General features: G+C 37.1%; 11 protein-coding genes, 2 long non-coding RNA genes and 3 pseudogenes across 14 annotated transcripts; 13 read left to right on the top strand and 3 right to left on the bottom strand.

The window, feature by feature from the left end:
* The first annotated feature begins 13,053 nt into the window (after positions 1-13,053).
* LOC109147912 (cinnamoyl-CoA reductase 1-like) lies at positions 13,054-15,143 on the top strand. Its single transcript, XM_019295577.1, has 6 exons — positions 13,054-13,219; positions 13,319-13,482; positions 13,633-13,824; positions 14,334-14,499; positions 14,598-14,790; positions 14,895-15,143. Exons 1-6 carry the CDS (start codon positions 13,102-13,104, stop codon positions 15,037-15,039), a joined length of 978 nt encoding a protein of 325 aa, XP_019151122.1. The 5' UTR covers positions 13,054-13,101; the 3' UTR covers positions 15,040-15,143.
* Positions 15,144-29,367: 14,224 nt separating this feature from the next.
* Positions 29,368-31,569, top strand: LOC109147925 (annotated as a pseudogene).
* A 2,500-nt stretch (positions 31,570-34,069) lies between these two features.
* On the bottom strand, positions 34,070-34,416 carry LOC109147992. Its single transcript, XR_002048744.1, has 3 exons — positions 34,379-34,416; positions 34,194-34,295; positions 34,070-34,099 (listed from the first exon to the last, which is right to left on the bottom strand). It is a non-coding gene; the product is annotated as an uncharacterized LOC109147992 (long non-coding RNA).
* Positions 34,417-39,375: 4,959 nt separating this feature from the next.
* LOC109152494 lies at positions 39,376-40,336 on the top strand. Its single transcript, XM_019300195.1, has 2 exons — positions 39,376-40,006; positions 40,119-40,336. The coding sequence occupies exons 1-2, from the start codon at positions 39,376-39,378 to the stop codon at positions 40,334-40,336; spliced, it is 849 nt and encodes a 282-aa protein (XP_019155740.1).
* Positions 40,337-44,160: 3,824 nt separating this feature from the next.
* Positions 44,161-46,264, top strand: LOC109147916 (cinnamoyl-CoA reductase 1-like). Its single transcript, XM_019295591.1, has 6 exons — positions 44,161-44,317; positions 44,427-44,596; positions 44,772-44,963; positions 45,397-45,562; positions 45,654-45,840; positions 45,944-46,264. The coding sequence occupies exons 1-6, from the start codon at positions 44,200-44,202 to the stop codon at positions 46,086-46,088; spliced, it is 978 nt and encodes a 325-aa protein (XP_019151136.1). The 5' UTR covers positions 44,161-44,199; the 3' UTR covers positions 46,089-46,264.
* Positions 46,265-66,798: 20,534 nt separating this feature from the next.
* On the top strand, positions 66,799-84,746 carry LOC109147892 (cinnamoyl-CoA reductase 1-like). Its single transcript, XM_019295558.1, has 8 exons — positions 66,799-66,987; positions 67,118-67,287; positions 67,967-68,158; positions 68,385-68,550; positions 74,531-74,720; positions 74,844-75,049; positions 76,891-76,893; positions 84,736-84,746. The coding sequence occupies exons 1-6, from the start codon at positions 66,870-66,872 to the stop codon at positions 74,986-74,988; spliced, it is 981 nt and encodes a 326-aa protein (XP_019151103.1). The 5' UTR covers positions 66,799-66,869; the 3' UTR covers positions 74,989-75,049; positions 76,891-76,893; positions 84,736-84,746.
* Positions 84,747-91,603: 6,857 nt separating this feature from the next.
* LOC109147904 lies at positions 91,604-98,370 on the top strand (annotated as a pseudogene).
* Positions 98,371-101,628: 3,258 nt separating this feature from the next.
* LOC109147951 (cinnamoyl-CoA reductase 1-like) lies at positions 101,629-103,554 on the top strand. Its single transcript, XM_019295632.1, has 6 exons — positions 101,629-101,814; positions 102,061-102,230; positions 102,333-102,524; positions 102,718-102,883; positions 102,963-103,149; positions 103,245-103,554. Exons 1-6 carry the CDS (start codon positions 101,697-101,699, stop codon positions 103,387-103,389), a joined length of 978 nt encoding a protein of 325 aa, XP_019151177.1. The 5' UTR covers positions 101,629-101,696; the 3' UTR covers positions 103,390-103,554.
* Positions 103,555-117,160: 13,606 nt separating this feature from the next.
* On the top strand, positions 117,161-119,238 carry LOC109147983 (annotated as a pseudogene).
* An 11,040-nt stretch (positions 119,239-130,278) lies between these two features.
* On the bottom strand, positions 130,279-133,080 carry LOC109152458. Its single transcript, XM_019300161.1, has 3 exons — positions 132,998-133,080; positions 132,299-132,840; positions 130,279-132,002 (listed from the first exon to the last, which is right to left on the bottom strand). The coding sequence occupies exons 1-3, from the start codon at positions 133,078-133,080 to the stop codon at positions 130,279-130,281; spliced, it is 2,349 nt and encodes a 782-aa protein (XP_019155706.1).
* Positions 133,081-135,713: 2,633 nt separating this feature from the next.
* Positions 135,714-139,227, top strand: LOC109147965 (cinnamoyl-CoA reductase 1-like). The gene is made up of 6 exons (XM_019295657.1): positions 135,714-135,877; positions 137,340-137,509; positions 137,598-137,789; positions 137,884-138,049; positions 138,168-138,351; positions 138,910-139,227. Exons 1-6 carry the CDS (start codon positions 135,760-135,762, stop codon positions 139,052-139,054), a joined length of 975 nt encoding a protein of 324 aa, XP_019151202.1. The 5' UTR covers positions 135,714-135,759; the 3' UTR covers positions 139,055-139,227.
* Positions 139,228-148,634: 9,407 nt separating this feature from the next.
* Positions 148,635-154,840, top strand: LOC109147842 (cinnamoyl-CoA reductase 1-like). Of its 2 annotated transcripts, none has more exons than XM_019295501.1 (6): positions 148,635-148,849; positions 148,967-149,136; positions 150,265-150,456; positions 151,038-151,227; positions 151,361-151,544; positions 154,617-154,839. In XM_019295501.1, exons 1-6 carry the CDS (start codon positions 148,732-148,734, stop codon positions 154,759-154,761), a joined length of 999 nt encoding a protein of 332 aa, XP_019151046.1. In that variant the 5' UTR covers positions 148,635-148,731; the 3' UTR covers positions 154,762-154,839. The 2 variants fall into 2 exon arrangements, with proteins under 2 accessions (XP_019151046.1, XP_019151051.1); XM_019295506.1 differs by having other exon boundaries at positions 148,641-148,849; positions 148,967-149,140; positions 150,269-150,456; positions 154,617-154,840.
* A 2,985-nt stretch (positions 154,841-157,825) lies between these two features.
* Positions 157,826-159,762, bottom strand: LOC109152448. Its single transcript, XM_019300154.1, has 2 exons — positions 158,533-159,762; positions 157,826-158,005 (listed from the first exon to the last, which is right to left on the bottom strand). The coding sequence occupies exons 1-2, from the start codon at positions 159,760-159,762 to the stop codon at positions 157,826-157,828; spliced, it is 1,410 nt and encodes a 469-aa protein (XP_019155699.1).
* A 23,892-nt stretch (positions 159,763-183,654) lies between these two features.
* LOC109152442 lies at positions 183,655-183,993 on the top strand. The gene has a single exon (XM_019300142.1). It carries the CDS (start codon positions 183,655-183,657, stop codon positions 183,991-183,993), a length of 339 nt encoding a protein of 112 aa, XP_019155687.1.
* A 10,556-nt stretch (positions 183,994-194,549) lies between these two features.
* Positions 194,550-225,673, top strand: LOC109147943 (cinnamoyl-CoA reductase 1-like). The gene is made up of 10 exons (XM_019295622.1): positions 194,550-194,561; positions 197,997-197,999; positions 207,708-207,718; positions 208,742-208,745; positions 221,526-221,656; positions 222,767-222,936; positions 223,022-223,213; positions 223,315-223,480; positions 223,624-223,810; positions 225,334-225,673. Exons 5-10 carry the CDS (start codon positions 221,539-221,541, stop codon positions 225,476-225,478), a joined length of 978 nt encoding a protein of 325 aa, XP_019151167.1. The 5' UTR covers positions 194,550-194,561; positions 197,997-197,999; positions 207,708-207,718; positions 208,742-208,745; positions 221,526-221,538; the 3' UTR covers positions 225,479-225,673.
* A 3,948-nt stretch (positions 225,674-229,621) lies between these two features.
* Positions 229,622-233,555, top strand: LOC109147991. The gene is made up of 7 exons (XR_002048743.1): positions 229,622-229,843; positions 230,983-231,088; positions 231,192-231,257; positions 232,035-232,143; positions 232,844-232,930; positions 233,315-233,380; positions 233,465-233,555. It is a non-coding gene; the product is annotated as an uncharacterized LOC109147991 (long non-coding RNA).
* Positions 233,556-246,047: the final 12,492 nt, after the last annotated feature.

Raw genomic sequence — 246,047 nt, 5'->3', positions numbered from 1 at the left:
ATAATTTATAAGCTCTACCAAACAGAGCCAATAGACTCAGGCTATATTTGGCAAACCTAGATGAAAGTTTAAAAGGAGCTGAAAAACTATAATCTAGGAGCTGAAAATTGAAGAGCTGTTATGCTAGAAAGTGTTTGGTAAAATTAGTTTTTTAACTTTTAATTCTCACAAAGACAAAATAATAATAATAATAATAATAATAATAATAATAATAATAATAATAATAATAAATAGTTTCAATAATAATAATAATAATAATAATAATAATAATAATAATAATAATAATAATAATAATGCAATTTCGCTTTCTATTTGTGAATTAGGGTTTAAAGTCAAACTCATAATTCACAAAGTAATAATTATTCTTGACTTTTAATTTTCACAAAGACAAAAGAAAATGCAATTTTGCTTTATATTTGTGAATTAGGTGTTTAAAGTCAGGAAACACGAATTAATGTACCCACCAAAATAGACAACTTAGAATTATATGGAGCGTTATTTTTAAACCATGTCCACTTGGAACATTAAAAATTTCAAAAGCACGCAATCTATGTACACCACACGAATATTTACAAAGCTACAAAAAGTAGTTAACTACATACGAACGTAACATATAACATCAAAGACAAATTTGTGAGTTTTTGGTAATGGATATCTTCTGTATATGGTGTTAATCAAATTCAATGCAAAATTTTCAAACTATTAATTTGATGTTGAAGTTTATGGCTGCTTTAATACTATCTCATTTTACCATGATTTTAGCCAAAAATCTTATAATTAACTAATTAAAATTATCTTATAATTCTAAGATTACAAATTTATGTGACATTAGTGAAATAAGATTACAAATTTATGTAACATTAGTGGGATAAGATTATTACAAGTTTATATGACGTTATCAATTCTTATTTTGTTTAAAAGAAATAAAATTAATATGCAAAATGGATATGATATTGTCCAACTAATAAGGTAATTTGAGTGAATTAAATTAGAAACCTAGATAAAAAAAAAATAAGAAACCTAGATTCTCCACCTGAATAAAAATTAGAACCTACAATAATTCTTAAAATTTGAAATATATACACAATAATTTCTAAAGAACCGAGGTCGTATAAAAAAAAATAAAAAAAAAATTATACTATACGACGTCGGTTATATATATAACTAACGTCCTATATGGTGTATTATTTTCATATACGACGCCGATATTTGTACAAAACCAACGTCGTATATGAATTATTATAAAATAAAAAAAATTACATCGTACGACTTCGGTTATAGTATAATTTTTTTTTTTATTTGTGATATACAACGTCGGTTTTTAAGAAAACCAATATTAAATATTTTTTTATTTATAATTTTATTGATCATTTTGACATCGGTTTGATAAAAAAACGACGTGATATATGTGACGTTATATGTAATTTATGTTGTACTAATTAGGTGTTTAAAGTCAAAAATCGCGAATTGATGTAGCCACCAAAATAGACAATCACTTGAATAATATGGAGTGTTATTTTTGAACCATGTCGACTTTGAACATTAAAATTTCAAAAGCATGCAATCTATGTGCACCACATGATGAATGTTTACAAAGCTACAAAACGTACGTAGTTAACTACATACCAACGTAACTTATAACAATAAAGACAAATTTGTGAGTTTTTGGTAATGGATATCTTCTGCATATGGTGTTAATCAAATTCAATGCAAAATTTTCAAACTATTTGATGTTGAAGTTTATGGCTGCTTTAATAGTGTCTCATTTTACCATGATTTTGGTAAAAAATCATCTTATAATTCTAAGATTACAAATTTATGTGATATTAGTGGGATAAGATTACAAATTTATGTAATATTAGTGGGATAAGATTACATGTTTATGTGACATTATCAATTCAGATTTTTTTTTTAAAGAAATAAAATTAAATGCCTACATGTTTTGAAAGGCTTGCAATATAGCCCTTTCAAGGACCATGGTCCATTGTCAACTTGTCTTATTGTCAACTTTTACAATCATTATTGCATGGACCATGTATTGGAGGATGATAAATGCATGAATGAAGAAGTTGCGCATGGATGAAGAAGACGACAGTTATTAGAGGGGCAGTCTTGTTTTTCTTCTTCTTAGAGTTTGTTATAACCGTCTGTGTACGTATATAATCTCATGGTGATACAGAGTAATAACAAGCTATTCATTTTTCCTTCTCTGTTGACTCTCATCACCTCTCGTCTCTCTTTTTCCCTCCACATGTAACCATCACGTCATGGTATCAGAGCTACATTCTGGCTCATACCTCGCCGCCGTCATCGGTGGCGGCAACACTAGTCAGGGAGGACAAACCTCCACGCCAACCGCTGGATTGCCATTACCAGCTCAGATGACTCCAGAAACAACTCCGCAGAGGAGTCTATGCGCACAAGACGTGGAGAATCCGCTATTCCTTAGCTCCAATGATAACGCGTCGATGATCCTTGTTAATCCTCCGTTAACTGGCAGTCCGAACTACGGAACATGTAGCATTTCCATGCGGATTGCCTTGGAGGTAAAAAACAAATGGACGTTGGTGAATGGAACCACCGTAGCTCCGAACAGAGAAGACATCCACTACTCAGCTTGGAGATGATGCAACCTGATGATCTGCGCTTGGATCTTCCGATCAGTTCATCCATCGATCGCACAAAGTATCATGCACTTCGAAAAAGCCAGCGACATTTGGGAGGATCTACGCAGAAGGTTCGCTCAACAAGACTGCCCCTCTAATAACTGTCGTCTTCTTCATCCATGCGCAACTTCTTCATTCATGCCTTTTGCAGGAGTGAGATTCGTTGAGCACCACATGTTCACAAGCTTGTTTTGAATTGATACACATGGACATATGGGGGCCCTTCCCAATTTGTTCATTGAATTGAGAATACTATTTCCTAACGATTGTTGATGATTTTTCCAGATTTACTTGGGTACATTTGATGAAAAGTAAATCTCAAACTAGGCAATTTGTGAAAGATTTTCATGCTTATGTATTTACACAGTTTGGCACCTTGATAAAGGCCATCCGAAGTGATAATGGCCTTGAGTTTCAAATGCATGATTTCTTCTCAACTAATGGCATTGTTCATCAAAGATCATGTGTAAATACACCTCAACAAAATGCGGTTGTGGAGAGGAAGCATCAACACATCCTCAATGTGGCACGATCCCTTCAATTTCAAGCCAATGTACCTCTGAAGTTTTGGGGGCATTGCATAATGCATGTTGTCTTCATTATAAACAGGCTTCCCTCTCCCATTATTGACATGATGAGCCCTTTCCAGAGATTATATGGGAAAAATTCCGACATTAGCAACCTTAAGGTATTCGGTTGTCTCTGCTATGCGGCTACTTTGCCAACTGCTAGACACAAAATGGCTGCTCGAGGGAGAAAGTGCATGTTCATAGGCATTCCAGTAGGTGTAAAAGGCTTCATGCTGTATGATATGGATGATGAATCTGTATTTATATCTAGAGACGTTGTGTTCTATGAAGATCAGTTTCCCATGATGGAAAAGGAATGGTCTGATCAATTGCAATCAAGAGAGGGTCCATCTCTCCCTAATGTCCCTATTATTATGGATTTTGAACTGCAGGAACCCATGGCTAATCAGCATGCTGACTCCAACTAGTTTCATGGTTCTTATGAGACTATGCAAAATCAACAACAGGTTCAAGAGGAACCTAGTCACAATGACCTCTCTACGGGAAATTCACTACCTATCTTTGAAGGTTCAGAAGCCAGACCTTTCTTACCAAATGAACACAACAGTCTCGACGAGGCACACGATCAGTCTGACAGAACAGCTAGTCCTCAGCCAAGACGATCCGATAGAAGTCGTCGGATTCCAGAAAAATTACTGGATTATTATTGTGATGCCATAACTGATGGACAGTCATCCCCTCATCTCCTTTCAAAGGTTATTTCATATGGAAATTTATCTTTGCCACACAGGAAATTCTCTCTGGCTGTCTGTTCCCTGCAGGAACCACAAACCTACCACCAAGATATACAACAAAGCTGTTGGAGAGAGGCAATGACCTTGGAAATTAAGGCCCTACAAGACAACCACACATGGATCTTGGTTGATTTACCACCCGGGAAAACACCCATTGGATGCAAATGGATATACAAAGTGAAGCTCGACGGTTCCATAGAACGTTATAAGGCTAGATTAGTAGCCAAGGGCTACACACAACAACTTGGAATTGATTACATTGAAACTTTCTCACCGGTTGCAAGAATGACAACCATACGTGTTCTCTTAGCGATGGCAGCATCTAAATCTTGGCCAATTCACCAATTGGACATTAATAACGCATTCCTCCATGGTGATTTAGATGAGGAGGTATATATGGTGCTACCCCCGGGTTTTGAAGGTGGAAAATCAGGGCAAGTTTGCAAATTAATGAGGTCTCTCTACGGCTTAAAACAGGTGAGTCGCCAATGAAACACGAAGTTGAGTAATGCTCTAATACATAGGGGCTTCAAGCAATCAAAGTCAAATCCTTCACTATTTGTTAAAGGTTATGATGCATCTTTCATTGCCATTTTAGTGTATGTTGACGATATTATAGTAACCAGTCCATGCATACACTTAATCCAGGAGCTCAAGACTTTCCTCGACAATGCTTTTCGAATCAAAGATCTGGGCAGTTTGGGGTTCTTTCTGGGAATTGAGGCTCTTATGAAGAAGTCATGACTAAATCTTTGCCAATGGAAATATGCCCTCGATATATTGGCAGAATCTGGTTTTACAAATTGTAAACCCGTCGACACTCCAATTCTGCCTGGGCATCGGTTGAGCAGAGAAGGAGGCAGTACACTCAGTAGTGCTGCTGGTTATAGGCGACTTGTAGGTCGTCTTCTATACCTGACAGCAACAAGACCCGATATTAGCTTCGCAGTACAGTAGTTAAGTCAGTACGTAGACTCCCCAACCACTGAATATATGGTTGCAGCACACAGAGTCCTCTGATACATAAAGAAGGCCCCCCGGGCAAGGTTTGTTCTATCCAACGAACAACCCCATGCAGCTCAATGTTTTCTCCGATTCGGATTGGGCATCATTTACAGAAACTCGTCATTCCATCACTGGTTTTTGTGTTTTCCTAGGCTCATCCCTTATATCATGGAGATAAAAAAAAACAAGCTACGGTTTCCCGCTCTTCCTCTGAGGCAGAGTATCGTGCTTTAGCAGCCACAGTATGTGAGGTTCAATGGCTCACATTTCTTCTCAATGACTTGAATGTTGAGCTCTATAAACCTACAGCCGTCTTTTGTGACAGTAGATCCACCATCGCCATCACTGATAATCATGTTTTCCACGAGCGAACCAAACACATAGACATTGATTGCCATGTTGTGAAGGAAAAGGTCACTCAAGGTCTGATTAAGCTACTGTCCATTCCGTCTTCTACACAAATCGCCGATGGTCTCACAAAAGCTCTGCCTGTTTCTTAGTTTCAATTCTTTGTTTCTAAACTGGGCATTGAGAACCTCCATGCTCCAGTTTGTGGGGGGGGGGGGGGGGGGGGGTATTGGAGGATGATAAATGCATGAATGAAGAAGTTGCGCATGGATGAAGAAGACGACAGTTATTAGAGGGGCAGTCTTGTCTTTCTTCTTCTTAGAGTTTGTTATAACCGTCTGTGTACGTATATAATCCCATGGTGATAACAAGCTATTCATTTTTCCTTCTCTATTGACTCTCATCACCTCTTGTCTCTCTTTTTCCCTCCACATGTAACCATCGCGTCACCATGGTCCACACAATTATGTGAACTATAAATAAAAAGTACATTTTTAATATACTAATGGTACATTATTTATGTACATAAAGTACATTTTTGAAAGTACATTTTTAATATATTAAGGGTACATTATTTTATATAATGTACCTTCAATACAAAAATAATATGCCTTCAGTACAAACATAATATATCCTTAGTATATTAAAAATATACATGATATTCATGGTCCATAATTGTGTGGATCATGGTCCATGCAATAATTTGCCCAACTTTTATTTCAAGCCTCACATTGCCTTTTCAGTAAAGGGGCCAATATTTTTCTAAAGGTATTATTATTATTATTATTATTGTTGTTGTTTTGTTGTTGCTCCTGTTGTTGTTGTTGAAAGAAAATTTGAATTACATGGATCTAAACAAATATTAGGTGAATTAAATATATGATGATTGGTAATATGACTCATTTTTAAAAATATAAGAGTATTGTAAGGATGAAAATAGTTTAAATAATAGTAGATTGCATGTCTTATGTTCATTTTAGACTTCAAATGTACCTATTGGAATTTGGACCAAAGAGTGCTAGAGATAAGCGCTACTTGATGCTAAATAATGATTCTAGTAAATAAGAATAATGCATTTTACAATAGATAATTCTAAGCATTCAACTTAGCAAGAATAGATTAAATAAAGTCTAAGTTTGAATAAAAACTGCGGAAGCATCAAAATTTCAGTCGGGGTGCTATGCCACACTTAGAACTATAAGCCTAAATGCACAGGCCAAAACTAAAACAAATCCAAGTATAACATCAGTAGCAAAGGGTTAAACTACAACCCAACGAAACTAGTAGTCTAGAAAATAAAACATAAAACTAGCTAAGGCCAAAAAGCTAGACATCCGGCTAAGCGCGCTCGAAAGGGAATCTCTACTCCATACCTGAAATCATTTAAAAGGATTAGCGATAGATGCTAAGTAACTCCACTCCAATGTGTAAAGATACATAGATATACATTTCATACTCAGAATAGCTTTGAAACTTGGGAATACATAAGTATATTTCACTAGACAACTCTAATTTGATAATCGATAGAGAAATGGAATCCAATCAAGACCAACACGAGAGATATACTCAATGACACGACAATATACGATGAGGATATCAATAAAGAGACCAAATCAAAGAGGGATAACAATATGGAGTCAGGAACAATAAGAGCGATAGATCAATATCAACATTCAAGTATAGTTCAGTTCTCATCATAGTCACGCAATCAATATCAATATCAATTCCAATTCCAAGTCCTCACATGGACAATCAACAATCCAAATATCGCGAAGTCAACCTCAGTGACTCTAATACTAGTGGATCAGTGTGGAGGGCTCCTAGACGGCTCAAGTCCACTCAAGACACAATCTCAATAGTTCGCGGAGTCAATGACTCTAATCAAATGGAGGCTGTTCTAATTCCTTAAGTGTATACACCCTTATTCGGATCTCCATGCCTCAATAAGTAGAACTAGATCTGACAATCCAGGATACATTTCTACCAGGTTGCCCGCAATTCAAATCTCATCTCAAATCAATCAATAAGTTCCCCACACTGTCCACTGTGCCAGCATAACAACCTCAACAACGATTCAATTCAACAAAGGAATCTCAAAAAGCAAAGCAAAGAAATAGATTCCACAAGAAAGATATTCAACAATGAATAATCTCAATCAATAGCTCAAGATCAAGGAATTCCAAAGATAAGATGCAACAAGGGTATAAGCTCACAACGATAGCTCAATGTCAACGGATTCCAAGAAGGATACAAGAAAGAGATAATCCAAAAGCAATTGCTTGATGTTAAAAAGGATTCCAAAGAAAGGGTACAACGAATAGATAATCTCAAGTTAACAATTCAACCAAGAATCGAGCAAGGGTTACCTCAAGATCTCATACTAGCATTAAAGGAACAACAGTATTAGCATACGAGTCAATAGAACAATCACAAGGTTTCATATGAAGGAAATACAAAGGATTCCCAACATAGAATTCAACAATAATCCAACGAATATAAAGATTGGATCTTTACAACGAATCAAGACTCAAATCCTAACCAATAGGCTCATATACACCGCTCTAGACCTACGTAACATCAACAAAATACTCACACTACAAGAATAAAGACATTTAGTGTATTTCTTACAACATATATTTGTTAGATAATGAGGTCTTATATATATATATATATATATATATATATATATATATATATATATATATATATATATATATATATATATATATATATATATATTAATTTGACGAGTAACATTTGTTGAATGAATTATTTTATTCAACATAATAATTAAATCAAAACATTTAATTATGACAAGATTTTGAAATAAATAACTTTATATTATGTGCATTTGGCTAGTATTATGTTAAAATAAAATTGTGACCGAGTAATGGTCATTTATAAAAACATCAAGATTGACAATAGGTACACTATTTTAACTTATTTTAGTGACACAAATTTTGCAACTAATCTTCAATATTTTAGTGACAAATACGTTGCCCCTATTTTTAGAGTTAACTTCTTTTGTCACAAATAAATACAACATTTGTTACCATGATTGTTGTCACAACAAAGTAATTATTGATACTACTTTTTTGGTCACTGATAATTGTTTTTGCGTCAAGAACAATTCTCACAAATAAGTACAACTATTGTGACTAAAGTATTGTCACAATAAAATAATTAATTGCAACAATTTTAGTTGTCACTAGATCAATTTTTTGTGAAAATATATTTGGTCACAAATTATACATTTATTGTGACAACTATCATTATCACTCACATACTACTTTTAGTGTAGGTAAATATTGTCACAAAAGTATTGAGTAATTGTGACAACTTTTCAAAAGTCGTCACTAATACAATAGTGACGGAGGATATAGTGACGACAGGTGACGACTTCAAAAATTGGTCACTAATTTCAATAGTGACCAAAATTGATAGTTTCGGTGACGACTTCTGTTGTCACTAAATGTGAAATTTCTTGTAGTGGATCACAAGTGCACGGGATACAACAAAACAATCCAAGAAGCCAAACAACAATCAAACCAGCAGGGGTGCTGGCGGGGGTTAAAGGTCCCGCCATGTTCCATCGTGGGAACAACACGGTGGTGTTGGCGGGTCCTTCAACCCCCGCCACTCACACCTCTGGCTTTCTTGCTGGTGGGTTCGGCGGGTGTGCTGGGGCCTGTTGGATACCCCCGCAAGGCTAAAATAACATGTAGATAGTGGGGTTCGGGAATAATTTCCCAAATGCAATAATCAACTCCAAACTCAACAAAACTCAACCAAAATCAAACCAATAAGAAATATAGCTTGGAATAGAAGAAATGACACATTAACTCAAGTATACACCTATCATACAAGCTCTAAAACAAGCATAAACACAAGATTATGCTCAACTTCATCAAGATCATCAAGAATACACAATATAGAGTTTAAAATACTTTTCATGGACATAGTGTTACCGTCTTAGCTAGCAAAATCAAACCAAGCTCCTCCTAGATCATCCTAGCAAAATCAAACCAAGCTCCTCCTAGCAAGTCACCAACCACTTGATCTTTTTTAAAACCCCAAAACCAACACATAAAGAAGATAAAGATTTTAGAAAGATGAAGAGATCTTGAATATAAAAATGGTGTAGGAAGTTGATCTTACCATTCCTAAGCTTTGTAAGGTAGAAATGTGGAATCTTGACTTGTATTCTAGAGTAGGAAAATGGAAGATGATTTTTATAGTCTTGGAGAAGGGAAATGGCGTGAGAGACAAGAGAGAAAGAAGAGTGAGTGTGTTGGGAAATATCTAGGGTAAATAGTCTTTAGATAAGGAGTAATATGCATATGTATTTAAGTGTATATAATGAGTGTAAGACTTGGTTCATGGGCATTATTATATGGGTGGGTTTGTGTGAGTATAATAATATTTATATAGACTTGGGCTTAGGAGAATTAAATATATTCTATACAAGGAGTATTTATATAGCAAAGTCCATATCTAGGATCCAATTATATATATTTATATACATAGGACTTAGAAATATTTGGGCTCAAAGAATTTATTAGGCTAGGACATTTTAAATAAGGGAATTAGGGGAATTGGGTCAAGAGAAAGTAGTAGGCTAGAATCATTAGAAATAGAAGGATTGAATTTTTTAATGAAGAATTAGCCTTATACTTAAGAAAATATTAGTAGGTGTTGTTTTTGGAATTAGAATAAATTTCGGGGTGTCACAATCATCTTCTTGCAGATCAATGGTTTTGATATGCCCACATGTTCTCACTTAGGGAATGGTTCTCATGGGAGCCAAATATAGGGTGATGTTCATATGAGAACCACTTTCTCCATGAATACGTGAGAACTAATCTAAGTCGTATAAAACAAAACATCAATGGTCATCATTAATCTCATGTAATTAGCATTAAAAAAAAGAAATTAAAAGATTAGCATTTAGGAGCAAATTAGTCTTTTGTCAGTTTGTGCAGTCGTTATGCTGTGAAACTGTATCCACCTTGCAAGTTCTACGTTCATAATTACTGAATTATATGTTCATAATTATAAATTAAAGTTATATATTCATAATTTTTGAACTTCATATTCATAATTATTGAACTCTATATTCACAATTACAGAAATCTATGTTCATAATTACTAAACAATATGTTCATAATTATAAAGCTATATATTCATAATTTTTGAACTTCATATTCACAAGTATTGAATCATTATATTCATAATTACAGAACTATATATTCATAATTATGTTCACAACTCTATATTCATACTTATAGAACTATATGTCCATAAATTTTGAACTATATATTCATAATTATGAACAGTTTTGAAACCGTGTCCACCTTGCAAGTTGGACACGATTCCACAACATAATTTGCCCAGTTTGTGTGTATGGGAAAGTCCATGTATGGAAAAATCTTAGATTCCCTCCTATTTATTATGCTTGTATGTCAATCTTTTTTATAGATTGATGGTGTGTATATTTATCTACTAGTCTTTTTTTATGCGTGATGGGCAAAAACATATGCTAAATATTTATACTTTTAAAAATAACCAACAAATCTTTACTAATTAAAATTTATATGAAATTAAATTTATTTATTATATTAATCCAATATATAATGTCCACAAATATTATTATCATTAAAGAATATAAGAAAATATATGGTGAATGGATGTGCATGGTAACAATAATGGAAAAGATAACGGAAGTTGTAACGGTATGAGTATTTTTGACCAAAGAATTATATAGTATGTACAACTCAATACTTACTTCAATGGCTGACTTAGCTTTGATTTATCTCGTATGTCATTGTATCGACGGTGGTGTGGTGTGTGCAGTTTTATGCTTTATCGTTTCCACTTTGTTATGCTTCGGAACTGCTGAACCCGTCTGCGCAATCTCGTTTTTTTTTTTTTTTTTTTTTTTTTTTTTTTTAAATTATTGGGAGTGTTTTGAAAAAAATAATTTATTTTTTAAAAAGTTTATTGAAAAAGATGCTTTGAGCATCTTTTTTTAAAATTTTAGTATTTTAGACCAATAAGCTGTTACAAAAAGTTGATTACCTCAACTATGTTACCAATTAGAACCATTAATATGTTAAATGGTAAGTACATATATAATGTCATTAGTACCCTAAATGCGGAGCGTTATGTTGTGCAACTGTTGCACCATGCAAGGTGCACTCAGAATTGGATTCATAATTTTTATACTATAGATTCATAATTTCTACACTATAGATTCATAATTTCTATACTATAAATTCATAATTTCTAAACTGTAGATTCATAATTTCTATATTGTAGATTCATAATATCTGAACTATAGATTCATAATTTTTGTACTGTAGATTCATAATTTCTAAACTGTTAGTTATCAAATTATGAATATATATAGTTCTGTGATTTGTGAATACAGAGTTCAACAATTGAGAATATGAACATTGAAAATTATGAACATAGAGTTTTGTAATTGTGAATATAGAGTTCAATAAGAGAAAATTTCAATTTTGGTCCACTGACTATTAGAGTTGTGTTAATTGCAACCCTTGACTATCAAAAATGTTAATTTAGTACATTGACTATGCAATTTCTATCAATTTTGGTCACGCCGGCCAAATTACCGGCTAATTGTCACCAGAAAAACTTAAGTCTACAGATGTACTGAATTGGAAGGGGTAAAATAGTCTTTTCCGATCCACTACCGCCTAATTAAGACCTCAACCAAACTTTCTCCGATCCTCCTCAGATGTGAATCGCGGAAGAATACATCTCTTAGTCAATGATCCAATATGCAATTTCCCTTCTAGACGGAGCGCCGCTCGCATCTCCACTCTCAGAACATCCAAAGATGGCCTCTCTCATGCAAATCGCCATATCACGGTCAACCGCTCCTCTTAATCCACCAGGCGACTCCAATCTAGCGCTGCAATTCACATAGTTGGATGTTTAATTGACTGATCGCCAACCAAATTTGGCCGCTCAGCAGCAAAATCTGCCAGTATGACATTTGTGCGAGATTGCGCACACAAATCTCTTCGCTGGAGAGAAATCTCGGGAAATCGGACACAATCAGGGAACAAGTCATCAATTGCATCATCAATCTGACCTTCTTGAGACCATCTCGATGATTTTGGAAAATTTCTGATTTCCAGCGACATAATCGTCGCTGAAAACCGCCCCGCAGGCGCCACCATCGGGCCTTCCTCAACTGCCAGGCTTCAGTCGCACAAACAGACGGTGAAAATCAATTCACGGCAAAATATGATTTTAAAAATAGAAATTAAATGAATTTTTTAAACATTAAGGGGGATTCAACATGAAGGGGTTCTAATTTTGGTCAAGAAGTCATTTTCCCAAAACAGAAGGAACAAGAAAAGACTATTTTGTCCCTTCCAATTTCGTACATCTGTTGACTTACATTTTTTCGGTGACAATTCATCGGTAATTTGGCCAGCGTAACCAAAATTGATAGAAATTGCATAGTCAAGGTATTAAATTAAATTTTTTTTATAGTAAAGTTTTGCAATTAAAACAATTTTAATAGTCAGTGGACCAAAATTGAAATTTTCTCGTTCAATAATTATAAATTTATTCCTTACAATACATGGTGCACACGGTTGCAGAGTATAATTTGCCCTAAATGCAAGGTGGACCTGATCAATTGCATACTATTTATTTGTCCACTTTACTAATCAATCATTTGTTGACCGATTGGGCAATTTGTAATCTAAAAGAAGATAGAGTATGAGCGGCGAGGGGAAGGTGGTATGCGTGACCGGTGCTTCCGGCTTCATAGCTTCTTGGCTCGTCAAGCTTTTGCTCCACCGTGGTTACACCGTCCACGCCACCGTTCGCAGCCTCAGTCAGTCCCCTAGCTCTCTCTTCCAATTCAATTTTGAGTTCACATTTTATTTCTGGAAAATCATTGATGTATGTGTTGCTGTCGTACCTTCCATTACAGAGGATCCAAATAAGGTGTCACATCTTCTTGCATTAGATGGTGCCAAGGAAAGACTGCATTTGTTTGAAGCCGATTTACTTGATGAAAACTCATTTGATGATGCAATTAATGGGTGTGAAGGTGTTTTCCACACAGCATCACCTGTTTCACCATTTGCAACTAAGGTTAACCTTTTCCTTTTCTTTATGTTAATACCCGTTTCCTCAGCTCGGTTTAATCTTTATTGAAGGAAACCAGCGATTTTCTTTTTCCCAATCCTAAACACCTCTTTCCCACTTTCTCTGTTAAGATGTTTGTCCTTATATATATTTTAGGGAGAACTAGTGGATCCTGCAGTAAAGGGGACACTTAATGTTCTTGGATCATGTGTAAGAACACCTTCTGTGAAAAGGGTAGTGGTGACATCTTCAACGGCTTCAGTTATGTACAAATCAAATCCTATAAGTGCAACTGATGTAATCGACGAGAATTGGTTTTCTGATAAAGAATTTGCAGAGGAAACAAAGGTGTGTTTGTGATTTATATATATATACACGTATGCATATATAGTACACCAGTTCAATAGCTAGAACAGATTTCTTTGTGGATCTTTTATTGTAATGCATGTATTTGGTAAGTGATTTAGACAACTTTTCGTTGTCTTATTCTGTTAATTTCATTTTTGGTTCTAGATTTGAATGTGTCAATCCACTTTTTGTCCCTTTTTCTTTTCTGAACATCCTTTTAATTGGGCCTAACATTATTAAGGCATGATTATTTTTTGTCCTCCAACAAAAATCGTTTAGTTTTTTTTTTTTTTTTTTTTTTTTTTTTTTTTTTTTTTTGTTTTTATTTAAAAAAAAAAAAGACCAAAAGTAGACTAACATCAATAAATCTATGATAAAAAATGGAATGAAGTCGTTATCTTATGTCACACATTAATCTATTTATGATTGGATACAACAATTAATGTTCAGTCATATCCCTAACTTGATTACAAATCATTTTTTTTTTTTTAATTTTTAAATCTTTGTAGCAATGGTATATTTTGTCTAAAGTCCTTGCCGAGGAAGCAGCATGGAAATACGCAGGGGAGAATATGATTGACATGGTTTCACTTCATCCTTGTCTTGTTATAGGCCCTCTTTTACAACCAATTCTTAATTTTTCAAGTGAACTGATTCTGGACACCATAAAAGAAGGTAACATCGTCTCTCCAAGAAATTAACATTATTATGAATTATGATATGATAGCATTCTTATGAGAGCCCTAATGGAAGTGGCGAACATATATACACAGGAAAGGATTTCATGTTTTCTCCAGTCATGAATTGTTGTGTTGATGTTAGAGACGTCGCAAATGCACATATCCGAGCATTTGAGGTACCTTCCGCCAGTGGAAGATACTGTTTGGTTGGGGAAACAGTGCACTTTTCTCAGGTTTTGAAGATTGTTGGCCAACTTTATCCCTCTCTTGTCATTCCTGCAGAGAAGTAAGATTCAAATCAAGAGTTTGCTTTTTCATTTCTAAACTGAATATAATGTACATATAGCCCTTCAAGTGTAGATATTAAAGTTTATTTTCTTTTGGTGGCAGATCTAAAGGAGACTTGCCTATAGTGCCACCATTCAAAGTATCCCAGGACAAGGCCAAAAGCTTGGGTATCAACTTCACTTCTTTAGAAGTGAGCCTTAAGGATACTATTGAAAGTTTAAAGGAGAAAAACTTCTTGAGCTTCTAGTTTTTATTTGGATTTATTGTTGTTGAATGTTTGTGATTGTTGATCTCTATAGTACGTGTACTAATAAACAATTCAGACTAAACGCTAAACATGTTTTAATATAATTTCGCTCTCTATTTGTGAATTAGGGTTTAAAGTCACACTCATAATTCACAAAGTAATAGTTAATCTTGACTTCTAATTTTTACAAAGACAAAATAAAATGGAATTCCGCTTTCTATTTGTGAATTATGTGTTTTTTTTAGTACTATTGACTTGATATGTTACAATGTATTATCTGTTCATATACATAGTCTCAACCTATTTGAAGCACAAAAAAGTCAATATCATCGTCACTTAGTCTCGAACCTATGACCTCCGATCCCATTTAAGAGAGTTATATGAAAATTAGCTTTCTCTTTATGAATTAGGTGTTTAAATAAAGTCAAGGAATAGCGAATTGACGTAGCCACCAAAATAGACAACATGAATAATATGGAGCAGCCCGCATGGGTAGTTCAACTGGTCATAGTGGTGAAACTTTGGAAGAATGACCAAGGATCGAGTCTCACCCGCGGCAGTGAGGGGGGCTCCTTGTGCGCAGTGAGCACTGGTCTAGCTTCTGTGGTAATCATGTTCAGTTGAGTCACCATGATTTATACCCTCCCAAATGCTCTGTCGGGCGGGGTGTGGGGGGCCCTTAGGGTGTTGGGATTCAACCTTTGGAAGAATGAATAATATGGAGCATTATTTTTGAACCATATATGTTTACTTTCAACATTAAAATTTCAAAAGCATGCAATCTATGTGCACCACATAAATGTTTACAAAGCTACAAAAAGTAGTTAACTACATACCAACGTAACTTATAATAACAACAAAGACAAATTTGTGAGTTTTTGGTAATGGATATCTTCTGTATATGGTGTTAATCAAATTCAATGCAAAATTTGCAGACTATTTGACGTTGAAGTTTATGGCTGGCTGATTTAATACTGTCTCATTTTACCCTGATTTTGGTCAAAAATCTTACAATTAACAAAAATAATCTTATAATTCTAAGATTACAAATTTATGTGACATTAGTGGGATAAGATTACAAATTTATGTAACATTAGTGGGATAAGATTACAAGTTTATAAGACGCCGGTTTTTTAAGAAAATTGACATTAAATATTTTTTATAATTGTAATTTTATTTATCATTTTGACGTCGATTTGATAAAAAAAAAATAGACATGATATGTGCTACGACGTTATATGTAATTTCTGCACTAGTGATGAGGTGTTTTAAGTCAAGAATCGCGAATTGATGTAGCCACCTAAATAGACAACGCAACTTGAATAATATGGATCGGAGCATTATTTTTGAACCACATGTCCACTTTGAACATTAAAACTCCAAAAAGCATGCAATCTATGTGCACCACATGAATGTTTACAAAGCTACAAAAAGTAGTTAACTACATACCAACGTAACTTATAATAACAACAAAGACAAATTTGTGAGTTTTTGTTAATGGATATTTTCTGTATATGGTGGTAATCAAATTCAATGCAAAATTTTCAAACTATTTGATGTTGAAGTTTATTGTTACTTTCTCATTTAATTTTACCATGATTTTGGTCAAAAATCTTATAATTAACTAAAATCATATTATAATTCTAATATTAAGACATTAGTGGATAAGATTACAAATTTATGTAACATTAGTGGGATAAGATTAGAAGTTTATGTGACATTATCAATTCAGATTTTGTTTAAAAGAAATAAGATTAAATGCCTACATGTCTTGAAAGGCTTGCAATATAGCCCTTTCAAGTGTCTTATATATTGTAAACTTTTATTTCAAGCCTCACATTGCCTTTTCAGTCAATGGTTATACCCTACACCACGGCGCGCGTAGCACTGTGCGCCGCGCGCCTCCCAAAACGACGTCGTTTTGGGAGGCGCGGTAGGAAGTTGCTGTGATTATGTGTATTTGTTCACACAATTATGTGTATTTGTTCACACAATTATGTGTATTTGTTCATACAGTTATGTACATTTTTTATACAATTATGTACATTCTTCTTATACAATTATGTACATCCGAATCAGAAAATTTGTGTGTATTATGTTAAAAGTTGATGTGTATTATGTTAAAAATTTATGTTTATTATGTATTATGTTAGATTATGTGTATTATCTTTTAAAAAGAGTATGTACATTTTGTTATATAATTATGTACATTCATGTATACAATTATGTGTATTCGAGTATAACATTATGTACATTTTTGAACAGCGGGTTTTTTTTTTTTTTTTTTTTTTTTAACGAAAAAATTCTGCCATTCACTGGGGCGGGAAATTTCGAAAAAAAAAAAAATTAAAACGACGTCGTTTTGCATCTGGGCGCACAGTGCAACGCGCGCCGTGGTGTAGGATATAAATCAGTAAAGGGACCCAGTATATTTTTAAAGGTATTATTATAAGAGTATTGTAAAGATGAAAATAGTCTAAATAATAGTAGATTTTATTCTCACCTAATTTTAAAGACAAATAAATTTCTTCGTTTGGTTAGAGAGAATTGCAATTCTCTCATTATCACGGAATTAGAATTCTATGTCTCCCCTAATATTTTTAATTCCACAATTTTTGAGAAAAAAATAAAAGATACCGTACCATTGGGACAAAATTAAACTTCTCGTTTCTAACCTGAATTAAAATTGATGTTTCATTATTTGTCTACTATAATAAGTATGGATATTTTGATTTTTTTTTTTTGAGAAAGTAAACTTAATTCATTATATCAGAATGGAGAATGTTTACAAGAAAAGATGGAGGGGAGTCCAGCCACTCCCCGCAACCTGACTCAGAAAAGGCCTCCCTAGAAACACAGTGAGCGGCACGATTCGCAGATCGCTTAACAAAGTAGAATTTAACATCCTCAATTTCAGATGCCAAATACTTTACATCATCTACCAAATTGCCAAAAGCTGAACCATAAGACACCGAATGAATAGCATTACATACCAGTTGTGAGTCCATCTCCACATCCACACCTCCTAGTCCCGTAGCCTTCAGCCAGCTGAGAGCCTCTCTTACACACAAGGCCTCGGCTTTCTTCACCAAATAAGCTCCTACTACAAGCACATTCTTAGCCGCCAAGAACCCCCCACTATCATCCCGTAGCACCCAACCCAACCCCATCCGTCCTTCCTCCTGCCGAACCGAAACATCCGTATTTAATTTAAATCTGCCCAACCGCGGCTTCTTCCAGTGGTCAGCGTCCACCGGGCCATTCACACGATGTTCCTGATTCGCCCCACGCCACCCCTCCAGAAAGTCTAGGGCACGCTGCACCACCATGGCTGAATTATGCACACAGCCCTTCCAGACACTATCATTCCTGCTTGTCCACAATCCCCAACATACCATTACAAACCTTGGCAAAGAGTCAGCACACAACTTACTAACACACCAAAAAAACCAATCAGAGACATTATCACCTGCATAAGCATTCAGCTGCGGCACACCCAAAAGGTTCCAAACCCGCCTGGCCTCCGCACAGTTAACAAAAAGATGGACCGCAGATTCGGCCACCAGCCTACACATATGACAATCAAGTGAACAAGCTACCCTTTTCACAGCCAACGCATCACGTGTGGGAAGAAACTCAGAAGCTAGCTGCCAACAGAAACATTTTACCTTAGGGGGAACATGTAAATTCCATATACGTGACCAAGGCCACGCCGATCATCCGAGGCAACCATTGTAATCCGTTTGTAGCATGACTTAACAGAATACATCCCCTTCGGATCCCAATGCCAAGTCCAACGATCAACAGGCCTGCGCCAACTAACCGGAATATTCATAATCAATCTAGCATCACGGGAATTAAAAATATCATTAACACAATCAGAATCCCATCCCGTACCTTGGTCATTCAACAAATGGATACCATTATACCAAACACTGAAATGGATATTCCCATTAATTCTTTTTTTTTTTGCCCTTAAAATTGAAATTCACACTTTATTCCCACACTATTTCTCAAATTCTCTTATGGAACTACAATTCCTTTAAAGTAATTAATTCCCTCATTATATTATCCAAATGCCCTTTAGTGTATTTTTGGTAAGTTTGGCAGGTAAAGACAAGCTCATTGGCACATGCTTGGATATTTTGGATGTCCAATGAAATTTTTGAGCAGACAAGAAAAAGAATGGTCAACACTTCACTAGGTCACATTTTCTATATCTCATTATCTCTTTATTTTCTCTCTTTTTTATTTTGTCTGCTTCAATATTCTATCTCCTTCCTGTATTCTCTTTTTCATTCTCTTCTTGGAGTAGTACATGCATGATATGAAATCGTATCATTTGTATTTTTAAAATATTTTAAAACAAATTTACAAGTACATAAATCGCTAAATTATTATTGGTATATAATATCACAATTGCAAGTTCATAAAATCCTACTATAGGTTCATATAACTACTACGGAAGATTCTTAAATTTACCATTATTAGGACTCTATGTATCTGAGTCTGTTTAAAACTTCTAATCCTTGTCACACTGTGACTCTCTACTTCTTATCCTTATCACACTGTGACTCTCTATTGTATATATTCACATCATCTGATCTCATTGTAATCAAGTTCAGAAAATATAATACAATCAGTTCTCATCTGGTATCAGTTAGCTAGGGTTTTGTGATTCATAAAATCAAGAAGATGCAGCGCTGTGGTGGCAACCTTAATTACCGTGGAGGTCAGCAACGTGGCTTCAATGATCCGTGTCAAATCTGTAAAGGTTTTGGCCACACAGGAGTCAATTGTTTTTGGCGCTATGATGATCCGTGTCAAATTTGTAAACGTTTTGGTCACACGGGAGTCAATTGTTTTTGGCGCTATGATGATCCATGTCAAATTTGTAAACGTTTTGGTCACATGGGAGCAAATTGTTTTTGGCGCTATAATGATCCGTGTCAAATTTGTAAAAGTTTCGGTCACACGGGAGTCAACTCTTTTCGGCAATATTCAGGGGCTCCGGGTTCTCAGGCTAATTTGTTGTTTCAGAATGGTTTAGTTGCTAAAACCTCGTCAAATTCTCATACTTGGGTTCCGGACACTGGAGCCACAAATCATGCAACTCCAAACATCATTGCCCTTTCTACATCGGAGAAGTACACTGGTAATGACACTTTACATGTCGGTGACGGTATGGGTTTATCTGTTAGTCATGTTGGCCATGCCTCTTTTAATACCCTTTCTAGATCATTTACATTGCCTGATATACTTCACGTTCCACGTTTGTCTAATTCTTTATTATCTGTTCAGAAGTTTGCATCCGATAATAAAGTCTTTTTTGAGTTTCACACCTCCTTTTTTGTTGTGAAGGATATCAATACCAAGGAAATACTTCTTCGGGGCAATAGTGTAACACCCTGTGTTACGACCCCTAAAACCAATTAATCATTTAACCAATTATCCAAAGAAAGAATTAAATTACAATAATTAAATTGGAAAAGGCCCACCATGGTCCGTGGGCCCTCTTCCCTAAACCCAACCCCTAGTCTTAAAAGGAATAGAGTTAGCAAGCTTATAATATTTGCGCCCTAATTAGGACTCTTAGATATATAAATAGGGGACATAGGAGGCACCTAGAACCCCCACCACAATAATCCCTCACCCCACAAGGAACTCCAAGAATTCCCCTAGGAGAAATCAAGAAAGAAGAAAGACTTAAAGAAAGATCCTTCATAGCCAAGGAAATTAATTAAGGCTAAGAGGTAACCCATGTCTCAATAAAACCTATTTTCATAGCTATGATTCCCCTCTTAGGATTTCCCCCATATTCTTGTGTGTTGATGATTCGTTATAATGATATTGATAATTGGTGTTATGATTCCATGGGTGATCTTGATGATAAGAGGTTCTTGATGATTATATGGTGTTCTTGATGTTCTTGATGATTATATGGTGTTCTTGATGTTCTTGATGATTATATGATGTTCTTGATGTTTATATGATATTCCTACCGAATCTTGATATTAGAAGACGAATTGTGTTCTTGTTGATTTAAAAATAATTAGAACCCTAGGTTGTGCCGTGGAATTCGTATGGTATTATTCTTGGTATATTGGGTGGGAATTCTTATGTTTGGGTGTTGATTATGTTTAGAAAAGCATGATAGGTTATGTGCCGTATGTTCTTGCTTTTGAATCCGTTAACTGTCTACGTGTTGTTGTCAATTGCGTTTGAAAGTGTCTAAGCATGGTCTCGGGTTCCACAATGGTTCCCGGGGCATTTTTCTGTGATGAAAGTCAGTGGGGGGTAGGTGGGGGTAGGGGACCCACCACCTACCCGCGGCCAATGTTGGTAACGCCGGCAGCGGGCAGCCGGCGGGCGGGCAGCTGCCCGACGGGCACCCGCTGCCCGGAAAGCTGCCGCCGGCGGGTGACCCCTCACCCACCGGCTACCCGCTGGATTTTACCCTACCTTGGGATTTTGGCTTCCCCGTTTGATGTTCCCCCGACCCCCGTGGTGTCCCAACGGACTCCGTCTATCGTGCCTAAGTCTAGTTTGATGTTTCGGGTACCGTTCGTAGGATAAATGAGTCTTATATATCGCATGCTAGTTGAATTGGTATCCCGTTGGCCTAGGTGAAAGAAGTATGAACCCCTTAGGATTATTCCTAGTTTGTGGATGACCACGCATAGGTTTCATTATACGTTTTCTCCCCTTCCCAATGTGTTAATGTGGGTTGCATGTGCTTGCTATGTGTTATGTGTGCATGATACCCCAATTTGGTTGCTATCAAATTGGTTATTCCTGAGCTGCAGTTCAGAAGCTGGCTGCGGTCAGATTTACACTCTCGGGCTGCGGTCCACCGTTTGGTTGCGATCAAACGTTTTACATGAGCTGCGGTTCATATTCCTGGCTGCGGTCAGATGACTACTCTTGGGCTGCGGTCCACTGTTTGGTTGCGATCAAACATTATGATGAGCTGCGGTTCATCGGTCGGTTGCGATCGACCCCTCCATGTTGCGATACGGGGCAGGGTGCTGCGGGGCCGTGTCAGAGCTATATGCGCTGACCCTCATGTATGGGCATGCGATTAGTCCTGTGGCGCCAACAAAGTGTGCTATGTGATGAGATATGGATGATTGGATTGTTATGAAAGCGTGGCCATAGGATACATGCTAGTAACTGTATATGCTTGATTATGACTATTGGCTGTGCCTATCTCTACCTGTCGTGTCTGTTCCTTACACCTGTGAATTGTGTATGCTTGGTTATGACTGTTGGTTGTGCTTATCCCTATCTGTCGAGTCTATTCCCTGTTTTGAAAGCTAGAGTCTCTTAGGATATATCTTCATGCTTCGAAATGGTTTTTGTATATCTATGTATATATCTATATAAATTGTATTTCAACGCGTTGGAGTGGGTTACCAGCATCTCTCGCTGAACAGATATATTTGGCTTTCAGGCACAGAAGAGTAGACACTGGAGCGCGCTAGAACCATGAAGCGTAGAAGTAGATAGTTTCCCTTTTGGCCTGCGTGCCATGTTTATGCATTTACTTGTTGAGGATATTAGTCAGTTAGCCTGTGCACCTGAGTTCTCTAGCTCAGGTGTGGCATAGCACCCCGTACTCTTTATATTATGTTTTGGAATTTAGTGAGATTTTACCTTCTTTATATAAGTTTCAAAAGTTTTCGAAAATCTGGGGTGTTACAAATAGTTCGGGGGGACTATACACACTTTCATTACTTAGTTCGTCTCCGTCAGCGTTTCTTTCCGCTCGTGCCTCGGCTTCCACTTGGCACAATCGTCTGGGTCATCCTCATAACCGTGTTCTTAGTCATATACTTCGTTCTTGTTTGGTTAGTGGGTCTCGTGATAATATTCGTTGTGATAATTCTTTATGCAATGCGTGTCAATTAGGCAAATCTGCCCGTTTTCCCCTCCCTCGTGTTGCTCCCTCTAGTTCTCAAGTCCTAGATCTTATTTACACAGACATTTGGGGTCCTGCGCCCACTTTATCTACTTCTTGCTTCCGTTATTTTGTGATCTTTGTGAATGACTCTTCCCATTATACATGGTTCTTCCCTATGAAATTAAAGTCTGATCTTTATGTCATCTTTGATAAATTTTGTACTCTTGTTGAACGGTCATTTAATTGCAAAATAAAGGCCATTCAGTCTGATTTAGGTGCTGAGTACAAAAAGTTGCATTCTTCGTTTGTTCAATTAGGAATTCAACATAGACAATCATGTGCCTATACACATGAACAGAATGGTTGTGTTGAACGAAAACATCGTCACATTGTTGAAACTGGTCTGGCTCTTCTAGCTCATGCCTCTGTTCCTTTGAAATTTTGGGATTTTGCCTTTGAGACTGCTGTCTATTTAATTAACAGAATGCCATCTTCTGTATTAAATAACTCTAGTCCTCATCTCCTGTTACATAAATCCCCTCCTTCCTATCTTTTTCTTCGTGCCTTTGGGTGTTTATGCTATCCTCATCTTCGACCATATAATCGCCATAAGATGTCATACAGGTCTTCTCCATGTGTCTTCCTAGGTTATCCTGAGTCCTTTAGGGGGTACAGATGCATGGACTTACATACTAATAAGATTTACACATGCAGGCATGTCAGATTTGATGAAGAAGTTTTCCCCTTTGCTACTAAAACTTCTTTGCAGGATTTATCTACTCCGTTTTCTGGACCTTGGGCGGAATCTGTTCTCAGTCATAGCACACCTATTCCTGCCGTGTCCAATGATGAGCCGCCAGAACCGCCGCTACCAGCTTCATTCGAACCAGCCGTGGATCCCGGACAGGTTGCCTCGTCGGGTGATCCGGTGGAGCCCGTTGCTCGCCAGCGAGGCCGTCCACGTGGGCGGTCCACCAGGCCCAATGTCCGTACTCACTCTATAGCCACTCGCAGCAACGTAAATGCTCCTCTTTTTGCTCTAGCAGCTCAGGTGCATCCCACGGAACCCACATGTCACTCTCAAGCTGTCAAATATCCAGAGTGGCGTGAAGCCATGGACCAAGAATTCAATGCTCTCCTGCATAACCACACATGGTCTCTAGTTCCACCCACTGTAGGTATGAATATTATTGGCTGTAAATGGGTGTTTCGTACGAAGAGAAAGGCTGATGGTACTATTGAAAGGCATAAAGCCAGACTGGTTGCGAAAGGTTTTAATTAGGTTCCAGGGCAGGACTTCTTTGATACATTTAGTCCAGTGGTAAAGCCTACGACTGTAAGACTCCTTCTATCTCTAGCTTTATCATCTGGGTGGTCTATCAAACAGCTAGATGTTCATAATGCTTTTCTGAATGGTAATCTGGCTGAAACAGTTTATATGAAGCAACCCCCTGGTTATATTGATGCTAACATTGCCGAATCATGTTTGTTTGTTAAAAAGATCTCTGTATGGGTTAAAACAAGCTCCCAGAGCCTGGTTTAATCGACTACATACGTTCTTACTATCAGTTGGCTTTCAAGCATCCAAGACAGATGTCTCTCTGTTCTATTACTCTAAAGACTCTGCTTTGGTTTATCTATTGGTGTACGTGGATGCCATTCTTGTAATGGGAAGTGATCAGGGTATTATGTCTCAGCTCTTGTCCAAATTGTCTGCTACATTCAAAATCAGAGATCTTGGTGAACCAAATTTCTTTCTGGGTATTGAAACAGTTAAGAGTGACAATGAGATTATTTTATCTCAACAACGGTATATGAATGATATTTTAAAACGGGCTGGAATGTCTAAATGCAAACCCCTTTCTACACCTATCTCTATTTCGAAAACTGTCCCCTTCAATTCAGATCTATATGATGATCCCACACAGTACAGGAGTCTAGCTGGAGCACTGGAATATCTCACTGTCACACGACCTGACCTATCCTTTGCAGTTAATCAGTTATGCTAACATATGCATGCTCCCACCATGTCACACTAGGAGCAACTCAAACGGGTACTCAGGTATGTTAAGGGAATAGTTGATCATGGTTTACGCATACGACGATGCTCATCTAGAGACATTCATGCCTTCTCTGATTCTGATTGGGCTGGTTGTCCTGAGGATCGAAAATCCACGAGTGGTTTTGCTGTTTTCTTGGGGAGTAATCTTATATCCTGGGTTTGCAAGAAACAGAGAACTGTTGCTAGGTCATCCACTGAGGCTGAATACAAAGCCCTTGCAGATGTTTGTGCTGAAGTTCTATGGATTATGTCATTACTGCGTGAGATACAGATTCCGGGTATTTCCATTCCAAAATTATGGTGTGATAATATAGGAGCTACATATATGAGTGCCAACCCAATCTTTCATGCGCGCACCAAGCATGTAGAGATTGATTATCATTTTGTTCGTGATCGAGTAGCTTCAGGCGATATTCAAGTCAACTTCATCTCCACAAAGGATCAACTTGCTGATATCTTCACCAAAGCTCTGCCTGGACCTAGATTTTCTTCCCTAAGGGACAAACTAAAGGTTACTAGTATACACTGTTCTTGATGGGGAGTATTAGGACTCTATGTATCTGAGTCTATTTAGAACTTCTTATCCTTGTCACACTGTGACTCTCTACTTCTTATCCTTATCACACTGTGACTCTCTTTGTATATATTCACATCATCTGATCTCATTGTAATCAAGTTCAGAAAATATAATACAATCAGTTCTCATCACCATATTACAAGTTCATAAAGTGACTATTATAAGTTTATAAAATTGCCATTACAAGTTTATAAAATCACTATTATAAATTAAATAAGTTACAATTGAATTGGTTCATAAAGTTAGTACTATAGATTTATTAAGTAACTAAAGGAACTTAATAAAGTCACACTTGCAAATTCATAAAACTCACTATATTACAAGTTTTTCACACAATTATTGAAAAATATATTGCGGTGTCATTTAAAAGATCTCAATAAAATAGATTTTAAAAAGATATTTTTTATATAAAAAATAATATATATATATATATATATATATATATATATATATATATATATTACATTATCGTACATGATATTTGTGGTAATGATTTTAATATACTTAGTAAATCACGTGTGAAATACATAATTGTAAGAAGTAAAATTGACACATTAACATTTGTTATATAACATAAAATTAAGGAAAAATGACACTTTTTCCCTCTTTGTTATATACTTATAGTACTTTTTCCCCCTAAATTATTTAAGTGGCAGTTTTTTCTCCCTGATATATTAAATGGACATATTTACCTTTAAAATAAATATTTCATTTATTTTTCTTCTCCAACAAATTATAACCACGATTTGAAAAAATAAAATACATTAAGTGTTGAATTTAGAATATTTAAAAATAAAAAAAAAATTAAAAGAAAGTTTGAACCAACCGTTCAAATTGGATCCAAAATCGTGAACCGACGGTTCAAAATAAAACTCAAACCGCGATTATATATACTTATATGTGAGAGTCAATATAAATGCGGAAAAAAAACATACACTATTTGCAAATATTATAATTCTAATTTAAGCTATTGCTAGTAGTTGTTCCGATTTGAACCTCCGGTTCACGGTTCAGGATCCATTTTTTTCCAGTTCACGATTTTAATAAATGGAAACCCAAATATTGGGTTATGTTATGAATCATAACCGAAATTTTTTAATTTGATTGCTATAGTGTTTGGTTCAGTTCGAACCGAACCGTGGTCACCCCTACGTATAAACAATAATTTGTTGAAGAAGAGAAATAAATAAAATATTTGTTTTAAGGGTAGAAATGTCCATTTAATATTATCAGGGGGGAAAAACCGCCACTTCTATAATAATTGAGGGGACAAATGTGAATGCATGAATAACTCAGGGGAAAAAAGTGCTATAAGCATATAACACAAAGGAAAAAAGTGTCATTTTCCCTAAAATTAATATCTTTAATGGACATCGAAGTTACATTTATTTAAATCTTACTTGTCATTCTTTATCAAGTAAAATGTATCAGTTATTTTGTTAATGGGATATTTCCTAATTTGAGGACACACAAAAAATGCTAGATAAAGTAGCAACAAAAAATGACACTTTAAGTTAACATACATTTTGAATGGGATCCACTTTTAATTTGGTAAGGTACGGTCAAAATAGATTTGGATCTTCCTAATTGAGAGGATAAATTTGATATATTATATGGTTAAAATGAATAATAGGTTAGGTGAGTAATAAATTGATTCTTAGAGTGTATCAATTGGATTAGGAAAAATGCATATTTATATGGCTTTTAAGTAGCATTTGACTCATATTGAAAATAGATGTGGGTTCTCACTAGTATAACTAGAATTTAGCTTTTAGCCCGCACGTGCTTAACTCAATTGTTTTAGTGGGCAGTATTTAGGAGAAGAGACTAAGGTCCGAACCTCGGCGGTGACAGTGTGGGAATTATGTTCAAAGTGGACAGATTCCTTGTGCGCACCAGCACTGTCCGCTGAACCTATTGAGTCATGGGGGGCCCTTAGGGACTAGATGGCACCTCTGTGACTCCCCTTGAGGAAATGCCATAGGATTGAACCCCAGTGGTGGAGTATTGACTCTTTAGGTTGCAGTAGTTAGAAAACGTATGGTGTATGGAAAGTATACTACATTGTAATAGAGTCAATAGTATTTTTTATTTTTATTTTTAAAAATGTTTAGAGACCGTTTGGAAAGCTGAAAAATGATTTTCAGAGATGGCTCATTTTCTAGAAAATATTTTAAGTTTTTAGTGATTAGCTAAATGTCATAAAACTATCTTTTTGTTATATTTGGTTGGTAGTTAAGAAATTGCATTTTACCTGTTTTGTTTATTTTTCTAAAAATGAACATATAATAATAATAATAATAATAATAATAATAATAATAATAATAATAATAAGTGGTGGAGGTGTAGGTGGTTGTGATGGTAGTGGTGGTGGTGGAGGTGTAGGTGGTTGTGATGGTAGTGGTGGTGGTGGACGTGTAGGTGGTTGTGATGGTGGTGGTGGTGGTGGAGGTGGTTGTGGAGGGTGGTGGTGTAGAGGTAGAGGTGGAGGTTGTTGTGGTGGTGGTTGGTGGTGGTGGAAGTGGTGGTGGCGGTGACGGCAGCGGTGGTGGTGGTGGTAGTAGGGGTGGTGTGGTGGTGGAGATGGTGGTAGGGGGTGGTGTAGTGGTGGTGGCGATGGTGTTGGAGTACGGGAGTGTTCTGTGTTAGTGGTAATAATACTAATATGGAAAGTAGCTTGAAGAGAGAAACGAGAAAAAAAAGAATCTGGAAAATGTCTTCCGACTAAAAATCTAGGAAGACATTTTCTGCCAAATTGAGTCTTGTTTTCATTGACAGGAATGAATATTTTCCTTTGACTTTTTTTCTTATCCCAAAAGGCTGAATCCCCAACCCTAAGGGCCCCCTCACACTCCGACTAGATAGAGCATGTGAGAGGATGTAAATCACGGTGACTCAATGGGTGATTTGTTTGTGTGCTTAATGTGTGTGTTGTGTATTTAAGTGCGTCAGTTTAATGCTTAATGTGCGTCCACCTGCACAACCACACGGGAAACCCTCCCCGCACCTGATCCCCCCCCCCCTCCCCACACACACACACACACACACACACACACACACATATATATATATATATATATATATATATATATATATATATATATATATATATATATATACACACACATATATAGAGAGGCAGCTGCCAATTAACCTCATTCCCTTTGCACCTGTCTATTTCTACATGGAGTAAGTTTGGCGCTTACATTTGAGTGGACCACATGAAATTAACCACAAAATGAGTGGTCCGCACTTTACACAATGGTTATATTGTAGGCGGAAGGCCGAACTGCTGAACCGGTCTGCACAATTTTTTTTTTTTTTTTTTTTTTTAAATTATTGGGGATGTTTTGAAAAAATATTTTATTTTTTAAAAAAATTTATTGAAAAAGTTGTTATAAGCAACTTTTAAAATTTTTGCGTTTTGGAGTAATAAGTTGTTACAAAAAGTTGATTAATCAAATATTATTGGCTGATCAATTATGTTACCCCATCATTATTCCATGAGTTCTACTACATGTATTTTCAAATTATATTCCTTCACTTTCATTCCATGACATGGCAAACAAAGATCGGCTACTTTCATCATGTGAGTCCCAAGGAATTTGTCTACATCAAGAATTTGTGAGAGGGAGTAAAGAAATGGAAATACATGTAGTATTTTCTTTATTCTATTGACGATGGTCCATACAACTATGTGGATCATAGTCTACACAATATTTTACCCTATGCAACTAAACATTACCATTAATGTCATTTTGGATTAGTACCGTACCCTAAATGCAAGGTGGACCTGATCCATTGGTACTATAATGTGTCCACTTTACTAATCAATCATTTAATTTGCATGATGTGGTGTGCATATAAATATATATGTAGACAGACTTGGTAGATAGGGCAATCTAAAAGAAGATAAAGGATGAGCGGAGAGGGGAAGGTGGTATGCGTGACCGGTGCTTCCGGCTTCATAGCTTCTTGGCTCGTCAAGCTTTTGCTCCACCGTGGTTACACCGTCCACGCCACCGTTCGCAGCCTCAGTCAGTTCCCAGCTGGCCTCTCTCTTCCAATTCAATTTTGAGTTCACATTTTATTTCTGGAAAATCATTGATGTATGTGTTGCTGTCGTACCTTCCATTACAGAGGATCCAAATAAGGTGTCACATCTTCTTGATTTAGATGGTGCCAAGGAAAGACTACATTTGTTTGAAGCTGACTTAGTTGAAGAGAACTCTTTTGATCCTGCAATTAATGGGTGTGAAGGTGTTTTCCACACAGCTTCACCTGTTTCCTTTTCACCATCTGCAACTAAGGTTTAAACCCCTTTCCTCGGTTTAATCTTTTGTTGAAGGAAACCAGCGATTTTTTTTCCCAATCATAATCACCTCTTTCACAATCACCCATTTTTCCCACTTTTCTATATTTATCTATCTTCTTTCTCTTTTATGATGTTTGTCCCTATATATATTTTAGGCTGAACTAGTGGATCCTGCAGTAAATGGGACACGTAATGTTCTTGGATCATGTGTGAGAACACCTTCTGTGAAAAGGGTAGTGGTGACGTCTTCAACCGCAGCCGCTATGTACAAACCAAATCCTATAAGTCCAACTGATGTAATCAGAGACTTGGTTTTCTGATAAAGAATTTGCAGAGGAAACAAAGGTGTGTTTGTGATTTATATATATACACGTATGCATAGTACACCAGTTCAATAGACAATAGCTAGAACAGACTTCTTTGTGGATCTTTTATTATAATGCATGTATTTGGTAAGTGATTGAGACAACTTTCCATTGTCTTATTGAGTTAATTTCATTTTTTGTTCTAAATTTGAATGTGTTGGTTCACTTTTAATTTTTTTTTTTTTTTTTTTCAAAACGTCTCATTTGATTTGGTTCTAATATTATTGAGGAATGGTCATTTTTTGTCCGGCCTCCTCCAACAATACAGTTTAATCTTTTTTGAAAAACAAAACGACAGAATTAAAAATAGATTGCCACCTATAAATTTACGAGCAAAAATGGAATTAACTCGTTATCTCACATTAATATATTTATGATTGGATACAACATACAACACATTATTGTTTAGTCATATGACTCATATCATAACTTGATTACATATCAATTTTATTTTATTTTTTAAAAAATCTTTGTAGCAATGGTATATCTTGTCTAAAGTTCTTGCCGAGGAAGCAGCATGGAAATATGCAGGGGAGAATAGGATTGACATGGTTTTACTGCATCCTAGTCTTGTTATTGGCCCTCTTTTACAACCAATTCTTAATTTTTCAAGTGGGGCGATTCTAGACGTCATAAAAGAAGGTAACTACATCTCTCCAAGAAAATGAACATTATTATGAATTATGATGATGGTATGATAGCATTCTTCTTATCTGAGCCTTAACGGAAGTGGCGAACATATATTCACAGGAAAGGATTTCATGTCTTCTCCAATCAATTGCTATGTTGATGTTAGAGACGTCGCAAATGCACATATCAAAGCATTTGAGGTACCTTCCGCCAGTGGAAGATACTTTTTGGTTGGGGAAACAATGCACATTTCTCAGGTTTTGAAGATTGTTGGCCAGCTTTATCCCTCTCTTGCCATTCCAGAGAAGTAAGCTAAGATTCAAATCAGGAGTTTTCCTTTTCTAAACTGAATATAATGTACATATAGCCCTTCAAGTGTAGATATTAAAGTTTATTTTTTTTTGGTGGCAGATCTAAAGGAGACTTGTCTATAGTGCCAACATTCAAAGTATCCCAGGACAAGGTGAAAAGCTTGGGTATCAACTTCACTTCTTTAGAAGTGAGCCTTAAAGATACTATTGAAAGTTTAAAGGAGAAGAACTTCTTGAGCTTCTAGTTTTTGGATTTATTGTTGTTGAATGTTTGTCATTGTTGATCTCTACATTACGTGTACTAATAAACAATTAAGACTAAACGCTAAACATGTTTTAATATAATTTCACTTGCTTACTTGTGTTGTGACTTGAGTTTGAGTTAAATATATATTTTACACACAACAGCAGAAGAAATGTTGGAGCATTCTTGGTGAAAGAGAGAAACGTAGACTTTATTGATGAAACTGAAAAACTGAATGCAAGGAATACAACTTATTTATATATCTATTGCCAAAGTAATATATTTGAGGCAAATTCTTTTTTGAAACCCTCTCACGGGTCTCAATCCGTGAGACGGCTCCGGTCAGGAGAATTTAAGTTTTATGGTATATTAGTTTAGTAATATTATTTCTTTCAAACTATATATTACAATTTTGTTATAAAGTATTACATTTATATTATAAAATATATATATTATATATAAGGCTTAATGCATGGACAATATCTTCAATTTTACTATGTAATGACACTTTATTTCCTGCAAATTTTCTATTATAGTTTTATTATAAAGTCATATCTTTATGCTATAAAATCTACCATGCTAATAAGAGCCAATAATGTTAGGCCCTTAACTGGAACAAAAAAAATCTACCATGCTAATAAGAGCCAATAATGTTAGGCCCTTAACTGGAACAAAAAAATGTTGGTATAATTATTTCTTAAAATGAATGGTTCATTTTATTTTGATTTGAGTATTTTTAAATGATTTTTCTTATTTACCCTCTATTACATTATTTTCATCCCTTAAATAACTTAATTCCGTTAGTATAAACTTTAGTAACAGAATATTCCTTTAACTATTTATTATTTTTAATTTACTCATTAATTTCTATAAGAAAGGGCCGGTCTTAGATTCGTACCTCATCCCAATTAGAGTTGACATAATTGTTAAAAATATATATACTATGAGTATGTTAAAAAGTATTAAAAATATATAATATAAAATTTAACATAAACTTTGGTCAAATAATTAGTCTGACTAAATACATAGCATTCAAAGATTATAAATCATGAACTTTAAAAATCATTTGATTTTTATGCATTTTTTTAAAAAAATAAATAAATTTAGGTTAAGTTTTTTTTTTCCGTTAAATTAATCTTATTTTGATTATTTAGAACTAAACTTAATATTTCAATTATAATTTTCCATTATTGGAATAATTTAGGTCGTTATGGTATTAATATTTTTTGTATGTATTTTTTTATAATGGTACAATTGTACATTACTTTATAAATATTATACTATTATTTTTTTTATCAGACAAAATTGTTCTTACACCATTGTCAGATCTGCGCGACCTAACTACAAAGTTGTTGATCATAAATATAATTACATCTGGACTCTAAAACAATATGACCATTTTCCAAAGAATTGACAATGTTGACATCACACTGACTCCAATTGAACAAGTTTACACATCAGAATTTTATCAATGTGTACTAGAAGGCAAAAATCTGAATTGTAATACACTAAAAAGTGACGGACAAATTCCGTCGCTAAAGTGTTTAGTGACGGAATTCGTTCATCACAAAAACCCGTGTCGCTAGAATCTAATGACAAAATTTATTTCCGTCACTAACATTAGCGATGGAATTTTCCGTCGCTAAATTTCTTCCGACGACGAATTTGAAGACGAAATTTGTGAGTGAATAACAACGGAATATTTTGTCCCTATATCTAGAGACGGAAATTCCGTCGCTAAAGCAACAAAATATCTGTCGTTAATTTCCTACTACGACGATTTGGTGACGAGATTTGCAAAGGCATAGCGACGGATTTTTTCGTCGCTAAATACACCGACGGACAGTTCCGTCGCTAGAGTCTGTCATTACATGTAGTGACGGAAATTATCATCGCTAATTTGTGTTTATTATTTGAATTGAATGCCATTTAGCTAAAACTTAGTGATGAAAATACCCGTCGTTAAATTTAACTACGGTTCCGCCGCTATTTCGTTGCCTTACTACAATATTTGTCCGTCTCTAAATTCTAAAAATTAATAAAATAAATTTACCCGCTAATTAATATCACATACCTGCATTAAGCCTATAATATAGTACTTGAATAATATAATTGTAAAATATATTATATTAAAGCATTCAAACCCAATAACAATAACAAAAGTATAGCAGTGTAATGTTACATCGTTAGAAACAGTACCAAATATATTAATAAACATAATCTAATCATCTCATAAGTTTTCATCATTTAAATTAGCATAATGTTCAGCTTGAGCACTTGGAGGTCGTGACATAGGAGTGGATAGCATGCCGTTGCGACGCAACTCATCTATCAAACTTGCAATTTGAGCTTGCATTTGAGTTTTTTCAGCTTGTAGTTTAGCTTCCATCTGAGCCTCCATCTCAACTCGCATGGTCTCTAACTGTTGGTTTACCATCTCTTTCATTGCCTCTTGATGAAGTGTTGAAGTAGCAGATGAACTACAGCTATTCTCGTTGATAAATGCAGATGACTTAGTCTCTAAGCCATAAATACACTATTTTTTTACCCCACCAACAACATCCACATACATCTGTGACATGTTCATAATTGGTGGCTCAGTTGACGCTTCCGCCTCTTGCAATGCAGCATCATGTCATGCTTGTATTTCGTCCTACAATGAAAAACATATACAAAATAAGAGAAGTATACAAAGGCATATAAGAATTTATCTATTTAACAATATATAGTTGTTAGGTTATACTTACATCGATTCTCTTTGACCTCTCATCAACAAATGTACCATTCTTCTTTTTGTGCATATGCTCAAAGCACTCAAACAGATTAGGCTCCTTTTGAAGTTCATCTCGCTATTAAACAAGCACAAACAATAAAATGATACTTAATTTGTAAAATATATAAAAATAATAAATTTTTAAGTTAAATGTATTACCAATTTGTGATAGTGTTTAATAGCTGATCTAGATCCTCTAGTATGTCGAGAACATCCTGTACTAGGCCCTGCCACCTTACTCATCCTATTCTTGCGTTGTTGTTCTGATTTAGCTTTAAATTTGCAACAGAACGCGTCTGTCACTAAATCTGTCGTTATTTTTGCACTTTTTTGTAGTGTATAATGCACAAAGATGTAAAACAATTATTAAAAAGACTGCATTCAAAAAAAAAATTATTGAAAAGACTAAATTTAATACATAATCTTCAGCACAAATCATAAACGATCAGAATATTCAACTAAAATTAGTAATTAATGATTCATTCAAGATCAAATGCTCTTTATATATATATATATATATATATATATATATATATATATATATATATATATATATATATATATATATATATATATATATATATATATATATATATATATATATATATACTAAATTATTATTTAATTTAATAAGAGTAAAATAGAGTACTAATTATGCCAACTTTGATTGGGATAAGGTTCGAACCTAAAACCTTTCTTTATTGAAATCAATGAGTAAGTTAACGATGAACTAAAAGAAATTAACGGAAAAGATAATATTTAACAGAAAAGTTAACGGAATAATGAGCTTGGCCAGAAAGTCTCTGAAACGCTCCGCAATTCCCGTCACGCCTGATCGTGGTTTCTGATCATCTTTCTGATCGTGGACACCTCTCTCGATCGTGATCTGAGGGAGTGTTTTCCCTAGGCTGTCTAGGGCTTTTATTCTGATTGTTTCGATAGCTTTCGTATCAATAATCGTATTCCAAATTCTTCTGCTGTGGCACCCGACGCTGTTCTGTATGGATATCCGTCAATTAGAGAAACGCTGTGCCGATATGGTTTTGGCCGACGAAGAGGTTGGAGGCCTTGAGGCGCCCGACGCAAGGTCGATCCCAGATGCGACGATCCCAAACAACCTCGTTAGTCATCTCCTCAATAATCAACCAATCAGGTTCGAACACATGCAACATGTCCTGGCTTCGGTGTGGAGGCTGGTCATGGGTATGTACGCGATATCACTGGCAGACGATCTCTTCCTCTTCCAATTCCCTCATCCAAAGGATCTCCAACGGGTAATTGACGATGGACCCTGGTCGTTCGAGAATCACCTATTGCTATGTGAACAAGTTCCGTCTGGTATTCGTCCGGAGGAGGTAGTGTTAGATTCCATCCCTTTTTGGGTCCAGATCCATGGGTTGCCGGCAATGTACGCATCACCAGAATTCGTCACTCAGATTGGCAATTATATAGGATCGTTCATTGCATCGGATCCTTTTAATTTCGGAGGGGCATGGCGTAGTTTCTACAGAATCCGTGTGCGGATTAATGTATCATCTCCGATTAAGCATCGTATGAAGCTGACTAGGCGTGATGGAACGATGCAGTGGCTCACTTTCAAGTACGAGAGGTTAAGCACGTTTTGCTATTGTTGTGGACTCCTGGGACATTCGGATAAGTTCTGCAAAACAGCTTATGTGCAAGGTATTCTTCCTGAGGATTTCCCGTATGGTGCTTGGCTATGTGCTGGCCCCAAACGACAGGTGAAACCGGTACGGGCGAAGTGGTTACTGTCGACGTCTACTCCTGCGGCACTACCCTCCACCGTACCAGGTGACCCAACCCCGGCAACGCTTGTGGCGATGGAGGAAACATATGGGTTGCAGCGCGATCTGAAACGCCGTAGAGGAGAACTTGTGGCGTTAGATGGCATATTGGGAGATGATGTGCAGATGGCAGACAACACAAAATGAAATGAATTGGTGAGTCTGGCGGATCAGACTCGCCGAGCCAAATTAGTTTGTTAAGCTGGAACTGCCAGGGGTTGGGGGGTCCCGGTCAGTTCGTGAACTGTTGAGCATTGTGTCCAAATAGCAACCCCATTTTGTCTTCTTAATGGAGACAAAGGCAACAAAGAACCGAATGGAGGAGGTACGAGTGACGTTAGGTTTCGAAGGAAAATTTTGTGTGAGTTGAGTAGGCCTCGGAGGGGGCATAGCTTTCCTTTGGAGGGACAAGAATGCGGCGTCTTTATTGAGTTATTCCAGCAATCACATTGACATGGAATTAACTCTTCCAGGGCGTCCGGTGTGGAGATTGACGGGTTTCTACGGGGAACCAGACAGAAGTAGACGGCAAGAGACATGGGATCTTCTGAGACAACTTAAGGAGAACTCTCGCCTTCCTTGGGTAGTCGCATGAGATTTCAACGACATAACTTGCCTTTTGGAGAAGAGGGAAGCACATTCTCACCCTTCGGCGCTCATTGAAGGTTTTAACGATGCTTTGGGATACTGCGAGCTCAATGATTTGGGAATGACAGGGGGCCGTTTTACCTGGGTGAAGGGACGGGGGGCCGTTTTACCTGGGTGAAGGGACGGGGAACTGAGGCATGGGTGGAGGAGAGATTAGACAGGGCCATAGCGACGGTCGAATGGATGGAATTACACGATGGGGTTAGGGTCAAGAACATTTACACCACTTCGTCCGACCACTGTGCGTTACTGGTCGATTTACACACTGGTCCGGTGCGGGCAGCCTTGCGGACCTTCAGATTTGAGTCTGCCTGGCTTCTGGTGGCAAGTTGTGCGACTGTGGTCGATGAAACTTGGCGTATGTCGACGGGTATGAGCTTTCATGATCGGATTGAGGTGTCTGGCCAGTGCTTGTGGCAGTGGGGGGGAGGGGGGGGTTGAGTACCATCGTACTTTTGGTGCTCGTAGCAAAGGGCTCCGGCAAACTCTGGATAATCTAAAAGAGAATCGTTCACCACAAGCTGTGGCACGATTCATGGCGGCGGAGAAGGAGTTGGGGAAAGTTCAGAAAACCGAGGAGATCTTCTGGAAGCAGCGTTCTAAGAAACTCTTGCTTAAACACGGTGATGCTAATACAAAATATTTCCACAAGTCGGCTACGGCACGTCGTAAGCAAAATTTTCTGTCCCGTGTCAAAGACCAGAATGGCGACTGGACAGAGGGGGAGGCAATGAAGGCGGAAATTATCAGGTACTTTGAACACATCTTTGGTTCCGGCGTGTGTAGTGTTAACCTTTTTGATCGAGTTCGGGAACGAGTGACTACGGAGATGAAACTCTCCTTGTTGCAACCGTTCACGATGTCAGATGTTAAAACGGCTTTATTTGACATGAAGCCAGAAAAGGCACTGGGCCCGGACGGTATGTCATCGGCCTTTTTTCAACATTTCTGGCCGTTGTTGGGACATGGATTATCTGTTTTTATCATAAAATGTGTGAAACAGAAGCAGTTACCGCCTGATTTGAACAATTCTAATATTGTTCTCATCCCTAAGAAACCTATCCCAGAAAAAGTGTCGGACCTCCGCCCGATAGCGCTTTGTAATGTAATTTACAAGGTGTTAGCTAAAATGCTGGCCAACAGATTGAAGGGATGCCTAACTCAGGTTGTTTCCCAATCTCAGAGTGCGTTTGTGCCTGAACGACTACTCACGGACAATATTATAGTGGCCAGGGAGATTGGTCATTTTTTAAGGAGGACGACAAGGGGATTACAGGGATGGGCGGCGCTTAAGCTAGATATGGCTAAGGCGTACGATAGGATGGAGTGGTCGTTTTTGGAGGGTATGTTGAGGGCATTGGGGTTTGAAAGAAGCTGGGTGGAGCTGTTAATGGTTTGTGTCACTTCCATGAAATATTCCATTATGGTGAATGGGGAGGTCGCGGGGCAGGTTTGCCCTACACGGGGCATCCGCCAAGGAGATCCACTATCTCCGTACCTATTTATCATCTGTGCCGAGGGTTTATCTACCCTTTTGCAACAGGCGGAAGCGCGAGGTGACATCCATGGTGTGAGGGTGGCCCGGGGAGCTCCGGCCATCTCCCACCTCTTTTTTACTGATGACAGTTTGCTTTTTTTCAGGGCCAGTGAACAAGAAGCTTTAAAAATTAAAGAGTGCTTAGAAAGCTACAGTTTGGCCTCGGGACAGCTTATTAACTATGAGAAGTCCAGTGCAGTATTTAGTCGTAACAAAACTACGCCGGTTCGGGCTTTGGTCTCCGAGATCATCGGGGTTCCCGAAGCGACGGATTTGGGGCGTTACTTGGGCCTTCCATCGGCTTTGGGATGCAACAAAACGGTTGTTTTTCGGTACATCGAAGAGAACATTTGGGCAAGAATTGGTTCATGGCAAAACAAACTTCTATCCCGTGCGGGTAAAGAGGTTCTACTTAAGAGTATAGCACAATCTTTACCGATTTTTACCATGTCTACCTTCTTGCTGCCTATGCGTGTGTGTGATTCTCTGGAGAAGATGTTTAATCGATATTGGTGGGGTGGTGGAGGAACAGGTAGTCGGGGAATCCATTGGCTGAGCTGGGACAGGATGTGTGTTCCTAAATCAAAAGGTGGTCTGGAATCCAGAAAATTACATGAATTCAATATTGCATTACTGGCCAAACAAGGATGGCGTTTATTAGTCACCCTGATTCGTTAGTCAGTCGCCTGCTTAAGGCGAAGTACTACCCGCAATTGGATTTTATGGACGCGCAACTCGGGGGTAACCCCAGCTTCATTTGGCGTAGCATTATGGCCGGACGGAGGGTTCTACAGTTATGTGTGGCTCGTCGGTTAGGGGATGGACGTGACACAAAGGTTTGGGGATGAAACTGGCTCGCAGGTTCCTCAGTGGCAGGGTTGAGTACCCCATATGTGGAGCAACTGCGTGAGGCTAGAGTTCATAATCTACTTGACTACACGGGCTGATGGGATATTGATATTTTACGGGATATTTTTCTCGAAGACGATGTGGCCAGAATTTTGTCGACACCGGTGAACATCCAATTCCGAGACAGCTGGCGGTGGATAGGCGATATCCGTGGTTGCTACACTGTTAAGCATGGCTATCGAGTACTTGTAGGAGAGGAAGATACGAATGGTGATACCGGTGGCTTTCTTGCGTGGTAGGCGTTGTGGATGCTGCCTATGCCGCCTAAAATAAAAAATCTTTTATGGCGGTGTGCTCGTAATGTGCTGCCGGTTCGTGACAATCTGCGCTCCAAGAGGGTGTGGATAGGCAGGGGTTGTCCGATGTGCGGCTACATGGTGGAGACGCTAGAACATCTCTTTTGTGACTGTGTATTTGGGGAAGGGGTTTGGGGCGCTGTGAATGTTCTGCAAGGCAGGGATTTTGCGAGCTTCTTGACTCATGTGATTGGCAGGTTGTCTGTGGAGGAAGCGTGGACACTGGCTGCTGTCTTCTGGACGATTTGGACGGCGCGTAATGATGTTGTATGGCACAATAAAATTCCGGAGAGGGTGAATGCTAGTGAGCAAATGCTGCGATTGCAGCTTACTTGGAAAGAAGCATACGCTGTCCAGAGGCCTACGGTACGTCATGCTCCTGAATGGATTTCGCCTCCTTGTTATACTGTCAAATGCAATGTAGATGCTGCCTTGTCCGGTGAGGGCGCTAGTTTTGGCGCTGTGGTGCGGGACCATAACGGGGGTTTTGTCGCGGCGAAAAGTGGACAAATGGATGGTGTCGTTGATCCGTACATGGCTGAAGCTCTCGGTGTCAAGGAAGCCCTGACATGGCTTAAAGCACAACATCACAGTAATATTATGATTGAATCCGATTGTTTGAGTTTCTGTAATGCTTTTAATTCTTATTCTTCTGATTATTCGTATGTTGGTCTTATTGTTAAGCAATGTCTATCGATTGCTAGAGACATATGGAGTGTTAGTGTTTCCCATGTCAAGAGAACAGCGAACTGTGTGGCTCATGTCGATTGCTAGAGACATATGGAGTGTTAGTGTTTCCCATGTCAAGAGAACAGCGAACTGTGTGGCTCATGGGATTGCTCGGGCAACCGGTTCTTTAGCTGCCTCAGGGGTTTGGTTTGATATCCCACCAGCTTGTATTGTGAATTATTTCAATCAGTAATGAAAGTCTTTTTCGATGTTTTGCTTAAAAAAAATAGAAAAGTTAACGGATAATCATATTCATTAAGGATAAATTACGAAATTGTAAGGAAAAATTAAAATCTGATCAATCTGAGCCATTTATTTGATAAAAAAAATTTGACCGCCATTTTTTCTAGCCATTATAGGCCTAACTCTCTTGGGCTCTTATTAGTATAGTTAATATATATAGGGCTGCATTCAGGTGCGAACTGCCTGCCCAGGAAAGAAGTGAGAACCATTCAGCACTGACCACATGTCAAGATCTAATAGATGAGAAACATTGATTTTTAAAAAAAATATGGTGGCATTTTCGTAAATAATTGAAATCAAAGTGCAAGTAAGATGTATTACAAGTGCAAGTAGCAGTTTCATATAATGCACCTTAGTGCATGTAAAATGTATTACAAGTGCAGGTAAAATGTATTACAGGTGCAAGTAAAATTTACACTGAGCATCAAAACAAAGTGCACATAACGTTATAACTAGGTATACCTATAGTTATAAGTAGTTGCACCTAGGTGCATGAATGTTAACAAGGTGAAATTACATGCACTCGTAAGTGAAAGTAGGTGCACTTTTAAGTGATTTTACCTACATTTTTTACTTGCAAAGATGCACCAGCTACTTGAACTTATAACACATTTACATGCACCAAAATTTGAATTATTTACGAAAATGCCACCACGTCATTTTTAAAAAATTACATCTGATTCGTTGATTCAGACACATCTGGACGACGCTAAATGGTTTATCTCAATTAATTTTGGGTTTTCAATTATTTGTTTTTCTCTTATCACTAGATCAAATTTTGTGTTAAAATTCTCAATTAGTTTTGATAAATTTGAAATTTTCTTTTCTTGTTGTTCCATCATAGTTCTTAAATAATCAATTAGTTTTAAAATCATTTCATTAGAATGATTCATTCTTAAAATAGTTCATTAGTTTTAACAAATTATTTTTGTTATACAATTTTCAATTTCTTCTAGAATTTCTTTTTGAATTTCATAAGTAGTCTGCATTGTTTTATAAAAAGGGAATTTGGATAATACTTTTTCCCTTCAGTGTCTAATCCATTTTTAGATTCTAATGCTTTTGTTTTATAAAATTTTTGGTAATATTTTAAATGTGAAATTTTTTCAAAGAAATTCATGCTGAAATTTCAATAATATAGCTTTTAAGAGCCCGAATATTTTCAAAGGCAAAATTTATAATTTTCAAAAGGCAATTCATAGTGCTCAGAATTTTGAGAATATTCTTGCATTTCTGCTTGAAAAGTTGAGAGATTAAATTCAAATATTCTAAGAAGCTGTTTGCAAATTCTTAAATATGGATGAATCATTTTAATTTTTCAGAATTGTAATCTGATACCATTTAAGGAGGGGGTGTATGCCTCCGCAAAGGTTTAATTGAAAAAATAATTTTTGCGAGAAAGATCAAAGATGTAGGAAAATATGTAGAAAAACTTAAAGAGTCTGAGTTGGGAATAGTATAGAAGAGTGAAGGAGTTTGAAAAGTAAATTCGGGAATAGTAGAGGAATGTAAGAGTTGACAAAATTAATTAAGGAATAGTTAAGAGTTGAAAATTTCATTCGTGTTAAGAAATCAGAGAGATAAGGAAGAAAGGAGGATCATCTCATTCATCGTTACATTTTATACAAGATTACAAAGTATATATAATATATATTTGACAGCTATTACATAACATTTCATAAATACTAAACTGTTACAAATCTTGTTATTAATGCTACAATAATGTCCATAATAAGATTTTACAACAATTCAGAAGTAGTTTCTGATGAAGGACATTTAGTAATTGAGTAATAAATTAGGGAATAGTACAAAATAGAGTAGTAGTTGAAATCATTAATTCAGAAATAATTTTGAGTGAAAGAGATGTAGATGAGTTGAAAATTAATTTAAGATGTAGGAATTTAAAAGGGTAGTGTGAAATGTAGGAGAGGTTGTCAAATTAAACATGGTAATGATAATAATAGGCAAAAACATTTTTAATTTCTATAATTTCGCAGTCCAAAATTTTTATCCTTAGCTAAAGTATATTGCCTCATCAAGTCATAAAATTGGGTCTTACTAATTTCTTCTTTAGGTATTTGGCAATTGATTATATAATAAACAAAACGATGTTGTTTTTGGACGTGGTCCAAATAGCTCCCAACCTCATTCTGTTTGCAACTTTGCACCTGTCTATTTCACTATAAATGGAGTAATAAGTTTGGCGCTTACTTTTGAGTGGACCATATGAAATTAAACACAAAATGAGTGGTCGACACTTTACACAATCGTTATATTGTAGGCTGAAGTTTACCATACGCCGGATAAATTATGTACAATTTATGTATCTATAATTAATATATTATATATATTTAGTTACTAATTACGGAGTAGCATATTATGTGTTGGTTAATAAATTATGTAGATATTGAAATTAACTTATTATATACATGTAGTTAAGTGATTTAACATATTATATATTTTCAATTAATAAATTTTAAATATATATATATATATATATATATATATATATATATATATATATATATATATATATATATATATATGAAATAACTGAAAATACATAGGGGTGTTTGGCAAATAGTTGTTAGCTGATAGCGGATTGACTAAGCTGATAGTTATTAGCGGAGAGGAAGTCTGTGAACACTAATGACATGTTCGGATGCCTGTGAACACTAATCACATGTCCCATTGCTAATTACCTTCACGGTACTAGGCAACGGGCTTATGAGCCTCATCGACGGGCTCAAGCCCCCCGTTGCTTAATACTTTGAAGAGACAAAGAGAGTAATGGGACTGAAAGGCGGAACTGTTAACCCGTCTACACAATCTCGTTTTTTTTTTTTTTTAATTATTGGGGGTGTTTTGAAAGAAATAAGTTATTTTCTCAAAAAGCTTACTAAAAAACTATTTTGAGCAATTTTTAGAATTTCAACGTTTTGGAGCAATAAGCTGTTACAAAAAGCTTATTAACCAAACATTATTGGCTTATCAACTATGCAATCGTTATGCTATGGACCCGTGTCCAGCATGCATGTTGGACACGGGTAATAGTGCCGTTAGGCACTGTTTTCTTCTTCTTCTTCTCTTTTTTTTTTTTTTTTTTTTTTTTTTTTTTTAAATTTCAGACCGCTTCGTTATAGGAGTATATGTTCATAATTTTATTACTATATGTTCATAATTGTAAGTTCATAATGTCAGAGCTCTATGTTCATAATTCCATAACTGTACATTCATACTTCCATAACTGTACATTCATAATTTCGTAACTGTACATTCATAATTCAATAATTGTAAAATCATAATTTTCAAAGCTCGATGTTCACAATTTTAGAGCTCTATGTTCATAATTTTATCACTATATGTTCATAATTGTAAGTTCATAATGTCAGAGCTCTGTGTTCATATTTTATAACTTACATTCATAATTCCAAAACTGTACATTCATAATGGCACAAACGAATAACACCGTTAACGACGTTAACAGCGAGACAAAATCAAAAAAAAAAAAAAAAATTAACTGAAATGACGCGTTTTCCCTTAAAACGACGCCGTTTTGGACTCGTGTCCACAGTGTATTGTGGACACGAGTCCACTGCATAATTTGCGTCAACTATGTTACCAAAATGGACATTAATATGTTAATCGATAAGTACATAATGTCATTTTGGATTAGTAACCTAAATGCAAGGTGGACCTTATCCATTGCATACTATAATTTGTCCAGTTTACTAATCAATCATTTAATTTGTATGAATATATAAGTAGACAGACTTGGTAGATGGGCAGTTTATTATTATCTAAAAGAAGAGGATGAGCGGTGAGGGGAAGGTGGTATGCGTGACCGGTGCTTCCGGCTTCATAGCTTCTTGGCTCGTCAAGCTTTTGCTCCACCGTGGTTACACCGTCCACGCCACCGTTCGCAGCCTCAGTCAGTTCCCTCTCTCTTCCAATTCAATTTTATTTCTGGAAAATCATTGATGTATATATGTATTGCTGTACCTTCCATTACAGTAACATCTTATATGGTATTATTGCAGAGGATCCAAATAAGGTGTCACATCTTCTTGCATTAGATGGTGCCAAAGAAAGACTGCATTTGTTTGAAGCTGACTTAGTTGAGGAAAACTCTTTTGATTCTGCAATTAATGGGTGTGAAGGTGTTTTCCACACAGCATCACCTGTTTCTTTTTCACCATCTGCAACTAAGGTTAACCTTTTCCTTTTCTTATGTTTAATCTTTGTTGAATTAACCAGCGATTTTCTTTTTACCAATCATAATCACCTCATAATCACCTCTTTCACGATCACCCATTTTCCCCACTTGTTCTATATTTATCTATCTTCTTTCTCTTTTATGATGTTTGTCCCTATATATATTTTAGGCAGAGCTAGTGAGTCCTGCAGTAAATGGGACACTAAACGTTCTTGAATCATGTGTGAGAACACCTTCTGTGAAAAGAATAGTGCTGACGTCCTCAACGGCAACCATTATGTACAAACCAAATCCTATAAGTCCAACTGACGTAATCGATGACACTTGGTTTTCTGATAAAGAATTTGCAGAGGAAACAAAGGTGTGTTTGTGATTTATATATATACACGTATGCATAGTACACCAGTTCAATAGCTAGAACAGATTTCTTTGTGGATCTTTTATTGTAATACATGTATTTGGTAAGTGATTCAGACAACTTTTCATTGTCTTATTGAGTTATAATTTCATTTTTTGTTCTAGATTTGAATGTGTCAGTCCATTTTTAGTCTTTTTTTTTCTTTTCAAAATGTTCCATTTAATTTGGTCCTAATATTATTGAGGCATGGTCATTTTTTGTCCTCCTTAGCTTCAACAACCACATTTAGTTCTTTTTATAGAAGAAAAAAAAAAATTAAAAGTAGGGTGACACCTATAGATCTACGACTATATCCCTAACTTGATTACAAATCAATCACCTTTGCGCTAATATATGTGAGTTTTTTTTTTATGTTTTTATTTTTAAATCTTTGTAGCAATGGTATATCTTGTCTAAAGTCTTTGCTGAGGAAGCAGCATGGAAATATGCTGGGGAGAATAGGATCGACATGGTTTCACTGCACCCTGCTCTTGTTATTGGCCCTCTTTTACAACCAATTCTTAATTTTTCAAGTGAGATGATTCTGGACACCATAAAAGAAGGTAACATCGGCTCTCCAAGAAATGAACATTTTTATGAATTATGATAGCATATTCTTATTAGAGCCTTAATGGAAGTGGCGAACATTCACAGGAAGGGAGTTCATGTCTTCCCCATTCAATTGCTATGTTGATGTTAGAGACGTCGCAAATGCACATATCGAAGCATTTGAGGTACCTTCTGCCAGTGGAAGATACTGTTTGGTTGGGGAAACAATGCAGACTTCTGAGGTTTTGAAGATTGTTAGCCAGCTTTATCCCTCTCTTCCCATTCCCGAGAAGTAAGATAAGATTCAAATCAGGAGTTTTCCTTTTCTAAACTGAATATAATGTACATACAGCCCTTCAAGTGTAGATATTAAAGTTTATTTTTTTTGGTTGCAGATATAAAGGAGACTTGCCTATAATGCCAACATTCAAAGTATCCCAAGACAAGGCAAAAAGCTTGGGTATCAACTTCACTCCTTTAGAAGTGAGCCTTAAGGATACTATTGAAAGTTTAAAGGAGAAAAACTTCTTGAGCTTCTAGTTTTTACTTTGATTTGTCATGAAGCTCTGAAAACTATGAGCATAAAAGTTGTAAGGGAATGTCTTAGCTTTCCATTGACTATTGAACCACTTTCAACAGTGGTAACTGATTGCTACGTACTGTTCCTTCTTTCCTCGGATTGTTAAATAAAATTGTTTACTCCATCGTAACAAAAATAATGTAAACATTGAATGTTTTTATTCCATCGTAACATATAAGAAGATTAGAAAATTTAGAATGAAGCAACCATTTTTTGCAATTGTTATGCCATGGACCCGAGTCCACCTTGCAAGGTGGATCCAGGCTCAAAACGACCCAGTTTGCACATGTGAAGATAACAGTGTCATTAGTGGCACTGTTTCCTCAGCCAATGATTATTTTTTTTTTAAATTATTGAAAATAACTCAGTGAGTGAATATTCAGTTATTTAATTGTGAATATGAAGTTTAGTGTTTTTTTTTTTTTTTTTTTTTTTTTTTTTTTTTTTGAATCAACCAGAAGGGGATACCCACTTTATTCATCAACTTATTGGTTCAAATTACACACATAACACCAAGCTGGGATACCTGCTATATCGTCCTCAACAAAATCAGGGGAATTCTCTAAAACATGCATTCCTTTGGGAAAATGTTTGGCTTGTTTAGCAATGGCATCCGCAACTCTGTTTTGTTCACGAATTATCTCAACAACTTGCCAAGACTCGAAGCTGCCAACTCCTTCTTGCATGCCTCCATGATGTTATATGCTACAATGATTGGAGCTCTATTGCTGTTAACGAATTGAACTCAACTAATATTATGGAATCTTTTTCAAAAATAACTTTTTTGAAACCTACCCATCCTTACTGCTAGCTAGCTGCCCTTAAGTAAAGCCCAGGCTTCAGCTTCAAGAGGAGAGCAATTGCCGATAGCGTATACAAATTAAAACCTTGTTTCCACCGGCCCATATGATCACATATGACACCTCCACAAGTAGCTTTGTTGGACTGCAAAGAGCGTATTGTCATTGAATGGATTGCTGCCCCTCCTCTGTCTACTAGCCCTTGCTCTAACCAATTTGAAAAAGGTAGAGCCCGAAAGCATTGGAGGTGTGGAAATATAGAGTTCTTTAATTATGAATATAGAGTTATGGAATTGTCAATATAGAGTTATAAAATTGTGAATATAGAGTTCCGTAATTGTGAATATAGAGTTCAAAAATTATTAATATAGAGTTCTGCAATTGTGAATCACTACTGGAAATTCTGAAATTTCCGACCACCTGAAAATGATCTTAAATTAAGTTGATACCAAAAAGTCCAAAAAGTGGTCGGAAATAGCAACAAAGGTTTTTTCGGATACCAAAAGTGGTCGGAACAAGACTTTCAACTTGATTTATGATCACTTTCAGGTGGTCGAAAATTTCAGAATTTCCAGTAGTGCATATTGAGTTTTGTAATTTTGTATATTGAGATCTAAAATTGTGAATATAGAGTTCAAAAATAGTGAATATAGAGTTCTGCAATTGTGAATATTGAGTTCTGTAATTTTGTATATTGAGATCTAAAATTGTGTATATTCAGTTCTACAATTGTGAATATAGAGTTTTAAAATTGTGAATATAAAGTTAAAAAATTGTAAGTATAGAGAAACGAATTCTGAAAACAAACGACAAGATAACGGCAAGGAAGGAAGTATTTTTTTTTTAATTCAGACAACCTCATTTTGAAGCAAAACAACACCATTTTGGACCAGGGTCCACCTTGTAAGGTGGGCCCGGGTCCACAACATAATTTGCCGATTTTTTTAGGTTGATGTACTCATCTTCTCGATCACACTTCTGCATATCAGAGCTTCTGTCTTTGCTTTTTGCTTTATTATAAGAGCAACCTCAATACTTAGATTTTTTTCAAAATTTTTGTGAACTTTATTATCCACTTCATCATCCATTATCTGAGTCAATCTCAAACACCCTTCTCCCTATAGGCCATCCACACCCATGAAATTTTGAGTATTGAAAAGTTCACATATAGCATTTCTGTTTTTTATTTTATTTTATTTTATTTTATTTTTATTTTTAATTACACTCGGCCTTCGTCTGGCAGGCTTGCAAATTTTGGAACTGTAGTGTGTCAAACTTGCAAAGATGAGAGAGAGGACATTTATATTTTATTATTATTATTATTATTATTGATAAAAGAAATATTTTTTTATAAGTTGGTGTGATAGTGGTCATTTTTTAATGAAAAGAGAGAATTACATGGATGTAGAGTGAATAGTGAATAATTACAAATTTAGTGATGTGGCATTTTGAAAGGAAGAGAGAATTTCATGGACACACCATTTTTACTCCAGTATACTTTAATTAATTAAATAAATATACCTACATTTAATTGAAATGTTAATTATAAGATTAAAATTAAACTACTAATTGTTTAAAAATTAAAATCAATTCCTTAAAAATTAAACTACAAAGTAATTAAAAATTAAAATTGAGTTGGGAAGTGAAAAAATTGGGTTAGGAAAAAATAAAAATTGGGTTGGAAATTTTGATTACTTGAATTACCTCTTTCCATTGTGGCATGCAAAAGAAATTGTTTTGAGATGTATAACTTGAGAGAGTTATATGAATGAATTAAGAGTGATATATGAATGAATTCAGAGTATTATGAAAAGTGTTTAAAAATTGTTGAAGACATGATATTTATAGGAAATAAAATTATAATTATAATTTTCTTTTATTTTGGGTGTTGCCCATGCCAATAGCCAAATGGCCATTCATTTCAGAGTGGGCGCCACACTGAAACGTCCTAGCAGGCGCATGTAACACACGTGCCCACTAGGTTAGACAATGAGACGCGCGTTTCATTGTTCTTTTTAAAAAAAAAAATTAAAAAAAAAATCTGCAAAAACTAGTGCATTGCAAAAGGATCACTTGCTCAAAATCTAATCTTTCCATTTGTGAAAAATCATTCCATTAATTGTTATCACTACAAAAAGCATTAAAACACCTTCTATTGGGATGCTCTAAGTTTGAATCATTTTCTAGTTTAATTAATGAGAGGCACCAATTTAATTACTTAAGTTAATAAATATATATGTAAATTCCCCACTTGAAATCCCCAAGTCCCAATAACAATATTTTTTTTTAGTACTAACAACATATAAAGCACTACAACAACATTTGAAACTTTAGCCCGCATGGGTAGCTCAACTGGTGACAAATGTGAAATTTGTCATGAGAGACCAATGATCAAGTCTCGTCAATGGCAGCGTGGGAGTAACCTCCCTTGTGCGCAGTGAGCAAAAACTGTGGGGTGGGTTGCGACGGTTATGTGTTATTTAGTATGCATTTATTCATTTTTTAATAATGTCGCTAAATTTCTTGCATCTCCCTCGTTGCTCGTGTTCGTGTTATTTAGTATGCATTTATTCATTTTTTTAATAATGTCGCTAAATTTCTTGCATCTCCCTCGTTGTTCGTGTTCGTTTGTTAAGTTTTTAATTTGGAGTGTTCGTGTTCGTTTGATAAGGTTTTTGAAAATCCTGTTCGTGTTCATTTGTTAAGCGTGCGTTAGTGTTTGTACTGTTAACGTTCGCGAACACGTTCACAAACATGTTTGTTAACATTAACGAACACGTTCACGAACATGTTCGTTCACGTTCATAAACACGTTCGTGAATGCTTAATAACCAAACATACGAACATGTTCATGATCACAATTCGTTCGTGAACTAGAAATAATATATGTTCACAAAAAATAACCAAACAAGTAACACAACTACAAAGAGAATACAAACAAATATTAAACAAACACAAACGAGTTTGTTCACGAACATTATTAAACGAACACTAAACGAGCTTGTTCGCGAACATTATTAAACGAACACAAACAAGCTTGTTCACGATCTCTTAGCAAACGAGCTTACAATTGTTCAGACTCTGTTCGTTTATAAACCGAGCTCTAAATTTTGTTTGTTAATATTCATTTACCCTAATAAACGAACATAAACGAACGCTTACTAAACACGAACACGAGTATTTTAGCGAAAGCTCTGTTCGCTAACACCCCCAATAGTGATCATCTTAAATTAAGAAACTGACTTTTAAGCTAACATCACGTACCTGTTGGTACTTTACGCAAGGCCGATTTTTAGATTTTATTTGGGTCTGTTTTAGTAAAGAAGAAGAAGAGGAAGAAGAAGGTGGTAAAATGTTGCTATGCGCAAAGAGAAGACAATAATAATAATGTGGTAAAACGCTGTTGTGTGCAAAGATTTTTTTAAAAAAGGTAAAAGGGTTTTTTTTTTTTTTTTTTAAGGAGAAGGTGTGCGTAAAGCAAAATGATGGAAAAATAGAAGTTGTGCGCAAAGCTAGAGCAGCAAACAAGATTTCAACCTCTAATCTCCAGTTAAAACGCTATAGTAATGCATTTCTACCATTTTCTCTATGAAGTTTTTTAAGATAAATTGTAATTTTATTTTATTTTAATTTAATGTCTTAACTAGCTAGATAAAAATTAAATATTAGGCCCTCTAAAATTTGAGACTCTGAGTTATTGCACAGCTTGCACAACCCAAAATCCGGCCTGACTGTCAAAGAAAACAACATCGCCAAAACATGAAAACTATCCACGTGCAACATGGTCTGCCCAGAATTGCCGTGATAAACGTACGGTTTTCCTCATCTTCATCACAACTGTGGTGCATGGGATATAAGAGGTGCTTTATCATTTTATGCGTTTTGTAGTGGTGCAATTTGAATACGGGTGGTGCATTGTGAGGTTTTCAATGCTGTTCTATTTTCAATTAGCCGTGTGCATTGCGTGGTGCATTTACTTGGTGTATATCCTCTAGTGGTGCATTTGCCATGTTTTTGGGTGTGGTGTTTAATACTCCTTCATAGTTTTAACTTTGCACTCTCACGTAGTCGTGTGTGTTGTTGCTCCATTGATATCCATTTTATTGCTTCTATAAGATAAAAATGCACATTTGCTTTGGGCTTGTAGATGGGGTTTTAATTTCTCATTAGGTGGTACAGGCATAATCGGCAAATTATATCGTGTACTGCGGTGCATAATTAATTATGCATCGAGCTTCAAAACGACGTCGTTTTGTTTAATGAATAGAAACGGCACCCGTTTCGCGCCATTCCGCAAAAAGTAATTCTGTTATTCAGTTTCATTTTGTATACGCTGCAATTTTAATTTAACACAACTACAGTTTCATTTCGATATATATAACTACAGTTTCATTCGATATTTATACACTCAAATATGTGAAAATGTTATTTAATTTTATTTTATATACACTATAGTTTCATTAAAACACAACTGCATGATTATTTCGATATAACTACAGCTTCATTGCACAATATACACCCAAATATGTAAAATGTTATTCAGTTTCATTTGACCACAACTACAATATCGTTTGGATATAACTGCAGTTTCATTTGATAATATATAAAATAATACGTGAGACAGTGTCGGTTTAGATACACTGTACTTTTAGTTGGTAATTAACACACACAAAACGCGCGTTTTGTTAACAGTAACGACGCGTCGTTTCTTTACTTAAAGAAACAGCACCGTTTTGACCGTACGTGCACCACGGTCCACGATATAACGACTGGGCATAATCACTGAGTGCTATCCGAGTTATCACGGCAATTTTTGAAAGTGAATCGTACGCTTAACCTTGGACATCAAACCTTTATTGCAACTTGCAAGTTGCATCTGTGCAAATATTGGCCTTGTAAAGTGTTACAGGCTGTACAAGGAGTTGGTTGGGGAGTACTCTAATGTAGGGGCCACTTTTGTTGAGTTCCGTACGTAATTTTAAACGCGATCTGCATGCTTATCTTGCGTGAGCCGATGCACAATTGGTGATAGATACATTCTTTAACAAATGGGAGGTGAACGACGAGTTTTATTTCGCTTATGAATTTTGGATCATGTGTGAGAACACTTTATGTGAAAAGGTAGTGGTAACGTTCTCAACGACTTCTTCGGTAATGTACAAACCAAATTCTATAAGTCCAATTGATGTAATTGACGAGACTTGCTGTGTTTGTGTGTGTATGAATATGTATGTATGTATATATATATATAACTCACGCACATTAAGCACAAAACTCACGCACATTAGGCACAAAACTCACGCACCTTAAGTACAAAACTCACGCATCTTAAGTATTACACACTCACGCACATTAAGCACAAACCTCACGCATCTTAAGCACCATTACTCACGCACATTAAGTACAAAACTCGCGCACATTAATCACCCGCACAACCGCACGGGAGCTTAAAAACACACACACACATTATATATATATATATATATATATATATATATATATATATATATATATATAAAGAGAGAGAGAAAGAGAAAGGTTCAAGTGCGACGGTGTTTTGCGATTCGACGTCACTAATAGTTCATCCAAGCCCAACCCTGGACAAGTGCTGGCTGGACCCTGGGCAGAAGAGGCCCACCACCCTCCCCCTTTCATATATACTCCGTACTATATATAGTTCCTATAATAATTTAGTATGAACTTATGTTAACTAATTGAAACTTAGTTGGTTGGTAGGGTCTATAGTTGTTATGCGTGAGGTTAAAGGATCATATCTTTGTAAATGTATCTTTACTTATGACTTTCCTCCTTACTCTAGCAAGTAGATGAATTTAAGGATATTTTTATTAGAGTGAATTCCATTTTTGGTCTTACTATTATAGTAGCGTTTCCAATTTTAGTCCATCATAATTTTTTTGCCACTTTATAATCACTATTATTGAATTTGTTCCACTTTTAGTCCCATCGTAAGTATTTTCATCAAGAGGCCGTGTAATCTAGGGATATTTTGACATTTCTTCTCATCCAAGACTATGTTTGACTAAAGAAATGAGAACATTAAACCTAAAACCTAAGAAACCTCGCCGGTCCATGTTGGAACGAACGAAACGATGTAGCTTTGGCTTCCCATTCTTGTTGCTCGAAGAGCCATCCTCGAATATCCGAGGAGGAGGACGAAGCGCCTGGATTAAAAGAGAAGAGACAAACATAAAAAGTTCAAAATACCCTTTGATTATACGGCCTCTTGACGGAAATATTAACGGTGGACTAAAAGTGGAACACATTCAATAATAGTGGTTGTAAAGTGGCAAAAAAAATTAAAGTGGACTGAAATTGGAAAAGCCCCTATAACAGTAGGACCAAAAATGGAGTTTACTCTTTTTATTATATAGTACGAAGTATTAAAATCGTAATTTATGAAACTTATTTATATTTTTAATTTATAACTTTGAGATTTTTTTATCTTTCTATAATTATAGTTTGATTTATAATATAGATTGATTTGTGATTCATATGAAATTTTGAATCTATTTTTATTCGAGTAATTTACTACTTATATTTAAAATATGTGTTATTTTTTGAATTTCATAATGAGTTATGTATATGTAATATATTTTTGTGATTTAGTTATGAAATATAATAAAAAGATAGCTTTTTTTTTTTTATGAATTATCTAGTCAATGTAGTTTAAAATTCTTATTGTGCGTCATCGTATTTAAATTAATCTAGAAAAATTTGAAATTGATCTAACTAAAAGAAAAAGTATTTATAAATATAATATCAATATAAAAGATGTGCGATTTATTATATCTTTTTTATTCAAACTATTTTATCCAATTAATTCTTTTTCATATTTTATTATGAATATCTTTTATCATGTTTAGAGTATTTTGATTTATTGCTCCCTATAATTAAGATTTTCTGCTACGCTCTTATCTGTAAGTTTGTTTTATAAATTTTTATTACAAATTATTTTATTATTTATTATAATAATAATGAGATTCTCTATAAGCTCATTTGGTTTTAAATTATTTATTCGTTTTTATAAACTATAACTAGTCTTCCCAAATCATTATTGTGTGGACCATGGTCCACACAAGTTGTATGGACCATATTTTGTTTACTGTAAAATAATGTACATTCAGTATAAAAATAATGTACATTCAGTACAAAAATAATGTACATTATATTCATGGGATGTACATTATTTTTATTCTGAGTGTACATTATATTGTATAATGTATATTCAGTACAAAAATAATGTACATCTAGTATATTAAAAATGTACTTTTTGTTAAGGTCCAAATAACATTGTGTGGACCATAGTCCATACAATAATTTACCCCAAATATTTATATTTTTTAAAATAAATAACAAATCCCTACTAATTAAAATCTATATGAAATGAAATTTATTTATTATAATAATCCAAAATATAATCTATATATATATAAAAGTAAAATCCTCCTATGTAAACAAAATATGGTCCATACAACTTGTGTACTGAATGTACATTATTTTACAGTAAACAAAATATGGTCCATACAACTTGTGTGGACCATGGTCCACACAATAATGATTTGGGAAGACTAGTTATCTATATATATATAAAAGTAAAATCCTCCTATGTAATTTTCCCGCTCAAACTTTTATAGTCAAATTAATGAAATATTTTATTGGTCAAATTAATAAAACTTATTTGGTAAGCAAATGTAAAATGGAAATCTATATATATATATAAAAGTAAAATCCTCCTATGTAATTTTCCCGCTCAAACTTTTATAGTCAAATTAATGAAATATTTTATTGGTCAAATTAATAAAACTTATTTGGTAAGCAAATGTAAAATGGAAATGTTATAAAAGCTATTAATTGGTAATATTATGCAATACCAATATACCATTGTGAAATCCAGTCAATATAAATTGAAAAAAGGAAACTGATATTATTAATTGATTGAAAATATAAAAGGATTCTAATGAAAAAAGGAAACAGAAATTAGGCAAATTGATTGAAAATATAAAAAGAAATTAATTCTCACATTCTCTATCTCTACCTATAAATACAATGGATTAGTGACTAGAAAAATTATAACTCTTCCTTTTTGTACTGGGGTGAGTTATGTATTGCGTCTTTCATTTTCCAATGGCATAATTCTTAATTTATGTTCTTATTTCTTTTCTGCATCTTTTGCAAATATTGCAGGATATAAATATAGAGACAATTGAAATGGTTCTGAACAACTATTTACATGCATTAAGGAGAGTTGATGACTTCCAACACCACGTGTGCCCACGTTGTAGAAGGTACGCACAATAACTGGATAAACTACAATGATGTTAAGCATTGGCAATTACAACGAATTTATAAATTTACATGTAATATGCATTATTATTATACAATAGTTGACACTACATTTATTTTTTAAAATTATTTCTCTTTTATTTTTTTATATATTTATTTTAAAAATAATATAATTGTCTAATTGTTGTAGCAGGAGTCACAACGAAATTGTTGGTAGTCAACTTCATCCTACACTCATTTGGAATAGAATCAATGTTAGAGTGCTCCGTGTTGTTCATCTTCCAGAGGCAAAGAGGTTTTGAAACAATAAACTCTATAGAGTGTGTAGTCCATGATAAAGATGTTTTTTTTTTTTTTTTTTTTTTTTTTTTTTTTTTTTTTTTTTTTTTTTTTTTTTTGGTACTATGATCGTAATTTTAATAGTTTGTATTTCAAAACTTTTAGTTTATGCATATGGTTGTTTTAAAACATTTTTTTTTTACACTACAAATTCATGGTACTTTTCTACATGTGCATATTCTTTGAAAGAATGTGATTCAAATAATGATGGATATGTTAATAGCTCTAAAGATTGTATAGTTATTCCAACATTCAACTTCACTTATAATTTTATATTTTGTTATTGTTATGTAATAGGCATTTCTCACTTCTCAATAAGATCAAATATGTTTTTGGTTTTGAGAATTTTGGGTAATATTTACCTTAATTTACTACTACTCTGCACTATTCTTTGAAATTTTCGAAATAAAATCACACAGACTTTTATAAATCATTTACGAAATAGAATCAAATTTACGGATGTGGTTACATTTTTGCTAATTTTTTGTTAAGAGTTTTCCAATTTGTATAATTTAACAATTTAATCATTTTTAATTTATATATAACTTAATAAAGCTTATTCTATAACCAAGTATTTTGTAATATTTACAGTGTGTATATATATGTGTGTGTGTGTGACCTCAAGATCAAAATAAATTATAAAACAATTTATGTATAAAAATTTTCGCTCCTTATAATAAAATAATTCAATAAAGGTTTATATATAAGAAAATTACCCATAATATTTACCTTTTAAGTATAATTTATCAATTTAATTACTTTTTATTTGATAAAGATTATTTTCTAACCAAACAATTGGTAATATTTACGATTTATTGAACCAACCTTCATATTTCCGGTCAAATGAGTACACAAGACGAAATATGTTCATTGCGCTAAATCTTAATATTAATTGAGTTGCCAAATTGTATATTGCATAAGAATTATTCATACCATAATATGAATTGTAACCAATTTAATAAATCAAAATATTAACAAGTATGTATGGCAATATTATTTCATATGAACGTGTATATATATATAAAGTAAAATCATCCTACATCATTTTCACGTCCAAACTCGTGTACTAAATTAATTAAATATTTTATATTTTTAGTCAAATAATTAATAAATCTTATTTGGTAAGCATATGTTTAATGTAAATTAATTAAAATGTATTAATTGGTAATATTGCATAATTATGGTATTGTAAATGTATTAATTGCTAATCAATTTATAGTAACGTGAATATTATGTATGGGAATAACAGATGAAACACGGATTTGGAAAACGAAAGTGAAATTATGCAAATTGAAAAAGGAAACGTATATTATTAATGGACTGAAAATTATAAAAATCCCTAATTGACTGAATAGAAAAAGAAATGGAAAATGAAACTTATATTATTAATTTATAATTCTCACATTCTCTACCTATAAATTGGTGACAAAAAAATGGAGAGATTTTTTTTTTTTTTAACCAGAAATTTCAGTTGCTATGTTTTTTCGGATACAAATTTATAATTATAAATTTATATTAATAAATAATTATTTAAGACAAGTATAATTTATTTTATATTGTGGACACATTATTTTTAATAATTTTGGTTTAATAATATTATACCTTAATTATAAAAATTATACCTGATAATCTTAGTATTAAATGTCATACAATAATTACCATAAACAATGTTTAACAATTGACAAATTCTATTAGGCAATAAAAATTACTATTATAAAATTTTTTGTAATATGGACACATTATTTTTAATTATTTCGATTTAATAATATTATATCTTATTTATAAAAATTTGAAGTAATACATTTAGTACTATTGAATATTGATTGACTAAAAATTATCTTAATTATTAAGGTAATTAATAGGTATTTAGCTTTAAAAAAATTCAAATATATTAATTATACATAGTAGTATGAAATCAATTAGTAGGACAGTTATATTATGTAATCTAATTAATAATTTACTTTTTAAAATTATATCCTCTTTTCAATAATTATATATATATACTTAATGTATAATATTATTGGCATAAAATAAATTATACTTACATTAATATATAATTAATTTTTAATATTAATGGTAATTATTCTAATAATTTTCTTTCCTTCTTTCGTGTAATTATTATGATAATTTTATGGTAATGTGTTTAAATATTGGAAGAGAACAAATATTAGAATTAATATAATTAATGAAATTATTTTGGTAATTGCCACAATATTTATTAATTATAATTAATATAATTATTGAAAAAAAATATAATATTTCTTCCCTAAAAATATTTGTGACAATTTCATTAAGTTATAATTAATAAAATATGAAATATAATTAAAGAAATGAAAGTATAAAATTAACAAAATATGAATATTTATAATTTTACATACAATTATACACTATAATAATCATACAATATTTAAATGCTACATTTTAAATTTCTAAATGTAATTTTTTAATTATAAATCTATCAATATAAATTATAATTATTGAAATTATATTATAGAATTTTTCTATATACATATTAATAAATATTATGTGTATATACAATGTATTATACAATCATATAAGGAAATGCGTCCGATTAGAGTTTAAATTTATTCATACAAAATTTAGAATTTACATTTTTTTTTATTGATTTCGAAGTACAATTCTCTTAGTTAGTATTCATATTTTTAGAATTATAACATATATGAAATACAATTAGGAATAAATAAACTTAATTATGTGAATTTTTCAATAAATTTATCTAAATATGTACATGATTAGAGATTATATTAACCATACAAAATTTAAATTTAAATTTTGTATGTTATGAAAATAGATACTTGACCAAATATATAAAAATCCAACTATATTATTATATTGTACATTATAATATATTTTCATTGTTTTCTATTTTTAATTTTAAATTCATAAAAAAAATCCGTGCAACGCACGGGTAAAACACAATCGTTATACCCAGCACCACGACGCGCGCAGCACTGTGCGTCCTGCGCCTCCCAAAACGACGTTGTTTTGGGAGGCGCGGAAGGGGGTTGACGTTATTATGTGTATTTATTTATATCATTATGTGTATTTATTTATACAATTATGTGTATTTTTTTATACAGTTATGTATTGCATCAGGACGCACGATGCAATGCGCACCCTGGTGCATGATATAAATTGCCGGTAAAACACTATATTTTTAAAAATACAATTTGATAAATATCATAAATTAATTAGTACAATATCATTTCTGTTTATAATAATTAAAGAAAAAATAAATAATTCAAATATGTGAACCAATGATTTCAAAATAAAATTAATATATAGTTACAAATAAATATAGCATTATTAGATGTACTTTAATTAGTTTTAATTTTCTTAATGAAATGACTTTTCTTTATCAATTTTTTATGGTAGACTAAGGGAGTGTGTGGGCTGCTGGAAAATATTTTAAAAATAAAAATACTTACTAATAAAAAATAATTTTAAAATATGTTTTAACCCCTCATAACATGTGTAAATCTTATATTTTTTTAAAAATACAATTTGATAAATATCATAAATTAATTAGTATAGTATCATTTTTGTTTATAATAATTAACGAAAAAATAAATAATTCAAATATGTGAACCAATGATTTCAAAATGAAATTAATATACAGTTACAAATAAATATAGCATGATTAGATTTAATTTAATTAGTTTTAATTTTCTTAATGAAATGACTTTTCTTTATCCATAGTGTTTGGATTGCTGGAAAATCTATAATCTATAATATAATTAAAAACAAAATTCTATTTACTTGATTTCCCGCTCAAACAATAGTAAATAGTAAAGGTAAATTAAAAAACGAACAGAAATATTTCACAATAATTCTCTACATCATCATCAATTAAAAATGGAACAAAAATGAGGTAAATTGGAAAATAAATGAATATTAATAATTGACTGAAAATTAAAAATGAAAAAAAAGAAACAGAAATTAGGTTAAGTGGAAAAGAAATGAATATTAATAATTAACTGAAAATTAAAAATGATCCATAATTGACTAAAATTGAAAAGAAAATTGTCAGATTATTGCAATTTAATTTTCACAATAATATTACATAGTAGAATAAATCAAAACACAATTATATCATAAATCTTTCACAATTTTAAGCAATGGAACAGAAATTAAAAATGGAACGAAAATATTTCAATAATAATATTCTACATCATCAAGTAAAAGTAAATAAAAAATGAAAAGGAAATATTTCAATAATAATATTCTACACCATTAATAGTAAAGACATATTTTAAACAACAGTAAAGGTAAACTAAAAATGGAACGGAAATATTTCAATAAAAATATTCTACATCATCAATTAAAAATGGTTCGGATAGGTAAAAATATCACTGCATCTGATATTCTAATTGACCAATTGACTGAGAATAAAAAGAATAATTGCCTGAAAATAAATCTGATATTACTAATTGACTGAAATTATAAAAGGAAATGAATATTAATAATTGACTACAAATAAAAAATGATCCATAATTGAAATGAAAAAATAAATTGACAGATCATTGCATTTTAATTAAAAAATGAAACAGAAATTAAAAATTGGACGGAAATATTTCAATAATAATATTCTACATCATCAATAGTAAATACATATTTTAAACAATAGTAAAAGTAAATTAAAAATACAAAGAAAATATTTCAATAAAAATATTCTACATCATCAATTAAAACTGGAACAGAAATTAGGTAAAAATATCAATACATCTAATATTCTAATTGACTAATTGACTAAAAATAAAAAAGAATAATTGACTGAAAATGAATTTGATATTACTAATTGACTGAAAATATAAAAGGATTACTAATTGACTGAAATTCTACCATTATATATTTTTACCCGAGTCACTCATCCTTTCGGACTAAAGGTGTTAGCTCTAGACGAAGATAGACAAGATTGTGTTGTTACTATCAATGTTGTCTACAAAGAGGTTTCAATAGTATGTAAATACAATCTGTGATATTATGTTTTTTTAAATGGCAAAATTGCTATATATCTAGACAAAAAATATATTTTCCATACAAATAAATTAGGATATCAATTCATTTTTATAACTGAGTTGCTAGAGAACGAGCACATTTGATTAATTTATAAAAGTACTGAACAATGATAAATAAAATCTCCAAAGTTACAGCACCGCATGTGTACATTTACATATTAGCTATTAATTTGAGCAATTAATAACATAAAAACACATAAATGATCTAAACCATACTTTCAATTGCACTATATAATCTTTGATGTTCTAATTTAAATAATTATATATCGATCCAAATATTCTTAGTATATTACAACAAATTCATTCCGTGCATCACACGGGCGCAAATACTAGTGTGTACAAATATTATTATCATTACAGAATATAAGAAACTATATGGTAGATACATGTGCATGGTAACAATAATGGAAAAGATAATGGAAGTTATAACATTGAGGTATTTTTGTCCTAAAATTATATAGTACAACTATAAAAGCACAATGTACAAAATTATTAGCATTAAAAACATGGACATAAATGAGGGATATAATTTTGATTAAGACTTATTATGTTTTTAGATTCTTTATTTATGAAAGCAATGATGCGGTTATTGATTATTTTGAATTTAAGAATGAATCTAGAATTCTTCCATTTTGAACCCCAACCCTAAGGGCCCCCACACACCCCGAAATGCATCTAGAATTGTTTTCATGTGTAAGTATACTAGTTAAAAACTTGTGAATCTTATTTAAAGTTATTTGACATTACTATTTTTAACTTATTTATTTAAATTTTAGTTATAAAAATATATATTAATTTAATATAGGGCCCATTTTTGTTGTTATGCCCTGGGTCTACAAAATGATAAGACCGGCCTTGAGTTCATCAAATATACATCATCTAACATTATGAAAATACACCACAAAAACACACACAAATTAGGTACACATCACCAAAAGCACACCATTATGTGTGATTAAAAACACCATACAGTGTTCAGAAATACACCATGGGAGATGGTGAGTTATATGGTGTATTTTTTTGGGTCTGTTGTGTACTTTTTTTTTTTTTTTTTTTTTTTTTTTTTTTTTCTTTTTGCATTTCATTGTGATGTGTTTCCCTTACACTGTTGGTGCATGTTGTTAACACTATTGGTGTATTCTGAAATTCCGCCGCACCTAAAGCCCTCGCCACATTTGAACTTTTTCATATATATATATATATATATATATATATATATATATATATATATATATATATATATATATATATATATATATATATATATATATATATATATATATATATATATAGGGGCACGATCTCGTGCGAATGGCCGCCCAGGTGCGAAATGCCAACCAATCAGCGCACGCTACGTGTCCTACTTTCACCTACAAGTGCGCCTACTTTCACCTACAAGTGCGCCTAGTCTCACCTATAAGTGAATGTAATTTTGCCTTGTTAACATTCATTGATCAGGTGCACCTACTTTCACCTTCAAGTGCACCTACTTTCACTTACAAGTGCACCTAGTTATAACTATATATGCACCTAAATCTGGATACGTGGCGCGCGCTTATTAGTTCACATTTTTGCACTTAGGCGCACCATTCGCACCAGAAGCCAACTCTCTCTCTCTCTCTCTCTCTCTCTCTCTCTCTCTCTCTATATATATATATATATATATATATATATATATATATATATATATATATATATATATATAATTGCACTCTGGTGCGAATGGAGCGCCTAGATGCGAATATGCGAATGCATGATATCTGTCCATGTGTTCAGATCAAATGGATGAGAAACACTGATTTCAAAAAAAAAATGTGATGGCATTTTCGTAAATAATTGAACATCAAAGTGCAAGTAAAATGTATTACAAATGCATGTAAAATGTATTATAGGTGCAAGTAAAATTTACACTGAGGGTTATATATAAGTAGTTGCACCTAGGTGCATGAATGTTTGCGGGTGATTTTCACGGGTACTACTACCTGCAAGAACAAAAACGATGCCAAACAGAACGAACTAACTCAGATCAATGAATGTTAACAAGGCAAAATTACATGCACTTGCAGGCGAAAGTCGGTGCACTTATAGGTGAAAATATGTGCACCCGATCAATAAATGCATGCAAAAACTACATGCACTTGCAGGCGAAAGTAGGTGCACTTGTAAGTGAAAGTAGGTATACCCGATCAATGAATGCTGACACGTGACGCGCGTTGATTGGTTCGCATTTCTTTCTTGGGCACCTATCCGCATCTGAACGCGACCATATATATATATATATATATATATATATATATATATATATATATATATATATATATATATACACACACACACACAAACACACCAAGTTTCGTCAATTACATCAATTGGACTTATAGAATTTTGTTTGTACATTACAAAAGAAGCCGTTGAGGACGTTACCACTACCTTTTCACATAAAGTGTTCTCACATATGATCCAAAATTCATAAGCGAAATAAAACTCGTCGTTCACCTCCCATTTGTTAAAGAATGTATCTATCACCAATTGTGCATCGGCTCCCGCAAGATCAGCATGCAGATCGCGTTTAAATTACGTACGGAACTCAACAAAAGTGGCCCCTACATTAGAGTACTCCCCAACGAACTCCTTGTACAGCCTGTAACACTTTACAAGGCCAATATTTTTTATTTTATTTTTTATTTTTAATAAATTTATTTAAAATTTTTAAATTTTTTAAGACTTGATAATTATAAATTATTTAATACTTTAATAGTTAATACTAAAATATTAAATATTAACCTAAAATACATCTAGAGTTTGAACAATTTGGGGTTATTTTGCTCAAAACGATGTTGTTTTGAGTGAAATAACTCATTTAAAAAAGAATGGACCAATAGTTAATTGGCCGACTAGGCGACCTAGTTGGTGTTTAGGCGGCCTAGACGGTGCCTAGTCGGCCTAGTCGCTGCCTAGGAGACTTAGTCGGCGCCTAGGAGGTCTAGACGGCACTTAGGCGGCCTAGTTAGTCGCCTAGCCGGCCAGGCGCCTAGACCACTGATTATGGTGATACGCTAGGCGGCCGGCCAGCGCCTAGCTGTGACACCCCGTAAATCCAAACTCTAATTTAGGATTAATTAGAGAATTAATCCTAGTCTTATTGTTAATTTATTCCTAAAATCCTGAAAATTCAATAGTCGGAGGACTAGAATTTGACTAGTCAATCCAAGTCAAAGAGTTGTACCTTATGCCTAGTGAGTTGTTCCCTTGTCTCCTTATTCTTCCAAATTTAGTAAGGGCAAAAGGGGTCTTTCTACCTAAAGTTTGTGCTCCAAGCTAACCAAGCATCATCCCTTCATTTCATCCACCAACACTCTAAACACAAAACCTCTACCTTCTCTCTAAGAATTTGGTAGCTTCTTCTCCAAGCCAAAATTTGGGCATCTTAGATCCTACAAGTTGGCTTCCAAGATTCATACTTTCCTAATCTTGAGCATAGGGGAGGGTAAGATCCTTGATCTCTTGGTGTTTTTAGCATCCTTTTAGATGTCTTTTTCTAAAAATAGAATCTTTGTTGTCTTTTGGTATGTTTATGAAGTTGGTGTTGAAGAAGAGCTTTAGGAGAAGCTTTTAAGGGGGAGAAAGTGAAGTTCTAGGCTACAAAGGTAACCCATGCTTTACAAAATCTATTTTCTTACTTATATGATGATTTCTTGGCTTCTACTTGTGATTCTTGTGTTGAAATGTGAGATTTGATGCATTGTCTTGTGGTAATGCATGTCTAGAGCTTGTTATTAGGGTTATTGTATGCCATTGCTTGGCTATTTCTTGGGTTCAAGTCATATTGTTGTATTGTGTGAGATTTTGGGTGTTTTGGACTTGTTGAAAATCCCCGAAGGGATTATTTTGGGTTTAGGTTGGTACCCGCGGGCGGAACGGCGGGCAGGGAACTACCCGCCGCCCCACCCGCGGGGTACAAGTGTGTGGGCATTGGTACCCGCGGGCGGAACCACGGGCGGAGGTCCATCCGTGGCCCCACCCGCGGGGAACACGTTTGAAGGTGTGCGAGGATTTGTTCCCCGTGATTCTTTTTACTCGGTATTGATGTTTTGACCTCCTGATGTTGTTTTATTGGGCTATTTGAGTGTTTTCTTGATGTTTCGTACGTCTAAAACGGTGTGATAGGAATCCATGTAGGATTTTGTGTCTTGAATCGTGCTAAGTGTCCAACTTTGTGATTCGTTGGACTATGGTGAGTCTTGTATGTTCTATGGAACTACTTTTGGTTTACCCGTTTGATAAGCATGCTAGTTTGATGTTGAAATGCTAGTGTGTGGGGTTTGTCCTTTCCTTGTGAGATTGGCAACTTGTGTTGACCATCGATTTGGTGTCGGATTGTGATCCTTCCTTGTTGAGTATGATTTCATATCTTTGTTGTGATCCATTGATTGATTCCTGTGATATGAAAACGTATGTAGTCGTTGTACCTTGACTGCACGATTAAGGTTATGGGGCCTTAATCTTCAAGGTACTGATGCGGTCCTCGTGTGGCCATGATTCAAATTGGTGGTGTGACCTGAGCGTAGGCTCATATGTAGGTGGTTGTGTGAATGAAATGAATAGTACCCTCGTGTACTCATATGTAGGTGGTTTTGTTGAGGTTGTTGGAGGGAGGACGACGGTCCTCGGCTGTATAAGGTTGGACTCAGAAGTACAGGGTGGCACTCGGAGGTAATGGTTGGAACTGTAATAATGCCGGGGGTAGCCATAAGGTTGGAACAGGGCATAAGGTTGGAACCGTGTGAATCTTGTGACATGTAGTTGTCACTGTGGCATGTAGTTGCCAATGTGTGAATGTGTATTCTTTGTTATGAGCATGTCTTGATGTATTTTACTTTGTGATCAGTAGAATACATCTCGAGTTGTATTGTTTACAGTTGTTATTCTTGTCTTGTTGTTGTCGTGAGATGTTGATTTCCCTCTTTCCTTTGAGAGTGAAAATGAGTCTTTGAAGTTGACTTTCCTCTATGGCTTTTGAAATTATATATACTGTATTCCGTTTCGAAAATGGTTTTGACTTATACTATCTATATATGCTATTTAACGCGTACTGATGGGTTACCAGCAATGTTCGCTGACCGGGTGTCATCTCCTATCTTTATGTTGCTTTACAGGTTATGAGTAGCTTTTGGAGAGCGCGCTAGCAGTTCGTTAGTTAGTGTAGCTCCCTATGACTGCTTCTGTTAGACTTTTGGCCTGTGAGCCATGGATTTGTATAAGCTTGACTTGGTTGTGTTTAGACTTAGCCTGGGTGCACCTATAGATGTATAGGTGTGGCATAACATCTCCCGTACTTATTTAAGTAGCTTCCGCTTTGTCTTGTCTTAATGCGTAGTCTTTATCTTTTTCTTAAGCTTTAATTGGTTTTTAAAAGTTGTGAAAATCGGGGGTGTTACACTAGCGCCTAGGCGCCGATTAATCGGTGCCTAGGCGGGATCTTTGCAACATTGGTATTTTATAACTTAGAACAATGTACTTTATGTGTTTTTGGACCGTGGTCCACACAATTGTACTCCATCTGTCCTATTTTATGTATCATACTTACTATTCATTGGTCAAACAAACTATTTCTCCTTTGCTTCTTTTCATTAGTTTTTACTTTATAAATTTTAAATTTGATTTTTTTTTTTGTTTTAATAGTACTTTTAATATAATTTTTAAATATATAAATTTCACATACTAATTCTAAGGTTAATATTACGAAAAATTAAATTGTAAATAATTTTAATTAAGTCCCGTTAATCGAACCCGTCACATAAAATAAAATAAGACGGAAGAAGTATAATTTATGTTTCTGCAATTAACATGTTATATATATTCGGTTAATAATTAACTTATTATGTACGGGTAGTTATACATATTGCAATTAATATATTATATAAATTCAATTTATTTATAAGCACATAATCTATAACTAAAAAATACATAATATGTTAGACAGTAAGTACATAATGTCATTCAGTTTATTTATAAGCACATAATCTATAACTAAAAAATACATAATATGTTAGACAGTAAGTACATAATAGGGTCTATGCCTTCTCTACCAACAACACTGTACCAAGCCTTTAGGTGTCATTTTGGATTAATATCCTAAATGCAAGGTGGACCTAATCCATTGTATACTATAATTTGTCTACTTATGATGTGGTGTGCATATGAATATATAAGTTGACAGACCTGCTAGATAAGGCAATCTGTAATCTAAAAGAAGAGAATGAGCGGCGAGGGGAAGGTGGTATGCGTGACTGGTGCTTCTGGATTCATAGCTTCTTGGCTCGTCAAAGTTTTGCTCCACCGTGGTTACACCGTCCACGCCACCGTTCGCAGCCTCAGTCAGTTCCCAGCTGGCCTCTCTCTTCCAATTCAATTTTTACATCACATTTTATTTCTGGAAAATCATTGATGTATATATGTATTGCTGTACCTTCCATTACGGTAACATCTTATATGGTATTATTGCAGAGGATCCAAATAAGGTTTCACATCTTCTTGCATTAGATGGTTCCAAGGAAAGACTGCATTTGTTTGAAGCTGACTTACTTGAAGAAAACTCTTTTGATTCAGCAATTAATGGGTGTGAAGGTGTTTTCCACACAGCATCACCTGTTTCTTTGTCACCATCTGCAACTAAGGTTAACCTTTTCGTTTTTCTTTGTTTTAATCGTTGTTTAAGGAAGCCAGCGATTTTTTTTTTTTTTTTTTTTTTTCCAATCATAATCACCTCTTTCATTCACGATAGGGACGGAGCCAGGAATTTTGTTGAGGGGGGCAAAATAGGGACGGATTCAGAAATTTTTTTCCAAAGGCAAAACATTAAAATAAAAGAGATATTTAAAAAATAAATAAATAAATTTCCTAAGAAATATATGTAAATATTATGGGATATGAGCGAAAAATAACACATCCAATATTCATAACAAAATATGAAACATAATTAATTTGATAAAATAATTTGAATATATGTATGTGTGTGTATTAAATATTAAAAAACTATTTAAAAAAACTGTAAAATTATATTGACACCCGACCTTTATTATAACCAAACACATGCCCTACCACCTAATCTAAATCATACCTTATTGACAATTAACAGTTTTTATATACTAATACTCAAACATGTACTATATATACATATATACATACAAATATTACATATGAGATGGGGGTGGGGCAGAGAGGGGGGAGGGGGGGGGGGGGGGGGCTGCCCCCTGGCTCCGTCCATGTTCACGATCACCAATTTTTCCCACTTTTCGATTTTTATGTGTCTTCTTTCTCTTTTAATTAAGATGTTTGTCCCTAAATATATTTTAGGCAGAACTAGTGGATCCTGCAGTAAAAGGAACACTAAATGTTCTTGGATCATGTGTGAGAGCACCTTCTGTGAAAAAGGTAGTGGTGACGTCCTCAATGTGTTCTGTTATGTACAAACCAGATCCTATAAATTCAACTGATGTAATTGACGAGACTTGGTTTTCTGATAAAGAATTTGCAGAGGAAACAAAGGTGTGTTTGTGTTTATATATATATATATATATATATATATATATATATATATATATATGTATGTATGTATATACACACACACACATAATACATGTATGCATTGGATACAACACATTGTTGTTAAGTCATATCCCTAACTTGATTACAAATCAAGCACGTCTATGCTAATTTATGTGAGTTTTTTTGTTTTGTTTTGTTTAAAAAAAAAATAAAAAAATCTTTGTAGCAATGGTATATCTTGTCTAAAGTCCTTGCCGAGGAAGCAGCATGGAAATATGCTGGGGAAAATAGGATTGACATGGTTTCACTGCATCCTGGTCTTGTTATTGGCCCTTTTTTACAACCAATTATTAATTTTTCAAGTGAGGTGATTCGAGAACTCATAAAAGAAGGTAAGATCTCTCCAAAAATTAAAATGAACATTATGAATTATGTTGATGATATGATAGCATTCTTATGAGCTCGTTGATTTTAATTTGCATCATATAAGGAATATGAATTTGTCTCATATATGAAATAGGAGTGGAGTAAATCGGATCGGATCCATATTTCAAGGGTAGATGCTCTAGGTGTTGTATCGCCATCGCAATTAATAAAAGAATAGTTTCACTCCCATTAACGTATGCACATTGCCGAACCATGTAAATCTTGCCTTCCTTAGTTTCTATTATTATTATTGTCGCTTATTCTTGTTAATCTCAACAAATTGGTACCAGAGCACTATTGAGAAGGCCGGTTCAAGTGCAAAATTCGAGGTATAAAAAAGTTTGATGGTACAAGGAATTTTGGGTTATGACAGTCTAGGGTTAAGGATTTGTTGGCACAACAGGGTCTTCTGAAAACCTTAAAGGCACAAAAGCCAGCTAATCTAGCAGAGCTGATTTGGGGGGGGGGGGGGGGGGGGGGGGGGTTTAAAGGAATCCATGGTAGGAACGATTCGGTTATGCTTCGTGGATGAAATCGTGTATCACGTTATGGTTTTGGAAACTCCAAAAGATATTTAGGATAAATTGGAGACTTTGTTCATGGAAAAATCTCTAACGAACAAATTGTATCTAAAGAAAAGGCTTTATGGGCTTAAGATGCATAATCATATTAATCTCTTTAGCCAGATAATCTCATATTTGGCTAGGCTTGATGTCAAGATTGAAGATGAAGACAAGGCAATGATCTTGCTATGTTCATTGCCTCTTTCCTTCAAACATCTGGTGACTAATCTTACACACGAGAAAGTTACGATCAAATTCAATGAGATCTTTGCAGCCCTGCTGACTCATAATTAGCGCAGGCAAAATGCAGGGGAGGGTTCTGTTGGTGAAAGTTTGTGTGCTAAAGAAAGTCAGGATCATGGAAGGAAGCCAGTGAAGGATAATTCTAGAAAGAGAAACTCTAGGTCTTAGTCCAAAAAATAGTAAGAAAATTTGGTGCTAAAAGTGTAAGGAGATTGGACACATGAAAAGAGATTGCCTAAAGTTGAAGAAGCGGCAAGAGGATGCGAACGTGGTACATGCTCATTACTCATATTATAGTGAATGTGATGTTTTAGCAGTTTCATCGAGTTAGTTGTCAAATGCTTGGATTCTATAGACTTATGACGCACCTATCATATTACACCTAACAGGGAGTGGTTTACAACCTATATGTAAGGTATTTTCGGTTGTGGTTTTTTTTTTTTTTTTTGGTGATGATAAATGTCATAATATAGGTATTGGTGATGTTAACATCCAAATGTATGATGGTATTGTCGGAACTTTGCATGATGTCAGACATAGACTAGGATTAACTAAGAACCTGATTTCTCTTTGTAGTTTGCATGCTATTGGGTTTTATTCATAGGTCTGAAAGTGATAGGAAAACCATTAAAATCAGTAAGGGTGCTCTAACTGTGATGAAAGGAAAAAAAGACAACGGGGAACATTTATAGGTTGTTGGGCAATGCTGTTGCAGGTAGAACACATACTGTTGAGTCCAGTGATGATACTACTAGGTTGTGGCATTTGCATTCGGGTTATATTGGTGAATGTGGTTTGTCTGAATTGCACAAAAGGAATCTATTAAAAGAAGTTAAATGTTGTAAGCTAGATTTCTATGAGTTTTTTGTCCTTAGGAAACAGTCAAGAGTCAATTTTAATTTTCTACTAGGAAGCATAAAACTGAAGAGATTCTAAACTATGTGCATTCTAATGTTTAGGGACCTACCAGGGAACCTTCGATGGGTGGCTCTCTGTATTATGTTACGTTTACTAATGATTTTTTTAGGAAAGTCTGGGGTATTTCTTGAAAGATAAATCTGAAGTGTTTGAGAAATTCAAGTTTTGGAAGGTTGAGGTTTAGGACCAGATTAGCAGAAAAATCAAGTACTTTAGGTTTGACAATGGGAAAAGATATACTAAGAAAGAATTAATTCTATAAATTTTGAGTAGAACATGGATTCAAAGGCACTATACAGTACATAAGACACCACAATAGAATGGTTTTGTTGAACGGCTTAATAGGACCATTGTTGGGGTTTTTATATGGAACAATGTCTACATGGTGAGAACAAACTGGTAGAACGAAGGGTGCTAAAGAGAAAGAATCAAGTCTGTGTCGTGTTCTAGAAAATACTCCCTTAAAAGCAAATTTCGGCGACCGGTGCAGGCTTAAGAGCTCGGGTTACTTTCGACCGGGAACATAGAGAAGCTGCGCAAACCTTGCACCAGGTTGTACGCCAACAAACCTGACTGATTTGTAAGCTCAGATGTGAACGAAGAGAAGAGAGAAGTTGATGTTTTGAAGTGCAGTGCATTCTCCCCTTGAATGAAGAATAAACCATGTTTATATAGTAGTATTCCACCTCAACTGTTTCCTTTTGGTCAGCCACGCAAATTGTGAAAATAATGGATCATGGATCTTGAACAATCCCATGAATGCGAACAAGGTGAGGGAGCTAACAAAAAAAATAGGAATAATAGAAGAATAAATCTTTTCTTTCTAAATGTTTTCCAACAACCATTGCTAAGAGAGCAAGGTGTCTCATATTGAATGTTGGGCTCTCTAAGTGTTTTTGGACAGAAGAGTGAACATAGCATGTTATTTGATGGTTCTAGCATAGTAAAAGTTGATATTAATTGGGTTCTTTTGAATAAAAGAGTGGATAATCCACCTACGGTTGAGACTCAAGAAATTGCATATTTCACATTTGTAATAGGTTCAAGTTCAAAAAATATACAAGATTATTGTTTGGCCAGAGATAAACCGAGATGCACCAATGTCAAACCACCTAGCATGTATGGATTTAAGGATATGGTCCATTTTGCACTTCTTGTTACTAATAATGATCAGTTAATTACCTTTCAAGAGGTTGTTTCAAGCCATGAGAAAGATAAATGGATGGCAAGTATGATTGAGGAGATAGTCTTTACATTAGAATCATACTTGAGAGCTACTTCAGCTTCCTCAAGGAAAGAGTGTTATGGGCGCAAGTGGGTCTAGATGAGCAAATTTGGAGCTAGCTATTGGAAATAATGAACCAAAGTCGATTTAATATCGCAAAATAATATTTATATATACACACGGAAGTATATAAAATATTATTTTATATATATTCAAAATATATATATACACACAAATATATATAAATCAGACCCCCACGGTTATATACATCTATATCTACGAAAAAGATATATGTATATCAACCAAAATGGAATTTATAATTCTCATATTATAATTCCAACCAAAGGAAAACAAAGTGCAGTACAAGGATTTTTGCTTAGAGCATAATCCCAAAACCGGAGAAGAAAGAAGATGAAGAAGAGTGGTAAGTACGAGTAGAGCGTAACTCTTTTTCCTTAAAAGAAACGTACTACGGTTCGACGTTTGAGCACCCAAACGAACGAACCTGGACAGAACACAACAGCAAGATAAGAGTCGGAGTAAAGTTTTGTGTGTGTCTGCTGCTCCAACAACAAACTTATATAGGAGATTATAACCTTTACCGGTAGATTACCACGAATTCAGGCTCGAATCAAGCCTTTTTAATCTCAATTTGGGGCACCCCCCGCCCCCCTACGCACGAAAAAAAGCGTCTATGCTATACAATTCAATAAGCCATAAAAGAGCTATTGTATAAATATTGGTGCAAGTCTACTTCCCAAACCAATGTGGGATAAAAGCTACACTTTTTCCCTTCACTTTCCAACTCAAATGGGTCTACTTTGAGAATCAATATCTCATTCACCCATTATCCGTTTTGAGCGTACAATATATCAATCTCTTCGTCTTACTACGAAGAACCCGAATCTACTTTGACCCGATCCAAATCGGAAGTGGACCCCACTGATAATTATACCACAAAATAGCTACTTAAAATACCATTTTAATGCTATCTTTCCAACACTAGCATATGGATGTGAAGACTGCTTTTCTGCATGGTGATCTAGATGAGCAAAACTTTATGAAGCAATCTGAAGGGTTTCTTAAACTCGGAGGTGATCATATGTTTTGTAGGTTTAAGAGATCATTGTATGGGTTGAAACATGCTCCATGGCAGTGGTACAAGCAATTCAATGCTTACATGATTCAAATTGGCTACACACGTTGTGAGTATGATTGTTATGTTTATGTTAAGAACCTTGGTGATGATTCTTTTATTTTTCTATTGCTGTATGTGGATGATATGTTGATTGCTACTAAGAGTATGAATGATATTATTGCATAGGAATCTTTGTTGAGTCAGGAATTTGATATGAAAGACTTAGGTGTTGCACAAAAAATTCTTGTCATGAAAATTCATAGAGATAGAGGTGCAAGGAAGTTGTGGCTAACTCAACAAAGTTATATTGAAAAGGTACTTGACAGGTATGGGATGAGTAAGTCTAAACTAGTCAACACCCCTTTGGCTAATCATTTTAAACTCTCATCTAGTCAGTTTCCCCAAATAGTTAGTGAGATTGAAAATATGGCAAAGGTTCCTTATGCTAGTGCAGTTGGTTGCTTAATGTATGCAATGGTTTATAATCGACATGATTTGGCTCATGTTGTTAGCCAAGTTAGTAAGTACACGTCTAAATCTGGGAAGCAACATTGGGAGACAATTAAGTGGATTCTCTGGTACTTAAGGGGCACTATGGGCATGGTATTGTATTTGGGAGTCAGTAGAGTGAGCATGTACTCATGGGATATGTGGATTCTAATTATTCTAGTGACATGGATAAAAGACGTTCTACAATGGGTATGCTTTTACTCTTGGGATTGGTCTTGTTTGTTGGAGATCATGAGTTTAGTCTTTTGTAGCTTTATCACAACTGAAGCAAAATACATGGTTATAACGGAGATAACTAAAGAGTCTTTGTGGCTTTCAAGTTTGATTAAGGAATTGGGTATTGAGCAAGGTGGCGTTCAATTACACTGTGATAATCAGAGTACCATCCTTTTTAGCTAAAAATCAAGTATATCATGCCATAACCAAGCATATTGATGTAGGGTTTCATAAGGTTAGAGAGTTGGTTGCTTCTGGTGTGATTTTGTTTTAGAAATGTCATACAAGTGACAATGCATCAGGACATGTTGACAAAGGCAGTTACTAGTGACAGGTTCAAACATTGTTTGGACTTGTTGGGTATTTCCAGTCGTTAGATGAGCATGATTGTCCCGACCCTTAGGTATATGTGAGGTATGTCTTTTTTCCTAAAGGGCATATTCGCAAAGGTAGAGATTTGTTGAGTTTGTCTCATATAAGGAATAAGAGTGGAGCATATTGGGTTGGGAGCATAATACAAGGGTAGACGATGCCTATAAATACATTGGCTCTGTTTGGTAAAATGGCTGTTAGCTGATAGCTGTTAGTTGTTAGCTGATTGTGTTAATTAGATGGTATAAATAGTTGATAACATTAGCTAATTGTAGAAAAGTGTTTGGTAAATTAGCTGTTAGCTGATAGTTGTTTGGTATAATTTCCTTTCTTAAAAAGCTAATTGAAAAAGTTGCTGGGAGTAGCATTTTGAATTTTAGCCTTTTGGAGTTGCAAAAAGCTAATTAACCAAACATTTATATTAATATTTTAACTAAATCAAATAATTAATGGTGGTCAAATAAGCCAAAATTGGCCTATAGGCTAATTTTTTACCAAACAGGGCCATTGATTGTATCTCCAGGTGTTGTATCACCATCACAATTAATAAAAGAATATTTTTACTCCCCTGGAAGTAAGAACATTGCCGAACCATGTAAATGTTGTTTTCTTTACTTTCTACCATTATTGTTGTTGACCCCTGGAAGTAAGAACATTGCCGAACCATGTAAATGTTGTTTTCTTTACTTTCTATCATTATTGTTGTTGATTGTCCTTGTTAATGTCAACAAAGTCTTAATGGAAGTGGTGAACATTCACAGGAAAGGATTTCATGTGTTCTCCAATTTTCAATCGCTATGTTGATGTCAGAGACGTCGCAAATGCACATATCGAAGTATTTGAGATACCTTCTGCTAGTGGAAGATATTGTTTGGTTGGGGAAACAATGCACTCTTCTCAGGTTTTAAAGATTATTGGTCAGCTTTATCCCTCTCTTGCCATTCTTGAGAAGTAAGATTTAAATCAGGAGTTTGCTTTTTTTTTTTTTCTTTTTTTTTTTTTTTAACTAAATGTACATATAACCTTTCAAGTGTAGATTGCTTTATATTAAAGTTTATTTTCTTTTGGTGGCAGATATAAAGAAGACTTACCTATAGTGCCAATATTTAAGGTATCCCAGGAAAAGGTGAAAAGCTTGGGTATCAACTTTACTTCGTTAGAAGTGAGTCTTAAGGATACTATTGAATGTTTAAAGGAGAAAAACTTCTTGAGCTTCTAGATTTTTGATTTATTATTGTTGAATGTTTGTGCTTGTTGATCTCTACAGTGCACTCATAAACGTGACTAAACGCTAAATATGTTTTAATATAATTTCATTTGCTTACTTGTGTTGTGACTTGAGTTTGAATTAACTATATGATGGGATAATTTGGGTACCCAACCCGAAAGAACCGACCTGACGGATTCAGGACCAAGTAACGGTCATGTACTTAAAAGAGACCAGAGGCACCGTCTCATTAAAGGACGTCTCTCCAAACTCTTTCATCTTAGCTCTAAGATGCATCTTTGTACGAGCTTTTTCGTATGCGTAGTTGTCACCTGTTAACTCTAGGGTCTATGTTTATCCATTTTGAAACACTTAACACACGATGAGAACGAATAAAGATAATAAAAAGTAAGCAGCACACACACGAGTCGAATTCTTGAGTTTAAGAAGCAAGATGCAACCAGATCAATGGATTAATAATTTAAGTCCCTGTGCTCTGATACTAATTGAAAAAGGATCGCGAGTCTTGAATGCAAGAAGTACCTAGTTGATTTCTACTTAATTTTAATTCAATTACTTATATGGATTATAGATCGTATCATACACAGTGAAAGATAGCAAGATAAAAGATAAGTAAAGAAAAGGAACCAAGAACACAACAATTGGTAACGCAGTTCGGAGCACAATCTCCTACGTCTGCGGGGGAACTCACATCAGCCAATTTACTATATGATCACCGAAGATTACAAGGGTTGGTAAAACATATCCATACACACTATGACCTTAGCTAATTACACCAACTCAATCTTAACCATTTACTTGAGTAGGTACGTGCAAGCCAAATGAACTCTTCAAGCTTCAACAACATGACCACTATACCACTATAACGTGACAACCTTGTAGGCCTCTTAGATCACTTCAAAGATGATATATAATAAGTTGTAAAGATTAGAGAATTATCCAACGTTTAGAGTGCTTGTTCGTTGTCTTCATGAACTCTAAATGCCTCCTTTTATAGTCGAAATATGCTAACCAACTAGTCTGAATAATTGCTACTTAAATTCCTCAAAACAAGGTGCTCCATTCAATTTAAATTAATGCGTGAAAACTGGTTTTAATTACAAGAAAAATGTTAGAGAAATTCGCCCCTTCTTGGAATATGTCCTGATTTAGGCACAATATCTTCTGAAGTAGACCTAAACTGTAAGACAGTAGCTTCTGAATTAGACCCAGGCTGTAATACAAAATCTAATACAGTATACTATAAAACATGTATCAATTGTACACTTAAATGAAAGTTTAGTCAAATTCCAATCAGTAGTAACTAGATAAGATGATGACTTAATTACACTTTTATCTAGTTAATAAGATGATGACTTAATTACACTTTTATCTAGTTAAAGGGTCTTGGTTGGAGGTTTTCTTTTTGATTCTTTTAGTTAGATGATTCAATGATTCAATTGCATTATTTTAGAGATTGCAACGGAGCAATTAAGGCGGGTGCGGGGAATGGGGTTTCCGACCCCGACCCCGACCCCGTCCCTGAAGTATCTTCCCATTCCCTGATCCCGCCCCGTATCCCGGCAGGGAAGGGAAATTATTCCCCATCCCCATTCCCACGAAGATTTTTCGGGGACGGGGAATCCCTACCCCGTGTTTTGAATTATGGCAATGAAAAAAAGAGGCTAACAGTAATACTGTTATTAATACTTTTCTTGAAATTTTCATGTCTTGTTTATTGTGTTTATGTTTAAAATCGATACATACAATTAGAAGTGCATTATAAATTGATCCATACATATAATTCTTAAAAGAAAACAATATAATTAAAAGACCACAAACAATATAATTCAAACAATATTATTCACAATTAATTATAAATTGATCCATACATATAATTTTGAGTTGTAGTAGAATGTAAACTAACTGTCTCTTCTATATAATTTTTTTTTTTTTTTTGTTGAGTGCATAGTAATAATTTAATATACATACAAAATATGTTCATGTTGATATTACAATATTAAAACAAATAATACCTATCAAAAGAACAATAAGAATTATTCAGAATTCTATGTATAATAATATTTTAAAACACATAACAAAAATATTTTACACACTAACTTGTTCATATATATTCTAAGTTTCTAACTATATATATATAATGTTAGAAGACACTTGTAGACATAGACGGAGGCAGTATGGGGGCAGTGGGGGCAGCTGCCCCCACTCCCCCCACCCTACCCCTTTTTATATATATATATATATATATATATATATATATATATATATATATATATATATATATGTGTGTGTGTGTGTGTGTGTGTGTGTATATATCAACATATATAGCATTAAATGTTGTATAAAATATATATTTATGTTCAAAATACTAATAGTTAGAGTAACTTAGTTGGTAGAACTCTAAATTTACGTTTGAAAAATATATATATGGTCATAAGTTCAAATCTTATTAAAAACATTTTTCCTTATCTTCACTTATTTATTTTTTTAGCCTACTTTTATGAATCATTCAATTAACAAATGAAAATCTTTTTTAGTCTACTTTCTATGAATCATTAATTAATGTAGTATACAAGTTTATATTATACTTCATTGTATTCAAATTATTTTATTTAATTGACTATGTTTCATATTTTATCATAAATATTTTTACATTTTTACCTCACTCAAGTATATTTTTAGCTCCCACTCTAACTATCGTTTAATATATCAAAAACATTCTATTGTAATTTATAATATATTTTGTATTTTAATCTTATTATGACTGTGAAATTTTATAATTGATATTCTAACGTCATTAAACTTCGCCCCCACTCAAATATTTTTCTGGCTCCGTCCCTGCTTGTAGACCAGTTGGTAGAGAGATATACACGTGGAGCATTAGTAAAAGTTTGTATGAAGTAATTAATGCTGAAGAAATAATAAATGGTGCCGGTTTTTCATGGGCAGGAATTTTTGGCCAAAGATCACTACTGAAAATTCTGAAATTTCCGACCACCTGAAAATGATCTTAAATTAAGTTGATACCAAAAAGTCCAAAATGTGGTCGGAAATAGCAACAAAGGTTTTTTCGGATACCAAAAGTGGTCGGAACAAGACTTTCAACTTGATTTATGATCACTTTCAGGTGGTCGGAAATTTCAGAATTTCCAGTAGTGGATGCATTTACGGCTTATGGCTATTTTATATTAGAAGATATTGAGTAATATTGCATATACTCTCATTTTTTACTTCATTTTATATTCTCTACTGAAGTGTTATTATTTGATTGATCTAAATAATAAAGTGGGTCTTTTTTTTCTTCATTCACTTGAATTTATTGGTTCACATGGCAGGAGTTTTCCTTATAGATTAAATGTTTAACTTGAAATCCATTGTTGGAGTCAATTATTTCTAGACGTACTGGTCCACAGTCCACACTTCAACAGTCATTTCAAACTAAGTTTACAGATCTAGCTAGGGAATTCAATCTGAAAAAGAGGATGAGCGGAGAGGGAAAGGTGGTTTGCGTCACTGGTGACTCCGGCTTCATAGCTTCTTGGCTCGTCAAGCTTTTGCTCCGCCGTGGTTACACTGTCCACGCCACCGTCCGCAGCCTCAGTCAGTCCCCTTTCTCTTTCTTATATGTGCTTGGCCCTACTGTTTTCAGTTCATTTTTGAGTTCCCATTTCTACTCTCAAGAGGTTGAATTTTCAAGTCTAAAGGCGTCACGCCCCGACGGCGGACGGTAAAGAGCATTTGGGAGAAAGTAAATCAAGGTAACTCAGTGGCTCAGCAAACAAGGCCAAATGCTGTTGTATACAAAGGATCTGTCCACTTTGGCCATAATTCACACACTGCCACTGTTGAGTTTTGAATCTTGGTATCTTCTCCTAAATTTTGCCTACTGAACCACTGAGCTAAATCCGTGGGGACTTGAATTGCAGAGGATCCAAATAAGGTGGCACATCTTCTTACTTTAGACGATGCCAAGGAAAGACTGCATTTGTTTGAAGCCGACTTACTTGAAGAAAACTCTTTTGATCCTGCAATTAATGGGTGTGAAGGTGTTTTCCACACAGCATCAACTGTTTCCTTTTCATCATCTGCAACTATGGTTAACCTTTTCATTTTTCTTATGTTAATACCCCTGCGATTTTTTTTTTTTTTTCCTTTAATCAAATCATAATCTCGTGGTTATATATAATTTAGGCAGAACTAGTGGTTATAAAGTTTTTTTTTTTTTTTTTTGTCTGAATTGAACTAGTGGTTTTTTTCGTTGGAGGACCTTCTATTGTGAAGAAGTTGGGTATTTATAGGTGAAAAGAAATTCATCCGTTGGATGAAGATGGCATTTCAAACCTATTGTCCAGTGGTTAATAACCGGAGAGCCTTGTGCATTTATTGCTTCATTTAATGCGATTGTAGCCGTTGGAGACAAACACTTTTGCTTATTTTGTCTTCTAGCACTGAAAAGTAGTACTTTAGCATTTAATGCACCTTCGTAAGTGTCTTTCTTTTTTTTTTTTTTTTTTTTTTTTTTTGGAGCAGCTGGTTGTTATGTTGATGTTAGAGATGTGACAAATGCACATATCCATGCATTTGAGGTACCTTCTGCGAGTGGAAGATACTGTTTGGTTGGTGAAACAATACACTATTCTCAGGTTCTGAAGATTGCAGGCCAACTTTACCCTTCTCTTCCCATTCCTAACAAGTAAGATTCAAATTAGAATTTTTTTTTTTTTTTTTTTTTTTTTTTGTGAATTGAATCCACTTTTAGCAACGAATTGATCCTTTAAAAAAATTGGTAACAGGTATAAAGGAGACTTGCCTGACTGCCTGTAGTGCCAACTTACAAAGTATCCCAAGAAAAGGCAAAAAGCTTGGGGATCGACTTCACTTCTTTTGCAGTGAGCCTTAAGGATAGTATTGAGAGTTTAAAGGAGAAAAACTTCCTAAGCTTCTAATTTTTGGATTTCTTAGCTTGTTGCTTTTGTGGCTTTGTTGAATGTTCTGTGATTGTTGAATCTCTAATGTACTAATAGTCAAAGAAGACTAAACATCAATCGCTGTCTTTTTATGATTTCCCGACCCTTGTTTATACAAGTGACTTGTTTTTCTCGCCCAAAGATTTCAACCGTGACCTTAGATAACTCATTCCCGGGCAAATTACAGGGTGGATCATAACAAAAAAGTACATTTTAATATATTAAAAGTATATTATTCGAATATAAATTATATAAAATAATTTTTTTTTTTGGAAAGGATCTTTCTAGTTATATACTCTATCACCAAGGGTTTTAATTCAAGGAGATAAAATGATATTTTTACTATTTGTTATAAACAAATCATCATGGTGGACATTATTATCCAATTGTAACCGTTGTAATAGTTATTCACATTTATGTGTATTCATTATTCATTATTACCTTTATATTGTATATAGAGATATATACTGTTGTAATTGGAAATTATGGAAGAACGAAAGAACGAACAAAGATGATCCTCCCTCTTCTCGATTTCTCTATTCTACGAATTCTTTCAACACGTTATCAGTACTTTGCTCTACATCCTTACAGATAAAACGCCATCGGCGGCTGGATTTTGAACGATAGGAGACTATACGCCACGATCACGCTGATCTTCTGGCGATTGATGAACAGGCGGCTCAACGGGTCCTAGAGTCTTTACGTCGCGCGCAGGTTACGTACTGACACCAACAATGGTTTCTTTCTTTGCGAATGGTGATCCCCTCCCACAGTCTGCCTAAGCCTTCGCCCTCCACAAACTATTGATCGAATGCAACTGGAGACTTCTTGCAATATTCCCAGGTTGCGTCGCCGGCGTTTTTCATGGCAATCGCGATGTCTGATCTTTGATCGGATGCAAGGGATGGAGTTGATGTCGCTCTGAGATTGAGTGTTTATGGTCAGATGGATGATCGGGCGCCGGTGGTTCACAAGGTGGAGGTGTTTAAACAAACAACAGAGATGATCTTAGAGAGGCAGGGGATTCGCACTCAGATAGGTCGAACCCAGTTCGACTGGCCTCTACCAGAACCCTAGCTCCGGTTCGGTCGGGTTCCGTCGCAATCTGAGGAGGCTGTTGGTGGCGGAGGTTCGTGCCTGGCTTCGCATATGGAGAATCTGCTCAGGAAGGCGTTGGTCTCCCAATAACTGGTGGGTCTTTGCGATCTGCTGGTGGTCTGGGGAATCCTTCCGTTACAGTGGTCGCACCGGTTGGTCAAGGGTTTGGGCTTGACGCTCATGGCTGTTGTAGTCTCGCTGGTCGTGGCTATGTCTCGGCCTGGTTGTTCGGCTGTGCGGCGAAGGAACCATAAACATCGGCGGCTTACTTCCGTTTTGATCGGTACAAGGACACGTGCGACTACTAACCTTGGTGGTCATCTTCATGCCAATCAACCTGTTGCAGACTTGCAGATGTGTCAAGTGTCAATGCTCAAGGTTAGTCTGCAAGTCTGGTTCCAACTATGGTTCTTGCTCAAGATTAGTGCCATCGGTATGGTTCTTGCTTCGAATAATACTTCAGTTCCAACTATGCATGGCACTAATCAATTTGTTAAGTGTGCAAACTGGTTTTAGGGGTGCTGATAATGATAATGATAATTTCATGGTTCCTAATCTTGGTGTTGATTATGCTACTAATTTGATTCTTTCTGGACCCTCACATGAAGCTTTACGTATGACCACAGTACAGTGCATGCAAATGGGAGTTTTATTCCCAATAATTTTGCAAGTTCACGGCCACAGGCTTCTAGGGGGCTAATATCTTGTCAGGACCAAGAAATTTATCTAGTACTTGAGCACCTCTAAATCCTTTTTGTCAAATAACACTTTCATAACTCTTGTGCTATTACTGGTTATCATACTTTGACAGTTGACTGCCCATAATATTGGTGTTAATGGGTCTAATAATTTGAATCATGCTGGTATCTCACATGCTGCTTTGCTCTCTAATAATGGTCTTACCCCTTCTGTGATTACTCTCAATGTTAGAGATGCGAGTACTCGATCTCCCTAATTTAAATTTGTCAAATCTTTCTATGCTTACTATTGGTGCAAAACTGCAAATGGTGTTAATGGTACGGCTAATGCATCCTTTGTACCAAATAACTGTGTCTTGTGAGCATCATTGTTGGTGTAGCTGTTAAAGATAAGTTTTGGAGCTAGAAGGCACAAGTTTTTTTTGGACAGTGCCTAATGGACACTGCATTACCGCAAAGCTAAGTACTCATATTTAATCTTTAATACATTCATGAGATATTTTAATATTTAATGAATGTGTTTTTTTGGAATATGCATAATATATGCCGTACTGCTTTAGTTGACAAGTTTCAATGGCTTCCATACATGCCTTATGCTGCTTGCCTACAACACTTTTATAAGTACTTGGTTACAATACACCTCTTGAGTGTTGAAGTTATTTGCATAAAATTTGAGGCATGCCTGAAAAATTCTGATCGGCGCAGCTTGAAAAATAAATTTGTAAAAAATACTTGTTGAACTCCTGTTGGCATGAAATTTTTTTCTGGAGAACCTAGACTTGTGATATTTGATGTCTATAAAAAGATTTTGTTCAAAATATGCTTTGGTTGGAAAAATTTTTGGGAAAAATACTTCTAGACCTTGGATTTTCTTGAAAATTTTTGTGTACAGTCTAGGCTTGAGGTAATTTTTATCTGGTAAATTTTGTGTCAAAATGGGTTATCATTTTTTCCCAGAAAATTCTGCAATCCAGGTTAAAATTCTGAAATTTTATGCCAGTTTCAGTTTAGCTTGTATATCTTGCTATTTTGTGATGTTTTCATGCTTCTATGAAACTATGAGATAAAATGAGAGCTTGCTTGGAAAAGTGCTGTTTTTGACTCCCCGAAATAGGAATGAATGAGCCCGGCAGCAAACATGTGCTCGTTATCCTTTGACGAACGGTACTTCTCTCATTTTATTTTATAATTTATGAATTAATAGAATCTCTCTTGTCATGTGGATGTGCATGACTTAATTGAGTTTTTGGTGTCCAAGACATAAGAGACAATTATATCACATATTGAATATATGTTTATCTTTAATTGACAATTTTTAGCCTATAATCTTTTGATTAGGCTAATATAAGAGAATTTGTTATTTCTCTTGTTGGCAATTGATTATTTGCTATAGGCCATAGCTATTGTGATTTATCATGCAACTTATGAGTGAGACAATAGCATGAATTCTCAATATGGTTTTCATTGTTAGGTTGCACCTGTCGTTGCTAACCCTTAATTTGATCTTGTGATATCGATTAGATGATATGAGTCTAAATATTGTGATATATAGCATAAATATTGAATATAGCTTTGCCCAGAAGGCGAATTTGTTGCACTAATCATATGATAATAGCACCAGGACAAATTCCCCAAATGTAAAATTGACTTGGTACTGATTTAAAAGTCAATTGTTATTTGTCCAAATTCAAGTTTATTGGTTGCGCTAATTTATTATAGCGTTGTTTCACATGAGTTTTTGACATTGAAATAAATATCAAAAACAATTTTTAATATCATAAATTTTGCATGTTAAAAATATGAAAAAATGATAAAAGTAATGACCGCAGTCTACGCAAGAGTACAAGAGTATAATTAGGGACTAATTATAGCGTTAGTCACTCGTTATCTTGCTTGTCATTTATGATAGTCACATTGTACTCCGGTAGTAGTACATGACAAATTACACTAAGTGTTTTGAATGTCTATTGATTTTTTTTAAAGATATAAAAAACTTAGTTTCCTTTTGCGAGAACATACTCTCTGAGTTTTAAATCTTCCCTACTTGACAATGTGTTTGGTCATTGGGCCTTTTAAAAAAAAAAAAAAAAAAGGGTCTGAAAGATTCTGAATATAGATTGATCTTTGAGCGACTAATGACTCATGACTCGTGAATGAAGTCTGCAACTTCTATTTTTAATGCTACTATGCTACTATGCAAAAATGCTATGTGCTTAACCGCCAAAAGCGAGTCACATCATGTTGGTTTGCCTGAAGCAAACAAATTGTTAATATTTGATAATTTTTCAACATCTATACTTCTTTTGGCGTTTAATCTCCCTAAGATTATATTGTCGAATGTTTCACTCATTTTGTTCAATGTGTATGCTTGCCCTATATGATTTTATATGCCACTTGTGGTAAATTTCATATACATTTGAGAACTTATTGTGTTGCGATAATCTTTACATTTTAGAGACCCAATTTTTAATTATGGCATGACCAATTGGGTCATTGAGGGCAAACATACTGAGTTAGATATTATAATTTCTTATCCACATGAGAATTTTATAGAGCATGTGTGAAGGAGAAATTATTGAATTATCTATTTTAGGGATATACTTTTGTTTGAAATCCAAATCTAACTCACTGCATATCACAAACCAATCCCTCAAGGATTGTTATACCTAGTACATGGTTTCAAAATAAACATTTCCCTATCTGCGTCATTATTTATAGTGCGCAGTCTATTTTAATATATCACCACCACAGCGTACCTCTAAAAAGGCTACCAAAGAAGCCTTAGTCTCTTGATTAATTAATGCCAAGAGCACATGATAGGAGACTAATATACATATCCTTAGGTACGCTGACTGCATACTTAATTAATGAAGATCGTTTCTCAGCATTAGGGGGAGATAAGAGTTCAAATTTAATAGAATGCCAAGAAATTTCATAGACTGAAAATATCTTCATTATTTAAATCCATGTACTAGTTAGACTGAACTGGAAGTTCAAAAGATAATCTATTTGTGATATTAGCAAATAATCTGCCAAATACATATATTGATCATACTGATCATAAAAGAGTGACTAGGTCTCATGTACCTTCCCCAACCTGGACCAAATGAATATATCAATACTCCTTGATACCAGAAGTATAGGAGATCCATCAGTGTAAGAAATAAGAATCATTATACTAGATCTAGTATAGAAACATTGTCACTCTTGAAATAGTATTTGAATAATTTAGTCCTGAAGACGCTCGTCCAGATGACGAGAATTTATAGTGGATGCGGAATGACCAGATCAAAATATCTTTGGGAAATGTTAGAATCTGGTTGTTTTAGAAATTGCCATTACTTTTACAAATATGGGAGACATTTATAAAAAGGTTATAGTTGTCGACAACACAATTGCCATTACAAATTGCTCCGTTATATGATAATCTGGATCCAGAGTTAGGCACCGGAAGTGCCATGACTATTTAACGTATAAAGGAGCAATTAAGGCATAGCTCGACTCGCTAAAATGGATAATTCTCTTTATAACAATACACCGTTTAAGCGTTAACCCTGAAGGTTACAAATGGGTGTGTGCATGAAAGAGAAATAAGAATAATGAGGTGATGAAGCGAGTTTGTAGCCTATGGGTTCACGCAGAGACCCTTAATTGATTTTAATCATATATACTTTCCCACGGTAAATGACATTAAGTTCCGCTATATAATACAATTGGCAGAATAATAAATTTAGATATGCCCGCAGTTAAATTTATTTTGAGAAATCCCTGAAGGATTTATATTTCCCGAAATGAGGATTTATTTAAAAGTATCATTATGTGCCATTATTTACTCTTTAAAGAGTTGCGAATGGGGTTATTATCCTCATGTAGAAGGAATAATATGTACCATTATGTGCTCAATAAAGAATTGATAATGGACTTATTTATTATCTCAGTCACTATTGATGGTATAAACATCAATGAAATATCGAAAGAGCTTGATATCAGTTTATGTCTAAAGACGGAGATTTTGAAGCAAAAGCTTGGGAAAGCTAATTATTATCTCGACCTGAAGATCGAGTTTTTCCTTAAAGAATTTTTATACACCAGTAAGTCAATATATAACCCAACAGGGTAGCTCAAGTGGCAAATGAGCTTTCTTTGTGGGGGAGAATTCCGGGATAACCCGGGTTCGATTCCCACAAGTGACGATTCCCTTTGGGCCAGCTTCTGTTCCTCTCGGAGCGAACCGGGTGGACCTGGACCGTTAAACGGACAGAGAAAGACCCGGACCACAATGTGTGGTTTCCACCAAAAAAAAAAAAAGTCAATATATAATGGGCTACTTGGATACATGCTATTATCTTTGTATTCCCATAATGCCAAGTTCCAAAATTGGTTGTACTATACTTACCCCTATTGTCCTATAAAGGGATAATAAAGATTGTATTGCAAAAAGGATATATAATAAAATCTTTTTGACTAGATGTTATGATGTCAATATTATACCCACGTGAGCTCCAGAAGAGTCACGAGATTAGTATAGAGTATATTTATTCCATTGACATTTGTACATATTTATTTACTAAATTTCTCTATACTTTTTGGAAATTTAATGTATGGACTTAAAAATTGTTATCTTGAGGGGGAGTATCATTTTACATGAATCAATCCTGAAGATTGGGTCTTGACAACTAATGATTGTACTCTTTTCCTTAGCTAAGCTTTTTCCCTCTGGGTTTCCTTAGCTAAGGTTTTTAATGAGGCAGCTAATCTAAAACAAGAATATACATACATCATGTACTCTTTTCCTCAACTAGTTTTTCCCACTGGGTTTTCTAGTGAGTTTTTTAACGAGGCATGAGTATGATATAGTAATGTAAATGGGGAAAAGTTGTAAAATAATTGCTTAAGTAGACAAATCCCAAAATCCTGAAAATTATGTCGATTGTGCCATGAAGGCTTATGATTGTACTCTTTTTCTCTTAATTAAGTTTTTCCCACAGGGTTTTCTTAAGTTAAGGTTTTTAATGAGGCAATCAGTACAATATATGTTCTTACAAATACCATGTACTCTTTTCTTCAACTAGGTTTTTCCCACGTGGTTTTCCTAGTGAAGTTTTTAACGAGGCATGAATATATACATATATACTCTTTTGTCTAGGTTTTTCCCACAGGGTTTTCCTAGCAAGTTTTTATCGAAACAAGATTGTGGACAAATAATGTCCAAGGGAGAGTGTTATAAACAAATCATCATGGTGGACATTATTATTCAATTGTAACCGTTGTAATAGTTATTCACATTTATGTGTATTCATTATTCATTATTACCTTTATATTGTATATAGAGATATATACTGTTGTAATTGGAAATTATGGAAGAACGAAAGAACGAACAAAGATGATCCTCCCTCTTCTCGATTTCTCTATTCTACGAATTCTTTCAACACTATTCTAATTATAATTGAATTATAGACTCAACGATATAGGGCATAATTTTCATATCTAAATTACCAATAAATAGGGTTTTTAGTTGCGTGACAAGAGTCAAATTTGAAGGCAAATTAATAATTCCACACTCGATCATTCTTCCAAAAAGAATAATTCCACACTCATAATTCACAAAGAAATAGTTAATCTTGACTTTTAATTCTCACAAAGACCAAAAGAAATGCAAAATTGCTTTCTATTTGTGAATTAGGTGTTTAAAGTCACACTCATAATTCACAAAAGAAATAGTAAATCTTGACTTTTAATTCTCACAACGACAAAAAATAAAAATAAAAAAAATGCAATTTCGCTTTCTATTTGTGTATTAGGCGTTTAAAGTCAGGAAGATTGCGAATTGATGTAGCCACAAAAATAGGGCAAATTATGTTGTGCATCTGTATGCACCATGCATGGTGCATACGGATGCAAAAACGACGTCGTTTTATTAAAAACGCGTGTCTCACTTTAAAAAAAAAAAATTCAGTTTCGATTCACAGCAACAACATATGAACTAAAATTCCAGAATCGATTAACTAAAATTCCAGAATCTATGAACTAAAATTCCAGAATCTAATCTATGAACTAAAAATTCCAGAATGAATGAACTAAAATTCCAGAATCTATGAACTAAAATTACAGAATCGATGAACTACAATTCCAGAATCAATGAACTAAAATTTCAGAATCTTTGAACTAAAATTCCAGAATCTTTGAACTAAAATTCCAGAATCTTTGAACTAAAATTCCAGAATGAATGAACAACATAATGCTGTTGGGGGGAATCGAACCTGCTTTTTTTTAAGTGGGATGCGCATTTTTAATAAAACGACGTCGTTTTTGCATCTGTATGCACCATGCACGCCATAACTATCCCAAAAATAGTAATCGTTATACCATGGACCAGGGTTTACATTGCACTATAGACTCTGGTTTATGTATTCGTGTTTTGTGTTATGACTTTTTGTGTCTTGTGTTATGAAATTTCGATAATTATAAGTGTTGGTCCCGGTAGGGTCGAAAGGAGAGTCTAGACTCAATTCGTTTTCTCGCGAAAATAGCTCCTTTCAGGCTTATTACGCAGCGGATATGTAATATAAGTTTTAGGTTTCTTTGCACTGTTTGATCTTGTGGAGAAATTTCGTTTAGGGCGAGTGGAATGCAATGCACGAAAGTAAACGCTGAAAAGTAAAGGGATAAGAATAAGAGATTTTATAGTGGTTCGGCCAACTGTGCCTACTCCACTCTTCTTTCACAACTCGTGAAAGGTTTGCACTATCACTCTTAGTACAAATTACACCAAGATAGCTTCCTTGAGCACTAAGCCGGACAGCTACTTGAAGGTTTTTCAACTCCTAGAGTTTACTCCACCTCTATCAAATTCTTCTTCAGAGTTGAGGATTGGATGAGATTGATCTTTGAGTTTTCTCCAACACGGTGAAGTCTTGACTGGTTGGTGGCTGGATGGATAAGCAACGTGTACAAAATTGCAAGACTTCTTCAAGGTTGTGAATAATATCAGATTTGCTTCTACAAAGAATCACACCTTGAATCACTGGATTTCAAAAGCTTTGAGAGAGTGTTATAGTTTAAAGAGCTTTTGAGAGTGAGAGATTGATCGTTCAGAAAACCAGCACCTTTCTATTGTGAAGAAGATGGGTATTTATAGGTGAGAAGAAATTCATCCGTTGGAGAAAGATGGCATTTCAAACCTATTGTCCAGTGGTTAATAACCGGAGAGCCTTGTGCATTTATTGCTTCATTTAATGCGATTGTACTACATAGCCGTTGGAGACAAGCACTTTTGCTTATTTTGTCTTCTAGCACTGAAAAGTAGTACTTTGCATTTAATGCACCTTGGTAAGTGTGTTCCCGTTTCTAGGATATCTTTCTTCCTAGGATGATCTTCAGATGAGACAGATTGACACATTCTTCTTGAGTTGAGAGAAGATGTGTTGTCTTTGACAATCATTAATGTCTTTTGGACAGAAGGCTTCTTTCGGTTTTAGCTTTCTGTTGAGAAGATCATCTTTCGTCGTCCAGACGAGTTGAGACTTTGCTTCATCAAGTTGTTCTTCTTTCGCCAAAAGACGAGACCTAACTAAAATGATTCTTAACTCGGTTTCGTGTGTTTGTCTAGCTTAACACGAATTACATATTGAGTTAAGGTACCTTTTGTCTAAGACGAAGGTAACCAAAACAAATGACAAAAAGTTAGGGGTCTACTTCTAAGTTACATTGGTATCACCAAAATCCAAATACATATGTTCCTAAAAATAAGTATGAATTCTGTACCTAGAACAAATTATTAATTGTGTCTTATGTTATAAATTTCCGTGTCTTGTGTTTTAAATGTGTCTATGAACACAAATTATGTACATAAATCATATTTGAAAAATAAGTAAATATATAACATGTGTATGTGTCTTATGTTATGAAATTTTGTACCATACCAGTATGAATTTTGTACCTTTTCCAGCTAAGTCTGTAATGCTATACTATGTGTCTTGTGATATGATTTTTTGTGTTTTGTGTTATGAAATTATGTACCTTACGAGCATTAATTCTATATTTCATTATTTCAATTCATGGTCCATAATGCTATGTGGACCCTGATCCATGATATAAATTGTCCAAAAATAGACAACTTATTAAATAACTAGTTTTTTACGCGCACTGTGCGATTGGGATAATGCCCAATGCTTATAGAGTACTAATTAGGCCAACTTTGATTGGGATGAGGTTCGAACCTAAGACTTTTTTTATTGAAATCAATGAGTAAGTTAACGGTGAACTAACGTCAATTCTTAAAATTTTAACGGAATTAGTAACGGTGTGGGGGTATTTTAAGAAATTTTAGTGTAAAATTTAAATCTGATCAATCTTTTAATCAATCTGAGCCATTCATTTGATTAAAATCTGTGACCACCATTTTTCTACCCATTATAGACCTAACTCTCTTGGGCTCTTATTAGTATAGTAGATAGTAGATATGGAGCGTTATTTTTGAACCATATCAACTTTGAACGTAAGTACGTAACATTAAAGTTTCAAAAGCAATCTATGCGCACCACATGAATGTTCTCAAAGGTACAAAAAGTAGTCTACATATATACCAACGTAACTTATAACAACAAAGACAAATTTGTGAATTTGTGGTAATGGATATCTTCTGTATATGGTGCTAATCAAGTGCAATGCAAAATTTCCGAACTATTTGATGTTGAAGTTTATTGCTGCTTTAATACTGTCTCATTTTACCATGATTTTGGCGAAAAATCTTATAGTTAACTAAAATCATGTTATACTTCTAAGACCATTCATATTTTAATAGTGGTTGGGTTAAAATTACAAATTTATGTGACATTAGTGGGATAAGATTATATGTTGTGACGACATTGTCATTTCAGATTATATTTTGAGTTAATACCTAATATAGTCCTTGATTAAAGTGATTTTATAACATATGTTTAATATGTTAATTGCAAACATATAATTTTAACAACTTTCTCGTACTCGAGAGTGGAGGAGGTGAAGTAAAATAAGCTAAAAAATTAAAGCTTGAACTTGTGTGCATCAACACTATATAAAAAATATTATTTTTTGAGGGTAGTTTTGGGGGGTGGGGGCAGCTCCCAACCTCATTTCCCCTGCACCTGTCTATTTCTCTATGGAGTAAATTGGCGCTTACATTTCAGTGGACCATATGAAATTAACCACAAAACGAGTACGTGGTCCACGCTTTACACAATCGTTATATTCTGGGCTAAGGTTCACAATATGCAGGTAAATTATCGCTATATTGTTGGCTCTGATGTTACAAAAAAAAAAAAAAAAAAAAAAAATTATTTGCTCCACGTAAGTGTTAGAATAATGAAATTTTTGGAATAAGATAATGTATTTTATGTGTTAAAATAATGTATTTTATGAGTTAAAATGGTGTATAATGTACTTTATATGTTTGAATAATGAAATTTATGAAGTAAGATAATGTATTTTATAAATTAGAATAATTTATTTTATGTGTTAGAATAATGTATAATGTTTTTTATATGTTAGAATAATATAATTTATGGGTTCAGATAATGTATTTTATAGGTTAGAATAATGTATTTTATTTGCTAGAATAATATATTTTGTGAGATAAAATAATATATTTTATGTGTTTTTGGACCGTTGTCCACATAACTGTATGAATATAATTGATAAATTATGTACTTCCTTTGTCCCACTTTATATATTCTACTTAAAATTTATTGGTCAAACAAACTATTTCTTCTTTGCTTGTTTTCATTAGTTTGTACTTGTAATCAATTATTTAATTTGTATGATGTGTGGTGTGCATATGAACATATAAGTTGAAAGACCTGCTAGCTAGATAGGGCAATTTGTAATCTAAAAGAAGAGAATGAGCGGCGAGGGGAAGGTGGTATGCGTGACTGGTGCTTCTGGATTCATAGCTTCATGGCTCGTCAAGCTTTTGCTCCACCGTGGCTACACCGTCCACGCCACCGTTCGCAGCCTCAGTCAGTCCCCTCTCTCTTCCCATTTGAGTTCACATTTTATTTCTGGAAAATCATTGATAGATGTATGTGTTGCTGTACCTTCCATTACAGTAACATCTTATATGGTATTATTGCATATGGTATTATTGCAGAGGATCCAAATAAGGTTTCACATCTTCTTGCATTAGATGGTGCCAAAGAAAGACTGCATTTGTTTGAAGCTGACTTAGTTGAGGAAAACTCTTTTGATTCTGCAATTAATGGGTGTGAAGGTGTTTTCCACACAGCATCACCTGTTTCTTTTTCACCATCTGCAACTAAGGTTAACCTTTTCGTTTTTCTTATGTTAATACCCCTTTCTTTGTTTTAACCTTTGTTTAAGGAAACCGGCGATTTTTTTTTTTTTTTTTTTCAATCATAATCACCACTTTCACTCACGATCACCCATTTTTGCCACTTTTCTATTTTTATCTATCTTCTTTCTCTTTTAAGATGTTTGTCTCTAAATATATTTTAGGCAGAACTAGTGAATCCTGCAGTAAAGGGGACACTAAATGTTCTTGGATCATGTGTGAGAGCACCTTCTGTGAAAAAGGTAGTGGTGACGTCCTCAATATCTTCTGTTATGTACAAACCAGATCCTATAAGTTCAACTGATGTAATCGACGAGACTTGATTTTGTGATAAAGAATTTGCAGAGGAAACAAAGGTGTGTTTGTGTTTATATATATATATATATATATATATATATATATATATATATATATATATATATACATAATACATGTATGCACAGTACACCAGTTCAAAAGATAGAACATATTTCTTTGTGGATCTTTTATTGTAAATATGCATGTATTTGGTAAGAGATTCAGACAACTTTTCATTGTCTTATCTTATGTCACATTAATCTATTTATGATTGGATACAACACATTGTTGTGAAGTCATATCCCTAACTTGATTATAAATCAAGCACCTCTCTGCTAATTTATGTGATTTTTTTGTTTTGTTTTGTTTAAAAAAAAAATCTTTGTAGCAATGGTATATCTTGTCTAAAGTCCTTGCCGAGGAAGCAGCACGGAAATATGCTGGGGAAAATAGGATTGACATGGTTTCACTGCATCCTGGTCTTGTTATTGGCCCTTTTCTACAACCAATTATTAATTTTTCAAGTGAGGTGATTCGAGAACTCATAAAAGAAGGTAAGATCTCTCTGGTCTTGTTATTCGCCCATTTTTACAACCAATTACTAATTTTTCAAGTGAGGTGTTCGAGAACTCATAAAAGAAGGTAAGATCTCTCGAAGAAAATGAACATTATGAATTATGTTGATGAATGATGATATGATAACATTCTTTTGAGTTTGTTGACTTTGTCTCATATATGAAATAGGAATGGAGTAAATCATATCGGATCCATATTGCAAGGGTAGATGCCTATAAATACATTGATTGTATCTCTAGGTGTTGTATTACCATTGCAATTAATAAAAGAATAGTTTCACTCCCATTAACGTAGACACATTGTCAAACCATGCAAGTCTTGCGTTCCTTAGTTTCTATCATTATTATTGTCGCTTGTTCTTGTTAATCTCAACAAATTGGTATCAGAGCACTATTGAGAAGGGCGGTTCAATTGCAAAATTCTCGGTATAAAAAAAGTTTGATGGTACAGGGAATTTGGGGTTATGATAGTCTAGGGTTAAAGATTTGTTGAAACAACAAGGTCTTATGAAAACCTTGAAGACACAAAAACCAGCTAATCTAGCAAAGCTAATTGGGGGGGGGGGGGGGGGGGGGGGGGGGGGGGGTTTAAAGGAGTGCATGGCAGGAACGATTAGGTTATGCCTCGCGGGTGAAACCGTGTATCACGTTATGGTTTTGGAAACTCGAAAAGATATTTAGGATAAATTGGAGACTTAGTTCATGGAAAAATCTCTAACGAACAAATTTTATATAAAGCAAAGGCTTTGTGGGCTTAAGATGCATGAGTGTTCAGACTTGGTGCATCATATGAATCTCTTTAGCCAGATAATCTCATATTTGGCCAGACTTGATGTCAAGATTGAAGATGAAGACAAGGCAATGATCTTGCTATGTTCATTGCCTCTTTCCTTCGAACATATGGTGACTAATCTTGCACACGGAAAGTTAGGATTAAATTCAATGAGATCTCTACAGCCGGCTTATAATTAGTGCATGCAGAATGCAGGGGAGGGTTATGTTGGTGACAATTGGTGTGCTAAGGAAAGTCAGGATCGTGGAAGGAAAGCCAGTGAAGGATAATTCTAGGAAGAGAAACTCTAAGTCTTAGTCCAAAAATAACAAGAAAATTTGGTTCTAAAAGTGTAAGGAGACTCGACACATGAAAAGGGATTGCCCAAAGTTGAAGAAGCAACAAGAGGATGCGAACGTGGTATAAGCTGATTACTCATATTATAGTGAAGGTGATGTTCTACTAGTTTCATCGAGTCAGTTGTCAAATACTTGGATTCTCCAGACTTATGATGCACCTATCATATTACACCTAACAGGGAGTGGTTCACAACCTATATGTCAGGTATTTTCGGTTATGTTTTTTTTTTGGGTGATGATAAATGTCATAATATAGGTATTGGTGATGTTAACATCCAAATGTATGATGGTATTGTCGGAACTTTGCATGATGTCAGACATATACTAGGATTAACTAAAAACCTGATTTCTCTTTGCAGTTTGCATGCTAATGGTTTTATTCATAGGTCTGAAAGTGATAGGAAAACCATTATTAAAATCAGTAAGGGTGCTCTAATTGTGATGAAAGGAAAAAAGACCACGGGGAACATTTATAGGTTGTTGGGCAGTGTTGTTGTAGCTAGGTAGAACACATACTGTTGAGTTTAGTGATGATACTACTAGGTTGTGGCATTTGCGTTCGGGTTACATTGTTGAACGTGGTTTGTCTGAATTGCACAAAATGAATATGTTAAAAGGAGTTAAATGTTGTAAGCTACATTTCTATGAGTTTTTTTTCCTTAGGAAACAGTCAAGAGTCAATTTTAATTTTCTACTAGAAGCATAAAACTAAAGAGATTCTAGACTATGTGCACTTTAATGTTTAGAGACCTACCAGGGAACCTTCGATGGGTTGCTCTATGTATTATGTTACGTTTACTAATGATTTTTCTAGGAAAGTCGGGGTGTATTTCTTGAAACATAAATCTGAAATGTTTGAGAAATTCAAGTTGTGGAAGACTGAGGTTAAGGACCAGATTGGTAGAAAAATCAAGTACTTTAGGTTTGACAATGGGAAAAAATATACTAAGAAAGAATTCTAGAAATTTTGAGTAGAACATGGATTCAAAGGCACTATACAGTACATAAGAAACCACAATAGAATGGTTTAATATGACCATTCCTATGAGAGCAAGGTGTCTCAAATTGAATGTTGGGCTCTCTAAGTGTTTTTGGACAGAAGTAGTGAACATAGCATGTTATTTGATGGTTATAGCATAGTAAAAGTTGATATTAATTGGGTTCCCTTGAATAAGAGAGCAGATAATCCACCTACGGTTGAGACTCAAGAAGTTACATATTCCACATTTGTAATATGTTCGAGTTCAAAAAATTTACAAGATTATTGTCTGGCCAAAGATAGACCGAGATGCACCAATGTCAAACCACCTATCAGGTATGGGTTTAAGGATATGGTCCATTTTGCACTTCTTGTTACTAATAATGATAAGTTAATTACGTTTTAAGAGGTTGTTTCTAGCCAGGAAAGATAAATGGATGGCAAGTATGATTAAGGAGATGAAGTCTTTACATTAGAATCATACTTGGGAGCTACTTCTGCTTCCTCAAGCAAAGAGTGTTATAGGGTGCAAGTGGGTCTAGATGAGCAAATTTGGAGCTAGCATATGGATGTGAAGACTGCTTTTCATAATTGTGATGTTTTAGTGAGTGTCGTCCTCTAGGAATGGATATAAGGGAATTGAGTAAAGAGGGTTAAACACAAGATTATTAAGTGTTTGAAAGCTAACCAAAATGGAATATTCGTTTGCATAGAGACAATTTTAAAACAACTAAATGATTAAGTAGTGGACAAGGATAAAAGAGGGGACTTAGATTAAATAGCAATGTACAAATGCTTCTTTTAGTGTTCTAAATTCTAAGGCAAACAAAGATCAGTAATGAAAGTGAAGGCGTTTAGCAAGTGCCAATGTCATTCTCATGATCATTGGGCTATCACCTAAGTTCTAATTCCATTCTCATGGCAAATAGACTAGATGAGGCAATTAATCAATTACCTTGTGTGCTCTATCCCTTCCAACTCCCATTTCTCAAGAGTGAGTTAGAATTGTGATAGATTTGGCTATGGTGAATCCCTATTCTCATAGGTGAAGCACCAAATCCAAAATCCCCTTACAAAGCTAGGCCCTAACCAAGCAAGAGTCAAAACATTTTACCAAATTCAAAATCAAATTCAATCTAAAGATATTGCAAGCCCTAGGTTTTCCAATTTAGTTCATGACATTCGTACAAAGCATTTCAATCTAAATCCCTAACTAGTTTAACTACTCATAATGAAATTGATAAACTAAAAGCAATTAAAGTAATGAACAATAAATTCAAACTACAAATTATGTGAAATGTAAAAGTAAGAAATTCAGAACTTAACTTGATAGAACTTGTAGAATGTAAATCTGAAACTGAAAGTGAAAGTTGCAATTACATATGTTAATCTCCCTCTAAATCTTCTCCAAAAAGATGATGGAATACAATGGATTTTTTTGTTCTAAAGGGTTTGGATGGAGAGAAGGTGTAGAGGGAGATTGGAAATTGAAAAAATAGATGAAAATAATGCTTAAAGATACTTTATACTTTTGGAATCGCGTCCTTTTAACTGCTTCTAGAATGCTTGGTCACGATGGAGGTCACGGCGTGACCTTCATCGTGACTAGGCCTAAGCCTCGCAGGTATCTGCTGGTCACGGTCAACGTCACACCGTGACCAGCATCTTTGCACAGTTTCTCTGGTTTCTAGACCATTTTCCACATTGTAAACGTCCGAACTAGCCTTTGTGATTTTCATGAAAGTTGTACTCTCTGAGTTTCCTTTCTAATGCCACTTGAATCACGCTATTTGGACACTCCTAGCTCGATATATGCTCAAATTACCGAGACTTCGCCTGACAGAAAAAATTACAGAGCAGAATGGTGTCACACTGGCAATCACGACGTGATTACTAGCGTGACCCATGTTTTTCACTTCAAAATGCATATTTCTTCATCTCCTTTGTTCCTTTGGGTCCCCGGGTCATGTCATGATACTTCCACTCTCTTTATTTCATTTTCTTGACCTCTAATGACTCCCGGAACTTGCCTTTCTGTCAAGATGACTTCAAAACACAACCAATTGAGCTCCAATTTACATGAAGTTACAACCAATGCCTCCAAATAACCTAAATGACACAAAGGAATCAAATATGCACATACTTAGCTTCCAATTAACATGAAATCATATGAGTTTGATATCAATTATGCACATAAAAGTACTAAGAATTAGCACTTATCAATGCCATAACCAAGCATATTGATGTAGGGTTTCATAAGATTAGAGAGTTGGTTGCTTCTGGTGTGATTTTGTTGCAGAAATGTCATATAAGTGAGAATGCATCAGGACATGTTGACAAAGGCAGTTACTAGTGACAGGTTTAAACATTGTTTGGACTTGTTGGGTATCTCCCGTCGTTAGATGAGCATGATTGTCCTGACCCTTGGGTATATGTGAGGTATGTCTTTTCTCCTAAAGGGCATATTCGCCAAGGTAGAGATTTGTTGAGTTTGTCTCATATAAGGAATAAGAGTAGAACATATTGGGTCGGGAGCATAATACAAGGGTAGATGCCTATAAATATATTGATTGTATCTCTAGGTGTTGTATCACCATCACAATTAAATAATTAATAAAAGAATATTTTTATCCCCTGGAACTAGGGACATTGCCGAACCATGTAAATGTTGTTTTCTTTACTTTCTGCAATTATTATTATTGATTGTTCTTATAAATCTCAACAAAGTCTTAATGGAAGTGGTGAACATTCACAGGAAAGGATTTCATGTGTTCTCCAATCCTCAATTGCTATGTTGATGTTAGAGACGTCGCAAATACACATATCGAAGCATTTGAGATACCTTATGCTAGTGGAAGGTATTGTTTGGTTGGGGAAACTATGCACTCTTCTCAGGTTTTAAAGATTGTTGGCCAGCTTTATCCCTCTCTTACCATTCCTGAGAAGTAAGATTCAAATAAGGAGTTTGCTTTTTTTGAACTGAATATACATATTGCCTTTCAAGTGTAGATTGCTTTATATTAAAGTTTATTTTCTTTTGGTGGCAGATATAAAGAAGACCTACCTATAGTGCCAATATTTAAGGTATCCCAGGAAAAGGTGAAACGCTTGGGTATCAACTTTACTTCGTTAGAAGTGAGTCTTAAGGATACTATTGAAAGTTTAAAGGAGAAGAACTTCTTAAGCTTCTAGATTTTTTAATTATTATTGTTCCATGTTTATGCTTGTTGATCTCTACAGTGCACTCATAAACAATTGTGACTAAACGCTAAACATGTTTTAACATAATTTCATTTGCTTACTTGTTGTGACTTGAATTTGAGTTAACTTTATGATGGGATAATTGGGTACCCAACCCGAAAGAACCGACATGACGGATTCAGGACCAAGTAACGGTCTTTTACTCAAAAGAGACCGTATTTATTACGAGGCACCGCTATATTAAAGGATGTCTCTTCAAACTCTTTCACCTTGAGCTCATACTAGTTTTTCTGTATGCGTAGTTGTCACCTGTTAACTCTGGGGTCTATGTTTATTAATCCTGAAACACTCAACACACGATGAGAACAAACACGAAGATAATAAAAAGTAACCCAGCACACACATGAGTCGAATTCTTGAGTTCAAGAAGCACGATGCAGCTAGATCGATGGACTAATAATTTAAGTCCCTGTGCTTTGATACCAATTGAAAAATGATCGTGAGTCTTGAATGCAAGAAGTACCTAGTTGATTTCTACTTAATTTTAATTATATTCAATTACTTATCCTGGATTATAGATTGTATCATACACAGTGAAAGATAGCAAGATAAAAGATAAGTAAAGAAAAGGAACCAAGAACACAACATTTGGTAACGCAGTTCGGAGCACAATCTCCTACGTCTGCGGGGCAACTTACATCAGCCCAATTTACTATATGATCACCGAAGATTACAAGGGTTGGTAAGACATATCCATAGACACTATGACCTTAGCCAATTACACCAACTCAATCTTAACCATCTACTTGAGTGGGTACGTGCAAGCCAAATGAACTCTTCAAGCTTCAACACAACATGACCACTATACGTGACAACCTTGTAGGCCTCTTAGATCACTTCAAAGATGATATATAATAAGTTGTAAAGATTAGAGAACTATCCAACGTTTAGAGTGCTTGTTCGTTGTCTTCATGAATTCTAAATGCCTCCTTTTAGTCGAAATATGACAACCAACTAGTCTGAATAATTGCTACTTAAATTCCTCAAAACAAGGTGCTCCATTCAATTCAAATTAATGCCTGAAAACTGGTTTTAATTACAAGAAAAATGTTAGAGAAATTTGCCCCTTCTTAGAATACGTCCTGACTTAGGCACTACAATATCTTCTGAAGTAGATCCAGACTATAAGACAGTAGCTTCTGAATTAGACCCAGGCTGTAATACAGAATCTAATACACTCTACTATAAAACATGTATCATTTGTATACTTACATGAAAGTTTAGTCATATTCCAATCAGTAGTAACTAGATAAGATGACTTAATTACACTTTTATCTAGTTAAAGGGTCTGGTTAGAATTTTTTTTTTTTTTTTTTTGGTTTTTGGTTTTTTTAGTTAGATGATTCAATTGCATTATTTTAGGCATGGCAACAGGGCGGGGGTGGGAAATGGAGTCCCCGTCCCCGAAATTTCTCATCATTCCCCGATCCCGCCACATTCCCCGGCGAGGAAGGGGAATTATTCCCCAACTTTGTTCCCGCGGGGATTTTTTCAGAACAGGGAATCCCTGCCCCGTTTTTTGAATTATGGCAATGAAAAACAGAGGCTAATAGCAATACTGTTATTAATATTTCCCTGGAATTTTCATGTCTCGTCTATTGCGTTAATGTTTAAAATCGATACATACAAATAGAACTGCTTCCAAAATCCAATCTATTACAGCAACACCAGCAACAGATTCTCACATATTCATGAATTTCAAATTAATATTGACTTCTAGGAATGCTAAGCAACGAAACAATCAAACAAATTAAACTAAGTGTGTGTAAATTGTAAAGACTAATAAAACTAATTAAACTGGGTGTGTGTGTAAACTGTAAAGACTAAAGAAGTAAAGAGAGAGTAGTGGACTGGAGTGTGGACCTAGGCAGACGAGATGACGAGGACGGCGAGGCAGAGCAGAGAGATAGAGAGACAAAGAGGCAGAGCAGCGGCAGTGAGGACGGCGAGGCAGCGACGAGCCGAGACTGCACTCCAGACTCCAGAGAGACAGCGACTGCCGGCGAGGGAGTGAGCTGAGGACTGAGGGCGAGGGAGTGACTGTGGCGTCGACCGCGTTGCCCGGGTCGGTTGACAATCGTTATATCGTATTATCGTGCACCAGGGCGCACAATGCACCAAAACGACGTCGTTTTTTATGTTCAAATTTTATGTGTATTATGTTAAAAGTTTACGTGTATTCAGTTAAAAGTTTATGTGTATTATGTTAAAAGTTTATGTGTATTATGTTAAGAATTTATGTGTATTCTGTTAAGAGTTTATGTGCATGATGTTATGAGTTTATGTGTATTATGTTCAGAGGTTAGGTGTATTATGTATTATGTTAGATTATGTGTATTCTGTTATGAGTTTTGGTACATTCGAAACAACCGATTATTATTTTTTTTTTTTGAAGTTAATGGTAGAAACGGGAAATGGAATTTCTAAAAAAAAAAAAAAAAAAACATGACTAAAACGACATCGTTTTGATCAGGATGCATAATACATTGTGCGCCCTTGTGCACGATATAATTTACCGTCAACTGGACACTGGATTGCTGGAGAGGAATGCTACGCTAGGGTTAAGAGTTTTAAGTATTAGGATCTTTTGTGGAATGCTCTCCCCGTCCCCGTCCCTGGTGGGGATTGGGAAATTTCTCCATCCCCGCCCCCGTTCTCCGAAAAAATTTCCGAACTTGCCTCATCGGGGCGGGGATTGATTTTTCCCGTCAGGGACGAGTTGAATTGTCATCCCTACATTATTTAATCAACTTGTGAAGCTTACAAAACTCTTTTTCTAATTTTCTAAAATAATAGAGTAGTTAAAAATCAAAATAATTGCAATAGTTGAAATTACAATCAATAAATCACAACTACTAAATTTGAGATAAATAATTGGTAAGATCATATCCAAGAGGCATCATTTTTAATTGGAATCAGTCAACATCTCCAAAATACGAGGATATATTAAATTTATTTGGAGCAATAAGCCGTATTTGAGAGAAGATACAAGGTTTGGATCTCGACAGGTAATGTGAGATTATGCCCAAAGTAGACACATCCTTTGTGCACATCGACATTTCGCCTGTCTAGTAAGCCATTTAATCACCGTTATTTACTCTCAAGCGCTCTATCGGGTCGGGGTGTGGGGCCATAGGGTTGTAAATTCAACATTTTTTTGGAGAAGATGATATATTAAATTTCATTTATGACAATTTAATGATTTATATCGTTATCACGTTATGTGCTGTCACGGTCGTATATGAATATAAATATAAAGAAAAGAAGAAACAAACATAATATACCACCTCTACTTGTTTCTACCTTGGAGGTTTCAAACTAAGTTTACAGATCTAGCTAACTAGGGAATTTAATCTGAAAAAGAGGATGAGCGGAGAGGGAAAGGTGGTTTGCGTCACCGGTGCTTCCGGCTTCATAGCTTCTTGGCTCGTCAAGCTTTTGCTCCGCCGTGGTTACACTGTCCACGCCACCGTACGCAGCCTCAGTCAGTCCCCTCTCTCTTTCTCTTTCATATATTATTACACTCTCATATATGTGCTTGGCCCTGCTGTTTTCAGTTCATTTTTGAGTTCCCATTTCTACTCCCAAAAGGCGGCCAGATGTCGATGCGCACAAGGATCTGTCCATTTTGGGTTTAATCCCGGTCACTGTCGAGTTTAAATCTTAGTATCTTCTTTCAAATTTGATCTACTGAACCATTGAGCTAAACCCGTGCGGGCTTGAATTGCAGAGGATCCAAATAAGGTGGCACATCTTCTTGCTTTAGATGGTGCCAAGGAAAGACTGCATTTGTTTGAAGCCGACTTACTTGAAGAAAACTCTTTTGATCCTGCAATTAATGGGTGTGATGGTGTTTTCCACACAGCATCACCTGTTTCCTTTTCACCATCTGCAACTAAGGTTAACCTTTTCGTTTTAATAATGTTAATACCCCTGGTTTTTTTTTTTTTTTTTTTTTTTTTTAAACCTTAAATCATAATCCCGTGTTTATATATAATTTAGGAAGAACTAGTGGATCCTGCAGTAAAGGGGACACTAAATGCTCTTGGATCATGTGCGAGAACACCTTCTGTAAAAAGGGTAGTGGTGACGTCCTCAACGGCTTCTGTTCTGTGCAAACGAAATCCCATAAAGGCAACTGATATAGTCGATGAGACTTGGTATTCAGATAAAGATTTTACAGAGGAAATAAAGGTGTTTTTGTGTGTGTGTGTTTATATTAGTCCAACAGCAATAGAACATATTTCTCTTTAGAGCTTTTATTGTAAATCTATTTATGATTAGATTAACACTATTATTGTTGAGTTGTATCCCTTATAACCTGATTACAAACAAAACATTTTGTGCTAGTTTAGTTATCTGAGAAGTTTTTGTTTGGCCTTTATAGCAATGGTATGTCCTGTCTAAAATCCTTGCCGAGGAAGAAGCATGGAAATATGCAAGGGAGAATGGGATTGACATGGTTTCATTGCATCCTTGTCTTGTTATTGGCCCTATTCTACAACCAACTCTTAATTTTTCAACCAATGTGATTCTAGACCTCATAAAAGAGGGTAAGATCTCTTCAAGAAATTAGCATTATATTATCAATCAATATACATTTGTATCAATGGAAATTATGAATGTTTACAGAAAAGGATTTCTTTTCTGGAGCGGGTGGTAGTTATGTTGATGTTAGAGATGTGGCAAATGCACATATCCAAGCATTTGAGGTACCTTCTGCAAGTGGAAGATACTGTTTGGTTGGTGAAACAATATACTGTTCTCAGATTTTGAAGATTGTAGGCCAGCTTTACCCTTCTCTTCCCATTCCTAACAAGTAAGATTCAAATTAGATTTTTTTTTTTTTTTTTTTTTTCCTGAATTGAATCCACTTTTAGCAACGAATTGATCCTTTAAAAAAATTGGTAACAGATATAAAGGAGACATGCCTGTAGTGCCAACTTTCAAAGTATCCCAAGAAAAGGCGAAAAGCTTGGGGATCAACTTCACTTCTTTTGAAGTAAGCCTTAAGGATACAATTGAAAGTTTAATGGAGAAAAACTTCCTCAGCTTCTAATTTTTGGATTTCTTAGCTTGTTGCTTTTGTGGCGTTGTTGAATGTTCTGTAATTTTTGAATCTCTGTGATGTACTAATAGTCAAAGAAGACTAAACATCAAACACTTGTCTTATTATGATTTCCCGACCCTTGTTTAAACAAGTGACTTGCTTTTCTGGCCGAAAGATTTCAATTGTGACCTTAGATAACTCCCCCGCAAATTATTATGTAGACCATAACAAAAAGTATATTTTTAATATACTAAAAGTATATTATTCGTGTACTGAATATAAATTATACAAAATAATATATACTTTCAGTATTTAAATAATGTATTTCTTTCCATGAATACAATGCACGTTGAGAGTTAGTTAGAAAACACTCCGCAAATCCTGCTTCCTATTGCGATCTTACGCTCGAATGGCGGTGCCACCGGGGGGCGTCGTGCCCCATCCTCGCACCTTTGCCGATATCCTCACCCACACCTCTGATGCTTCGCTTCTTCGACTAGCGGGTAGATACAAGGGTATGCCCGCAGTCACTTTCTCTGATGATGATGTTCGTCAATTTTCCCACAAATTCCGATTTGCTCTGGTGGGCAAATTCGCGAAAAGCTGTCCGCCAATGGTGGACATTCGCAAGACTTTCGACCAAATCGGATTTGGTGGAGCGTTCTCCCTCGGTTTGATAGATCAACGCCATATTCTAATCAACTTCGACCATGAGAATGACTTTCAACGTTGCTGGCTCCGACGAACCTGGTCGATCAAAGGTGCTCTAATGCGTGTCTTTAAATGGTCTCCAGATTTCAGGCCTAAGATCGAATTGCTAGTTGTACCGGTGTGGATAGCATTCGAAGGCCTGCCGACACACCTCCAGGATAAACGTCTATCTACTCGATCGCCAATTTGATTGGCCCCCCGCTGAAGGTTGATGCCTCCACTCTTACGCACAATAGGCCCTCCCTGGCTCGGGTCTGTGTGGAATTGAATGTCAGCACCCCCCTCACTGAACAGGTTTGGATCAACAATTGCTCCTTTGGTGGCTTTGTGCAGAAAATTTCGTACGAGTTCGTCCCTCCATATTGTTTGGGCTGCCAAAAATTTGGTCATCTGTCACCAGATTGCCAAGCACAGATGGAAGGACGCAAGGATCCCTGGATTGAACCTATGCCCAGTCGCCAACCACAGATTGTTCCACCAAGAAAAAGATGGCGGCTAATCGAACAAGAGACCGCACATCGGAGTGTTGATCCTCCGGCGAACCCTGCCCCTGATCCCCCGGCGATTGCCCTAGAATTCCAACAAGATGATAGAATACAAGACACCGATAACTCTACGCCACAGGTAGCCATCCCAGACGCCAATGCGTTTCTGGGGGATACAGTCATAGATGATCAGAGCCTTCTTCAGCCCTCCCAATCAGATTCGCAACCCGGCCATTTATCATAAGGTGACGAGGCTCATGAATTTCAAGCATACAGTCAATCCCTGCTTGAGTCTTGGAAAGAAGACAGTAAGCGATTTGCCTCTAAGTTAGGTAAATCCCTGCCAGATGATTTCATAACTGTAACCAAGAAAAAGAGGCGGCCTCGCAAGGATTATTCAGCGAATGTCCCTGCTGTCACGACGCGCCTCGCTGCTGGAAAAATCGCCCGCGTTTCCTTCTCCCACCGATTGAAATGAATCTGCTAAGTTGGAACGTCAGGGGCCTGCTCACCTCACGGTGCAGGCTCAAAAAAGTTGTGAGACGTGAGCGCATTCAGTTTGTTTCAATTCTTGAACCGATGGTCTCCCAAGATCGGTTGAATAATTTTGTTCGTGAGCTCAACTTTGACGATGGCTATGCATCCTTGACATCGAAAATTTGGCTGTTTTGGTCTGATTCTTGCGTGGTTGATGTGTTTCTTGACACTGAGCAGTTTCTTCTTTGCAAAGTTCAGTACCTACCTTGGAATTTCTCCTTCAGATTCTGTGCAATCTATGCGAAGCACACTCGTGCGGAAAGGGCACGATTGTGGGAACAACTGGCTTCCTGGTTGGATAGTCCTGATCCGATACTATTAGGTGGTGACTTCAACGTCATCGCTAGCATTTCTGAATACCGGGGTGAGGCTGTGCCGGATATGAATAATATCGCTGACTTTTCAGATTTTATAAATGATAATTCCCTGATTGATCTACCAGTATTAGGGAACCAGTATACCTGGCACGGTGTTCGCAATTTGGGGACAGTGTGGAAACGACTTGATCGCTTCTTGCTGAATGCTTCTATGCGGGACTATTTTACAAACATTACAATTAATATTCTGCCACGAACTACCTCGGATCATGCGCCAATTCTTCTACAAGGGGCGAATGCAGCTCTGTCTGTGCCAAAGCAATTCAGATTCCAGAACATGTGGCTATCAGACTCGGACTTTAACTCTCTTGTTACAGCTAATTGGTCTCTCCCAGCAGCCGGGAGAGGCATGCGAGCTTTGGCTTACAAGCTTAAGCGTCTCAAATCAGCTCTTCGGGTCTGGAACAAGGAATCCTTTGGGAATATTTTTGACCGTGTCAGAGATCTCGAAGCCAGAGTGGCAGAAGCAGAGGTCATCCATGCAAACAGCCCATCAGGTGAAGCAAGATCAGCGCTCCACAATCTTCAAGATGATCTCCTCCTTGCCTTAAAACGTGAAGAATGTTTTTGGAAAAAGAAGGCGCAGGTCAAATGGCTTAAGGAGGGCGATTCAAACACTCACTTTTTTCATGCTGTGGTAAAGGACAGGCATCGCAGGCAAAGGATTTGTGCTATCAAAAGGCAAGATGGCGCTCTAGTAACCTCACAATCTGATATTCAGGCTGAGGCAGTTGCATTCTACTCTAATTTGTTCTCCACTGAGGCCTGTTCAGATTTGGATTCTCTTTTGCAGTGCCTCCCAAGTGACCTCGTCACTTCGGAGACCGGCCCCTGTTAGCGCCGCTGACACAAGACAAGGTTAAAAGCGCAGTTTGGAAATTGGATCCTGACAGTGCGGTAGGTCCTGACGGGTTTTCGGGGTCCTTCTTCCGTCACTGCTGGGATATTGTCAAGGGGGATGTTTATAATGCAGCTATAGATTTTCTTACAGGGGTGCCGCTGCCGAGGGCCATGACAAGTGCTCAAATCGTACTGATTCCCAAAAAGTCCAACCCGGATTCCTTTGCAGACTTTAGACCAATCTGCCTTTGCACGTTCATGAGCAAAGTGTTTACTAGGATCATTACTTCTCGCCTCAGTCCGATTCTCCCGAAGATAATCTCCAGGGAACAAGCGGGGTTTGTGGAAGGCCGGAGCATCCAGGATAATGTTCTTTTAGCCTTCGAGTTGTTGCAATTCTTGAATAAAAGGTGTCGGGGCTCGAATGTCATAATTAAGCTGGACATGATGAAAGCATTTGATCGGGTAGAGTGGCCATGCCTGCGTGCAATTTTAATTAGACTCGGCTTCCCGCTCCCCTTTGTTAACATCATTATGCAGAACCTGGAGGCAACCAGGTTGTCGGTCTTAGTAAATGGGATCAGTTGTGGCTTCTTCCAACCCACAAGAGGGGTCAAACAAGGGGATCCTTTATCTCCACTGCTCTTTATTTTGGTCTCGGAGGCTTTGTCCCGCTCTCTCATTTTGAAGATGGGAACTGGCTTGCTCTCGCCATATTCTTCGTCGGTGGGATGCCCCACGATCACTCATTTAGCTTTCGCCGACGACATCATTATCTTTGCTAATGGGGCGTCGAGATCTTTGAAAGACCTGGTAGAGGTGCTCACGCAATACCAAGCCGGATCAGGTCAGAAGATTAACTTCCGGACAAGCACTGCTCAGACCGCCGGGCTTCTGCTATGGCACGGTTACTCGGCATGCAGAGATCGGTCTTGCCTTTTCGCTACTTGGGTGTAAACTTATTCGTGGGCAGAAATCGCCCGCTGTATTACCAACATTTGCTGGAGAAGGTTGACAGTAAACTCCTCGGCTGGCAGCGAAAGCTTCTATCACCGAGCGACAGGCTGATGCTAATCAAACACCTGCTGGCTATGATTCCCCTATACATAGTGGCTTCAACCATGCTTCCACGCCAAACAGAAAAATCCCTTGAATCCAGGTTTGCTAAATTTTTCTGGGGTACTGTGAATGGGCAGCAAAAGAGACATTGGGCGGCTTGGGACAAGGTCTGTTACCCTACTGAAGAAGGCGGTATGGGTGTCCGGTCGCTCAACACCATACAACACGCTTTCTCAGCAAAGCTGCAATTCAATTTTTTACGAGAGAATTCCTTGTGGACTGATTTCCTTAGGGCCAACTACCCGGATGACAGATTCCGCAGGACTGCTTCGATCACCTGGAGGCGCATGCAACAACAGAAAGATTTTGTGGCGGATAACATGGTGGTGAACTCTACAGGAATTCCAGTTTGGACGCCATCTACTTACGGAGACTTCACGCTCTCTACAGCTTATGACCTCCTTCGCCCGAAGCAAGGTCACACCCTGTCCTCATCTTGCATCTGGGGCGGTGATTTGCCGTCAAAAGTCTCTATATTCATGTGGCGGCTACTTCGACGTTTACTACCTTTTCTGGACATTATCCAAACTTTCGGTTTCTGCCTGCCCTCAATTTTTCCTCTCTACAAGGCCCATTCGTCATATCTAAATCACTGTTTATATGATTTTCACTTGGCTCGGGAGATTTGGATGCATTTTGGGGGTTTTTTTGGCTTGTCTACTGCAGGGTCTATCCGCGCCCAGTGTCATGCTTGGTGGCTATTGGCGCCGGCGGGATCGGCGCTTGACTCCTTTGCTAAATTTGTTCCCTGTATGATTTTATGGTTCTTATGGAGGGCGTACAACAACTGTATTTATGGCGATGCACCTTTCTCGACCGCCGGAACTGTTGCTAAAGTCAAGCGAGAGTTGGTTTTACTCTCTTTGGCACATCCCATTCGCTGCTCAACCACTCTGGATTCTGTTCTTGTAGCTGCTGGATTGGTGGCGCGTTTTGCTGCTCCCCCCAGGATTGTATCTCTGTGGGTGAAGTGGCTCGCGCCGCCAACGGGAAGATTGAAACTCAACACGGATGCCATTTTCATAGGGGGCGGCGTTGCGGGAGGAGCCTGCTTAAGGAACTCGCTTGGCCAACATCTTGTGGGGCTCTGCTTTCGCTTTGAAGCGTCATCGGCGCTAGAAGCTGAGGCTTGGGCGCTTCGTCTTGCCATCCAATGGTGTGAAGCCTTTGCTAGAAGGCCGCTCGAGGTGGAGGTGGATTCGCTAGCTCTTGTTGTCCTAATCTAATCTGGAACATCGCGTCTGCCATGGAGGATAAGTGAGGCCATCCTCTTCATTCGATCTTGTCTCAACTCTTGGGGCTCATCAATTCGCCATGTTTACCGGGAGGCCAATCGGCTAGCCGACGCTCTTGCAGCAATAGAACTTAGTTATACTGTATCGCAGATTTTTGCTAGTGCTGATTCCTTACCTGTATCGGCCAAAGTGGTTTTTCTATACGATCTTGGAGGCTTTGCCTCGCGGCGGGCTATTCGGCATCAATAAAGACCTTTTACTTTTAAAAAAAATACAATGCACGTTCTTAATATAGTAAAAATACATTATTTGTGTATTGAATGTATATTATTTGGTAATATGGTCCACACAGCTATATAGACCATGGTCCACACAATCATGATTGCTCTTTCTGAACTCAATCTATTTGTCCTAGAATAAGTACCTAAATAAGTACACAACTGATTTGATAACGTAAGCTTATGTGCCACCAGGCACAATTATCTTTGAAACCGAATCACAATATATATATATATATATATATATATATATATATATATATATATATATATATATATATATAAAAGATAAAATACCACCAGGCATCATTGTCTATACAGAATAGACACCTCAACCACACAAATTATTGTTCTTATTCAATAATTACTACTCTGTATTAATTGGTCGACCCATCTCACATTCTCACTTTAAAAGAACAATCTACTTTTTTTTTTAGATTTGTTTTTTTTAAGTAAGAAGCTTGTTTATTAACGGCAAACAGCCCGAGGGGAGGCAAAACCTCCAAGATCATACAATAAAGCTAGTTTAGCCTTTTCCAGCAAAGAATTAACGGAAGTAAAAAGCCTAGGGGAAGAAACACTTAGACTCGCCGTTGCAAGACCATCCGCCACCTGGTTGGCCTCGCGATAAACATGTCTGATTGTAGAGCCCCATGAACTCAGACAAGAGCGAATGAAGAGCACCGCATGTTCGATTCGCCATGGAATCTTGGAAATCTCAGACCTCGACAAAGTAGCAAGGGCTAGAGAATCCACCTCCACCACGGACGGAATTTTGGCAAAGGCGGTACACCAATAGAAAGCACGCTGAAGAGGTAAAGCTTCGGCTTCCAAAGCCGACGAGGCCTCTATACGAAAGCAAAGCCCCGCAAGAGTCTTGTAATCAAGCTCATCCCGCAGCCCCAGCGGCTCCAAAAGCCACATCTGTGTTAAGCTTGAGTCTTCCAGCTGGCGGGGTTAGCCATTTAACCCAGATTGTGATCTTCCTTGGTGGCGGTTGAAATCGTAGCAGCAACCCAGATGACAGCAGTAGATCATCAACTGGACCCGTCCAACGAACCTGCCGAGTAAGAGCAATTAGCAGCATCTCTTGCTTGATTTGACCCATCAAACGCAAGGCTGTCGCAGCTCCTTCACCATAAAACGCCCCGGTTGTAAGAGCACCAGAGACACCATAAAACAATGCTTGGCAGCAACTTGGCACACCAATTGATCGCTCAACCCGGAGGAGAGAGCAGCTACCAGGCGTGGCATTCTGAGCGAATAGAAGAAGCAGCAGTCGTCACTCCAAAGAGACCCCGGAAGTAGCACCAAACCTGGCGAGACACCCGGCACTGATAAAGACAATGTTCCATATCCGCAAAGGCATGATTACACTGTGGACAAACCGACGGCAAACATATTCTAAAACGCTGCAAAACATCTGGGAATGGCAGAAAATTCCGAAGCAGTTTCCACATAAACACAGAAATTTTCGACGGGATTCCATTACCCCAAATACAGTCTGACGAGAGGCTTTTGGCGTACTTGGAATGCAACTCCTCATGTGCCGATGATAGGGTGAAGTCTCCATAGGAATCAGGCATCCAAACTGGAGTGCCAGAATCAGACTGCGTGTTGTTTTCTACTAAATCCCGAAGGTGTTGGATTCGACGCCAGGTGATCGATGCTGTGCACCGATCAGACTGATAGAAAGAGTGCATAAAATCACTCCACAGAGATCCACCCCTCATGAATCCGAAGAGAAGTTTGGCAGAGAAGGCCTTCTACACCGTCTCCAGCAATTTAATCCCGAGCCCTCCTTCATCTGTTGGGTAGTAGATCTTCCGCCAAGCCGCCCAATGGCGTTTCAATTTTCCCCCCTCAAATCCCCATAGAAAATTGGCGAACCTGGATTCCAGATCTTTAATCGTTTGCCGCGGGAGAGGGATGAGGCTGCAGTAAAGAGGGGTATTGTGCTTAAGACGTGGCGGATCAAAATCAACCTTCCTCCCGGCGAACGAAGATTGCGTTGGAACCTGATTAATCTTTTGTCAATTCTTTCCAGTAGGTGGTGATGATAAATAGGCCTATTCCTGCCCTTAAACATACTCACACCTAGGCAACGAAAAGGTAACGCCAATTGTTGAATGCCCAAAATGCGCGCAATTTCCAGAGCTCTACCGTGTGTGCATCTCGTAGAAGTCACAAAGAAGCTTTTACTGTAATTAATCTTTTGGCCAGAGCCTTCCTGGTATTTAATAAAGATTTCGGCCAAAGCTCTCAACGATCCCGAAGAGTCATTCACAAAGATCACAATGTCATCCGCAAATGCCAAGTGAGTGATGATCGGGCAGTTCGGGGCTGTGGAATAAGGCGAGAGAAGACCGACACCCATCTTTAGAATGAGAGACCGCGACAGAGCTTCAAAGGCCAAAATGAAAAGTAACGGGGACAGTGGATCACCTTGTTTAACACCACTTGAAGGCCGAAAGAAACCACAGGTTACACCGTTAACGAGCACCGAGAGGCGAGTTGCCGTCAAGTTTTGCATGATCAGATTTGCAAATAAATTCGGGAAACCAAACTTCCTCATTACCTCTCGAAGGAACGGCCAGGACACCCTATCAAAAGCCTTCGTGTCAAGCTTGATGATGACATTAGAGCCCCGACATTTTTTATTTAGAAGAATGTTATCCTGGATGCTTCGCCCCGCTACAAAGCCTGCTTGTTCCCTGGAAATCAACTTTGGCAGCATCGGATTCAACCTGGAGGCAAGAACTCTCGTAAAAACTTTACTAATAAAGGTGCATAAACAAATAGGCCGATAATCTGCAAAGGAATCTGGGTTGGAGTTCTTCGGGATTAGCACAATTTGTGCACTCGCCATAGCCTGAGGTACCGGGACCCCCACCATAAAATCCTGAACCGCACTAAAGACATCATCTTCAACCACGTCCCAGCAATGACAGAAAAAAGCTCCAGAGTACCCATCAGGCCCTGCCGCACTGTCTGGCTCGAGCTTCCAAACCGTGCCCTTCACCTCCTCACACGTGAGAGGCGTCAAAAGAGCAAAAGAATCATGAGGGCTCAAGGTTTGAATCAAATGAGCCAGAAGGCCATTCATATTAGGGCAGTCTTCAGCAGAAAAGAGCCTCGAATAGAAACTGACTGCCTCCTCTTTAATTTCAGCTTGCGTTGTTAAAATTCTACCCTCAGCATTTTTTACGGCCGAGATCCGCTGTTGCCGGTGTCTCTCTCTCATGATAGAGTGAAAGTAATGCGTATTGGCATATCCTTCCTTAAGCCATTTGATCCGGGCCTTTTACATCCAGAAGCACTCTTCTTGCTTAAGGGCAAGAAGAAGATCAGCCTGAAGAGCCTGCAGAGTAGACCGGCTTTCCCCTGATGGATTATCCGAGTGAGAAACTTCCGCATCAGCAACTCGTGACTCCAGATCGTTTATACGGTCCAAGACATTGCCAAAGGTATCCCTATTCCAGACTTTCAGAGTTGCTTTAAGACGCTTTAATTTGAATGCCAGCTCATGCATACCCCCATCTCCCGCTGGCAAGGCCCAACTCTGACGAACCATATCCATGAACCCCGAGTGCGAGAACCACATTCGTTGAAACTGGAACTGCTTAGGACTAGACAAATCTCCATTTATACCTGTTAGCAAGATGGGTGCATGATCCGAAGTAGACCGCGCAAGAACAGAGATTCGCACCTCTGTGAACAAATCCCGACATGCCGCGTTCATGAGATATCTGTCCAATCTTTTCCATATCGGTCCCGTATGTCGAGTCCCGTGCCAGGTATACTGATTGCCAAGTACAGGCAGGTCAATTAAATTGTTGTCAAAGAATAAACCGCGAAAAGTCTGCAATGTTGTTAGTGTCCGATATTGCATCGCCTCTGTACTCAGATATAGATGAGATGACATTGAAATCACCCCCCCAAGAGAACTGGTATAGGTCCCTCTAAAATAGTCGTGAGCTGTGCCCATAATTGCGACCTCTCCACTCTTGTGTGTTTACCGTAGACTCCCGCAAAGTTGAAGGCCAGTTGCCAAGGCAGAAATTTAACATTACAGAAGATAAACTGCTCTGAATCAATCAACACTTCCACCTCATAGTCTGCATTCCAAAATAACCAAATTTTTTACGCTTCGGAGGCAAAGCCATCGGAGAAGCCGAATTCCATAGCCATCTGTAGAAGTCTATCCCGAGCTAGCATATGCTCGATTATTGAAGCAAAACCAATGTGCTCACGTCGAAGAAGCCTTTTGAGTCTACGCCGTGAGGAGTGTAGACCCTTGACATTCCAAGTAAGCACAATCATTTTAGACGGTGGGAGAATGAAACTCTAGCGATTTTGCTAGCCGCTAGGCGAGTCGTAACGGCCGGGACTTGGGCGGAGTAAGTCCTTTGTCGGAAGAATCTACTTAGTAATAAATATGAATAATATATTATTGTTGATGAAAGATATTATTGGTAAAAGATTTTAGTCTCTATAGTTTGATCCATTGTGCATCAAATATTATAGTGGTCACACGAGTCGGGTATACCCAATGCGTATCCTTAAATAGTGATTGCGTATTTTTCACATCACTGAAAAAATAAATAAATATTATAGTGGTCTATTACATTATATTGCCAATTGTGCTTCATAAATATATCTTTTGTGTATAACAAGATTGTTTAGTGAAAAACGAATGATGATGTCCTATCCAAACCAAGAGCTAGTTATTTAAGCTAATAGAGTCAACTAACTCCCTAAAATAAAGCAGACATTGATACTAGGTCAAGGCCTAACTGACCCCGCCCGGGCCCCCCCTAGGTCGATCTTGATGGCTAGCCCGGAGCCATCCCCGTAGGTTGGCCACGGGGTCCCTTATGCCCCGCTCGGGCAGCCACCACTCCCGGACCTTGCTCTTCGGTCCTCTCTGCCCCGCTCAGGCCTTGTACTCCAGTCTTTCGAGTACCATAAGCAATAATTTGGCATAATGGTGCACTTCATTTAAACTCATTTTGCGTGTACCTTAATATGTTAGAGGCTAAAATCCATCATAATTGAATTATTTTTTTATTGTAGGTATTGAAGATTGGGCAAATACAAGAACAAGTAAGGAACAAGGCATTTTGTAGTTGAAAAGGAGCCAAGGAAATACTAAACAAAGGCATAAGGGCATGAAGCAAGTCAAAGGGGCTGAATTGGATCATAGGAGAAGGCGGTGGGTGCTCACGGTCCTAGTCAAGGTTGTGAGCACCACTGTGACCAACTTAGGAGGCTTTCTGAACCCTGGGCTCACACTAACACTCACGACCGTGAGCATCAGTGTGAGGCCGGGAATCAGAAAGTTGGGTCTAGCCCTCACATTCATGAGGCCCATCCACTGTGAGGTGCTAGACTAGCTTACGGAAACTTGGGTTCCCACCGATGCTCACGGGCGTGACCTCAAGCATCCATCTATGAGTTGTCCTTAGAGATCATGGTCGATCTCACGGGTTTGAGGTCGACCGTTAGATCTGGGCATCCGCGACCTTGTCCTCTGGTCACAGTCGACCTAGCGGGAATGTGGCTGACTGTAAGCACGAATTCAGAATTGGTTAAATTTGTTATTTTAGCACGAGCTGAAGTGTATAAATAGGCCTAGGCAGTTATTTTATATCACTTTTCATTTTTCCATTCTCTCTCCTAGAAAAACCTCTCCACAACATTTCTCCTTGTAATTTTTCCACATTTAATGAAGATTTGAAGTAATTTCCAGCTTGTAATTCAACTCTACTTTCAACATCTCTTGATCAAAGCTAAGTTTTTCTTACTTTATACTATCTTGAATTCATTTGTTCTTGCAATAACCTCTGAAACGGTGGCGGAAACAAAAAGCGTTTTTTTTCAAACCTCCACTATTGTAGCTAACAACGGTGGCGGATTGTTGATCAATTGTTTACATAATTGCCGCTGCGAATTTTTGTTTAAGAATACAGAACTGTTCTTATAACAACAGTGGCTAAATGTCAGTCTTCTATGTTCTTTTTTGTACTAGTGCGAGTAGTTAGATTCGTCTAGGGATTTAGATTGAGCTCTTTTGTTATGGATGCTATGTGAGTTGAATTGCAATGTGAGATAGTGTAATGACTTAATGATGATTCTAGTTGTGGGCATAGTGATTTTGTATGGACTCTTGCATAATTTGGGCCCAATTATATGCAACAAGATCATATATGGAATAGGGAAACGTCATAGCCACACCACCCCTCACAAGTCTAACTTTGCTTTGAGAAAAGATAATTAATTGAAAGGAGACGAGAACGCCACATGTTTATTGAATTGCTTTAACTAGTTTAGGTCACCATTAGGATGGGGTTTAAAGCTAATTGACAAACCAATGTCTACGAGAGTGGCATTGGCATTTAGTATCCTACTTGTTAGATTAGTTAGTTACACACTATAACATTTAATAAAAGTGGCTACGTCCAAGTCCCTACCTTTAGATTTGCTTGATACCTACTTGTTAGATTAGTATGTTACTTGCCTTTTATTTGATTCTTGATTTCTCTTGAATGTCTTGCAAATCTCTATACGAAGTTACGAACTAGCTTCCAAACACTCTACACTCTTGTTCTTGACTACTTATTACTATTCAACTCCCTTCCAATCCATTTCGGGAAACCATATCTCGTGTGAGGATACCCTCTCACACTTCACTCAATCACCACAAAAACCAACTTTTACGAGTCTTACCCAAATGGCCCCGCTCTTGGGCCTTGCTCTATGGGCTCGGCTATTTAATTATATCATGGAACAAGGTCCACATAGCATTATGTATCATGGATTGAAACAACGAGTTACAAATTTCATACCCGTAAGGTATAGAATTTCATAACACAAAACACAACAAGTCATAACACAATTCAAGACACATCATAGCATTATGGACCAAGCTGGATTGAAAAGATGAGGAACATAATTCATACTCGTAAGACACAAAAAATCATAACACAAGACACATACACATGTTATACATTTACTTATTTTTCAAATATGATTTAGGTACATAATTTGTGTTCATAGGTACAAAATTTTACAACACAAGACATAGACATTCATAACATAATTAAGATACAATTACTAATTTATTCCAAGTATAGAATTCATATGCATAAAGTACAGAATTTCATAACACAATACACAAAAAGACATAACACAAAACACAAACACATGAATGAGGATTCATAGTGCAGTGTGAACTCTATTTCCATGATATAACAATTATCTGGGCTCCCCATGGATTTCTTTTCTTGGGCCGGGTTTGATATATCAATCAGAACTTTTGGAGGGTAATTTGGTGGAATAAATTATTTCTATAATGGTCTCACGGCAATTTATATCCTACACCACGGCGCACGTAGCACTATGCGCCCAGATGCAAAACGATGTCGTTTTAATTTTAATTTTTTTTTTTTTTTTTTTGAAATTTCCTGCCCCAGTGAATGGCAGTAGTTTTTTCTTTAAAAAAACCCCGCTGTTCAAGAATGTACATAATGTTATACTAGAATACACATAATTGTATACATGAATGTACATAATTATATAACAAAATATACATACTCTTTTTAAAAGATAATACACATAATCTAACATAATACATAATAAACATAAACTTTTAACATAATACACATCAACTATTAACATAATACACACAAATTTTCTGATTCGGATGTACATAATTGTATAAAAAGAATGTACATAATTGTATAAAAAATGTACATAACTGTATGAACCAATACACATAACTGTATGAACAAATACATATAACTGTGTGACATAATCCCAGCAACTTCCTACCGCGCCTCCCAAAACAACCCCAAAACGACGTCGTTTTGGGAGGCACGCGGCGCACAGTGCTATGTGCGCCGTGGTGTAGGGTATAATGATTGGGTCTCCACTTCACCAATCAATTATTTGTAGTCTCCCCTTAGGGTTGGGGTTCAGCCTTTTGGAAGAATTATTTGTAGTCTATATTAAATATTTAAATGTTTGACTTGAAATCCGTTAATGGTGTCAATTATTTCTTGACTGGTCCACACTCCACACTTCAACAGTCATTTGAATATGGGCACTTAATTATCTATATTAAATTTCATTTATCACGACTTGTATCATAATGTGGTGTGTGAAATATAAAGAAGAAACAAACATATATCACCAGTATTGTTTCTAGTTTGAAGGTAAGTTCAAATTTAATCTGAAGAAGAAGAAGCCAAATGAGCCAAGAGGGGAAGGTGGTATGCGTGACCGGTGCTTCCGGCTTCATAGCTTCTTGGCTCGTCAAGCTTTTGCTCAACCGTGGTTACACCGTCCACGCCACAGTTCGCAGCCTCAGTAAGTCCCCTAGCTCTCTTTTCCAATATGAGTTCACATTTTATTTCTCTGGAGAATCATTGATGTATGTATTACTGTACCTTCCATTACTGTTACATCTTATATGGTATTATTGCAGAGCATCCAAATAAGGTGTTACATCTTCTTGCATTAGATGGTGCCAAGGAAAGACTGCATTTGTTTGAAGCCGACTTAGTTGAGGAAAACTCTTTTGATACTGCAATTAATGGGTGTGAAGCTGTTTTCCACACAGCATCACCTGTTTCTTTTTCACCATCTGCAACTAAGGTTTAAACCCCTTTCCTCGGTTTAATCTTTTGTTGAAGGAAACCAGCGATATTATTTCCCAATCATAATCACCTCTTTCACGATCACCCATTTTTCCCACTTTTCTATATTTATATTATCTTCTTTCTCTTTTATCCCTATATATATTTTAGGCAGAACTAGTGGATCCTGCAGTAAAGGGGACACTAAATGTTCTTGGATCATGTGTGAGAACACCTTCTCTAAAAAGGGTAGTGGTAACGTCCTCAACAGCTTCTGTTATGTACAAACCAAATCTAAGTCCAACTGATGTAATCCACGAGACTTGATTTTCTGATAAAGAATTTGCAGAGGAAACAAAGGTGTGTTTGTGATTTATATATATACACGTATGCATAGTACACCAGTTCAATATAATAGCTAGAACAGATTTCTTTGCGGATCTTTTATTGTAATGCATGTATTTGGTTTGTGATTGAGACAACTTTTCATTGTCTTATTGAGTTAATTTCATTTTTGGTTCTAGACTTGGATGTGTCATTCCACTTTTAGTCATTTTTTCTTTTCAAAATGTCCCCTTTAATTTGGTCATAATATTATTGAGACATTGTCATTTTTTGTCCTCATCCAACAAAACCGTTTGGTTCTTTTAAAAAAAAATAAAAATTAAAGAATTAAAAGTAAACTGACACCTATAAATCTACGATAAAAAATAGTATTAACTCGTTATCTTATGTCACGTTAATCTATTTATGATTGGATACAACATATTATTGTTGAGTCATATCCCTAACTTGATTATTACATATCTTTTTTGTTTTTTGTTTTTTTTTTTTTGTTTTTTTATTTTATTTTATTTTTAAATCTATGTAGCAATGGTACATCTTGTCTAAAGTCCTTGCCGAGGAAGCAGCATGGAAATATGCAGGGGAGAATAGGATTGACATGGTTTCAGTGCATCCTGCTCTTGTTATTGGCCCTCTTTTACAACCAATTCTTAATTTTTCAAATGAGGTGATTCTAGACACCATAAAAGAAGGTAACATCTCTCCAAGAAATGAACATTATTATGAATTATGATGATGATATGATAGCATTCTTATCAGAGCCCTAATGGAAGTGGCGAACATATATATTCACAGGAAAGGATTTCATGTCTTCTCCAATCAATTGCTATGTTGATGTTAGAGACGTTGCTAATGCACATATCGAAGCATTTGAGGTACCTTCCGCCAATGGAAGATACTGTTTGGTTGGGGAAACAATGCACTCTTCTCAGGTTTTGAAGATTGTTGGCCAGCTTTATCCCTCTCTTGCCATTCCTGCAGCAGAGAAGTAAGATTCAAATCAGGAGTTTGAATTGCTTTTTCTAAACCGAATGTACATATAGCCCTTCAAGTGTAGCTAGCTTGATACTCCGTATTAAAGTTTATTTTCTTTTGGTGGCAGATATAAAGGAGACTTGCCTATAGTGCCAACATTCAAAGTATCCCAGGACAAGGCGAAAAGCTTGGGTATCAACTTCACTTCATTAGAAGTGAGCCTTAAGGATACTATTGAAAGTTTAAGGGAGAAAAACTTCTTGAGCTTCTAGTTTTTGGATTTATTGTTGTTGAATGTTTGTGATTGTTGATCTCTATGGTGTACTAATAACCAAATAAGACTAAACAAGTTTTTGTGATTGTTGATCTCTATGGTGTACTAATAACCAAATAAGACTAAACAAGTTTTTGGATATATATTGTTATTCAAAGTCTATTCACCCCGGGGACTAACACGGTGACTTATTTCATTTTATGTTTTAATGATATTATGTTTACATTGTTATTATTCATGGGTTTTCAATACATTGTATTAAACTTAATTGTGTTAGATACTTAGATTTTTGTACTATGGACTTATATATGGTTTTGTTGTTATTAAAATTGTGTTGGATTTTTGTGTTATGGACTTGTGGTTTTGTTGTTATTAAACTTATATTGTTGGATTTTGTATTATGAACTTCTAGTTATTAAACTTGTGTTGTTGGATATTGTATTATGAACTTATGATTTTGTCATTTTGTGGTTATTGTTCAATTGTAATTTTGTAATGTCATACATGGATTTGTGGTAATATATATACTTATGCAGTTATGTATTAGTTTTGTATTTGGTATATTTTTAAAATTTTTTACAAATATGTATGCTTTAAAAAGGTTTTAACATGTAGGTCTTAAGGCTCAAAGCCTATTTAAATATGTTCAAAGCCTATTTAGTACTTACTTTGAACCCTTTTTAATGACCTACATATTAAATAGGTTTTTAAAAAGGTTTTAGACCAGGTCAGGTCAATTGTAGACTCAAGCTTGAGCCTAACAAAAAGCCTACATACAGGCCCGACTCGACTCGACTTATTTCCATCCCTATTCAAAGCTAAATTTTTCTTGTTTCTTTTACATTTTTTTTTTCAAATGTGAGCAATGTCTCTCGTTTCCATTAATACATTCATTTACATTCCAAACTTGAGTAGCTAGCGATTTAATTAGGGATTTGGATTAAACTCTTTTATTATGGTTGCTATGGCCCTGTTTGGTAAAATGGCTGTTAGCTGATTGTGTTAATTAAAGGGTATAAATAGTTGATAACATTAGATAATTGTAGAAAAGTGTTTGGTAAATTAGCTGTTAGCTGATAGCTGTTTGGTATAATTTCTTTTCTCAAAAAGCTAATTGAAAAAGTTGCTTGGAGTAGCTTTTTGAATTTTAGCCTTTTGGAGTTGTAAAAAGCTAATTAACCAAACATTTCTATTGATATTTTAACTAAATCAAACAATTAATAGTGGTCAAATAAGCCAAAATTAGCCTATAGGCTAATTTTTTACCAAACACCGCCTATGTGATTTGAATTGTAATGTTAGATAGTGTAATGACTCAATGATGGTTCTAGTTGTGAGCTTGGTGGTTTAAATAGATTCATGCCTAGTTAGGGTCCAACTATGCAAGAGCTGTTAGATCTAAATAATCTAATGATGATACTGAATAATCGTATACGAGAAACCTAACCTCATATAAGCAGAAGCGGAAGCAGCGTTCTCCAGCCACAATTGATATTCTTGTTGTGTTGCCTCTTGAACGGTAGACCGTTAGCCATATTTGTCTCATACTTGACTCAGAACCACATATGGTGTATTGGTGTGTACTGAGCAGTATGAGCACTATAACTGAATGTGTTATATAATGAATCATGTATCACATCAATCCATGTTAATATTAGGCACAGAGTCCAGTTGATTAAAAACTTCTAGTTATTCCGTCCAACCAAACTACTTAATAAGCCTAGTCAACTTGCACCACTTAATTAAGGCCCTAATATATAATATATATAATATATATATTATTAGGGAAAATCTTACAAGAGCTACATGGATAACTATGAGAATAGAGAAACACCATAGCCGCCGACCCTTTCACTAGTCCAACTTTTCTTGGAGAAAAGGGAGTTGAAAGTAGATGTGAACACCATGTGTTTGATTAATTACTTCAATTGGTTTAGGTTGCCATGAGAGTGGGGCTACAACCTAATTGAGAGTCCAATGTCTAGGAGAGTGACATTGGCATCTAGTAGCATCTCCCTATTTCTCTTGTTGAAGCATTACAGAGTCTTAATATTAGGAACACTATAGCACCTATATAAAGGTAGCTTGGTCTATATCCTGCCTTTTCCATTTGATTGTTAAATTCAGTAATTTTATTTTACTCATATATATGAACGATATCTCTCCCTTTGAGTTAGCTTCCAAACACTCTATGCTCTTGTGCTTAGCCACTCATTATTCGACTCCACTTTTGTCCACTCCTTGAGGAAGATACACTTCATTCTCATCACCACTTTTACTCAAGTTTCACTAACCCAAAGCAAAGGTTTGGATAATGCAACAACAAAATACAATTAACAAAGGAATGAGATAACAATAAAGAGAAAAGCGGAGGGGAATAGAAACTTAGAATTGGATAAGGAAACACAATCGAATCGGGAATAAAGGAAAGAATGAATTGGCTAGATAATGGATGTCATATAATTGAGAAGAAGCTCTTTTTAAGGTCATTCTATTAGGACTCTATTATCATTAGTATTTGTTATCTATTGTTAGTAGTATTCATCTTGTATTAGGTTTACTATTCGCTACTATATATATTCCTGTACAGACTTATTATTTGATCATTCAGAAATATTATATCCTCATCTGGTATCAGCAGTTTTTTTTTTCTCTCTCTATGGCGAACCTCGGTTCTGATGGCGGTTCTGTTGGAAGTTCTGAACGGACTGTTTCTGAGGCCGCGCTTGTGGCACCCCTGCAGTCCGGGGTGTCGTTTTCTTCGGCTCATCACTTCGTTTCCATCAAGTTGACATCCCGCAATTTTTTATTCTGGCGTACTCAGCTTCTTCTGTTCCTGGATGGTCAAGGGTTGTTGGGTTTTGTCGATGGAACGTCCGTGTGCCCTCCGTTTACTGCCCTTACTGTACCGCCTGCCGAGGGGGATGCTGCCGCTGTGACCTCGTCGGCTTTGTCGTCCGCCGCTCGGAGTGCATGGCTTTGTCAAGATAAGGCCGTGCTCTCCTTGTTGATCTCGTCCTTGTCCGACGAGATGATGCATCTCGCCATTGGTAAAACCTCTTCTCGGCACTTGTGGGTGGCGATCGAGCAGGTTCTCGGTTCGACGACCCGGGCCCGTGCCCTTCGGTTGGTGGGCGAGTTGCAAGGATTGCGGCAGGGGGATGCTTCGATCCCGGATTATCTTGGTCGTGCTCAGGTGCTTATTGAGGACTTGGCACTTGCCGGACGCCCGGTGACGCTGGAAGATCAGAATATGTACATATTCCGGGGCTTGCGGTCCGAATATCGCCCTTTGGTGGCGTCGCTAACGAGGGGTGCTCCGGTGTCTCTACCCGAGTTATCTGATTTTCTTGTTTCGCAGGCTTTTATATGTGCTGATGATGGTGGTGACGTTGCTGCTGCTCTGGTCGCCATGGCGGCTCAGCGAGGTGGAGGTCGCTCGGGCGGGCAGCAGCGTGGCAGCGGCAACCGAAGCCGCGGTCGCGGCAAAGGACGAGGTCGCGGTCGTGGTGGCGCCGGGGCTGTCCAGTGACAGATTTGTTCTGGCGAAGGTCACTCGGCCGCTTCGTGCTATCGCCGGTATGATGGCGCCCCGGGGCCGCGGGCGCACGTTGCATATTCCGGTGGTGATACGGCTTCGGTTAATACTCAGCAGTGGTTTCCTGACACTGGTGCATCGAATCATGCCACTCCGGATCCATCTTTGATGTCCACGGCGGTCTCCTATAATGGTCCGGATCATCTTCGGGTTGGTGACGGTAAGTGTTTACCTATTGTTAGTACTGGTTCATCTTCGGTAGCCGCTTCTAAAACACTGTTTCGGTTGTCTGATGTTCTTTATGTTCCTGGGCTCTCTGCGTCTTTATTGTCTGTGCAACGGTTTGCTCGTGATAATAATGTCTTTTTTGAGTTTCACCCTGATTGTTTCTTTGTGAAGGATCGTTCAACCAGGGAAGTTCTGTATAGAGGACCGGCTTCGGGAGGTCTCTATTCTTGGCCTGTCTCTCGTTCAGTCCCGCTGCGTTTGTGGCCTCTCGTGTCTCCTCTGAGGTGTGGCATGGTCGGTTGGGTCACCCTCATCCGCGTGTCTTGCGGCAGATATTAAATTCGTGTTCTATTCAGTCTAGTTTTAGTGATAGTTCGGAGTTGTGTCGTGCTTGTATGCTTGGGAAATCCTCACGGTTTCCCTTGCCTCGTGTCAATACTACTACGTCGCATGTTTTAGAGCTTATATATACTGATATTTGGGGCCCAACGCCTTTTCTTTCTGTCAATGGCTTTTGTTATTTTGTTTTGGAGAAAATTTCAATTTTGGTCATGTGACTATTGGGGTATTGTTAATTTTAGTCCACGACTTTCAAAACTGTTAATTTAGTACCTTAACTATTCAATTTTTATCAATTTTGGTCCCTCCGACCAAATTGCCGGCCAAATCTCGCCGGAATCTTTTAATTAACCAATTAATGTTTATTGTGAGGGGTAATTTAGTCATTTGCTCATCTTTTCTTCTCCTTTGCCCCGGAAGCCATGGAAGACGACGAAGAAACAAGATCCTTCTACGCCGGAGCCGCTCAACCACCAGCGTAGTAACCTTCTCATTTATACGATCATTCACACCTTCCCACCGGCAGACACTCCCGACATTCTTCTCCGACCCACCAACCGGCGCGCCCCGACGGACCAATCCTAGATTTCAACGCTAAAAGAGCGTCGCCGTCGCCGCCGTAGGACCTCACCGCTGGGAAATCAAGAAACACCAACGCTAATGAGCTGAAACGACCCATCTGATGATGACGATGGAGAGAAAAATAAGAAAAAGCTCAAATCGTTTCAAACTAAAAATCAATACATGTATAGTACAGTAATTTAGCTTTATCAGGCATTCAGGGGAAGATCATTATCAAGAACCAAATCTCCAGATCTAAGAAGTATAGGCGTGAGGCTAGTAGGTGACGATTACGATGGAGATGGAGCTTTGTCCATTTTCTGTGCGGAGCCTCTTCCTGGCCGGAATTGGGTTGTCACCGGCGGACAGCTCCGCCACCATGCTACTGAATTTTCAGGCGGCAAATATCAATATCAATAACCCACGCTGCTGAATTTCCACGGGCTGTCTTGCTATCGGAAATAAATTCTAATTCTAATCGTATAGCTACCTATTCAATCGTGTGCGTTCTCATCTTGAATTCGATCGATTTGACGGAGCCGACGACAATCACTTTCCCCTTTTCGTTTTAACATGAAATGACAATATTACCCCCATCATTAAACAAATTAAACTGAATTAAAAGATTCCGGCGAGATTTGGCCGGCAATTTGGCCGGAGTGACCAAAATTGATAAAAATTGAATAGTCAAGGTACTAAATTAACAGTTTTGAAAGTCGTGGACTAAAATTAATAATACCCCAATAGTCACATGACTAAAATTGAAATTTTCTCTTTTGTTTTGTTTGTTGATGACTACACACGCTATGTATGGTTTTATCCTATGCGTTTGAAAACTGATGTGTATGCTATCTTCGAGCAGTTTCGGTCACTAGTTGAGCGTTCATATGGTCGTAAGATTGTCTCTATTCAATCCGATTTAGGGGGAGAGTATAAACGGTTGCACCGTACTTTTGTCTCTTTGGGCATTAATCATAGGCAATCTTGTGCCTATACTCATGAGCAGAATGGTAGAGTTGAGCGTCGGCATCGTCACGTTGTGGAAACGGGTTTGGCCCTCTTGGCCCAGGCTTCGGTTCCACAACGATATTGGGATTATGCCTTTGAGACTACGGTCTATCTCATTAATAAGATGCCAACTCGCGTTTTGGATAATGATAGTCCTCATTATCGTTTGCATCGCTCTAGTCCTTCATATTCTTTCTTGCGTGTGTTTGGCTGTCTCTGTTATCCTCTGTTGCGCCCGTATAATCGTAACAAGTTACAGTATCGGTCTTCTCCGTGTGTGTTTCTTGGTTATCCGCATTCGTTTCGTGGCTATCGTTGTTTTGATCTTGCTACTAACAAGGTATTCATTTGCCGCCATGTGCGGTTTGATGAAACCGTTTTTCCGTTTGCTTCTTCTGTACCTTCTCAGGTCTCTCGCTCTCGCCCGGTTGAGCCGTGGGGTGTTGGCGCCGTTCAGGTTGGCGCGAGCTCCGGTGTTTGCCCTGCTGGGCCGGATCCTCGTCCGGACATGGACACGGATTCCGGGGCTGCTGGTGCTGCTTCTGATTCCCGCACCGAGACTGCCGTGGCTCCGGATGTGGCAGTCCCGGGTGCCCCTAAGGCGTCCAAGCGAGGTCGCCGCACGGTGAAACCGGTTCCGCCTCGGTCTCATGTTATGGCAACTCGTTCTTTGGGACCGGCGCAACATGTGGCACTAATGACTGTCTCTGAGCCGACTTGTTATTCTCAGGCAGTTCGGTATCCGGAATGGCGTGAGGCCATGGATCTTGAGTTTAATGCCTTGCTTCAGAATCACACTTGGCGTCTGGTTAGTCGCACGCCTGGCATGAATGTTGTGGGGTGCAAATGGGTGTTCAGGACGAAGCGCAAGGCTGATGGCACAATTGAGCGGCACAAGGCTCGGTTGGTGGCTAAGGGGTTCAATCAAGTCGCAGGACAGGATTTTTTTGAGACTTTCAGTCCCGTTGTAAAACCCACAACCGTGCGACTTCTCCTCTCCTTGGCCGTCTCTCGCGGTTGGGTAATTCGGCAGTTGGATGTTCACAACGCCTTTCTTAATGGTACTCTTGCCGAGACAGTCTACATGCGACAGCCGCCTGGCTATGAGGACCCGTCACGGCCGGATGATGTGTGCTTATTACAGAGGTCGCTCTATGGTCTTAAGCAGGCTCCTCGCGCATGGTTTAACAGGTTACATGCTTTCTTGGCGTCGGTTGGTTTTTCACCTTCCAAGACTGACGTTTCTTTATTCATATACACTCGTGACTCTGTATCTTTATATGTGCTTGTATATGTTGATGATATCCTTGTTATGGGATCTGATGCTTCGCGTGTTACTCGGCTTCTGACTGACTTAGCCTCGGAGTTCAAGATTCGTGACATGGGTGCTCCGTCTTTTTTTCTGGGCATTGAGACGGTCTCCCGTGATGGTGGTTTGTTTCTTTCTCAACAGCGATACATGCGAGATATATTGAGTCGTGCAGGTATGGTGGACTGTAAACCGTTGGCTACTCCGGTGCCTGTGACTCGACCCGTTTCTGAGTCTGTGGTTCCCTATGCCGATCCCACGCAGTATCGCAGTCTTGCTGGGGCTCTGCAGTATCTTACTGTCACTCGCCCGGATTTATCTTTTGCTGTGAATCGGGTCTGTCAGCATATGCACTCTCCGACTACTGAGCATTGGGCAATGCTCAAACGTGTTCTACGGTACGTTAAAGGAACTTTGCATTTTGGTCTTTTTATTCGCCCGTCCTCCTCTGTTGCGGTTCATGCTTTTTCGGATTCGGACTGGGCTGGTGATCCGGCTGACAGAAAGTCTACTAGCGGCTTTGCAGTATTTCTTGGTGGCAATCTGATTTCTTGGTCTTGCCGGAAGCAACGTACGGTTGCTCGTTCGTCTACAGAGGCTGAGTACAAGGCACTGGCTGACGTGTCTGCTGAGGTCACCTGGTTGGTTTCTCTGTTGCACGAACTTCGGTTGCCGTTGTCAGCTCCTCCCACTCTCTGGTGTGATAATCTGGGTGCAACCTATCTCTGTTCCAACCCGGTGTTCCATGCTCGTACGAAACATGTGGAAATTGACTATCACTTTGTTCGTGACAAAGTGGCAAAGAAGGAGTTGCAAGTTAGTTTCATTTCTACAAAGGATCAGCTGGCTGATGTGTTCACTAAAGCTCTCCCCGGTCCATGTTTCTCCACTCTGTGTGGCAAGCTCAATGTTGTTGCTGGTCCACCTTGTGCTTGAGGGGGAGTATTAGGACTCTATTATCATTAGTATTTGTTATCTATTATTAGTAGTATTCGTCTTGTATTAGGTTTACTATTCGCTACTATATATATTCCTGTACAGACTTATTATTTGATCATTCAGAAATATTATATCCTCATCCATTTCACACTCTTGGAAGACTTAAAGGCATTCTAATAACTCATGAGTGTCTAAGAAGTATTTCATCAAACTCTTGCATTGGTGTCCTGGATATTTCATACTCCCCTTTTCTCATAGGTAATCACTTCCTAACAGTGGCGGAGCCACATTAAACTTGCAGGGGGCCTCGCCCCCACCCCCCCTCCCCCCAACCATTTTTTTTTTAATAATTAGTATTGTAGTTTTTTTTTTTTTTTGCCCCCCTCACTAAATATTTGTTATTTTGCCACCCTCCAAGCAAAGCTTCTAGGATAACTTTGTGGATTATTGCTAATTTGCTATCTAGTTAGTTTTTTAATTTGTAAATGAAATACATTGCAGTTGTGTTTATTATAATAATAAATTGACATTTTGATACCAAAATCTTTAAATTTCTGCTACTTTAATCTTTGTCTTTTTAATTTGCAAATGAAATACATTGCAATTGTGTTTATTATAATAATAAATTGTCATTTCACTACCAAAATCTTTAAATTTCTACTAGCTACTTTAACCTTTGTCTTTTTTTAATTTCCAAATGAAATACATTGCAATTGTATTTATTATAATAATAAATTGTCATTTTGTTACCAAAATCTTAAAATTTCTACTACTTTAATCTTTGTCTATTTTTTTTTTCAGTTTTAGTTAATTCAATTGATTTGTCAAAAAAAAAAAAAAATTAACACTGTGAACATCGGAAGTTTGAATTTGAAATGAAAAATACACAAATAATTGATCAATTGTGTTTATTATAATAATAAATTGTCATTTTACTACCAAAATCTTTAAATTTCTATTACTTTAACCTTTGTCCTTTTTTTTTTTAGTTTTTTTGCAAATGAAATAAATTGTCATTTTGCTACCAAAATCTTTAAATTTTTACTACTTTAATCTTTGTCTATTTATTCTTTTTTTTTTTTTTTCAGTTTCTAGTTAATTCAATTGATTTGTTAAAAAAAAATAATAATAATAACACTGTGAACATCGGAAGTTTGAGTTGAAATGAAAAAGACACAAAGAATTGATCTTTTCTTTAAAAGAAAGAATTATGAAATTCAACATCTCAAGTAAATTCATTTACAAGTATTGAGCCATTGAATTCTGGAAGACATCTCAAATTTTAGTAGATTTGTAATATAATGATATATTTTGAAATATGTTAAATAAATATTAATATATTTTATTATTCTCTCTTCAAATTGTGATTGGCCCCCCGCATCCACAAATTCTGACCCCGCCCCTACTTCCTAATCGGTACTCAATCACATTGGCCAACATTATCCAAGCCAAGTCTCATCTCCCCTACTCAACAAATTCAAGATCACATCTCCATGAACCTAACCTACATCCCTATCTCCCTCCAAAGATGCTTACTCACACATGATCAAAGTAGAAATAGAGATCTCTACCAAAAAAAAAAAAAAAAGTAGAAATAGAAATAGATTCATGATCAAAAGCACAATCCATAGCAATCACAAGTAATAGACTAAGATAATCAAGCAATAAGTAAAATTGCAAAGAAATGAAATTGGAATGGACGTACTTATCTAAATTGAGATGAAATTGGAAACCATAATCTTCAATCCTTCCTCAAATGTAGTAATTGAACTTGAATCTAAGTAATGTTTGTAAAGGAAAATGAAATTGAAAGGAGAAATGAAGTAAATTTTTCTATCTACGGTTCTAAGAATGGAGAGATAAAACTAATGTCTAACCCCCTCCCCCCAATGAAAAACTAACTCTCTCTATTTATAGGTTGGACTAGGCATGTCACAAGGTTAGGTTACGAGCGTAACGCTCTCTAATAGCAATACAAACGCATTGTGGATGCTTCCATAATTACGACCCATGACTATCGTGTGATGCTTGCTCGTAGTAGTAGAATACTCTTTCAAGTGCTTCCCATTATGAATCTTGTTACAAGTGTAACGAGGCTCATAACAACAGCGTTACAATAATTGCCAAAATTAGTCATCGAGCACAATTTATCACATATTTAGGGATTTCAAGTACAATAAAAGCAATTCTAATCCTAATTTGGCCAATAATAGCACCCTAAAAGTAGTACAATTGAACACTCATCATGTAGTACAATTGAGCACTCATCATGTCACAAAGCACATTCATGTTTTGCCATATTTGTTCATAAATTCCTAAAAATCAAATATTAGGGAATTAATCACTATATTCCATCAAACTAAACAAGATACAAGTAAAATCATAATATATACGGTATTAGAAATGAGTGTAAATTAAGCACTTATCAATCATTCATATCTTCTGGGAAGCGAACTCAGTAGCTGATTGGTTTGGTGTCGGTTGGTCTTTCTTTGTTATTCTGTGTAAACTACTAATCGCAGATCTAATTTTGTAATGGTTATTAATTTCACCTATGTGTGGAGATTACAAAATTAAGTGTCATGAATGCTTTTAATTATATATAGTGTTGGGTATAGTTTGTTGTTTGAATGTTTTCGTCTATTTTTTAAAATAATTTTTTTCAAAATTATTTATTAATTTATTATTTAATTTAATTTTGTCAACAATTTTTTATAAAAATTATTTAATTTATACCAAGTTATTGCCACATCAGATATCTAGTAATCACATTAGAATAATATCATAGGTGAAAGTTTGGTCATAGTACAATCTGTAGTAACTAGATAAGATGATGACTTTTTTTTGAAGGTCAACCAATGGGTTGTATTCATAGATAAGCTGAAATAGCATCAGGTGGGATAATATCCCAATACATAGTTGTATCGTACTGGAAAGTTGTAGAAGCTAAACTATGTGCTAAATAATTCTGCGATCTAGGAATGAAATTAACATGACTATAATTAAAAGTAGACAAATAGTTCATGCATTCATCAATAGCATAGCCAACATATGATCGTGTCAGCAGTTGTGGTGTGGTTAAGTAACTTTGTAGTATCTGGCAATCCGTATAAAGCTCTATATTTTGATCTCCACGCTCGCGTAGCCAAGATAGAGTCTCCTTAAAAGCATATGCCTCGGCCATTAGTGGGGAAAAACAATGTGACAAAGGCGCGGCGGCGTATGCCGAAATAAATCGACCATCTGATCCAATCAATTATTACTGCTCCTACCGTTGCTGCATTGTCCGTATGATGATATCCAGCATCGACATAGCACTTGGACTCTACTTGTGTTGGGGCGTGATTTGTTGCAGCATGGCTCACGGCTTCGTGGGCAGTATTGAGCGCTGGGGCGCTGGTTGACGCAATATCCATTTCCCCTCTCAGCGCATGGACATGACACCATGCAGATAATTCGGCATGGGCCGCGGCGAGCAATCGTCGTGGTCTGGGCAAACATGCTTCCCAAACCGCACCATTCCGAGCCCTCCATAAATGGTAAATAATTGCAGCTGCGTAGGCAATACCATCAGAATCTAGAATATTTAACATTGCACTAAACCATTCATAAAAAATATTTGTCACAATATTTGTAGATGGAAGGTTAGATAGTGCCCAAATGGTCCTTGTGTAATCACACAAAACCAATGCATGCATAATATTCTCATTTGCAACTCCACACATGGCACACACCGGATCAACCTCTACCCTTTTTATAAGCAAGTTATTGGTAGTAGAGAGGATATCACTCAAAGCTCTCCATAATAAGGTTTTCCATTTGGGTGGTATTTTTTGCTTCCACAATGTTAGCCATTTCGTAAATCCCACATTCTCTACATTCTCATAATTCCCCAATATACATCTATATCCATGTTTAACCGTGTAGTTGCCCTTGGGGTCCCCATGCCAATACCACATATCATCATAACCTGGGGAGACTGGTATTTTAAGAATTCTAATCACATCACTGGGTTCAAAAATATCAGTAAGCAAATCATGATCCCAAGTGCCTGTATCCTGGTCAATTAAATTGATTACCCTGGCATTACTCAGTTGGGGTGGCATTTCTGTCTGGATCATGGGGTCGTCTTCGTCTTGCAACCATGGGTGTCCCCACACCGAGGTAGAATTTCCATTCCCAATTCGTCTTCTAACCCCACTGCAAATTAAACCCTTTGCCGCCAAAATACTCCGCCAACAGTGGCTTGGGTTGTTCCCGAGGACCGCATCAGTAAAAGGTTGGTTCGGATAATATCTTGCCTTATAAACTTTAGAAACTAGAGAATCTGTATTGGTTAACAATCTCCAAGCTTGTTTCCCCAAGAGTGCTACATTGAAAGCTCTTAGGTCCTTAAAACCCAATCCACCATACTTCTTTGGAATACATAACTTATCCCAGGCTTTCCAATGGATTCTCTGGTCAGTTCCTGAGCCCCACCAATACCTATTCATCAACCGCTCAATAGCCGTACAAATAGTAATAGGCAATAAGAAAACACTCATTGAGAAAGTAGGCATAGCCTGAGCCACACTTTTCAATAAGACTTCCTTACCTTCCTGTGACAATAGCTTCTTGTTCCAAGACCCTATTCTCTGTCTGATCTTGTCCTCTATATAAGCAAATGCTGCTTTCTTATTTCTTCCAATAAATGATGGCAACCCAAGATATTTTCCATAGTTAGGAGCTTGGATCACTCCCAATACTTGTGCCACACTTTCCTTGACCTCCTCCGTCGTATTCTTACTATAGCATATACTGGACTTATGGTAATTAACAGCCTGCCCCGACAGACTTTCATATAGAGCCAGGCAACCTTTAATTTCATTTGCCTCCTGCACAGTTGCTTTAAAAAATAATAAGCTATCATCAGCAAAGAAAAGATGGGAGATAGGCGGAGCACCCCTTGCTACTCTACATCCGTGTATTAAACCCCTTGTGCTTGTTGTAACAATAAAGAGAGACCTTCAGCACAAATTATAAATAGGTATGGAGATAATGGATCACCCTGTCGTAAGCCCCTAGTTGGTATTAGTGAATCACTACGTGACCCATTCACCAGGAAATTATAGGATACCGTCGTAACACACATCATAATAAGATCAATCCACTTATCATTAAATCCTAGGGCCACCATCATACCTTTCGAAAAAGGCCATTCCATCTGATCATAGGCCTTCGCCATATCCAGTTTTAAGGCACTCCAACCAACTGCTCCACACTGTTTCCTGTTCAAATAATGGCCTACCTCTAAAGTAATCAAAATATTATCCGTTATCAACCTGCCTGGTATAAATGCACTTTGGGACTCAGATATAATACTATCCATTAGGGGTTTCATTCTCTGGGTAATCATTTTGGCCATAATCCTATAAATTACATTACTCAGTGCAATCGGTTTCAAATCAGAGACCTGCTCAGGAACATCTTTCTTAGGAATTAATATGACATCGGTATTATTCAGACCAGGTGGCAATGAGCCTGTATTCAGACATTTTACAATAAAAGTCGAGATATCACCCCCCACAATATCCCAGAAACTCTGATAAAAACCCGGGTTCATCCCATCTGGTCCTGGTGTCTTATCAGGATACATTTCAAAGAGAGCATCTTTCATCTCACCAACCTCAAAGGGCCGCACTAATAACTCATTTTGTGCCTGAGTTACCCGTGGAGTAATATTGCTATAAATCAGATCACCACTCATGGGATTACCAGTTGTAAAAATGTGCTTAAAATAATCCAGAACCACACCCGCCATATCATCCCCTTCTACCCATTCACCACGATTATCCATAATTTTAACTAAAGTATTTTTTTTTCCTTCGGTTCGAGGCATACCTGTGATAAAATTTCGTGTTGGCATCAGCATCCTTGAGCCAGTGCTGTTTGGCCCTCTGCTTCCAGTATACATCCTCCTGCATCTCCACTCGGCATAGGTCCGTTTCTAGGCGGTTATACTCATCCAGGGATGCGTGATCAGTACATCCCCTGAGTTGATCTTGTCTCTTCCGGAGCAGCTCAATCTTTTCCCCAAACTTATGGTAACGGTCTCCCCCCCAACGGGTTAACCGGTTTCCACAGTGTGCAATACAACTTTGTGCGCCCCTACTCCTTCCTTCCTCCCATGATTTAGCAACTACTGCTCTACACCCCTCATCATAAAGCCATGCCATCTCAAAACGAAATCTTCGCCCCCCACCACTCCTGGTCCCATAATGTCGAATCCCCATGAAAATAGCTGAATGATCTGATCTTCTTGTCAACAGATTTGTAACCGTGGCCCCATTTAACAATATCCCTCCAGTGGTTAGTGACAAGTACCTTATCTAGTCTTTCCTGAATCCATCCAGGAGTGCCTTTGCCCGTCTGCCATGTGAACTGATAACCACTCATTGGTAACTGTGCCAAATCACACTGATCAATAGTCTCTCCAAAACCGCGTAAGAGACTATTCGAGTGTGGATTTCCACTTTTCTTCTCATACTGATACAAGAGATCATTAAAGTCGTCAATCACAACCCAGGGTAGCTCAGATTATGTTGCCAACCGTTTCAATAAATCCCATGACTCAGTTCTTCGCGTTCGTTCTGTATAGCCATAGTAACAAGTCATCCTCCAATTCGGAAAACCACTTATACTAACCTCCACATCAATATGAGTCTTCGAGTAACCCAGTAATCTTGCAGTATTGTTCTTCCTCCAAAGTAATGCTAAACCACCACTACGGCCCGTATTATTAACATAAAAAAGGCCCTCGTAACCAATCTTGACACGAACACGTTCAGCATGTATTCGTCCCACCTTCGTTTCCATCAAAAATACAAAATCAGGCTTCTTCTTGGACACCATGTCCACAACTGCACGAACTGTCCGTGGATTGCCCAAGCCACGACAGTTCCAACTCAGAGTACTCATTGTTGTGGGCGGGTCTGGGAACCAGAGCCCGCCTGTAGCAAGTTTTTTGAACTGTCAGCCATGTTAACATCCGTATTAGTCAACTGTCTATCATCCTGCCTGCGACGTTTAGTCAACACCGTTACCCCCTCCTCCTCCTCGGTTTGGCAGTGTGCCTGTTCATTCATGCCGGAATCTCCGGCGCCCCACTCGTAGATCCATGGCGGATCGGCGGATCCTCCGAGGTAAGCAACCATGGTTCTCCGATTGGCCGTGGGCCTCTTGCCTGACCAGCTCTTTTCCATACACCATAAGGATATTACTCAGGTGTCAAAGTCGAGTTCCTAGCTTTCAAACAAAACTTTTCCGAATGCCCTAAAAGTCCACAGAAAAAGCAGAAAGTATGTAATCTTTCATATTTGAAATTCACCCATCCCCATGACTTGTCCTACCGAATTAATTTCATTCTTCTTTTCAGAGGTCTATCCACGGGCATACAAACCCTAATTCGGTAGAATGCTTTGAGAGGCCCCTTCATCTGTCTTTCATCGACCTTTAGGAACTTCCCCAAAAAGTTCCCTGTTTGTTCAAGCACCGGTACCGTATTATAACCAACCGGCAGGTTATACACCTGCACCCATAAATCAACAGTATCAAGCACCATATTTTCCGGCAACTGACCATCCTTCACCTCTTTACATAACAGCGTACAATTCTCAAAGGACCACGGCCCCTCATCCAAAACTCTCTGGACATCCGTTTTGTGATGGAATACGAACTGGAAAAGATTCGGTTGGAGCTCCATGATATGCACACCACTAACCGGTTTCCATGCCGAGGCCATGACTTGTCGCATGTACTCAACCTTGATCAACCGCTGTGTCAAGAACCGCCCGACCAACATCCAAGATTCTGCCAACGTGCCTGCGTCATCGTCGACCGCCGGCGCCTCAACACCGGCGTCCTCATCTTCTAGAACTATATCCGCCCATCTGTCCGACAGGCCTGCAATCGTAGGTTCAGACGCTGCCATGCCTGCGCTCAGTCTTCTCTGCCGTGCGTCGTTGTTTCTGCGTGATTTTTCCGTCGAATCTGCTTCGCTAATACTGTGTCGATGAAGAAACCCTAATTTTGGGAGAGAATGTAGAGAGAATCCCTTACGACGAGGGAGAGATAAATGTGATGAATTCGATAAGATGATGACTTAATTATACTTTTATCTAGTTAAAGGGCGATCGGTGGAGGTTTTTTTTTTTTTTTTTTTTTTTTTTTTTTTTTTTTTTTAAGTTAGATGACTCTATTGCATTATTTAATCAACTTATGAAGCTTGTTTAACTCTTTTTCTAATTTTATAAAATAATAGAGTGGTTAAAAGTTTTTTTTTTTTTAAATTGCAATATAATGTTGAAATTCCAATCAATAAATCACAGATTCACAGCTACTAAATTTGAGATAAATAATTGGTAAGATCCAAGAGGCATCATTTTTAATTGAAAAGAGTCAACATCTCCCAAATACGAGGATATATTAAATTTCATTTACGACAATTTATATCGTTATGCATGTGGTGTCACTGTCGTATATGAATATAATATAAAGAAAAGAAAAAACAAACATAATATATCACCTATATATACTTGTTTCTACCTTGGAGGTTTCAAACTAAGTTTATAGATCTAGCTAGGGAATTTAATCTGAAAAAGAGGATGAGCGGAGAGGGAAAGGTGGTTTGTGTCACCGGTGCTTCCGGCTTCATAGCTTCTTGGCTCGTCAAGCTTTTGCTCCGCCGTGATTACACTGTCCACGCCACCGTACGCAGCCTCAGTCAGTCCCCTCTCTCTTTCTCTTTCATATATTATTACACTCTCATATATGTGCTTGGCCCTGCTGTTTTCAGTTCATTTTTGAGTTCCCATTTCTACTCCCAAAAGGTTAAACTCCCAACTCTAAATGCCCCCACGTCCCGGCCCTACAGACAAGGACGGAACCAAAGGGGGGCAGCTACCCCCCAACCTCCACCCCCACGTCATATATAACATTTGTATGTATGTATATATGTATATGTATATATATATATATATATATATATATATATATATATATATATATATATATAGTATAAGTTTTAGTATTAGTATAAAAAACAGATGAATGTTAACAAAAAGTGAGTTAAATTGGTTGGCAAAGCATATGTATGGTCAAAATAAAGGTTATGGGTTCAAATCTTGGCATTAACATATTTTTACAGTTTTTTATTCAAACTATTTTATCAAAATAATTATGTTTCATATTCTATTTTATCAAAATAATTATGTTTCATATTTTGTTATGGATATTTTTATAAAGTTTCGATGAGTTTTATTTTTTGCTCATATCCAATAATATTTATACCTATATTTATAGAATTTTTTTTTTCAAATTATCTCTTTTGTTTTAACGTTTCGCCTTCACTGAAAAAAAATTTCTGGATCCGTCCCTACTTCTTCGCCCGGCAAATTATGTTGTGCATCCGTATGCACCATGCATGGTGCATACGGATGCAAAAACGACGTCGTTTTATTAAAAACGCGCGTCTCACTTAAAAAAAAAAATCAGTTTCATTCCAGCAACAACATTATATTGTGCATAATTTGAACTATATATCCAGAATTGATGAACTAAAATTCCAGAACGATGAACAAAAATTCCAGAATCGATGAACAAAAATTCCCGAATGAATGAACTAAAAATCCATAATGAATGAACTAAATATCCAGCATGAATGAAAAAAAAAATCGGTTTCGATTCAAGTCTAAATATCCATAATCAATGAATTAAAATTCCAGAATCTATGAACTAAAATTCCAGAATGAATGAACAACATAATGCTGTTGAGGGGAATCGAAACTAAATTTTTTTTTAAGTGGGATGCGCGTTTTTAATAAAACGACGTCGTTTTTGCATTTGTATGCACCATGCATGGTGCATACCTGCACAGCATAACGATCCACTGGAAAAAATTTCTGGATCCGTCCCTACTTCTTCGCCCTCCCCCCCCCCCCCCCCCGCACCCCCCCAACAGAATTCCTGGCTCCGTTCCTGCCTACTGAGCATGTGGGAAGAGGTAGATCAGGCCAGGGTAACTCAGTGACATAGCAGATAAGGCCAAATGCCGGTGTGCACAATGGATTTGTCCACTTTAGGCATAATCCCTACATTGTCACTGCTAAACTTCAGACCTCTATATCTTCTTCCAAATTTTAGCTACTAAACCACTAAACTAAACCCGTGCGGGCTTGAGTTGCAGAGGATCCAAATAAGGTGGCACATCTTCTTGCTTTAGATGGTGCCAAAGAAAGACTGCATTTGTTTGAAGCCGACTTACTTGAAGAAAACTCTTTTGATCCTGTAATTAATGGGTGTGAAGGTGTTTTTCACACAGCATCACCAGTTTCCTTTTCACCATCTGCAACTAAGGTTAACCTTTTCATTTTTCTTATGTTAATACCCCTGCGACTTTTTTTTTCTTCCATAAATAATAATCTCGTGTTTATATATAATTTAGGCAGAACTAATGGATCCTGCCGTGAAAGGGACACTAAATGTTCTTGGATCTTGCGTGAGAATGCCTTCTGTGAAAAGAGTAGTGGTGACATCCTCGACAGCTTCAATTTTTGCCAAACGAAATCCTCTAACACCAACTGATGTAGTTGACGAGACTTGGTTTTCTGATAAAGAATTTGCAGAGGAAGCAAAGGTGTGTGCGCTTATATCATATACCTGCTTACAAACAAAACACTTTGTGCTAAGCTAGTTTAGTTATGTAATGAGTTTTTGTTTGATCTTTATAGCAATGGTATGTTCTGTCTAAAATTCTTGCCGAGGAAGAAGCATGGAAATATGCAGGGGAGAATGGGATTGACATGGTTTTATTGCATCCTTGTGTGGTTATTGGCCCTATTCTACAACCAACTCTTAATTTTTCAACCAATGTGATTCTAGACCTCATAAAAGAGGGTAAGATCTTTTCAAGAAATGAGAATTATATTATCAATCAAAATACATTAAATTGAAACATTTTGAAGATCGAGCTGTTAGCATTCTTTTTTAATTTGGTAATTATGGTTGTTTACAGAAAAGGAGTTCATTTATGGAATGAATTGTTATGTTGATGTTAGAGATGTTGCAAATGCACATATCCAAGCATTTGAGGTACCTTCCGCCAGTGGAAGATACCTTTTGATTGGTGAAACAATACACTATTCTCAGGTTTTGAAGGTTGCAAGCCAGCTTTACCCTTCTCTTCCTATTTCTGATAAGTAAGATTCAAATTAGAAGTGTTTTTTTTTTTTCTTTTCCAAATTTGAGTTAATATCTATTCGGGTCTTTCGAGTATAATGACCTCATCATGTTTAGTCCTAAATTTTCATTTTAACCTTCTGTGGTACTTCAACTTTCAAATTTATCCACTCATCCTCCTTCAACTTTCAAGTTAACCACCCAGTCTTTCAACTTCCAAATTTTTAACAGTCCTAACTTTGCCCTTACTTAAACTAACAAAAGGACAACTTGCTTAATTTGCCCTTACTTAAACTAACAAAAGGACAACTTGCTTAATTTGAAAGTTAAAGGGATATGGGTAGTTAACTTGAAAGTCGAAGAAAGACATGGATATTTAAATTTAAAATTAAAGTTGAAGGATCATGCTCTAGTTAAATTGAAAGTTTATAACTCAATGTGGCGGTGCCACTATACTCGAAGGACCCACCTGCTATTAACTTAGTTTTTTTTTTTTTCCTGAATTGAATCCACTTATAGTAACGAATTGATCCCTCTTTTTTTTTTTGTTGTTGTTGTTTTTTTTTTAATGATAACAGATATAAAGGAGACTTGCCTCTAGTACCAATCTTCAAAGTATCCCAGAAAAAGGCAAAAAGCTTGGGCATCGACTTTACTTCTTTTGCAGTCACCCTTAAGGATACTATTGAAAGTTTAAAGGAGAAAAACCTCCTCAGCTTCTAATTTTTTGATTTCATGTTGCTTTTGTGGCGTTGTTGAATGTTCTGTGATTGTTGAATCTCTGTCATGTACTAATAGTCAAAGAAGACTAAACATCAAACATGTACTTATTATGATTTCCCTGGTTTATTGTAGTGACATATTTTACAGACCAAAAGATTTCAAGTCACGTTAAATAACTCTTTCTCAACCCTATTTGTACTAAAATAAGACAAAAGTTCAAATAGTTTCCGTGGCCGCACTAAGGGTGTGTTTGGAAACCTGGAAAATGAGTTCTGAAAATCATTTTCCAAGTTTTCAGTGTTTGGATGTGCCTGGAAAATCAAGTCAACGGAAATCATTTTCCGTTGACTTTGGAAAATAGGCTTGTTTTGGAGGAAAATGACTTCCCCTTTTTTTGGGGGGAAGTCATTTTCCAACTTTTACACCAACATCACACCACCACCAACATCATCAACACCATACCACCATCACCACCACTATTGCCGCCGCCACCACCACTATACCCCCGCCACCATCACACCACCACCACAACCACCACCAACACCGCAACCACTACCACCACCACCACCACCACCACCACCATACCACCGCCACCATCGCCGCCGCCACCACCACCACATACCACCGCCACCACACCACCACCTTCACACCACCGCCGTCGCCACCACCACCACCATACCACCGCAACCACTGTCGCCGCCACCACTACCACCATACCACCGCCGCCCCCATCACCATCATACCACCGCAACCACCGCCACCATACCACCGCAACCACCATCGCCGCTACCACCACCACTACCACCATACCACTACAACCACCGTCGCCGCTACCACCGCCACCACCACCACCACCACCATACCACCACAACCACCATCGCCGCCATCACCACCATACCACCGCCACCACCACCACACCACCTCCACCACACCACCACCTTCACACCACCGCCGCCGCCACCACCACCACCACCATACCACCGCAACCACCGTCGCCGCCACCACTACCACCATACCACCGTCGCCGCCATCACAACCATACCACCGCAACCACCGTCGCCGCCACCACCACCACCATACCACCGCAACCACCGTCGCCGCCACCACCACCATACCACTACAACCACTGTCGCCGCTACCACCGCCACCACCACCATACCACCACAACCACCATCGCCACCACCACTACCACCATACCACCGCCACCGCCATCACCACCATACCACCGCCACCACCACCACACCACCACCATCACGCCACCGCCGCCACCGCTACCACCACCACCATACCACCGCAACCACTGCCGCCACCACCACTACCATACCACCGCAACCACCGTCGCCGCCACCACCACCACCACCACCGCAACCACACGACCACTGCCACCACCGTCATACTACCACCACCATCACACCAACACCACTACCGTCGTCGCCGCCACCACTAGCATACTACCGCAACCACCGTTGCCGCTACCACCACCATACCACCGCAACCACCGCCACCACCATCACACCGCCGCCACCACCACGACCATACCACCGCAACCACCACCGCTACCACACCACCACCGTCATACCACCACCAATTATTATTATTATTATTATTATTATTATTATTATTATTATTATTATTATTATTATTATTATTATTATTATATAACGAATAACACCACTACCACTACACCACCACCACCACCATAATATTTTTGATATATTATTAATTTTTTTTTTTTTGAAAAACTTAGCTATTTTTTATTATATTTAAAATTAATATTATATTATTATATCTATCTACTATACTAATAAGAGTCCAAGAGAGTTAGGCCTATAATGGGTAGAAAAAATGGCGGTCACAGATTTTAATCAAATGAATGGCTCAGATTGATTGAAAGATTGATCAGATTTAAATTTTACACAAAAATTTCCTAAAATACCCACACACCGTTACTAATTCCGTTAAAATTTTAAGAATTGCCGTTAGTTCACCGTTAACTTACTCATTGATTTCAATAGAAAAAGGTCTTAGGTTCGAATCTCATCCCAATCAAAGTTGGCATAATTAGTACTCTATTTTACTCTTATTAAATTATATATAAATAATAATTTAGTAGTTACAACAAAAAATAATACATATGCATTTCTTTAATTTATAATTATGTGTCCACAATGCCTTTATTCAAAAAAAAAATATTCATTATCAATAAATTAACTAAGAGAAATAATTTTATTAGTTATATTGTCTTTATTTTTCTTCAATATAAAATTTTTTTATATTCAAATTTATTAATTGATTATATTCGCTACATTATCCTTACAATGTCTTTATTCAGTGAAAAATAATACATATGCATTTCTTTAATTTATAATTATGTGTCCACAATGCCTTTATTCAAAAAAAAATATTCATTATCAATAAATTAACTAAGAGAAATAATTTTATTAGTTATATTGTCTTTATTTTTCTTCAATATAAAATTTTTTTATATTCAAATTTATTAATTGATTATATTCGCTACATTATCCTTACAATGTCTTTATTCAGTGAAAAAAAAAAGTATTAATTATCAATAAATTAATTAAAAGAAATATTTTCATTAGTTATATTATCTTTATTTTTCTCAAATGTAAAAATTTTTACATTCAAATTCATCAATTGATTATATTCACTATATTATCTATTATCTTTTTTGTGCACTATTTTTCTAATTAAATATCAAAGTTATAATACAAAATAATTCTATATATTTATTTACCAAGTATTTTATTAATACCATGAAAAAATTAAAAATATAATTAATAAAGCCAACCATATTAACTACTTGAGAGATTTTGTGACAAAGAGAGTATTCAAATCACACAACAAATTGAAGTGAGAACTACCTCGCAATGTCCTTGTTTGACAATCAGCACTTAGGGGTTAGCGTTAGCGGATTTGACCAGCGAATTTATTTAATTATTAACATTGGGTAGAAAAAATAACCGCCAAATTATTAAATCTAATGAATGGTTCATATTGTTCAGGTTTTAACTTTTTTCTTTTAAGATTTTCTAATTTATCCTTAATTATATGATTATCCATTTAATTTTTCCGTTAATTCACCGTTAGTCTAATTCTAATATTAAAGTCTAATATAGAATTATAACTACGCCATTAATCTAATTCTAATATTAAAGTCTTAATAGAACTTAACCACAAATCCTAATGTCGGAATCTCCTCAAACAATATTAGTATATATTTAATATTTTATGCCCTAATTTTTATTTGTTCTCCCTTATGTCCCGTATTTGGTTTCAACCATACATATACAATTATTTTATTGACAATTATAATCAATCTTGACTATATTATCTTGCATTTGTAAACTTAGAATTACCTATTTAACCCGCACCGGCTTAGCTCAATGGTTTTGAACCTCGGCAGCGGCAGTGCGGGAATTATGTCCAAAGTGGGCAGATTCCTTGTCCACAATGCTCTGTCGGGTCGGAGTGTGGGGGACCCTTGGGGTTGGAGACTCAACCTTTGGGAGAAGAATTACCTATTTAAATACACAAATTCAACCTTCAATTATCTATGCATGAACAATTTCAATATAATTCTGCCTTAATATACTTTAAAGTACTTATTTAAAAAAAACATTGGGCATTATCCCAATCGCGCAATGCGCGTAAAAAACTAGTATTATTATACATGTTATAATATTCTAAATAAAATAATTAAAATGTTTAATTATACAATTCTACTCATTTTCCAGAAAATGAACCAAACACAGAAAAACAGTTTTCCATAATGCAACCAAACACTGGAAAGGAAAATGTTTTCCGGAAAATGACTCATTTTCCAGAAAACATTTTCCAGAAGTCATTTTCCTGCTTTCCAAACGGACCCTAATAGTTATGCAAATATACACCAACAATGTTAGGAAATGCACAACAATAAAATGCAAAAATATACCAAAAAACGCACAACAAACCCAAAAAATATGCATCATAATTCCCCACTCTTTAATTGTGCAGTTTCGGACACTGTGTGGTGCTTTTATTCATAACTAATAGTGCGTTTTTGGTGATGCGTATCTAATTTGTGCATATTTTTCTTGTGCATTTTCTAACATTGTTGGTGCATATTTGCATAACTATTGGTGCGGCCGCACGGAAAGGTACAACCGCACGAGAAGACGCGACCTCACCTAAACTCTAATATATATATATATATATATATATATATATATATATATATATATATATATATATATATATATATATATATATATATATGTATGTTGTTATAATAATATTATTATTATAATTTAATTAAACCAAGTATGTGGGAGTTGTGGCAATGCATGCAGATTGAGGATGCAGTAAGTGGGTCATGACTTTACAATACATGGAGCATGCATCTCCTAAATTTATGCTTTACTAGTTTTGTATTCACTATAAATAGGCTTGTTATTAACCATTTTAAATCATCAATTTGAATCACAAAGCATTCTTTCCTCTCTCTCCCTCTTTCTCTAATATATATATTATATATATATTATAGATATATTATATTATATTTAATATATATTATATTAAATATATTATATTTAATATATCTAACATTTGGTATCAGAGACAGTCAACCTTTCAACCCCAAGGTATTTTTCATAGTGAATTATGGCCACAAATTTCAATATTGTATGGTCGGGTCCCAAATTGGACGGGAACCTCGATTACAATTATTGGCAAATTATGATGTCCACACATTTGCAAGCTCAAAATCTTTGGAGCTTTGTTGATCCCGGTTTACCCGAAGGAGCTGATGCAGGCGCTATACGGCGAGATAAATTGGCCTTGGGTCAGATTCACCAAGGTGTTCATTATTCCATTTTTGGGCAATTAGCTCGTGCTCAAACAGCAAAACAAGCTTGGGACATCTTAAAGGTGTCACACAAAGGAGTCGATCGGGCGCAGAAGTCTAAGTTGCAGTCGTTGAGAAGGTTGTACGATAATTGTGAGATGACCTCTACAGAAACAGTAGATGCGTTATGGTGAATAAGATGAGGCTATATGGAGATACGATTGAAGATGGTGCAGTGGTTGAAAAAGTTCTTCGAACTATGCCGATGAAGTATGACCATGTGGTGGCTTCAATAACAGAGTCACACAAAACCGAGCTCTTATCAATTGCAGAGCTGAAAGGTATGGTAGAAAGTCATATTGACAGAATTGCGTCAAAATCGGAACCACTAGCAGAAGAAGCTTTGAAGAGTCAAGTCACCCTTAATGTGACTGGCACTAATCAAAGAGGTGGAGGATCTGGTAGAGGTCGTGGAAGAGGAAGAGGAGGTTCTAGTGGAAGAAGTCGTGGTAACTTCAACCAAGGAGGAGGACGTGGTAACTCCAACCAAGGAAGAGGTGGAGGTAATACCAAACAAGGTAAATTTCCATTTCATTGCTACAATTGTGGCAAGTATGGGCACAAGATTGCAGATTGTTGGTATAATGAGGACAACAATCGTGGAAATCAAGCAAACATTGCTGAAAATACTGCTGAAAAGTCTGGTGAGAATTCTGAAACCTTACTTTTGGCCAGTGATAGTTTTTCTGCTGATAAGAACATATGGTTCTTGGATACTGGGTGTAGTAACCATATGTGTGGGAAGAAAGAATTGTTTTCCGAACTAGATGAATCAGTCCGGTCTGAAGTAACGTTTGGCAATAAGTCAAAGGTGCCAATTTTGGGAAAAGGTAAAATCTCTATTCAGTTGAAGGATGGTACTCACAATTTTATATCCGATGTGTTCTATGTTCCTGAACTACACCAAAATTTGTTGAGTATGGGTCAGTTGTCAGAAAAAGGATATAAGATACATATTGCTCAGGGGTGTTGTACCATTGCAGATGCTAAAGGAGTTTTGATTGCAAAGGTAAATATGTCCCAAAATCGACTATTTCCTTTGAAAATTAAGCATACTCTCCTTGCTTGCTTTAATTCTGAAGTTTGTGATGATAATTGGTTATGGCATATGCGGTTTGGGCATTTTCATTTTTCTGGGTTAAACTATCTTGCGAGAAAGGAACTTGTTTCTGATTTACCTGTTGTGAATGTCCCTAATCGTATCTGTGAGATTTGTGTGATTGGGAAGAAGCATAGAGATCCCTTTCCCGTGGGCAAGTCAAGGAGAGCCACAAAACAGTTGGAGATTGTTCACTCAGACCTGTGTTCGTTGGAGGTTCCCTCATATGGAGGTTGTAAGTACTTTATTACTTTCATTGATGATTTCAGTAGAAAAACATGGGTTTACTTTCTGAAGCAAAAGTCTGAAGCATGTGATGTTTTCAAACAATTTAAGGCTTTTGTTGAAAAGCGGAGTGGTTATGAAATTAAAATCTTGAGAACTGATAGAGGTACAGAATATATTGCCTGTGATGATTTTCTGAAGAAGAAGGGTATTCAACATCAGATGACAGCTAGATACACTCCACAACAAAATGGAGTGGCTGAGAGGAAGAATAGGTCTATCATGGATATGGTAAGGTGCATGTTGAAATCCAAGGATCTGCCTAAACCTTTTTGGGCAGAAGCTGTTGCTTGTGCTGTCTATGTGTTGAATAGGTGTCCAACTAAGAGTGTCCGGGATAAGACACCCGAAGAAGCTTGGAGTGGGAGAAAACCCTCTATCAAATATATCAAGGTTTTTGGATGTTTGGCATATGCACATGTGCCAGATCCATTGAGAAAGAAGTTGGATGATAAAGGTGAGAAATGCATATTCATTGGTTATAGTGACGCTTCAAAGGCTTATAAACTATACAATCCTGAAACTAAAAAGGTTGTTATAAGTCGTGATGTCACTTTTGATGAATATGGTGCTTGGGATTGGTTAGCTAAAGATGAAAGTTCAGTTGTTATTCCTGCTGTTGAAAATATTGTTGAAGAGCAACCGATTCCAGAAAATGTCCAGTCTTTCATGGTCGCAGCAAACACATTGATATCAAGTATCACAAAATCAGAGAGTTGGTTGTTGAAAAACAAATCAACATTGAGTATTGTTCAAGTGAATGTCAAGTTGTAGATATCTTTACGAAGCCGTTGAAGATAGAGACATTTCTTAAATTGAAGAAAGATATTGGGATGACCAATATATCCAACTTGGTTTAAAGGAGGCAATGTTATAATAATATTATTATTATAATTTAATTAAACCAAGTATGTGGGAGTTGTGGCAATGCATGCAGATTGAGGATGCAGTAAGTGGGTCATGACTTTACAATACATGGAGCATGCATCTCCTAAATTTATGCTTTACTAGTTTTGTATTCACTATAAATAGGCTTGTTATTAACCATTTTAAATCATCAATTTGAATCACAAAGCATTCTTTCCTCTCTCTCCCTCTTTCTCTAATATATATATTATATATATATTATAGATATATTATATTATATTTAATATATATTATATTAAATATATTATATTTAATATATCTAACATATGTATATATATATATATATATACATATATATATATATATATATATACATATATATATACATATATATGTATGTATGTATGTATGTATGTATGTATATGTGTATGTGTATGTGTATGTGTATGTGTATGTATATGTATATTTATTTATTTATTTATTTATATTGATAATAGTGCATGTGAATGATCTAAATAAATATATGATTATATAAAGATGTTCAGCAAGTGTCTTTTGCATGGTTACAATAGTTCAAATCTGATTAGCAATAATATTTTAAAATATTAAAACAATACTCAATTACACAACAAATTTGAAGGTGGAAGGTTGGAGTGGAGATACGCAAATTATGCCCTGGAAACGTGTTAATGGTGAACACGGGTCTAAACGACACCGTTTTTATGAGAATTTTTTTTTTTAGTTAATGTGCTGTTAACGGCGCGCGTTTGTTCAGATTATGAATTTTTTGTTATGAGATTATGAATGTACTGTAAATTCATAATCTCATAACAGAAAATTCATAATCGCATAAAAGAAAAACATTTATTAAATTATGAATTTTCGGTTATGAGATTATGAATTTACAGTTATGCAATTATGAATTTTCTATAAATTCATAATCTCATAACAGAAAATTCATAATTTTATAACAGAAAATTCATAATCGCATACCAGAAAATTCATAATCTCAAAACAGAAAATTCATAATTTCATAACAGAAAATTCATAATCTCATAAAAGAAAATTCATAATTTCATAACTGCACATTCATAAATTCATATCTGCACATTCATAATTTATGAATGTTGAAAAAACTTGCGCGAAGAGAAAGTGAAACCGCGAAATGTGAAAATGAAGAAGAAAAGTCACGCAATTAATTAAGAAAAAAAAAAAAAAAAAAGATAACGGTGCACCGTTATCGTTGGGACTGTGTTCACCATGGATGGTGAACACGGTTCTATGGCATAACGATTGGTGGAGATATTGGTTCGCTCGTGAATTATACTAGTCAAGTTAAAACGAGTCGAGTTAAAAATTCTACAACCCAACTTGCCTAGAATATGGATTAAATGGGTTGGGCCCTTTTTGACAGCTTTACTCTGTGCGCTCTATATACTTGAATTTCTTTTCTTGGGCTGGACTTGATATATCACTCAGAACTTTTGGAGGGTATTTTGGGGCAAATTATGCTATGCGCACGTGCGCACCTTGCAAGGTGCGCACGGCGTCGTTTTCCGTGAAAACGACGCTGTTTTAACTATAAAAAAAAAATTGTTCGAAACGCCGTTAACGGCGTTAACGGCATATTCGTTATGAAATTATGAATATACAGTTATGACATTATGAATGTACAGTTATAGAATTATGAATGTATAGTTATGGAATTATGAACTTACAATTATGAACATAGAGCTTCGAAAATTATGAATGTTCGGTATGGAATTATGAATATACAGTATGGAATTATGAATGTACAGTTATGGAATTATGAATGTACAGTTATGAAATTATGAATGTACAGTTATGGAATTATGAACATAGAACTCTAACATTATGAACTTACAATTATGAACATAGAGCTTCGAAAATTATGAATTTACAGTTATTGAATTATGAATGTACAGTTACGGAATTATGAATGTACAGTTATAGAATTATGAATGTACAGTTATGAAATTATGAATGTACAGTTATGAAATTATGAACACAAAGCTGTGAATATATGCTCCTATAACGAAGCGGTCTGAAATTAAATTTAAAAAAAAAAAAAAAAAAAAAAAAAAAAGGGAAGATAACGGTGCCTGACGGTACCGTTATCCGTGCCCATGATGCACGCTGGGCACGAGCCCACAGCATAACTATCCGTATTTTGGTGGAATAAATTATCTCTTGAATGGTCTCCACTTCACCAATCTATTATTTGTAGTTTATATTAAATATTAAATGTTTGACTTGAAATCCATTGTTGGAGTTAATTATTTCTAGACTGGTCCACACTCCACACATCAAAAGTCATTTCAATTATGTGCACTTAATTATATTATCAATATTATACGGAGTATTAAATTTCATTTATCACGACTTGTATCATAATGCGGTGTGTGAAAATATAAAGAAGAAACAAACATATATATCACCAGTATTGTTTCTAGTTTGAAGGTAAGTTCAAATTTAATCTGAAGAAGAAGAAGAAGCCAAATGAGCGGAGAGGGGAAGGTGGTATGCGTGACCGGTGCTTCCGGCTTCATAGCTTCTTGGCTCGTCAAGCTTTTGCTCCACCGTGGTTACACCGTCCACGCCACCGTTCGCTGCCTCAGTCAGTTCCCAGCTGGCCTCTCTCTTCCAATTCAATTTTATTTCTGGAAAATCATTGATGTATATATGTATTGCTGTACCTTCCATTACAGTAACATCTTATATGGTATTATTGCAGAGGATCCAAATAAGGTGTCACATCTTCTTGCATTAGATGGTGCCAAGGAAAGACTGCATTTGTTTGAAGCTGACTTAGTTGAGGAAAACTCTTTCGATGATGCAATTAATGGGTGTGAAGGTGTTTTCCACACAGCATCACCTGTTTCTTTTTCACCATCTGCAACTAAGGTCAGCCTTTTCGTTTTTGTTTCCAATAATAATCAAATGTTTCATAAGAATTAATACCGGGTCCTCCGAATATAGTAGCACTGTTATGTTTAGTCCTAAACTTTCAATTTAACCACATGTGACAACTTTCAACTTTCAAATTTAACCGCACTTCCTTCAACTTTCAAGTTAACCACAACGGTTCTTCAATTTTCAAATTTTTAATCAACCATGGTCCTAACTTTGCCCTTATGTGTAAACTAAGGGAAGGACCACGACTAGCTAAATTTGAAAATTGAAGGACCACGTATGATTAAATTGAAAGTTTAGAACTACACGGGGCGGTGTCACTATAATTGGCAGACCCCAGTCAGGGACGGAGTTAGAAAATTTTGTGAGTGGGGGCAAAGTTTGGATAACGTTAGAAATGTCAATTACAAAATATCAAACAGTCATAATAAGGTTAAAATACAAAATACATTATAAATTACAATAGAATGATTTTGATATATTACACGATAGTTAGAGTCAGAGCCAAAAATATACTTGAGTGGGATGACAATGTGAAAATATTTATGACAACATATGAAACATAATAAATTAGATAAAATAATTTGAATAATACTATATTCATAAATATGTTTTAATTTTTTTTTTAGTTAGATCAACTTTATGTTTTTCTAAATTAATTCGAATACAATGAAGTATAATATAAAGTTGTATATTACATTAATTGAATGATTCATAAAAAATAGACTAAAAGAATATTTAATTTATTAATTAAATGATTTATAAAAGTAGACTAAAAAATATTTATCTTGGAAAGGAATGAAAAAGATAAAATAAACAAATGAATATAAGAAAAATGTTGTTAATGAGATTTGAACCTATGACCCTAGGCCATCTTGACATAAAAGAAAGAATTCAACCAACTAAGCTACTCAAATTATAAACAACTTAAACATAAATATTAATTTTATATAACCTCTAATGCTATATATATATATATATATATATATATATATATATATATATAAAGGGGTGGGGGGAGTGGGGTCAGCTGCCCCCATTACACTGGCTCCGTCTCTGACCCCAGTTGGAATTAACTCTGTTTCATAATCACCCTTGTATTTTATCTATATATTGTAGAGAGAACTAGTGGATCCTGCAGTGAAAGGGACACTAAATGTTCTTGGATCTTGTGTGAGAACACCTTGTGTGAAAAAGGTAGTGGTGACATCCTCAACAGCTTCAATTTTTGTCAAAAGAAATCTTATAACACCGACTGAGGTAGTCGACGAGACTTGGTTTTCTGATAAAGAATTTGCAGAGGAAACAAAGGTGTGCGCTTATATATATATACTAGTCTTTTCTATGCGCGATGCGCAAAAACATATGCCTAGTATTTATATTATTAAAAATAACTAACAAATCCTTACTAATTAAAATCTTTATGAAATCAAATTTATTTATTATATTAATTCAATATATATAATGTCTAGAAATATTATTATCATTAAAGAATATAAGAAAATATGTGGTGGATGCATGTGCACGGTAACAATAATGGAAAAGATAACATAAATTATAACGGTAGGGGTATTTTTGTCCACAAAAATATATAATACAACTCTTAAAACACAATGTACAAAATGATTAGCACTAAAAAAAATAGATATAAATTAGGGATATAACTTTTATTGAGACTTATTATGTTTTTAGATATGTATGGATAAGTCTAATATAGTAGCTATAGAACATATTGCTCTTTAGAGCTTTTACGGAATACTTATTTTTTTTTTAATACTATTAACTCTATTACAAGGTAATATCTGTTCTATTAACACGTTATTATATTGAGTTGTATCCTTAACTTGCTTACAAACAAAACACTGTGATGAGTTTTTGTTTGGTCTTTATAGCAATGGTATATCCTGTCTAAAATCCTTGCCGAGGAAGCAGCATGGAAATATGCATGGGAGAATGGGATTGACATGGTTTCATTGCATCCTTGTCTTGTGGTTTCATTGCATCCTTGTCTTGTTATTGGCCCTATTCTGCAACCAACTCTTAACTTTTCAACCAAGGTGATTCTAGACCTCATAAAAGAGGGTAAGATCTCTTCAAGAAATGAGCATTATATTATCAATCAAAATACATATTTGTATCAATGTTCTTGAAACATTGTGAAGAGCTAGCTGTTAGCATTCTTATTAGCGGTATTGGAAATTATGGTTGTTAACAGAAAAGGATTTCTTTCCCGGAATCAATTGTTATGTTGATGCTAGAGATGTTGTAAATGCACATATTCAAGCATTTGAGGTACCTTCTGCCCGTGGAAGATACCTTTTGATTGGTGAAACAATACACTTTTCTCAGGTTCTGAAGATTGCAGGCCAGCTTTACCCTTCTCTTCCCATTCCTGACAAGTATGATTTAAATTAGAAGAAGTTTCTATTTTTTTGAGTTAATACCAGTTTGGGTGTTTCGAGTATAGTGACCGACATATTTAATCCTAAACTTTGAATTTAATTCTCCGTGATCTTTCCATTTTCAAATTTAACCACTTATAGTCTTTCAACTTTCAAGTTAACCACTCATGGTCCTTCAACTTTTAAATTTTTAACAGTACACTAGTCCCTGTTGGGAAAATTAAAAGATGAAAGCTTCCATATCCACCTCACCCCTTTGACTTTGTCATTGGATTATGAAATGGGAAACCCATTTCATTACATGGTAGCGCACAATGCGCTCCTATGTAAGGAGTAGCGCCAAAGGCGCTAAAATGTGGACAAAACCCTGTGTCCATCATGTGGGTGGGATGGAGGGGCTGCTTACTATAAATAGCAGCTCCCAACATCGTTTCAAAACACACCTTGAATTCGAGTCATTTATTCTATTCTCCTTCTTCCCCCCTTCGTCTGAGCAATAGTGAGGTTCGTCTACGTGATTGCTAGTGCAAGCTATCCATAGTAGGTCTGTGTAGCCTGTCGAAAGCGTGCCAGGGTTTTAACTGCACCGTTACCGGGAAAATAACGCTTTTAATTGAGAATAATGATGAAAGAGAATGTGTCATGTTAAACATGAAAATCTCAAGGGATTATTTACGAGTAAACGAAGTACTCGTCAAAGTGCATGTAAGTTTGGTCAAGAGAATCAACTTACTTGAGGGCTAATTATGAGGATTAGTCGTTGACTCATTGGAACGACTTAAAGTCCAAGTGGTAATGAATTCGTGGTGGATCCCAGGCCACTTCTGTGGTCAAACGAAACCATGAAAAGAGTTACAAAATAGTACACTAGTTGGTCATTCCGACAGTGTGTGTACCTGTGAGGTTGAGCTACAACTCTTAATGAATTCATAACTCTTTGAGAAATGGTGGTTTTGCTGAGACAAACTTAATGAATTCACAGCATGTGAGGTTGAGCTAGAGCTCTTAATGAATTCATAACTCTTTGAGAAATGGTGGTTTTGTTGAGACAAACCTAATGAATTCACCGCATAATGACATGAGTACAAAGTGATCGTGGTGCCCATAGATACTCTGTAGCCAGTCATGGTGGTCTGCGTTGAGGTAGACTTGACAGAGTTGAAGGTCTATCCTAGAATAGACCTAACAGGGGATATCTCAGGGTCAAGAGTAAGACCTCACATATTTTAAAGCGACCAAAGCAAATTAAGTGCGTTAAGTTCAAACTTTGTCTATTCGATGAGTTCAAGATCAAATTCACTCCCGTTTAGAGAAGTACTTAATGTCACTATATGACAGTTCAAGTTTTATACACTGGCATGAAAATTTGTTTTGATCGTTGTCAGGCAATGACAGCATCAGCCTAAGTCCCTTTAATGGTGGGGGATTGTTGGGAGCATTTAAAAGGAAAGGCTTCCTTTTGCCTATCTATGTTGTCCCACATTGGAAGTTTAGCCTCTTATACTTAATTGGGATGGTCTATGTTGAGATAGACCTAAAGAGATCCCTAACTTGAGTGGAAAAGGGCTACCATGGTCTATGTTGAGATAGACCTAAAGAGACCCCTAACTTGAGTAGAAAAGGGCTAACCGCCTCTTATGAAAAATAATGGGGTTATCCCAAGAAGCTGAGTGGCTAAGAAACATGGTGATAACCGTGTAATTGTGGGGGTGTCCAACACCTTCCTTCATTGTGATTCACAAACTGTCGTTTGCATTGCAAATAACAGCCTATGATAGAAAGAAAAGACTTACAACTGATTTATGTCTTTAACTACTCTATAAGCCTTTAATGGTGGTCTATACCGAGATAGACCTGATAGAGTTAAAAGTCTGTATTGAGATGGACTTCACAAGACGGAAAAAATCTATAATGTTGTAAGACTTGTCAGAGTTAAAAGTCTATTTTGTGATAGACTTTGACAGGGTAGAAGTCCATATTTGAGACAGACGTAACATTCTTCAATACTAAGGGTGTTCATAAGAAGTCAAAGAGTTTGACTTTTGTAGAACCTGCTTTTTGAGTTGGTGTGTGCATTCGAGTTCAAAATTTATCTAACCGGTGAGTTCAAGATTCACATCACTCCCGGAAAGAAAATTACTCAGTGTCACTACGTGTCAGTTCAAGTTCTCAAACACTGACATTAAGATCAACTCATTTGTATTGCTCAGACCTTACCATTTTCCTTTCCTCTTTAAATTTGTGGGGGATTGTTGGGAAAATTAAAAGATGAAAGCTTCCATATCCACCTCACCCCTTTGACTTTGTCATTGGATTATGAAATGGGAAACCCATTTCATTACATGGTAGCGCACAATGCGCTCCTATGTAAGGAGTAGCGCCAAAGGCGCTAAAATGTGGACAAAACCCTGTGTCCATCATGTGGGTGGGATGTAGGGGCTGCTTACTATAAATAGCAGCTCCCAACATCGTTTCAAAACACACCTTGAATTCGAGTCATTTATTCTATTCTCCTTCTCCCTCCCTTCGTCTGAGCAATAGTGAGGTTCGCCTATGTGATTGCTAGTGCAAGCTATCCGTAGTAGGTCTGTGTAGCCTGTCGAAAGCGTGCCAGGGTTCTAACTGCACCGTTACCGGGCAAATAACGCTTTTAAGGTAGTGTTATTATAACACGGCACAGATTTTTTTTCTACCATACACCCATAGTGTCCGTGCTTCTTAAAAGGCTTCCAGATCGTGCGTTGACGTTGCGATTTTCCCCAACAGTCCCAACTTTGCCTTTACTTAAACAAACAGAAAGACCACAATTGACTAAATTTCAAAGTTGAAGGGACATGGTTGGTTAACTTAAAAGTCGAAGGACATGAGTGGTTAAATTTGAAATTAAAGTTGAAAGACCATGACGTTGTTAAGTTGAAGGTTTAGAACTAAATGCGGCGGTGTTATTATACTCAGAGAACCCACCCGGTATTAACTCTTTTTTTTTTTTTTTTCTGAATTGAACCCACTTATAGCAACGAATTGATCCCTTTTTTTTTTCTTTTTTTTTTTTTTCTTAAATGGTAACAGATATAAAGGAGACTTGCCTGTAATGCCAACCTTCAAAGCATCCCAGAAAAAGGCAAAAAGTTTGGGCATCAACTTTACTTCTTTTGCAGTGACCCTTAAGGATACTATTGAAAGTTTAAAGGAGAAAAACCTCCTCAGCTTCTAATTTTTTTATTTCATGTTGCTTTTGTGGCGTTGTTGAATGTCTGTGATTGTTGAATTTATGGCGTAATAATAGTTAAAGAAGACTAAATATCAAACATGTCTTATTATGATCTCCCTAGTTTATTGCAATTCTTATACCATTGACCAAGCTGCACTATGAACCCTGGTTCATGTGTATGTGTTTTGTGTTGTGACTTTTTGTATCTTGCGTTATGAAAATTTGTACCTTAAGTATGAATTGAACAAATTAATAATTGTTTTATATTATGAATTTATGTGTCTTGTATTGTGTAATTTTGTGCCTATGAATACAAATTATGTACCTAAATCAAATTTGAAAATAAGTAAATATATAACATGTATGTGTCTTGTGTTATAATTTTTTGTGTTTTGTGTTATGAAATTATATACTTTACAAGTATAAATTTTGTACATTCTCGTTTTGATTAAGAGTCCATAATGTTATGTGGACCCTAATCCATGATATAATTGTAGTGACTTATTTTAATTTACTGACCGAAAGATTTCATGCATGTCACATTAAATAACTCTTTCTCAATCCTATTTGTCCTAAAATAAGTACACAACTACACAAGGGATAAAAAAAAAAAAGGCCTTCAAAATTGCAACCTTTCCTATAGTATTCAAGAGAACTTTGAAATTGTTATTTGTTTTTTTTTCCCAAAAAAACTAGGATAGTATCCAAGAAGATGCTAAATCCAATTACAAATTAAACCTCTCGGTATCAAGGATGAGAATATATTTTCTGTATTCAATAATAATGTCTGAGAGTACAGGGAGCGAATATATAGAGATGCTAGATATAATCCTAGTCCAACACGAATAATATAGTCTAGTCTAATATGGATAATATAGTCCTAGTCTAATATGGATAATAGAGTCCTAATACTCCCCCTCAAGCACAAGGTTGGTCAGCCAAAACATTGAGCTTGCAACGGAGTAAATTAAAACGTGCAGACGAAAGAGACTTAGTAAAAATATCCGCTATCTGATCTTTGGTAGAAATAAAATTGACTTGTAATTCCTTCTTCGCGACTTTATCACGAACAAAGTGGTAGTCGATCTCAATGTGCTTGGTGCGAGCATGAAACACCGGATTAGCACACAGATAAGTAGCTCCCAGATTGTCACACCAGAGTTTGGGCACAGAAGGTGGTGCAAACCCGATTTCCTTCATCAGAGAGACGAGCCAAGTAACCTTTGCAGAGACATCAGCCAGTCTTTTGTATTCAGCCTCAGTTGATGAACGAGCCACAGTACGTTGTTTTCGACAAACCCATGAGACAAGATTGGTTCCCAAAAATACAGCAAAACCACTAGTAGATTTGCGATCATCAGGATTGCCAGCCCAATCCGAATCAGAATATGCATGAATATCTAAAGAAGGAGAAGACGTAATCTTAAGACCAAGATGTAGTGTCCCATTTACATACCGTAACACCCTCTTGAGAGCCGCCCAATCCGCAGTAGAGGGAGAGTGCATGTGCTGGCACAAACGATTGACTGCATAGGAAAGATCAGACCGAGTTACCGTAAGATATTGCAGAGCACCTGCAAAGCTGCGATACTGAGTGGGATCAGCGTATGGTACCACGGTATCAGTCTCGGCCTTCGTGGTTGAAACCGGAATAGCCACGAGCTTGCAATCAACCATACCTGCTCATTTTAGAATGTACCGTTGTTGAGACAGAAGCATGCCATCAGACAACGGAACAGTCTCAATACCCAGAAAGAACGAGGGCACACCCATATCACGAACTTTAAACTCAAGAGCCAACTTGTCAATAAGAGCAGTCACATGAGCCGGATCAGATCCCATAACCAAAATATCATCCACATAAACCAGAAAATATAGACGAGTATTGCCATGTGAATATATAAATAGAGAGACATCCGTCTTGGAAGGTGAGAAACCAGCAGAAACCAGAAAATCATGCAAACGAGTGAACCAAGCATGAGGAGCTTGCATAAGCCCATATAAAGAACGTTGAAGGAAACAAACGTTCCCGGGCATCGTTTTGTCTTCATAGCCAGGGGCTGGCGCATATAAACCGTCTCAGCGAGATTGCCATTTAGAAAGGCATTGTGTATATCCAACTGTCGAATAGTCCATCCACGAGAAATAGCTAAGGATAAAAGAAGACGTACCGTAGTCGGTTTAACCATGGGACTAAAGGTCTCAAAGAAATCCTCACCAGCAACCTGATTGAATCCCTTGGCAACCAAACGAGTCTTGTAACGTTCAATCGAACCATCAGCTTTCCTCTTGGTTCTAAACACCCACTTACAGCCAACCACATTCATACCTGATTTAAAAGGAACAAGCCTCCAAGTATTGTTGTGCACCAAGGCATTAAATCCAAATCCATTGCATCCCGCCATTCAGGAAATTTGACCGCTTGAGTAAAACATGTAGGCTCAATAGTGATGTCTGTAGATAGAGCAACATGATCATGCGGTCCCGAGCTCCGCGTATTCATCGTATGAGAGCGAACGGGCGAGGGCGCGGGACGGGATCGACCACGAGGTCGACCCCTCAGCCGAGTAGGCGGCTGGTCCGTGACTGTCCGCTCGGACTCGGTCACGGACGGCTCGGCAAGAACGGGCTGCTGGCAGTGTGGCTCAGACACGGCAGGCGGATCAAAGGCCGAGACATCACTCGGCTCACCAGGAGGCACAACCGGCGCAACACCCCATGGCTTCGGGCGTGGTGCAGGTACCTATGAATTAACAGAAGCAACAAAAGGAAAGACAGTCTCATCGAATCGCACATGGCGACAGATAAAAATATTGTTAGTGTTAGTGTCTAAACAACGATAGCCACTAAAGGACGGGGGATATCCTAGAAAGACACAAGGAGACGACCAAAACTGCAGTTTGTTGCGATTATAGGGCCGCAGATTAGGAAAACACAGACACCCAAAAACCCGTAAGTATGAGTAAGAGGGTGGAGACCGATGCAAGAGGTAGTGAGGGGACTTATCAGACAAGACACGAGTGGGCATTTTATTGATAAGATACACAGCAGTTTCGAAGGCATAATCCTAGAAACGTGACGGAACAGAGGATTCGGCCATTAGCGCCAGTCCCGTTTCGAAAACATGGCGATGCTTGCGTTCTACTCTGCCGTTTTGTTCATGAGTGTACGCACAGGACTGCCTGTGTCGAATACCCAATAACGCGAGAGTCGAACCAAGCTTTTTGTATTCTCCCCCTAAATTAGACTGAAAGGACAGAATTTTACGAGAGAAGGAACGTTCAACAAGTGACCGAAACTTATCAAATATCGCATATAAATCAGACTTAGCTCGCATAGGATAATACCATACGTAAAGAGTGTAATCATCCACAAATAATACAAAATATTTAAAGCCATTTGCAGAAAGTATCGGCACAGGGCCCCAAATATCTGAATATATTAATTCTAAAGGATGCGAACTAGTACATTCAACACGCGATAAAGGAAAACGAGACGACTTGCCTAATTGACAAGAGGAACAAATATTGGGCAAATCAATGGGATTAAACGAACTAAGACTAGAAGAGGCTAAAACTTGACGCAGGACACGAGAGTGTGGATGCCCAAGCCGCATATGCCAGACGAAAGAATACCGTGTAACAACGAAAGCAGCGGGAGCCGGACGCGAGGCAGGCCATGCATATAAACCCCCGGACGCATGCCCCTTAAAAGGGTGTTCCTGGTTTGAATGTCCTTCACAAAGAAACACGAAGGCTGAAACTCAAAAAAGACATTATTCTCTTTAGCAAAACGCTGAACAGATAATAACGAAGAAGATAGACCAGGAACATGCAAAACATCAGACATACGAAACGACCTAGAATTAGTGGCTAACGAAGTAGAACCAACAGTAACAATAGGCAATTCTGTACCATTGCCGACCCGAAGTGTCTCCGGACCATCATGTGCAGTAGAGGACGTCAATAATGTGGGATCAGGGGTAGCATGATTTGTGGCACCAGTGTCTGGGAACCACTGATGAGAGTCGTCCATAGAACCATCAACACCAGAAACGACAACATTCGCCTGAGGGTCCGAATCAGGAGTGAAACGACGCCAACACGCCTTAGCTATATGCCCTTGCTTGTTGCAAATCTGACACCGAGGACCCGAGTTGGACCGCCCCCTGCCGCGGCCGCTACCGTCTCGGTTTTGTGGGCTGCCACCGCGACCGCCGTGACCACCACGGCTTACGGCCAAGGCCATCGGTGCGCCGAGAGCCGCACCATCGTCCGAACAGATCCACTCCTGTGAAACAAGAAAATCTGCAACCTCCGGGAGGGGAACTGGCGCACCACGGGCTAGAGTTGCCACCAACGGTTGGAACTCCGGGTGTAAACCGCGAAACACATATAAATTCTGATCATCCAACTCAACATGTCGACCGGCGAGGGCCAATTCATCAATCAACATCTGGGCACGACCAAGGTAATTAGATATCGAGGAATCACCTTGACGGAGCCCCTGAAGTTCGCCGAGTAGCCAGAGTGCATGAGAGCGAGTAGACGAACCTAGGGGTTGTTCGATTACCTGCCAAAGCTGCCGAGAGGTGCCCTTGCCAACGGCGAAACGAAGAGTCTTCTCGGACAAAGAAGAGATGAGCATGGAGAGGATTGCCTTGTCTTGCCGACGCCAAGCGAGCTGCCGGGCGGGGAGATCGGAAACCGCCGCCGGGGCGCTGTCTGCGGTCGACGTTAAGGCCGGCGATGTCGTCGGAAAGGGTGTTGTACCATCAATAAACCCTAGAAGCCCTTGGCCTTCAAGAAACGGAAGCATCTGAGTTCGCCAGAATAGATAATTTCGGGAGGTCAACTTTAAAGAAACGAAGTGATGAGCCGATGACAGGTTACCACTCGCAGGCATCGTAGGAACCTCGGTAACGGTCCATTCCGAAGAACCAAGAACAGAGTCGTCATTAACACCGACGTTTTCCATGAGAAAAGAAAACCTAGCTGATACCATATGAGAATATATTTTCTGTATTCAATAATAATGTCTGAGAGTACAGGGAGCGAATATATAGAGATGCTAGATATAACCCTAGTCTAACACGAATAATATAGTCCTAGTCTAATATGGATAATATAGTCTTAGTCTAATATGGATAATAGAGTCCTAATATCAAGAGAGGCTATCCAATAAGAATCGCTGAAACCTTTTAACTATAATGTGGAATTAGCTTGGAAGAAAAGGGCAATTATTGTGTGGATATTATGAGTTAAAATGTACATTATGAGTTAAAATGTACATTGTGCTAGAATAATATATATTATGCATTAGAATAATGTATTTTATGCGTTAGAATAATGAAACTTCTGTGGTAAGATAATGTGTTTAATGAGTTAGAATAATCTACTTTATTAGTTAGAATAATGTACATTATGCTTTAGAATAATGTACATTATAAGATAAAATTGTATGTTGCAGCGGGCCATGTGACAAAATAATAATAATAAAATGCACAAAACGACGTCGTTTTGGACAGTGGTCCACATAGCTGCGACCACGGTCCACGCAATAACTGATGCTCAAGGCAAATTATATTGTGCCCAAAATGACGTCGTTTTGTATTTTTAAATTCTGTTTCCCGTTTCTGCCGTTAACTTCTAAAAAAAAAAAAAAAAAAAAAAAAAAAACTATGTTTGATATGTACAGAATTGTATAGTATAATACACATAAACTCTTAACATAATACACATAATCTAACATAATACATAATACACATAAACTCTTAACGTAATGCACATAAACTCTTAACATAATACACATAAACACAAGTGTTAAAAAAAAAATTGTAATGGAATTGGACAGACGAAACGGTGTCCGTCGCGTCAACTCCCCACCAACTTATAGATACGTCATCGTTTTGGACCAGGGTGCACAATTCATTGTACGCCTTGGTGCACTTAAAATGACCTAAGTCCCCTTTATTTAATTTGAAAAACTGCATGTAATTAAGTGATGTTTTATCTGGTTTTCAAAAAAAAAAAAAAAGAAAAAAAGAAAAAAGAAAAAAGTGATGTTTTATCTATTGTATATGTGTTTTGTTAGGGCTAGCCAATACCACATTATCCACATATACTAAGAGGGCAATGAAAGTGTCCGCTGATGCCCTGGTGGACAGGGAATTATCAACTACAGTTTACTTGAAAGTTGAAACCAAGTTTGAGAAGCTGCGCTCTTCACTAAGCTTAGTATTCCATTATCTATTAACTTGCTTTAAGTCATAAAGAGACTTGTCCAACCTGCAAACTTGGTCAAATTTCGATGTGTCAAAACCAAGTGGTAGAACCAAATACACCTCCTCATAAAGATCTCCAGGTAAAAAAATATTGTTAACATTCAACTGGTGAAGTTCCTAACCCCTTGCAACAATAGTGGCTAGGAGAACTCTAATTGTAGTAACTTTGGCTACTGGACTAAAGGTGTCCGGGCAGTCTAATCCAGAAGCTTGAGTACAATGTAGCCTTTGGCCACAAGCTATTGCATGTACCTTGCAATACTTCCACCATTAAGGGTGTGCAAACTTTGATAACAGTTTGATTAACCGATTCAATAGAAGAATTTTATTTAACCGTTTTTTAACTGAAATACTTTGGTACAGTTAAATGGTTAATGGTTAACGGATTTATAGAATTTTGGTTAACGATTAATTTGTCCGAAAATATCGGTTAACCAAAATTCGAGTGAATTTCATTTTTGGTCCTACTGTTATAAGGGTTTTTTCAATTTTAGTCCACCATAATTATTTTTGCCACATTGCGTCCACTCTTATTAAAAGTATTTTAATTTTAGTCCATTTTTAGATTTTTCGTGGACTAAAATTGAAACACTTTTAATAATAGTGGACGCAATGTGACAAAAATAATTATGGTGGACTAAAATTGGAATGACCCCTATAACAGTAGGATCAAAAATGGAATTCACTCCCAAAATTATATATATATATATATATATATATATATATATATATATATATATATATATATATATATATATATATATATATATATATATATATATATATTCTTTGCTTAACTATTATTTATACTTACACTTTTAAAATTTGTGCTTTTATATTTGTAGTGTTGTTATTGTACTGTTTTTTTATATTTGTGTTGTTATTGTATTGTTTTTGAATATTTCTTATAGATTTATTATTATAGGTATTGATATAATTGATGATGTTAATTTTTATTTATAATTTTAAGGATTAAAAATTTAGCTAAAAAACTTCGGTTGATTGGTTAACCGACTGATTAAAGGAAAAAACTTCAGTTCGGTTAATTTGGTAATAAAAAAATTGATTCGGTTAACAATTTAAAAAATTGAGTAAAAGACAATTTTGGTCCTAGACTTATAGTGGCACAGACAATTTTAGTCCTTAATAAAAAAATCAGACAATTTGTGGACACTCTTATTGTGACGAGGACAATTTTCGTCCTCCGTTTATATTTCAGTTAAATGGCCGTCTGAGATGAGGGCAATTGCGTCAATTTACCCTATCTTCTTCTCCAACCTTCAATTCTCTGAGCACAATTGGAATCTCAGCCTGCTAAATCAAAACCCTCACTCACCTTCTAAAACCCGTACCTTCTCATATCGGCTGGCTTTGCTTGCTTTATGGTATGCACAACCCCGAAACTCCTGTGGCGCCTCATCTCTTTCCTTCATCCATCGCCGTCGAACTCCAGCTTCATTCGCCGCTTCTCTCTCCGGCCATCTCAAATGGGCAAGCCCGACAAAAGCTCTGCCGCCAACAACTCCGTGCCGGAGCACCCCAAAGACGATGCTTATCTCCAAAGCGTGATTCCTAAGCGAATTTCTATCTTCAAATCCATCAAATCTCAGCAGCAAATGCAGCGCCTTTCTCTCTCTCTCTCTCTCTCTCCTTATCCCATCAAGTAAAGTACCTGCTATTATCCATTGATGCTTTTCTCAGGAGATAAGAAAGAAGCAGTTATAACTGCCAAAAGCGTCTACTAAAGACGTCTACCAAGCGCGTCTACGAAAGGTGTCTACCAAAGACGTCTATCAAACGCGTCTACCAAAGGCGTCTACCAAAGACGTCTACCAAGCGCGTCTTCTTCATTCTGTTGCTGCACTTGATGTTAAGCTGTCATTCTTATCTCCTGAGAGCTTTCACATAGAAAATGCATAAATGATGCTTGTTTTTTCGGTTTATGATTTCATTCAATTGACATTTTCTAGTTTCCAAGGATCGAGTTAACGAATGGGTCAGTGATTCAGTGAAGGAGGGGAAGAAATGGAATACAACGCCCCTTGACATTGCGAAGGAACTATCCAAGAGCTTGACATCGAATGCTTTGATTTCAAAGGTCAACAGTGTGCTCTGGGATATGTCCAGGCCACTGGAGGGTGACTGCAAGCTCGAGCTATTCACATTTGATAGTGACGAGGGGCGGGGTACTTTCTGGCACTCGAGTGCGCATATTCTCGGTCAGGTCCAGTGTTTCTTTCAACTCCATTACTGATTTAATAATACATTTCTGATTTTTTGAGAATTCAGTGCAATATAAGTTCTGAATTTTGAGTGCTTTGTGTTTGATTAGCTTTCCTATGAAGTAATTTAGTTTTGGTGCGTCTTAAATTGCAGTCTGTGGAGATGAAGTATGGCTGCAAATTGTGCATTGGTCCATAGTACAACAAGAGACTTACAGAGATTGAAGGTTGGAGAAGAAAATAGGGTGAATTGACGCAATTGCCCTCCTCTCAGACGGCCATCTAACAGAAATATAGACGGAGGACTAAAATTGTCCTCGTCACAATAAGAGTGTCCACAAATTGTCTGATTTTTTTATTAAGGACTAAAATTGTCTGTGCCACTATAAGTCTAGGACCAAAATTGTCTTTTACTCTAAAAAATTCGGTTAATTCAGTTTGGTTAATCGAATGCACACCTTTAGCACCCACCTTGTGTTTACTTTTGTATAGTTTACATGAAAGTTGTATAGAAGTGGTGATGAGATGAAGTATGTGTGAGAGGGTATCCTCACACTAGATATCGTCTCAAGGAGTGGGCCGAGATGGGGTCAGGGATGCGTCTAGATCAACCCCCGCTGCTCAGATTGTTAAACGGAGTGTTCCAGAATTGGAGGACTCAGTTGCACAGCCGGCGGTGTCCCAGCGGTCGGAGGGCAACGACAATGAAAAGGATGACGATGACAATGGTGGAGGCAGCCTCTGTCGTTGCTCACTTCTCCTGCGTTTAAGCCATTGGTGAAAATAAGAAGTAATCATATGGTGTGATGGGGGTTCAGAGTCCTCCAATTCTGGAACACCGCCTTTGTGATGAGGGTTCATCCTTTGGTGAAAATAGGAAGTAATAATATGGAAATTCTGGTTCAGCCTATGGCAGAGGATGGACTGCCTTCATCGCTACCTGCTCTGATTGCTGATGGGGATGGTGGTTGAGGCCGGACTGAAATGAATCTAATTCCCTCAAAATGGAGATTGAAATGACTATTATGCCCTCACAGTAGACGGCCATTTAACACCCCAATTGACGGAGGATCAAATCGGACACAAAAATCAATACTTGATGACTTAATTGATTAAAAATAATAGTCGATGATCAATTTGGTACGTTCGTTATAGCTGATGGATCATTTTGTTAATTAGTCATACATATCTATAAAATTGTCCGCTTCCTAATTGCAATGCCCTCAAACGTATTTACGCACTTCAACTAACCCGAAATTCACAGTTCTCAACAATTCACAGTGGATACTCAGGCATGCTAATCAAGCAAACTTTGACAAATAATGATCATACTTTTTAATCCTACAATTAAATAATTGGCATGCTTCTTAAACAAATAGCCAAGACCAAATACTTCACATTTTCATTCTCTGCAAATGTTCACAGACTATTTCTATAATATGAATCACCACAATTTCTACTGTAAATAACTCATTTCTACTCCAAATTCAATGAAATCAAATTCTACTAGTGCGTCGTAACGATCCCGAATGTCCGAGCCTCAAGGGCCCGCAAGTCCCGGTCCGAAAACACGTAGCTGAGCCATAAGGGTCCGGCCACTGCACTGCTTTGGCCTGGCGGGGCTTGAGGAGCCCCGTCGCCTGGATCCGCCAAGCGACGGCCTAGGGCCATGGCTCTAGCTGTGAACCGTGCCCTAGGGCCACTCCTCCACGAGGCTTGCCAACGATCCCTGCCTAGGGCCGTTGGCTAGCTCCGTGACTCCATCTGGTGCACACTATCTGTGCGCCAGTGGGGTTCTTCTTCACCTGCAATGCAAATTCAAGCAATCTAACACTCCCAAATCCTCAACAACACATCATGGATCAACAATAGATCACTTAATAGCTCAAACACCCCAATAATCTAGTATTTCTACACATTGCAACATCTAACTTGACTTCACAGAGTCTACAAAAAGATGTGGGAGTCCATGGGTTATACCTTTGTTGTTTCCTTTTCTTGTTGGGATTCCTCCTTCTTCCAAAGTCAACTACAACCCCCTTCACCACCTATAATCCTCAAACAAACCATACAACAAGCCTTAAGAGCTAGACACTCAAAGATGGATGCTAGAATTCAAGGAAGCTAGAAGAGGAATGGATGAATGGTGGAAATGTTTAAACTTACTGTGATTTCTTTGGTTTCTCTTGCAGAGCTTTGAGATGGGGAAGACAAGGTTGAAAATCAAGAGGCAAAGGCGGAAAACATTTCATTTTATAGGGCTCTAAATCCTAGGAGAATCAACAATGATTGGTGGAGGGTAAAGTGATCATTTGGCTTAGCTTCCAAAAATATCAGGCAAAGTGATGGAGTCTAGTGGTTCACCAAGCTTCATGGACCAAGGTCTAGAATCATAGTTTAAAAATAGTTTTGGGGTCAAAAATGCATTTTTTCAGAAATACTTTCTAGACAACCACTTAGTTTAGGTTTCTCAAATTTCTCCCGGTTTCACTTATATTGACTTTTGGATCAAAAACTTGGTACGCGATGTACCCGAAAATTTAGGATTTTAGATTTAAAATAAGTCCCGGTGTTGAATTTATTTAAAAGTGGCTAAAAATAATTTTACTCAAACACCGATTTTATCGCAAAAATTTTTATAGAGTGAAAAATGGTTATTTTGAAATTTCTTAAAACTGCATTTATAAAATTAAATTTTGGGTTTTCATAGTCTTCGCCGCGAGAGGTTTTTCCGACGTTTGAGTCCTTGCATGGACAATCGGGGGCATAGATGGGGTCAGGGATGCATCTTGATCAACCCCCGCTGCTCAGATTGTTAATCGGAGTGTTCCGGAATTGGAGGACTCTGTTGCACAGTCGGCGGTGTCCCAGCGGTCAGAGGGCAACAACAATGAAAAGGACGACATCGACAATGGTGGAAGCAGCCTCCGTCATTGCTCGCTTCTCCGTCGTTTCAGCCATTGGTGAAAATAGGAAGTAATAATATGGTGTGATGGGGGCTCAGAGTCCTCCAATTCTGGAACACTGCCTTTGTGATGAGGGTTCAACCTCTGGTGAAAATAGGGAGTAATAATATGGAAATTTTTGTTCAGCCTATGACAGAGGAGGGACTGCCTTCATCGTTGCATGATCTGATTGCTAAATGGGGGTGGTGGTTGTGAGGTCAGGCTGAAATGAATCTAATGCCTTCAAAGTGGAGACTGAAATTACTATTTTGCCCTCACAGTAGACGGTCATTTAACACCCCAATTGACGGAGAATCAAATCGGACACAAAATCAATACTTAATAACTTAATTGGTCAAAAATAATAATCAATGGCCAATTTGATACTTTCGTTATAGTCGAAGGATCATTTTGGTAATTAGTCATACATATCTATAAAATTGTCTGCTTCCTAATTCCAATGCCCTCAAACGTATTTACGCACTTCAACTAACCCGAAATTCTCTCCCAGAAATCAAACAAACAAACAATTCCAACCCTACAAAGAAATCGTTTACGCGAATTCCCCAAAATTATCAACGACCAATTCCGCAAGAATGTTGAAGCTTGCGGGCAACAGAGTTCTAGGGCTGGCGCCGCGAGTTGCGGCGGCGGCGGAGAGGGCCACGGCGGGGCTGCCGCGGCTCTACCACGAGAGGGTGGTGGACCACTACAACAACCCCCGCAATGTCGGCTCCTTTGACAAGAACGACCCCACCGTCGGTACTGGGTTGGTCGGCGCCCCGGCCTGCGGCGACGTGATGAAGCTTCAGATTAAGGTCGATGATGAAAGTGGGAAGATCGTTGACGCCTGCTTCAAGACCTTCGGCTGCGGTTCCGCCATCGCCTCCTCCTCCGTAGGTTCGTTTCCTTTGACCCTCTATCCAATTTCGATACCGATAAATATATTTTCTAGTTAATACTCAATTTAGTCTTTGACTATATTGATTTGTTTTTATTTAGGCACGGTTTGCTAATTATTAGATTAATGTTTATCAGTTAATTTTAACTTATTTGACCACCTTGTTTGATTTGGTTAAACAATCGAGTATTTGATTAATTAATTTTCTGTAACAACTTATTTTTTTAGGAAGCTTTCCCTAACAACTTATTACTCTAAAATACTAAAATTCAAAAAGTTGTTCAAAATAACTTTTTGACTTTTTCGATAAACTTTTTTGAGAAAATCATTTTACATGTAATCGGCTATCAACTATTCGTTAATTTACCAAATACCTGTCTACAACAACAGCTAATGCTATCAACTAGTCAAACCCAGTTATTTACTAAATACCCTCTTAATCCTAAATAACTTTTTGTGTTTAATTAGGTCTTAGACTTACTCAATTGAGTCCTCTATTAAGGACATAAGGCTTGGTAATTTCACCTCTATCAATTTAGTCTTTGATTAAAATGGTTTTATCCAATTTAGTTCTTGACTATAGTGAATTTTTTCGATTTAGTCCTTGATTCTAATAGCCAATGATTCAATTGGATAAAACCATCAAATCAAGTACCGCACAAAAATTTGTTTAAAACTAAATCAAGAAAATTATTATAGTGGAGGATTAAATTGGATATTAACTCATATATTTTCCTTTTGTTAGTTCGTTTAAATAATCTGTTTATTCTCTAATAGTTTAGGATAATACTTGGATTGTTTCTAAGTTCGAGCGTATATCGATAGTATGATTCGTTTTTGGAGAACCCCATATGTTTCCCTTATGGAAATGAAAAGCAAAAGGAATTTATATTTTTATAACTACTAGAGATATGAGAGGGCAAATTTTGGAAGATTAATTTATCAGGGAAACACCCATCTCTTGTCCCAACTCCCAAAAACACTTCTCCTATAAAAGCCTTAAATTGAGGATTTTTCAAAATAATATGGAGTTAATACCTAATTTAGTCCTCAACTATATTGATCTTTCTGGATTTAGTCCTAAACGACTTTTTATGCTTAATTAGGTCTCGACTTTGATGGGTTTTACCCAATTGAGTCCTAGGCTATTAAAATCAAAGACTAAACCGAGAAAATTTAGTATAGTCAAGAATTAAATTGGGTAAAACCACTATAGTCAAAAACTAACTTGGGTAAAACTACTATAGCCGAGGATTAAATTGGGTATTAATAGAGATGAAATTACAAAGTTATCTTAACAGAGGACTCAATTGAGTAAAACCATCAAAGTCTAGGACCTAATTAAGCACAAAAAGTCATTTAGGACTAAATCGAGAAAAATCACTATAGTCTAGGATTGAATTGGGTATTAACTCAAATAATATGATTTGTCACTTATTTATTCCAAGAAGCCTCTTCTAAAAAACATTATTTGGCCCAACTTATAGGTCTTGGAGTTGAAAAGAGGCAAGAGGCTATACACTAAATAAGCACCAACTGAATACCTGTATTATGTGAAATTTCCATTGGGTTTTTGTGGATCTGCAAACCAAAGCCAGAGTCTAGGATTGTACCTGCTTTAGAACCTTGATGCCAAGAGTTTCAACCATATTTCTTAGAGGGTGTATTTGTAGATAGAGATGAAAGAAAGGAGGGTATATTTGTATGAGAGTCACCTTCTTCAATGGTTCACTGTTGATTCTTTATCCATTGCCTATTATAAATTTGTAGACCCATTGTTTATGTTCTGGGTCCAGTGGTCTAATAGTGAGGGCGCTAGTGACCTCTCAACATGTGGCTTATGTGGCTCCCAACTTCTGATCTTATGTTAGCTGAGTTAATTTGGTTCCTGGTAAAGGTTGATTCATCATTGTGGACTAGCATAAGGTTTTAGAGGATCTGTGATATATGGTTCTTTATTGCCAGTGATCTGTCAATTGTTCTCTGATGAAACAGAGTAGGCTGTTCTTGCTATGTTAGAGGCTATAACTTGAGGGTGAATATCAGGAGGGAATTTTTGTCACGTGTCTTGTACCATGAATCCTATATCTAGCGAGTTAATAGTTAATACCCAATTTAGTTCTCGACTATAGTGGTTTTTCTCGATTTAATCCTAAACAATTTTATGTGCTTAATTTGTTCCTCGACTTTGATGATTTTACCCAATTGAGTCCTTGGCTGTTAGAATCAAGGACTAAATCGATAAGAACACTATAATCGAGGTCTAAATTGGGTAAAACCACTAGAGTCGAAGACTAACTTGGGTAAAACTACTATAGTCGAGGACTGAACTGAGTATTAATAAAGGTGAAATTACCAAGCTCTATCTTAATAGAGGACTCAATTGGTTAAAACCATCAATGTCTAGGACCTAATTAAGCACAAAAAGTCATTTAAGACTAAATCGAGAAAAACCGCTATCTTCATTGACTACACACCAGTATCTTTGTTGCTGATCAATTTTTCTGTTGGTTAGCTGAATGCATGCTGTCCAGATTATTTGCACTGTTCATCTGCTAAATTCCTAGGATGATCTTTCATTTCTTTTCTTTTCCTCTTTGTGGGTAATTCGTTATTATACTTACAATTCTACTACTCTGAATGATATGTAATTTTACCAAATTTTTTATTTTCCATTTTACCAAATTCTTTCTTTTTTATTGTTTTAAAATTTATATTGAACTTGCAATTCTACTCTGAATTTACCAAGTTTTTTCTTTTCCATTTTTATTTTGTTTTACAGCAATTTTTAACCTTGTTTTCTTTTTTTTTTTTTCTTTCAGCAACAGAGTGGGTGAAGGGGAAACAGATGGAGGAGGTTCTAACCATCAAGAATACGTATGTGCCTAAGGGTCTGTTTGGAAACTCGAAAAATGACTTCTGGAAAATGTTTTCCGAGTTTTCAGTGTTTGGATGCAGTAGGAAAATCCAGTCAACGGAAAATATTTTCCGTTGACCGGTGAAAATGTAGGCATTTTTGCGGAAAATGACTTATGCCAAATTTTGGTGTAAGTCATTTTCTGCCAACACTCAAAACATGGTTGCCTTCGCTGCCATTGTTGCCTTTGATTCCTCAGTTTTCATCCATTCCTATATTTTACAGAATGCAACCAAACACGGGAAAGGAAAATGTTTTACGAAAAATGACTCATTTTCCGGAAAATATTTTTCAAAAGTCATTTTCTTGCTTTCCAAACGAACACTAAATCTTAAATGACCTTCTAGTCTTGATATTTTGTGTTAATTGAGAGTAAAACTTGCGAATAGGCATTGATGGTTGGTGTTGCAGGGAAATTGCCAAGCATCTTTCCCTCCCTCCCGTTAAGCTCCACTGTAGCATGCTGGCCGAGGATGCAATAAAGGCGGCGGTGAAGGATTATGAGGTGAAGCGAGCAAAATTATCTCCAACAGAACAAGCAGTGGCACCGGAGAAAGCTGCCGAGTTTGCCTGAATGAAGGACATAGTGTAAATATTTATGTGAACCATAGTTTCTGGTTTTTGGTTTGTGTTGGGTTGTGCATGTAAAATGGATGGATGTTTTGGTGTTCCAAAATGTGAAAATTTTGTGCACAGGACCAGTGTTATTTATCTGTGATGAGATGGATTAATTTGTTACTTTATTATAAGATGTTTGAATTATTTATAATTTATGATTAATGATTGCAAAACAAGGACGGACATGAACACTCCAACCCCACTGTCAAATGTATTTTCTCAACTTTCCACCCGGAGAAAACCGACATTGTTGTCATTCTTATTCAACGGAAGGCTTGAATTCCTTGGTGTCATTTAGGTGATTTGGATGCATTGATTGTAACATCATGTAAATTGCAGTTCAATTAGATGTGTTTTGAAGTCATTTTGGCACAACGACGTGTTCCTAGAGTCATGAGAGATCGAGAAAGTGAAAAAGAACGAGTTGGACGTATTATGCCGGGAACCAAAGGAACAAAGAAAATGAAAAAAATATGCATTTTGGAGTGAAGATTATGGCTCACATTGGTGGTCACGGCGCGACACCATTTTGCTATGTTTTTCTCTATTAGGCGACGTCTCGGTATTTTGAGCATATCTCGGGATAGGAGTGTCCAAATGAAGTTATTCAAGTGGCATTAAAATGGCAACTCAAAGGGCTATAACTTTCATGAAGATCACACAAAGGCTAGTTCGAACGTCTACAAGGTGAAAATGGCCCAGAAACCAGAACTGTTGTGCAGAGTGGTCATGATCAAGGTCACGGCGTGAACTCGATCATGACCTCTGTAACCTGCGAATTATGCTGAAAAGTCACGGTGGAACTCGTTACACATATATCGGTTTAATTACACATTTTAAATGTTTAATAACATAACAGAATAGCATATATCATCACTACTTAAAGCCTTATATATAATATACTTTATATCGTACATTGTAATACTTTATAACAAAACTATAATAGACAATTTGCATAAAATAATGTAATAACATACATGATATAATCAATATTTCAAGCTTTATATATATATATATATATATATATATATATATATATATATATATATATATATATATAATATTTTATAGCATAAATGTAATAATTTATAGCATAAATGTAATACACATTATATCATTAATACTTTAAGCCTTATATGTAATATTTTATAGCATAAAGATATTACGGAGTACTTTGTAATAAAATTATAATAGAAAATTTGTAGGAAATAAAGTGTCATTACATAGCAAAATTGAAGATATATTCCATGCTTTAAGTCTAATATATAATTATTTTTTTACGCGCTTTGCGCGAATGGATAATGCCCAATGATTATTTTTAAATAAGTATTTCAAAATATATCAATGCAATATTAATAGGAGATGTTTATGCATAGGTAAATAAATGTTAAATTTGTTTATTTAAATTGGTAATTTAAAGTATATAAATTCAAGATAATATATGAGAGATTGATTATAATTGTCACTAAAATAAATGTTTGCAACTTTGTAATAACGCTAGTCTAAATACTTAGTCAAAGCGATAGTCTAAATAAATACTGCTTTTGGTTTAAATTTCTCTAATTCTTCTTAATTCTCTCTTGGGTAGCATTGTTATTGTTTCATCTTCAGTACATATGTGCTCTCTCTTTTTAATTTTTTATTGGTAGTGTGTCATGTGCAATTAGGTTATTGGTGGGCGCATAGAGGGATTGATCATGCAATGATATTATGGTGTAGGAAGCTTTAATTTAGATTTGCCTTGCAGTGTATATGACTGAGATTTTAGTTGTAATATGAACTCTTTATCTTACAAACACCTATTGATGTTTAGTAGTGGTAGTTTTTTCTCTACATGTTTCATGTGTTGTGAGATGTGTGTCATAGGTTATCATGTGAAAGTATTGAACAAAATAGTAATATTTATTATATTTGTATAAAATACTTGGTAAATAAATATATAACATATTTTGTATTTTAACTTTGTTGATATTTAATTACAAGATAATGTAAAAAGAAGACAATTGACAATGTAGTGGTATAATAAATTAATAAATTTGAAGGTAAGGAATCTTTGAATTGTAGAAAATAAAGATAATATAACTAATGAAATTATATTTTTTTTAAAATTTTTTTATAATGAATATTTTTTTAAAAAAATAAAGCATTATAGAAATCTAATTTTAAATTAATTAAATGCATATGTATTACTTTTTGTTATAGCTACTAATTTATTTAAATTAATAAGATTAGTAAAGTGTCGTACATACTTTTCATCAACAATAATGAAATTATGATTTTTTTTTTTTTTAAATTTCTATTCCTTGTTGAGACAAATTGTTTTGAGAGTTTATCAATAACAATTGCTACAATTGGTCTATAGAGGATGATAATAAATAATTCAAAATATATGATTACGATAGATATTGTTATAATGATATAGTAAAAATTAATTTACAAATTTTTTTTAGAAGTTTTCATGCATTGATAAAATTCTAATGTGTAAGCTTGTTCAATTGGAGCTAGTAGGATGTTAACATTGTCAATTATTTGGAAAATGGTCCTACCGTTTTAGAGTCCATGTGTTATTGTATTTATGATCAACAACTTTGCAGTTAGGTTGTGCAGGTCTGACAATGATGTAAGAACAATTTTGTCCGATAAAAAAAATAATAGTTTAATATTTGTAAAGTAATATACAATTGTACCATTATAAAAAAACACAAAAAATATTAATACCATAATGACCTAAATCATTCCAATAACGCAAAAGCATAATTGAAATATTAAGTTTTGTTCTAAATAATAAAAAAAAAGGTTAATTAAACATTAAAAAAAACATCTAAATTTGTTTGTTTGTTTGTTTGTTTGTTTGTTTGTTTGTTTTTTTGTTTTTTTTTTTTTTTAAATTCAAGAAAATCAAATGATTTTTAAAGTTCCTGATTTATCTTTGAATGCTATGTATTTAGTCGGGCTAATTATTTGACTAAAGTTTATGATAAATTTTATATTATATATATTTTTAAATACATTTTAACATATTCATAATATATGTTTAACAATTATGCCAACTCTAATTGGAATGAGGTTCGAACCTAAGACCTTTCTTATATAAATTAATAAGTATGTTAAGAATAATAAATAGTTAACGGAATATTCTGTTACTAAAGTTTATACTAACGGAATTTTGGGTTATTTAAGGGAAGAAAATAATATAATAGAGGATAAATAAGGAAAATCATTAAAAAAAAAATACTAAAATCAAAATAATATGAAGCATTCATTTTAAGAAACAACTACTACCACCGACATTTTTTGAGATAATATGAAGCAAATCAAATTCCAACTAGAAACGAGATCGAAAAGGCTTGATTGCCCAGCACCTGCGGGCACGAATGTCGTCCGAAAATTGGGAGGCCTTGCGGGCTAAGTTTTCAGTCTATTTTTCCAACACACGCCATTGGAGGATGTAGTTTCGACCGAACTGAAGGTTTCAGCCTGATGGTCGAAACTAGAAGTTTCTGCCTGCACGAACCTGTCATATTGTGATCATTGGGTGTTCAATTCTGCTGTTACGGAATTAATTCTCTGAAATTAATTCCAATTTTAATTTTTTTTTTTGAATTGAAACCCGTGTTAATGGTTGCTGTTACAGGAAGGTGGAGGGGTGCCCTTAAGTGCCTATTAAAAGCTATTTAATCTCCCACCCCTATATAAGAAGGAGTTGGGCAGTAGAGATTTACACACAACAAGAAAGTATCTTTTTTTTTTTGCCTCAAAACTCTCTATTTCTACTCCTTTCTTAAGCGTACTGTGTTCATAACCTTGCTCATGTTCCCCGGATTCCTTGTTTGGGTGCTCAAACATTGAATCATAGCAAGTTTTATCCTGGGAAGCCTAGGCCACAACGCTCCTAGCACTTTTGGAAGGTGACAAATAAGGTTTTAAGGAAAGAGTGATCGCTTGACTCTTGCTAAAAACCCAACACGAAACACTAGCCAATTCTCCATCTTTCCTTCTCTTTTTTTCCAGAAAAATAATAATCTTATTTTATTGGATTATTATTTGTTTTTCACCAACGGAATATCCTAAAGTCTTAAAACCTTATTCCTTGTTTTTCCCATTGGTGGTCTTCTCCGAATTTCCTTGAAGAAAATGGAGCATCCCGTACTGCCAATCGATGGGGAGGAAAATGTTATTGTGGACAACAATGGAGGAAACGGCAACAATGTTGCTAATTCCCAAGCTACACTGGTGAACGTTGGTTCACAAGATGGTGGGAGCACTGAGGGATATATTCCTATGACTCGGGTACCTTCGGTACTGAGCGGATCTGCTGAAAAGCCAGAGAAGTTCACCGGTGCTGGATCGAACTTCAAAAGGTGGCAACAGAAGATGTTGTTCTACCTAGCAACTCTCGGCTTGGCAAGGTTCTTATCCGAGAGTGTTCCTGAGTTGAAGGAACAAGATGCACAATCCGTGATAGCAGTTGGCTATTGGAAGGATTCGGACTTCCTTTGCCGGAACTACATCCTGAACGGATTGTGTGACACGCTATATGATGTGTATCGAAAGATTATCACATCAAAATCGTTGTGGGAAGCCTTGGATCATAAATACCAAAGTGAGGATGCCGGCTCAAAGAAATTTAATTTGTGGTTGGTCGATTCCTCGACTTCAAAATGGTTGATTCCAAGACCGTGCTAAGTCAGGTAGAAGATTTGCAATTAATCTTCGATGAGATCTGTGACGAGGGCATGGTGCTAAGTGAAGCCTTCCAAGTGGGATCTGTGATCCACTTGTTGCCTCCAGGTTGGAAGGGCTTCAAGAACTGCCTTAAGCATAAGCGAAAGGAGATGAACCTGGAAGACATGATCCAGTGACTCAGGATTGAGGAGGGGAACAGGACGAATGATAGGAAAGTTCCTATAGTTGTTGGCGCTAAGGCCAACGTTGTGGAGCATGGTAAGAGCTCCAAGAGGAACAAGAAAGACAAGCGAAAGCTAGGTCCGAAAGGTGGTGTTGCCAAGAACAAGTTTCTTGGTGAATGCTACAATTGTGGCAAGCCTGGCCACAGAGCATCTGAATGCAAAGCTCCAAGGAAGAAGAACAAGAGTTCTGAAGCCAATGTTGTTGGAGATAGCAGTCAGAAGGAGGTCGAGATTAGCCTTTCGGCTATGGTGACCGAGGCGAACCTCGTGGGCTCTAACCCTCGTGAATGGTTCATCGACACTGGTGCAACCAGGCATTTGTGTTGCAACTGAGAGATGTTCAACACCTTTGAGACCATTGAGGGTGAAAAGGTGTGGATGGGAAACTCTGCTCAGTTTGCTGTGGAAGGCATGGGCAAAGTGGTTCTGAAGATGACTTCCGGGAAGGAACTGACGTTGAACAACGTGCTGTATGTTCTTGAGCTCAGGAAGAATCTTGTGTCTGGCTCGTTGTTGAACAAGCATAGCTTTCGCATGGTGTTCGAGTCAGACAAAGTAGTTTTGTCCAAGTTAGGGATGTTTGTTGGTAAAGGATATGTAACTGATGGGCTTTTTAAGCTCAGTGTAATTCCTGTTATCAATAAAAGCAAAGTTAATTCTGTTTACTTGCTTGAGTCTTCCAGTTTGTGGCATGGTAGACTAGGTCATGTTAATTTTAATTCTATACGTAGATTAATTAGCATGGACCATATTCCTAACTTTCAAATTAACACAAATAACAAGTGTGGAATTTGAGTTGAGGCAAAACTAACAAAAGTACCTTTCAAGTCGGTTGAAAGGGAAACTGAACCACTAGAATTAATCCATAGTGATTTGTGCGAGTTTAGATCGATACAAACGAGAGGTGGTAATAAGTATTTTATCACATTTATCGACGATAGCACACGATACTGCTATGTGTATTTGCTTAAAAGCAAAGATGAAGCCGTTGATAAATTCATTCTTTATAAGAATGAAGTGGAAAGCCAACTTAATCGGAGAATTAAGAAGGTTAGAAGCGATCGAGGTGGTGAGTACGAAGCACCTATCGGTGACTTCTGTGCTAGTATAGGTATAATACACGAGCGTACTGCACCTTACGTACCTCAATCGAACGGTGTTGCCGAACGAAAGAATCGTACATTGAAAGATATGATGAATGCGATGCTTATAAGTTCGGGCCTACCTCAAGATGCGTGGGGTGAGGCGATTTTGACAAGTAATTACCTTTTGAATAAGGTACCCCGCAAGAAGCTCGATAAGACTCCTTATGAGCTGTGGAACGGTAGGAAACCTTCCTACCAATACCTGAAAGTGTGGGAGTGTCTTTCCAAAGTTTTGGTGCCAACACCCAAGAAAGTAAAGATAGGTCCTAAGACGGTGGACTGTATGTTTATTGGCTATTCATATAATAGTAGTGCTTATCGGTTCTTAGTACACTAGTCCCATAATCCGGACGTACATGAGAACACGATAATAGAATCAATGAATGCATATTTATTTGAAAATATATTTCCTTGTAGGTCCTACGAGGGACCAAGTACGTCAAAACGAACTTTTGACAAAACTATGGATAATGATAGTGGGGAATCCGTGAGAGAACCCAGGCTCGAGCCGTGACGCAGTAAGCGGGCAAGAGTTGAAAAATCATTCGGTCATGATTTTCTAACTTACTTGTTAGAGTATGATTCAGGTACTCTAACTTGTTTATTAGAAAATGAACCTGATTTTCTATCTTGTTTGATAGAGAACGAGCCTCGAACGTATGTAGACGCCGTGACTTCTACAGAAGGACCAATGTGGAAATAGGCTATAAAGAGTGAAGTGGATTCTATCCTACAGAATCACACTTGGGAACTTGTTGATCTTCCTCCGGGTAGTAAACCCTTAGGATCCAAGTGGGTCTTTAAAAGGAAGATAAAACCTGATGGTTCTATTGAGAAGTATAAGGCTAGGCTTGTAATCAAGGGTTACAGGCAACGCGAGGGCCTTGATTACTTCGACACGTATTCTCCCGTGACGAGAATAAACTCCATTAGGATGATACTTGCCATAGCCGCGCTGCGAAACTTGGAAGTTCATCAAATGGACATTAAAACCACTTTCCTAAATTTGCGAATTAGATGAGGAAATCTATATGGAACAACCCGAAGGGTTCGTGGTTCTGGGCCAAGAAAGGAAAGTTTGTAAGTTGGTTAAATCGCTCTATGGTTTAAAACAAGCGCCTAAGCAGTGGCACGAGAAGTTTGACCATGCGATGTTAACTAATGGGTTTAAAATAAACGAAAGTGACAAAAGTGTCTATGTTAAGGAAACGATAGACGGCTACATCATTCTTTATTTATATGTCGATGATATTCTCATCGTTGGTAGTAATGATCGAATGATCAAGTCTACCAAAAACATGTTAAATTCGAGATTTGACATGAAGGATATGGGTTTGGCTGATTTAATCCTTGGGATTAGAATCATTAGAAGACCTGATGGTCTCGTGTTGAGCCAATCACATTATATTGACAAAATCCTTGAGAAATTTAACAAAGATGATGGTCAATTGGCTAGAACACCGTTTGATACAAACGTTCATCTAACCAAGAACCACGGAGAAGGTATTTCACAAGTGGAATATGCTCGGGTTATTGGTAGTTTGATGTATCTTATGAGCTATACTAGGCCGGATATTGCCTATGCGGTTAGTAAACTCAGTAGATATACGAGTAACCTCGGTGCTATGCATTGGAAGGCAGTAGTAAACGTTATGAGATACTTGAGGTATACTCGTGATCTTGGACTGCACTACGGGAGATATCCCGCTGTACTTGAAGGGTATAGCGACGCGAACTGGATATCTGATATTAAGGACTCTAAGTCCACGAGTGGCTACGTGTTTACACTAGCCGTTGCATGGAAATCCTCTAAGCAAACTGTGGTAGCTAGATCCACGATGGAATCTGAGCTGATAGCCTTGGACAAAGGTTGTGAAGAGGCTAAATGGCTACGCCATTTTATAGAGGATATTCCTAATTGGGAAAGACCGGTACCTCCAATATGTGTGCATTGCGATAGTCAAGCCACAATTGGGAGAGTACAGAGTCATATGTATAATGGTAAGTCTAGACATGTGCGTCGAAGACATAATACCATTAGACAACTGCTCACAACTGGTGTTGTCTCGATTGACTACGTAAAGTCAAAAGACAATATAGCGGATCCGCTGACCAAAGGGTTAGGCAAAGAAGTTGTGGAGAAGTTGACACGAGGAATGGGTCTAATGCCCTTGGACTAAAAAGTTCTATAGTGGATACCCAACCTAGTTGGCACCTAGGTTCAATGGGACAACTAAATTATGGAACGAAGCGCGTCACTGTGGGGATCTCGGATTCCCGACCACTCCTCGTTAAAACAATGACTCCCGCACGAGGCTAGCATGTTGATGCTTTAATGATTCTTGAGTATGCGGGATACTCGAGAAAGAATCACCTATGTTAGAGAAAAGTGAGGGTCGCTTCAAAGGAGAATTGTTGGGCACAATTCTTTAGAAACTCTCGCAGAACCAGGAACGGTGACCCACGACCAAAACGGGCACACTCGTGAGAACATAGCATGATTGGGAGGTTCCTATGTGAGATATTTTATCGTCTACACAAACGGCAGTCGGTTCAAAGACATCGCGTTCTACCGTACAGCTAGTAGAGTAAACATGTCTTCACAAGGGAAGGTTCAAAGGGTATAGTGACTCCCTACCTATCCTATGCAGGGATTGACCATTTGAATACAGTTGTTTCCGATTTCAAAACACCCCGAAAATCAATTTTCATTCATGTGGGGGATTGTTGGAAAAAAATAGCTTAAAATGGCATGTTAAGTGGCTATTTTGTGGTACAATTATTAGTGGGGTCCACTTCTGATTTGGGTCGGGTCAAAGTGGATTCGGGTTCTTCGTTGTGAGATGAAGAGATTGATATATTGTACGCTTAAAACAGATAATGGGTGAATGAGATATTGATTCTCAAAGTAGACCCATTTGAGTTGGAAAAATGAAGGGAAAAAGTGAGCTTTTATCCCATATTGGTTTGGAAAGAGGATTTGCCCCCCTTTTTATACAAAGGGGGGGGGGGGGGGGGAGGGGGTGCAAATCAAATTCCAACTAAAAACAAGATAAAAAATGCTTAATTCAAACCTAATCTATGTCGTCCGAAAATTGGGAGGCCTTGCGGGTTAAGTTTTCGGTCGAAACTACACTTGCTGCTTAATGTAGTTTCGGCCTTGTGTAGCCGAAATTGAAGGTAGGTTTCGGCCTGATGGTCGAAACTGGACCTGCACGAACCTGTCCTGTTGTGACCGTAGGGTGTTCAATTCTGCTGTTACGGAATTAATTCTCTGAAATTAATTCCAATTTTAATTTTTTTTGAATTGAAACCCATGTTAATGGTTGCTGTTACAGGAAGGTGAAGGGTTGCCCTTAAGTGCATATTAAAAGCTATTTAATCTCCCACCCCTATATAAGAAGGAGTTGGGCAGTAGAGATTTACACACAACAAGAAAGTATCTTTTTTGCCTCAAAAGTCTCTGCTTCTACTCCTTTCTTAAGCCTACTGTGTTCATAACCTTGCTCATGTTCGCCGGATTCCTTGTTTGGGTGCTCAAACATTGAATCATAGCAAGTTTTATCCTGGGAAGCCTAGGCCACAACACTCCTAGCACTTTTGGGAGGTGGCAAATAAGGTTTTAAGGAAAGAGTGATCGCTTGACTCTTGCTAAAAACCCAACACCAAACACTAGCCAATTCTCCATCTTTCCTTCTCTTTTTTTCCAGAAAAATAATAATCTTATTTTATTAGATTATTATTTGTTTTTCACCAACGGAATATCCAACAATAATTTAGTAACGATCAGTTTGAGTGTTTGTCTTATCAGTAACCTCGTATAAGATTATTCAATTAGTCAGTGTGATAGAGATAACACTAGGTGTTGAAATTAAGACTAGAAAATAAATGACACAAGGTATTGTTTACCAGTTCGATACAACAGTATCTACGTCTGGGGGGTCCGCCATCACTTAGTCCAATCCACTATCTCAGCAAGTCAATCATACAGATGATAAAGAGATCACAATCTCAACCTAATGTGTGATATACCTCACAAGGTAAGTACCAAATCTGATGAAGCTTATAGTGGACTGTTGAGTTGGAGATCCATGCAATCAACAGTCCGAAGAGTCCCTCGTTTGGAGATCCACGTTGTCGCTGTCCGTCTCACTAACTTACCCAGCACTGCACCACAATTATATGGAGTACGTCCACAGATAAACACTTGAAGAATGTCTTCTCAATAGGTCGCCTTAGCTCTAAATATCAATGTATTGAGAAGAAGATTATTCGAAGAATAGACTTTCAGTTGCACATAGAAAGAGCCTCTTGAATAAATGATAATCTCTCGTGTGTAAAGTCTATAGGGTTCAACATCCTTCTATTATATATAGGATCTCCAAATCTTTAATCACAAGTAATCTTCTAGGGTTTCCTTGTAGACAAAGATTACTTGAATTGCTATGCCTCCGATTTGGTAATTCTGACTTCACCAGGAAAGGTTTCGTAATTCCTAAATACGGTAACTGCTCTGTCAATCTTGAAGGAAAGTAGGTGAAGACATCAGCTAGTTTTCAACTCTTGACTGGTCTAGGATCTGTTTTGTCAGAGTCTTCTTCAGCACCATAAGACCTACACCTATCTAATTTGTCATAATATAGCGAATCATAAAATAGGGTTTACAATAATATTAAACACAAACATTATTAAATATGACGTGTCGTCTGTAGTATAATGTTTATGTACATTAAATTTTACGTTTATTAATATTATAAAAAAAAAAGCATTATGAATCTACAATATAGTGAATAAAAATATAATACATATAATGTACATTTAATTTAGTATTTATGGACATTAAGGATTATGTTTATGGACATACATGCATATAGGTGCTATAGTGTTCCTAGGATTAAGACTGTGTAATGGTTCAACAAGGGAAGTAGGGAGACGCTACTAGATGCCAATGCCACTCTCATAGGCATTGGACTCTCAATTAGGTTGTAGCCTCATTCTCATTGCAACTTAAATCAATTAAAACAATTAATCAAACACATGGTATTCACATATCATTTCAACTCCCTTTTCTCAACGAAAAGTTGGACTAGTGAGAGGGGCGGCTATGGCGTTGCTCTATTCTTATAGTTATCCATGTAGCTCTTGTATAATTGGACCCTAACTAGGCATGAACCTATTTAAACCACTAAGCTCACAACTAGAACCATCATTGAGTTATTACATTGTCTAGCATTGCAATTCAAATCACATAGCAACCATCATTCACAAAGCAATAATTGATCTTGAATTTTTTTAAAAATAAAAGACTAATTCATTAATCATAAGCAAAAATGTTTACCATGTAGATCGTTAGAATACAATGCATTCTTTACAGTCAGACATAGAAAAAAATTTCCTAGAAATGTTATAAAAAACTTTGTTAGGAACACTTGTATTAGAATTTTGATGATACCAATGTAACCTAGAAAGTAGACCCCTAACCGTTATTACTTTTTGATCGCTGCTTTCGTCCTAGACGAAAGTTGCCATAACTCATATGTAATTTGTGTTAAGATAGCCAAACACACGAAGGCGAGTTATGATTAGTTGTTAGGGTTATCAAGACCAAAGAAGACACGAAGCATGAAGCAAGTTCAGCGAGAGTTTAAGAGGAGTTGTCATTTAACACGAAAGGATGGTTTTATTAACGACAATTCTTTAAGACATCTCTTCCCACCAACAGCAAGAAGAATGTCTCCTCTGTCTGACTTGACAACATCCTAGGATAAAAAGGACCTCAACTTGTGGGACACGCATATCAAGGGACATTAAATGAAGATGTACTATTTCCTGGAGCTAAAGGATAAAACCCTAAGGCTCTCCATGCCATCAACGGCTACAAGGTACAATCTCATTAATGGTGCATTTAATGCAAGAAGCTCCCAGGTCCTTACCCACTGGTTAATAGGTTTGAAAATTTCATCTCCCTCCAACGGGTGGAATTTTCCTCACCTATAAAAACCCACCTTCATCAACTTAGAAGGTGTTGGTTCTTATCACTCGATCTATCCATACGCAAAAGCTCTTAAACGCTCTCAGCTCTCTCAAGCTTTTGTGAACCAGTGTTAAGGTGGAAAGATACTTGAAGAAGCTCATTGACCTCATCTTACACCTTAAGGAAGTCTTGCCATTTGAACGAAGCAATCATTCCTCTCAGTCAAGACTTCATCACGTTGGAGAAATCCAACTCTGAAGAAGAAGTTGATAGAGGCGGAGTAAACTCGAGGAGTTGAAAAACCTACGAAGGCTGTCCGGCTTAGTGATCAAGGAAGTCTTTGCGTAATTGTACTAACGAGTGATAGTGCAATCCTTCCATAAGTTGTGGAAGAAGAGTGGAGTAGGCAAAGTTGGCCGAACCACTATAAAAATCTCGTCTCCCTATCTCTTTACTTTTGCTTTCAATTTCTGCATCATCTCATCTTTCGCATCACCACCAAAACTCTCGTTATAAACAAAAACGTCCAAAGTAAATAAACGAAGTTAACATTTCCGCTGCGTCAAAAACACCGAAAGGTCATTTTTAGGGCAAAACACGAAAAGAGTCTATTTACCCCCCCCCCCCCCTCCCGCCCGCTCTAGACTCTCCTACAACTCTATCGGGACCAACAAGTGGTATCAGAGCCAAATACCTTGAACGGTAAAGGCTTTGCATTTACTGCCTGGTAGATCCCCTATCAAAATTCTGAAATCTGCACATTTTCAGCTTTGCACGAATTTTTTTTAAATGGAAAAGGATCATGCTAACCGCTCTAAGCAGCTTGCTTTTAGCCTCTCTAAATTTGTTGACTGGAAGATAAGAATGCAGGCCCTCCTCTGCTCCATACATGACGAAATGTGGGACGTCATAACAACTGGACCAATTACAGTTATGATGGCGAACACACAAGCGGCAGCTTAAGGGGCCGGTGCTGAGCAAATGATACCGAAGCCAAAAGATTCATACACCTCGGAAGAAAGGACAAGAGCAAACCTGGATAATGTAGCACGAAATATCCTCTACAACTCCCTTGACGACTCCTTGTTCCCAAGAGTCCGAAAGTGCAAGAATGCCATGGAAATATGGAAAGTTCTGATGGACCTAGGAGAAGGTGATGAACAGGAGAAAGACAACAAATTGACTGTAGCTATGAAGAAGTTTGAAGACTTCAAAATGCTTCCAAATGAGACAATCATGGACATGGAGCTGAGGTTCACTAGACTCATGGGAGATCTGACAGATCTCGGAAGGAACTATCTGAAAAGGAAAAGAATCTGAAGATACTTCGTGGTCTGCCAAAATCTTGGGAAATGAAAATCATCGCAATGAGAGACAACCGAGACATGAAAACAACGAGCACAGCAAAAATTTTCAGTGATCTTAAGGCATACGAGTTTGAGCATGAACCGAAAGATGTCGAAGAATCAGAAACCAGAAATGTAGCTCTCATGGCCAGCCAACAAACAACATCATCTAACAGGTCAAAATCTAATTCTTGTGATTTCTTATCTGATGAACAGTATGCACTATTTATTAGGAAAATGAAGAGGTTCATGAGGAAGAACAACTTCCAAGACTCACACCGTTCGGGCCACCGAAAGCAACACGAAAGTTCACCTCAAACCGCAAAAGCGGAAACCTCGGACTCGCAATTGCTGTGCTACAACTGTCGAAAACCAGGACACTTCAAGGACAATTGTCCTCATCCAATAGTGAGCAAGCATCAAGACAGCAACACTACCAAAAGCCCATCCAAGTAGACTGGAGAAAGATACAAAAGAAATGACAAGCCAGAATCATCAAGCTCCAGAAACGAGAGAAGAAGAAAGGCGATGGTAGTGAACGAAACCTCTGACACAGTTGAGGCCGAAAGTAGCTCCTCGAGCTCGAGTTCAGATGACGAAAGCACTGAAGAGGAAAAAGGACTACTATGCCTGTTCAGCCAAGAATCAGAAGATCTATGCTTTATGGCTGACGAAGATGAGGTAAAATCTCACTCATCCTCTTGTTATTCAGCTGAGTCTAGTTCTGTAGGGAGTCAAACCTCCAATGAATCTGTTACAGAAATGATGAGGAGGTTCAAAGTGATCAAAAGCACATACTCCAAACTTAAGGAGGAGAACTCTCGGCTCATGATTAGCTACAATGCGCTAAGGCAAGTTCGGGTTGAGAACATAAAGCTAGCCATTGCTAAGGAGCAACTTGAGAAAAATGTTCTCGCTCCGAAGGAACAGTGCATAGCAAGAGAAAAGAGAGAGCAAGAACTCCTTGAAGTCTTAGATAAATTCAATAATTCGTCCAATCTAATGGACCGAATGTTAAATGAATCTAGACTGCCCGGGGAAAAAACGGGAATTGGTTTTGACCCCAGCTCCTCTTCACAAGTCGGCTTGAACAAACCCACGAATGCATATTCTCACGAAAGCTTTCAAGCTGCGTTTGTTCAAGGTCCAACCCAGTTGTCTGAGCCTATGACGGAGGTTAACAATGTCGCCACACCACAACCAACAAGCCTACCGAAAGGAAAGGCTGTACAACGAATTGTGGACCCTCGAAATGAAAATTCTTACAAAGGCAATCCTAGACAGAAATATGTCAAAAGGAATGGACCAAATGGCAATGGACAAAATCTAAACCATAAGAAAGGTCAGCCTAGTAAGAATATTCAATCAAGGAATAGGCAGAATATTGACCAGAGGCAATATCGTCCAAAGCTAACACAAAAGAATCCTAATCAAGGAAACCCGAGAAATGGACGAGTCAGACAAAACGAAATATCTTTCAAAAGATCTGGTTATGGCAATGGATGGACTGGGCCATCAGAGGAAGATTGGTTTGATTACCCAGAACCTCTATCAAGAGCTGAATTTGAGATAATTCATCTGCGTAAACAAAACAATTATTCCAAGTATTATGAAAACCCTCTTGAAGAATATTTTCACGAGAGATATAATGCTAAAACCTTTGCCAGTATCCATTATGATTACCGCACATCTAATGGATATAAGGGACCAAGGATGAGTCGAAGAAACTCTAGGTTCATGTGGATTCCAAAGCTGACATCTAACCCTCAAGGACCCGAAAATCAAGGGGTACCTAAAAACACATAATCTTTCTTGCAGGACAAACAAGTCATATAGTATGTCGATAGTGGGTGCTCAAGAAATATGACTGGTGATAAAACAATGCTGAGCAATTTCAAGGAAGTTGATGGACCTAAAGTTATATTTGGAGGAGAAAACAGTGGCAAGACTCGTGGAAAAGGAGACATCATCAAACAGGGAATAACCATACAAGATGTATCATATGTTGATAGACTAAAGTTCAATCTTCTAAGCACAAGCCAATTTTGTGACAAAGGATACAAAGTCGAATTCTCTAAAAACGAGTGCAAAATCGTGAACACGAAGGATGGAAAAACGGCACTGACTGGTCAACGAAAGAAAAACATGTACGTAATCTCGTGGAATTCTTCCAATACTAACGTTTGCTTTGTGGCAAAATGTGATGCAGATCTTAGTTAAGAATGGCACAACAAGCTGAGCCATCTCAATCTGAAAACAATCAACAAACTTGCAAGGAATAATCTTGTGAGACATCTGCCTGAAGCATCCTACATAAAAGATAAAATCTGTGAGGCGTGTCAGAAGGGAAAACAAATCAAATCATCCTTCAAGTCCAAAGATGTGGATTCTAACTCTCGCTCATTAAGTCTTCTGCACATGGATCTTTTCGGACCAGTTGATCCAGCAAGTCTAAGTGGAAGAAAGTATACTCTCGTCATAGTGGATGATCACACGAGATACACTTGGGTGCTTTTCTTAAAGAAAAAGAACGAAACAGAAGTCGCTCTCCCCAATCTCCTGAGACAACTTCAGACTGAAAAAGAAGTCAAGATCATTCGGATAAGATCAGATCAAGGAACAGAATTTGTAAACAAAATCATAAAAGAGTACTGTGCACAGAATGGAATCTTACATCAACTCTCGGCAGCACGAACTCCTCAACAAAATGGAGTAGCCGAAAGGAGGAACAGAACTCTGAAAGAAGCAGCACGAACAATGATCGCTCACTCAGGATTGCCAAAGCGATTTTGGGCCGAAGCCATAAATACAGCATGTTACACACAAAACAGATCCTTGATCAACAAATCCCACAACAAGACGCCATATGAACTATGTAAAGGTAAAATACCGAGTATTGGTTACTTTCATGTTTTTGGTTGCAGGTGCTTCATACACAACAATGGAAAGAATCATTTGAGAGCTTTTGACGAAAGAGCAGACGAAGGATTGTTCATGGGTTATTCCTCAGTCAGCAAGGCCTTCAGAGTACTAAATAAGCGAACAATGGTTATTGAGGAATCTATTCATGTCAAATTTGATGAACTATCTGAGAAGAATCCAGCTGGTATTATACCATCAAACAATCCTCAACAAAACTCTAAATCAAATGAAGAAGAACTTTCAAATGATGAAGAAGATATACTATCCTCCTACACGAAATATCAACTGAAGATTTCTGAGCCCGAAAACACAATACAGGAAATGAGCAACGTACAACAAGTCAACCCTAACGTTCAAACACCATTCGAACCTATGATCTACGTACAGCTCCCTGATATTCCTAAAATAGATGCGCAGGCTCAGCAAAATACTCTTGAACCCGATCTTAGATGGTTAAAAGATCATCCTCCAATCAAGTGATAGGAAATATTCAAGAAGGTGTACGAACAAGAGCCTCTCTACACGAAAGCATGATGGCATGTTTCTTATCACAAATGGAACCCAAGACCATAGAAGAACCATTAAGTGATCCTAACTAGGTAATCGCCATGCAAGAAGAGTTTCATCAGTTTGAACGAAATGATGTGTGGGAACTTGTGTCGAGACCAACTCATTAGAATGTCATTGGAACTAAATGGGTCTTTAGAAATAAAATGAGTGAAGATGGGTTCATTGTTAGGAACAAAGCTCGTCTTGTAGCCAAGGGATACTGCCAAGAAGGAGGAATCGATTTTGATGAAACCTTTGCCCCTGTGGCGAGACTTGAAGCCATACGAATATTTCTGGCCTTTGCAGCTTACAAGAACTTCAAAGTCTATCAAATGGACGTAAAAAGTGTTTTCTTAAATGGGCTCCTTGAAGAAGAAGTGTATGTTGAGCAACCGCCTGGTTTCGCAGTTAATAATGAACATGAAAAAGTCTATCATCTCAAAAAGGCCCTATATGGCTTAAAACAAGCTCCAAGAGCCTGGTATGATACACTATCACACTTCCTTATCAACTGTTGATTTATGAAAGGAGCTGTAGACAAAACACTCTTTCGTATCAAAGACAATTATCACATTCTTCTAGTACAAATCTATGTTGATGACATTATTTTCGGGAGCACGAATCCTGTGCTTTGTGAAAAGTTCTCAATCCTCATGCAAGGCAAGTTTGAATTGAGCATGATGGGAGAACTTAACTACTTTCTGGGATTGCAAGTAAAGCAATGCTTAGATGGAATATTTATTAGTCAAGCCAAATACACTAAGGATCTAATTCGAAAGTTTGGCGTTGATGGAAAAACATCTGCCAAAATTCCAATGAGAACATCTCTCAGAATGGACATTGACAATGAAGGGAAAGATGTGGATCAGAAAAACTTTCGTGGCATAATTGGATCTCTCCTATATCTAACAGCAAGCAGACTTGACATTTCGTTTGCTGTTGGTGTATGTGCACGATTTCAAGCGAAACCAAAAGAAAGTCACTTAAGTGCAACTAAAAAGATCTTGAGATACCTTAAAGGGACGCAAAGTGTTGGACTTTGGTACCCGAAAGGAGGATCTTTCGATCTTGTTGGCTATTCAGATGCCGACTTTGCAGGATGCCGAATTGATAGAAAAAGCACCTCAGGAACGTGCCAGTTCCTAGGGGGAAGACTTGTGTCATGGTTCAGCAAGAAACAACACTCTATTGCTACTAGTACGGCTAAAGCCGAATACATAGCAGCTGGAAGTTGTTGTGCCCAAATTTTATGGATGTCACATCAATTAAAAGATTATGGCATAAATGCACGAGAAGTGAGCATTAAGTGTGACAACACGAGTGCAATTGCTATCACACATAATCCCGTCTTACATTCACGAACTAAACATATTGATATCAAGTATCATTTTATCCGTGATCATGTTGAGAGAAAAAATATATCTCTTGAGTATGTCAACACTGACGATCAACTTGCGGACATCCTCACGAAACCCTTAAGTGAGGCAAGGTTCTCCACTCTGAGGCATGAGATAGGAATGATTGAGATGACATAAAGCCTTGAGAATCAAATCTGCAAAGATTTTCACAATATTCCTCGATATTCTAGCCAAAAAGATTTGTATTCATATCACACGAAAGGTCTCTATAAAAGGAGGAACATATTGTCATCAAATTCTTATAATTAACAAGAAATCGAGTTTTTGTCTTTGTATGTGCAGATATGAGTACTGGAAGTGAAACGAAGACAACAATCACTGAGAAAAGAAGGGAAGAAACCGCAATATTTAATGATCCTTTGGTGAATGAGGAAGATCTAAACGACTTTCTTGCATACTCTCAGAACATTCAAAATATGTTACGAAATCCTACGGAAGATGAATCGCGAGAATCATTTCACTCCGTCGGCAATACTATAGGGTATGCAAAGGAAGATAGCGTGTTGGAACGAAGTGACAGTTTTGACTACTCACCATCTAGCACCCCTCCAAGACTACCGTCTCCTCTCAAATCCACAGCAAGTAGCAAAAAGAAAAAGGCCTGAAAATCCCATTAGGCCTCAATGATAAGCTGTGCCTTTGTTATATCTGTTTACATCACGTTTCTTAAATAAATCGCTTTACTTTCTCGTTTTTCATGAACTTTCTGATATCGTTTCCAACACGTAATGAGGCTTCAGTATCCATAATAGTTTAACAAGTTACACACGCAACATTTGTGCCTATAAATTGAAGTCTCTTGTCGCAATTCTTTCTCACATATTCGATTCTTTAGTAAGAAAAATTTCTCAGGTATGGATAAGGGTAAAGAGAAGATGGATGAAGCCGAGGTTCAAGCTATCCATCATCTTCGAGAAGCAAGCAAATTGACAAGTGCTACAATAACAAAGATAGTAGAAGATGGTGATAAGGTCCACGTAACGTTCACTATGCCAAACTCGGCCACTCCGAAAGATGAGGCCGAGAGAAGGGTCATTCGTCTAAACCATTATCTCCAGAAAGCAAGTTTGCCCAATGCTACCATTATCAAGCTGGAGGAAGACGGTGAAAGGGTCAATGTGACATACTCCATGCCCAACACAACAAATCTTAAGGAAAAAGAGACAATGGACAATGTTGTCAACGAATCTCGGGCAAAGAAGGCATATTACCTGGAGCAAGCCAAACGGCTTGCCAACGAAAGGATAATGATGTTGAAGAGCGCTAACAAGCACTCAACAAATCCACCTAACTTTCGTTGGTACCCTATTCCTGAAGTTCCACAAAGTGATGAAACCTACGAAGACTTCACTTTGGCTCACTCTCAGTCACCCACCAACCCAAACACGCCTACCCTCACACTTGAGGAACTGGACGAATATTCAAATAGGGCTAATCTGCCCGATGTGACTGATGAGTTTTCCCGTCTGGAACTTCACGTGCCTTATCGCTTTATCTGAATATTGCTTGTCTTATTTGTATGGTTTGGAGTACCTCTGCACGAATCTCTTTAATGAAGTTTCCTGTTTATTTGTGCCATTACTAATTACTCTCTTGACCTTGATACTTTTATGTCATATTATCTCTCTCGGGTCAAAGATGGAATTATGTCTTAAAGTATTATACATGAGTTTAATGCTAATTGACTCTTCAGAAATCATAGACTCCCCCTATTGATCAATGATAGGAATATTTTTGTAAGTTTTGATGAGCCAAATGTACTTTAGATCCCCTTAGTTTTTAGGTCTTTTAGTACAAGCATCATAAATCAGAATATCGAGTCAAAAGGAATCTACCATAGGAAGAACAAAATTAATTTGAGAAATTAATTTTGGTCCTACAAGTATTCATCCGAGAAAGAAGCATAAAGGAATGACATTGCAAAGAATGATTGGATGAGCCTAACGGTGAAATGGTAGAAGTCCTTACTCAAAATGATCACACCTGAGATCGATTCCCCCTAAGGACTTATTTTTACATGTCAAGTTTTCGGACAAGCAAAATGTCCAAAAGAACACAATGTTCTTAAAAAGAGCACAATGTGACAAGGAGCACAATGCTACCAAAAAGAGCACAAAGAGCACGATGTATGCTGACAAGCACAATGTATCAAAAGGAGCTCAATGTTCAAGTCAAGGAGTCAAGGAGCACAATGTGGCAAAGAAGCAAGATGATCAGAAATTGGATAAATTCGAAGGAATTTATTCTAATTCTACCCACATGCCACAAGAAGCCAAAATTGCCTGAAAGACATTTGATTAGAACGGAAAAAAATACCTATGAAGAAATGAATATAAAAACTTATCCTAGAAATAAATTCTATCAGATGAATTTATTTCAAAGATACGTTGGATATTCAATATGACAACAAAATAATATTTTGAACAACTAGAAAATCAATTGGAGATAAGATATTATTTTGTCAGGCAAGTTGACTATCAAATCAAAATTGAAGACCTACTATTGTCAACAATATCAGGCTATGAAGATTCAAATTTCAAATATCAAATTATCCCACTCCAACGGATATATTTGATTGCCTATAAAAAGCCATGAAGACTTGAAGACAAGCAGAGATAGAGGTGCAATACAAACGGATAAAACAAAGTGCAAAATTCAAAAAGTGCAAGTGCTCAAATATTCTTAGAGACTTAGTCTGAATAGTCTCAAATCTAGTTGGAGAGAGAAACAATTACCTTTGTATTTGTAATTGTAGAAAGAGTATAGCTGTGTGCAAAATACTCTAGTGAGTGTAGCTGTGTGCAAAACACTCGTAGTTGCTAAGTGTAGCTGTGTTCAAGACACTTAGTTGGCGTTGAGTATAGCTGTGTGCGAAATACTCGGAGTTGAGTGTAGTTGTGTGCGAGACACTCGGACTTGGGTGTAGCTGTGTGCAAAACATCCGGAAGAAGTGCTTGTGTAGCGCTTATTCACTATTGTAACTGTGTGTGGAAAATAGTGAATTTCTCCTAGACGCGAAAGGAGAAAAGTGGACTAGGAAGATTACGCCACTTCTGAACCACTATAAATTGTCTCTCTCATTTACATACTGCACTTACATAATTTGCTCTATCTATCTATCTTATTCGACTAACCCTTTTACTATTCACAGTCAATCCTAATCTTTCGGGTTTAGTGTGTTTTCACGTGTGCATGTGACTCAAACTTCACGAGCTTAAATATTGAATTGTTCTAAGCAAGTTTGACGTGTTGCATGTAACATTCGTTACACGGTCGACGTGATACGATATTTATTTACAATCTTGAATATTATTATATATTGAGTGTACCATCTCCTTTAAATATTCAAGATATCTCTGTCACTTTACATATTATCTGTACCTATCTTACATGCGCATTTAAATTATTGATTGGGCATAACTCTTTACATACTACTTATTCCGCTGTGCATGTAACACCCCGTGTTACGACCCCTAAGATCAATTAAATCATTTAATCAATTACCCAAAAGAAAGAATTAAATCACAGTAATTAATTAGGAAGGCCCACCATAGTCCACGGGCCCTTACCCCTAAACCCAATCCTTAGTCCCAAAAGAAATAGAACTAGCAAGCCCATAATATTAGTTCCTAACTAGGACACCTAAATATATAAATAGGGGACTTAAGAGGCACCTAGAAACCCCCACAAGATTAACGCCCCACCTCCCCAAAGAGCTCCAAGAATCCCCCTAGAAGAAATCAAGAAAGCTTAAAGAAAGACCCTTCATAGCCAAGGAATTAATTAAGGCTAAGAGGTAACCCATGTCTCAACAAAACCTATTTTCATAGTTATGATTCCCCCTTAGGGTTTCCCCATATTATTGTGTATTAATGACTTGTGATGATTATTATTGATGATTGATGTGATGATCCCATGGGGGATCTTGATAATCTTGATACTGGGAGATTCTTGATAATTATGATGTTCTTGATGATTATATGGAGTTCTTGATGATTATGTGTTGTTATTGATAATTGTGTGATGCCCGTGATGCTTATGTGTTATTCTTACCGAATCTTGCAAATAGAAGGCGAATCGTATTCTTGTTGATATAAAAGTGATTAGAACCCTAGGTTGTATTGTATGATATTATTCTTGGATTATCGGGTGGGGAAATCGCATGTTTGGGTGTTGATTATGTTTAGAAAAGCATGATAGGTTATGTGCCGTTCGTTTCTCGTATTGATCCGTTAATTGTCTACGTGTTGTCGTTGATTGCGTTGTAGCGTGTCTAAGCATGGTTTCGGGTTCCACAATGGTTCCCGGGGCGAATTTGTGTGATAAGAGTCAGTGGGGGGTAGGTGGGGGGGTAGGGGACCCGCTACCTACCCACGGCCAGAAAGTGTATCTCCGGCAGCGGGCAGCCGACGGGCGGGCAGCTACCCGCCGGCGACCCGCTGCCCGGAACAGTGTTACCGGCGGGTGGCCCCCCACCCACCGGCTACCCGCTGGAAATTCCCCCATCTCGGGTTCCCGGCTTCCCCGTTTGATGTTCCCCCGTTCCCCGTGGTGTCCCAACGGACTCCGTTTATCGTGCATGTGTCTAGTTTGATATTTCGGGTACCGTTCATAGGTTTATGAGTCTATTACATTGCATGCTAGTTGAATTGGTATCCCGTTGACCTAGGTGGAAGAAGTATGAACCCCTTAGGACTATTCTTAGTATGTGATGGATCACGCATAGGTTTTGTTATACGTTTTCTCCCCCTTCCCAATGTGTTAATGTGGGCTGCATGTACTTGCTATGTGATATGTGTGCATGTAACCCCGAGTTGGTTAAGATCAATCGGGCTATACGGGCAGTCGGGTGGGCTGAGAACCATACCGGCTGTTAACCAGGCTGGTAGAGACCGGTCAGGTATTTAAATATTATATAGGACTAAGTTCCACTATACGGGCAGTCGGATGGGCTGAGAACCATACCGGCTGTTAACCAGGCTGGTAGAGACCGGTCAGGTATATAAATATTTTATAGGACAAAGGTCCACTATACGGGCAGTTGAATGGGCTGAGAACCATCTCAACTGTTAACCAGGCTGGTAAAGACCGGTCAGGTATATAAATATTATGTAGGACAAAGGTCCATCAGCCGGTTGCGATCGGCTCCTCCGTAATGTGAGACGGGGCAGGGTGCTGCGGGGCCGTGTCAGAGCTATATGCGCTGACCCTCATGTATGGGCATGCGATTGGTCCTGTGGCGCCAACAAAGTGTGCTATTTGATGAAATATGGATGAGTCGTGTTTATGAGTATATTGGGGGATTTGACTATGAGATTTATGCTAGGGATTGTGTATGATGGGTTATGATTATTATTCGTGATCAACTTTATCTGTCTTGCCTGTTGTGGATTGTATACGCTTGATTATAACTGTTGCTTGTGTCTAGCCTTATCTGTCGAGTCATTCCCGGTTTTAAAAGCTAGAGTCTCGTAGGATATATCTTCATGCTTCAAAATGGTTTTCGTATATCTATATATATCTCTATATGTAATGTATTTCCACGCGTTGGAGTGGGTTACCAGCATCTCTCGCTGAACAGATATATTTGGCTTTAAGGCACAGAAGAATAAGTCACTGGAGCGCGTTAGAACTTGGAGCGTAGAAGTAGATAGTTTCCCTTCTGGCCTGCGTGCCATGTTTATGCATTTACTAAGGATATTAGATAGTTAGCCTGTGCACCTGAGTTCTCTAGCTCAGGTGTGGCATAGCACCCTGCACTCTTGTATTATGTTTTGGGATTTAATGGGATTTCACCTTTATTTTATAAGTTTTAAGTATCTTGAAAATCTGGGGTGTTACAGTTGGTATCAGAGCCTAAGTTTGACCCTAGGATAAGACTCTTAAGACCGGACTTTAGGACATTAGGCTTGAACTCTAGGTATTAAGAAACATAGGATTCAGGAATCTTAGGACGCGCGGTGAGATTGTGAAACCTACACATAACCCCCCTCCTCACTTTATCCCTCTCTAACTTAAAGGAACTCTCCCCTTCACTTATTGCATCACGGTAAGAACACAAAATAACATCGACCTATGAACTCCAGGATGGCACCGAGAAGAAGACAGGTAGGAATGCCAAAACTCCCCACGGAGGAATTCCTGACTCAGAATCTGCAACGCCTGGCCCAAATTGCCCAGGCACTAAGTACTACCGTACCCCAGCCTTTACTGAACGAGAACTTGGAAATCCACCACCAAGTCTCGTCACACCAACCACCCACCCTCTCAGGAAACGAAGACCCCACGACCCTCGAGGAGTGGATCGGGACTTTCGACAAGATATTCAGGGCAACTAAATGCCCCGAGGGCCACCAAGTAAGAATGGCCTCCTTCTACTTCAGACACGAGGCAGACACCTGGTGGGCTCACGAAGGACCCACCCTTGAACAAGACCCCGGATTCAGCTGGGAAACCCTAAAAACGCGACTACGAGAACAATTCTATCCCAGCCACCTAAGAGCCACCATATACGAAGAATTCCTCCACCTAAAACAAGGTGCAACCTCGGTCACGGAATACTACCAACAATTCCACTGACTGGCTCGCCTCATCCCCGAGCTAGTACCCACCGAGAGGGTCAAGACCGAAAAGTTCGTAACGGGTCTTGACCCCGAATATCAAAAAGACTTAGCCACGCAAGAGCCAGGAACCCTCAGGGAAGCCTATGCCAAGGCATCCCAGCTACAACAAGTGTCAAACCAACCCCGGGAAACACGCCTGGGAAACAAAAGGAAATCAGAAGGAAATCACATGAACCCCACCCGCGGCCTTAAAAGCCCCAGGGCCGCCTCACCCCACTTAGTCACAACGCCAACCGCTCAAGGAAGAATCCTCACTCTAAGCAAAGCCAAAATTGGGGATAGCAACATAGTCTCCGGAACCTTCCTAGTACACGCCACCCCCGCCACTGTGTTATTTGACTCAGGGGCTACCAACTCATTTATAGCAACCGAGTTTGCCACTCGGCTCGGCCTCAACACCAGCACCAAGGTCCGACTCCAGGTCAAAGTGGCCTCTGGCGAAATCCTAGAATGCGACCGCATGTACAAGGATATAATGATCACCATACAAGGGATGGAATTTCCCAGCAACTTAATCCGATTCAAACTGGATGGGGTACAAGTGATTTTGGGCATGGATTGGCTAGGAAAATACCAAGCACAAATCCTATGCGGAGAACAAAAAGTGGTCCTACGAGGACCGAACGGTAAGAGGGTATCTTACCATGGAACCCACCAGGAAGCCGGGATCAAAGTGGTGAACATGATGAAAATGAAGAGATACCTAAACAAGGGAGGCGAGGCCTTCCTATGTTCGGTCGAGGACCTCAGCACCAAAACCCCCGAACCACAAACCATCCCAGTGGTAAGCGAATTCACCGACGTCTTCCCGGACGAAATCCCCGGGGCACCCCCAGTCAGAGAAGTCGAGTTCACCATAGATCTCGTACCGGGCGCTGCCCCAATTTCTAAACCTCCCTACCGATTAGCACCAAAAGAAATGAAGGAACTAAAAACGCAACTGCAAGAATTGCTAGACAAGGACTACATCCGTCCTAGCACCTCCCCATGGGGAGCGCCAGTGTTGTTTGTTAAAAAGAAGGACGGGAGCATGCGCCTATGCATCGACTACAGGGAACTTAACCAAGTCACGATAAAGAATAAGTACCCCCTTCCCCGAATCGACGACTTGTTCGACCAACTTAAAGGGGCAAGGGTATTCTCAAAAATTGATCTAAGATCCGGGTATCACCAAATACAGGTGGCCAAACCGGACATTCAGAAAACAGCCTTCCGGACACGTTACGGTCACTATGAATTCACCGTAATGCCCTTCGGACTCACCAACGCGCCTGCCATATTCATGGACCTCATGAACCGAGTGTTCCGACCCCACTTGGATGACTTCGTCATTGTATTCATTGATGACATCCTAGTCTACTCCCGAAACAAAGAAGAACACGAAAGACACCTCCGCATAACCCTGCAAACCCTAAGAGAGCATCAACTATACGCCAAGTTCTCTAAATGCGAATTTTGGAAGGACAGCGTGGCCTTCCTGGGTCACGTGATAACCAAGGAAGGGATTAAGGTGGACCCCGCCAAGATCCGTGCCGTTAAAGAATGGACCACACCAAGCTCACTCACCGAAGTCCGAAGCTTCCAAGGCTTGGCGGGCTACTACAGGAGATTTGTACCCGACTTCACCAGGATAGCCCAACCCCTCAACAAACTCATGAAAAAGGAAACCCCCTTCCAATGGGACAACGACTGCGTCATGGCCTTTCAAGAATTGAAGGATAAGTTAACCACGGCACCTGTACTCGCCATCCCCTCCGGGGAGGAAGGATTCGAGGTCTTCAGTGACGCATCCAAGAAGGGGTTGGGGTGCGTGCTAATACAAAAGGGCCGAGTAATAGCCTACGCATCCAGGCAGCTCAAAACCCATGAGGAAAACTACCCCACCCACGACCTCGAGCTAGCCGCCATCGTGTTCGCACTAAAAATTTGGAGGCATTACTTGTACGGGGTGCAATGCAAGATTTACACGGACCATAAGAGCCTAAAGTACATCTTCACCCAAAAAGACCTAAACATGAGACAACGGAGGTGGTTAGAACTCATAAAGGACTACGACCTGGACATCCAATACCACGAGGGAAAAGCTAACGTGGTGGCAGATGCACTAAGCAGGAAGACTAACCACTCCCTCAACACCACTTGGGTCCTACCGGACCAACTGTACAGGGATTTCCAAAGACTGAATTTGGAAATAATAAAACAAGGTCAAAACCACCCCGGCACCCACATATTCAACACACGAGTCGTGCCTACGCTCTTCGAAGAAATCAAAATAGGGCAACAGCAGGATCCGGAACTAGATAAAATCCGCCTCGACCTAACCCAGGGGAAGGAAGGACCCTTCAAAATACACGAAGACGGCAGTCTCCGTTACCAAGGTAGGTGGTGCGTGCCCTCGACGCACCCCCACTTGAAGCAAAAAATCCTGGAGGAAGGACACAACACCCCATACTCGATTCACCCAGGGGGTGACAAACTATACCAAGATGTAAAAAGGTCGTTTTGGTGGCCCAACATGAAAAAGGAAATCGCGGATTTCGTGGCCAGGTGTCTGAATTGCCAAAGGGTGAAGGCCGAACGATGCAAGCCCAAGGGACTCGTACAACCCCTTGAGATACCACAAGGAAAGTGGGATTCCATATCCATGGATTTCGTCGGGGGACTACCCCCAACAAAGACCGGCAAGGATAAGATTTGGGTCATAGTGGACCGACTAACCAAAACAGCACGATTCATCGCCATGAAGGAAACGTGGACAATGACACAACTGGCCCAAGCTTACTTGAGCCGAGTAGTGAAGTATCACGGAGTCCCCCGAAACATCGTATCCGATAGGGACTCCAGGTTCCTCTCGCAATTTTGGAAATCACTGCAAATGGCCTTGGGTACACAACTAAAACTAAGCACTGCTTTCCACCCCACCACGGACGGCCAAACCGAGAGGACCATTCAGACCCTCGAAGACATGCTAAGAGCATGCGTGTTGGACTTTCAAGGGACATGGGAGGAACACCTAGACCTCATTGAATTCTCGTACAACAACAGCTACCACGCGAGCATTCGCATGGTGCCCTACGAAGCTCTATACGGACAAAAGTGCAGAACCCCCTTATGTTGGGAAGACATGGTCGACCCAATATCACTAGGGCCCCAACACCTACAGGACACAATCACCAAGGTCAAACACATCCGGGAAAGGATGAAAGCTGCCCAGGACCGCCAAAAGTCCTATGCCGACCAAAAGAGGAAACAAGCCGAGTTCAACACCAGGGACAAAGTCTGGTTAAGAATCTCGCCCACATGAGGGGTAATGAGATTCGGAAAGAAAGGAAAGCTCAGCCCTCGATTTATCGGCCCCTATGAGATCATAGAAAAAGTTGGGAACCTAGCCTATCGCCTCGCCCTACCCGTCGAACTAGAACGAGTACACAACGTATTCCACATATCCCAACTAAAGAAATACGTACACGACCCGAGTCACGTGCTTCAACCCGAGGTCGTGAACCTCGACGAGTCACTAGTATACGAAGAAAGACCCGTGAGGATCCTGGACACCAAGACAAGAAACACTCGTCGCCGAGCCATAGAAATGGTGAAAGTCCTCTGGACCAACCATGGGACCGAGGAAGCAATATGGGAGCTCAAAGACACAATGAGGGAACGCTACCCCGAACTTTTCACACCAGGTAACTAAGAAAAAGTCACACGGCAAAGACCAAGCTTCGGGGACGAAGCTTCCCGATAAGGGGGGGAAGAGTGTAACACCACGTGTTACGACCCCTAAGATCAATTAAATCATTTAATCAATTACCCAAAAGAAAGAATTAAATCATAGTAATTAATTAGGAAGGCCCACCATAGTCCACGGGCCCTTACCCCTAAACCCAATCCTTAGTCCCAAAAGAAATAGAACTAGCAAGCCCATAATATTAGTTCCTAACTAGGACACCTAAATATATAAATAGGGGACTTAAGAGGCACCTAGAAACCCCCACAAGATTAACGCCCCATCTCCCCGAAGAGCTCCAAGAATCCCCCTAGAAGAAATCAAGAAAGCTTAAAGAAAGACCCTTCATAGCCAAGGAATTAATTAAGGCTAAGAGGTAACCCATGTCTCAACAAAACCTATTTTCATAGTTATGATTCCCCCTTAGGGTTTCCCCATATTATTGTGTATTAATGACTTGTGATGATTATTATTGATGATTGATGTGATGATCCCATGGGGGATCTTGATAATCTTGATACTGGGAGATTCTTGATAATTATGATGTTCTTGATGATTATATGGAGTTCTTGATGATTATGTGTTGTTATTGATAATTGTGTGATGCCCGTGATGCTTATGTGTTATTCTTACCGAATCTTGCAATTAGAAGGCGAATCGTATTCTTGTTGATATAAAAGTGATTAGAACCCTAGGTTGTATTGTATGATATTATTCTTGGATTATTGGGTGGGGAAATCGCATGTTTGGGTGTTGATTATGTTTAGAAAAGCATGATAGTTTATGTGCCGTTCGTTTCTCGTATTGATCCGTTAATTGTCTACGTGTTGTCGTTGATTGCGTTGTAGCGTGTCTAAGCATGGTTTCGGGTTCCACAATGGTTCCCGGGGCGAATTTGTGTGATAAGAGTCAGTGGGGGGTAGGTGGGGGGGTAGGGGACCTGCCACCTACCCACGGCCGGAAAGTGTATCTCCGGCAGCGGGCAGCTACCCGCCGGCGACCCGCTGCCCGGAACAGTGTTACCGGCGGGCAGCCGGCGGGTGGCCCCCCACCCACCGGCTACCCGCTGGAAATTCCCCCATCTCGGGTTCTCGGCTTCCCCGTTTGATATTCCCCCATTCCCCGTGGTGTCCCAACGGACTCCGTTTATCGTGCCTGTGTCTAGTTTGATATTTCGGGTACCGTTCGTAGGTTTATGAGTCTATTACATTGCATGCTAGTTGAATTGGTATCCCGTTGACCTAGGTGGAAGAAGTATGAACCCCTTAGGACTATTCTTAGTATGTGATGGATCACGCATAGGTTTTGTTATACGTTTTCTCCCCCTTCCCAATGTGTTAATGTGGGCTGCATGTACTTGCTATGTGATATGTGTGCATGTAACCCCGAGTTGGTTAAGATCAATCGGGCTATACGGGCAGTCGGGTGGGCTGAGAACCATACCGACTGTTAACCAGGCTGGTAGAGACCGGTCAGGTATATAAATATTATATAGGACTAAGTTCCACTATACGGGCAGTCGGATGGGCTGAGAACCATACCGGCTGTTAACCAGGCTGGTAGAGACCGGTCAGGTATATAAATATTATATAGGACAAAGGTCCACTATACGGGCAGTTGAATGGGCTGAGAACCATCTCAACTGTTAACCAGGCTGGTAAAGACCGGTCAGGTATATAAATATTATGTAGGACAAAGGTCCATCAGCCGGTTGCGATCGGCTCCTCCGTAATGTGAGACGGGGCAGGGTGCTGCGGGGCCGTGTCAGAGCTATATGCGCTGACCCTCATGTATGGGCATGCGATTGGTCCTGTGGCGCCAACAAAGTGCGCTATTTGATGAGATATGGATGAGTCGTGTTTATGAGTATATTGGGGGATTTGACTATGAGATTTATGCTAGGGATTGTGTATGATGGGTTATGATTATTATTCGTGATCAGCTTTATCTGTCTTGCCTGTTGTGGATTGTATACGCTTGATTATAACTGTTGCTTGTGTCTAGCCTTATCTGTCGAGTCATTCCCGGTTTTAAAAGCTAGAGTCTCGTAGGATATATCTTCATGCTTCAAAATGGTTTTCGTATATCTATATATATCTCTATATGTAATGTATTTCCACGCGTTGGAGTGGGTTACCAGCATCTCTCGCTGAACAGATATATTTGGCTTTCAGGCACAGAAGAATAAGTCACTGGAGCGCGTTAGAACTTGGAGCGTAGAAGTAGATAGTTTCCCTTCCGGCCTGCGTGCCATGTTTATGCATTTACTAAGGATATTAGATAGTTAGCCTGTGCACCTGAGTTCTCTAGCTCAGGTGTGGCATAGCACCCCGCACTCTTGTATTATGTTTTGGGATTTAATGGGATTTCACCTTTATTTTATAAGTTTTAAGTATCTTGAAAATCTGGGGTGTTACAGTGCAGTTTAAACTTACTCTATTTACTTGTTACTTAGAGTTGAAGTTACCAAAGAGTTATTTATTTTGAAAAAGCTTGAAAGTCTATTCACCCCCCCCCCCTCTAGACTTTCACCACCCTATCGGGACCAACAATTGGTATCAGAGCGGTTGTCTATTTGAGTCAATTTTGACTACTAGACAGATCTCGAAAAATCAAGATGATGAAAAGAGATATGGCTCTTGCCCAAAATTTATTATTTTCCTTAGAAAAATTTGATGATTGGAAAATTCGCATGCAGGTACATTTATCAGCATTACATGATGAAATGTGGGAGTTGTTACGAGTGGTCCTATTGAGATTTTGCAAGTCAACACCTCATCCGTACAAACAAGTGACACTCCACAATACATTCCAAAACCAAAAGAGGAATGGTCTCGTGAAGATAGAACAAGAAATAACTTGGACAATATTGACAAGGATATTTTGTTTAAATCTATCGATGACACGATATTTCCAAAAGTTCGAAAATGTCAATCCGCGAAGGAAGTTTGGGAAACGCTCATTCAAATTGGTGAAGGAGACGAGCAAGAAAAGGATAATAAGCTCACTATAGCATTAAAGAAATTCGAGGATTTCAAAATTCTAAACGGCGAGAATATTACCGACATGGAAACAAGATTTGCCAAAATCTTAGGAGAAATTAATGATCTTGGAAAAGATATTAATCAAAAAGAAATCTCACTCAAAATTCTACGTGGTCTACCATCTACATGGGACATGAAGGTCACGGCCATGAGAGATCATAGGGATCTAAAAACCCTATCGACTGATAAGCTCTTCAGTGATCTAAAAGCTTATGAATTTGAGATGAAATCAATATTAGAGGAAGATCATGAAGAAAAGAACAATGCACTTGTAGCCGAGCAACCATCAACCTCAAGGTCAGTACAAAATGTTGAATTATTGCCTAATGATCAATTTGCTCTTTTTGTCAAAAAATTTAGGAAATTCATGAAGAGAAGCAACTACAAGAAAAATCCACAAGGGAAATCGTGGAATGCAACAAAGAATTCAAAGAAAGAAATTATTGAGTAAGATTCGAATTTATGCTACAACTGTAGAAAGCCTGGACACTTTGCAGCAAGTTGTCCACACCCCAAGGTAAGTAAAAGTCAATATACAAATGTTTCTAACTCAAAACAGGAAGAATACAAGCCCAAAGATAAAAGGTTCACAAAGGAGAGAAGAAAAGCACTCATTAGTGACCCACTTGAGATAAGTGAGTAAGAAGAATCTTCAAGTGATGAAAGTGACACCTCAAAGGATGACAATGCAATGTTTTGCATGAGCATCTCCAACAACTCACCCTACGAGGACATGTGTCTTATGGCAAATGGAAATGAAGAAAATGAGGTAACATCTAACTCTTATGATTCTGTCAATTCTTCATTTTCTAGAGAGTCCTTCTTTCACTTAATGGAAGAATGTCAAACCGTAATGGACACTCACTCTCAACTCAAAGAGCGCAATTGTCTTTTGATTCTCGAAAAAGATCAAATAAATGAAAAATTGCAAAATGCTCTACTTGAAGTGAAAGACTTGAAAGATAAAATTATTTGTCTTCAAGAAGAGTGTAAATTAAGGGAATTGAGAGAACACAACCTTAGAGAGGTTATAGCAACATTTACACATTCATCCAAAATAATGGACAAAATGGTAAATATGCAAAAACCCTCAAGTGATAAAACCGGACGCGGTTATGATCCATCGTGTTCTCAAGCCTCCAAAAACTTGGCCAATTCTACTACTACTTTAAATAATAAAGTCCAAGTAGTAAAATTTGTAAAAGGTCAAGAAAGCGCAGCGAGACAAGGAATTGGTTATCAAACTAATGTCAAAATTAATACTGTTAGGCCGAAGCCTCAAGGAAATAATATTTCGCCTAAACAGTATACAAAAAGGCAAAAGTTTGTTCCAAAATGGAAATACACCAATGAGTCTAGTGCACAAAGCCCTCATAGGAAAATGGGAAGGAATCCAAGAATTGAGGCAGGGAGATTTTATCCCTCCAGACAAGATTGGTTTGATAATATTAAACCACGGACTAAGTCCAAATTTAATGTCTATCATAGGCTCTACCAATCTACCTCCCACGTGCCAAAAAATCGAGTAAATTTTCAAAAACCGGCACAAAAATTGTTTTCAAAAATTAAATATGATTATAATGTGTTTAATGGTTACCAATCACCTAAACTTAGATCAGTGAGTACAAGGTGGATTTGGGTACCAAAAATGACTAACACCCAAGGACCCAAATCAAGTTGGGTACCTAAAAATGTGTAATTTATTTGCAGGAAGTTTGGTACTTCGATAGTGGATGTTCTAGACACATGACTGGAAATAAATCTAGTCTTGTGAATCTAAAAAATATCGAAGGACCAAAAGTTGTATTCGGTGGAAATGAACGATACGGCATAACAAAAGGAATAGGTACAATATTTCGAAATGGTCTGAAAATCGAAGATGTATCCTTCGTTGAAGGTCTAAAATTCAACTTGTTAAGTACAAGTCAATTTTGTGACAAAGGATATCTAGTAGAGTTCTTCAAAGACAAGTTCCAAGTGAAGAATAATTCCTCGGGAGAAGTTGTGCTCGAAGGAATAAGGAAGAAAAATATGTATGTTGTGGATTGGAACACAACAAAAGAATCAGTGTGTCTACTAGCAAACAACTCACACGCAACAAGTTGGGAATGGCACAAGAAGTTGAATCATCTAAACTTCAAGACTATTAACAAGCTAGCAAGAAACAAACTCGTTGAAGGTCTACCCGATATTGTCTACAAGAAAGATCAAATATGTGATGCTTGCCAGAGAGGAAAGCAAGTCAAGTCATCTTTCAAATCCAAAGCTCAAGAATCTACAACAAGACCGCTAAGTCTACTACACATGGATCTATTCGGTCCAGTAGACCCAGTAAGTCTAAGTGGTAAGAAATATACACTAGTTGTTGTTGATGATTTTTCCAGGTACACATGGACAATATTTCTCAAAAAGAAAAACGAAGTCGAGCAAAAGTTGCCAGAACTACTCAAGCTACTACAAAACGAGAAAGACTTGAAAATTGCAAAAATCTGAACTGATCGTGGAACAGAGTTCGTGAATCAAGTAATTGAAGCCTACTGCAATTCTCAAGGAATTCTATATCAATTATCTGCCGCACGTACACCGCAACAAAAATAGAACGCTAAAAGAAGCCGCACGAGTGATGATTACGTCAGCCGAGCTACCTAAAAGATATTGGGCTGAAGCAATCAACACCGCTTGCTACACGCAAAATCGAAGCTTGATACACAAGTCTTACAATAAGACTCCGTACGAATTATGGAAAGGGAGAAAACATAAACTCAATTATTTTCATATTTTTGGCATCAAATGTTTTATTCTTAATAATGGTAAAACATATCTAAAGACTTTTGATGAGCGTGCAGATGAAGGAATATTTTTGGGATATTCATCTACCAGCAAATAATTGAGATGGCTCAAAAATCATCCTCCAAAGCTAGTGATTGGAGATCCACGAGAAGGAGTAAAAACAAGGTCCTCAAATATACACACTTTATTTTCTTGTTTTCTTTCTCAGGTGGAGCCCACAACTCCACAAGCATTGAAGAAGCTCTAAGTGATCCAGATTGGATTAATGCAATGCAAGAAGAGCTTGATCAATTTAAAAGAAGTGACGTATGGGAATTAGTTCCAAGACCTAAAAATTACAATGTAATTGGAACAAAATGGGTCTTTCGGAATAAAGCAAATGAGGATGGAATTTTCTTACGCAATAAAGCATGTTTAGTGGCAAAAGGATATTCACAAGAAGAAGGCATAGACTTCGATGAGACATTTGCACCCGTTGCAACTAGAAGCCATCAGGATATTTCTAGCCTATGCCGCGTACAAGAATTTCACTGTCTATCAAATGGACGTGAAAAGTGCATTTTTAAACGGCTTACTTGAAGAGGAAGTCTACGTTGAGCAACCTCCCGGTTTTGAGGTAAAAGGTGATATTAATAAGGTCTACAGATTAAAGAAGGCGTTATATGGGTTAAAACAAGCACCGAGAGCTTGGTATGACACCCTATCAACGTTCCTAATTAACTGTGGTTTCACAAAAGGCCTTGTTGATAAAACCTTGTTTAGAATTCAAGAAAATGATCACATTTTATTGGTACAAATTTATGTCGATGATATTATCTTTGGTAGTACTAATAAAACTTTATGTGAGAAATTTTCCAAGCTAATGCAGAATAAGTTCGAGATGAGCATGATGGGAGAGTTGAACTACTTTCTTGGTTTACAAGTAAAACAACTCAACGAAGGAATATTCATCAATTAGGCCAAATACACGAAAGATCTTATAAAGAAATTCGGTCAAGATGGAAAATCCTCAATCAAGATCCCAATGAGTACATCGTTAAGATTGGATAAAGATGATGAAGGCAAGGACGTTGACGAAACAAAATATCGAGGAATGATTGGATCATTACTATACCTCACTGCAAGCCGACCAGATATATCTTATTCAGTGGGAGTATGTGCCAGGTTCCAGTCAAAGCCAAAAGAAAGTCATCTTCTTGCTACCTAGAAAATCATCCGATACCTAAAAGGAACAGTCAATGTGGGATTATGGTATCCCAAAGAAGGTAATTTTACACTAACTGGTTTCTCAGATGCAGATTTTGCAGGATGTAAAATCGATCGAAAAAGTACCTCAGGGACATGCCAGTTCTTAGGGGGAAGATTGGTATCATGGTTTAGCAAAAAGCAAAACTCCATAGCCACGAGTACAGCCGAAGCTGAATATATAGCCGCTGGGAGTTGTTGTGCGCAAATTCTTTAGATGAAACAACAATTAAAAGATTATGGCGTGAATTGTGAAAATGTCAACATACTATGTGACAATACAAGTGCCATAGCTATAACACACAATCCCATGTTACATTCAAGAACAAAACACATTGACGTGAGACATCATTTTATCCGGGATCATGTCGAAAAGAAGGAATTATCAATCGAATACATCCCGACCGAGAATCAATTAGCTGATATTCTCACAAAGCCTCTGTGTGAATCAAGATTTTCGAAATTAAGACACGAGATGGGCATGATTGAATTGAGCTAAGTTTCTAAACTCTATTTAAATTATAAGCTCAATTTTTCATCTGAAATTTCGTTACTTCATCTGATAGATTATTTTCGTGCCTATGTGTCACACATGCAAGAGTTGTCACATCTTCATATTCAAGTCTACCTATCTCAATTAAATGTGATAAAGCACATAATGCTTGCATGTCTCTTCTATCGTGTATCAATACTTTTATGTACACATATATACACAAATAAATTTATTTAGATCTACACAATCTTACCATTTAAGAGTGATAAGATAGCATGATGATGGTTTTTATCTTAAATGAGAACACCTTTTTATGGTAGTTGTATATAATAAATTGTCTAGAAAGAATCAATTTTCTTTTTCTTTCTCCCAACTACATAAAAACGTGTAGATATGCATATATTATTTTCGGAACAGATTTAGTGCTCTATGAATTTTATTTCAGGTAAAATCAGTCCGAGTATCTAAATTTTTGGCGCCACATCAGCAGACAAATTGGATGGAGAATAAATAACCTAAACTAACTATTAGTTAGGTCAAAGGTTGGAAGCTCTTGGAATATCAAAAATACCCCTCACTTATTAAAAGTCAACATTCAATTGTGAGGATATTTTTGTAAAGGCACCTCCCTTCCACCCAACCGGTTGGAAGAGCCACCATTACACTCGAAACTCTCAAAATCTTTTCACCTTCCATAGCCGAAACCTCTCAATCTTCATCTCTTTCAAAATCTTCAATCCCTCAATCTCTAAAAATACCAAGCACATTATGGCCGAGAACTCTCAACTCGCACAAAGGATCATCCATGCACTTCAACAAAGTAATCTCATGAGGTTATGCTCTTATCCATACTCAGGATTTTATGATGGAGATGTAGCAGATTTTTATGTGAATGCCAAGGTTGTTGGATGGACCATTGAGTCCACCGTGAATGGAACTCTCATCACCATTGATGAACAAGAGTTGCACACAACTTTTGGTTTGCCTATATCTAGTCCAGAACAACCACTATTGGACTTAGATGTTCACACATATGATCACACGGAAATTTGGACAGAAATTCGGAATGAGAATGCTTCTCTCGAACCAAATCTTTCCGGTCAAAAATCTGATTTGAAGTTTGAGTATGAGATGCTAGTTAAAATCCTCTATAAATGTGTATTGTGCAAATTGAATAGTATGGAGGATATATCACCTGTGAGAATTGGATATTTGCATGCTGTAATGAATGATGTTAGGGGTGACTGGAGTAAGGTTATTTTGAGCCGAATTGCACATTCTGTGAAAGGTGCAAAAATTAGGAATGGGAAGTTCAACCGTATCCTAGGGTTCGGTCTACTTATTGGTGAAATTATAAAAAGAAAGGGGTTACCAATGAGATCAAGAAAGCCTTTTGGAAGTAACCGAATACTGTTTAAGGATCACGAGGAATCAACTGGTTTGAACTCCAAGAGAAAAAGGAAACCAAGAGGTATTCCTGCTAGAAAAGGCCAGTTGCAGAAATTCTTGGTTTATCTTCTCAACCCTCAACTCAATCCCATGAAAACCCTACCTCAAGCCAAAATCCAAACACAAGTCAAAATCCTACCATAAGCCAAAATCCAAACATAAGTCAAAATCCCAACAGAAGCCAAAGTTTCATAAATCCTTTTTCCCAAATTGCCGAATTGGAAACAATGTTGAATGAGGAGATTTATCAAGTTGATGGACTTGATTTGGTATTGGTGAATGAATACCGAAGAGTCCTAAATTGGAGAAAATGGAGACTTGGTTCTTATCAAGAGTTGATGACAAAGGGACCGAGTATGCAAGAAGAAGAATTATTTTCCTTGAATTGGATTGGTAATTTTGATGTTGGCCATGCAACTTTGATGTCTACTGTGAATGGAATATTTGTGAACAAATTAAAAGCTAAGTTGGCCGAGACTACTCTTGATGGCACAGTCCAAGGAGATATGCCTACCGAAGATGACTTCCTAGTTGATATTGATGAATTTGTCACAAGGAATGTACAAGAAGAAAATGTCACATGTGGTGCACATTTAATGGACAGTGGCTTATATGATGTGAGTGTTTTGAATTTCACTGAAATAAGTCAAGATTGCAAGTTAGCCAACACATGGAGGAAATTCAATCCATTCATGCAGAAAGTGCACAAGGTGACACGAACGTGTTACACACACCGGAAAGAGAAGGATATCAAGTGGAAAATCAAGCACAATCTCACATGCTTGAAGTCAATTCTGCTCAAGAAGGAGCAAGGTTTGTTCCCACAACCCGAGAAGAGCAAGACATTGATGGCACAACCTCAAATGAAAAATTGGAAAATCTGGAGAAAGTTGTACTAAGCCTTGTTGACCGAATGGAAAGCATGTTTCAAGGCATCTACACTCATGTGGATCATGTTGTTAATACTCAAGGAGGAAAATTCGAAACATCTTTTGATGAAAATCAGAGAAGTCAACAGCATTTGATCGACACACACCAAGCACTTGAGAGACAAGTTGGAGGAGTGAATGCAAATGTCAAGGGGCAACTCAATGAGTTCTACATCCAACTCTCTCAAATCCTCAAGAATTCTGGAAAGGCAAATGAAGCAATTGCCGTGAACCAAAGCCAAGGAATTCTCAATGTTGTTCATCAACATGAGAAGCAGATTAGTGATGTCCACACAGATCTCATCTCCGTCAACACCAAAGTGGGCTGCCTTCGAGGTTCATATGAAAATATTTCCGAATCTATTTCATCTCTTCGTGATTCGGTTTATACACTCCTTGATTACGCCAAAAAGGGGGAAGAGAGATTCAGTCATTTGGAAGGCATGCTTGAGATGATGATGACTGCCATGGCCACCCGAAATGTTGGTACAAGCAGTAGTAGAGGTGGAGGAGGCAGATCTGCTGGCAGAAACGTTGCTAGAAGAGGAGGATTAGAATATTGGTTCGGTGGTGGTGAGGCTGGCAGTCCAGGAGGATCAAGCAGTGCAAATACCACTAACCGTTCTTTTCGTGACATTGTTTGTGCAGGTGGAAATATTGAGCAAATCAATTGGTATAACCGTGCAGCTCTCTATTTGGAATCCACACCAAGAAATGGTAGAGTTGAAATGCCAAAGTTGGTGACTTTGAATGATCTACCAAAGGGAATGAAGAAGAGTGGTCCAAGTGATCAAAATTTGTGGGTTTCGAATGAGAACTTCAGGAGAATCCAAAGCTATGCTAGAGCTTTGATGATCATGGTTCTAAAGGACTATATCAAGGTCAATGATGCCGAGCTACAAAATGGAAGAAGTCTAGAAGAGTGCATCATATGGTATGAAGGAAGTATACTGCGCGGAAGCAACATCATTGAAGCATTCAACTATTATTCGGTTGGGCAGGTATGCAACAATTATGCCATTAGTGACAATTTCATTGATGTTCAAAATCATATAAATCATGTGCTTGAAGAGAGGAGAAACAAAGTCATTAGATGATTTGTATGATTGTCACATTTGTTTTTGTATGGTCCACGAGAACTTGAACCCATGAACAACTTGGAACACTTTATGGTTCGAATTATCTGTTTATGATGCTACTAAGTTTTCCTTGTTATTTATTGTTATTTTATTTGTCTTGAAAGGTAACATTTTTAGCTTAGATTGTATCAAATCGCATAAATTGGAAAAATGCAATAATTCTTTATTATTAAAATCCAAAAATGCGAATAGGAATTTTAGTTGCTAAAAATACCTTTCCTAGAGTCAAAATCAAATGTTAAACTCGTCTTGGCTATGTCAAAGTTAATAAAATCTTTTGAAAAATAATTGTTTTTAAAAGACAAGCCAAATGACTGAGTATAGGTTTTGGCGTCATCAAAAAGGGGGAAAATTGATAGGAATATTTTTGTAAGTTTTGATGAGCCAAATGTACTTTAGATCCCCTTAGTTTTTAGGTCTTTTAGTACAAGCATCATAAATTAGAATATCGAGTCAAAAGGAATCTACCATAGGAAGAACAAAATTAATTTGAGAAATTAATTTTGGTCCTACAAGTATTCATCCGAGAAAGAAGCATAAAGGAATGACATTGCAAAGAATAACCGGATGAGCCTAACGGCAAAATGGTAGAAGTCCTTACTCAAAACGATCACACTTGAGATCAATTCCCCCCAAGGACTTATTTTTACAAGTCAAGTTTTCGGACAAGCAAAATGTCCAAAAAAGAGCACAATGTGACAAGGAGCACAATGCGGACAAGCACAATGTGTGCTAAAGAGCACGATGTATGCTGACGAGCACAATGTATCAAAAGGAGCTCAATGTTCAAGTCAAAGGAGCACAATGTGGCAAAGAAGCAAGATGATTAGAAACTGGATAAATTCGAAGGAATTTATTCTAAGTCTACCCACATGCCACAAGAAGCCAAAATTTCCTGAAAGACATTTGATCAGAACGGAAAAAATACCTATGAAGAAATGAATATAAAAACTTATCCTAGAAATAAATTCTATCAGATGAATTTATTTCAAAGATACGTTGGATATTCAATATGACAACAAAATAATATTTTGAACAATTAGAAAATCAATTGGAGATAAGATATTATTTTGTCAGGCAAGTTGACAATCAAATCAAAATTGAAGACCTACTATTGTCAACAATATCAGGCTATGAAGATTCAAATTTCAAATATCAAATTATCCCACTCCAACGGATATATTTGATTGCCTATAAAAAGCCATGAAGACTTGAAGACAAGCAGAGATAGAGGTGCAATACACACGGATAAAACAAAGTGCAAAATTCAAAAAGTGCAAGTGCTCAAATATTCTTAGAGACTTAGTCTGAATAGTCTCAAATCTAGTTGGAGAGAGAAATAATTACCTTTGTATTTGTAATTGTAGAAAGAGTATAGCTGTGTGCAAAATACTCTAGTGAGTGTAGCTGTGTGCAAAACACTCGTAGTTGCTAAGTGTAGCTGTGTGCAAGACACTTAGTTGGCGTTGAGTATAGCTGTGTGCGAAATGCTCGGAGTTGAGTGTAGCTGTGTGCGAGACACTCGGAGTTGGGTGTAGCTGTGTGCAAAACAACCGGAAGAAGTGCTTGTGTAGCGCTTATTCACTATTGTAACTGTGTGTGGAAAATAGTGAATTTCTCCTAGACGCGAAAGGAGAAAAGTGGACTAGGAAGATTACGCCACTTCCGAACCACTATAAATTGCCTCTCTCATTTACATACTGCACTTACATAATTTGCTCTATCTATCTATCTTATTCGACTAACCCGTTTACTATTCACAGTCAATCTTAATCTTTCGGGTTTAGTGTGTTTTCACGTGTGCATGTGACTCAAACTTCACGAGCTTAAATATTGGATTGTTCTAAGCAAGTTTGACGTGTTGCATGTAACATTCGTTACACGGTCGACGTGATACGATATTTATTTACAATCTTGAATATTATTATATATTGAGTGCACCATCTCCTTTAAATATTCAAGATATCTCTGTCACTTTACATATCATCTGTACCTATCTTACATGCGCATTTAAATTATTGATTGGGCATAACTCTTTACATACTACTTATTCCGCTGTGCAGTTTAAACTTACTCTATTTACTTGTTACTTAGAGTTGAAGTTACCAAAGAGTTATTTATTTTGAAAAAGCTTGAACGTCTATTCACCCCCCCCCCCCTCTAGACTTTCACCACCCTATCGGGACCAACAATCAACATTTGGATAAAGGATTAACTCTCATCTCAAATTGCTATAAAAGAAGGGCAGTGGCCTTACTAAAATGCATCCCTCTCATCACCAATGGCTTCTAAGGTTTCAATCACCAAAAAGGTGTCAAGAAAAAATCGAGCTCATCCAGAAGAGGGTGAACGAGGCATTCACATCCCTGGAAACAACCCTATCAATCCTCTGAACATTTCATCTGACTCTGAAATTGAGGATTTTGATGAATTCATCAAGAGAGATGCTGATGGAGATGCAAGATCTTTTGATCCTATGAGGAACCCCCTCTAATCATTAAAAAGGGGTTCTTGACATTGGAAGCTTGGAACGATATCACTATGGATAGAGATCTCAGGTATTTCTTTCGACATTATGATTGCAAATTTGCATTTGTGGGGTATGTTGAAAGAGAATCTGATGAAGAAATACATCTTGACGGTGGACCATTGCGCCTAAATGCTCCCACATCAAAGAGAGCCACTAAGGTCACCAAGGGCGAAACCAGTAACACGAAGAAAGGAAAGGGAAAGAAATGAAAATTTCTTTGTCGTGTGTTCAAAAATTGTCCTTAAGCTATGTATTTCTGTTCATCCATGTTTCGTGATTTGTCTTTGAATTAATGAAGGTTTTTCGTCATGAATCTCTGACTACCTGACATTCACACATCTTGAAATCATATCTCTGATCCTAAAATTATGACATTCTTGAAAATGTTCATTCAAAGTCTTCTACATCATTAATGGTCAGTTGAAGAAATACATGGTCATTAATTGCAGCATTGAATGCTGAGAACAGTTTCACAACGTTATCTCTTCTAAATCTGCCTATAAAAGGGGACTATATCTCGCTTTTCTCTACCATTCTCATCTTCACAAATGGCTCCTAAAAAGCCCTTTACAAGGGGAGATTCTCGTAAGCTCCGTGAACTCGCCAGGCAAATAAGAGAAGAGCAAAGAGACATGTATCCAGGCAATACCCTTCAAGCACTATTGGAAATCTCGTCTGATACTGAAGAATCATCTCTGTATGATGATATGGCTGGGTTCATTGTTGAAGAGCCCGAAGAAAACCCTCAGAGAGAAGCTGTCTCATCACTCCCGAAATCCCCTGATGATCCTAGTAAGTACTATGATCAAGACTACATGGACTATCTGAAAGAAGAAGAACTCAAGCATGTACCGAAAGCTGATGAGTCCAAAACTGAAGAAGTACCGGAGTCATCCACGGACTCCAACTTTCTGTGTACCGGAAAATGGTACAAGCGCATGTGGGCTGATCTGAACAAGCCGAAAGTTGGACCATCTAAGGGAAAGGGAAACGGGAGCAAGAAAAACTAATCCTTTGGATTATGTGTCTTATTATCTGTATCTGTTTCTCTCGTTTTTAATGAATAATAATTTCTTGGTGTTTATTATCTTGAATCTACTAATGTGATGGACGAAACTTTATTTGTTTTGTTCATTCCTATCACAGTACATCTCGGGCTAAGTTCACTCTTCTTGGAAATGAAAATATTCCCTCAAGCGTGATCTTTATATCTATGACTAGTCATTCGGGTCACATCTTTTGATAAATTTGTCACTCTATATAAAGGACTCCCTCGGGAATTATGGATTCATTCTTCTCAACTGAGAATATCATGGACAAAGGGAAGGAAATAGCTCTTATAACTGGAAGTTTATCCGAATTCTTCTCCCTTGTACAACTTGCACCACAGCTGAAGCACGACGAACCATATCGGACCTTTTATGACGGGGCAAAAGCTAAAGTCATGGCTGAACTCGATGACTTGGAGAGACGAGGTCTCTCAAGGGACGCAATGGGAACGGATCACGACACCATCATTGCTGAAGTCTTTGCACATGTGGTACGCAAGAAGGAGTTCTTTATCAATGCTCGAAAGAAGAAAGATGTCAAGAAGTGAAATCCCATGTTGGATTTATTTCACGAGAGATGCAGTCACCACTCTTACAATTATCATTTCGTGCACTTGAGTGGAATTCTCTCTCCTCATTTAATATGGAATGATCAAAACTGATCTGAGCGTGATCTTATCACTTTTCCATAAGCTGATCAGTTACCATTTGAGGAAGAGAAACCGGTTGATTATTTGGAATTCAAATCCTCCATCTCAAATACGGTTGACCCGTATTTAAGTACCCAGCAACGAATGAAACCCTACATAACCTCCCCATTCTACATCTTTCACCTCTTTCATTCACTATCCATCTCTAAAGCATTCTACCATCTCAGTTCATACTACACTTAACAATGGCGGAGAAAATCCAAGAAACCCTCTCCAATGAAGAACCAGAAACACCAGCCCCCTTGGAAATTCCTTCTTTTCCTACCGAAGATATACGATTCATTGAATCTAGGGCTCCACTCATTGTCGGAGGAAGCATGTGGGATGCTCATGGATTCCTAGAATATGTCCTTGATCGCAAGTTTGGAGAAGACATCATCGCTCTACTTACAGAGACTGGGTTATACAGGTTCATCACTCACCTTTATACATTATGGTATCCCATTGATGTTGCGCAATTTTATATGAATGCAACTATCTCTTCCGACTCTCTAACCATTACTTCAAGAGTTCATAACCATCAAGTGGTTATAAATTCAGAGGACATACCAGCAGAGTTCATAACCATCAAGTGGTTATAACTTCAGAGGACATACGAGCAGCACATGGATTTCCTCAGAGAGATGACACATACATGGGAAACCTCTCGTTCTACCACTATGACTCGAGTGAGTTTTATGATACCATCAAGAACGCTCATGCATCCTCAAAAACGGAGATTACATGGCCCTTGAAGAAGAAGTGGTTCCGGCTAGATTATGAATTCACTGTAGACATCTTCAATAAGATCGTCGATCACAAGACATCTGGAACTGATGATGTGACAAAGGAGAAGCTCAAGATGCTGCATGCATTTCTTAACAAACACAAAGTTGATTGGTCGAAAGTCATCTTCAACAACCTGGTTCATACAGTCATCTACCACAGACAAAGCCCCGGTGATATCACAAAGAAAATGGGCTATGGATTTTTGGTCAGTCACTTACTTGTCTCAAAAGATGTTCTTATGAGACCAGGAATCCGTCCAGGCCAAAAAGCCTGCCACATGAAGCAGAAACCCTCCGGTTATGACAAGAAAAAAGCATTGGAGTTGGGTGTTCCTTTAGAAATGGTGAAATCTAAACGGAAGTCAAGGACACCGAAAGGATTAGAAGATGATCAACCAAAGCCGAAAAGACAGAAGAAAGAAAAACGCTCCTCTCGGATTAAGTCAAAAGAGGAAGCCATCAGTGCACCAACACCCACTCCCCTCTCACCAAAGTCTCCCGCAGAGAAAAATGTTCTTGCCTCAACTATTCCTCCTCCAGACACAATTGTCGTCGAAGATTCCTCTGATGAAGACAAATTGATTTTGTCAAACCTTGGCAAATCAGGACACTTTCGTTCTCCCATCAAACCGAAGATTGGTGCATCTTCGTCCCCTAAAGAATACGAAACACCGAGAGAAGCACTCTCTCAGGGGGAAGAAGACACGAGAAAAGCATTTACTCAGGGGGAAGATCAGCATAAAGAACCCGCTCCAGAGAAACCTTCTGATCAACACGAGCCAAACCTTGGCCTCTCTTCTCCTCAAGTCCTTCATACACAAGAACCCATTACAGCAGAGCGAATCATTCAAGGCTCGACACAAGAACCTGCTGCTATGGACATGGAGGCCGGTCACTTAAGTCTTCCACAAGAACCTGGCTTGCCAGCAAAGACAAAAGAAGTGACTGCTGAATTGAGTGAAATTTCATCTCTCCCACAAGAACCTGCCAATGCAGAACAGATAACAGCACATTTGACACAAGAACCTGAATTGGTAGATGAATCAGCCATTGTACCAGTTGGAAGTCATGATCTTCCGAAGACATCAACACCTGTCCCCGAAGTCACAGCAAAACCACCAGTTGCTCCATCTCCAGATCAACTGCTTCGCGAATCCATTGAAAATGACTACACCAGAGTATTGCAGTGGCAAAAATGGCGCACAGCCCCTCTGACCACATTCATCGAAACCTTTGAAGTCATGAAAGATGAAGAAGAGTTTGCTCTTGGGTGGCTTGAGACCAAGGACCTCAATGAAACACTGCGTCTTGAGAAAATTAGACGAGTGTTTTCTTACAAAATGACCAATCGTTCTCTTTGAAAGGAGAAAGCTCCGATTTGCATAAAGCTCAACAAACCACCTCTGGACCCAGTATTTGAAGAAGAAATGAAAATTGTTCGGTATGCCATGCTGATTTCCAAAGTCAAGACCATCCTGGAGAAAGAACATCAAAATGATCCTAACTGTAGTGTCAGTGGATTGAAAGGTGAGCTAGGCCGAGAGATTGACACGACCGAAGATGAAGATGACAAAGACAGAGATGATGATGTCAAGGATGCAGATGACGAAAACGATGACAATGATGATGAAAATAATGATAATGACATGATGGTAACAATGGAGCAAATCTAATGTATGACAGTCCATCTCCTCTATTGGTAGGTCCTGATTATGACACTGTTCCTGAAAGATCTCCAGCTCAGAAATCACCTTCCAACAGTGATGGCACAAGGGAAGCATCACAAGAAGATGAGGTAGTCTCACCTAATCATCCTGAAGATTTGTCTCGAGCTCTCGTTCCACATGTTCAACCTATGGACGAAACTCCAATAAAAAAAAGAGGAAGCAGTTGTAAATGAGGGCAAACTGGAAGCCTCCCCAATCCTTCTAAGTTCGGGCAGTGGTGGCAAAAAGGATGCACCACTTCAAGGAGACCAGGTTGAGACTCCACAAACCAACATCGAAGAAGATTCTCCCCCAGTCTCCCCACTAGTAGTCATGAATCTCATGAGGGAAACCGTCCATGCAGTCGAAACCATACATCAGCAGTACTTGATTCTAAGGCAAAGAGACACCAAGGTCTTAGAAGACTTGTCCAAGAAAGTGGATCAGTTGATGGCTGCACAAGCTCAACCTCGACCACCACCGCCAGAGCCATCTCAACCTCCACCGCAAACTAATCCTGATCGAAAATTTCACGAGCGCGTGGCCAAGGAGCTCCATGAACTTCACACTGCTGTCAACAAAGTGGCTCGTCACCAGCACGAACTCAAGCATTCTCACTTCAGTCTTAAAGAACGTGTTGACTTAGCCTGCTCCAAGATCGACACTACCCAGGACAACTCATACCAACTAGGACAATATGCTCTTCAATCTCTTGGATATGCGCAAGACATTCTGACTACAATTAGACAACTCCCCATTGTTCCTCCTACCACATGTGCCGATGATGCCAAAAAGGGGGAAAAGCGACATCATGATGATGATAAGGATGACGATCATCCGAGGGAGAACACGAGAGAACGAGAACGATCTCCATCTCATGCACCAGGAAAAGATGAACGAAGAAGTACAAATCCGCCATCCAGATCTCGTGGCCACCATCCTTCTCAGTCGAGACATTATTCAAATCGTGGTCATTCTCAACCCAGATCACAGTCTCTCAAGCCTCGTCAATCTTATGGCTCTGAATCAAAATTTGTATTTGCTGGTCTCTCCAAGAGAGAAAAGGCAAGCCGAAGGCAGAAATTCATGAGGGACAGAAAGATAACTATGGATGGAGTTGGTAACTTTGTTGAATACAAACCTTATGAAGAAGGTAGTGGAAAACGCTTTGAGGGTTGCAATGTCCCTACTTGGCTGAAGACAAGGGACAACCACACCAGACAAGATCATATCAGCACCCAAAACGAAAGAATAAAGAGACAAAACAGAGAACTATGGGAGAAACATGAAGAAGAAGCCCGGATAAGAGAGCACGAACTGAAGGAAATAGAGAGGGTAAAGAAGCTTATTGAAGATCTGTCGAATGTAACCAAACACTCGGAGGATGGTGTTATCTACAATGCAGCTTTCAAGGTGCACACCGAGTCTGGAAAAAGTTACAAAGAAGGAATGAATTCTTTTGAACTCATCTCATGGTGGAAAGCTGGAATAATTGCGGGTACAGATATTCGGGAGGCTTACAAAAATTACATAAGTCTCAACATTCGAGGAAAATATGAAGATCTAGTCAAGACAAATCCAATCAAGATCTTCAGAGCACGAATCAACAAGGATATCGACACCAACAGAATGCTCAAGCAGCAAGAAGAAAGGGAGACTCGTGTAAGAGAAAAAGCCAAGCCATAAAAGCATAACCTCTAGATCAGTAAGCAGTTCTTCTTTTTGTCTATCTTAAAAGTTTTTGTAATCTTCATTATCCATATATAAAGTACTCGTTGTTACACATCTCGTGTCACTTGTCTGAGTTATTGGTCCTTGTCTTACTTATTATTGGCTTTTATCTAGAAAAGACTTGTAAACTCTCGTGTAAGGCTGACTTGCAATAGAAAATCCGTTATGGAACATTTTATCGGCCTTATAAGAAGAGTATAGGTTTCGGCATCATCAAAAAGGGGGAAATTGTTAGGAACACTTGTATTAGAATTTTGATGATACCAATGTAACCTAGAAAGTAGACCCCTAACCGTTATTACTTTTTGATCGCTGCTTTCGTCCTAGACGAAAGTTGCCATAACTCATATGTAATTCGTGTTAAGATAGCCAAACACACGAAGGCGAGTTATGATTAGTTGTTAGGGTTATCAAGACCAAAGAAGACACGAAGCATGAAGCAAGTTCATCGAGAGTTTAAGAGGAGTTGTCATTTAACACGAAAGGACGGTTTTATTAACGACAATTCTTTAAGACATCTCTTCCCACCAACAGCAAGAAGAATGTCTCCTCTGTCTGACTTGACAACATCCTAGGATAAAAAGGACCTCAACTTTTGGGACACGCATATCAAGGGACATTAAATGAAGATGTACTATTTCCTGGAGCTAAAGGATAAAACACTAAGGCTCTCCATGCCATCAACGGTTACAAGGTACAATCTCATTAATGGTGCATTTAATGCAAGAAGCTCCCAGGTCCTTACCCACTGGTTAATAGGTTTGAAATTTCATCTCCCTCCAACGGGTGGAATTTTCCTCACCTATAAAAACCCACCTTCATCAACTCAGAAGGTGCTGGTTCTTATCACTCGATCTATCCATACGCAAAAGCTCTTAAACGCTCTCAGCTCTCTCAAGCTTTTGTGGACCAGTGTTAAGGTAGAAAGATACTTGAAGAAGCTCATTGATCCTCATATTACACCTTAAGGAAGTCTTGCTATTTGAACGAAGCAATCATTCCTCTCAGTCAAGACTTCATCACGTTGGAGAAATCAGAAATCATTTTCTACCAACCTCAACTCTGAAGAAGAAGTTGATAGAGGCGGAGTAAACTCGAGGAGTTGAAAAACCTACGAAGGCTGTCCGGCTTAGTGATCAAGGAAGTCTTTGCGTAATTGTACTAACGAGTGATAGTGCAATCCTTCCATAAGTTATGGAAAAAGAGTGGAGTAGGCAAAGTTGGCCGAACCACTATAAAAATCTCGTCTCCCTATCTCTTTACTTTTGCTTTCAATTTCTGCATCATCTCATCTTTCGCATCACCACCAAAACTCTCGTTATAACCAAAAACGTGCAAAGTAAATAAACGAAGTTAACATTTCCGCTGCGTCAAAAACACCGAAAGGTCGTTTTTAGGGCAAAACACGAAAAGAGTCTATTCACCCTCCCCCCTTCTAGACTTTCCTACAGCTTTATCGGGACCAACAAACTTGGATCGCACACTTGTTTTACAAATTTGAATTTTAATTCACAGAAAGTAAGACAACAAGTAAAGTACAATTTCGCTTCCTATTTCGTTTAAAGTCAAGAATTGCGAGTTGATGTAGCCACAAAAAACAACTTAAATAATATGGAGCGTTGTTTTTGAAACATTATTGACTATTTTAAAGCAATCTATATGTGTGCCATCAACATAAATATTTATAATGTCACCAAAAGTAGTTGACTACATACCTACGTAACTTATTTATAACAAACGACAAATTTGTCTGAACTTGTGGTAATCGATATCTTCTTTTCATGGTGTTGATCAAGTTTAATGCAAAATTTCTGAACTATTTGATGTTAGAGTTTATGGCTGCTTTAACACTGTCTCATTTTATCATGATTTTCGGAAAAATAAAAAATCTTATCTAAAACTTTTATTTTAGGCCTCACCTTGCCTTATCCGAAAGGGTTTTTTTTTTTAATATATATAAGTTGACAGAGCTGCTACGATATATATATATATATATATATATATAGGGAAGAGATAAAGTGCAGGAATGGCATCCCGTGCGGTTGTGCGGTAGGGCACACATTAAGCATTAAATTGACACACTTTAAGTACACAACACACGCACCTTAAGAACACAAACAAAACACCTTAAAAACACTAATCTCACGCACGTTAAGCACAAAACTCATGCACCAACACAAATCTCACGCAGTTTCAACAACTACTCAACCGCACAAGAACGTTTGTGTGTGTGTGTGTGTTCCGAGTCTTTCTCGATCCGTTTTACGGTCCAGGTCCACCCGACTAATTTTTGCTCGCTCCGAGAGGCACAGGAGCTGACCAAAGGGAATTGTCACTTGTGGGAATCGTATCAGAATTATCTTAAAATTCTTCCTCACAAAGAGAGCTCATTTGCACTTGAGCTACTCCATTTGGTAGTTTGTTTGGTGGAATAAATTATTTCTAGAATGCTCCACTTCGCCAATCAATTATTAAATGTCTGACTTGAAATCCATTTTTGGAAATTATTTCTAGACTGGTCCCCACTCCACACTTTAACCGTCATTTCAATTATGTGCACTTAATTATATTATCTATATTATATTAAATTTCATTTATCACGACATGTATCATAATGCGGTGTATGAAATATAAAGAAGAAACAAACATATAGCACCAGAAGGTAAGTTCAAATTTAATCTGAAGAAGAAGAAGCCAAATGAGCGGCGAGGGGAAGGTGGTATGCGTGACCGGTGCTTCCGGCTTCATAGCTTCTTGGCTCGTCAAGCTTTTGCTCCACCGTGGTTACACCGTCCACGCCACCATTCGCAGCCTCAGTCAGTTTCCTATTTCTCTCTTTTTCTCCGCATATATGTGCTTGATTATGGTCTTTCAATTCTCTCTCCCTCCCTCACATATATTTATGAGAAAAGTTGTTATGATATCTCACTACTGAAAATTATGGAATTTCCGACCATCTGAAAGTGATCTTAAATCAAGTTGAAAGTAAAAAGTGATCGGAAATAGCAATAAAGGTTTTTACGGATACCAAAAGTGGTCGGAACAAGACTTTCGACTTGATTTAAGATCACTTTCAGGTGATCGAAAATTCTATAATTTTCAGTAGTGTCTTTATCTTTTAATAATACTAACTCAAGAGGACCACAGCCGGTTAAATTTCTAAAGTTGAAGGACCATGGATGAATTACTTGGATCACGAATTGTTAAATTGGAATGTCGAAAGAGCACAGATGGTGAAGTTGAAAGTTTAGGACTAAACGTGACAAAATCACTATATTCGGAGGACCACATGTGGCATTAATTTTATTTTTTTAATAATAAAAATTTTAGATATACTAATAAATTTATTATGATATAAAATATTTTTTATGAAAATAAATAAATAAATAAGGTATTATAATTATTATAGGAAAACTACACTTTTCGTCCTTAAGTTATTAGGTAATTGTACGATTCATTCCTACTTGTTGGTCGTGCTCACTTCTCGTTCCAAAGCTATAACTGAAGTTGTAAATTTCATCCTTTTACTAACAGGTCATGCTCACTTCTCCTCTTTAAGTTATAACTAACGTTGCAAATTTTGTCTCTAATGTTAAGTTAGAAAATGGACAAAATTTACAATGTCAATCATTATAATTTATGGACGAGAGTTTATATTTATTATTGCAAATGTGCTAATATATAATTTATTAAAATTGAACGTTTATAATATTAATTAAAATATATTAACAATTTTAATTAAGCCAACCTAATAAGTTCGATAACTTAAAATTTTAATGTTATGACCAATAATTTTAAACTTGACCAAAAACATGAATAAGCTCCAATCAATAAGATTGACAATCTGATAGTATAGGGTAACGAGGTGGCCGGTCTAATTGATATATCTAATCATAAATGGTTTTGTTTATATTATATTATTGCAGAGGTTCCAAGTAAGGTGTCACATCTTCTTGCATTAGATGGTGCTAAGGAAAGATTGCATTTGTTTGAAGCCGACTTACTTAAGGAAAACTCTTTTGATGATGCAATTAATGGATGTGAAGGTGTTTTTCACACAGCATCACCTGTAGATTTATCACCATCAGCAACTAAGGTCAACCGTACCCTTTTGTTTTTCTTACGTTAATCCCCCTCCCCCCACCCTTTTTTTTTTTCTTTCTAAATCATATATATTTTAGGCAGAACTAGTGGATCCGGCAGTAAAAGGAACACTAAATGTTCTTAGATCATGTGTGAGAACACCTTCTGTGAAAAGGGTAGTGGTGACGTCCTCAACGGCTTCTGTTATGTTCAAACCAAATCCTCTAAGTCCAACTGATGTAGTTGATGAGACTTGGTATACGGATAAAGAATTTGCAGAAGAAGCACAGGTAATGCATATATTTGACAAGAGATCCACACAACCTGAATATAAGCAAAACACTTCAATTTGTGCTAATTTATGTGACTTTTTTTTTTCTTTAATTTGTAGCAATGGTATGTCTTGTCTAAAGTCCTTGCTGAGGAAGCTGGATATAAGTATGCTGAGGAGAATGGGATTGACTTGGTTTCATTACATCCCGCTTTTGTTATTGGCCCTCTTTTGCAACCCACTCTTAATTTGTCAAGCGAAGTCATTTTAGATCTCGTAAAAGGAGGTAATATTTCAACGAAAAATGAGTCAACTTAAATTAACAGTTGTTAAAATTTTAATGAATTTTTCCATTATTATTATTATTATTATTATTATTATTATTATTATTATTATTATTATAAAATTGATGAATGTTATGTCACATAGGTAAGGAAACAATGCCTACTGGAATCTATCCTCTTGTTGATGTTAGAGATGTCGCAAATGCACATATTCAAGCATTTGAGTTACCTTCTGCCAGTGGAAGATACTGTTTAGTTGGGATAACAATACACTCTTCGCAAATTTTGAAGATGGCAAGCCGGCTTTTCCCTTCTCTTTCCATTCCTGACAAGTAAGATTTTTAGTTAAAGACATTAGTGTTTATGTGAATGTTCTTAGTGAAAAAAAAAAAAAAAAAAAAGAAGAAGAAATAATTATAGAAAGGGAGAATCACACTTTTGGTCCCTCAATTGTTCCTAGATATGCAATGTAATCCCTCATTGTCAATTTTGTAAAATTAGTCCCTCAAATATTTAAACCGTAGTCAATTTGATCCTCCGGTCAAATTTCTCTCAAACCAGGGTTAATACCATGGATAGTTTGGTAATTTCATAATGTCCTTAGTTACCCCATTCTCCTCCCACGCCATTTACCCCTAATTCATTTCTGCCCTAGCTTTCATCTGGGATTAAATTTGTTTACCCCCAAATCCTTGATCCTATTGCTGCGAAGAGGAGCCGGTGATGTTGAAGACCTGGAAGGCGAAGGCCATTTTCTGGTTTAGGTTGTGAGGGAGGGCATTGAGCAGCGCCGACGTGTAGATTCCTAAGCATGAGTTTACGAGGTGGGCGGACATGGCTTCCGAGAAGTACGCGGCGACTCGCTGTACGGAGGTTCCGTATGGGGTTGAGAGCTCTGAGACTTGGAGGAGCATTCTGTTTGCTTCGTCTAAATTGTCGGCGGCGACGACTTCCACGCATTGTAAGTAAGGTTAATAGATGGAGGCCTTCTTCGAATTTTTTCTGTTGTTCAAGATCTTCCTTTTCTCTCCTGATAATCAGGGACATCTGACAAAATTGGAACGAAATGGCCTAAATGTTTTGCTAAGCTGTTGCGGATTCCTGGTTCTCTTGTGAAGTTTTACTAAGCTGCTTTTGAATTATGAATTTCCTTAAATTTTAATAGAATTGAATGTGCAGCAAATAGATTCTTTACCTCTAATTGAAATCCAGAGTGGATTCTTTGAAAAGTGTTTCATGCATTCTCTTTCTACTTTGGCTACAATGAGAACTTGTTCTATAATTGTGCGTGTCTGGGTTCTAGCCTTCGGCGACAAAGTCTAGTGGTGAAGCAAATTAATTTTCAGCATCGCAATTCCAGTCGGCGGCGGAATCCATTCGTCGGCAGCGACAACAGTCTTCATTCGGCGCAGTAGTGGGAATTAACTCTGATCTGGTTCTCTTTCTTTTTACATATTGTTTTTTATTTCTTTTCTTTGGAAGAAGTGTATTCATTTAATATTTTTGCCATCTGCACTTCCGAACCGCCGCCGGTCGCCCTCGACCACGGCGGTGCTGCCGTCACCATGGATTCCGGTATGAGACAAATCTGAAAAGCCAATGCGGGAGGGAGGAGGAATTTGGGGATAAAATTTAGTGGGTTGTGAAATTACCAAACTGTCCATAGTATTAACCCTGGTTTGAGATAAATTTGACCGGAGGATTAAATTGACTACGGTTTAAATATTTGGGGGGCTAATTTTACAAAATTGACAATGAGGGACTACATTGCATATCTAGGAACTATTGAGGGACCAAAAGTGCGATTTTCCCTTATAGAAATATACATTTTAAAAAATTTATTTTCTAATCACAGATATAAAGATGACTTGCCTGCCGTAGCAACCTACCAAGTATCCCAGGAAAAGGCAAAAAGCTTGGGGATCAACTACACTTCTTTTGATGTGAGCCTTAAGGATACTATTGAAAGTTTAAAAGAAAAAAACTTCCTCAACTTCTAATTCTTGAGCTTTTTCACTCACGTGGTGCCATTGAGAGGTGGATGTTTTAATTATTTAGGTGAGATGATTTGTTGGAGACTTTTGTATCTTATTATGAGATTTGATATCCATTATTATATTTGTTTATTTACTTTGGCTATGCTATTATTGGATTTAAATTTTTAAAAAATTGTAAAACTCATTATCCATTTTCTCCCCTACTTTTGAACAATAGAATAAAAAATAAAGAAAAAATAAAAATAAAAATATTATTGTCTATGCATTCGATATATAATTTCAATATATATACACATTTATGTATGTGTATATATATGTATCATATATACATACATAGAAATTGGATCAGAAGTTGCGGAGGCCTTAGGTGTGGCGGTGTGGACTGATTTGGATCGTGCACCCTAGTTCTGTAAGACTTAGTTTTTGAACAACGATTTATTTCTTTAATTTTGATAGAAACTGTTTGGTTGTCCAATTCATGTTACAGATTTTTATTTCTATAAAGCATGTGTATATCTTGTGTTATAAGTTTTTTTTTTTTTTTTTTTGTCATATATGTGTTATTAAATTCTGTATATTAAAGAATATGAATTCTGACATTAAACAAGAGTTAATTCCACCAAAGGTCCTTGTCTTTTGTGGCAATTTCACATTTAGTGCCACACTATCGTTTTTGTCACTTAATACTCCAAACTATCATATTTTGGACGCTTTTGGTCCCTCCGGTAACTTTTTTAGTGAAACTCTGTTTTATGCAACGGTATTTTTGTCAAATCATATTTAATTTTTTTTATTATTATTTCCGATTTTACAGTTAATGATCAGGCTACTTTCAATTTCAAAAGGCTCAGAAACATGCCGACACATAGTTCCTTGTATTAGTTCATCATCGACTACAACACTAGAAGTTGCAATGACTGAAATCCAGTGGCTATATGTATTTATTTATGTGAACAACATAAGATGAAAAACCTACAAAATTGAGAAACATTTCAAGAAAATTACTATTAATGATCACAATTCGTTGACAAAATAATTAAAAGAAAATTTACCAATGCTCACCAATTTCTGCTCTATCATACTCGCCATTATTGACACGCCGAAAACTACTGTCGTCGACAGCGAGCAGGATGACCTCGGTGGCTGAAGTAGGTGGCGGCTCTTTTTTGTCCCGTGGCGTTGCAAGATGCGTAAAATTAAAAAAAAAAAAAAAAAAAAAAAAAAAAGTGATGTGACGAAAATACCCTTGCCTAAAATAGAATTTCGACAGAAAAATTACCGAAAGGACCAAAACGTCCAAAATATGATAGTCTGGGGTGTTCAGTGGCAAAAATGATAGTCTGGGACTAAATGTGGAATTGTCACAAAAGACTGTTGGACTTTTTAGCTAAAAATGGCATTTTGAGTGACTATTTTGTGGTACAAATATATGTGGGATACACTTCCGACACTACAAGAAAAATGCACATAGACAACACTAGAAAGACAACAGTTTTTAAGAAAAGTGTTGTCTTTTGTATAAAAGACAACAGTTTGGTCCAAAACCGTTGTCTTTGATGCAACACTTTTGTCAAAGACAACGGTTTTTACTTAACCGTTGTTATAAGTGTGTTGTCTTTGTGCATTTTGTGAAAAGACAACACCACAACGACAACGGATTTTTAAAACTGTTATCTATGTGCGTTTTTTTTTTTAAAAAGACAACGGTTTTTTTAACCGTTGTCGTTGGTGTGTTGTCTTTAAGAGCATTAGAATACACAACACTAGAAAGACATCGGTTGTTTAAAACCGTTGTCTTTGTGCGCTCTTTTTTTTTTAAAAAAGACAACGGTTTTATTTAACCGTTGTCGTTGGTGTGTTGTCTTTAAGCGCACTAGAATACACAACGCTACAAAGACAACGGTTTTTTTAAACCGTTGTCTTTGCGCATTATTATTTTTTAAAAGACAACGGTTTTATTTAACTGTTGTCATTTATGTGTTGTCTTTAATAGCACTTGAATACACAACACTACAACGACAACAGTTTTATATAACCGTTGTCGTTGCGCGTTCTTTATTTGTTTAAGACAATAGTTTTATTTAACCGTTGTCTTTGGTATGTTGTCTTTAAGCGTATTTGAACACACAACACTACAAAGACAACAGTTATAAAAAATCGTTGTCTTTGCGCAATATTATTTTATAAAAGACAACGGTTTTATTTAACCGTTGTCATTTATGTGTTGTCTTTAATAGCACTTGAATACACAACACTACAACGACAACGGTTTTATATAACCGTTGTCGTTGCGCGTTCTTTATTTGTTTAAGACAACGGTTTTATTTAACCATTGTCAACCGTTGTCGTTGCGCGTTCTTTATTTGTTTAAGACAACGGTTTTATTTAACCATTGTCTTTGGTATGTTGTCTTTAAGCGTATTTGAATACACAACACTACAAATACAACGGTTATAAAAATCGTTGTCTTTGCACATCATTATTTAATGAGTTGTATAAAGCAAAGATAAGAATGTTAATAACAAGAGTTGAACCTTTAACCTCAAACTTAACAAATAAGGTTTAACCAACTAAGCAACATAAACTCTTGTGTTTAAATGTGCAACATTTAGTATATAACTGGGTTGCTTCTGTGTTGTTTGTGAAAACCAAGACAACAATTTTAGAAAATAATTAAAGGATCCCTTAGGAAGAATAGAACCCAAGACCTCTAACATAATAAACTAAGTTAAACCGACCAAACCAAATCAACACTTATGTACTCAAGTAAACTAATATATATACTTGATATAACCAATTTTCTTATGTGTTGTCTTTGAGACCCAAGACAATGATTGTATAAAATAGGTTAAGGATGCCACCACAAAAGATAGAACCCAAGACCTTTAACATAACAAACAAAGCCAAATCCACCAAACCACACCAACTCTTGTGTACTAAAGTGTTACACCTTATCTTTTAGCTATTATATCCTGAGTGTTAACAAGAATAAAAATGTAATTAAAATTTGTTGTCCAAATATATTGCATAAAAATTTAACAAATAAAGAATACAATTCAAAAGTTAATTTAATAGTTATATTTTCGTTCATATTTAAATATAAAATTATTCACCAAAATTTCAAAGTCAATTCATTAAAGTTTTATTTTCATATTATAATTAAGACCAATCTATGAATTCAAAAAAAAAAAATAAAAATATCAAGTATAAAAAACAATAGATTATATCTATAATATTTTTTTAAAAAAATTTGGGCACCCAAAATTGAGACACGTGGAGAATGAATATGAAAGAGTAGTTGATCGATGCCGTACAGTTAGCTATCACAAATTATGTCGTACATTGATCAAAGTCCACCAACGGCACCGTTACCGTGTCCACACTACAGTGTGGACACGGGTCCATAGCATAACGATTGGTTAGCTATATCCCATTTCTTTTGCCATGATCTTAGCTTTGTAATATAATTGGGCCGCGAGTTGTCGGTAATAAACCTCGGGGTATTAAAGGGCAAATTATGCTGTGCAACTGTTCTATGTTCATAATAGCTGAACAATGCATTGTGAACACGAGTCCAAAACGTACGACGTCGTTTTCACAAAATTATATGTTCATAATTTGATAACTATACAGTTTAGAAATTATGAATCAACAATACAGAAATTATGAATCTGTAGTATAGAAATTATGAATCTACTACATAGAAATTATGAATCTACTGTATTTAAATTATGAATCTACTGTATTTAAATTATGAATCTACGATTTAGAAATTATGAATCTACGCTTTAGAAATTATGAATCTAGAGTAAAGATTTTATGAATCTACAGTATAGAAATCTGTGAATCTCGCGTTCTGTACCTATATACCCGGTACTATTTTAATTGGGTCTAGTGACCCGGGTAATAAAACTAATATTTTCTTACCCTGTTCTATATCTATATTGTCCGGTTTAATTGGGTCTAGCGTTCCGGATGCCGCGAAAAATTTATTATTATTTTATTAGAGAGCGCGAAAAATCAACCCAAAATTTAGCCCTACCCGCCCAAACTTAGAAAATTTTCATTTCGCCCAATTTTATTCCTCGATCAAGAGAGTTCTACCCCCAATATTCCAAAATTTCATTTCGCCGATCAGGAGAGTTCTTCACTGCCATCCCTCTGCCGACGACGACAACCAACAGCCATCGCCTCAGCCTTAGCCACACTCGCCGCCGCCCTTCCTCTCGCCCTCTCATTTCCGAGACCTCCGGCCGCCGCTCTTCCTTCGCCGACGACGACGGCCGACAGCCACAGCCTCAGCCTCAGTCACACTCGCCGCCGCTGCTCTTCCTTCTACAGCTCTCTGTTAAGTGCACAGGCCTCATTGTAAGTCTAATCTTGCTTGTCTTTCTATTTTTTTTTCATTCCAGTCTAATCTTCCTTCTATACAGCTCTGTTATATGCATGCTATTTAGGTTTCACTCTTTGTGGTTAAAGAAAAGGTCTCAATTTCTTTAAAAGATTCGTTTGTGTGAATTGTTGTTGCTTTGATTTGCTTTTGAATTTTGCATTTGGATAAAATCTGGGCTAGTCTCATATTGTTTTAATCTGCTTTAATTTTTAAGGTTTTGCTTCTGTTTTTGCAATGATGAACAAGATTAATTCATATTTCTTAAGCAAATTTATTATATGTGTGTTAAAAGATCTTCTATTATGTGATGTTAATTAGGCTGCATTGATTGTATGGAAATTGTTATGTTGTGGAACCGTATCCACCTTGCAAGGTGGGCATGGTTCCACAGCATAATTTGCCGAGATGATAGGAAAAGGGATTCCCCCGAATACCATCACTTATGCTCCCTTAATTAATGGTGTCTGTCTGGATAATAGGATTGTGGAGGCTGTAGAACTATTTAGAAAGTTGGTGAGGGAGAATGTGTGCAAAATTAATCAAGTTATGTGGCATTCTTATAACTGGGCTTTGCAACATGGGTCAACAAGCTTGTTGGATATGATACTATTCTGATTAATAGTTTGTTGAGTTCTCCGGGTCAATGTATTAAGTAGTTCTCTATATCTCATTTTACAGTTATTGCATACAGGACAAAATATGACGCAGCTTTTTGTGCTTTCCTCTTCAAACCTTGTGTTCTCCTTTCGTTGTACCCTAGAATAGTCACATCATTACATATGCAACAGGTTGACATGCATTATTCTGAATGCACATTTTATTTTTATTTCTGTAGTGCAATTCCTTAACACTTCTTTATGGTCCCTTTTCTGCAGTTTTGCCTCAGGCTTTCACAATTTCTGACATGCATTACTAGCCATTACTTATTTGGTTTTATGATTTTGCTTGGGAATTAGTGTTCCTATTAAAATGAGCCACATCTCATGCTCATTTTGAATTTGATTTTTTTTTTTTAAAAAAAAAGTACTTATTATGAAGAGTATATGGTATATGTTGCATATGGTTCATATTGTTTTTTCCATGATTCTGATGGTTATTTGGAACTTGCATGCAGGCTATCTTTATAATCACCAAACAAAGGAGTTCTTTAATCTTACTTATGCACATGAGTAACTTGAAAGAGATGGTTTGTTACTTGAAAGAGAACTTCAAGTTCTGAGGTAAATAAACAAGCTAAGTTCTGAGGATTCTCACTACCAAACCAATCATTGCATGTCTAGTATTATGCTTTCCTTACTTAGTGAAACACTTTGCATGTTTAAGGAAAAGTTGAAATGGATACACGAATGGGAGCTGCTCCTGCACCAAATCAAGTTCTGGTGAGTTCAGGTAATTGCATTTTCTTGATATTCAACTTAGTTTAATCATGCATATAGTGGAGTCTTGTTGATACGTTCGTTTCTTGTGCTTTAGTGAAATTATGCCTCGGATTAAAGATTTAAAGCTAAAAAAAATAGCTTTCTCCTTCTTTCTTTACTTGAGTTTCAAGTTCAATGTTGGAAAAGTTGTAAACCTTTAGTTCTAATAAAATGCTCTAAATGTTATTCTGTGGTGAGGGAGTCTACATTATATTAGTATTTGAATCCTTGTTGTGCTTGCATCATTTGAAAATTTATGAGTCTGTGAGTGGAACACAAGTCATATGAGTGTTTGTAGGGAAGTTTGTCATTGTCTTGGAATGGTAGTCTATAGCAGGCACTCATATATACAGCCATACAGGATGAGCTCATACCTCCTATGAGGTTGTTGTCATGGAAATTGTCACTGCAAAGATGGACATTCATAATGGGTGTCCAAATCTGCATTCAATATAAATAGGACACAAGCTGATTGAATGATTTAGTGGTGATGCAGTTGTACATTATATGCCTTGTAAAATGAACTGTTTGATTTTTCCTCATGTCCACTTAATTGCTGGTGGATGAATAATTTTGATATGAAGTTACAGCATTCCCATATGTTAGCTTGGATTGAGATAAATGAACTATTTCTAGAGAAGTATTTTCTAGATTTAGTTAGCTTTCCCAGAAGGTGGACCATAATATCAAACAAATTGTCAGATGCTTTGTTGAAGTATTCAGATGCTTTCTATTCTACAAACTGCAGGCGCTCATTTCTAGAGCAGAAGTTGGCAAGCTTAGATTTGCCAAAGTAGGAGCAAAAGGTTCTTCTCAAGGACTTGGAACGTAAAGAGACAGAATATATACGTTTCCAAGTATGTTTAGATTATCTTTTTAGATTTAAATATATTATGCACCTATAAGTTCAATAAATAAATTTTTTTTTTAGCCATTAGCATTATATTTCTTGCAAAAATGGTTGCTAAAGTACATATAAACAACACTCAACTTTACATATTAAAAAACATGTTTACCTCGTAGATATACTTTTCCCAACCAACCCTTATTTCTTCACTATGTAAAGTTGATTGTTGTGTATTTATGTTTTTGATCAACTATAATTGATCCTTAACTTTATCATCAGTTCTCAAACTTTTCCCTTTGAATTACCTAATTTTCAGTTTTGTGTTCCTATTTGAGGCTATACTTTGCAATTCATTAGGCTCTTGAACCTTTCACCATTGGCTCTTGGACCATTTTAATCATTTGGAAATTTCACCAAGGGCTTTATATACAAGGCTGCTTGACAACTGCTCTTCTGGCAAGTCTGATTTTGTATGGCAAATTTGTGTTTCTTTAAATGTTCTTCTCTTCTTTTGTGAAACCACCCTCATCCTCTTAATCTTTAAAGTGATCAAACTCCTTAATGAACTAGTAAAGGCTTGTCCCATATTAGAGAAATATTGTAAGCTCTAATAGTCTAATTACCTCATCTTACCATAGCTGGTTTTCCATACGGATATGATGAATTCAATGTTTCCCAGGCTAACTTTTTTGAAAGTTCTGTTGATACAGATTGTTATTGCATTTCCTTATCGGAGGAATGGCGAAATTGTAAGCTGCAAATACCGGGATATAAACAAAAGAAAAAGATTTTGGCAGGTGCTTGTCAATACCATTTCTTTAGCTAAGAAACACATTGATTTTAAAGCTTGATATAGTGCTACAGTTTATTTTCTAAACTCCACTAGCTGCATTCACACATTATTCATATTATGATTATTATCCACATTTATTGATTCAACCCTTATTGTGTCTTATCTATAAGGCTAACCTCTTCACCTTTGAGTTGGGGAAATTCCCTCTTAATTCTTAAATGATAAAAAGTGGTGACTACTATTCAGATTTTTCATTTTAAGATTTTCTTCTATTTATTGTTCTTGATGCTTTTGATTCTAAACTATGAATATCATTTGCTTTTTATTTTGTTTTTTGGCACAGTGTTACGTTACTAATCTCTTATTGTTGTGCCATTGTTACTTTTAGGAAAGTGACACTGAAAGGATATTGTATGGATTGGATGATATAACGGGAGCAAGTGATATAATTAGTGTAATCTCAAGTCTCTTAAATTTTCCTCTTTATAGAAGCACTTTAGGATTGTGCTCTTTATAAATGCCTACTCTTTTATTGCAGATTGAGGGTGACAAAGCAATTATTGATCTGGTGCGTTCTGAATGGGCCGATATTCTATGAAGTTATTAGAGTAGGTATGATTTGATCATTAGAACGTTGTGATCATTTAGACTTGGTTCGTGGAATTGTTTTTTGTAGTATTATGACTTGGATGATATATGATTCGATTAGAATTGGTCATGGAAGTATTTAGACTTGTTATTTTGAACCTTAGCTTGTGCAAAATTATGTAACTACACTTGGCCATGGTGAATGGATAAATTGATTTTTTATATGATTAAAATTTAAGCAGGTTAAAAACGGTTAAAAACCGTTGTCTATTTTACAATAGACAACAGTTTGAAACTGTTGTCTTTTGTACAATAGACAACAGTTGAAACTGTTGTATTTTCTACAAAACACAACAGTTTATGGGCGTGACTTTTAACAACAGCGATTTCAACAACACACAATAGACAACAGTTAAAAACCGTTGTCTATGTGCATCACTTTTAACAACATCGGTTTCAACAACATTGAATAGACAACGGGTCAAAAACCGTTGTCGTTGGTAGAAAAGACAACGGTTAATAACCGTTGTCTATGTGCGTGACTTTTAACAACACCGATTTCAACAACACTTAATAGACAACGGTTAAAAAACCGTTGTCGTTGGTAGAAAAGACAACGGTTAATAACCGTTGTCTATGTGCGTGACTTTTAACAACACCGGTTTCAACAACACTTAATAGACAACGGTTAAAAAACCGTTGTCGTTGGTAGAAAAGACAACGGTTAATAACCGTTGTCTATGTGCGTGACTTTTAACAACACCGGTTTCAACAACACTTAATAGACAACGGTTAAAAAACCGTTGTCGTTTCTAGAAAAGACAACGGTTATTAACCGTTGTCTATGTGCGTGACTTACAACAACACCGGCTTCAACAACACTTAATAGACAGCGGTTAAAAAACCGTTGTTGTTTCTAGAAAAGACAACGGTTAAAAAACCGTTGTCTATGCGCGGGACTTACAACAACACCGGCTTCAACAACAGAAATTATACCCCTACGACAACGGTTATTAACCGTTGTTTATGTGCATTTTTCTTGTAGTGCGAGTTGGGTCGGGTCAAAGTGGATTCGGGTTCTTTGTAGTGAGACGAAGAATTTGATATAATGTACGCTCAAAATGGGTAATAGGTGAATGAGAAATTAATTCTCAAAGTGAACCTATTTGAGAGAAGTCAAAACTTAAGCTTGGTGCTAGTTAAAATTAGGACGATTCGTAACATGGACGAAAGTTGAGCTTAAGTGGTTTAAGCTTTAATTGAAAGCTTAATTTAAAATTGGGACGTACACAAATTGTTAGAGGGTACAAAATAAGAGCTGAAAAATGCAAGGACATTCTTGTCTTTTCCCCTCCCCTTTTTATCTCTGTTATAATTGTTGTATATAAGCTTGCCAGCTTCCTCTCTGTAATCAACTTTTCAGTTTTGCTTTTTCATTGCTCAATGAAGTTCAGTTCCAAATTCTTCCTTTAACATCTTTGTCATGGTATCAGAGCGGCGGACTTACGCCGCCGCCGTCTCCGGCGTAGGCGAGACAACTCAAGGAGTAAAAGAAGCCTCACCGATCATTCGCTCACCTACTTGTAGCTCTCCCGTAACAGCTCCACAGCGGAGTCTTTTCACTTCAAGGAATCGAGCTCTAGAAGATATGGAGAATCCTCTAGCGTTTGGCATCAATGATAATCCGAGCGCCATCTTAGTCTCTCCTGCTCTAACCGGAAGTCCGAACTACGGATCGTGGAGCATATCTATGAGGATCGCGCTTAAAGTGAAGAACAAGTGGAGTATAATCGACGGAACTATCAGTGCGCCGGCCAGAAATCAACCAGAGTTTGCGGCGTGGAAGAGATGCAATTTAATGGTGTGTTTGTGGATTTTTAAGGCCGTTCAACCGTCGATTGTTCAAAGTATCATGCACATGGACAAGGCAAGGGACGTATGGGAAGATATGAGGAAGCGATTCTCCCAACGCGATCCTCACCGCATCTCCGCAGTTCAGAATGAAATTTAGAGTTTAAAACAGGGAAATATGTGTGTGAATGACTATTACACGAAGTGCAGAACTCTTTGGGAAGAAATGAATGATTTGAGGCCTCTTCCCATCTATAGGTGTGATCCTAGATACGATTGTGATGTTCTAGACATAATCAAAGACGAACGTGAGATTGACCAGGTCATAAGGTTTCTTCAGGGCCTAAATGATGAATATAGCAGCTTGAGGTCCAATGTTCTTGTAATGGATTCAATGTCCTTGCGTTTTTCAGCTCTTATTTTGTACCCTTTAACACAAATGATGCTGGACGAAAGTGCATGCACGAATCAATAAATTGAAAGATTAATTTTAAGCTTTAGTTTCATGCTTTAAGTTGGAGTTGTGGGCTCTTTCGTGCTCTACTGCTCTCCTTTCATGAGCTACTTTTGTGCTGCACCGTTTCGGTGCTTGCGGACCACTCGGGTGTGGTTTCCGGTCTCAATTCGTTAAACCTTCGAGTTTGTACGGACTTCTCAGTCACTCAGATATTTTGAAACGGGTTGTTATGGTCGGTACGAATTAATCGCGTATTAAGTTCGTGACTGTTGGTATTATTACGATAATAAGTACAACTGTTTCAAACGTTATTATCAAATTATTTAATTCTGAATTTATGTTGGTTAATGTGCCATGAATAGGCTAATTAATCCTTTTTCCCCTACAAATACCTTGGATGGTTGGCAGATAGTTTATAACGTCAAATTGAAATCTCTCAAAACCTTTTTGTTTTTCTCTCTACTCTCATCTCGTTTACAAAAGGGAAATTTCTGGCTGCCAACATCTTCTGAAAAACATCGGAGTGCTCAACTTGTGTTCTAGTTCGCCGGGCTTTGGGTTTGAGTGCTCAAACGCCAAAGTCATAGTCCGTTTTATCCTGGAAGACTGACGCCATGCACAACGCTCCTAGCACCCTCGGGAGGCAGCGAGTCGGTTTTAAGGAGTGTGTGTACAGACGACTCGGTTTTCTGCTTCTTCTATTTTCTTCTCGTTGGGTTAAAACCTCAGGTTAGAATCCCTTTCTTGTTTTATCTTTTGTTCTTGGTTTCGTACCAAGTGGTGGGATTAATTTCGTGGAAATTAAGTCTCTTGTACTAGTTTCGTACTAGCTGTGGTGGCATTATTTTTGATAAAATAAATCCCTATTTGGTTAATATATATATATATATATATATATATATATATATATATATATATATATATATATATATATATATATATATATATATATTGTTAGAAAATGTTTAAAATATGTGGCTCAAGTTCATCAGGTTGAATACTTCAGACCACATTTTCTTCTTCAACATTGCAATGCTTGCACGTGTCCCCACTCAAGCATGTCTTCACCGTGAATTGCTCTCCTTCAAATGCTTACCGTGAATTGCTGTCCTTTGATATCTATAAATAGATTTTAATATCATTTGTATTATGTACCTCTTGCATCAATTATCAATTCATTATCCATCCTTAATTCTTTAGCTTTCCTTACGTAGACAAATATATATATATATTATTGTTTCAATTCTCTCTTTTGAGATTAATATATATATTTCTATATTCTCCCAATTTAGTATTTTTATTATTTCGTCATTTATTATATTTTCCCTATTATTATACTTCTATAATTCTCAATTTTTCGATCCTTCGCTTCCGCATTATTCCGCTATATTCCTAACAAGTGGTATCAGAGCCAAGTTTATTTGAGAATTATATTCAAAGATGTCGACTGTCACTAAGTTCGATATCGAGAAGTTCGACGGGAAAATTAGCTTCTCTATCTGGAAGGTTCAGATGGAAGCCGTTCTAACCCAGAACGGTTTGAAGAAAGCCCTAGCTGGGAAGAAGAAGAAACCGGCTGCAATGACAGATGAAGATTGGGAAGATTTGGATGACAAGGCACGTTCAACCATTCAATTGTGCCTGTCTAAAGAGGTTCTACGTGAAGTGGTAAGTGAGAAGACTACGTCAGATTTATGGTCCGAGCTGGAGTCGCTTTATATGGCCAAGTCTCTGGCGAACAAGCTACGCCTGAAGGAGCGTCTGTACACAATCCGTATGACGGAAGGTACTTCGATTAAATCTCACTTGGATGAATTTAATTCTATTTTATTGGACTTGGAAAATATTGATGTCGTAATTGAAGATGAGGATCGTGCTGTTTTATTGCTTGTCTCTCTCCCTAAATCGTACAAGCATTTCAAAGAAATTATGCTGTATGGTAATAGTAGTGATACCCTTACTTTTGACAATGTTAAGTCAAACCTATTGTCCAAAGAAAAGTTTGACTCTGAAATTAAGTCTGAGGACAAAGGTGAAGGCTTGACTGTAAGGGGTCGTTCACTTGAAACAGAGAGTAGCAATAAAAAATCTAGATCCAAGTCCAAAGGACGTAAGTCCAACAAATCCTGCAAGTACTGCAAGAAGCAGGGTCACGATGTGACTGAATGCTTCAAGTTGAAAAACAAGCAAGAGAGAGAAAAGAAGTCTGCTGAAGCTAGTGTTGTTGAAAGTGATTCAGAAGGCGATGTTATGTTATCTGTTAGCTCCGGTGACAAACGGAGCAAGACTGAGTGGATTTTGGACTCTGGTTGTACGTTCCACATGTGTCCTCACAAAGACTGGTTCGTCTCTCTGGAACCAGTTGATGGTGGAGTTGTCTTGATGGGTAATGATACCCAATGCAAGGTTAGTGGAATTGGAAGTGTTCAGATTAAAACTCATGATAATGTTGTCAGGACTCTTACCAATGTTCGGTATATTCCTGATTTGAAACGCAATCTGATATCCTTGGGCACCTTGGAATCTCTGGGGTGCAAGTACATAGCTGAAGGTGGAGTTCTGAAAGTCATAAAAGGCTCTCTTGTTCTCATGAAAGCTTCTCGTTCTGGAAGCTTGTACGTGTTGCATGACAGTACTGTGACAGGTTCAGTAGCGGTATCCTCATCGATGTCTGATGCGGATCTCACTCAATTATGGCATATGCGTCTGGGGCATATGAGTGAGAAAGGCATGCATCTCCTGAGCAAGAAAGGTCTCCTTGGTGATTCAGGTACGGGTAAATTACAATTTTGTGAGCATTGTGTTTTTGGGAAACAAAAGAGGGTTAGTTTCTCTACTGCTACACATCGTACCAAAGATGTACTGGAATATATACATTCCGATTTATGGGGACCGACTAAATTCCAGTCTATGGGAGGCTGTAGATATTTTATGTCTATTATTGATGACTTTTCTCGTAAAGTCTGGGTCTATTTCCTGAAACAAAAAAATCAAGCATTTCCTATTTTCAAAAAATGGAAAATACTTGTTGAGACTCAGACAGGGAAAAAGGTCAAGAAGCTCAGGACAGACAATGGCTTGGAATTCTGTGAGTCAGATTTCAATGACTTCTGTGCGGCAAATGGAATCGCCAGGCACAAGACCTTGCCTGGTAAACCCCAGCAAAATGGTGTTGCCGAACGTCTAAACAGGACATTATTGGAAAGAGCTCGTTGTATGCTCTCTAATGCTGGGTTATGGAAACGGCGTGATTTTTGGGCCGAGGCCGTTTCTACTGCTTGCTATTTGGTGAATAGATCTCCACATTCATCCCTTGATTTCAAAATTCCAGAGGAAGTTTGGTCAGGTAATCCTGTTGACTACTCTATCTTAAGAGTTTTTGGATGTCCTGCTTATGCTCATTCCAGTACGGGTAAATTAAACCCGAGAGCTGTCAAATGCATTTTCTTTGGTTATGCCTCTGAGTCAAAAGGGTATCGTCTATGGTCTCCTGATTCTCAGAAAATCATTCTGAGTCGAGATATCACTTTTGACGAAAATGCACTACTTTCTTCTGAAAAAGATTCCAGTACAGGTGAGACGCAGAGTACTGGTGATAAGGTGGAGTTTGAGTTCAGGCCTAATGATAGTATTACTATCACTAATGGTAATACTAAAGATGATGCATCTACAAGTACCGCACCTCTCGTCGAGCCACAGCGAGAGTACTCTATTGCCCAAGATCGGCCTAGGAGGACAATTAAAAAACCTGCTAGGTACGCTAGTGACGATGAAACCCACTTGGTTGCTTATGCGCTTTCAGTTGCACAGGAGGTTGATGGTGATCCATCCTGCTATTCTGAGGCTATTTCCTGTGCCAACTCGTCCAAGTGGTTGGTTGCTATGCAAGAAGAGATGGAAAGTCTCCATAAGAATGAGACTTGGGAGCTGGTAGATTTGCCGAAAGGTAAACGCCCATTGAGCTGTAAGTGGATTTACAAAAAGAAAGAAGGCATTCCTGGGGTTGAGAAAGCACGGTGGAAGGCACGGTTAGTTGTTCGAGGTTTTGATCAACGTGAAGGTATTGACTTTAACGAGATCTTTTCTCCAGTTGTTCGTCATACTTCTATACGTGTTCTACTTGCTTTTGTTGCTCTTTTTGATTTGGAGTTGGAGCAACTTGATGTAAAGACTGCTTTCCTACATGGAGAGCTTGATGAAGAACTTTACATGTACCAACCTGAGGGATTTGAAGTTCCTGGGAAGGAACATTGTGTCTGCCGTCTACAAAAATCTCTTTATGGGTTAAAGCAAGCTCCAAGGCAATGGTATAAGCGGTTTGATGCGTGTATGTTGGGGCAAGGATTCTCAAGAAGCCAGTATGATAGTTGTGTCTATTTTAAAGAATTTTCTAAAGGGTCTTTTGTCTATTTGCTTCTTTATGTTGATGATATGCTCATTGCTTCCCCTGATATGTCTCTGGTTGATGACTTGAAGTCTCAACTAAGCAATGAGTTTGAGATGAAAGACCTCGGTGCAGCAAAGAAGATTCTTGGCATGGAGATACACAGGGATCGTCAAGCGGGTAAACTTTATCTATCCCAGAAAAAGTATGTTGAGAAGGTTCTTGATCGATTCAATATGTCCAATTGTAAACCTGTGTCTACTCCACTTGGTGCACATTTTAAGGTATCCTCGGGTTCATGCCCTAAGTCTGATGTTGATGTGGCTTATATGTCAAAAGTTCCTTACTCTAGTGCTGTTGGAAGTCTTATGTATGCTATGGTATGCACTAGACCTGATTTGGCTCATGCTGTAAGTGTTGTGAGTCGTTACATGCATAACCCTGGTAAGGAACATTGGAACGCCGTTAAATGGATTCTACGGTACCTAAAGGGTACTTCGTCTTTGGGATTGGTTTTTGATCGAAATTCATCTACATCTACTGATATTGTGGGCTTTGTAGATTCTGATTATGGTGGTGATCTTGACAGACGTCGGTCGCTTTCCAGTTATATTTTCACTCTTTGTAATTGTGCTATTAGTTGGAAAGCTACGCTTCAGTCTATTGCTGCGTTATCTACGACTGAGGCGGAATATATTGCAGCAACAGAAGGTGTCAAAGAAGCTACTTGGCTACGGGGTTTGGTTATGGAACTTGGTGTTTCACAAGGTCACACTATTGTGTTCTCTGATAGTCAAAGTGCTATCCATCTCACCAAGAATGATACCTATAATGCCAAAACCAAACACATTGATGTCAGATATCATTTTATTCGAGATGTTGTAGCTGCGGGAGATATAGTCGTTCAGAAGATTCATACATTGGAAAATCCAGCAGATATGCTCACCAAGCCTCTACATATCACTAAGTTCAAGCAGTGCTTGAGTTTAATCGGCTGTTTCGATTGTTAATTTTCACAGATGAATTTGATCCAAGGTGGAGATTGTTAGAAAATGTTTAAAATATGTGGCTCAAGTTCATCAGGTTGAATACTTCAGACCACATTTTCTTCTTCAACATTGCAATGCTTGCACGTGTCCCCACTCAAGCATGTCTTCACCGTGAATTGCTCTCCTTCAAATGCTTACCGTGAATTGCTGTCCTTTGATATCTATAAATAGATTTTAATATCATTTGTATTATGTACCTCTTGCATCAATTATCAATTCATTATCCATCCTTAATTCTTTAGCTTTCCTTACGTAGACAAATATATATATATTATTGTTTCAATTCTCTCTTTTGAGATTAATATATATATTTCTATATTCTCCCAATTTAGTATTTTTATTATTTCGTCATTTATTATATTTTCCCTATTATTATACTTCTATAATTCTCAATTTTTCGATCCTTCGCTTCCGCATTATTCCGCTATATTCCTAACATATATATATATATATATATATATATATATATATATATATATATATATATATATATATATATATATATATATATATATATATATATATATATATGTAATTTTGATTTTGTACCAAAATTGGTTGGAATTAATTTTTTATAAATTAATTTCCAATTTTCGGAATAAATATATATATCTTATATATATTTTGTGCATCGATTTATTCACCAATATCCATTAAAGACAAGGGACCTTTGATGGAATTAACTACATGAAACAAATTAGTAGATGTGTAACACACAACATATGTGTATCTTATGTTATAATTTGTGTCTTATGCTCCCAAATTCTATGCCAATTAACATAAATTCTTAACCTAAATCAGATTTGAAAACAAGTAAATATATATATATATATATATATATATATATATATATATATATATATATATATATATATATATATATATATATATATATATATATATATATATATAGCATGTGTATGTGTCTTGTGTTGTGAATTTTTCGTCTGCCCCCACGATGTAAAGGCCCGGCGACTTGGTGCTACCGGCTGACGCTCTGATGGAGGGTTGAGCGGGTGGTGCCATTAGTAGACTTCATCCTCTGACTATTTTAGGAATAAGTGTTAGATCTCAGATCATCTCTGACTGTTTTTTAGAGAAGGCTGCAGAGACTCTACAGATCTGACAGGTTTACTACCCTCTTTTCCGTTTATGTTGTTTTCTTTTGGTTCTACGTTATCCCTTTGTTCCTTTGAGTAGTTTGTTTTCTCTCGTCTCTCTGGTGAATGTTTCCCTCTCGTCTCTTTGGCGAGTTTTCCTCCCGTTTCTTTGGCAAGTTCTCCTCATAAGCGTGGAATGATAAAATGGTCTCACCAGAGTCAGGCTTGGCTATGTTTGACCAGATCTGTGAAGAAGCACCGAGTTCAGCCAACAACTTTGGATTCAAATTTGTAAAACAGTCTGAGATCCAAGTTTTCTATAACATTGTTAGAAAATTTGTTTTTATGTCTGACTGTAAAGAATGCATTATCATTCTAACGATCTGTATTATAAACATTTTTATTTATAATTAATGAATTAGACTTTTATTTTATTTTATTTTTTAAAAAGTATGAATTATGTAGCTAGTTGAAATAGATTAATAGCTATGTAGACTCATAACATGGGAAACGAGTAAAACTTAACGGCAGAATTTATTCAAAGTTAAATATCAAAACGTCATCATTTCGATCCAAGATCTACAATGCTTTGTGGATCCTGACCCACAATATAAATGGCTTGCATTAACATGTTCTTTTTGCATAACACGCCAAACATGTACGGTGTTCATATGATTTCACTTACGAGTTCTATTATGGGACTCATAAATTCTACTTAATTAATTATATTTTCTGATGTGGCAATCATGGATAAGACATTTTGTCATTTTTCATTTTATGGGTTCAAGAAAAATTGTTTACCTCTAAAATTTGTGAGAGTGAGTAAAAGTTGAGAGTAAATTTAAAAGTACAAATTATATTTTCCTTTCTCACTGTTGAAGGTCAACCTCAATAATAGTCATGTTTCAATAATCTTTAGTCATCAAATTCAAATGTTTGAATTGGTGAGTGTTGTCGGATACGTGGCATGTCGCAATAATGCACGAAAACAACATTTTTAGCCCTGATTAGTCCTAGTTAATTGATTTTAATATATTTAGTCCTTTAATTGTCAATATGTTATTCTTTTAATTTAATTATTGATTTTATATAATTATCAAGCTATGTTAGTAAATTTTATTTTACGACGTTATTAATTTTTATCATTTAGAATTAATATTCATAGTTAAAGTTTTATACTCTCAAAGTGAATGTCGTTTTTAACCGTAAATATTGATTATAAATGATAAAAATAACATTATAAATTAGTGGAGTTCAATAATTATATAATACTAAGGGACTAAAATGCAATGTTATCAACATTTAAGAGGGACATATTTGGTTCATGGAAAATGTTTCCCAAAGGAAAATGTTTTCCTTGAATTTGAGAAAAATTGTATTTTTTTTTTGTTTGGTTCATGGAAAACATTTTCCTCAAAGATGAGGAAAACATTTTCCATGGTCCCCCATTGGTATTTTGTTTTTCATGAAAAACAAGACAATTATGTACGTCCTCACCAACTTTTCTTAATTACCATTATTATTATTGTTGATATTATTATGTAGGGGTATAATTGTCTTTATACTCACTAATCCTTACAATTCCAAACTCAACAAAATAATGGAATCGATATTCTCAATAATTTATTTTTCACCAACCAAACAATATAATTAATCTTCCAGGTAATTTCTTTTACATGGAATTTCAATTCTATTTCTCCTCAAATATTTCCTGTGAACCAGACGGGGCCTAAATTTATTTAAATTAACTTACCATGACCAAATTTCTAAAAGTAGAACAGTTAAGGAATTGAAAGTATAGTTGTCCCTATCATATACATTAGCCCAATAGCAAAAATCCCAATCGTAAACTCTGGACCCGTGTCCAGCATGCATGCTGGACATTGTTATTTTATTTTTTTTATTATTATTTTTTTTTAATTTCAGATTCGTTATAGGAGTATATGTTCATAATTTTATTACTATATTCATAATTGTAAGTTTATAATGTCAGAGCTCTATGTTCATAATTCAATAACTGTACATTCATAATTCAATAACTGTAACTTCATAATTTTCGAAGCTCTATGTTCACAATTTTAGAGCTCTATGTTCATAATTTTATCACTATATGTTCATATTGTAAGTTCATAATGTCAGAGCTCTGTGTTCATAATTCCATAACTGTATATTCATAATTGCATAACTGTACATTCATAATTGCATAACTGTACATTCATAATTCCGTAACTGCACATTCATAGTTCAATAACTGTAAAATCATAATTTTCGAAGCTCCATGTTCTCAATTTTAGAGCTCTATGTTCATAATTTTATCACTATATGCTCATAATTGTAAGTTAATAATGTCAGAATTCTGTATTTATAATTTTATAACTTACATTCATAATGTCATAACTGTACATTCATAATGTCATAACTGTACATTCATAATCCCATAACTGTACATTCATAATGGCACAAACGAATAACGCCGTTAACTGCGTTAACGGCGAGACAAAATTAATTTTTTTTTTAACTACAATGACGCGTTTTTCTTAAAAACGACGTCGTTTTAGATTGTGGACACGAATCCAGGGCATAATTTGCCCAAAATCCAAACAAAATTTATCTTAATTAATACTAGCGGCAGGATCTAGAGCTTTGAAAGGAAAGCGAAAGAAGCCATAGGTGGGTAGAATAGTGTAAAGAAGAAGATGAAGGTGGTATGCGTGAGTGGTGCGTCCGGCGGTAAGATTTTCCCTAATAATATATATTATATATTATATATTAGGGCTTTAATTAAGTGGTGCAAGTTGACTAGGCTTATTAAGTGGTTTGGTTGAACTTAATAACAAGTAGTGGTTAGTCAACCAAATTTTGTGCCTAATATAAACCTGGATTGATGGGATACAGGTTTATGGATTAGATAGCACATTCAGTTACGGTACTCAGACTGCTCAGTAAATACCAATACACCATGGGTCATTATGTTTTTTCTTGATTTAGTCCTTGATTGTAACAGAACCATCAAAATCCAGACCGAATTATGCACAAAAAGTCGTTTATTATGACTAAATTGAGAAAAATCACTATAGTCGAGACTAAATTTGGTATTACCTAATTTCTCTATTTGTTTTAATCTTTGAAGGCAACCTACAACTTGTATTTCCAATCATAATCTGCTGTTTCATCATTATATTACCCAGTTTTTTATTTTCATATGTTTTCTGTCTGTTTTAGACAGAACTAGTGGATCCTGCAGTAAAAGGGACACTGAATGTTCTTGGATCATGTGCAAAAACAGCTTTCGTAAAAAAGGGTAGTTGTAACATCCTCAACACCTTCAGTTATGTTTAAACGAAATCCCATAAGTCCGGAAGAAGTAGTAGATGAGACTTGATTTTCGATCAGACAGAATATGCAGAGGAAGCAAAGGTGTGTTTGTATCTCTTTAGTAAATGCTTTTTCTGTGCATATCTTCTGTCATATCCCTAACCTTGAGTACAAATAATCAAACAATTTATGCCAATTAATATGAGGTTTTGATTATCATAGCAATGGTATGTCCTGTCAAAAATTCTTGCCGAAGAAGCTGCTTGGAAATATGCAGGAGAAAATGGGATTGACTTGGTAGTATTGCATCCTACAATTGTAATCGGTCCAATTTTACAGCAAACTCTTAACTTTTCAATCGCGTTGTTTCTTGACCT

The sequence above is a fragment of the Ipomoea nil genome, unplaced genomic scaffold (genome assembly GCF_001879475.1).
Source record: "Ipomoea nil cultivar Tokyo-kokei standard unplaced genomic scaffold, Asagao_1.1 scaffold0268, whole genome shotgun sequence".
Classification (NCBI taxonomy): domain Eukaryota; kingdom Viridiplantae; phylum Streptophyta; class Magnoliopsida; order Solanales; family Convolvulaceae; genus Ipomoea; species Ipomoea nil.
This window is presented reverse-complemented; position numbering and strand designations above follow the sequence as displayed.

Excerpts from the sequence above, each read along its gene's own strand:
- LOC109152442 (XM_019300142.1), top strand. The coding sequence starts at position 183,655 with ATGATACCGAAGCCAAAAGATTCATACACCTCGGAAGAAAGGACAAGA.
- LOC109152494 (XM_019300195.1), top strand. The coding sequence starts at position 39,376 with ATGCCGCCTAAAATAAAAAATCTTTTATGGCGGTGTGCTCGTAATGTG. Across the intron at positions 40,007-40,118 it reads GCTTAAAGCACAACATCACA|AGACATATGGAGTGTTAGTG; the intron begins GTAATATTATGA and ends ATCGATTGCTAG.
- LOC109147892 (XM_019295558.1), top strand. The coding sequence starts at position 66,870 with ATGAGCGGCGAGGGGAAGGTGGTATGCGTGACTGGTGCTTCTGGATTC. Across the intron at positions 68,159-68,384 it reads AATTTGCAGAGGAAACAAAG|CAATGGTATATCTTGTCTAA; the intron begins GTGTGTTTGTGT and ends AAATCTTTGTAG. Across the intron at positions 68,551-74,530 it reads TCGAGAACTCATAAAAGAAG|GAAAGGATTTCATGTGTTCT; the intron begins GTAAGATCTCTC and ends GAACATTCACAG.
- LOC109147965 (XM_019295657.1), top strand. The coding sequence starts at position 135,760 with ATGAGCGGAGAGGGAAAGGTGGTTTGTGTCACCGGTGCTTCCGGCTTC. Across the intron at positions 137,790-137,883 it reads AATTTGCAGAGGAAGCAAAG|CAATGGTATGTTCTGTCTAA; the intron begins GTGTGTGCGCTT and ends TGATCTTTATAG. Across the intron at positions 138,050-138,167 it reads TCTAGACCTCATAAAAGAGG|AAAAGGAGTTCATTTATGGA; the intron begins GTAAGATCTTTT and ends GGTTGTTTACAG.
- LOC109147916 (XM_019295591.1), top strand. The coding sequence starts at position 44,200 with ATGAGCGGTGAGGGGAAGGTGGTATGCGTGACCGGTGCTTCCGGCTTC. Across the intron at positions 44,318-44,426 it reads CGCCACCGTTCGCAGCCTCA|AGGATCCAAATAAGGTGTCA; the intron begins GTCAGTTCCCTC and ends GTATTATTGCAG. Across the intron at positions 44,964-45,396 it reads AATTTGCAGAGGAAACAAAG|CAATGGTATATCTTGTCTAA; the intron begins GTGTGTTTGTGA and ends AAATCTTTGTAG.
- LOC109147842 (XM_019295506.1), top strand. The coding sequence starts at position 148,732 with ATGAGCGGAGAGGGGAAGGTGGTATGCGTGACCGGTGCTTCCGGCTTC. Across the intron at positions 151,228-151,360 it reads TCTAGACCTCATAAAAGAGG|AAAAGGATTTCTTTCCCGGA; the intron begins GTAAGATCTCTT and ends GGTTGTTAACAG. Across the intron at positions 151,545-154,616 it reads TCTCTTCCCATTCCTGACAA|ATATAAAGGAGACTTGCCTG; the intron begins GTATGATTTAAA and ends AAATGGTAACAG.
- LOC109152458 (XM_019300161.1), bottom strand. The coding sequence starts at position 133,080 with ATGCAGGAGGATGTATACTGGAAGCAGAGGGCCAAACAGCACTGGCTC. Across the intron at positions 132,841-132,997 it reads AACACGAAATTTTATCACAG|CAATATTACTCCACGGGTAA; the intron begins GTATGCCTCGAA and ends TCTGATTTATAG. Across the intron at positions 132,003-132,298 it reads GGAATGGCCTTTTTCGAAAG|CAACTGTGCAGGAGGCAAAT; the intron begins GTATGATGGTGG and ends TATTTTTTAAAG.
- LOC109147912 (XM_019295577.1), top strand. The coding sequence starts at position 13,102 with ATGAGCGGCGAGGGGAAGGTGGTATGCGTGACCGGTGCTTCCGGCTTC. Across the intron at positions 13,825-14,333 it reads AATTTGCAGAGGAAACAAAG|CAATGGTATATTTTGTCTAA; the intron begins GTGTGTTTGTGA and ends AAATCTTTGTAG. Across the intron at positions 14,500-14,597 it reads TCTGGACACCATAAAAGAAG|GAAAGGATTTCATGTTTTCT; the intron begins GTAACATCGTCT and ends ATATATACACAG.
- LOC109152448 (XM_019300154.1), bottom strand. The coding sequence starts at position 159,762 with ATGGTATCAGCTAGGTTTTCTTTTCTCATGGAAAACGTCGGTGTTAAT. Across the intron at positions 158,006-158,532 it reads GTTTTGCTAAAGAGAATAAT|TCTAATTTAGGGGGAGAATA; the intron begins GTCTTTTTTGAG and ends CTGTCCTTTCAG.
- LOC109147951 (XM_019295632.1), top strand. The coding sequence starts at position 101,697 with ATGAGCGGAGAGGGAAAGGTGGTTTGCGTCACCGGTGCTTCCGGCTTC. Across the intron at positions 102,525-102,717 it reads ATTTTACAGAGGAAATAAAG|CAATGGTATGTCCTGTCTAA; the intron begins GTGTTTTTGTGT and ends TGGCCTTTATAG. Across the intron at positions 103,150-103,244 it reads TCTCTTCCCATTCCTAACAA|ATATAAAGGAGACATGCCTG; the intron begins GTAAGATTCAAA and ends AATTGGTAACAG.
- LOC109147943 (XM_019295622.1), top strand. The coding sequence starts at position 221,539 with ATGAGCGGCGAGGGGAAGGTGGTATGCGTGACCGGTGCTTCCGGCTTC. Across the intron at positions 221,657-222,766 it reads CGCCACCATTCGCAGCCTCA|AGGTTCCAAGTAAGGTGTCA; the intron begins GTCAGTTTCCTA and ends ATATTATTGCAG. Across the intron at positions 223,811-225,333 it reads TCTCTTTCCATTCCTGACAA|ATATAAAGATGACTTGCCTG; the intron begins GTAAGATTTTTA and ends TTCTAATCACAG.